The sequence below is a fragment of the Natrix helvetica genome (assembly GCF_964273705.1).
Source record: "Natrix helvetica genome assembly, chromosome: 13".
Lineage (NCBI taxonomy): Eukaryota > Metazoa > Chordata > Lepidosauria > Squamata > Natricidae > Natrix > Natrix helvetica.
The window spans coordinates 10,601,788-10,866,665 of NC_138557.1; the positions used below are offsets into that span (position 1 = coordinate 10,601,788).

General features: G+C 44.7%; 7 protein-coding genes across 19 annotated transcripts in view; 3 read left to right on the forward strand and 4 right to left on the reverse strand.

Annotated features, from left to right (window-relative positions):
- The window catches only part of SEPTIN12 (septin 12), a 75,471-nt gene extending 61,228 nt beyond the window's left edge, over positions 1-14,243 (reverse strand). Inside the window, exons 1-2 of the mRNA XM_081966083.1 lie at positions 14,221-14,243; positions 13,847-13,965 (exon numbers count right to left, since the gene is read on the reverse strand). Of these exons, the coding sequence (XP_081822209.1) occupies positions 13,847-13,965; positions 14,221-14,222 (121 nt within the window). The 5' untranslated portion in view covers positions 14,223-14,243. The remainder of the gene's footprint in view (positions 1-13,846; positions 13,966-14,220) is intronic.
- A 19,915-nt stretch (positions 14,244-34,158) lies between these two features.
- On the forward strand, positions 34,159-40,322 carry LOC309398539 (galanin receptor 2b-like; the record flags this gene model as incomplete). The annotated part of the gene is made up of 3 exons (XM_081965504.1): positions 34,159-34,251; positions 37,935-38,323; positions 39,671-40,322. The coding sequence occupies exons 2-3, from the start codon at positions 37,953-37,955 to the stop codon at positions 40,320-40,322; spliced, it is 1,023 nt and encodes a 340-aa protein (XP_081821630.1). The 5' UTR covers positions 34,159-34,251; positions 37,935-37,952.
- Positions 40,323-49,665: 9,343 nt separating this feature from the next.
- SMIM22 (small integral membrane protein 22) lies at positions 49,666-57,208 on the forward strand. Of its 2 annotated transcripts, none has more exons than XM_081965330.1 (4): positions 49,666-49,865; positions 52,663-52,835; positions 54,672-54,751; positions 56,081-57,208. In XM_081965330.1, the coding sequence occupies exons 2-4, from the start codon at positions 52,700-52,702 to the stop codon at positions 56,126-56,128; spliced, it is 264 nt and encodes an 87-aa protein (XP_081821456.1). In that variant the 5' UTR covers positions 49,666-49,865; positions 52,663-52,699; the 3' UTR covers positions 56,129-57,208. The 2 variants fall into 2 exon arrangements, with proteins under 2 accessions (XP_081821456.1, XP_081821455.1); XM_081965329.1 differs by having other exon boundaries at positions 49,670-49,865; positions 52,660-52,835.
- A 298-nt stretch (positions 57,209-57,506) lies between these two features.
- On the reverse strand, positions 57,507-79,901 carry ROGDI (rogdi atypical leucine zipper). Its single transcript, XM_081965331.1, has 11 exons — positions 79,728-79,901; positions 71,924-71,995; positions 70,746-70,828; positions 68,904-68,958; positions 67,281-67,361; positions 65,093-65,188; positions 64,086-64,184; positions 62,971-63,084; positions 59,971-60,020; positions 59,735-59,861; positions 57,507-58,907 (listed from the first exon to the last, which is right to left on the reverse strand). Exons 1-11 carry the CDS (start codon positions 79,863-79,865, stop codon positions 58,866-58,868), a joined length of 957 nt encoding a protein of 318 aa, XP_081821457.1. The 5' UTR covers positions 79,866-79,901; the 3' UTR covers positions 57,507-58,865.
- Positions 79,902-81,593: 1,692 nt separating this feature from the next.
- Positions 81,594-119,105, reverse strand: GLYR1 (glyoxylate reductase 1 homolog). 7 transcript variants are annotated; one of them, XM_081965326.1, is made up of 16 exons: positions 118,897-119,105; positions 113,476-113,512; positions 110,508-110,587; positions 106,133-106,271; positions 105,401-105,622; positions 102,278-102,355; positions 100,980-101,036; positions 100,552-100,590; positions 100,371-100,444; positions 98,450-98,549; positions 96,083-96,193; positions 92,353-92,454; positions 90,546-90,708; positions 88,205-88,384; positions 86,362-86,486; positions 81,594-85,270 (listed from the first exon to the last, which is right to left on the reverse strand). In XM_081965326.1, the coding sequence occupies exons 1-16, from the start codon at positions 118,965-118,967 to the stop codon at positions 85,196-85,198; spliced, it is 1,653 nt and encodes a 550-aa protein (XP_081821452.1). In that variant the 5' UTR covers positions 118,968-119,105; the 3' UTR covers positions 81,594-85,195. The 7 variants fall into 7 exon arrangements, with proteins under 7 accessions (XP_081821452.1, XP_081821450.1, XP_081821451.1 ...); XM_081965324.1 differs by having other exon boundaries at positions 100,540-100,590; XM_081965325.1 differs by having other exon boundaries at positions 102,269-102,355.
- Positions 119,106-119,511: 406 nt separating this feature from the next.
- Positions 119,512-161,398, forward strand: UBN1 (ubinuclein 1). 5 transcript variants are annotated; one of them, XM_081965317.1, is made up of 20 exons: positions 119,512-119,643; positions 120,381-120,555; positions 126,236-127,047; positions 128,107-128,193; positions 129,528-129,623; positions 133,262-133,396; positions 136,012-136,115; positions 137,939-138,380; positions 140,103-140,173; positions 141,501-141,630; positions 142,191-142,309; positions 142,948-143,076; positions 146,062-146,205; positions 146,731-146,781; positions 148,596-148,638; positions 149,414-150,682; positions 152,680-152,932; positions 154,608-154,733; positions 155,040-155,111; positions 158,490-161,398. In XM_081965317.1, exons 3-20 carry the CDS (start codon positions 126,799-126,801, stop codon positions 158,540-158,542), a joined length of 3,573 nt encoding a protein of 1,190 aa, XP_081821443.1. In that variant the 5' UTR covers positions 119,512-119,643; positions 120,381-120,555; positions 126,236-126,798; the 3' UTR covers positions 158,543-161,398. The 5 variants fall into 5 exon arrangements, with proteins under 5 accessions (XP_081821443.1, XP_081821445.1, XP_081821446.1 ...); XM_081965318.1 differs by lacking the exon at positions 119,512-119,643 and adding an exon at positions 119,803-119,963; XM_081965319.1 differs by lacking the exon at positions 154,608-154,733.
- Positions 161,399-162,958: 1,560 nt separating this feature from the next.
- On the reverse strand, positions 162,959-241,702 carry PPL (periplakin). 2 transcript variants are annotated; one of them, XR_014176453.1, is made up of 23 exons: positions 241,418-241,702; positions 205,017-205,116; positions 203,376-203,530; positions 200,553-200,673; positions 198,114-198,239; positions 196,505-196,546; positions 193,600-193,761; positions 192,850-192,957; positions 191,812-191,907; positions 188,805-188,927; positions 185,196-185,342; positions 183,328-183,479; positions 183,054-183,151; positions 181,933-182,090; positions 179,819-179,997; positions 175,284-175,422; positions 173,735-173,925; positions 171,461-171,611; positions 169,693-169,776; positions 169,452-169,568; positions 167,540-167,632; positions 163,385-166,744; positions 162,959-163,350 (listed from the first exon to the last, which is right to left on the reverse strand). XR_014176453.1 is itself a non-coding variant. In XM_081966076.1 (22 exons), the coding sequence occupies exons 1-22, from the start codon at positions 241,477-241,479 to the stop codon at positions 164,081-164,083; spliced, it is 5,268 nt and encodes a 1,755-aa protein (XP_081822202.1). In that variant the 5' UTR covers positions 241,480-241,702; the 3' UTR covers positions 162,959-164,080. The 2 variants fall into 2 exon arrangements, 1 of the variants encoding a protein (XP_081822202.1); XM_081966076.1 differs by having other exon boundaries at positions 162,959-166,744.
- Positions 241,703-264,878: the final 23,176 nt, after the last annotated feature.

Consider the following 264,878-nt stretch of genomic DNA (forward strand, 5'->3'; position numbering starts at 1 on the left):
AGATAGAAACCACAAGTGATAAATCATAAGATTCCAATAGGAGGCGGTAGTAGGAAAGATGAGAAGGATGAGAAGATGAGAAAGACGAGAAGGCAACTGAACTTTCTTGGGCTGATGAAGAAGCTCCTTGGGTTAGAAGCAAAACGTTGTCAAGGGGGGAAAAAAACAAGAAAGTCCAGCTGTCTTTTGGAAAGGGACCTTTGAAAGGGTCCAAATGGCTAGTGGTTAAAGGCCAGGGCTAGAAACAGGAAGATCCTGAGTTCCAGTCCTGCCCTAGGCACAAAACCAGCCAAGAGACGTAGCATCATTCCGCCTCTCTCAACCTCTGGAAGAAGAAGACAAGGACCAACCGCCTCTTCAAAAATCTTTCCAAGAAAACTGCAGGGACTTGTCGAGAATTATTTGATGGCACACAAACACAATCCAGGATTGTCTACAATAGGAGCTGATGAAGAAGACAGAATGGTTGACATGGAATTTGGGTTGCCAGGACGCACTCCGATTTCCATCAGTAAGAAATTATGTTGGTCTATCATTCAAGGGTGGCTCAGGGGCTAAGATGCTGAGCTTGTCGATCAGAAAGTTTGGCAAGTTCGGCGGTTCGAATCCCTAGCGCCGCGTAACGGAGTGAGCTCCCGTTACTTGTCCCAAGCTTCTACCAACCTAGCAGTTCGAAAGCACATAAAAATGCAAGTAGAAAAATAGGAACCCCCTTTGGTGGGAAGGTAACAGCGTTCTGTGGGCCTTTGGCGTTGAGTCATGCCGGCCACATGACCACGGAGACGTCTTCGGACAGCGCTGGATCTTAGGCTTTGAAACGGAGATGAGCACTGCCCCCTAGAGTTGGGAACGACTAGCATGTATGTGTGAGGGGAACCTTAAGCTTTACTTTATCATTAATTCCAATCCTGATCAAGAATCTCATTTCCATCTCACTTTGGGACATTATTCCAGCCGCACCTAAGAGCAAATGGATTGGAGGAAATCTTGTTCTCCATCTCCAGTCTAGCAGGCTTCAAGCCCACCCCACCACCCACTTAATAAATGTCTATTCATAATTTCTATCTAGGGGAACAGCTGGCAGCTATAAGCCCGGCCCGGCCCCCCACATCTGTGTGGGAGGGAGAGGAGGAGGCTAGCCCACACAGGAGTTTCTCTGCTCCCGTCGCTGCTTTCATAGAAACATCCAGAAGCATTCCTCATTGAAGGAAGTGCAGGGTCTCAATGAGAAATTGTGCCATCAACAATTTCCGGATTTCAGAACATGGAACAATAGCATTGGAAGGGACCTTGGAGGTCAGCTAGTCCAGCCCCCTTGCTCAGGCAGGCGATTCTACACCATTTCAGACAAATGGCTGTCAGATTCCCGTGGCTGATCCTCTGATCCTCCTTTCTCAGCCCCAGGAAGAAGGCGGCAAGGGCAAACCACTTCTGAAATCTTGTCAAGAAAACTGCAGGAATCTGTTAGTGTAGAATCCGAATAGAGCTGGAAGGGACCTTCAAGGTCTTCTAGTCCAACCCCCTGCTTAGACAGGAAACCCTACACCACTTCAGACAAATGGATATCCAACATCTTAAAAAGCGTTGGGGCATTCACAACTTCTGGAGGCAAGTTGTTCCACTGATGAATTGTTCTAACTGTCAAGAAATTTCTCCTTAGTTCTAAGTTGCTTCTCTCCTTGATTAGTTTCCACCCATTGCTTCTTGTTCTACCCTCAGGTGCCTTGGAGAATAGTTTGACTCCCTCTTCTTTGTGGCAACCCCTGAGATATTGGAAGACTGCTATCAGGTCTCCCCTTGTCCCTCTTTTCATTAAACTAGACATACCCAGTTCCTGCAACCATTCTTCATATGTTTTAGTCTCCAGTCCCCTAATCCTCTTTGTTGCTCTTCTCTGCACTCTTTCTAGAGTCTCCACATCTTTTCTTATATTGTATTGACCAAACACAACCCAACCAAGCTCAACCAAGTCTTCCTGTGTTTAGAATAACAGAGTTGGAAGGGACTTTTGATGTCTTCTAGTCCAACCCCCTGCTTAGGCAGGAGACCCTGTATACATTCAGACAAATAGCTGTCCGCTCTCTTCTTAAAAATCTCCAGTGGTAGACCTGTCACAACTTCTGGAGGCAACCTGTTCCACTGATTAATTGTTCTGACTGATAGGAAATTTCTTCTTAGTTCAAGGTTGGATCTTCCTCGGATAAGTTTCCATGTGTTACTTTGTTGTTGTGTCCTCAGAGCTTTGGGGAATAGATACACCCCATCCTCTCTGTGACAACCTCAAATATTGGAAGACTGCCCTCAGTCATATTAGATTTTAGACATCCCCAGTCCCCACAACTGTTCATTGTACAATTTAGCTTCTGGCCTCCTTATCCTCTTTGTTGCTCTTCTCTGCAATCTTTCTAGTGTCTCAAATTCTTTTTTTGTTTGTACCCTGTAACTATAGATGATTGTAAAATCAAAGGAACGTGCAATTTCATGACTAAGATGGTTCTTTTCTAGGTTGGCCAAAAAGCCAGTTTTTCTTATGAGCTTAGGAGGATACAGGCGTCCTGGCACCCCTTCTGTGCCAAGATGAGACATTAGCCACGGAATCAATAAAGCCACTCCTTATCCTCTCAAAATCAGACTGTCAGTGATGGGATTCAAAAAAAAAAAAAAAATTACCAGTTTTGTAGGCGTAGGTGGGCATGGCAGGGGAAGGATACTGTAAAATCCCCATTCCCTCAGTACCCCAGGGGAAGGATACTGTAAAATCTCTATTCCCTCAGCACTCCAGGGGAAGGATACTGTAAAATCTCCATTCCCTCAGCACTCCAGGGGAAGGATACTGTAAAATCTCCATTCCCTCAGCACTCCAGGGGAAGGATACTGTAAAATCTCTATTCCCTCAGCACTCCAGGGGAAGGATACTGTAAAATCTCCATTCCCTCAGCACTCCAGGGGAAGGATACTGTAAAATCTCTATTCCCTCAGCACTCCAGGGGAAGGATACTGTAAAATCTCCATTCCCTCAGCACTCCAGGGGAAGGATACTGTAAAATCTCCATTCCCTCAGCACTCCAGGGGAAGGATACTGTAAAATCTCTATTCCCTCAGCACTCCAGGGGAAGGATACTGTAAAATCTCATTAAATAATTTTAAAATAAATTTAAAATAATTTTAATAATTAAAAATAATTTTAATTTATGATGTTTTTGATATGGACTGTACACCGCCCCGAGTCCCTTTTGGGAGAGGGGGCGGTCTATAAGCGCTAAGAAATAATAATAAATAAATAATAATAATAACTCCAGGGGAAGGATACTGTAAAATCTCTATTCCCTCAGCACTCCAGGGGAAGGATACTGTAAAATCTCTTTTCCCTCAGCACTCCAGGGGAAGGATACTGTAAAATCTCCATTCCCTCAGCACTCAAGGGGAAGGATACTGCAAAATCTCAATTCCCTTCCTACTTCTGGGGGAAGGATACTGCAAAATCACCATTCCCACCCCAGTCCCGGGGGAAGGATACTGTAAAATCCCCAATCCCACCCTACTCCAGGGGAAGGATACTGCAAAAACTCCATTTCCTCCCGATTAGCTGGGACTCGGGAAGCAGAGAATAGATGGGGGGCGGGGCCAGCCTATTTGCCGGTTCTCTGAACTACTCAAAATTTCCACTGCTGGTTCTCCATTGGCCAGAACCAATTGAATACCACCTCTGGTTTTTATCTTGCCTAAATTCTCCCAAGATCAAATTAGAATCCCATCTCCTCCCAAATTGAGACCTGTCGCACAATCTCTGTTTCCAAGTCTTACTTCTTCCAAGTTAGGTTCTTCCAAAGTTGCATTTTTTTTTCAAGAGGCAACTGGACTTTCTGTTTTTTAATTAATGATGTTTTGCTTCTCATCTAAGAAGCTTTTTCAGCTCTGACTGGATGGTGCGGAATGGAAGGATCCCCCCACCATCCAGTCAGATCTGAAGCAGCTTCTTGGATGATAACCAAAACGTCTTCAAAGAAAAACCAGAAAGTCCAGTTGCCTCTTGAAAAAAAACACACGAGTTTGGGACAAGCACGACTTGGAAGACTGAGAATCTCCATAGACAAGTGAGGTTCTTCTGCTTAAAATTACTAGGTCAAAAGTGTTCTTGATCCTTCAAGTCCTGCAGATGTTTGGAGAAGGCCTTCTCATCAACACAGGTGGCCAACAAGATCTGTCTGGGAGGTAGGAGCCCTTGATCACTGTTGAGTCCCCAGAGTTTCTGTGCATTGTGGAGTTCCTCCCTCCCTCACCCCACCCTTTCTCATGAGTTCTGGCTCCAAACTTCCCTAAATTACAAACTGTGAAATGTGGGGAGAGAGACAGGGCTACAGCAACAGATAGTAACTGGAACCCTTAAGCAAAAAAAAACCCAACAAAACTGTCACTCCTTCTCTCTCTGTGGGTGTGTTTGTGTGTGTGAGTGTGTGTGTGTGAGTGTGTGTGTGTGTTTCTCTGTGTTTCTCTCGATGTGTGTTTCTGTCTCTGTCTCTCTCTCAATCTGTCTCTGTCTCTGTCTGTCTCTCTGTTTCTCTGTGTGTCTCTCTCTGTGTGCCTGTCTTTCTGTCTCTGTCTGTTTCTCTGTGTTTCTCTCTCTCTGTGTGTCTCTGTATGTATCTCTGTCTCTCTGTGTTTCTTTGTCTCTCTCTCTGTCTCTCTGTGTTTTTCTGTCTCTCTCTTTGTGTGTCTCTGTCTCTCTGTGTTTCTGTCTCTCTCTCTGTCTCTCTGTGTGTCTCTGTGTCTCTCTCTTTCTCTCTCTGTCTCTGTGTTTCTCTGTGTTTCTCTGCATCTCTGTCTCTCTCTGTCTCTGTTTCTCTCTATGTGTGTGTCTCTGTCTCTCTCTGTCTCTCTGTATTTCTCTGTGTGTGTGTTTCTCTGTGTGTCTCTCTTTGTGTGTGTGTGTCTCTCTCTCTCTGTATTTCTCTGTGTTTCTCTCTCTCCTCTCTCTCTGTATTTCTCTGTGTGTGTCTCTGTCTCTCTCTCTCTGTGTGTGTTTCTCTGTCTCCCTGTCTCCCTGTCTGTGTGTGTGTGTGTGTGTGTGTATGTCTCTCTCTCTCTCCCTGCGAGAGACACACGCTAGTGATTGCAGCTTGTCCGTGTTCCAACTCTGAGCTGCCTCTCCACAGAGGTTTCCTGAAGGAGCTTTCAGAATAAAACTCTATCCTTCTGTCATGGTGGAGTGGCCTGAATTATCTCAATTTCAGCTTTGTGTGGGAACAAAGCAGCTGCTCTGAAGGGAGGCCAATTGCCAAACAACACTGGGTTTTCTCCCCTTTTGCTCTAGCTGCTTCTTGCAAAATCTTGCAGCTTCTCAACATATAGGGTAGAATAGAATAGAACCGGAAGGGACCTTGGAGGTCTTCTAGTCCAACCCCCTGCTCAAGCAGGAGACCCCATGCCATTTCAGGCAAGTGACTATCCAGTCTCTTCTTAAAGACTTCCAGTGTTGGAGCATTTACAACTTCTGGTGGCAAGCTGTTCCACTGGTTAATTGTTTGGGGAGAATGGAAAGCCAAAGAGGCTATAGATGATAGATAGATAGATAGATAGATAGATAGATAGATAGATAGATAGATAGATAGATAGATAGATAGATGATAGATAGATAGATGCTGGTTTTGTTGTATTCGGGTCTCCCGATATTAGAACTACTACCGACTTCCGCTCCTTCCGACAAAAACTTAAGACTCACCTGTTCCGACTAGCCGGCCTGGCCCACTTATAGTTCTAATCTTCCTCCTGGCGGATATTTTATTTGGGATAGCTTTTAAGGTTAATGTTTTTAACTTTTTAAATTTTCTAAAAATTTTAATTTAACTTAACTAAATTGTACAGGGAATTTCTACTACCTCCTCCAGTCCTATGTTTAATTTATTTATTGTATACTTAAAACATGTATATTTACTGTCTAACCATTTTAATATGACTGTACACCGCCCCGAGTCTCTTTTGAGAGAGGAGCGGTCTAGAAATCCAATAAAGTTAAGTTAAGTTAAGTACGGGAAAAGACCCGAATACAACAAAACCAGCATATATATAAATAAATAAGTAAATAAAGGGAGACTGGTATAGATCTATTTCGACTTATTTAGGTCTCATCAGCTAGCCATACCCTTACTGGGAATCGAACCAGGGCTGTATTGCATATTAGGCTGATGTAATTGCCACTAAGCCACAGGCTCTCTTCCTTATCAGCTAGGCCAGGGAAATAGGTATGTATTTAGTTCTATACTAGTCTCCCTTTATTTATTTATCAGCACAAATACAACACAAATATAAAAAGGCAACATAAAAAATAAAAAATATGGTTTTCTGCCTGGATCGTCTTCTGTAATGAGCCGAAGGACAGAAAGGGGGAGTAGTTAGCTCCCTCCCATATTTGGGCATACCAGGGGTTGTAACACAAGTGTGTGTGCGTGTGTGTGTGTGTGTAAAATAATTTTATGGGAGTGTCACACCACTTACGTGAGTTTGAATTCCAACTTTAAAAGTACCTCTTCAAAAGGCCCTTAGCATACCCCAACCCTTATATAAACATGTTAAAGTACATAGAGGGAGGGTGTATATCTTATGTACTCAGTATTTTTTTTCTCCTCATATACATTCACCCACACAAACTATACTGCCGTATATTCTGAATTTTTAGCTTAGCTTTCCTGGTTGATTCACCAGTTTCTACTGGTGAAGCAAGGAAATCTATAGAATAGGGCTTCCCCAGCATACTGGCTGGGGAATGCTGGGAGTTGAAATCCATATATCTTAAAGTTGTCAAGATTGAGAAATTCTGCTTATGGAAGGTATGAAACTTCCTTGGGATTCATTTTTTATTGGTCCACATGCAAGTGAGACCAACTCTAACTACTGTTCTTGTTGTTAGTTGCGAAGTTGTGTCTGACCCATTGCGACCCCATGGACCATGTTCCTCCAGGCCTTCCTGTCCTCTACCATCCTCTGGAGTCCATTTAAGTTCACACCTACTGCTTCGATGACTCCATCCAGCCACCTCTTTCTCTGTCGTCCCTTCTTCTTTTGCCCTCAGTCTTTCCCAGCATGAGGCTCTTCTCCAGGGAGTCCTTCCTTCTCATTAGGTGGCCAAAGTCTTTGAGTTTCCTCTTCAGGATCTGGCCTTCTAAAGAGCAGTCAGGGTTGATCTCCTCTAGGACTGACCGGTTGGATCGCTTTGCAGTCCAAGGGACTCAAAGGCCTCCATTCTTTCCTAGGGGCACTTATTTTCCAAATAATATACAAACAAGACTGTCTAGAGTCAGTAGTAGATGAAGGAGGGAAAATGTTGATAAAAACATGAGTTCATTTCAGTTTATGTCCGCTGTATATTCTGTTTATATTTCTGGATGTGATCACAGCCTAAACTTCGCAGTGGTGTTTTGGAATGTGTATTTTGAACTTGTATTTGATTACAAGTTCATAAACCACACTAAAACAGTGTTTATTTGTTTTCTGGGGTTTACAAGTATACGTTCTTGCAGTGACAGAAGAATAGAGTTGGAGAGGACCTTGGAGGTCTTCTAGTCCAACCCCCTGCTGAAACAGGAGATCTATACCATTTCAAACTAGTGCCTGTTTCAGTCTCTTCTGAAAAATCTCCAGTGATGTAGCACCCATTCCACTGATTAATTATTTTCACTGTCAGGAAATTTCTCATCTCAAATCCTTTTGTTGATAATCTAATAATGGGTAGATTCATCTAGCATGCTAAGGCATTGTTTACAAACTTAAAAATCTGGAGTTAACCACAAAGCATCCCATTGCCATCTTTCTTGGCCCCAAATTAAAGAACAGAGAAATATATAAAAACAACATTGTTTCTGGACATGGACAGGGTTATATTTCCGCCCCATCCCCACCCCCAGTTCTAAATGAGTTCATACATGCATGCCTTTAGACCATCATCCAATCCATTTGGCTTAGTTGCTTTACAAACCGTGATTGGTGTATCTACCACAATTTATGGGTGAACATAGACATGGATAATTCCATTGTTCGGGTCATTTTTGAGGGGTCCTTGGTGCTCTCTGAGCTTGGTTGTTTCCTTGGGGACGTTTCATTACCAAACTAGGTAACATCATCAGTGCTATTAAAGGAGTAGGGTTTGTACTCAGTTTATATTCTAGTAAAGTGATGGCTAACCTTTTTGTAAGGTTGGCGTGCACGCATGTGCCACACACCCACAATGCAATGTGCTCCTCACACCTGTGCATGCGTGTGACCACGTTGCGCGTGACCACGTTGCACGTGCATGCATGTCACCTCCCCCACCCCGTGCGGTGGGAGGGAGCTTTGGGGGCCCCCCCAGGCTTCAGGAAAGATTTCGGAGCCTGGAGAGGATGAAAAATGGGTCCAACGGGCAAGCCAGAAGTTTGGAAACGATCCATTTCTGGCTTCCGGAGCCACTCCGAGGTGCCAGGGGAGATCATTTTCGCCCTCCCCAGACCCCGGGAAACCCTCTGGAGCCTGGGGAGGGCACAAACGGCCTACCCCGGGCCTGAGGATCGTTTCCTAACTTCTGGTTTGCCCGATGGACCCATTTTTCACCCTCCCCAGGCTCCGAAAGCTTTCCTAGAGCCTGGGGAGGGCAAAAACAGCCTACCCCAACCAGTGGTGGGTTCCGGATCCCGGTGCAACTGGTATGGTGCAACGGGGCCAGGCGCCCAGCACGTGTGCAGCTCGGGGATGCATACCCACCGTCCACGACGCTCCAGCTGCTCAGAGGAGCATCGCACAGGCGCCGAACGCTCTGTGCGTGTGCGCAAATGCCCCCATCACCTCAAATAGCAGTAAGGAGAGTGGGTGGGTGGGTAGCCCTCTGGAGCACCATACCAGAACGGTACCTGGTGCTCCCAGCAGGCACCGGTACGCCTCTACCAGGGCACACCAGTCGTATCCCACCACTGCCAAAAATTAGCTGGCCTGTGTGCCCCGAAGCTGAGAGCTTACAATACAATACAATACAATACAATACAATACAATACAATACAATACAATACAATACAATACAATACAATACAATAGCAGAGTTGGAAGGGACTTTGGAGGTCTTCTAGTCCAACCCCCTGCCTAGGCAGGAAACCCTATACCGTTTCAGACAAATGGCTATCCAACATCTTCTTAAAGACTTCCACTGTTGGGGCATTCACAACTTCTGGAGGCAAGCTGTTCCACTGATTAATTGTTCCAACTGTCAGGAAGTTTCTCCTCAGTTCTAAGTTGCTTCTCTCCTTGATTAGTTTCCACCCATTGCTTCTTGTTCTACCCTCAGGTGCCTTGGAGAATAGTTTGACTCCCTCTTCTTTGGGGCAACCCTGAGATATTGGAAGACTGCTATCATGTCTCCCCTAGTCCTTCTTTCTCTTAAGCTAAACATACCCAGTTCCTGCAACCGTTCTTCATATGTTTTAGCCTCCAGTCCCCCAATCATCTTCCTTGCTCTTCTCTGCACTCTTTCGAGAGTCTCCACATCTTTTCTACATCTTTACATATTACATCCTTACTTTTTTAAAAAACATTTTTTAGATCTGAAGGACCAGTTGTTCTCGCTGTCAGGAAATTTCTCCTTATTTCCAGATTGAATCTCTCCTTGATGAGTTTCCACCCATTGCTTCTTGTCCTGCCCTCGGGTGCTTTGGAGAATAGCTTGACTCCCTCTTCTTTGTGGCAATCCCTGAGATATTGGAAGACTGCTCTCATGTCTCCCCTAGTCCTTCTTTCTATTAAACTAGACATACCCAGTTCCTGCAACCGTTCTTCATATATTTTAGCCTCCAGTCCCCTAATCATCTTTGTTGCTCTTCTCTGCACTCTTTCTAGAATCTCCGCATCTTTTCTACATTGTGGCGACCAAAACTGAATGCAGGCTTGCATGCCAGCAGATATGGCTCCGCGTTCCACCTGTGGCACACCTGCCTTAGGTTTGCCCTCACAGTTCTCTTGCCTTGCCCTGCCAGTGTTGGTGGGAGTGATCTCGGAAAACTCTTGGTTTGGGCTGTTTTTTCTGCTAGCTTCTTTGGCAGTTCCTTGACTGGGCGTGCCATTTTCGTTTTGCTTCGTTCTCAGATTGACTAAGGCTAACCAGCTCCGAAATAAGTATTGTTGGGATGCTGGGCTGAGGAAAGGGGGAGGGCGAAAGACAAAAGGGTCGTTTTTCATTTGGCTTGCAGAAGCGGGAGGACTGTTTGTTTGTTTTTTTCAACCAAGAAGCTTCTCAAATGAACTGCACCTACCATCTTCTCAAATGTCCTACCTCAAAACTCTGAGGAATTGGCCTCCGGTACTCTGCAGGCTGCAAAAAATTAGCTTGAGGTGACAGACAGACCTAAGGGGCACAGCTGGCCCCTTCTCACTTAGCACCGGCAAAGGGTGACTTATCCCCACCCTGGCTTTGCATGATAGAACCCAGGCGTTTTGCTCTGTGGCCTTCATCTTGGAGTCAATCCAGAAATGTAAATGAGCAGAATACATTTGCAACTGGGGTAACTTCCTATTATTCTCGTTATCTTCCTATTGTGTTGGTTCTCAGCGTTATCTCAGGGCGGAAGACTTCAAAACACTGTTCGGATTGGAGACAGGGATCACGGGTACTTTAGAGGTGAGCTCAGGTAGAGGTTGTGGTCCCCAGGTGGCCTGCGGAGCTGGCAGCAGAGTCGGACAGTGAGGAGGTTGGGGAGGAACATGGGCCAGTCCTGGAGTCTGGGGAAGGCTCGGATGAGGGCTCTGTGTTGGAGGCAAACCCCCAGGGCCATCTGGGAGTTATGTGCTGCTTCCAGAGCCTCCAGTCGGACAGCAGCAAGGCAGAGGAACAGGGGGAGACTGTTCCCAGTGCGTGCATGCACAGAGCTGCCAGAAGGCAAGATCAGTTAAGACAAAAGGGATGACTCGGGAGTAAGGCTTGGAGGTGATTGGCCCCTCCCATAGGACGTAAAGGAGGAGCAAAGGTACGGGAGCCCTTGCAGGAAGCAACTTTGCTCGTTCTGGTCGGTTTAAATTCTGAAGCTCCTTTTTTTGACTCCTTGCTCTGTGTGGCCTTGCAAAGCTAATTGCCAGTTAGGTCTTTGGCAGCATTTCAAAGGAGATAAAGGTGGGTGCTTATCAGCCTTATCCCGAAAGACTTTGGCAGACTTCTGTCGGACTCTTTACAAACTATTTGTGACTCATTACGGGCTGCGGATGAACATAATTCACAGCCGTTGAAATAAAAAGAGGGTTTTGGGGACTAAGCGTGTGCTTTTTACTGTATCAGGAAGCTGTTGTGGCCCAACAGCGGCCGGCTGAGCTGTTGGTGGAATCTGACAGCAATGAACTCTATGGGACTGCCCTGGAGGCTGGGGAAGACTCTGGGGGATGTTCGGAGTCAGAGCAGGGACTAGAGAGGCCTGTTGGCCACCAGGTGGTGTCTGAGTCAGGGAGCAGTGAGGAAGAACAGAGGGAGGCTGCGTAAGGCTGCGAGGAGGAGGGAGCAGCTTTGGAAAAAGGGTCACAGAAGGAAATAGGAACAGGTGGCTACTGATTGGCCCCTCCTGGAGAGCTTATAGGTGGGGCGACAGGAGAGGAATTTTGCAGGAAACAACAATTTACTGATCCAGCCGTAGAGAAAGATCGGGAGAATTTCGTGAGTTCAAGCCTTGTTTTCATAGAGATAATTTTCTGGGCTCCCAGCCAAGGGGTTGCTTATCTCCCTCCTTAGTTGTGGCAGACAGCCAAGTCTGCATCCATATATATTGTAGAGGCTTGGGACAGAACAGAAGCCCAGGTCAGAACAGTAGATCCCTGGAAAGCCTCGGAGAAAACTCCTCTCCCAAAACCTCAGTGTGGGATGTTTTGAATTTGAAGATATGTGCCACGTTCATTTCACAGCCCAGTGCATTCTATATCTCCCGATATTTAAAATTCTGCAAGCCGGATTCTGTAAGGGCGAACGCAACAGGCTTTGCGGTCCAGTTACATTATTCAAACACAGGTAGGCCTCGACTTACAACAGTTCACTCGGAAGTTACAGCAGCCCTGAAAAAAGTGGCTTACGACCGTTTTCCCACACTTACGGCCATCGTGGCATGGTCACATGATCAGAATTTAGCTACTTGGCCACCGACTTGCATGATTATGACGGCTGCAGTGTCCACTTTTGCGACCTTCTAACAAGTAAAGTCAAAGGGGAAACGAGAGTCACTTAACAACCGTGTTACTAATTTAAGAACTGCAGTGATTCGCTTAACAAAAGTGGAGGGGAAAATCGTAACATGGGACAAAACTCCCTTAAAAAACGTCTCACTTAGCAACATACGTTTTGGGGCTCAATTGTGGTTGAGGACTACCTGTATACTTTGAGGATCCACTTTTGATCTTTGAAATAGATTTCGAGGTCTACTGATGACTCCCCTCTCTAGAAATCTCATTCAACCAACTCTCTGGCTTGAGGTTTGCCCATGCTCTCTTGGGATGCAGTTTTGCAACTTTACAGTCTAGATATCTTGTTAAGGAAAAAAAAAAATTCTGCACCGTAACAGACAGTCAGGATTATAAATCTTTACTCTCTTCAATGGGTCGGATTTAGTACAGAAAAACTGCTTCCCGGATAAGAAGGGGTTAAAAAAAACCTTATAAAGCACTTTAAAAGAAAAGAAAACTCATTTCTAAGATGGGAAGATAGGTGAGTAGGGAGGAAGAAGAGTGAAAAAACTGGAAGCAGACAGAATCGGAAAGAGAGGCGAGGAGGTCATGCAATTTACAAATTGATGCATGGAGAAGCAAGAATGTTTCATATGGAAGGAAGGAAGGAAGGAGAGAGACAGAAAGAGAAAGAAAGAAAGAAAGAAAGAAAGAAAGAAAGAAAGAAAGAAAGAAAGAAAGAAAGAAAGAAAGAAAGAAAGGAAAGAAAGAAAGGAAGGAAGGAAAAGAAAGAAAGGAGAGAGAGAATGGAAGGAAGGAAGTAATAGTGTGACTGATATGTTATACACATAAATATGTTAAATCAGTGCTTCTTAAAAAAATTCTCTCTCAAGACCCTTGCTCACTTTAAAAAATTACAGAGGACCTCAAAAGAGCTTTATCAATATTTACCACATTAAAAATAAAATTGGACACATCCACTGCTGCTACTACTGCTTCTCATAATAATTTTATGGCATCTTAGTACTGTATGGGTTTGTTATTTTTTTTTTTAATGTAGGCTGCTAAATAATTGTGAATTTGCAGACACTGCCTTGGGGGGGGGACCTCAGGAATCCTAGAACCCCCTTTAAGAAATATTAGAGTAAATAAGTTCAATGGTTAATGCCAGGTTGGGATAAGTGGCTTGTCCAAACGCAGCTTTATAAAACTCTGTATTTAGATATATATTTGATAGATATGTTTAATGTCTCCTTTAGAAGGTGACTTGGTGATAACATCAACAGTTCCTTCACTCCGTCAAACGCGAGCAGGTTTCTACCGTTGTAGCCTCTACAGAGGAGAAGTGAAGACATGCAGGGGTGGCACTCAATCAATCAATCAAAGAACAAATGGGATATGAGCTATTCTCCAGATTTTTAAAGACCTTTTCTTCCAAAAATGTGTGATTGGGACCTAACCTTCTTTGTATTAATTTGGGTTTTCTTGAAGCAAAGAAACCGGTTGCCTTTTTTAAAAAAGAAGATTTTGAGAGGCTTGCAAAATGATCGACATTTTAACCCTTCCTTTGACGACGTACTTAAATATATCAGCAGCCTTCCAAACTCAGAAACTACAGAGAAAAAGGGAGCAACAATCTTTGGAAAAGTAGCAAACGGTCTCCTTTGCCCAGATGCCTGGTTCCTTCTCCGGCACTTACCTTCGAAGTCCGAAAGGATCCCATCCAGATGTTCTTTCACTGACAGTTGAGACATCCTCCTTGCTCGTTCACGCTTGCCAGGATCTGGTCCAGCTGTCTTTTCCCCCACCCCGGAGATCCTGCAGAAAACAACAACAGAGAGATTTAGACTCACAAATGTGCAAAGTCCATAACTTGTGGTCCTAGGTGAGCTTTTGCTTCTGTGGTGGTGGGATTAGATTTTTTTGCCCCATCCCCTCTGGCGCTCACCTCCCGAGGCTGCCCGCCTGGCTCAGAAAGGAGCAAAAGCAACACAAGAGTTGCCTTCCCTTCTATCCTCCCCCCCCTTCCCAGAACGCTCTCCCCCCCCCCAGCTCAACTCTTCCAGGGATTACATTGGCTGTTTGGCTTTGCCTGGCCCTTCTTTGCAGGGTAAGAGGAGATGAGGGGAGGAGAGACAGACAGCCAGGCAGGGAGGGAGGGAGAGGGGCGGGTTTGATCAGGGCAGGGGGCTCCGGGGTGCTTTCGGCAGACTGGAAAGCAAGAAGAGAAGCTGCTGAGCCCAAGAAACAAGGAGAAGCAGCAGCTGGTGTGGGACACAAGGTCCTTTTACCCCACTTCATGTCTGTCCTCCCTCCCAGATTTCCCATCCTTCAGGATTTGTGTTTGGCTAGTCTAGAGAACCTAGTTGGACCATTAGAAAAGTTGAGCGCCAAAGAATGGAGGCCTTTGAACTCTGGTGCTGGAGAAGACTCCTGCGAGTCCCTTGGACTGCAAGGCACTCCAACCGGTCAGTCCTAGAGGAGATCCACCCTGACTGCTCTTCAGAAGGCCAGATCCTGAAGAGGAAACTCAAAGACTTTGGCCACCTAATGAGAAGGAAGGACTCCCTGGAGAAGAGCCTCATGCTGGGAACGATGGAGGGCAAAAGAAGAAGGGGACAGCAAAGAATGAGGTGGCTGGACGGAGTCACCGAAGCAGTCGGCGTGAGCTTCAATGGACTCCAGAGGATGGTAGAGGACAGGGAGGTCTGGAGGAACGTTGTCCATGGGGTCACAGTGGGTCAGACACGACTTTGCAACTAACAACAAGTCTAGAGAAAAGAAGCACTAGGGGTGACATGATAGCAATTTTCCAGTATTTGAGAGGTTGCCACAAAGAGGAGGGTGGGGGGGGGTGTCAAATTATTCTCCAAAGCACCCGAGGGCAGGACTAAAAACAATGGATGGATGCTAATTAAAGAGAGAAGCCACCTGGAATTAAGGAGAAACTTCCTAACAGTGAGGACAATTAACCAGTGGAACAGCTGGCCTCCAGAAATCATGGATAATCCATCACTGGAGGTTTTAAGAAGAGACTGGACAGTCACTTGTCTGAAATGGTATAGGTCTCGTGCTTGAGCAGGAGACTGGACTAGAAGACCTCCAAGGTCCCTTCCAGCTCTATTCAGATTTTGATAAGGCCTGGGTCAATTTCCCTTCAGAGATTGCCAACTTTTTAAAGTTCAGCCCTGCTCTTGGACCTCTGAATAGGAATGTCCCAAATTGGGGAGAAAAGTATATTTCCTATCTTCATATAGAAGAAATACTTAACTGAGCCATCTCTCAGAACTGGCTCCAGGTAGTGGCTTATCTGATAAACCATGGTTAATCCCTTCACGGCTTAAATTTGATATAGACCAAACAGATCAAAGACTTTTTTTTCAGCATGGGTCTGAAAAATCTGCTAATTGTTAACCAGCCTCTTGCCTTAGATCAGCTTCCCAAAGTGGGCAGAGCAAGTTGGGCCTTTGACCAAATCCTGAATATTCAAACACAAACTCTTTTTTAAAAAAAATACCCCCAAAAAACAACCCAACTCTTCAACAGAAAAATGCAAAAAACGTATGGAATGCAGCAATAACCCAAAATACAAATGAGATGCTCCATCAATTTGGATCACTTTCTGTTGTGATCTAGATGCTTGAATCTACATCTCCGTGGGATGGACAGACAGACAGACAGACAGACAGACAGACAGACAGACACACACACACACACACACACACACACACATACCGGGAATGTGCAAAAGGATTTTTTTCCCCTCCTCCTACTTTGTTGTGTATCTGGAACTGATCCCACCAGCTCGAAGTGTCAAAGGGAGAAGGGCGAGCCATTTGAAAAAAGCTTTTGCTTGCAGAAGGATTTAGAAAATAATTTTTTCCCCTTCCTCCCAACATTGTTTGGGATTTGATACCTAACCGGGTCAGTGAGATGATTAATTATATCTGGATGGATGTACATAATCTCCAAGTCCTGGTTAACAAAGCCAGGGTTGACTCAATTAATTTTCTGAGTACGTATGAGCCCTGAATCAGATAATCCTTATGGACAAAGTTAGCAGATGAACAGAGTTGGAAGGGACCTTGCAGGTCATCTGGTCCAACCCCACCCATGCAGGAGACCCTACACCATTCCTGACAGATGGCAGTCCAATATCTTCTTGAAAGCCTTCAGTGATGAAGCTCCAGCAACTTCTGTTCCGTGGGTTGATTGCTCTCACTGTCAGAAAATATCTCAGCTCAGCACAATTTGACTTAGAGCAGGATTGACCAAGCTTGGCAACTTTAAGACCTGTGGACGTCAACTCTCAGAATTCCCCAGCCAGCTTCTGGGAGTTGAAGTGTTCACAAGTGTTAAGGTTGCCCAGGTTGGATACCCCTGACTTAGAGACTTCTGCTGGGAGAGATTCAATAACTTGTATTTCATTGCTTCAACCCATGTAACACACCTGTGTTGGTCTTTCAACAGAGTGGAGACCCCCAAATGCATTTCAGATAGTCTGACTTACAAACCTGTGTTTACTAATCATGCGAAGTTACAACAGATGCTGATTCTGTAAACCACTTAGAGAGGGCTGTAAAGCCCTGTGAAGTGGTATATAAGTCTGCTATTCCTTCCTTCCTACCTTCCTCCTTCCTTCCTTCCTTCCTTCCTCCCTCCCTCCCTCCCTCCTTCCTTCCTCCCTCCCTTCTTCCTTCCTCTCCCCCACCCTCCTTCCTTCCTCCCTCCCTCCTTCCTTCCTCCCACCTCCCTCCCTCTATCCCACCCTCCTTCCTTCCTCCCTCCCTCCCACCTTCCTTCCTTCTTTCCTTCCTCCATCTCTCCCACCTTCCTTCCTCTCTCCCTCCCTCCCACCCTCCTTCCTTCCTCCCTCTCTCCCTCCCTCCTTCCTTCCTTCCTTCCTTCCTTCCTTCCTTCCTTCCTTCCTTCCAGGGTACACAGTGATTAGAATGCAGTATTGCAGGCTAACTGTCAGCAGTTCGAATCTCACCAAGCTCAAGGTTGACTCGGCCTTCCATTCTGCTGAAGTCGGTAAAATGAGGACCCAAAATATTGGGGAAAATATGCTGATTCTCTAAAGCCACTGAGAGAGGGCTGTAAAAGCACTGCGAAGCGGCATATATAAGCACTTAGCTATTGCTATTCCTCAACCCAGCAGCCTCCAGATGGGTTGGTCTGCAATTCCCATCATCCACAGGTGGCATCATTGTGGAAAATGGGGATGGTAGCCCAGTGCATCTCGATGGCATCAGCTTGTACAAGGGCATAGATAGTCTCACAATCATTCATTTACTGACCATTCTAGCTTATGATGCAACATGGAGCAGGGCTCACACAACCACCTTCTTGCCTAGCAACAGAAATGTTGGCCTTCATTGCAGTCACGGGTTGAGGACTCCCTGTACACCCTTTAGAGAGGGCTGGAAAGCATTGTAAGCTGTATGTAAGTCTTAAGTGCTATTGCTATTGGCAAAAAAAGAGTGCAGAATTGGGTAGTCTGTAAGCACCAATAAAGGAGAATACTGTATTTTTTGGAGTATAAGACGCACCGGAGTATAAGACGCACCAAGGTTTTGAAGAGGCAACTTTTTTTAAAAAAAAGTAGGTAGGTAGATAGAGGGATAGACAGGGAGAGAAAGCGAGAGAAATACAGTAGGTAGGTAGGGAGAGAGAGAGAGTAGTTAGGTAGGAAGGTAGATAAAGGGAATGAGAGAGAGAGAAAAAAGAGAGAGATAGAGTGTAGGTAGGTGGGTAGGTAGAGGGATAGAGAGAGAAAGAAATGGAGAGGGAGAGAAATACAGTAGGTAGATAGGGAGAGAGAGAGAGTAGTTAGGTAGGTAGGTAGGTAGGTAGGTAGGTAGATAAACGGAATGAGAGAGAGAGAAAAAAGAGAGAGATAGAGTGTAGGTAGGTGGGTAGGTAGAGGGATAGAGAGAGAAAGAAATAGAGAGAGTGGGGGGAGAAATACAGTAGGTAGGTAGGGAGAGAGAGAGAGTAGGGAGGGAGGGTGATGTTTCCAGGTGTATTTAACCATGTGCTGGAGAAGGAAATCGCGGACAATCTGCAGCACCTAAGACTTTGTTTCTGCTGGCGCAGCACTTGATCAAGCTAATTCTCATCAATCAGTTAAAGAGCTTTCCAAAAGGGGAGAAAAAAAAGTTTTTGCACTCTGCAAACCTCCCCAAAACAGCCTGTTTTTCATGAAAACAGCCCTGTTTTTTTAAAAGGCATGAATAGCCTTGGGGGGGGGGCTTGCAGAGTGCTCCTGGGGGGTGGGATGGGGCAAAAACGAGCAAAAACGGGGCCCGTTTTTTGTCAGAAAAATTGCATGCATAGACTTATCGCGGCTTATAGAGTTCTGCTGGGGGCTGAGGCTCATTTCTGCCCTCCCCAGCCCCCAGGAGCTCTCTGAGAGCCTCCATAAGGCTATGCACGGCCATTTGGGTGAAGAGGGCGGGTCTTTAGGAGGCAAAAAAATTGCTGTATTCGGTGTATAAGACACACCCAGATTTTCAGCCTCTTTTTTGAGGCAAAAAGGCATGTCTTATACTCTGAAAAATACGGTATTTGTCGTTCAGGATTGAAATGAGGTTGTGTTCCTGCAGACATTTCATTGGGCATGTCTCACTTAACAGACATCTTGCTTAGCATCAGAAATTCTGGTCCCAGTTGTGGCCATAATTCAAGGACTACCTGTACTCCATTTCCTGGCTGTGCTGCAGGTGAGACGGAAGGAGGATTGCCTTTTGCACCTCGTTCTCCCAGAGCTTTCTCTGGTAGTGATAAACCAAGTTGCCTTGAGCTGGCACCTTCCCATGTTTCTGGACTTAGCCTTAGCTCTGGCTGGAAGCTGAGGTCACACACAGACACACATCACATCTGGAGGACACCACGTCGGACACAGATCAGCTGGAACAATGCAAAGCAGTGGGCTGATGTGGCACCACTGTCCTGTTGCTCCTGAAGGGTGGCCCAATCTCGCTCAAGGTATATATTTTTATCTAATTACACCTCTGGCTGACAAGGGCATTTGCATGTTTCCCTCTTATAGTGGTTTTGTGGATAGACATGTTGGTCGTATTTTAAGGACTGGTAATGTAAACAGAAGGTAGCTTGCCCCAGAGATCAAATCTGACCTTTTTTTTCTCCTTTCTTTTTTTTCTTCTTTGATCTAAGGACCACGTAGCAAAGCTGGCTGGAGAGAGCCAACGCCTTTTCTGTCTCCTCCGTCCTGGGTGAATTCTGAACAATTGCACAATTCCAGCCACGTACAGCTACAGATTAACAGAGTTGGAAGGGACCTTGTAGGTCATCTAGTCCAACCCCCGCCCAAGCAGGAGACCCTACACCATTTCTGACCGATGGCAGTCCAGTCTCTTCTTCAAAGCTTCCAGGGATGAAGCTCCCAAAATTTCTGAAGGCAACTTCTGTTCCATTGGTTGATTGTTCTTATTGTCAGAAAAATTCCTCCTTATTTCCAGGTTGAATCTCTCCTTGATCCGTTTCCATCCATTCTTCCTTGTCTGGCCTTCAGATACATTCCAAGGACCCACTCATTGAGGGAGAAGGAAGGGTCCATGGAGGTTTCACGCGTTGCCCGAAGTCAAGTTCCTTTAGACCTGCTTTGTTGAAGCTGTCATCTCTGTGCAATAATCTGGTTTTGGATGTGGTATGGCACATGAATTATATACCAGAGGTATAGTAAAGAAACTTATTTATTTATTTATTTATTATGTATTAATTATAAATGAAAGAATATATAAATATATAAAAACAAATTGTTTCTGGACATGGACAGCAAAGGTGGAATCCAGCAGGTTCTGACCAGTTCTGGAGAACTGGTAGGGGAAAGTTTGAGCAGTTCAGAGAACTAGCAAATACCACCTCTGGCTGGCCCCGCCCCCATCTATTCTCTGCCTCCCGAATCGCAACTGATAGGCATTCCAGCCGATCAACTGTCTCTTCTTCTGTTGCCTGGAAAGCAGGTTAAGTGGTGCTTTAAAAACACTTTAAAAACAGCCTTTCAGGGTGTTTTTCACAACCATACGATCCAGGGCCGGTGGATGAGTAGGGGAGGGGCAAGTACAGCAAAGCAAAATGGACTGCTAAATTGGCCACGCCCACCCAGTCACTTGACCACCGAGCCACACCACGCCCACCCGATCCTCCCCCCCGCCCCCCAACAGTCTGAGGAGCTGTGAATCGCCCCCCTGTTTAAAAAGTTTGAGGACCCCCCTGATATAGTCCCTTCATCATAGCTTCCTGGTATTATACGTAAGAAAAATATTTCTCTATATTTTGTGATCAGGCAGCGCAGCAGCTGCTTCCCCAAAGATGTCCGGGGGGGGGGCACTCATCCAGAACCCAGGCCATGGACCACACAACCATGGGCTGTGAATCTACTTGCAAAGGCACTGCAGGCTATGGTAAATGAAGGACTGAAGTAATGCTAACTGACATTACGTGGCGATGGGAATTTCCAGCTGTGGAAGGTATGTCTCCGTACGTGCGTTTATTTATGTATTGGCTCCAGAAGGGAGGACAGGCATCACCGAGGGACCTCAGCTGGCTTCTGGCTTCTGCCAACTGTTGAAGAAAGCCACATATTGCCCCTTGGATGGAGACAAGACAGGAGAGCCCTTTGGAAACAAATACCAAGTCATAAAACACTTCAAATGAAGTGCAGTGGACGACCAGCTAAATATGAGTTAGCAGTGTGCAGCGGCAGCCAAAAAAGCCCATGCAATCCTAAGATGCATTAATAGAGGGATACAATTAAGATCAAGGGAGGTACTAATACCAATCTATAAAGCCTTAGTAAGACCACACCTAGAGTACTGCATCCAGTTTTGGTCACTGCACTATAAAAAATATTGTTGGGACTCTGGAAAGGGTGCAGAGAAGAGCAACAAAGATGATTAGGGGACTGGAGACTAAAACATAGGATGAACGGTTGCAGGAACTGGGCATGGCTAGTCTAGTGAAGAGAAGGATCAGAGGAGACAGGATGGCAGTCTTCCAATATTTGAGGGGCTGCCACAGAGAGGAGGGGGTCATTCTATTCTCCAAAGCACCCAAATGCCAGACAAGGAATAAAGGATGGAAACTGACCAAGGAGAGATTCAACCTGGAAATAAGGAGACATTTTCTGACAGTGAGAGCAATCAACCCATGGAAGAGAAGTTGCCTTCGGACGTTGTGGGAGCTTCATCATTGGAAGCTTTCAGGAAGAGATTGGACTGCCATCTGTCAGAAATGGTGTAGGGTCTGCTTGGGCAGGGGATTGGATGACCTACAAGGCCCCTTTCAGCTCTGTGAATCTGTAAATCTGCAGTGGGGCTCTCCAGATGTTGTCTTGAAAATAAGATGGTCATCCAACCAGGGGAGAACCCCGGAGATCTTCATCTTGCAGAAATCAGGGGTGGGACTGACCAGGGCTGGTGCAAGAAGTTCTACTAGCTATTAATACCTGCAGAAAAGGTACGGTTTCAAGCTCAAAGCTTGAAGAACATCGGTGGCGACATTGCTTTGCCAGCAATCTGTTTCTTTCCACTCCAGTCACTTCTGTTTCCTCCCAACATCAGGATTTAATCTGAGTGTTAGCAGACTTAAGCAGCCCCTGAAGGGGTTCTGTCAATCACTTGTCTTACTGCCAGACGATTTCCTCCCCCACCACCAACGAGAGGGGCTTCAAAGGCTTTCACTTGCAGGCAGGCCCTAATTTTCTTCTCTGTGTCCGGAAGGTCCAGATAACCACTTGGGGGCAAGCGAGCACTTAACTCAGTTTTCAATCTGTATGCAAGACGAAGGGATATTTCTCTTCTCCCCTCCCCCCCTTTCTCTTTGGCCTCCGATTTGGGCAACGTGTATTGCCTTTTTCCCATTTAAAATTTGGAAATTCTGCCCTGTTGCATTGGAGGCTTCTCACTGAGGGACCTGAGGTCATCCTGCTGCGTAGAGGACCTCAAGTGGCGAAGAAAGATTTCTCCATTTCCCACTGATTGCTACCCTGAGGAGATCCCTTGTCTCTTCAATTACGGTTGCCTGCAGAAAAAGCTCCGGAGGAGGAGGAGGAGGGGTAAAGAGGAGGAGGAGGAGAACAGAAAAGAGAAAGAAGAGAAGGAGTAGAGGAAGGAGAAGGGGTAGGAGAAGGAGAACAGAAAAGAGAAGGAAGAGAAGGAGAAGAGGAGGGAGGAGGAGAAGGAGGAGCAGCGGGTGAGGAGGAGGGGGTGAGGAAGAGAACAGAAAAGAGGAGGAAGAGAAGAAGAAGGAAGGAGGAGAAGGGGGAGGAAGAAAAAGAAGAGGGAGGAGGAGATGGAGAGCAGAAAAGAAAAGGAGGAGAGGAAGGAGAAGGGGTGCGGAGGAGGAGAACAGGAAAGAGGAGGAAGAGAAGGAGAAGAGGAAGGAGGAAGGGTGAGGAGGAGGAGAGCAGAAAAGAGAAGAGAAGGAAAAGAGGAAGGAGGAGGGGAGGAGAAGGAAGAGGGAGGAGAAGGAGAACAGAAAAGAGAAGGAAGAGAAGGAGGAGAGGAAGGAGGAGACAAAGAAGAGAGAGGAGGAAGAGGAGGAGGAGGAGACGGAGAAAGGAAAAGCAGAGCCATATTGTTGTATTTAGAAGTGCAAAAATGGAACAAGAAGAAAACAACCCTGAAGGAAACATTTCACCGTATCTTTTACCCCCATCATTATTCTACTCTTCTCCCTAGTCAATAGATAGTTGTAACGACTGTGAAACAGCAGAAAATGCTGGGAGTGCCTTGTGATTCCAAGATCCTTCCATAAGCCAAAATTGTAACTCAGATCTTCAGCAACATCTGAGATAAAATACAGTGAACTGTGAATTCACAATTAGCTACAATTATTGGGTTTTGACTGAGCACATTGAGTGATCTTAGCCTACTGTTGTGTCTTCAACCAAAGTGTAGATGGGTAACTCATGATTTTAGCAAGATGCCTTCCTGTTTTCTTCTCCTTCTACTTCTTAAGCTTCAAAACTTCAAAATGTAATCGTTCACCTTTTAGGTAATGTAATTTCTGTTGTTCCTTTCCAGAAATAGACTGGCTTGCTCTCCCCATAATTACTGTCTCAGTAGGGTGCGTAGAAAATCACCACTTAGGAGGCTACTAACTAACTATGTTTGCCCAAGTTATCTCTTCCCACCAACAGGAAGGAGGCCTTATCAGATCGAAGGTGTCAAGATGATTTACTTAACTTGTAAATTGAAGTGACAGAATTATTGATTTTGGTCAAATTGAATCATACATGCAGGCTAATAGAACATTTTGAAAGCCTCTTTTAAATCACCTTTCAAAGCCACTAAAACTCCCTTAGATTTAATCAACTAACTCATTAGAAAGGGAACTTGTAGAAAAGCGCCTTTTCCAAGATGTTAGCTTTCTAATTTATTTGTTAGACTTTTAATTGATTATGTATCATTGAGTTGGTATCAACTCTTATCACTTCTTGAGCCAAAGTCCATCCTTGACAACTTTAAAACTTGTGGACCTCAACTCCCAGAATTCATGTTGGCTGGACATCCTTGACACAGGAAGGATGGCTTCCATCCCAGTCCTTCAGGTCTTTCAATGGTGAAGTCATGGTTGTTGTAGATTAGATTAGATTAGATTAGATTAGATTAGATTAGATTAGATTAGATTAACAGAGTTGTAATGAATCTTGTAGGTCATCTTATCCACCCCCACCCCTACCCCATCCTAGGAGACCCTACACCATTACTGACAAATGGCAGTCCAACCTCTTCTTGAAAAACTTCCAGTGATGAAGCTCCCACAACGTCTGAAGCAACTTCTGTTCCTTCAGTGGATTGTTCTCACTATCAGAAAATTCCTCATTTCCAGGTTGAATCTATCCTTGGTCGGTTTCCATCCATTATGTCTTGTCTGCCCTTCGGGTGCTTTGGAAAATAGCTTGACCCTCTCAAATGTTGGAAGACTGCTATCATGTCTCCCCTGGTCCTTCTCTTGACTAAACTAGCCATGCCCAGTTCCTGCAACCATTCATCGTATGTTTTAGTCCCCTAAATAAATCCATCTACGTTGTTGCTGCTTGTCCTCATTATCTCTTTCCTTCCATCCTTCCCAGCATTATGGATCTCTCAAGGGAGGTAGGCGTTTCCATTTATTGAGGGAGTAGTTGATTTGATGTGCCATTGAGTCTGGGTCAACTCTTAGTGATCACATAAATAGATTTTCTCCAAGGGGATCAGTAAAATGGTTGGACTGAGAGAGGGAAGGATTCTAAAGATCTTCAAGGAAAATCTACTGCTGAAGCTGAGTCTCCCCAGACTTAGTGTGACAACTTCTTTTTAAATTAATTTTTATTGAATGTTTTAATCTTTAAAAACAGTAAAAAAGACACAACAAGGAAAAAAACACAATAAAACAAAACAAACGACGGAACATACATAACAATATAGAGTAATTTTACAGCTTTCAATATCGGCTTTCCTGACTAGCTTTTATAATTCTCCCTTCTGCATTGCCTTCCTATTACTATAACCTTGTCCTATGATGTAACAAGCATAACATAAACACTTATAGTCATATTCATTATATGTATCTCCATCTATTTGTATTCTCTATTTCCTGTTTTGGCTTCTGATTTCTAGCCAATATTTTATATTTTATTCCATACATTATAGAAGTCCGATTCTTCTCTTTCTTTTACTTCTATTGTCATTTTGTCCATTTCTGCATAGTGTGACAACTTCACCACCGCACCATGCTGGCTGCTGATTTAACATGGAAGAACATTAAACACCATGCTCCACCAAGCTATCTGAAATAATATACCCTGTTTCCCTGAAAATAAGACTTCCCTGGATAATAAGCTCAATGGGGACTTTTGAGCGCATGGACTAAAATAAGCCCTCCCCCAAAATATTGCAACACAGCAGCAGCCATGAGGTGACCACGTTCACTGCCTCCTGCACCTCCAAAATAATAAGACTTTCCCCGAAAATAAGGCTAAGCACGGGTCAAAAGAAAATAAGATCCTGTCTTATTTTTGAAGAAACATGGTAGTTCAATCAGGAATCACCTTTACCAAGACAAGGTAATTTTTGTTCTGTTTGAAGCTCAAAATGATTTAGTATTTTAGGGCTCAGAAGCTCCAATCAAACACGCACTAGAAATACGGGTCACATACACAAAATGTTCTCATACTTAATATTTCATTTGAAGAAAATGATATATTAAGTATTTTTCTTCGTAAGAGAACTTCAGATTTACTTGTTGACTAGTGACATGCCTTGGTAAGGCCACGCTTGGAATACTGAATCCAGTTTTGGTCAAAAGATGTGGAGACTCTAGAAAGAGTGCAGAGAAGAGCAACGAAGATGATTAGGGGACTGGAGGCTGAAACATATGAAGAGCGGTTGCAGGAACTGGGTATGTCTCATTTAATGGAAAGAAGGACTAGGGGAGACATGATAGCATTGTTCCAATATCTCAGGGGATGCCACAAAGAAGAGGGAGTCAAGCTATTCTTCAAAGCACCTGAGGGCAGGACAAGAAGCAATGGGTGGAAACTAATCAAGGAGAGAAGCAACTTAGAACTAAGGAGAAATTTCCTGACAGTTAGAACAATTAATCAGTGGAACAACTTGCCTCCAGAAGTTCTGAATGCTCCAACACTGGAAGTTTGTAAGAAGATGTTGGATAGCCATTTGTCTGAAACGATATAGGGTTTCCTGCCTAAGGAGAGGGTTGGACTAGAAGACCTCCAAGGTCCCTTCCAACTCTGTTATTCGATTCTATTGTGATGTTTCCAAGACAGCTGTTCTCCCCCATTTTTTTTTTCATTTATCTTTTCAAAGTGACTTTAAACCATCCGTAGCCCACCTGTTTTGTCCAATTCTCACCCAACTGGGTGTTACAGTATTTCAAGAGACAGGATGATTTTTTTTCCCTCTTGTTTTACACTAGCCCCATTTTGCCTATTTTTTTTTAAAAAAAACCATGACTTTGGGAGCCAGCTACATCATCTTAGGCTGCGTCAGAAGAAAAAGGAAGAACAAATTTTCACCCTGAAAATTGCTACAGGAACCAGCGAGTGAGTAAGACATCCCGTCCGTAGAAGGCTTGCTTAAGAGACGAGCACGGCTGTAGTAATCGAATATCATTCGTGGCAAATTCCCTTTTGCACGGAAAATCTTTTAAAGGAGCCAGCTTCTCGGATCAGCCAAATCACTCGGAGTAGCAGTGACAAAGGCAATTGCAGGGGAAATGGGATGAACTGAGGCAAAGGAGTTGAGATGTTAGGGGACAGGGATGAGAATCCTGTGTCTTTGGGGCAGGGTGAATTTCCCCAAGGGATTCAGGATGATGGAGTAGCCTAAAGGTTAAAAGTATCTACATATAGTCCCCAAAGTGCTTTTTGAAAAGGTAACTGTGTTTCTTTGAAGATGTTTCGCTTCTCATCCAAGGAGCTTCTTCAGTTCTGACTGGATGTCCTTCCATTCCCCACCATCTAGAATATAATATAATAGAATAGAATAGAATAGAATAGAATAAGAGAGTCGGAAGGGACTTTGGAGGTCTTCTAGTCCAAATCCATGCTTAGGCAGGAAACCCTGTACCACTTTACACAAATGATTATCCAACATCTTCTTAAAGACTTCCAGTGTTGGGGCATTCACAACTTCTGGAGGCAACTTCTGTTAATTATTCTAGCTGTCAGGAAATTTCTCCTTAGTTCTAGGTTGCTTCTCTCCTTGATTAGTTTCCACCCATTGCTTCTTGTTCCAAAGATATCTCTAGACAGGTAATCCTCGACTTACAATGGTTTTGTTTAGTGACCCTTTGAAGTTAAAACAGCACTGAAAAGAGTGACCTAGGACTATTTTGCACACTTATGACTGTTGCACAATCCCCATGGTTATGTGATCAAAATTTGGACAGGCGTGTATTTATGACGGTTGCCATGCCCTGGGCTCATGCGTTCACCTTTTGCAACCTTCTGATGAAGAAAGTCGGTGGGGGAGCCAGATTCACTTAACAACCATGTGACTAGATTAACAAATGTGTGATTTGGTCATACAATGGGGCAACGCTAGAATTAAGGAGAAATAGAATAGAATAGAATAGAATGGAATGGAATGGAATGGAATAATGGAATGAAGAATAGAGTAGAATAGAATAGAATAGAATAGAACAGAACAGAACAGAACAGAATAGAATAGAATAGAATAGAATCCTTTATTGGCCAAGTGTATTTGGACACACAAGGAATTTGTCTTTGCTGCATAAGCTCTCAGTGTACATAAAAAGACAAGATACATTTGTCAAGAATCCTAAGGTATAACACTTAATGATGGTCATAGGGTACAAATAAGCAATCAGGAAACAATCACTATCAATATAAATCATAAGGATACAAGCAACGAAGTTATAGTCATGCAGTCATAAGTGGGAGGAGGTGGGTGATAGGAATGATGAGAAGACTAGTAGTTAGATAATAGAATAGAATAGAAGTTAGAGAATGGAATAGAATAGAATAAGAGTTAGATAATAGAATAGAAGTTAGATAATAGAATAGAATAGAAGTTAGAGAATAGAATAGAATAGAATATTGGAATGAAGGATAGGATAGGATATTGGAATGAATAGAATAGAATAGAATAGAATAGAATAGAATAAAATTAGAATAGAATAGAATATTGGAATGAAGGATAGGATAGGATATTGGAATGAATAGAATAGAGTAAGAATAGAATTAGAATAGAATAGAATTCTTTATTGGCCAAGTGTGACTGGACACACAAGGAATTTGTCTTTGTTGCATAAGCTCTCAGTGTACATAAAAAGACAAGATACATTTGTCAAGAATCATAAGGTACAACACTTAATGATGGTCATAGGGTACAAATAAGCAATTAGGAAACAAACAATATCAATATAAATCATAAGGATACAAGCAAACATAGTAGGAGGAGATGGGTGGTAGGAATGATGAGAAGATTAATAGTAACAGTAATGCAGACTTAGTGAATAGTTTGACAGTGGTGAGGGAATTATTTCTTTAGCAGAGTGATGGCGTTTGGGGAAAAATCTGTCCTTGTGTCTAGTTCTTTTGGTGTGCAGTGCCCTATAGCGTCGTTTTGAGGGTAGGAGTTGAAACAATTTATGTCCAGGATACGAGGGGTCTGTAGATATTTTCACGGCCCATATTTCCCGACAGTGAAAACAATCAACCGATGGAACAGAAGTTGTGGGAGCTTCATCACTGGAAGCTTTGAAGAAGAGACTGAACTGCCATTGGTCAGAAATGGTGTAGGGTCTCCTGCTTGGATGTGGGGGGTTGGACTAGATGACCTACAAGGTCCCTTCCAACTCTGTTCATCTAATTTAATAACTGTCTCTCTTAGCCACAGAAAATTTGGCCTCAGTTGTGGTCATAAGTCGAGAACTACCTGTACTATTAAAATTGTCCTGTCTGTTTGTCTGTAACCTTCAACAGGGTGAAACTGGAAACATAGGGCAACCGTTCTTGAACCAAGATAAGACAAATTGGGTAGTGTACAGAATGCTGGGACCCAAAGCGCCAATGGAAATGAGAATTTGAGAGGTCTGGACTTCTTTAATACCATGAGGTGGCTCAGTGGCTAAGACGCTGAGCTTGTCGATCAGAAAGGTTGGCAGTTCAGCGGTTCGAATCCCTAGCGCTGCGTAATAGAATGAGCTCCGGTGACTTGTCCCAGCTTCTGCCAACCTAGCAGTTTGAAAGCAGGTAAAAATACAAGTAGAAAAATAGGAACCACCTTTGGTGGGAAGGTAACAGCATTCTGTGCGCCTTGGGCATTTAGTCATGCTGGCCACTTGACCACGGAGACGTCTTTGGACAGCGCTGGCTCTTCGGCTTTGAAACAGAGATGAGCACCGTCCCCTAGAGTCAGGAAGGACTAGTACAGATGTGTGAGGGGAACCTTTGCCTTTACCTAAGACCCCTGGACTTCTTGCTGCTTCAGATCCACTGTCATGCTGCCACAGTCAACCGTGATCATGTGATCCTTGTTTCCGAAGCTTCCTGACAGTTTCCCAGAAGTCTGTGGAGAATCCAGCTGTGAAACCGATTATGGTTGCTAATGCTCCCTGCTACTTTCCCACTCAACAAAATCTCTGCTGATGGGAAGCTTGCAGGGAGAAAGTGAATGGGGAAGACTTGCAGGAAGGGCACAGGTGGCTTGGCTAAGTCCATCCCACCTGCAGCAGCCTCCCCCCACTGCATGTGAGTGGGAGGAAATGAGGAACAAGGAGGGAGAGTAGGAAGGATAGAAGGAAGAAGGATGGAGGGATGGAAGGGAAGAGGAAAGGAAGGAAAGAAGAGGGAGGGAAGAAGAGAAGGAAGCAAGGAAAGAGGAACAGGGAGGGAGGGAAAGAAGGGGGGAGGAACAAGGAGAGAAGAAGGAAGGAGGGAAGGAGGGGGAGAAACAAGGAGAGAGAGAAGAAGGAAGGGATGGAAGGAATTAAGGAGGGAGGGAGGAACAAAGAAGAAAGGAGGGAGGGAGAGGGAGAAACAAGGAGAGAGAGAAGAAGGAAGGGAGGGACAGAAGGAAGGGAGGGAGGGAAGGAAGGAAAGAGGGAGGAGGGAGGGAGGAGAAGGGGAAGCAGGGAAGACTGCTTCTTGTTTGGACAACTGTACAAGGTTGATACTGTGAAATGGGACTAAGGCAACCGTAAAAGGGGAGTGTGTGAGCTCATTGTAACAGAGATGAGAAGTGCAGGTTCTGCCTCTTTGTCAACCAAGATCTGAAATCATGTTTCACCTGACTCTGGGCTTTATCCAAGTTTAGCATAATATACAGATTGGAGGAGTTACCCTTTCCAGGTGTCCAGCCAAGAAGCACAGCTAAGGGTACTAACTCTCGTATAAGATGACAGTAACCGAATCTTGAAAGGCTAAAAGTATTTCTTCCCTCCCTTTGCTTTTACCCTCCAGAAAATCCCTTCTAAAATGCTCTGCACGTCCCCCTGGTTTCTGAGTTATCTTTTGCCCCATGCTTGTCCTTTGCAGCTCTTCTTTCTGCCTCCCAAGGTCATGCTCTACACCATCAACTGGTGATCCGTGGACCACGAGTCACCTGTGAGAAAACTTTGGTGGTCTGCAGAAAAATTGTTTGCATTTTTTATATTGCACTAAATTGGAGGACCTCAAACTACGGCCCAAAGGATGGATACGGGCAATGAACGATTGTGTGGCTGCAGAGAGTCTCCCCCTTCGGGGTCTTTTTGTGCGGGTCGGAGGGGGACAAAAATTCTGACTTGGGATCTGCTTCAGCCTCCTGGTGGGGGGCTTTGGGCGAAGGCGAAGGCTGGAGGGACTGCATCGTGGGCTGGAACTGGCTGACCATCTCAGCCCGCTGAGCCTCCAGGCCCTGGCACCTGGTCTTGCACTCCCGCAGGTCTTCCCTCTGCTTGGAAAGCCTATGCTCCTAGTCCTCAGGGAGGTGCTTCTGCTGAGCCTCCTTCTCGGTCAGATCCAATTTGAACTGAGCTGCTTTGCCAACTCTTTCTCATGGCGGCTGCTTAGCTCCAAGAAGTCCCTTTTTGGGAGAGGGGGCGGTTTAGAAATGCGAAGAATAAATAAAACTGCTTTCTGTTGGGGGCCCTAAGGAGCCCAGGCGTGCAAGGGAGGAGTGCCTGCGAGGGGAGGGGCGAGTAGAGGCTGGCGAGGCGCCCCTTGATGTGAGTGACACTGAGTTGGCCACGCCCACCCAATCACATGATCATCTAGCCACGCCCACCCAGCCGGTCATTAAGCAGATCATATTAGTAGTCTGCGGGATTTAAAATTATGAATTTAGTGGTCCCCGAGGTCCGAAAGGTTGGTGACCCCTGTTCTACAGCAAACGTATCTACCGTAAGCCTGGTCATCTGTTATTGTTTCTTCCAAGAAGATTGGTATCTTTATTTTCAGAATTAATTGGACTGGAGATTTATTTCTTCACCTTTCTTTATGCCCCTACTTCAATCAGCAGAGTCATAATCTATTTTTGATTGAGATGGAGTCAAATGTTAGCCTGAGAAGCATGTTAACAATTCCAGAAGGTATTCAAAATGAGATTCTCAGAAAATAGGACTGCCCAGCCAACAAGGAATAGATAGCCTTGTTAGTGGGAAATTGTGGGCTGTGTAGCAAAACACTTTAAAAAGAGACAAACCAAACACATCACAGTTACTCACCTGGAAAAACAACAGGTCTCTGGTGATTGTCAAGGCCCAACAGAGACTTCATTTCCTTAGAGTCCTGAGAAAAAATCAGGTGGAACAACGGCTGATGACCTCTTTCTATCGGTCCACCATAGAAAGTGTCCTCACATGTTGCATTGCAGTATGGTATGCTGGTTTAACAGCTGCGGACAGGAAGGCACCACAGAGAGTGATCAATTTGGCAATAGAAACCATTGGTTGCCCTCTGACACCACTGGATGACATCGCCAGATCTCGCTGCTTTAACAGAGTAAAGGAAGATACTCAGAGATGATTCACACTCTGGTCAGTGTCTCTTTGCACTTCTACCATCGGGCAGAAGACGTCAAAGCATAGCCAGCCGAACAAACAGGTTTAAAGATAGTTTCTATCCTTGGGTTATCAGACTTTTAAACACAAGCATAATCACTCCATGCAAACGCTAGTTTTTTTTCCCCTTTTTTCTTTCTTTTTTCGTTTCTGTTATAATTTTGGACCAGTGAGGTTAAAACCAATTTCGTTGTATTTAAGTACAATGACAATAAAAATTGTACTTATACATACAAGCTGAATATCTAATGATCACGTCAGAGGCTATTTGGGCTCCCTAAACAAGTTTCAAAGGCTTCGGAGAAGATCTGGAAAGAAACGCCAAGATATTCAAAAGCTTTCAGCTGCTCACTTGGTCATCTTCTTATCTTTCCTACCACTTTCTCCTATTGGCACCTTATGATTGATCACTTGTTGGGGGCATCTTAGGATCATGATCGTACCTTAAACCATGATCTATGACTTATAACTTTGTGGTTTGTATATATACTGAGAGCTTATGCACCAGAGACAATATTTTTGTGTGTCCAATCACTCTTGGCCAATTACATTTTTTATTCTATTCTATTCTATTCCATTCCATTCCATTTTCCATTCCATTCTATCTTGATTCTATATTCTTATTCTATTCTATTCCATTCCATTCTATTCTATTCTCTACTCTAATATTCTATTCTATTCCATTCCATTTTCCATTCCATTCCATTCTATCTTGATTCTATATTCTTATTCTATTCTATTTCTTCTTTCTATTCTATCCTATTTCTTCTTTCTTCCCATCCCATCCCATCCCATCCCATCCCATTCATTATTAATCTTCCAACTGCTTGGTGGACATAACCAGTTTGGTCTTTGCCGGATGAATTTCTAGCATTTCAGATTGGCAGTAGGAACTCACGAAGTCCTACTTGTGAAACAGACAAAATTGCAGCACCATTAACCCGTGGGGAAAAGAGAGACTGGCTCTACTGACCAGAAATGAGGCAGGGGGTGGAAATTAGCTTTGATGAAGGCCTGAACAATATCGTCGATGTAAACATTGTGACACCCCTGTTTAATAATCTTGAATGCCGAAATAGGATCAGACAGTTCTCCGCTATTTGAGCATTGGATCTCCCATGTAGATCCGTTCGTGCAGCATCATTTGCAGAAATTTGCAAAGATATGCATTGATCAGCAATAGGAAAGCCTGGTCTAAAACCAGCTTGTTCCCATAGCTAAGATTCTTTCTTGAACCAATTAATCATTGTTATTTAATTATTAATTGATGGATTGATTAGCCCTTACACTCTATCAAAGTGCAGAGTTTCCAGAAAGAAACGATTACTAAAATGTTGATAAAAGGAATTCAAAATGGAATTGGAATAAAATGCGATGTAAGATGAAATTGGAATAAAATAGTTTAAGATACAGATAAATAAAATATGATAAAATTATATTTCTGTGTCACCCCTAAAATCTCCCCCAATCAGTCCTGTGTAGGCCAATCTCAACCGAATCATTTTGCTCAAGTATTTTTGCTGTGTTAAATGCTGTTTTCAGATTCTGGCTGCACATAAGGTTACTTGTTTTGATATGGGGATCCCAATGGGTCCTTCGTTTGGTATATAGACCGGTACCTGACTTAGTAAACAGTTTGACAGTGGTGAAGGAATTATTTGTTTAACAGAGTGATGGCGTTCGGGGAAAAACTGTCCTTGTGTCTAGTTGTTCTGGTGTGCAGTGCCTTATAGTGCCGTTTTGAGGGTAGGAGTTGAAACAATTTATGTCCAGGATGCGAGGGGTCTGTAGATATTTTCACAGCTCCCTTTTTGACTTGTGCAGTACACAGGACCTCAATGGAAGGCAGGTTGGTAGCCGTTGTTTTTTCTGCAGTTCTGATTATCCGTTGAAGTCTTTGTCTGTCTTGGTGGGTTGCAGAGCCAAACCAGACAGTTAGGGAGGTGCAGATGAAAAGACTCAATAGTTCCTCTGTAGAACAGAATCACCAGCTCAGTTTGATCTTCCTGAGTTGGCGCAGAAATATCTGACAGAAACCTATTAAATATCTCCTCCTCCTCCCTTCCCCTCACCTCTCTGTACATGGATGGGACTGAACTGCATCTCCCAGGAGCCTGAGGCAGGAAGGCCCACAGACAAAGCTCCAGGGTGGTATAATTCAGTTCCTGGAGAGCACCAGATTGGGAACAGCTCCGTCATGGAAGGTGGGAAAAGCATCCTTTGAGCTTGTGGGCAGGGCGAGGGAAGGGCACAAGAGAGACAAGAGAGGATGAAGTGAGGATGAAGAGAGGTGTGTTTCGAGTTCAGAGAACGCCAGGTACCCCTGTCTGCATGTCAAAGGAGGCAGGAGAACCTTGAGGGGGCATCAGAGAGGCGGATAGCATTGGAGAGTGAGAAAGAGAGAGAGAGAAAGAGGAGGGAGGGAGATGGGAGTGGGAAAGGCACTGACTGATCTGCCCGCAAGACTTTCTCTCATCTTTGCAGAGAAGAAGCACCAGGGAAGAAAAGAAGGAGCCACCAAAGAGAGACAGCAGCATCCCTCCTGTGCCAGCCCAGAAAAACAAGGTAGGTGGAATCCTTTTACGGGGCTTTGATGAAGCTTTATTTCTCCGCAGTTCCAAGACAGATCGTGGTTAAATCAGGAACACACAGCAATCGGGCAGCAAGTCTCCAAATCTCAGGAACCTGGGGCCACCGTTACTGTGGATCTGGGATGCTTGCTGTTAGACTCCTTCGGATTAGTGCAGAAGCCAGGAAGTCTATAACGTCTGCAATCTTTCAGAAGAAGCTTCGTGTACCTTAAGCAGGATTTTAAAGATAATGCATTATTCACAGAGGGGAAGATTTGGGTTTCTAAATGTGTGTGCAATGATGTGAATGGTTTGCCAAGATTGATGTGGGGTCACCCGTGAAGCTGGCACCTTCTGTTGCCTGTCAGCTTCAACCAATTCAGAAAAACGCAGAGACAGGTAACCCACAGCTGAAAAAGAGATACAGCATCTTGTAAATAAGGAAGGTTTGCCCTGGATGCCTTATCTGGTCCTGCTCCAAGCAGTTGGGTCGCACCCTTTTATTGTGGGGTCCAACGTAGGAGACACAGACACAGATTAACAGAGTTGGAAAGGACCTTGGAGGTCATCTAGTCCAACCCCCAAGCTACCCAAGCAGGAGACCATACACCATTTCTGACAGAGGGCAGTCCAGTCTCTTCTTGAAAGCTTCCAGGGACGAAGCTCCCACGACCTCTGAAAGCAACTTCAGTTCCATCTGTTGATTGTTCTCACTGTCAGAAAGTTCCTCCTTATTTCCTAGGTTGAATCTCTCCTTGATCAGTTTCCATCTATTGTTCTTTGTCTGGCTTTCAGGTGCTTTGGAGAATAGCTCTACCCACTCCTCTCTGTGGCAGCCCCTCAAATACTGGAACACGGCTATCATGTCTCCCCTGGTCCTTTTCTTCACTAGACTAGCCATGCCCAGTTCCTGAAACCGTTCGTCATCTGTTTTAGTCTCCAGTCCCCTAATCATCTTAGTTGGTCTTCTCTGCACTCTTTCTAGAGTCTCCACATCTTCATCATCAAGTTGACCTCCCTCTTCTCTGTTGCAGCCCCTCAGATATTGGAAGACTGCTATCATGTCACCTCTAGTCCTTCTCTTCATTAGACCAGACATACCTAGAAAAAGAAGCTATAGATACTGAGATACTGCTGAAGGATACAATAGCACTTATATACTGCTTTACAGTGCTTTACAGCTCTCTCTAAGCGGTTTACAGAGTCAGCATCTTGCCTCCAATAATTAGCTTGACCCCTTCCTCTCTGTGGCAGACCCTCAAATATTGGAAGGCTGCTCTCCTGTCTCCCCTGGTCCTTCTCTTCACTAGACTAGCCATGCCCAGTTCCTGCAACCGTTCATCGTATATTTTAGCCTCCAGTCCCCTCATCGTCCTGGCTGCTCTTCTCTGCACTCTTTCTAGAGGCTCAACATCTTTTTATAGTCTGGTAACCAAAACTGGGTGCAGTACTCTAGGTGTGGTCTTACTAAGGCTTTATAGAGTGGTGTTAGTACCTTAGTGGTAACATTTCGAAGATGCCTTGCACTTTAGCTGCTAGAATTCTTAGCAACGCTAAGCCTCTTCTCCAAGTCAAGAACATGTGGATGAACAGATGTTGATTCATCGTCATCGCCAGCAAAGCCAGAGAGGAGAGAGAGGAGACTGGGAATTGTAATTTTGCAAGGTCCAACATCTTCTTCTTATCCCTGCTCTTGATTCTTTTATCAAAACCTGAGGTCTGGTGTTTATATTTAAAATGTTGGTGTTAAAACTTGTTCTAGTCTTTTCCATTTTAATTCTATCCGTTGGTATAAATCTGCCATGGACATTTCAATGTGCAGGAAGAAGACCAGGCACCATACTGGCTGGGGAATTCTAGGAGTTGAAGTTTACTTCTCGGGGTTACTGTATATACTTGTGGATAAGCGAGAGGCTTAGGTTCCAAAATTGGCCCCAAAGTTGGCTTATCTCTAGACCAGGATTCACATTTTCACAAGCCCATCACGGTCCAGCTGCATGCACAGCAGTCCAATACCTGCTATATTTAGAAGACAACACAGAGAATTGCCGAAAAGGAAGCACTTCACGTGCACACAATCATCTGAGCCACGACCAGGAAGAGGAGCTGCCCAGGGGAAATGAACTCCCAGGTTCCAGAAAATGAACTTCCAGTTTCCGCCATGCACACACGCACCGGCTAGCAAGTCTTCCTGTTACTGCTGCGCATGCACAGATGCCGATCCCGTGGCTGGTGTGCTTATTCATGCCGGAAAACAGAAGAACAGCTCGCACAACGGCCAGCTGATCGTCATGCGCGCATGCATGCCAGAAACCCAGAAGAGGAAAAGGCAATGCCATGTGTGCCAGGTGACATGACTCTGTATGCTACTTCGGGCACGCGTGCCATAGATTCGCCGTCACGGATATAGTGTCTTTCTATACTCCAGATCAGTTGTTTGGCCATCCTCTCCCTCTCTCTCCTTCTCTCTCTTTCTCTCTCTCTGGATATGAGCAGATCCAGCTGATACTCTGCAGAAGAAGGTTCTACCCAGGGTTTTTCTGATCATCAATGAATACCAAGCATAGTTAGAGGCAACAGCCATGGGAGACCAATTAGTTCAGTTAGTGGAAGAACTGGTTGCCGTTATAAAACTTGGAAGAATTTGGCTGATATCTAAGAAGCTCTTCTGCTTTTGAAGGAAGTTTAGAATTTCTAGTTTATCTCATGAGCATTTATGGATTCTTCAACCTCTCTTTTCTTCTTCATCTTCATCTGTTTGCCCCAAGATTGTTTGGAAAACGGTAATGGTAATGCTTGCTTATATGTAATAATAACCTTTCATCGTGTACTTTTACATAACAATAATATTTTATCTTCTAATTTCTACCCCTTTTTAATCAAACCACTGGTAATATAAGTCCCATGTTATAAAATATTATGTTTCTTCCTTGTCTTTTATTTTTAATATCAATCTATCCATCTCCGCACAGTCTAATAGCTTTCTAATTACTGTATTTTTTGGACTATAAAACACACCAGAGTATAAGACGCATCAAGATTTTGAAGAGGTAATTTTTTTAAAAAAACGTTTTTGCACTCTGCAGGCCCCCCAAACTTTCTGCACGCCTCATTTTTTGGTGAGAAACGGGGCATGCAGAGAGTTTGAGAGGCCTGCAAAGTGCTCCTGGGAGCCAGGGGGGTGAAAATGAGCAAAAAAAGGGCCCGTTTTTTGCAATAACTGGCCTGTTTTTTGCAAAAAAAAACAGGGCATGCAGAGGATTTGGGAGGGTTGTAGAGTGCTCCTGGGAGCCTGGGGAGGGGCAAAAATGGGCAAAAAAGGACCTTTGCAGGCCTTCCAAATCCTATGCACTTTTTGCGAAAAATGGGATGCGTGGGGACGGGGTTTCAGAAGGCCAAAAATGCTGTATTCAGTGTATAGGACGCACCCACATTTTCACCCTCTTTTGTGGAGGGGGGGCGGGGAAGGTATGCCTTATACTCCAAAAAATACGGTATGTTTTCATCTGTAGAAGTATCTTCATTTATCCAATATTGTGCAAATACTAGACACAGTATATATTCCCTTTAATGGTAAATTTCTGCTATTATACCTAACAAAAGCATTTTAGGTTAGCTCTTGAGCGTTTATGGATTCTTCAACCTCTCTCTTCTTCATCTGCCTCTCTTTGCCCCCAGATTGTTTGGGGGGAAAAAATGTCTGAAAAAGAGGAACTTGCCGATTTGGATGGACCTTGGAATTCTTCAGCCCATCAGTTCAGCCCCACCAAGATCGCCGTCCCAGTGGTCTTCTCGGTCATCTTTCTGTTGGGCACCGTTGGCAACAGCCTGGTGTTGGCTGTGCTCCTGCAGAGCAGCCAGAGGGGCTGCAGCCAGACCCACCTCTTCATCTTCAACCTGAGCTTGGCTGACTTCTTCTTCATCGTCTTCTGCGTGCCCTTCCAGGCCACCATCTACTCCACCGAGGGCTGGATCTTCGGCGCTTTCATGTGCAAAGTGGTCCATTTCCTCATCTACCTTACGATGTACGCCAGCAGTTTCACCTTGGCTGCCGTCTCGGTGGACAGGTAAACCGATCGTCTTCTCTCTTATGACCCAGATGTGGTCCCAGCGCTACTGTGAGCACCCGTGGGGTTGACTTGCCGTTGACTTGCCATTGAAGTTTCCACACACTATAGTTCACACCCATGGTGTGAGCTCTGCCATTGAAGTTTCCGCGCCGTAGTCCGACCTTGGCAACTTTTAAGACTTGTGGACTCTCAACTCCCAGACTTCATAGCCGGCCAGGAGCTGAAGTCCACAAATCGTAAGTTGCCAAGGGATGGACATCTCTGCCATCATTGAGGGCTTAGTAGAGCTGAGGATCTGGAAAAGTGGCTGTGGAACCCAATAAAGTGGTTGTGTTGCCAAGGAAAAGAGAGTGTATTCTCCCGCAGATCGCATTTTTACCAGTTTTCATTGTTCCTTAAACCTTTTTAAATGGCAAAAAAATTATGTCCATTTGGGGGGGGGGTGGATTTGGACATACGGCCACGGGATTCACTACTGTAAAAATGGTCAAAAAGCTGGGTCTGGCCATATAGTGCCTCAACTTATGACAGCCATGACTTATCACTGGAATGCCCATTCTGGTTGTAAGTCAAGGACAAGCGGTATACTCATTGTCCCCTGCTACTGTTCATTGGAGTGGAGTGGAGTGGAGTGGAGTGGAGTGGAGTAGAGTAGAGTAGAGTAGAGTAGAGTAGAGTAGAGTAGAGTAGAGTAGAGTAGAGTAGAGTAGAGTAGAATAGAATAGAATAGAATAGAATAGAATAGAATTAAGGATAGGATAGGATAGAATTAACAATAGGCTAGGCTTGGCTAGGCTTGGCTAGGATAGGATAGGATAGGATAGGATAGGATAGGATAGGACAGGACAGAATAGAATCTGGAAGGGACCTTAGAGATCTTCTAGCCCAGCCCCCTGCTCAAGCAGGAGACCCTATACCATTTTGCTCAAGGGGCTATCCAATCTCTGCTTAAAAACCTTCAGTGAGGAAGCAACCACAGTTTCTGAAGGCAAGCCCAGTTTGTATGTTCTCACTGTCAGGAAATTTCTCCTTAATTTCAGGTTGCTTCTCTCTTTGATTCGTTTCCACCCATTGCTTCTTCTCCTAACCTCAGGTGCTTTGGAGAATAGCTTGACCCCCTCTTCTTTGTGGCAGCCCCTCAAATATTGGAACACTGCTATGATGTCACCCCTAGTCCTTCTTTTCTCTAGACTGACCATACCCAGTTCCTGCAACTCTTCTTCATATGTTTTAGTCTACAGGCCTTTAATCGTCTTAATTGCTCTTCTCTGCACTTTTTCCAAAGCGCATGTAAGATAACATGAATGTATTTAGCAATTCCTAATGCCATTGGCTTTTTGATAGGTATTTGGCCATTCGCTACCCGTTACATTCCCGGGAATTACGTACTGCCTACAGTGCGGTGGTGACCACAGCCATCATCTGGGGCCTCTCCATGATCTTCTCAGGGCCCTACCTGAGCTACTACCACCTGGTTCGATGGGAGGAGAGCTACATCTGCATGCCAGGCTGGGAGGGATGGAAGCGCAAGATCTTAGAGACCAGCACTTTCGTCTTTGGCTACATCATCCCGGCTGTTATTGTCAGTCTCTCCTACAGCAGGACAATTAAACATCTCTGGACATCAGTGGATCCTTTAATGGACATGTCAGAGTCCAAGAAGTCTAAGTGGAAAGTGACTAAAATGATCATCATTGTGACCACCCTCTTCTGCTTCTGTTGGCTGCCCTACCATCTGGTTGTCCTCCACTATCTCTACGGAGACTTCCCGTTCAACCAAACAACCTACGCTTTGCGCCTGCTCTCCCACTGCATGGCGTACGCCAACTCTTGCCTCAATCCCATCGTCTACGCCTTGGTCTCCAAGCACTTCCGCAAAGGGTTCAAGAAGGTCTTTAGTTGCCTGCTGAGGAGGAAACCATGGAACAAAGTCCAAACAGTCCATAGTACTCTTACCAAGCCTGGTGTTGAAGTGGCCTCCACACATATGTGCTAGTCATTCACAACTCTAGGGGGCGCTGCTCATCTCCGTTTCAAAGCCAAAGAGCTAGCGCTGTCTGAAGACGTCTCCGTGGTCATGTGGCCGGCATGATTAAACGCCGAAGGCCCACGGAGAGCTGTTACCTTCCCACCAAAGGGGGTTCTTAATTTTCTACTTGCATTTTTACATGCTTTTGAACTGCTAGGCTGGCAGAAGCTGGGACAAGTCACGGGAGCTCACTCCGTTATGCAGCGCTAGGGATTCGAACCACTGAACTGCCGACCTTCTGATCAACAATGTCCCGGGTGAATGATGATAATAGACAACTGAATGGGTGTCTACCAGGTCCAAAGTCCATCATGGTCCCATCGTCCCCTGCATTGCATAAGCCAAACTGGAGTGGGACTTCAGCAAAGGGTGGTGAACGCTTCCGATAAGGCCATAATTAATGGTTTATTTTCTTTCTTCCCGTCTGCATTGCAGCCATGCACAGCCTTCGTAACCAGAGTATGTCAGAGTGTGCACAGTGTGACTACTCTTTCAAACAGTGGTTGATCTACAAGGCATATATATACACACGTGCTAGGCAAAACCAGGCAATCTTCAACTATAACATGGAAGCACACACACACAAACACACACACACACACAGAGAGAGAGAGACGCCCTCACACAACCTCTCTTATATAGACAGCTTCTTAAAGTGGCAGTAACCCTGTGGACTCATTCTCATTTCATCATTTCGGTTTACAGCCTCATAGCAACTGGTCAGCAATTGAACTGTCATTACCTTAACTTCTAGTATCTCCTCTTCTACAGGGGAAAGAATTTACTGTATCTGTGGGAATTGAGGGAAAGTCTCATTAAAGTTTCTATAAATGGCGGAAAAATCTCTACCTTTGGACAAAGGGCTAAAGGAGGCACAATGCTTTGAAGAGGACTCCTGCCCTTACTGGTCTCATCTCCTGTTTCTTACCAAAAACACATCGCATATCCACAATGATGTCAAAACACTGACATCTGCAAGTTGCACAAGATGTAATTATGATGCGAATCACGTCATTCCCATGACGGTACCGTTAAGTACATGTCACTATGCAAAACCATGACTATCCATGATACAATGGTGGCTTTAGTACATCAGCAACAAGCTGGGAAACAATGGGAGGAACTGGGTGATTTCCACTGATAGCGCCAAGGTGAGACACGTTTATTCATTCATTCATACAATTTCTATAGGTCAAACAAGTGGCTGTGGTTAACTAGGGTTGGGAACCAAATGCACTGTGCATTTCCTGTCAGCCCTCATCATCCTGGCTAATGGAGCTGGTTAATCACAGTTAGAAGGTCTCATCTTGGCCACCAATGCGCTTATCACTTTGATGCAAACGTCCTTTGAAGAGATTGGATAGCCATTTGTCTGGAATGGTATAGAGCGGTTATGGCAAACCTATGGCACACGTGCCAGAGGTGGCATGCAGAGCGCTCTCTGTGGGCACGCGTGCTATCGCCAGCTGCTCTTCTGCTTCCCGACCTGCTGGTCTTTGCGGGCACCGGAGTGCCGGAAAATGGTCTGAAAAGCATCCAAACATCAAGCCATTTTCCTGGCCGTTTTCAGGGCATTTTTAGCCTGAAAAACAGACCAAAAATGGCTTGTATTCAGGCCATTTTCAGGCTATTTTTCTGCTATTTTCAGCCCAAAAAACAGCCTGAAAATGACATGAAAAACAGAATGAAAATGGCCCCAAAACAACATTGTTGTTGGGCATTTTTCAGACTGTTTTCCAGTGCTCTGGCACCCACAAAGACCATGCACACATGTTCCAGTTTGGCCACTCAGTGCCGAAAAGGTTTTCCATCCCTGGTATAGAGTCTCTTGCTTGAGCAGGGGTTTTGACTAGACCTCCAAGGTCCCTTCCAACTCTGTTATTCTAGGCCAGAGGTCGGCAACCCTAAACACTCCAAGAGCCATTTTGATCCGTTTCCCACTGAAAAGAAAACGCCGGGAGCTACAAAACGCTTCCCGTGCCTGACGATTTCCTGAGCGGCCACAAAACTAGTATATATGGTTGAATAAAAAGTTCCGTTTTCTTCTGAAACTTATCATTTCAGCGGTAGGGGTTTCTCCTCCTCTCGTGACGACAGCTGTAGACAAGATCTATGGAGAGTCTCAGTCCTCCCAGGTCAGGGTTGTCCCAAAGGTGCTTTTTTCAAGAGGCAACTGCCCTTTCTTGTTTTTTTTTTCTTTCAAGACGCTCCAGCTGGATGGTGGGGAATGGAAGGATTTATACTCCTTGCAGACAGCTGGCCATTTGCATTATTCAGGACACAGATAAACCTCCAAGTGGCCTCAATGACCCTCTAAAAGGATGCAAATGACCAGCTGTCTGTAAGGAGTATACGTCCTTCCATTCCCCACCATCCAGTCGGAGCTGGAGAAGCTTCTTGGATGAGAAGCGAAACGTCTTCAAAGAAAAACCAGAAAGTCCAGTTGCCTCTTGAAAAAAAGAAAAAATTTGGGACAGCTGTTTCATTTCTGTCCTTCTTATCCCACTGGACATCCTGGCTGGAACACAGAGGAAAGATCTTCTTTGGACCATCATCTCCAGGGCCACCAACCCTACCTCGCCCCGCAAGTCTCAACCTTGATGACTTTAAGTTATATAAGACTTCATCTCCCAGGTTTCCCCTGGCCAACGTGCTCCTTTTGTAAAATCTCCCCTGTAAGGTCTTAGCTCCTTCTCCTGCTAATCAATGAGGAACACTGCTCCAGCTTAAGAGGGCGAGCAAACTCGCTTTGATGGGTTAGTTGCTGTTAGTATGATTAACCGTAAACGTAGGTAGCCCTTGATTTACAACATTTGTTGTTGTTAGTTGCGAAGTCATTTCTTACCCATGGACAACATTCCTCCAAGCCTTTCTGTCCTCTACCATCCTCTAGAGTCCATTTAAGCTCACGCCGACTACTTACAACTTACAAGCTGACTGCTTACAACATTGAGTGACTGCTCAATGACACTGAAAAATGTGATTTATGACCATTTTTCATAGTCACGACCTCTGCCACATCCCCATGATCATGTGATCAAAATTTGGTCCATATTTGGTCCGTATTGATGATCTTTGTGGTGTCCCGGGGTCCTGTGATCCCCTTTTGCGACCTCCTGATGACCAGCGTCTCATTTAACAACCAGGTCACTAACTTACCAATTGCAGTGATTCTCTTTAAAAAAACGGGGACAAGAAAAGCGGTGAAATGAGACAAAACTCCCTGAACAAATGTCACACTTAAGAGCAGAAATGTCAGGCCTGATTAAGTCGAGGACCACCTGTGGCATTTATTCGTTCGGCTTTGGCAATCCCCAAAGAACATCGCGGTGTGGGGAATGAGCTGGCATGTGCTTTCACACCGTAAAAATGCTTCTGGACGTGTTTGCTTTAAAGACACAAAACAGAGCACAATCTTTAAAGTATTTTGAAAACAAGCCAGCATTTGGAGTTTTGCAGATGTGCCTGGCGGAGCTGAAGTTAGGGAGGGTTTAGTTTTCTGATGAGGGGTGGGGGGTGGGAGCTACCTCCTCAACTTCATTTACTTGCCAATGTTGATGGCACCTTTCAGCAAAGGTGTTCCTAAAGTGACTTATGAGAATGACTTTTTAAAAAAAACAACAATTATCAATCTATCATGGCTCCCTGCAATAAATATGCATTTGTCTGTGGGGGAGGGTGTTATCTGAAAATATGGGGGGGGGGAGAAATATCCCCAGGGGAAGAAAACGAAGGTACCAAGTCAATTAAGGAAGCGAAAGAAAGAAAAGATATTTGCTTGGAAAGGAAATAATGGTTTTGGCATAAGCGTTTGCTCTGAAGGCGATTGCTTAATTTTGATTTATGTTGTGTTGAAATCTGTCTCACAATTTCTCCAAAGTCTCTCTCTCTCTAAAAAAAGAAGTTTCTGTTTTGGGGGCTTTTTTTTTCCTGATTCTCCAGAGGCTTCGGAATTGTTTCGAATTTTTTTTGTGGGGGGAGAGTTTTGTTTATTTGTTTCGGGAAGGGACACCGCTGTTAGAGAAAGGAAGGGATGTAATTTTTAAAAAATCCTTGGGAGGTAACTCAACCACATACAATCGCCCCAATGGCCTAGTCATTGAGGTAGTCCTCAACTTACAACAGTTCATTTAGTGACTGATCAAAGATTTTTTTTAAAAAAGTGACTTATGACCGTACATCTACTTGTAGTTAAGATCTGGTGCTTTCCCCAGGATGGGAGATGGAAGGTTTAGAACCAGGAAATATAAATAAATACAAACAAAGTAAATCGAAGATAATAGCATCCAGAGACTAAACCAGGGGCCAGCAACCTATGGCTCTGGAGCTTCATGTGCCTTTTTCATCCCTCTGCTGTGGCTCCCTGTCACTCAAAATGTACGTCACAACCGCCAATGTGCAATGGTCATCGCGGGCATCGATTTATTCAGCTTTTCGACCCCCAGTAGGGCAACCGTGGATAAATCCAAGAAAAGAAAAGTTTCAGAAGAAAACAGATCCTTTAATTTAAATGCATATGCTCGTTTTGTAGCCGCTGAGGAAATAGTCAGGCATGGGAAGCAGTTTTGTGGCTCCCTGTGTTTTCTTTTCGGTGGGAAACGGGTCCAAATGGCTCTTTGAGCGTTTTTAAGGTTGCCAACCCCTGATCTAGGAGAACTTGTAAGAAATGTTCAGTCCCAGGAAGTCCTCATTATGAAGACGGTGTCAGCGTTCCAAATATCATGCAGAATTAAATCAGAGTCCAAGGCAAAACTATCCTTAAAGTCCCGATTTAATAAGTCAGACATGTTGGCACATCTGTGGGAATCCCAATTCTGGAAGTTACCTAGGATTCCCACCCAGTGGAAAGTTCATGATCTTGTCCCCACATCCACTAATCCATCACATGGTCCAATCTTCTTCTTCCACGCTATCATCTCCACCACGCTGGTTCCGGTCAGGTGCCGAGGTGCGGAGACAAAGAATAACCTTGAGCTTCTAGAAAGGAATTTTTTTATTTTGAAAACAACGCATTCTACCCATTGCTATCCCTCCCCCTTAATGAGTATGCATACTAAAGAGGAAGCTAGAAGAGAGAATGTGGCAAGCCAAAGGTTCTTAATGGAACCGCTGCAGGACTGACAGACGGCCCCAAAACATGAACAGGTTTCAAAAGATAACAAAGACGGCCTCCGGAATAGAAAATGGAGTCCTGTGAGGAGAACTTGAAAGAATTGGGATGTTTTCGGCCTGGGGGAAGAGGGGATCGAGGGGCTGACACAAGAGTATGTTTCCATTCTTGGAAGATGCAATTCTAATGGCACAATGGACGCTCCCCAAATCACACAAACCCAATGACGTATTTGCCACATTATCTGTCGAACAATTGGCACAAGTCTAGGCTCATTTCAGATCTCCTTAGGCAGGATTTTAATCTGCACTTAGATCAGTGCAACATCATTCTTGGAAAACAAGACGGAGTTAGGGGCTTGTATCATCAGCTAATAAACTTGGAAGCAAGTCAATATGATCCTCCCTCCCTCCCTCCCTCCCTCCTTCCTTCCTTCCTTCCTTCCTTCCTTCCTTCCTTCCTTCCTTCCTTCCTTCCTTCCTTCCTTCCAAGAAGCAGGGAATAACACCAAGGATTTTCATATGAAAAATAAGAGCTTCAACCATAGAATCAAGATCATGTGAAGTGTTAATACCACTTTATAATGCCTTGGTAAGGCCACACTTGGAATACTGCATTCAGTTCTGGTCGCCACGATGTAAAAAAGATGTTGAGACTCTGGAAAGAGTGCAGAGAAGAGCAACAAAGATGATTAGGGGACTGGAGACTAAAACATATGAAGAACGGTTGCAGGAACTAGGTATGTCTAGCTTAAGAGAAAGAAGGACTAGGGGAGACATGATAGCAGTCTTCCAATATCTCAGGGATTGCCACAAAGAAGAGGGAGTCAAACTATTCTCCAAAGCACCTGAGGGTAGAACAAGAAGCAATGGGTGGAAACTAATCAAGGAGAGAAGCAACTTAGAACTGAGGAGAAACTTCCTGGCAGTTAGAACAATTAATCAGTGGAACAGAAGTTGCCTCCAGAAGTTGTGAATGCCCCAACACTGGAAGTCTTTAAGAAGATGTTGGATAGCCATCTGTCTGAAACGGTATAGGGTTTCCTGCCTAGGCAGGGGGTTGGACCTCCAAGGTCCCTTCCAACTCTACTATTGTATTGTATTGTATTGTATTAACATCATCAGCCAAGTTCAAAAAATATTGACATAGATTCCTAAGGATTCCTGCCTCGGGCAAGGGGTTGGACTAGAAGACCTCCGAGGTCCCTTCAAGCGGTGTGATTTTATGATTTGTTGCATTAAAACTCTTGCGGAAATATTTATTTCTGGATGACACACACTGCACACTTGGTCCGTCAATGAGACAATGCTTTTCTTTGTTAAAGTTAGGAGACCGTTTCTTCAATTCTATGGAAATAGGCAGCATATACATATTTTGATTCTGTGAAGAATCTCACCTTTTTGTGGAGCTGTTGGTAAAAATAGGATCAGCAACTTGATCGACAACATCCGATGATGGATATGGCAGAAGGAGGAGGAGGAGAGGAAGGAGAGGAAGAAAAAGAACAAGAAGGAGGAGGAGAGGAAGAAGGAGGACGAGGAGAAGAGGAAGAAGAGATAGAGGGAAGAGGAGGAGGAGGAGGAGAAGAGGAAGAGGAAGAAGAGGAAGAAGAGGAGGAGGAGGAAGAAGAAAGCCGTATTTTGATTCTGTGAAGAAAACGCGAGAAAATGCAAGGAATGGAGTTTCTTTCCCCCCTCCCCATATCCTTGCATAGTATCGCTTTAAAAATCCCCTGTTTTAATATTCATTACTTGTTGTATATAGCTGGGGGGGGGGCACAACATTTGGTTGTTTTAAATTAAGATCAGAATTAGCCATTCTGAGAACAAGATGTTTTGGGTGCAAATCAGGAATGGAGAAGAATAAACGCATGCAAGGAAACTGACAGACAGCCCCTCTGTCTGTGCATGCCACACTGATATTTGGTCTACTTCGTAGCGCACCAAGGATTTCTTGCTTTTGAGGTGGAAGATGATTGTTTACAGAAAGTTGGAAAGGCCATGAAATCAGGGGTGGGGCTGCTGGGGGTTCGCAGGGGTTCGAGAGAACCTCTAGCTAAAATTCTCTGCAGTTTGGAGAACCCCCAAATCTCATTCCTAGCTGGCCACGCCCCTCCCCATCCCTCCCAGGAGTCTCCATGTAGCCCTTTCTGGATGCACTAAGGGCAGGGCGCGCACAGAGGCTTGGGGATGCTGAAAAATGAGCATACTGGAAGTTCGAGAAGGGCCTCCAGAGGCTGTTTTCGCTCTCCCAGAGGCTCGAGGAAAGCCTCCAGAGCCTGGGGAGGGCAACTGTCATAAATAGGAGTCAGTCAACAAGTGTCTGGATTTCGATCACGTGACCACGAGGGAGACTGCAATGGTTATAAGTATGGGAAAAACCACTCCTAAGTTTCTTCAGTGTATAAATGCACTGTTGAAAGTTGAGGACTACCTATACAATACAATACAATAGTAGAGTTGGAAGGGACCTTGGAGGTCTTCTAGTCCAACCCCCTGCCTAGGCAGGAAACCTTATATATATGGAGTTTTTGCTGACAAAAGAAAAATACGAATGGATGGTTTTGAGAATTGGGGATAAAATGGTAGGAATAGAATAGAATAGAATAGAATGGAATGGAAGAGAAGAGAAGAGAAGAGAAGAGAAGAGAAGAGAAGAGAAGAGGAATAGAATAACAGAGTTGGTAAGGACTTTGGAGGTCTTCTAGTCCAACCCCCTGCTTAGGCAGGAAACACTACACCACTTCAGACAAATGGAGATCCAACTTTTTCTTTAAAACTTCTAGTGTTGGATCATTTACAACTTCTGGAGGCAAGTTGTTCCAACTGATTAATTGTTCTAACTGTCAGGAAATTTCTCTTTAGTTTTGCTTCTCTCCTTGATTAGTTTACACCCATTGCTTCTTGCCTTCAGGTGCTTTGGAGAATAGTTTGACTCCCTCTTCTTTGTGGCAACCCCTGAGACATCAGAACACTGCTATCATGTCTCCCCTAGTCCTTCTTTCCATTAAACTAGACATACCCAGTTCCCGCAACTGCTCATATGTTTTAGCCTCCAGGCCCCTAAGGATCCTGCTAGATCTAGAAAGAAAGGCCAGTAAGTACTGATTTCCTACAGTTATGTGCCTATCCCTTACAGTCTGCCCTATTAAACATGATTTGATGCAGTATGTATTGGCCGGCCTGGGGTTGGACTAGATGACCTAAAAGATCCCTTCCAACTCTGAATCTGAACTACCATGAAAGAGGCAAAGAATCCCTTTGCATGATACAACACCGCCCTCTGCTGGACATTCCAATAATCAAACCTACATTTTTATTCCTTATTCTCACATTTACTTTAGTGGAATGTAAAATGTTTCCCAGGCCATTTCAATGTTTTGTTTTGTTTTAATTGGAAAATGAGAAGCAGCTCTTTGGAAATGCAAAAGGAGATGCATTTGCCAGGCAGGGTTTGTTACAGCTCCATGCTGAGATGAGCTAATGCATAACTTTCAAATAGAAATTTAATTATTTCTCGGAACAGTGGTTTTTCCAAAGTTGGCCGCTTTAAAAGATGTGTGGGGTTCAACTTCCAGAATTTCGGATCTAGAGGAGGGCTCTCCAACCTTGGCCACTTGAAGCCTGGAGGACTTCAACGCCCAGATTTCCCTTGCTGGCTGGGGAATTCTGGGAGTTGAAGTCCGCCAGGCTTCAAGTTGCCAAGGTTGGAGACCCCTGATCTAGAGGATCCCTAAGTGGGCAGCTAAGAGCTTGAGCATTGATGGCGAACCTTTTCGGCACCGAGTGTCCAAACAGGAACATATATGCATGTGCCGGAATGCCAGATACCCAAAGACCAGCTGGCCAGCGCATGAATGCCTGTTCTTAGGCTGTTTTTCAGGCCTTTTTCCAGTGCTCCGTGCCTGCGAAGACCAACTGGCCAGCATGCATGTGCCAGAAACCAGAACAACAGCTGGTGGCGGCGCACAGAGAGGGTTCTGCAGGCCACTTCTGGCACGCATACCATAAGTTCGCTGCCACGGAGCTGGAGAATGTCTAAAACGGGTATTTCTCAAAATTGGCAGCGTCAAGATGAATGGATTTCAATTCCCAGAATTCCCCAGCCAGCCATGATGATCCTAAGGAAGACCTGCTGTCACTAGACCTGTTCTGATTAGAAGTCACCTGTAGATCCACCTGTTTTCTCTTTCACTTTTTCTAAGGGAGGAGAAGAGGGAGTGTCTCCCTGGAGCTCCGTTGTAAATCAACCTCTTGCTTAAAAGCAGAAACAGGAACAAGGAAGTGAAGGGGAAAAAAAGAGCGAGAAGAACCTGTCACCATAGGCACCACGGAAAAATAGTCCGAGAAAGAGTTGCGGGTTATTTTTCTTCGACCAAGATTTCCCAGGAGTTGAGAGTGGTGGGTAGCTGTTTAATCCCTTCTTTTTTATCCTAGGTTGGGTGGGTGCATTTCTTTTGCAAGGTGTCTTCTCCGAGTCTTTTTCAACTATGTTTATTATTATTTGTTAACTTCCTCTCCTTCTCCAAGGAAACTTTGCCCTCTACTTCTTTCGCCAGGTGTTGGGAGTTTTGAAGCCCTGGGGGGGGGGACAAAGGGGAATCCATTGCAGCCCCTGGGGTTAAAAAGGTAAAAGGAACTCGAGGAATTCGTGTGGGTTGTGCATTTTGAAGGTTGGTTTGTTTTTAAAGGAGGAATCTGCAAGTAGGGAGGCTGGAGGAGGGACTAAAAACTTGGGGAAAGGATGGTGCAATTAGGAGAGACATGATAGCGTCTTCCAGAACTTGAGGGGCTGCCACAGAGAAGAGGGGATCAACCTGCTCTCCAAAGCGCCTGAGAGCAGGAGAAGTTAGCATTGAATACAGCTGGAAGGGACCTTGGAGGTCTTCTAGTCCAGCTCCCTGCTCAAGTAGGAGAACTTATATCATTTCAGACAAGTGACTATCTGGACTCTTCTTAAAAACCTCCAGTGCCCATGATTTCTGGAGGCAAGCTGTTCCACTGGTTTATTGTCCTAGCTGCTAGGAAGTTTCTCCTTAATTCCAGGTTGCTTCTCTCCTTGATTAGTTTCCAACCATTGCTTCTTGTCCTGCCCTCTGGTTTTTTGGAGGTCTTCTATTCTAACCACCACCACCACCACCTCCTGCTCAAACAGGAGACCTTATACCACTCCAGAGAAATGGTTGTTCAATCTCCTCTTAAAAACTTCCAGTGACTGGTGGGAATTGATCAAGGAGAGATCTAACCTAGAACCAAGGAGAAATTTCCTGATAGTGACAATAATAAATCAGTGGAATGTCTTACCTCTAGAAGTTGTGAATGTTCCATCACTGGAGGGTTTTAAGAGTTTGGACAGCCATTTTTCTGGAGTGGGAGAGGATCTCCTGTTTGAGCAGGGGGTTAGACTAAAAGACTTCCAAAGAAGAAGGAATGTAACAAAACTCAAAAATAATAGTTATGAGTAAAATAAGAAAGTTAAGAATGGTGAAACCCAAATAAAATGCAATTGAATGGGGGAAAAAATAATAAAAATAAAAATAAAAACTTAGTTAATTTTTGGTGATTAATAAGTAAAATTTTGAAGATGCTTATAGAATGTTTTTGTTTTTAAAATGTTTATTCGTTAACAGATAACCCATCATGACAATAATAATGAAATAACAACTCTAACTGGTAAAAACAATTTGGATATAAACTATAATATGGGACCTGGGGAAAAGATTTATTAATTTTATTAATATTTTTTTGTTTAGATTTTGTTATAAAGATGTAATCTCTCCTGGGTACTTATAAATTCTAATAATAAATTTTTGTCTAGATTTACTATAATATAAATATAAATGATTCTAGACAAAAGCACGTTTAAACAAATATAGCTAAATGAGAATGATGGTATATTGATGGTATAAAGATTTTTGATTTAAAATGTACAATTCAATATGAATGAAGTATAAAGAATGATTGCAGTAACGCACGAAATTTATTTGTAACCAATCGACGTGCTTTCTGGAAGATGTAATGAAGAATGTTTTTGTGTGTTAATTAAATTAATGTTTTTTGTTTAATTAAAACAATAAAATTATATTTTAAAAAAAGACTTCCAAAGAACCAGAGGGCAGGATGAGAAACAATAGATGGAAAATAAGGAGAGAAGCAACGTGGAGAAACTTAAGGAGAAACTTCCTAACAGGGAGGACTTATTAATCAGTGGAACAGCTTGCCTTCAGAAATTGTGGGTGCTGCTTCATCACTGGAGGTTTTTAAGAAGAGAGTCATTCGTCTGAAATGGTCTAGGGTCTCGTGCTTGAGCCGGGGGCTGGACTAGAAGACCTCCAAGGTCCCTTCCAGCTCTATTCTACTCCAATTCTTTCTCCATTATATTCTAACCTCCAAGGCTCCTTCCAGCTCTGTTTTCTGTATTCTAAGACAGAAGCGAGCATAAATTCTTTCACATGAAGTTGGCTCTCTCCATTCAGATGTAGCCTGACCCTCCCTCCTCCCCTTCCAGTCTTATAACAACCTTTCATCACGCATGAACGATTGAACTTGAATGCTTGCCTGTGTGTTGTGGCCCACAACACACAGTGTGGGCTGGCAGCAGATTCGGACAGTTAGGAGGTTGGGGAGGAACCTGGGACAGTCCTGGAGTCTGGGGAAGGCTCTGTTGAGGGCTCTGTGTCGGAGGCAGAGAGGGGGCCAGGGCCATATGCCAGTTATCAGCTGCCTTCAGAGTCAGACATCAGAGAGGCAGAAGAACAGCTGGAGCCTGTTCCCAATGTGCACATGCGCAGAGTTGCCAGAGGAAGGGAACAGCTAAAGAACAGGGGTCGACTTGGGAGGAAGGCCACAAGTGGACGATGAATGTCCCCTCCCAGAGGAAATAAAAGAGGAGCGAAAGGGGAGTGGAGTTTGCAGGTGACAATTAGTTCACTTAATTGGTTTGTGACTCTCTGAGACTCCTTGCCAAGTTTTGCAGATATCGTCCTGGCAGCTCCCCAAGCCAGATAAGGTCAGTGACTGTAAATCCTCCCTTGAAAGACTTTGCTGGATGTGAATGAGCAGAATTCACAGTCGATTAATAAAAGGGGGTTTTGTCGGGAGAAGAAGTCTGCTTCGTAGTTTGGGGAGGCCTAGATACAAACACCGCGATTCGCGGAAGGCCAATTGTGCCGATCGTCTGTTTTTCCACTCTCAGCAGCTCAGACAGAATCACCGAAGGTGCGCAGAGGAGTGAGATGGGGACTCTGGACAGAAACGTTGCTGACGACATTAGCAACCAGATCAACGATGCTCTGGGCCGACTGCAAAGCAAGCACCTCTTCCAAACCACCTGGGATATTGTGGCCTTTGCCATTTTTTTCACCTTCATCGGTAGGCGGAGGGAGGAGGGGAAGAGTTCGGGTGGGAAGCCCCATTGCTTTTGGGGTGGCTAATTTGGGTGGGGTCTGCGCGGCACAAATGGTTTGGGGTGGGTGGGGCTTGAGTGCTCAGGAGAAAGATGGCACCCTCCCCAAAGTGTAAATAGAGATTGAGGAAGAAACAAGAGGCACGAGATCACAAATTAGCTTGGGGGAGCCAAACAGGGACAAGGTGGATCAATGAAAGCGAAAGACCCCCATGGACTCAAAGTTTTCTACTAGTCTACACACTGCCCTTAAAGCATACTGTTTGGCCTGTATAAGAGCCACAGTGGGACAGTGGTTAGAGTGCAGTACTGCAGGCTACTTCTGCAGATCACCAGTTAGGCAGATCGAATCTCACCAGGCTCAAGATGGACTCAGCCTTCCATCCTTCCGAGGTGGGTCAAATGAGGACCAAGATTGTTGGGGGCAAGAAGCTGACTCTGTAAAACATTTAGAGAGGGCTGTAAATCCCTGTGAAGTGGTATATAAATCTATTGCTATTGCCCTTCCTTCCTTCCTTCCTTCCTTCCTTCCTTCCTTCCTTCCTTCCTTCCTTCCTTCCTTCCTTCCTTCCTTCCTTCCTTCCTTCCTTCCTTCGAATGCAGTATTGCAGGCTAACTCTTCCAACTGCCAGCAGTTCGATCCTGACTGGCTCAAGGTTGACTCAGCCTTCCATCCTTCCGAGGTGGGTAAAATGAGGACCCAGATTTTTGGGGGGCAAGAGGCTGACTCTGTAAAACTGCTTAGAGAGGGCTGTAAAGTACTGTGAAGCGGTATATAAGTCTAAGTGCTATTGCTATCCTTCAGCAGTATCTCAATATCTATAGCTTCTTTGTCTAGGTATGTCTGGTGTAATGAAGAGAAGGGCTGGAGGTGACATGATAGCAGTCTTCCAATATCTGAGGGGTCGCCACAGAAAAGAGAGAGGGGGTCAACTTGAGACTCTGGAAAGAGTGCAGAGAAGAGCAACTAAGATGATTAGGGGACTGGAGGCTAAAACATAATGATGGATGGTTGCAGAAACTGGTCTAGTGAAGAGAAGGACCAAGGGAGATATGAGAGCAGTGTTCTAATATTTGAGGGGCTGCCACAGAGAGGAGGGGGGTCAAGCTATTCTCCAAGGCACCTGAAGGCCAGACAAGGAACAATGGATGGAAACTGACCAAGGAGAGATTTAACCTAGAAATAAGGAGGAACTTTCTGACAGTGAGAACAATCAATCCATGGAACAGAAGTTGCCTTCGGAAGTTGTGGGAGCTTCATCCCTGGAGGCTTTCAAGAAGAGACTGGACAACCCACTTGTCCGGAATGGGATAGGGCAGTGTTGGTGAACCTTTTCGACACCGAGTGCCGAAACGGGAGTGTGTGTGCGTGTGCTGGAAACCAGAAGAACAGCTGCCCGGTGCACATGCTGTGAACATGATCTTCCGGTTTCTGGCACATGCATGTGCACCAACCAATTGGTCTGTGTGTGTGCATGCATGCCACAAACTGGAGGAGCAGGTGGCCTCTGCGCATGCACTCCCATGCGCGAAGACCACCTGGAACCCGGAAGAGCAATGGGCGACGGCTCGTGTGCCCAGAAAGATGGCTCTGCGTGCCACTTCTGGCACGCATGCCATAGGTTTGCTATCACGGGGATAAGGTAACCTCTGAGGCTTGGATTAGAAGACATCCAAGCTCCGTTTGAACCCTAATATTCTATGTTCTGTGCAATGGAAGCCGGGATAGAGAAAAGCCAATCTGGTTTTGGATTGGTCATAAATTTAGGGACTGACCCATTTTCTTTTTATCCCCATACCAGGGATGGTTCTCTTGCTGGGCCTCCTGGCGTTGATCCGATGTTGCTGCTGTGATTGTGATACTCCTAGTTCGTACAAGAAGGTAAACAGCTTCAACCAGGTCATGGCCTAGAGTTGCACATCTAGTGATGGGAAGAGATTCAGGCTGCCAGTTTAGCAGGATGGCTGCTGTGTGTGTGTATGAGAGAGAGAGAGAGAGAGAGAGAGAGAGAGAGAGAGAGAGAGAGAGAGAGAGAGAGAGAGAGAGAGACAGAGAGACAGAGAGAGACAGAGACACACAGAGAGAGCAAGAGAGAGAGAGAGAAATAAAGAGAGAGAGAAATAAAAAAGAATGAAAGAGGAAGAGACAGAGAAAGAGAAAGTGAAAAATAAAAAAGAATGAGAGGAAGAGAAACACACAGAGAGAAACAGAGAGAGAGAGAAAAAAAATAAAAATAAAAAAGAATGAGAGGAAGAGACAGAGAAAAATAAAAGAATGAGGAAGAAAGAGAAAGAGAGAGACAGAGAAAGTGAAAGAGAGAAAAAATAAAAAGAATGAAAGAGAGGAAGAGACAGAGAGAAAGAGAAAGAGAAAAATAAAAGAATGAGGAAGAAAGAGAAAGAGAGAGAGAGGCAGAGAAAGTGAAAGAGAGAGAAAAATAAAAAAAGAACGAAAGAGAGGAAGAGACAGAGAGAAAGAGAAAAATAAAAAAAAGAATGAGAGGAAGAGAGAAAGAGAAACACACACAGAGAGAAACAGAGAGAGAGAAAGATAGATAGATAGATAGATAGATAGAGAGAGAGAGAGAGAGAGAGACAGAGAGAGAGAGAGAGAAAACAGGAAGTCCTCCTTCACTGTGTGTGTTCAAGCAGAAATTGGTCCATTGGTCCATCAGAGATGCTTGAATTAACACGGTTATACTGACCAGACATCAAAATGCACAGACCTACGTTATCCTTTCCAATGCCAGGGTCCTATGAAAACCGAGCTTTCAAAAAGCATCCAATTTCTTGAGTTTGTGACTCTCGCTTGTAAAAACTTTGCCGTAACTTCATCCCTTTAAAAGTGCATCACAAATTGCTTTGGATGGCGAGATGGGTAGCATGCAAATCTAAATAAAATATGTAGTCCTCTTTTTCCTCCATAAAAAGGGGTAAAAAATTCAGAGAGGAGACTAGGGTGCAGCACAGCTTCAGCACCGACCCAACAGTGACCCTTAGAGGACCCTGGGGAATAAAATCTTAACTGTTGGTGGGACAAAGTTAAGTTGGCGTTTCCTGTTCTAACGGAATTTGGCTAGTTACCAACTCTGGAATCAAATTGTGGTTTAGCCCAGGAGTCAATAAATACGATTCCCATTGGACAAATTGACCTTTTCTCACAGAATGCTCCATTTTCTGATATTCTAACCGTGACCCTCTTCCATTACAGATCAAGAAAAGAAAAGTTGGTGTTGATAATATGGGCATGGAGCCTTAAGGCTCCGTATGACCAATCGCCTAAGCTTTACTGATTTTCTTCTGCTGTGCCGGAATTTATTGTAAGAAATCCAATTTCTTCTGGGAGGAACTGCGAGACAGATGAGCCCTCAAGAGCTTAGATGCCATGATTCTTAGTCCATGATTCCCTCTGCCATAAGCTGGGGCGAACAATTCAACCATTTTCAAAGTTGGCAACTATTGGTTGCTTCTAATCATTAGCAACAAGGAAAGAGCCAACTACATATGTAGTCCACGAACAATGATAATCCTCTTTTGCAAAGGCTTAACGTGCGGTCTTACCAGTTGGGTTTGTTAACTTGTGCTTTAAAAATGCAGTGTATTTTTTAATCATCTTATTCCCACCAAGCGCTGCTAGCAAAACAAAGACCAATAACTCAATCAATGCTATGGAAATGGGCTGTTTTTATTGTCCTAAATTGGATTTCTCTACAGAAACAGCCCAGACCTTTTACCAGCTTGGTATAACATTATCCTCTTTGTAATACCGTGTTTCCCCCCAAAATAAGACAGGGTCTTATTTTCTTTTGACCCCCGAAATAAGCGCTTGGCCTTATTTTCGGGGAAAGTCTTATTATTTTTGAGGTGCAGGAGGCGGCGAGCGTGGTCACTTCGCGGCTGCTGTTGCGTTGCAATGTTTTGGGGGAGGCCTTGTTTTCGGGGGGAGGGCTTATTTCAGAACATGCGTTCAAAAGCCCGCCTGGGCTTATTATCCGGGGAGGTCATATTTTGGGGAAAACAGGGTACTGAAAATGTCTTTTGTCAGTTCCGGATGCTTTGTACCAAGGAGTGTCCAAGTTTGGCAACTCTTTAAGACTTGTGGATTTCAACTCTCTGAATTCTGAGAGTTGGAAGTCGGCAAGTCTTAAAAAGTTGCCAAGATTGGACCCCGCTGACTTATACCTTCTTGTTCTAATATCCCAGATTTGTTACTTTCCCAAGATCGTTGTCCTGATTTTCAATGTAAAATGTAACCTCTGATTACTGTGAACCTCTTATTGTGCACAACCACTTTCCAATGGTTGTCGAATAAATTTAGACGGCTGTCTAAGTGACTGAAGTTTAAAAGGAGCTTGCTTTGACGTTCCCCTTCCACCAAAATTTACTAGACCCAACAGAGGGCGGGGAAAATCCGTTTTTTGCACAGGATTAAAAAACCCCAACCGGCGTGGATCAAGAACCTGGATCCTTCCTTGTCTAGAAAGTGGACTCCTGGGTCATTTTGACCAAATTTAGCCATGCTGGAGCGAACAGAAATTCATTCCATTTGTCCATCTCTCATGCAGGTCCCACAACCTCTCCCATATTCCCCAAATCCTGTGTCAAAGGTTCTCCTCCAAACACACCAAGCCACGAAGCACAATTAATGAGGGAGGTTTATTCCACACACAATATAAGCAGCACAGACTAGGGTTCACGTTATGTGTAGCAGCAACTGGCTTTGTTACCCAGGTCACTTTCGACTTTTTCTACTGTTCGGTGGCCAGCAAAGATTCTCTGGAAGACCCGATGAGGCAGCAGTGTCTATCGCCATGACGGCAAAGCTATGGCATCCAGAGGCCTTGCCCCAGCCCAGCTGGGCCTCCACTTCCCACCGGCCAGCTGGTCTTTGGGCCTCTCCCATTGCATGGTCTTTGGGGGGGCACTCAAATTGCATTTTGGGGCCCTCGCGTAGCACCCCCTTGCCCCATTTTGGCTTCCAGGTTGGTGCAGGAGGCCTTCTGTTTTGGGCTTGGGAAGCCTCCTGCGCCAACCTGGAAGCCAAAAATGGGCAACGAGGGTTGGGGTGCATGCACGGGGGAGTCGCACGCCTGCATAGGGGGAGGGGTGCATGCACAGGGTCATGGGTCGCGTGCGCATTGCATTATGGGTGCGGGCGCACTTTGGGCACATGACAACAAAAAGGTTGGACCATCCCTGGACTATCTGCTTCTACAAAATAGGGCGGCGAGGGCTAACCTTTCTGTTGCTGCGGGGCCGAAAGTGCATGCGCGCGCACCCATAATGCAATTCCTGGGTGAGCTCCCCCATGCCTCGCTGTGCATGTCCGTGTGGCCATGTGCGCCGCACCCCCTGCGCATGCACACGCAACCCTCCCCACTTCCCCAGCTCCCTCCCCCACGCACAACTTCCCATGCATTTGCCCCGCCCCTTGCATGCGCAGCAGACCTGAAAACCAGCTGACCCCTTGCATGCGCGGTAGAGCTGAGCTGGGGTGACGGCTCTGGGTGCTACTTGTGGCACTCGTTGGCCATCGCGGAAATAGGGGGCGACCCATCACCAAAACCCAGCTGTCCCTTTAACGCTTTTCAAAGGCGGCGTTATGGAAGTGAACCATCACTATGGTGCAAGAGGCTAGGGAAGGGGAGGGCAGGAGGGAGAACAAAACCCAAAACGTGACGCTTCGTCCCCACTCTTGTTTGTAACCACTTTCCTCCCCCCCCCCCCCGCCCGCTCCAACGTGGCGCCATTTGACTCAGGGTTTATTGACTCGGCCTAACTTTGATGCCCGTGGAAAGGAAGGAACGTTACTTCTAAAGTGCTAATAAATAATGACGTTCTGGATACAAAGATGCCGATGGTCCCCTTGCCCATCAGCTGCTACCCATGGAGTGGCAGAATCCGGATGTTCTTGGCAGGTAAAGAGTTTGTATCATGAGACCTTCGCGAGAAGAGAGTGGCTGAAACTGACCGGATCACTCTCTGCGAGAAGATGATCAGTAGGGCCAGTAGTTCCAGTAGCCGGAAAACACGGCAATCTGGGAGGGGGAAAGAAGAACACAAATAGGAGATCAAAAGTTGGTGGGCGATTGGGAGTTAGTTCCCTGTTGTTCAGCAGAGTCAAATCTGTAATGGGGAACATATCCTTGACTGACATTTCCCTCCAAAAAGGAAGTACTGCCTGGTTTTTAGGCAAGGAGAGAAGCAACTTAGAACTGAGGAGAAACTTCCTGACAGTTAGAACAATTCATCAGTGGAACAACATGCCTCCAGAAATTGTGAATGCTCCAACACTGGAAGTCTTTAAGAAGATGTTGGATAGCCATTTGTCTGAAATGGTATAGGGTTTCCTGCCTAGGCAGAGGGTTGGACTAGAAGACCTCCAAGGTCCCTTCCAACTCTATTATTCTGTTCTATTAAAACACCCCTGATCTAAACCATGTCTTTCAGTGATATTTACCAGTGAAGAACCATTCCATCAAATAACCAACTCTTTAGATTTGCACAATGCCCTGAGAAACATAAACTGGACCGTGCTTGTTGAATTCACACAACACATTCATCCTCCCCAAAAGGAATCATGATTAAAGATTCATAAGGAATTAAACAAGATTACTCAAGGAGAGAAGCAACCCAGAACTAAGGATTCTTGACAGTTAGAACAATTCATCAGTGGAACAGAAGTTGCCTCCAGAAGTTGTAAATGCCCCAACACTGGAAGTCTTTAAGAAGATGTTGGATAGCCGTTTGTCTAAAACGGTATAGGGTTTCCTGCCTAGGCAGGGGGTTGGACTAGAAGACCTCCAAGGTCCCTTCCAACTCTGCTATTGAATTAAAAGAAACGACGTCTCCCTGTGTGCCTCACCTTATCCTTGAGCTGCTGGCAAAGCTGCAGGGAGACGGTGAAGAAAACAAGGGCATCGTTCAGCCAGGGCACCACACATTCCACCTTGTGTACGTGGCTGACTTCGTATCTTTGGTTACCGTACTCGCTGCGGAAGGAGAGAAAGAGGCTTCTGCTTTCAGTGGCGCGACACAGAGAGAAAACATCTGCTTTCTGGCCCCAAAGGGAAGCCCTCCAGAAGGTGCAGTGGTACTTACAACATCGCCCCGGGGTTATGCAGGATGGACCCTCCAGCTGGCCGGAAATTCTGGGGGGAAAAAAACACAAAATTGGAGAATCCGATTTCTAGGGATTTGGTTTTGCATGGAGATCCTGCCTAGGTGACGCTGTTTTCGGTCCCAAGAGGTAGACCAGAAAGATTAAAAACTGCTTTCATGGTGTGGCTGTCTCAAGCAGGGGGTCTCCAACCTTGGCAACTTTAAGACTTGTGGACTTCAACTCCCAGAGTCCACGAGTCTTAAAGCTGCCAAGGTTGGAGACCCCTGGTCTAACAATAATAAGGTAAAGGTTCCCCTCGCACATCTGTGCTAGTCGTTCCTGACTCTAGGGGGCAGTGCTCATCTCCGTTTCAAAGCCGAAGAGCAAGCGCTGTCCGGAGACGTCTCCGTGGTCATGTGGCCGGCATGACTAAATGCCGAAGGCGCACGGCGCACTGTTACCTTCCCACCAAAGGTGGTTCCTATTTTTCGACTTGGAATTTTAGTTGCTTTTCGAACTGCTACGTTGACAGAAGCTGGGACAAGTAATGGGAGCTCACTCCGTTACGTGGCGCTGGGGATTCGAACCGCCGACCTGCCGGCCTTTCTGATCAACAAGCTCAGCGTCTTAGCCGCTGAGCCACCGCGTCCCACTAAGGTTGATAAGGGACACATTAAAAAATTGAGTAACTGCTGCTGGAAAGGTTATTTTAAACACAGGTTATTTTTTTGACCAAAGTTAACATCGTTGAAAAGTCATAAAATGGGCCCCCTCCGTAAAGAGCAGAAGGAAAAGGCCTCAAAGGACAGGAAGAAAAGCCGTTACCAAGGCAACGGCTAGATAAGAAGGGCTTGGGCCCAGAAAATATCTTGAGAAAACATTTCAGAAAGACATCTCACTATTTCACATGAAGATAAAGACGAGGAGGGGAAAATACATTCAGATTTGCAAGATTATGTTACTACAGCAAGTACAGCCAAAGGAGTCCCAACTTGCATGACGTTAAGAGTATAGAATTGTAGGGCTGGAAGGGACCTTGGAGGTCTTCTAGTCCAGCTCCACCCACCCCCTAAGCAGGAGACCTTGTACCATCCCAGTCAAACAGGTGTCCATTCCATTTTTGAAAATCTCCAGCAATGGAGGACTCCCAAGTCCATAAGTTGAGGCGATCAACTTATGCTCCAAAGCACCGAAAGGCAGGACAAGAAACAATGGATGGAAACTAACTAAGAGAGAAGCAACCTGGAATTAAAGAGAAACTTCCTAACAGTGAGAACAATTAACCAGTGGAAGAGCTTGTCTCCAGAAGTTGTGGGTGCTCCATCACTGGAGGAAGAGAAGAGAAGAAGGGAGGGAAGCGGAGAGAAGAGGAAAGGAGAGAAGGAAGGGGAGAGAAGAGGAAAGGAAAAGAAGAAGAGATGAAGGGAAGGAAAGCAAAAGAAGAAGAAGGGAAGGAAAGGAAAAGAAGAAGAGATGAACGGAAGGGAAAGAAGGATGAAGGGAAGGGAAGGAAAGGAAGAAAAGATGAGAGGAAGGGAAAGAAGGATGAAGGGAAGAAGAGATGAATGGAAGGGAAAGAAGAAGAAGGGAAGGAAAGGAAAAGAAGAAGAGATGAACGGAAGGGAAAGAAGGATGAAGGGAAGAAGAGATGAACGGAAGGGAAAGAAGGATGAAGGGAAGAAGAGATGAATGGAAGGGAAAGAAGAAGAAGGGAAGGAAAGGAAAGGAAGAAGAGATGAACGGAAGGGAAAGAAGGATGAAGGGAAGAAGAGATGAATGGAAGGGAAAGAAGAAGAAGGGAAGGAAAGGAAAGGAAGAAGAGATGAACGGAAGGGAAAGAAGGATGAAGGGAAGAAGAGATGAATGGAAGGGAAAGAAGAAGAAGGGAAGGAAAGGAAGAAGAGATGAACGGAAGGGAAAGAAGGATGAAGGGAAGAAGAGATGAATGGAAGGGAAAGAAGAAGAAGGGAAGGAAAGGAAAGGAAGAAGAGATGAGAGGAAGGGAAAGAAGGATGAAGGGAAGGGAAGGAAAGGAAGAAGAGATGAGAGGAAGGGAAAGAAGGATGAAGGGAAGAAGAGATGAGAGGAAGGGAAAGAAGGATGAAGGGAAGAAGAGATGAACGGAAGGGAAAGAAGGATGAAGGGAAGAAGAGATGAATGGAAGGGAAAGAAGAAGAAGGGAAGGAAAGGAAAGGAAGAAGAGATGAACGGAAGGGAAAGAAGGATGAAGGGAAGAAGAGATGAATGGAAGGGAAAGAAGAAGAAGGGAAGGAAAGGAAAGGAAGAAGAGATGAGAGGAAGGGAAAGAAGGATGAAGGGAAGAAGAGATGAATGGAAGGGAAAGAAGGATGAAGGGAAGAAGAGATGAATGGAAGGGAAAGAAGGATGAAGGGAAGGAAAGGAAAGGAAGAAGAGATGAAAGGGAAGGAAAGGAAAAGAAAGGAAAGAACAGTCATCTGTCTGTAGTTGTACAGAGGGTTGGACTAGAAGACCTCCAAGGTCTCTTCCAGCTCTATTCTATTTTAAAAAAATATTGCTCTCCAACGGATCTCTCAAGTGACCACAAAAGAGAGCTGCTATGAAGAGACAACACACTCAGCCCTCCGCTTACGACCACAACTGAGCCCAAAATTTCTTGTTGCTAAGCGAGGCGGCAGTTAAGGGAGTCTTGCCCCATTTCAACGAACTTTCCTGCCGCGGCCGTTAAGTGAAACTGACTTCCCCCATTGACTCTGCTCGTCGGAAAGTGGCGAAAGGGGGAAATCACACAATCCCGGGGATGCTGCACCCGTCGTAAATCTGAACCCGTTGCCGAGCATCCCGATGTTGACCGCATGACCATGGTCGTTAAGTGTGGAAAAAAACGATCCTAGGTCACGTTTCCCCAGGGCCGCTGTAAACTTTGAGTGGTCCCTAAATAAATGGCTGTTTAAGCGGAGGACTAGCCAAGCGTCTAGGAGGGAATCTGGGATTTTCCCTGCAGCTGCCTCCTTCCGTACCTTGGTGGAACTGGGCTGCAGAGGATGCAACTGGTAGACCGTTAAGCAGACCTTGTTTAGGTTGATATAGAAATTCACCAGGAGGTCTGAAGGCAGCGATGGAGTGAACATTTTCTGGAGAGGAAAAAAGAGTTAGAAACCCAGCATATTAACATACTTCATTAACAGCCGGCATTCTGAATTATCTATTTTCTCACCCTCCAAAGCAGGGGTGTCAAACTCAAGGCCAGGGGGTGCAGATCCAGCCCACAGGGGTGCTTAGATCTGGCCCGTACTGGTGCCTGCCGGGAGCACCAGATACAGTTGGGCACCCAAATTTTCAGCCTCTTTTAAGCGGGGTGTGGGGTGTGTGTGACATACTCAGAAAAATAAGGTACATTCAAAAGAAGACAAAAGGAGAAATGTTTCCCCTTTTGCATTTGAGCAGTGGAAGAAGGGGCAGGAAAGGAGAAAGGGAAGAAGGAAAGAAAAAGAGGGGAAGATGGGAAGAGAGCCAGGAAGGGAAAATAAGGAAAGAGGGGAAGGAAGAAGGAAGGAGAATGAAGAGGGAAGGAAATGGAAAGAGGGGGGGGGGAGGCAGGAGGGGGGGAGGAAGGAAGGAAGGAAGATGAAGGAAAGCTGATGAAAAAAGGAAGACATGGGAGGGAGGGAGGAAGATGAAGGAAAGCTGAAAGCTGATGAAGGAAGGAAGAGAAGAGGGAGGAGGAAGGAAGACGAAGGAAAGCTGATGAAGGAAGGAAGAGAAGAGGGAGGAGGAAGGAAGACGAAGGAAAGCTGATGAAGGAAGGAAGAGAAGAGGGAGGAGGAAGGAAGACGAAGGAAAGCTGATGAAGGAAGAGAAGAGAGGAAGTAAGGAAGATGAAGGAAAGCTGATGAAAAGGAAGGCAAGGGAGGGAGGGAAGAAGGAAGGAAGGAAGATTATAATGCGAGGGAGGGAGGGTCTGGGGGAAGTCCTGCCTTACTACATGGCCACCACAGGTGTCCCTGGCATCAGTGACGTCGAGCTGGCCACGCCCACCATGCCCCCTGAGGTCACATACACCACCTTAATGCAGCCCTCAATGAAATTGAGTTTGACACCCCTGTGCTAAAGCTCCCCCCGCCTCCAATGTTACCGTAAGCCCACTGCTGGCGATCTCTGGCAAGCTCAGAGTGGCAGGCGTGGTGAGACGATTCCGAGCTCGGGTCAGGTGCAACATCACAGCATCCATCAGCTGCGGCGAATAAGGGAGGGGGGGGGGGAAACAGCACTCTCAGTCTTGCTCAGGTTGAACTGGAAATGGGGTTGCTGTCAGCCCCCCCCACTGCCCCCCCCAGAAAAGGAAGTCAACTCCACCAAACAATTAACAGAACATCAGAGATGGAAGGGACCTTGGAGGTCATCCAGTCCAACCCCCTGCTCAAGCAGGAGACCCTAAAACCATGACGGCGAATGTAAAATAAAATAAATAATAAAAAATAAAAAATAATAAAATAAATAATTAATAATTAATAATAAAATAAATAATAAATGATAAAACAAAATAAAATGCAAAATAAAAGATAAAATAAAAAATAATAAAATAAAATAGATAAAACAAAAATAAAATTTTAAAAGTGTAAAATAAAATAAATAATAAAATAAATAATAAAAAATAAAATAATAAAATAAAATGTACAATTAAATATAAAATAAAATATAACATAATAAAATAATAAAATAAAATAATGAAATAAAACAAAACATAGTAAAATAAAATAATAAAATAAATAAATATTAAAAGAATAAAAGTAGAAATTCCAGTTAAGGTAAAATTATGCTTAAAAGATGAGGAGAGAGGGAAAAGGGTTTTTTTTTTTGGCCGAAAGCCAGAATTTCTGATAAAACCCACCCCTAGAGAACCATGGGTTCGCTTAACAATCATGGTGATTCACTTAAGGACCGCTGCAAAAAAAGAGGTCTAAAATCATGCCAGTGTGGTGAGGACCCGTTTCACGACTGCCCTGACCTACGACTGCAATTCCCGGCTTTAATGAGGGTCCTAGGTGGAGGGTCCTGACTGACGAATTTGGGTTTCAGAACTGCTCAAACGTTCTCTGGTTGGCTCTGGTGGATAGTTTGGAAGCAGAGTCCTTGGCTCACCTTGACAACCTCACTTCCTGTCTTGAACTGGTAATTGGCGCTCCGGTTGGTAAGCAGGTAGACCGCTTGGTTGACGTGGTTCCTGGCATCCTGAATCTGAAAAAGAAACCAAACACGGATAAGAGACACAGACAGACAGACACACATATACACACATGGCCCAGATTCAGTCTAGGAGACACATTTGGTTATTTGTTTATATATATATAGAGAGAGAGAGAGAGAAAGAGAGAGAGAGAGAGGGAGAGAGAGAGAGAAAAGGAGAGAGGGAGGGAAATAAGAGATAGATAAATAGAGATAGGTACACAAATACATATATACATATATATATATTTGTTTGTTATCGTAGATTTTCACGTGTGCGCAAGCCATCTTTTCTTTTGGACTTCAGGCCTGCCACATTTTCTACTCTCTACTTTCCATTGTGGGAAAATGGGAGAGGGGGGGGATTATATGGAGTTGGGTGATATGTAGCCATAACGACATTCTTCTTAGAAACTCAAGGTCACCTTTGTCTCTGCACCTGGCTGGAACTGGATGGGAGGAATCTGTCTTCGTGGCGGTGGAAGATTGGACCATGGGATGAACTTGTGGGTGTGGAGGGCAGGATCTTGAATTTTCAACTGGGTGGGAAAACCGGGAAGTTTTCAGATTCGGGTTTTCCCAGATGTGCCAACGTGGCTCTCTTCATAAATTGGAACTTTGAGGAATCCTTTGCCTCGGATTCTGATCTAATTTTAGATGCTATTTGGAACCCTGACATTAACCCGTGTGTGTGTGTGTGTGTGTGTGTGTGTGTGTGTTCTCTCTATTTGCAACCTTCCCAGCTGGCCTCCAACAAGCGAAGTCAATGGGGAATCCAGCAAGGGAAAGATTGCAAATAACAACCTCTTATGATCTGCACCATTCTGACCAGGATAACTTTCTCCAAAGCTTTCTCCAAACCTTAAGCCTTCCCAACCAACAAGCAAGTTTGAAGGAGGTTAGAGGCCATTGCAGCAGGATACAGCTGCCCTCTGGCTGATTTGGAAGCGAGTCAACATCTCTCTTATGTACAGGATAACAAGCCGAGAGGTGTTGTGTCAACATTTCCCTTCACGCTGAGGTCTTTGTACTTTCTTGACTGCAGAAGTCTAAAAATCTGCGGTTAGTTCCCAGATCTAGCCTAATTTTGATCTGCTTTTTCATCGAGGCAATATTTCAAATGCAGACTTCCATCTCGGCAACTTGGGTTTAAAAAAAAAAAAGTAACAAAGAATTTAGTTTTGGGTAGGGAGTTGAAAATGTCCTAAGGGGAGAAAGTTAAGAGTAATTTGGAAAACTCCTGGATGTTTGGAAAGTGGAAAAGTTCACGTGTTCTCTTTTCTCTTCGGTTTTTATTCCCCCACTAGCTGATAACCCAGCATTGCCCGGTTATTTATTTATCCTAATCCTGTATTAGACAGGATTTTTTTTTAAAAAAAATTATTTACAAACATGTAAAATACACACACACACAAAACTTAGACGTACACCTCATTTACACAATACAATATGAACAGGAGCTTCCTGTTCTTTCTAATAGCAATTGCCAATCGATATCGCTTACCTTATATTGTTTCCCCTTCTATTATATTTCATTTGCATTTCACCATTCTTAACCCTCTTATTTTACTCATCTGTCTGCTATATTGGCTGATTACCTCTAGTAAATTTAAACCACTTGGATACATATATATGTGTTAATTCTCCTTAACTACTATTTTTGGGCTTTGTTGTCTTCCTTCATTGATCCTTGTTTCTTTCCTTCATCCACCTATACCATTTATCCCATATCTGGTAGTATTCTGTTTCTTCTTTTCCCTGGATTTCTTTAGATGGGATTTCTAATGTTGGATTTCCTCCCTTACCAGAGGGAGCCCCCTTATGGAGTATTGTGAAGCCGTTACCATGGCAACTCCACTGCGTGGCACAATAGAAGCCATTTTAAGACACAACAGGCTGTATCTTAACAGAACAGACACCCCGAGGAATGTTAGGGGTGCCTTTAACCCCATAGTATTTGTTTCCAGAGAGTAAGTCATCTGTGTACCAAGTTTGGTTGAAATTGCTTGAGGCATTCCAGAGTTATGCTGGAACACACCCAAGGACACACAAATTCCTTTAAACAGGAAGAGAGATTCACCAAAGATCAAAACACGAAACTTACTTGCTGGAGTTTCCACTGTTTGTCCTCCCGGAAGGCGAAGTGTACCAGCTGGTTATTTCTGGGCATCTTCAAGTTAATGTCCTGTAAAAGGGAGAGGAGGGGGGAAAGGAGCACAGAAACCTGTTAGATCACGCAAGCTTCCTTCCAGAATTCAGATCCAGCCAACCTTTTCCTTCCCCATCTAATTTCCAGCAGGGGAAGTTAAATTCCCACACTTGACAAACAAAACGAAACCGAGAAATAAAAGATGCTGTGAAGATGCTGGATTATCAAGTAAAGAATACTGGAAATATTTCCTGAGCTGCATTTGCAAGACGATGCCTCTTGTCCCTTTATGTGTGTGTGTGTGTGTGTGTGTGTGTTTCATTCTGTTTCTCTCTCTCTCTCTCTCTCTGTATATATGTCTGTGTTTCTATCTATCTATCTATCTATCTATCTATCTATCTATCTATCTACCCATCTATCATCTATCTATCTATCTATCTATCTATCTATCTATCTATCTATCTATCTATCTATCTACCTACCTACCTACCTACCTACCCATCTATCTATCTATCTATCTATCATCTATCTATCTATCTATCATCTATCTATCTATCTATCTATCTATCTATCTATCTATCTATCTATCTATCTATCTATCTATCTATCATCTATCTATCTATCTATCTATCATCTATCTATCTATCATCTATCTATCTATCTATCTATCTATCTATCTATCTATCATCTATCTATCTATCTATCTATCTATCTATCTATCTATCTATCTATCTATCTATCTATCGTATCTTTGGCTTTCCATTCTCCCCAAACAATTAACCAGTGGAACAGCTTGCCACCAGAAATTGTAAATGCTCCAACACTGGAAGTCTTTAAGAAGAGACTGGATAGTCACTTGCCTGAAATGGCATGGGGTCTCCTGCTTGAGCAGGGGGTTGGACTAGAAGACCTCCAAGGTCCCTTCCGGTTCTATTCTATTCTACCCTATATGTTGAGAAGCTGCAAGATTTTGCAAGAAGCAGCTAGAGCAAAAGGGGGAAAAACCCCAGTGTTGTTTGGCAATTGGCCAGTCTCATTCTGCGTGTCTCTCTCTATTTATACATGTGTGTGTAAGTTTCTGCCTGTCTATCTGTTTCATTCTGTTTCTCTTTCTCTCTATATATGTGTGTTTCTATCTTTTTTATAAAGATTTTTTTTATTTTTGAATAAACACAGACAAAACACAGCCCCCCCCCCCACAAAACCATCTTCCATTACAAGTTGTAGAAAGTGTGTCGATTGGTTACAAAAACTTCCGTGCATCCCTTCCACAGTCATCACCTACAATTCATATCAAATCATATATTTTAAATCAAAACGTCACGTTAGCTCCTCCTCCCATAAGTGTGTTTCTATCTATCATCCATCCATCCATCCATCCACCCACCTACACACCCACCTATCTACCTACCTACCTACCTACCTACCTACCTACCTACCTACCTACCTACCTACCTACCTACCTACCTACCTATTTCTTTCTCTCGGTTTTATTCTCTGTTTCTGTTTCTCTCTCTCCCTCTCCCCCCCTCTCTCTCCTTCTCTATTTCCCAGCAAGAAAGCCTGCACTGAACTCACCGCTTGACACAAAGCATCTCCCTGGAGGGTAAGGACTCCTTTCACCTGGTCGACACTGAAATAAAGACAGGGCATTAATGGGGCAAATTAAATAATGGGGCAGCCTTGCACACAAGCAATCGCACGGTAGCACTACTCCGACATTTGAGGGGCTTCTACAAAGACGAGGTGGGCCGGACTGTTTTCCAATGCACTGAAAGGCAAGAGGAGAAGTAACAGATGGAAACTGACGGAGAAGCAACTTAGATCTAAGGAGAACTTTCCTCACGGTGAGAGCAATTCACCAACTTGTCTCCAGAAGTTGCAGCTGCTCCATCACTGGAGGCTTTCAAAGAGACTGGACAACCGTTTGTCTGAAACGATAGAGGGTCTCCTGCTCGAGCAAAGGGTTGGATTAGTAGACCTCCGAGGTCCCTTCCAGCTCTATTATTTTATACTAGCTGATAACCTAGCGTTGCCCAGGTATTTATTTATAGGGGGAAAATGTCCGGACCAAATGTAATTTCTAATGTTGGATTTTCCCCCCTTACACAGAGGGAGCTCCCTTGTGGAGTACTGTGAAGCTGTTACCATGGCAACTCTACTGCGCTGCACAGTAGAAGCCATTTTACGGCAGTACAGTAGAAGCCGTTTTAAGGCACAACAGGCTGTATCTTAACAGAACACACACATCAAGGGGTGTTAGGGGCGTCTTATCCCCACAGTATTTGTTTCCAGGGAGTAAGTCATCACATACACACACACACACAACCATTTTATATATATAGAAGAAAGAAAGAAAGAAAGAAAGAAAGAAAGAAAGAAAGAAAGAAAGAAAGAAAGGGAAGGAGGGAGGGAGGGAGGGAGGAAGGAAAGAAGGAAGGAAGGAAGGAAGGAAGGAAGGAAGGAAGGAAGGAAGGAAGGAAGGAAGGAAGGAAGGAAAAAGATAGAAGATGAAGAATGAAGAAAGAAGATTCTATTCTATTCTATTCTATTCCATTCCATTCCATTCTATGTTTTAGATTCCAAAATGCCCTTTGAAGCCATTTAGAGAGATTGGAAGTGTCTGGTTTGAGCCAGGGCACAAGCAGTAGATCAGATACAAATAGAGTGATTCTTGTCCAAACAGGGTCAAACTGATTTAGCAACAGGGGCTGGCTCGGTAAGCCCTCGAGATAGGAGCTCCTTGTTGTTTTTACAACAGGACTGCGAATCTCAAACACGCCTGGTGAGGGATTTGCTGACGAAATGCAGGCTGCCTTGAATTCATTTTTTAAAAAATTAAAAAGGACTGTCAGGCTTTGGTTGCAGCTGGTTGATCATCTGGGCGAATGTTCTGCTTAATCAATCCCCAGACGCAGGAAAGAGATGAAAGGCTTCTCACACAGGGAACTCATTTCCCTTTCAAGAGAAGACGGCATTAAATCAACAGCCCTGCTCTTCTGCATCCGTTCTCAGCTGCTTGGGAGAGAATAGCAATGGCACTTTGATTTATATACCGCTTCAGAGCGCTTTTCCAGCCCTCTCTAAGCGGTTTACAGAGTCAGCCTCTTGCCCCCCAACAATCTGGGTCCTCATTTTACCCACCTCGGAAGGATGGAAGGCTGAGTCGACCTTGAGCCTGGTGAGATTCGAACTGCTGGCAGTTGGCAGAATTAGCCTGCAATACTGCATTCTAACTACTGTGCACCAAGAACCCAAACTGTACAGTATATTACAACCTATTCAATGAAATAACAAACGTATAAGAATGATGAATGTAAAGAAGAATAACAATTATGTGAATGTATACTTAAAATGGTATGTAAGACAAAATAAAAAATAAAAAATTCTTTGGAAAAAAAAATAAAGTCCAATACTTACTTGGAACTCCCTAGGATAAAGTTTTCCTGTTTTACAGGCCCTTCGGAGCTGCCGGTTGGCAAATTAAACCGATGGGAAGCTTCCTGGGTGAGAAAGAGAAGGAAGAGGAAATAGGGCCAGAGGCATTAGTAGCTCTGAATGTTTCTTTTCCCGGAGACAAAGGAAGTGAAAGCAGCATCCTGTTGTCTGCAAGGTAAAGCTAAAGGGCAAACCCTTCTAGCCCTGATGATGTTACCTAGTTGGGTCATGAAATGTTTGCAAGAAAACCACCAAGGTCAGCGAGCACCAAGGTAAAGGTAAAGATTCCCCTCGCACACATGTGCTAGTCGTTCCCGACTCTAGGGGGCGGTGCTCATCTCTGTTTCAAAGGCGAAGAGCCAGCGCTGTCCGAAGACGTCTCCGTGGTCATGTGGCCGGCATGACTCAATGCCGAAGGCGCACGGAACACTGTTACCTTCCCACCAAAGGTGGTTCCTATTTTTCTACTTGCATTTTTTACATGCTTTCAAACCGCTGGGGATTCGAACCTCCCAACTGCTGACCATTCTGATCGACAAGCTCAGCGTCTTAGCCACTAAGCCACTGCGTCCTCTATCAGAGGTATTAGTAGCTGCAAATATTACTTTTCCCCAAGTCAAAGAGAGTAAAAGTACCATCCTGTTGTCTGCAAAAAAAAAAAAACTCACAAAGCCAAGGATGCAAAGCATCCATTCCAGCCCTCGCTTCCATTAGCCAGCTTTTCACCACTGCGAGTTAAATTCAACTCACTCATTCAAGATGTGTTCTAGGCCTGCCAGATCAATATGATGAATAAATCATTAGTATTCTGCTTTGAAATCCCAGCCAAATAACTTCACCCACCCGCCTGGACATGACATAGCGGGCAAAGGAAGAAGGGGGGGGGGGGAAGTGTCCAGCTTCAAAGAGGGCAAGATCAAAAGCACAGTTTCTTTGGGGCTCTTTAAAGCAGCCGTGTCCCTTCCCAGGATGATGTGGCAGCTGTAATGGGCGGTGGCGGCTGTGGCAAGGAAAATGGTAAAACTTGCTTAACGAATTTCTCACTGAGCAAGGTGAATTTTGGGCTCAATTCTGGTCGTACGTCAAGGAGTACCCATGTTAAAACAGCAAAACTGGAAGGAAAAGGCCCCGATCCTTAGAACAATTTTGTTTGTAAGCACCTTTAGGATTTCTTGCAGCTGACGAAGGACGGAGTGAACTTCCTCCCGTAAAAGCCATTTAAATTCTTCTTCCTGAAGAGAGAGAGAGAGAGAGAGAGAGAGAGACAGATCAACAAACTATTTACTAAGACTGTATTACTATTATTCTTCTCATCCTTCCTGTTACCTATCTCCTTCCACTTATGACGATAACCTTGTTGCATGTATGTTTACGATTTACATTGTTTTAATCAGTTTCCTAATATTTGATTGTTTATTTAGTATCCTATGACTATCACTTAAGTGTTGTATGCTTGAAGTGTGTGGTGGTGGTGGTGGTGGTGGTGGTGTGTGTGTGTGTGTGTGTGTGTGTCACATTTGTGCTGATAAATAAATAAAGGGAGACTAGTATAGGTCTATTTCAAGCTATTTAGCTCTCATCAGCTAGCCATACCCTTACTGGGATTTAAACCTGGCTATCTGATGAGAGCTAAATAGCTTGAAATAGATCTATACTAGTCTCCCTTTATTTATTTATCAGCACAAATGCAACACAAATGTAACAAGGCAACATAAAAAAATGGCTTTCTACCTGGATGGCTCCTAGGGTGAGCCGATAGACAGAAAAGGGAAGCAGTATGCTCCCTCCCATATTTGGGAATACCAGGGGTTGTGACACAATACATACATACATACATACATACATACATACATACATACATACATTACACTGAAATCATATGCACCAAACACAAATTCCTTGTGTGTCCAATCACACTTGGCCAATAAATTATCCTAATCCTATCCTATCCTATATCCTATCCTATCCTGCATTATCACTGCCCCTTTCTGCAAACTGTATTCAAATTAGGAATCCCACACACCACAATAGGCTAAAAGGTTTCATAAGATGCCACTGAGTACGTATGGGGTTTTATGATGCGCAGGGACCAAATTTAGCTGTGGGCTCTGCATGTACTGAAAATAAAATGCATCTCATTTGGGTAAGAGGTTCGATAAACGCAGAAGCAGCACATCACAACCCCAAAAAGGTACGTAGCTAGTCCTCAACTTACAACCATTCATTTTGTGGCCACTGTTAGTACTTGTTAGTTGGTTATTTTTCCTTTCTGTATATTATTACCCAGCATCCATTACTTTGAGTTGGGTGGCCATGTAAATAAATAAATAAATCCATAAAAGGACAATGAATATAGTTGAAGGACAATGGGATAGATTTTAACCAGGTTTCTTTCCAAGGGCACCTTGGTCGTTGTTCAGCTGGTAAAGACAAATAAATTCCTCTAGAAGGCTGTCATCCCTGACAATTTAAACACCACTTTAATCATTAACTTGTGCCAATATTCACGAGCCTGCAGTCTCGGATGAGAAAGCAAAGGAACAAAATACAGGTTAATCCTCAACTGATGGACCTTGACAAAGCTACTCAGAATCAAAATTCACGGTGGCAAAAATCATTTTGGGGGAAAAAAATGCATATGTGGTTAGAAAAAAAAAATGTTAACACAGCATATAGATTTTAAACCAGCACTATTTTTGTTAGGCAGAATACCACAAAAATACAATAAAGGGAGTACAGATTTGATATTGTTATATTTTCACAACGGCAAGAATTGTATTTGGGCAACATTGGAAAAGCGAGGAAACGCCTACAGGAGGAGATGTAATTAAAAAAATATTGGGACTGTGCAGAAATGGTCAGATTTAACACTAAAGAAAAAGAAGACACAGAATACCTTCGAATTTGGCACTTATTTTTATCAATGGCTGGACAACAGAGGTAGAAATTAGGAGAGTGGGATGTAAATGAATTGATTCAGACAGTACACTGTGTGTGTGTGTGTGTGTGTATGTGTGTGTGTGTATATCTATATCAGTAACAACAACAGAGTTGGAAGGGACCTTGGAAGTCATCTAGTCTAACCCCCTGCTCACTAGGGATTCAAACCGAATCCTTAGTACAGGTCAAATTCTGATCGACAAGCTCAGTATCTTAGCCATTGAGCCACCCAGTCAGTCTCAGATATAGAGATATCGATATATAGATATGTGTGTGTATGTATACAATTTCACAATGGCTCCTCCCTCCCTTCCCATCCCCAAGCAGTCATGGGATCATATTTTGGGTGCCTAGTAACTGGTTTTTGGCACCGTCCCACAGTCTTGTGACCACGATTTACAACTTTTTTTAAAAAATCGGAACATTCATTTATTTCCTGTTTCTGCAAAAAACACCCATTGCAGACAATGATTACATTCACTTAATGACCATAGGGATTCGCTTAATGGCAGCGTAAAAAGAAAAAAAACCAGCAACCCCCAAAAGTCATAAAATTGGATGTGGTCATTTGGTGACTCGCTTAACGACTGGCACAATTTATGACCCTAATTCCAGGCTCAATTACGGTCATTAAGTCTGGGATTACCTGTAACTATAACCCACCAGTGAGGAGGCCTTTGTTATTATCCCCCTTGGACAGAACTTGCTTTTTATTTTATTTTATTTTTTTAAAGGAAGATTCAGGCACGATTTGACATTCAGATGAGAAACTTGCAAAAAATAATAATAATAATAAATCCCCTGTTGTAGATAAGACTACAAAGCGAAGTAAAAAAAAAAAAAAATTCCAGGATTTGCTTTAAAAAAAGGAAGATGAAAACAACACGTCCTTTTTCTGTTGCCGTAGGTAGGGGAAGTATAATTTCCTTGTAAATTCGACAACATTCTTCAACTACCGTATTTCCCCGAAAAGAATACCCTCCTCGGATAATAAAGCTCAATCGGGCTTTTGAGCGCAGGCGGTAAAGTGTAAAAGTATTTCAGCGCATGCCCAGCCGGTCCCCGCCATTTCCTCTGGCTGCTTGCCATGCAAACGACACGAGGCGGGGGAAAGGGAGGGGGGAACATGCTCCACACACCCCACATGCCCTTACCTAACAGCCGCTCCCGCAACCCCCCCTAACCACCGCGCCCCCCTCCTGTCACCCTAATGGCCGCATGAGGTGACCATGCTCGCCGCCTCCTGCACGTCAAAAATAAGGTAAGACCTCCCTGAAAATAAGGCCAAGCGCTTATTTGGGGGTGGGGGTATCAAAAGAAAATAAAACCCTGTCTTATTTTGGGGGGAATATGGCATTCTTTTGCCATACGAATTATTTTAAGCAAGTTGCTTTCGCTGTTCCGAAGCCTCTGGCCAATTTTAGCAGCTCCTCTCCTAATCTGTAGGAAACAAGGACCGTCTGTCCCAATACGCCAAAGGCAGACTGTACTTCCATTGTCTACTCCTGGACAGGGAGGAGGTCAGCAAGACATAAGTGTACACAGGACTTGCCAAGATTCCCACAAAGGACATCTGTTAGAAGATGCCTTGAGTGATTTAGGCAAAAAACGTTACGTTAGGCTACCCCAGGGGACGGCAACCTTAAACACCCAAAGAGCCATTAGGACCCGTTTCTCACACAGAAAACACCGGGAGTCACAAAACGCTTCCCGTGCGCCTGACGATTTCCTGAGCGGCGACAAAACGAGCATATGTAGTCGAATTAAACCTTCTGTTTTCTTCTGAAACGTTTCTTTTCTTGGATTTATCTACGGTTCGCCTATAGGTCGAAAAGCTCAATAAATTGCGTGCCGGCAGGCGTCACACAATGGTGATTGTGACATATATTTCGAGCGATAGGGAGCCGCAGCAGAGGGATGAAAGAGCCACATGCGGCTACAGAGCCGTGGGGTTGCTGACTCTGGGCTGCCCCATTTCAACATAATGAAAGACCATTTTAATTATAATTATACCATTTTTGTCAGAGTTTTCAGCAGCAATCACATCCGGGAAGCACACACAAGTGACTGATCGAGCAGGATTCATGAACTTCTTTTCATATATAATCTAACACATGAAATACGTATACAATACCCCAAAGCAGGTTTTCCAACGTGGCAGTGAATACAAGCAAACACAGGCGGGAGGAGGAAGAGAAGAGTTTCAGTTCAGAGCAGCAGACTAGTTTGAGCTCAGCACAGACTCAGAGCTACAGAGCTAAGCCACGCCCAGGCTCCAAACTGTTTCAGCTCCCATTGGCGGACTATGTTACTAAGCCCTATTCCAGTTCATGAATATATCTACACTGACAGTTTCGCTATATACTGTGTAGCCCGCAACCAGAAAAAGTCATTTTCTACAGCTTTTGCCTTAATTTTACCATCCTGCTGCTCTAAAACCAAAGACGAGCTTGGGTAAAAATTAGAATCATATGCCTTAGCACACAATGTCCTGAGAATTTTATAAGAAAGGGGTTTCTGAGCAGTTTTTAAAAGCTTGCTGGATTTATTCCTGCGTGAGAGCATCGACCTAGGAGCCCAGCAATTAAAAGAGTTGAAATACAGAGCCAGTTTGTTCCAGTGGTTAAGGCACCAAGCTAGAAAACAGGGGACACTTCAGACATGTTGGAAGAAATGTCCTTCTGGGCTCAGTTCCAAGTGGGGGAAAAGACACCGGATTCATGGAAGTTGCTTGGAAAGAAGGTTTATTGGTGGCGGATAGGACCACATGGTTTGAGGTCTTGCGGGGGAAAGAGGGTCACGTGCCTTGAAGAAAAAGGGAAGAGATGCTGAGAGTAATCTGGCTTTATGCCCTCTCTGGGCCCCACCCCAGAGCTTCCCATTCCTGTGCAAGAAATGTACTCTGATTGGTGGTCAGATTCCCAGGGGGCGGGGGTCTTAAATAACTTTGTGGGCTGTCTGTCTTTTGAGTCCCAAGCTTGGTTGACTCTTGCTGGGTGATGATGCAATGAAAGGGCTTTGGGATTCTTATTATGGCTCTGCCTGAAGGAGATAGATCTTTGTTATGTAGAATAGACTGGCTCAGGAAGCTGCTTTGTCTTTAAAAACATGTTTCCCCTTTTCTCATCCAGGGAAATATAATATACTGCCTTTTTAATATTTCTTAAAATATTGATTCTTCTAGGAGAAGGGTAGTGCTAACATCCTTCAGACATGAAATATCATTTATAGCTTTTATGTACAATGAGAGCTTATGCACCGAAAACAAATTCCTTATGTATCCATCTTCTCTATTCTATTCTATTCTTCTATTCCTCTCTTCTCTATTCCTCTCTTTTCTCTCTTCTGTTCTATTCTATTCCTCTCTTCTCTATTTTATTCTATTCCTCCCTTCTCTTCTCTCTTCTATTCCTCTCTTCTCTATTCCTCTCTTTTCTCTCTTCTGTTCTATTCTATTCCTCTCTTCTCTCTTCTATTCTATTCCTCCCTTCTCTTCTCTCTACTATTCCTCTCTTCTCTATTCCTCTCTTCTCTTTTCTGTTCTATTCTATTCCTCTCTTCTCTTCTCTCGTTTTCTATTCTATTCCTCTCTTCTCCTCCTCTCTTCTCTATTCCTCCCTTCTCTATTCTATTCCTCTCTTCTATTCCTCTCTTCTTTTCTCTCCTCTACCCTCTGCCTTCTATTCTGTTCTATATCCACCCACTTCCACGGAGTCATCTTCTTTTCTTTCCAAGCCCCCACACCCCACATATCTTCCCCATGGAGTCAGCAGCAGCAGATTGCACAGAGATGACCCCCTCCAGCCCACCAAAGCAGCTGGGGGAGGGCACGTGCTCCAGCCCCAAAGGAGGAAAAGCACTACCAATAATAGATGGACGGTGGGGGGAAAAGGACGGGGAATGGAGGAAGATGGAGAAAAAAAGGAAGACATTGTGCAATATTTATCCTCGGCAATGCCTGGGGAACGGGCTGGCTGTAGGATCCATCCCTGGCTGATGCTTGCAACTGCCCAAAACCAGAACTGACAAATCAGCTTAGTGGAAGTTATTTCAAAGCCTTGGAGGGTGGGGGGGGGGGTGGGGAGATTAAGGGGGTCTTCCAATCTTGGCCTCGTATTGTGAGATACAGAGTTTTGGGGAGGGGGCAAGGAAAGCTGCTGCGGTGTAGGGGTTAAAGGGCTGCCCTGGAAACCAGGAGGCTGTGAGTTCAAATCCTGATTTAGGCATGAAAAGCTGGGTGGGTGATTTTGGATCAGTTTCTCTCACCCAGGCCAGTTTACCTTGCGGGGTTTTTGTTGGGGGAGAATGTGGCTGGCCCTATCCAATATTTCCATGATGGCGTACCTAGGGCACGCGTGTCACAAGTGGCATGCAGTGCCAGCCGTCAGCCCAGCCCAGCTCCACCGTGCATGCATGTATGCTTCCTGTCGGCCAACTGGTCTTCAGGACTCTGCAGCGCATAAGGGGGCGCATGTGAGGGAGACACTCACATTGCATTTTGGGGGTTTGCGCATGTGCAAGCAACCCCCCGCACCGCTTTTGGCCACGGAAGGCCTCCTTCACCAGCTTGGAAGTCAAAAAACGGGCCAAGGGGGGCGGGGCGCATATGCCAGGCTGAGACGCATGCTCCGGGGGTGGGACAGGCTGCATGCATGGGGGGTGTTGGCATTGCATCAATATATCGCTAGCCTGTTAAAAATGTGGTCGCGTCAACAGACTTGGAGATAATAAACCAGGAACTGGAGACCTGCTGTAAAGGTTGCATCATTTCTAAAAAATCATATAATGCTTCCTTTCTTAATAACGTTGCTTTTTAAATTAAAAAAAAACATTAAGGACTGTTTTAAAGCTTTTTTTGCAGGGTTGTTTTTTAAGCGCATGCCTTCTCGTGGGGTTTGGGAAGTGGGTGGCTGCATAAATAGAAAGAATAAGGGGGGGAGGATAATAAGTAGGAGGCGGGAGGATTAGCCACGTTCACCCCCTTGAGTGGCATATGACATGTAGAAATAACAAAATCCAACCATAGTTAGAAAATCCAGATCCTCAGGCAGTCCTCGGCTTACAACAGTTCACTTAAGTGACCGCCGGAAGTTAGAATGGCACGGGGAAAAAGCAACCTACGACCGTTTTCCACAATTACGACCGTTGGCAGCATCCCCACGGTCATGTGGTTAAGATGTGGACGCTTAACAACTCAACTCGTATTTATGACGGTTGCAGTGTCCCCGGGGGTCATGGGATCACCCTTTTGTGACCGTCTGACAAGCAAGGCCCATGGAGAAGCCGGATTCAATTAACGACCATGTGATGACTCATTTAGCAACTTAGGAGATTCACTTCACAACTGTGGCAAAAAAAGGTCATAAAAAAGGGCAAAAGTCACTTTTAAATGTTTCACTGAGCAACAGAGACGTGGGGCTCGTTGCGGTCGTAAATCGAGGACTACGACTGGTGTGGCATTAGGAGAGCAGAGCTCTGGGATTTGGGGCTGCAATGCTGCAGAGGAGCCAGAGGGGGCAGACATGAAACATCAGAAAAGAGAGAGAGAAAGAGAGAGGTTCTGCTGCCCCCTGGTGGTCATCTGGATTTTAGCAGCCCAGATACCACCAACACCCCCTCCCCTTTTAAAACAGGCTTTGGACTCAAACCCAGGGATGAATTGTAACCCCCTCCCCGGTTGCAAAGCAAAAAAAGAAAAAAAGCAAGCGTGGCTTGTGGAACCGACCCAGATCGGAGCCAACCCGGCTTCTCCACCGTTGGCCTACCTCGCAGGGTTGCAAGGGAGGCCTCCGAAGGGCCATTCCTGGAGGCGCCGACCTCCCCCCCATCCCCGTCCCTTCCCCCGCCCCCAGATGCGAAAGCAGCTCCAAGAACCTCGTCCTGGCCGTTATCCCCCTTCGCCCGGCGATGTCACTCGGAGGGCAGTGACGTCACCCGCCCCCACCCTTTCAATGACGTCACGCGCTTCCCCAATCTCTCCTCCCCACACAGACGCCGCATCGATTTCGCAGCTCGGAGGCTCACCAAGACGGCCCGCTCGGCCGGGCTCGCCAGCGCAGCCATCCTCATCCCCGTCGCCGCTGCCGCTGGTTCACCGAGAGACGCCGGGAGCTCTCCAGGGCCGAGGCGTTGCCTGGCTTCCCACCCCTTCTCGCTCCTCATTGGCCGAGCGCCTCTGGCCCCGCCCACATACCCCTGAGGCTCCTCCCCTTCCCAGCCGCTCGGCTTTTCATCGCTGGTTGCGGAGGGGAGTCCGGTGCCAGCATAGGAGGAGTGGGTGTGCCTTGAAGACCACTCCTCGAATGCAGTGGGTTAGACCTGGGTTTTCCAAGCCCAATTTAATAGTAAACCCAGCTGGAAGGGGTCTTGGAGGTCATCTAGTCCAACCTCTTGCTCACGCGGGAGACTTAAGACTAGGGATTCGAACGGCGGACAAGCTCAACGTCTTAAGCCATCTAGCCAGGCTTGGAAAAACCCCAGCGCCCCATTGCATTCGGTGGGGGAGGGGTTGTCCACCGGTATGCCCCCCCCCGCCCCCATCGTAGATGCTCTGCGAACAGCCAGCCGTTCTCCCGATTTGCAATCCGCCACGAAGGCGGGAGGGGAGGGGTTGGGTGCAACATGGCTGCCTGGGGAAGGGTCTCCCCTCCCGTGCTGCGGGGTTTCGTTTTTGCTGCTTTAACCCCGGGTTTGGGTTCAATCGTGGCTTCATCCCCCCTTTTTAAAGGCATAGATCAAATAGGGATTCTGGCATCCAACTTCCATTTTGATGGCATGGAATATGTAATAGGAATAAAATGAAATTAGGAAAGAATAGAATAGAATAGAAAATAGAATAGAATTCTTTATTGGCCAAGTGTGGTTGGACACACTAGGAATTTGTCTTTGGTGCAGATGCTCTCAGTGTACATACATACATACATACATACATACATATTCGTAGATTTTCACGGGTGTAGGTATGCTGGTTTTGTTGTATTGGGGTCTTTTCCCGTGTAAGATTGAGATTGTCTTTGCAACGTTTCGGCAGGATCTCACCTGCCATCTTCAAGTTTGGGCTTAAAATGGGAACGGAGCTGACGTTCCATTTTAAGCCCAAGCTTGAAGATGGCAGGTGAGATCCTGCCGAAACGTTGCAAAGACAATCTCAATCTTACACGGGAAAAGACCCCAATACAACAAAACCAGCATATATATACATACATCAAGAATCGTAAGATTCATAAGTATGCAAATACAGGTGTAGAGTTACACCTAATTCCCTTTTGAAACCTTCTGGCAAGCAGTCCAATGGGGGAAGCCAGATTCACTTAACAACCATGTTACTCACTTAACGACTGCAGTGATTCACTTAACAAATGTGGCAAGGAAAGTCATAAAAGGGGGCAAAAATCGTGTAACCAATTTCTCACTTACCAACATAAATTTTGGGCCATAAATAAAGGACTAGCTTCATTGAACTAATGTTAATTCATTTTAGTACCCTTAAAGCACAGCATGGTAACAATGATAAGCAAATCCTTGATGTTTTTTGCAGAATACTCAATACTGTTTTGCTTTTCTTTATACATTAAAGAACTGTAATGTCTGCAATGTCAAGCTTCTAATATTTTTATTTTATATTAGAACATTTATATATATACATAGGATCATCCTTTGGGTCCTATTTTAACAAGCTAGTCAATATTTTATCCTCTAAATGAGATTCACAAACCAAAAAAACCCACTTACAACTATTTTTACCTTTCATCTGTGCTCACCCTCTTAGTATCTGCTGTATTATGAAGACAGTATTTTCCTTCACAGTTGTTTCAAACATCACTTCCTTTAAAAGCACACGCATTTCCAAAGCAAAGTCTGAATAATCATGAACCAATCGTAAGCCAATTATTGTGTTCAAACCTCCACTTTTAATTTGTGTGTTGGCTCAGGAACAAAATGACAAAATATAGAGAAAAGCACTACTATTCAACATAGCTAATTATTTAGTAAGCAAATGATTTTATTTTCTAATGTTTATAAATAAATACATAAATACTGGATATTTTTTCTCATTTTTGTTCTAATATAACCACTTGGACAAAGAACAAGGTCAACATGTCAATTCTGTAACTCTTCCTATCCACCCTGTAAAAAAAAAATCAATTCTTTCCAACTCATTTAAAATGTTAAAAGTTTTTCCGTGCTTTTTTCCTAATATTTCAAACAATATTGCTGAAATAAACTACATTGTTGTCATTGCAAAGGAAACTATGGTGTATTGTGGCTTGTAAATGCTGATGATTAAACAGGAGCTTTTTTTTTTACAAACCATACATCCTCCAACCTCACCATCACATTTTGCAGTATATTTTCTACTTTTATAAATGGCATTCATCCTTTCTAAACTTTCTCCATTCCCTTACCCTTGAAGTTATACACAAATGATAGTCCAACAATTTAAATTTATACTCTTGACTAATGCACCTATTACCATTTTTGTGTTTGAGGAGTGGGAGATTGGTATTCTAATTCTTCCCCCAACGTATGCAGTTAGGAAAGAAAATACTTTAGAGCAACAAATAGCATTGTGTTACCAAGAAAAGTTTTATTTCCTTTTGCCAGTAGCTTTGTTAATTGCACAAGAAAAAAAAATCATTTTGTCTGTTTGCCATTTAAATCATCACCACATCCTATCCAAATGACAAAACATTAATTAAAAACAAGGCAAAAATAAAAAATAAAAAATTCACAACCTTAATTACCTATATAGATCATTCATCAAAGGAGAAGGAATTAAAAGAAACAGCTTTTTTTCTTACAAGCTTTCCACAAGTGTAAATATCTTTTTAATCTTGAAAAAGGAGGGAACAACAACAAAAAAAAGCAACTGCTAAAACAGAAATCCCATGTTTTTTTTAAAAAAAGAAACTTTACAGTATTGTCAACAATATTAAGACAACAATGACTAAGCCAGTTCCATCGTATTCCTCTTGTAACAAACGCTTTCTCCCCTCCTGCGCCACTGTGCCAGTTCAATTTTAAGAACACCCTAACTAAGAACTGATCAAAGTTGGCTCTCAAGAGCAGAATGACTGAGTAGGAAAATGAGACTCATGGCACCTTAAAACCAGAAAATATATAGCAAATGTAAAACGGGTAGACTAATGGTGTCCTTCTAAAAAAAAAGGTGTCCTTCTAAAAAAAGGCATGAGATGAACCAGCAATTCCAAGTTCTTGTTAGCGTTTTGAGCTGTTGCCCCCCCCTTGGGGTATCACTAACCATGCAGTGCTGCAAAAAGGACCACACCCCTCCAGTAGATATTTCACCCCTCTGACAAGAGAAACCACAAGATAAGAAGAGATTGAATGGAAGACGCTGCAGTTCTCTTAACATTGCAGTTCCTAGTTCCATCTGGATTTTTATTTATTTATTTTTGCTAGGGAGACAAAATAAAATATTCTGGGAACTCTTTCTGTTCAGGTTCTGCAAGGTTCTCACAAACTCTCAGAAGGATCTCCCTGTCCTCTTCCTGACAATCTTTAGAACAGGTGTCCAACTTTAAGACCGATGGACTTCAACTCCCAGAATTCAATTCCCTAACGATGCTGGCTGGGGAATTCTGGTAGCTGAAGTCCATCGGTCTTAAAAGTAGCCAAGGTTGAAATCCCTGCTTTAGAAGGTCTATTGGAAGAGTAACTTCCTGGTGTGTATTAAGAACCACCATCTGGAATGAGGTCATCTTATCCCAGGTCTATCTGCTCTTCCTGACAGATACTAGTCCTTAAAAGCTTCACTTTTACTCATAAAGAGCTCATTTCCATTGCCAAGATACACTTCACTGTGGGGGAAAAGCAAGCCAATAGCTATGAAACCCCTGGACAAAAAATGTCCTTTTTTAAGGTGGATTGTCTGTACCACAGAAGGAAAGAAAACCTACGTAAGGAATATGTGCTGTAGCAAGAGCAGAGTAGGGTCAGGCCTACTCTTTTAATATATCAACTAAACTTTTAATATAGCAACTAAAACTCCGAGTCTTCTCTGCCTGCACTCAGAATGGGCCAGCATATCCAGAGCTTGGAGATCAACCCAAGATTCAAAGAGATGGATGTCACATTTGCATTTTGGAAGTTTAAATACTGGCAAGAGAAGTTCACCGGTCTGAAATGCACAATTAGGTATTTGGGTGCTGAGTTCTTGAGCTCTGTTTATGCAAATGTGAAAGTCTCTGCATGAACCCAGAATCGTTTCCAAGCCTTTCTGATGTAGCTTGAGCAAAGGGCTTTTCTCTCAAGATTAATACTGACTTTTGAGACAAAAAAAAAACCATTACAATTTTGTTGGAATAGGCTGATGCATCCCAGTATTTTAAGACTACTTTGTCATCCTGACAAAGCATTAATCTGTATCAGTCCACGGCTTGCTAAGTCTTTCATTACATTACTTGCAAGCAGCATTTCTACTTCACGTTATGCCTATCTTCAGTTTTTCCGAAAGAAAAACATGGAAGTCAAAATTCTTTGTATCAAATGATCTGTTTTTTTTCTGATTATCGGGCAACACTCAAGACCCAAATCATCCTTGCGAATATTAGAGGAGCAAAGATGCATACATTCAGGGTGCTGATTCTCCAAGGTGAACTAGAAGTTCTACCTCCTTTTTTTGGGGGGGGGGGATAAATGCCCATTCTAGGAAATCGCAGGCTGGTCAAAGCATTTTACAGATGCATTCAGAATGGATAAACCATTTGGGGATTAAGAGCCCGTACAGACATCCTGCATGTTAGAGATTGAATTGGAATTAAGTAAAAAGGCAGGTTATCTCATTTACAAAAGGTGTTTCCATGGAGAAGGCTTGGATGTAAGCCCTCTTCTTCTGTTAGGGAACCAGGCGCTATATTAATTTAGCCACCCACCCACCCACCCATCCCTTTTGTTCTAATCTTTTTCTCCAAGGACAAAGAACACAGGTGTGCCACAATCCCACCCCAATTGTCACAGCCACCCAGGTAAAGGGACATCCGCCTCTCAACTGTCTTGACTGCGCAAGAGAACTCCATTTATATATATATATATTTATCCACAGCAAATCAGTGAAACAGCAGCTGGAAAGAACTTAAAATGCCCAGGGACACAAATACAATGAGAACCGAGATTAAAGCCAAGCAGCATTATTATTATAATTATTTTTTTTGGGGGGGGGGGAGATATTCCATTCTATGACTCCCAAGGGGTGGTAAGAGATCTGTGGCCCAATCTCTTCTACTGCTGCTGCAGCTGGCTGGCACAGGAAGGCATACTGTAGCAACTGTCCTTGTGGCAGATCTCAAAAGAGGGAATTTTTTTTTTGTATTAAAAAGGAAAAGAAAAAAGAAAGAAAAAAATGGGTGGTGGAAATAAGGGGAGAGGAGAGAGAGAGAGAGAGAGAGAGACAAAGATGGACTGGTCCAGAGTTAAAACCCAGTATTCATCGTTATAATTAATCATAGTATTAACAATTAGAAGAAGGTAGCCTAGTGGATGTAGGCCCTGTACACAGCAGACATATCATTGTCAGACTGGTCCAACGCTTTTGCCCGTTTGTAGACCTGAGGGAGAGAATGGAAGAGAAGAGACAAGTCACCAAGGAGGATCAGTGGCTTCCTACGAGCATCTTAAAACATCCCCAGCTGCACCTATTAAAATTTCTTTCCAGCAAAAGTACCCAAACAAACGAAAGGGAGTCCAGAATCTGCTGTTAAGGGACTCAATTTGGCAAGGAGATACAGGTAGTCCTCGACTTAAAAACCATTCATCTAGTGACCGAAGTAACCAAAACACTGGGGGAAATGACTTATGGCCATTTTTCCCATACCTACAACTTTTGTAGCATCTCCATGGTCGTACAATCAAAATTGGGACAATGGGTAATCATGTGACCCCAGGACATCCAACCAAGAGGACAGCGGCAATCTCTTGGGTTCACGCGACCCCTTTTTGTGACCTCCTGACAAGCAAAGTCAAAGGGGGAAGCCAGATTCACTTAACAACCAGGTTACTCACTTAGCAACTGTAGCGATTCCCTTAACAGCCGTGGCAAGCAAAGTCGTAAAATGGGGCAAAATTCACTTAACTGCCCCCCCCCCACTTAGCAACAAAAAGGTTGAACTCAATTGTGTTCGTAAGTCGAGGACTACCTGAAATGTCTGAAGGAGAATCTGTGAATTCTGTTATTTTACGCCAGCGGGCATTCAAAGTGGCTGCTTAATAAAATCATTTATTTTCGACCCTTCTGAATTTTAGATAACACATTCGGAGACTCCCCGCCCCCTTCACAGAAGAAGTCTGGTTGGTGTAGAATTAAAATGTAGAAAGCATATAATTATATCCCAGTAGGAGGCAGTTAAAATTAATTAAGAAAGCAGCTACGGCAGTGTTTCTCAAACTTGGCGACTTTAAGTCCTGTGGACTTCAACTCCCAGAATCCCCCAGCCAGCTATGCTGGGAGTTGAAGTCCACAGGACTTAAAAGTCGCCAAGTTTGAGAAACACTGAGCTACGGTCAAATATCTGGACTGAAACAAAACAACAATCTCGATCCAATCTTTAGCTGCTTTTCTAAAGGTCTGCAAACAAAATTGAAACCAAGTGGCCTTAAGAAAAGGACTGAACAGAAATAGGGTTGGGGGGAAAAAAAGTACCTCATTGGCTGCAGCTGCCATAGGAGTTGGATGATTAACAGAATCGCCTAGTGCAATGGCTAATCTGAGATCCTTCTGGATGTATTTCAGGTAGAAATCGGGTTTGAAGTTTCCTTGCAGGATATCTAGAGAAGGAAAAGCCCAGCTACGTTTTCATATTCCACTTTCCCTTACTGACAAACCCTCGTCCTTTGTCCCTTCAGATTTCACCACTCCCAGAGCGCCAATTTAAACATGCAAGACCACGTCCGGCCGCAGAGTCATCCTTTCCCAAATTATCCATGCTAATAAATAACAAACTCTCTAAAAGATGCCCCCCCACCCCCGAAAGTCTTTTACACGCTTTCAAGATTGCGATTTGGCGTATAAACATGTGTTTACTTTCTACTGCTCTTCACACCAGTTGTTTTTTATGGTTTGGACATACACGTGGAGAGAAACGGCTTTGCTTGAGAATTCAAGGCGAGGGCGCTGGAGAGAGGGTCTCCCTTCACACATCCCAAGGACAAACTTTAAAGTGGGTGAACTTCACAACTGAGAGGGATTTGAGCTTGGGCCTCCCTGGGCCTGTCCACACTTTTAACTACCACACTTTTTCGGACTATAAGACACACCGGAGTATAAGACGCACCATTATTTGGAAGAGGTTAAAAAAAAGGTTTTTGCACTCTGCAGGCCTCCCAAACCCTCTGCATACCTGGTTTATTGCAAAAAAAAAAAGGGGGGGGCATGCAGAGCTGTGGGAGTCTTGTAGAGTGCTCCTGGGTACTGAGGGGGGGCACAATCAAAAATGGGCCGTTTCCCCCCCCCAAAAAAAAGCATTCATCGGCTTTGGGAGGCTTATAGAGTGCTCCCGGGGAGGGGAGAGCAAAACCAGCCCATTTTTTGCTCATTTTTGCCCTCCCCAGCCCCCAGGAGCACTTTGCAAGCCTCCCAAACCCTTCTGCACATCCATTTTTGCGAAGGGGCGAGGTTTCGGGAGGCCAAAAATGCTGTATTCAGTGTATAAGACGCACCCAGATTTTCGCCCTTTTTTGTGGGAAAAAGGTGCATCTTATACTCCAAAAAATACGGTACTTGGCTATCAGAGTCTGGCCAGGAGGAACTACTTGGAAACCTCCAGCAAGTATGGCTATGGGAGGTATAGGAAACGGTCTATACAATACAGCACAGATGTCAAACTCGATTTCATGGAAGGCTGCATCAGGATTGTGTTTAACCTCTGGGAGGGTGTGTGTGTGTGTGTGTGTGTGTGTGTGTGTGTGTGTGTGGCTTGGCCAGCTCGACATCACTTGTGTGATCAAACACCACTTTTGCTAGTAGTTTGTTTTGCTGCCAGTGAAAACGGAATGGCCTCCTGCAGTCCTCTGCCAGCAAAAAGAGAGCCCGGGAGGCACTGTGGGACAGTCCTTCGTTGTTTCCCCCTGCAGGCCAGATCTGAGCACCTTGTGGGCTGGATCCAGCCCGTGGGCCTTGAGTTTGACACGCCTGCAATACAGGAAACAGCTGGTTCAAGAGTGGAAGCAGGCAATTTGCTGGCCTCTAGATCCGTGTTCCTCAACTTTGGCAGCTTTGAGAAGTGTGGACTTCAATTCCCAGAATTCCCCAGCCAGCATGGGAATTCTGAAAGTCGAAGTCCACACCTCTTAACGCTGCCAAAATTGAGAAACACTGATATGTAGGCCCTCGGCTCCAATCAGGCCCTCTCAAGAAGACCCAAATCAATGGGAACTATGGGAACGGGTCAGAACAACTGGAAGATTCTGGATGGCCTACACCTGACTTGAGAGAGAAACAAGCCTTTTTCCATCAAAGAGGAGGGGGAGGGAATGAAGAACTTTACTTTGGCACTTCTGATCCAGGAAAATGCTGGCCAGCTGTCCCTGATTGAGGATGTCCAGAAGGGTCTGCTGGGACTGACCAGTGACCTGAGCCAAAGTCAGTCCCTCCGCTATTGTGGCCATGAAGCTTCCTTGGACCATGTTCACGATCAGCATCATCTTGGCAGCATTGCCTACTTCTCCTGTGGGAGACGGAGAGAGAGAGAGAGAGAGAGAGAGAGAGAGCTTATCCTCAAAGAGATAGGGATAAAAATAAACCTTGATACCTTCTCAACAATATGTTAGACCAGGGGTGTCAAACTTAATTTCATTGAGAGCCACATTAGGGTTGTATTTGACCTCGGAGGGAAATTGGGGGAAGGGGGGGTACGGCCGGGGAGGGGAGACAGCCATTTGCTTGACATCATTTGTGTCGGGTCGTGCCAGAGAGCTCTGCCAGCGAAAATGGGCTCCTGAGCTCCGTTTTCGGCTGGGACGGCCTCCTGCAACCCTCTGCCAGTGAAAACAGAGCTCGGGAGGGCCTTGCGCAGCACTCCCAAGCTCCATTTTCACTGGCAGAGGCACCGCGGGCCGGTCACTGTCTCCAGGGTAGCCCCATGGGCCAGATCTAAACACAGCTGGCCCCTGGGCCTTGAGTTTGACACCCCTACCTTAGACCTTGTTAAGTCATTTGATAACATCTGCCAATCTGTCTCTTGATGCATTCCTCTACTTTTACACACCAACAACAAATTTCTGCTGATAACAGAGGAATTGTTTTCTCCCCAAACCTGTTAGCTTCCTCGCCGTTCTTCAGAATTCAGCTTCATAGTAATTTACCGGTCATAACAGCCAGTCAAAATGCTCCCATTCTAAATTCTTTACACTGGTTGACCCCTTAGCTAATACACTACATTTAAAAAGGATGTTACCAGATAGCAAAAGTCTTGAACGATGTTGGTATAGACAAGATTTGCTATCTATTTTTTTTTTTTATAGATGAGTGGCATTGTTTTCCTGTAGAGATTCAGAGATTTGGGGTTCATAGGCATTTTTGCACTAGCAAATATTTACCAATGACCACAGAGAACACCAATACTGGGATATACAATTAATCAATGACCCCACGAATCAAAATATAGCACGTGCCCAATAAATCACACACCATTTCAAAGGATGGGACATAACTTGTGTGTCAAGAATAGCACACATGAAAGGAAAAAAAAAGGATCATGTCTGATTTGTACTACCAAGTGGCCCCTGCAGTATAAATAGGTTTGAGAATAGCTGGATTTTATTTTGTGGGAAAGGGAAAAACGTCTTATTTCTAAATACAGTTCCAGGTGGCACTCAGATAATTGCTGTGCCTCCTCCCTCTTTATGACTTCAACCCACCTGGCTGTTGTGTGAAGTTATCATAATCTTGCAAACTTTTGTTAGTTGCTTAAAAAGTTGCTTTAAAACAGATGATAGTGTAGTGGCCCACCAGTGGCCAGCAAAGCTGGCAGCAGATTCGGACAATGAGGAGGTTGGGGAGGAACAAGGGGCAGTCCTGGAGTCTGGGGAAGGCTCTGATGAGGGCTCTGTGTCGGAGGCAGAGAGGGGGCCAGGGCCGTCCGACGGTTATCAGCTGCCTTCAGAGTCGGACATCAGTGGGGCAAAAGAACAACCGGACCTTGTACCCAGTGTGCGCATGTGCAGTTGCCAGACAAAGGGAACAGCTAAGGAACAAGGGTTGACTTGGGAGTAAGGCCACAGGCAGACGGTGAATGTCCCCTCCCATAGGTAATAAAAGAGGAGCGAAAGGGGAGTGGAGTTTGCAGGAGACAATTCGTTCATTCCTGCATTCTTGCCAAGCATTGCGGCATCTGAAAGATATCGGCCTGGCCGCTCTCCAAGCCTGATAAAGGTCGGCAATTGTGAACTATCTTGAAAGACTGCGAGCCGGGACTTTGCTGGAGAGGAATTCACTGTAGATTAAATAAAAGAGGTTTATCAGGACGAGGACTCGGCTTCGTGCTACTGGGGTAGCCTAGGTCAGAACAGTTAGAAGTGCTCCTTGGGGTAATCTTAAGATGAGAGTTAGCACAGGAAAAAAAAAAGCAGAAAGATCCTGTACGGCAGGGGTCCCCAAACTTGGCAACTTTTAAGACGTGCGGACTGCAACTCCTAGAATTCTCCAGCCAGCTATGCTGGAGAATTCTAGGAGTTGCAGTCCACACGTCTTAAAAGTTGCCAAGTTTGAAGACCTCATCTGTATGGGAAACCCATTAAGAACCCATGAATTATTAACTGTGCATTTTCATACTTTGACCTTCCAGACACGAGGGCTGTTCATCCCCACCCCCCCCATCATGAAACTACCTAGGAAGAAAGAAGTCTTCCCCATCGCCTGGAAACAGCTACTGCAGTCTTCGTATAAGCCTCTGTCTCCGGCCGCTAATATCACCAGCATCCCATCGTTGGATAGCTGTTGGTTCCCTGAGACTGGGGCTTCCAGGAAGCGGCCACCTCTGGAGACAATCACCTGGAAGCAAGAGAAGGTGGACCGTTCTGAGCAGAGGAGACAAGCTGCATCAGCCAAGGACACTGGCGGCGATGCTCATGTCCCCTCCCAGCCAACTCAGACAATACGGTAACAGTTAGAGGTGGTCCTTAGTTAACAATCGAGGGATGCTTCGGATGTACGATGGTGCTAGGCCAGTGGTAGACCTCATGCTTGCAACACTGCAGTGTCCCACAGTCGCACGAACACGAGTTGCAACCTTCCCTGCCAACATCCTACAATCAGGAAGCTGGTAGGAAGTCATGGGTGTAAGAGGTCCTCGCTTAACAACCCACATGGATCTTACTTACTGACAGCAACAGGGAGTGTAGGAACTTCCATCGCTTGAGGTTTTTTTACTTTATAACCATGTCACTTAACAACAGTTTCCCTTACAAATTAGCGTTGTTAAGTGAGGACTACTTGCATTACCCAAACATTAATCTTCTGTCATGATAGGAAGCCTAAAGACTCCCAACAGCAAATAAAAAAAGAGGTATGCTAGCATGTTGGGACGCTACTTGAGAGAAATTATAGATTACTACACGTGAAAGGAAAATTTTGCACGTTCTAAAAGCAGTAAAGAGATATACGGTAGGCATCTATGTATATACACAGGGCTTCTCTGTTAGACAGCTTTCACTCTACGGAACTCTTTTTACACACACACACACACACACACACTCCTGAGTAATATTAAAATCAACACATTTTTAATAGTGTGCCAACAAACCAAGGCTGTATTTTTTTTTTAGCAAGACTCTTCCCTCCCCCACTGCCTTTGATTCTGAGCAGGGACGTTCATTTTCTGCATTTCATTTTGACTTTTATGATAATGCACTTTGATTTCGTGCATTGCTGCAATCTGTCTAGAACGTTTTGCAAACTGGGAGAAACTGGGAGCGTTGAAAATCAATCAAAAGGATCCACACATAACACAAATCTTCATGCACACGTTTTGTTTGCAAGGAGGGGACTGTACCAAAAAAAAAACCCACCTTGGGAGAACCGAGAAAGGTGGTTAAGCCAGTTTCGCTTATCATTTAAAGTAAAAAGAATAGCATGTCTCTCTCTGTGGTTAAGATTAGCATGCCCTCCCTCCTGTACAGCAAGTCAACTTGTTAAATATTTCAAAAGCCATTTGAGCAAGCCCAGAGATAGGCCTCCCAGAAAAAACAAGTAGAAGAGCTCATGTTCCTTTACATACATAACATAAGGCTACGTTAGCAGAATATTTAAAGTCTGAAGGAACAAACTGCTTCTCTCTGCTTTTGATTTCTGATCCACAAGCAGGTCCTTCCCAAGTTTCTTTCTCTGTTCAAACAATCTTAGCCTTCTTGTCGGATTTCTACCAATAAAGGATAATATTTGCAGCTTGGGGTTGGAATGAGAGATCCTTGATGTTCTTGGAGCTTGGCTGTTTTCATTACCCAAACCATGTAACGTCATCGGTGCTAGTGAAGATGTTACCTAGTTTTGAGGAATGAAACATCTGCAAGGAAACAGCCAAGCTCAGAGAGCACCATGGATCTCTCATGTCTGATTGTTCCTTCACCCGCACCTCTTCCCCTCATCCCCCAAGGTCCTTCTCACTTACTATCACCCCCGCACCCGCAGCACCGTTACCTGAGCCAATTCCGTAACAGTGTCTGCATCCACGGTCGACATGTCCACGTAGCACTTCCCTGGACGGATGCCCTGGAGCACTCCACTGGGACCAAGCACCAGCTGGGGGAAGAGAAGAGGGGTAAAGCAATAGGGTGTCTGCAAAGTAAACCCACCCTAGCTAATGCCAAAGGGGCTCCTACCGATCGCTGCGCACATAATCTTCAGCCGAGCTTCTCCCAGGCTTCCAAACTCTCTGCTGTAGGAGAAGGGGCTTCCTCTGGAAGTTAGCAGGCAGCTCTAATGAGGCTGCACTGCTCCAAGTTCAGAGACGATTGATGGAAGCTCTGGCAGAATGCACTGTGGTTTCCAAAACGGTGATAGTCTATGGAGATTCTCAGTCCTCCAGGTCACGGTTGTCCCAAAGGTGCTTTTTTCGGGAGGCAACTGGACTCCCTTGTTTTTTTTCTTTTGAAGACGTTTCGCTTCTCATCCAAGAAGCTACAGAATAGCTACATGCATCCTTTGAGAGGGTTGTTGAAGACAAATGACCAGCTGTCTGCAAGGAATATAAATTCTCCCATTCCCCACTATCCTGTCAGAGCCGAAGAAGCTTCTTGGATGAGAAGCCAAATGTCTTCAAAGGAAAAAAAAGAAGGAAGTTCAGTTGCCTCCTGAAAGAAGGACCTTTGGGACAAAATGATGATAATACTGGGCTGTACAACTTCTGCAAAGTTTTATATGGGCCAACCAAGAATTTCTAACAACTTCCAGATTGCTTGTGAGTCCTCCCAGCCATTCACTTTGGAAGGAACCTTAGATTTGTGCAGCCCAGCAATAAACTTCTCCAAGTGGAAGCTCCCTATGGATACACTCCTACTGCCTTTTCATGTTGCGAATAAATAGGTCTTAAATACACATGCAAAGAAATCAACCATGACTGTTCTTTGGAAAGACAGATAGTGAGGATGAGGCTATCTAATGAGAAGAGAGGACTCATTGGAAAAGACCCTGATGCGGGGAAAGATTGAAAGGAAAAGAAGGGAACGGCAGAGCTAGTGTCATCCATGCAATGAATATAAATTTAGGCAAAATTGGGGGGGAGGGCTGGTGTACTATGGTCCATGGAGTGGCGAAGAGCCACGATTTAGCAACTGAATTATCAGCTGCCTTCGGAGTCAGACATCAGTGAGGCAGACGAACAGCTGGAGCCTGTTCCCAGTGTGCGCATGCGCAGAGTTGCCAGATGAAGGGAACAGCTAAAGAACAGGGGTTGACTTGGGAGTAAGGCCACAGATGGACGGTGAATGTCTCCTCCCAGGGGACATAAAAGAGGAGTGAAAAGGGAGTGGAGTTTGCAGAAGACAATTCGTTCATTCCTGCATTCTTGCCAAGTATTGCAGTGCCTGACCTCTCTCCAAGCCTGATAAAGGTCGGTAATTGTGAACTATCTCGAAAGACGGTGGGAGAGGAAAGACTTTGCTGGAGAGGAATTCACTGTACATTAAATAAAAGGGGTTTATCGGGATGAGGACTCGGCTTTGTGCTGCTGGGGAAGCCTCGGCCAGAACACTGAACAACAACAGCGAAACATAGAAAGAACAAGGGTAGAATTCATTTACAACATTGCAATGGTTGTTAGAGCCAGTCAGTTACACCAGCAGACCAATTATATGAAGTCTGAAAACAGGCTATCTTAAAAAGCTCCGTTCACGGGAGGGGTCAGGTTTCTACAGAGATGTACTATGACTCACAGATTGATTTGGCAAGGCAAAGTGTTTCTGCACTTACTTCCTAAAGGGAGATAAGCAGACCAGTTTATACGTTACGTGGTTCAAGTCAACTCCACAGCTGCAGTGGAATTAGATGGAATCGGCCACTCACCTGGTTTTGTGGTAGGCTTATTTTGCATAGTTCACTAGCATTTGCTTGAGCTGGTTTTGTGCAAGGAATTCAGCACAATGAAGCCTAATTGCGTTGAACGACACAATAGGTTACAGTCAGCTGTGCCAAGGGCTCCTTTCCTGCTGCAGACGTCACAGTCTGGGGAGCTTTTGAACCCTTGGCCACAGACTGCTCTCACAAGGTCACAAAAGCCTTTAGGTCAGTGCTTCTCAAACCTGACCTTAAGACCTGTGGACTTCCAACAATATCTGGCTGGGAAATTCTGGGAAGTGCGGTCCACGGATCTTAAAAGTCGTCACGGTTGGGCTTCAGATCTACATGTTCCACATTAGAAGAGTCCCAGAACAAACCAAGAGTGGAATTTTCAAAACTGGTCAATCGGTGCTTGCCAGTCCCTTGATCCCAGAGTTCCTGGCATGATAGTTCTCATAACATTTAGTATAGTATAGCCTTTATTGTCATTGTGCATCATGTATACAATGAAATTGGTTAACAGATTTAATTGGCATTTCTCTTTAAAGATGTGATTAAAAGCAGAATTTCAATAGCAGTCCTATGTCTTTATTTCTCTTTATTGTATTTCTTCATTACATTTTTATGCTGCCCATCTCCTCTACAAGGTGACTCTGGGTGCTCTACCTAGTAATTTATATATGTTGCCCATATTTCTACCCCACGATAATCCAGAGATTGCTATAATGCTCAATGAAGCTTAAGCCAGTGAAGAATTCCGGGGAATTCAAAAGCCTTCATATCCTTCTTGGCAGTTGGCCAATAATGCCGCTATCATAATATCCATTTCAAGATATATTTTTTTAACAAACAGGGGACTGTGGCTCGCTTTGTTTTTCATATTTTTAGAAATACGAAACAGAGTAAGGCATTTATGGTTTGAAACGCTTCAAGAGGCCTACAATAGCACAGTTCTGGTTCCAGTTTTTGATGGTTTCAGGTAACTTAACTGTCCCAGCCTGGGTGCCCCAAATGTCAACCAGGAATAGGTGAGCTCTCATAGGACTGCTGCGAAAGGGGGAGGGGAAAAAAACACAATATAATCCCGCAAAGCCAAACTAAACAGCCACTGTGAACCGAGCCTGCAGGAAGCAATAGCTGTAATTCCACAGATTTGAAAATATTCCAAACCAACCACGTCCTGGTGACTTAATCTACTCATTTGAGAGTAAAGCTTTTCAGAGGTGATTAAATATTTGGCACAATTACGTGTGGCAGAAGAGACCACCGGCACAACTGGGGGGGGGGGGGAAACCTAGGGTGACCTTGTCCTAAATATCAAAAGAGCATTTCATAAATATTTAAAACTGCAGTGCGTGGGCTCATCTTCTGTCAAAAGAGAGAGCAAGCAGGCATCGCTATGCCAGCCGTTTTTCTCAAACCTCCCCAGGATAAGGAGCGTTACCTCCTTTTACAAGTTGAAAGTTAAAACTGTGAGAATGCTCAATTAGCACCATTTTCAAGCCTCTTTCTTATCTCCTCTCCCTCCTTTGCTGAATGAATCAAGGCTTTTCAGCCTCTCTCAGCTGCTCTATGTGAAAAAGCTAGTGCCTCCTTGTTTATTTCAAAGGAGAAGTAATTATCTGCAGAAGCAAAGGGAGTTTGTGCACTTACAAGGACACCAATGAAGAAGTTCAAACTTTTTGACTTCTGCTTAAACATCTAAACAGGCTTTCTGCACTGCCATACGAATTAAGGGAAGTGTAAATCAAACCTTCGAGAGTCGTTCGGTAGTTTTTCTGGGCCAACTGAACAAATTCTGGTCCTAGCCATCACTTTGTGACAAAGCCTGGGCAGAGGGGGGAACGCGCAAGTAAAAAGAGGTAATCCTTACATCCTTGGCTGCTTTTGGATCAGATACGCAGGCAAAAGTGATATCGCAGGTCGAGACTACTTCGGCGGGGGTTCTTCCCAACCGGGCCCCCTCCTGGATGAACAAATCACACTGCAAAAGTCACAGACCCAAATGTTAAGAATTAAAATGAGCTTCGGAACCTCCGATACGCCTCAAATCCGCCACCGCAGCCATGAATTCTGAGAGTTGAAGCCCATAAATGGCAGTTGGGAGACTTCCCAACGCAACCCCAGGAAATGTTCGGTCTGGGTTCAGAATAAAGTTCTGCCGTTTCCAGTAGGCAATAGAAAGCTGTCTTCTCGGATCAGGTAACTTCACCTGAACCAAAGCAAAGAGAATTAGCTAAGCTTGCCAGGAGAGCCAAGAAATCCCTTCTCTGCTTTCTAGAAAGGCCAATATTGTTATCATCCGCCAGCGGGAAGCAGAGCTGGCAGCAGATTCGGACAGTGAGGAGGTTGGGGAGGAAGATGGGCCAGTCTTGGAGTCTCTGAGGAGGGCTCTGTGTCCAAGGCAGAGAGGAGACCAGGGCCGTATGCCAGTTATCAGCTGCCTTCAGAGTCAGACAGCAGTGAGGCAGACAAACAGCTGGAGCCTGTTCCCAGTGTGCGCATGTGCAGAGTTGCCAGACGAAGGAAACAGCTAAAGAACAGGGGTCGACAGGAGTAAGGCCACAGGTGGCCCCTCCCAGAGGAAATAAAAGAGGAGCAAAAGGGGAGTGGAGTTTGCAGGAGACAATTAGTTCGCTTAATTGATTCGTGACTCTCCGAGATTCCTTGTTTTGCAGATATCGGCCTGGCAGCTCTCCAAACCAGATTAAGGTCTGTGACCGTAAATCCTCCCTGGAAAGACTTTGCTGGATGTGAATGAGCAGAATTCACAGTCAGTTAAGAAAAGGTTTTTTTGTCGGGACAAGGAGTTCGCTTCATGCTCTTGGGAAGCCGTTATCTTTGGAGATGGGCTTACCGGGTATTTTGCATGGATAGAGAAAGCTTCATAGAACCTTATCAGGGCCAAGGAAGTCTATGTCTCTGTCCTCAGCTGCTGCAACAGCTAGATTATCTTTGGGTAACAGCAGCTAAGGAAGGGCTCCAAACTTGTGCTGATCCAAGCTAGAGTTTTCTGTTGCCTAATGGAAATGGCATAGAGATCTGACACCGAACCCTGGGTCCAATCCCTCCCACCCACCAATCTTTTGACTGACAAATGGGAGCCTTGGACATCTAGTGCAGTGTTTTTCAACCTTGGCAACTTGAAGATGTCCGGACTTCAACTCCCAGAATTCCCCAGCCAGCGAATGCTGGCTGGGGAATTCTGGGAGTTGAAGTCCGGACATCTTCAAGTTGCCAAGGTTGAAAAACACTGATCTAGTGGACTGGAATAAAGCCAGAGGAGTAACTCAGGTGACCCACCACATCACTGCTCTATCCCAAACGACCCAGGCCTTTTCTTAAGCAGCTGTTGCAGCTGTGCCATTATCTAGACGGCATAGCAGGGTTCTCCTTGGTAGATTTCCTTATTGTGAGGGTCTTAAAGAGATGCCGACTGCCTCACCCATTCCCTTAGGCCCACAAAAACCGCTAACAGAACGATTGGGGGGGGGGGGGAGATGGGGCTAAAGTGATGTGGGCATAGCTGTTGCAGATATGCTAAGTCAGAGCTTCTGCTGTCAGCCACAAAAATAGCACAATTTTTTTTTGGGGGGGGGAAGGATGAAGCTGGAGGGAACGGAAAGGTTACCATAGCTACAAGGATCTTGGTGATAACGTAAGCTGGCACTGTGAAAGCCAATTACTACATTTCAGAAGCCCATCTTGAAACCTTTCAAATGTGATGGGGCCAGAAAGCATCCATTTTAGCTACAGGGCTTTTCTCTTTCGGGAGACTGTATGCTTTTGAGTCAGTGCGGACTCTTGGCGTTAGCTGCCTGGACGAGTCCTGGCAGTTTTTCTGGCAAGGTTTTTCAAAAGGGGTTCATCCTTGCCTCCTTTTCCTTGTGCTCAGAAGGTGGGTGGGTGGGAACTGGCTCAAGGTCACTCAGCTGGCTTTCTGCCTACGGTGGGAATAGAGACCCCAGAATCTAACCTCATGCTTTAACCAGGACGCCAAACTGGTTCTCTTCTTTCGTACTTCCCCGATAAAACCAAGCCCATAGTCCATCGTTCAGTATGAAAAGAATGTCACAGTACAGATGAGGATATCATTGTGCATTCCTCTTGTAAACAGGGAAGCTCTGTTATTTCAGACTTCGGGTGACCATCGGCAATTCGAAAGGCGTTCCTTGATCGGCTTCGCCCCCCTTCCCTTTTGACGAAGGCTTCTTTCTGTCTTACTAGAAATGGAACTTACCTTCTCGGCGGTCCGATTCCAGACCGTGACAGTGTGACCCATTTTTATCAAGTTGGAGACAATGCCGCTGCCCATCAGGCCGAGACCAAGGAATCCGATCCTGCGTAGGGAAGGAGAGGGTGAGAGTGGGCCGCTGCGCAGGGTAAATCTGCAGGCATGTTTATTTTATTTTTGTCAAACCTCACAAAAATCAAGAGGCAGGGAAATGGAAGCAGAGTTAACAAGTAGAATGATAAACCAGGGGAAATCTTGATTCCCAGTTCCAAACGGATCACACAGCTTGCTCCATGCGACAACAATTAGCGAGCAAATGGCCATAAAAGGTATTTGTTTCCGCCTCAGGGGGGGTTCCTGAACCAGTGCCTCTATTGCAGGCCCTTGGACTGGTATCTTCTTTTCCTACTCATTTTTCCATCAACAAAAGAATAGGGGAAAGGAGGCCAGAGCCAGACAGCGGGTGACTTCACCAATTTTGGGATCTAATTCTGCTCAGGCGCTTGTTCCAGAAGTCAGTGTGTGGCATCCAAAGAGACAATTGCTCCCAGGAGACAGGAAGTTTTCAACCCCACCAGTCCTCTCACAGAACTCCTTTCTAAAAGATCCGACACTATAGAGCAGGGGGCTCCAACCTTGACAACTTTAAGCCTGGAGGACTTCAACTCCCAGAATTCCCCAGCCGGCAAAGGAATTCTGGGAGTTGAAGTCCTCCAGGCTTAAAGTTGCCAAGGTTGGAGACCCCTGCTATAGAGGACTGTGCACATCACGCAGCTGCGTCAGCAACACACTAAAAGCCTGGTGTGGTGTAGCATAATGCAGTACAGGATTCTCCTGGTCCAAAACCCAAATATATATGTTTCCCCCATCTTCAAGTAACATATGTTTCAAGCCTTACTATCCCTGTTATCAGCACTTCTGGGCTTATGATTAAGAAAGCCACTGCTAACGAACGGAACTCTTACCCAAGAGCGCTTGTGGTTAAGAACGTTTTACACACTTTTTTTTTCAATTGGGAGGACTGCCAGACTCCAGAATAGAACAATTAAAATGACTTTAGGGAATGGGAGGGGGGGGGAGCAAGCCAGCTTCCCCTCTTTGCTGTCGCCTCTCACAGCTGATTTGAGGAAAGCCAATTCCTAGCCGGGTTATGCTTTGCCCCATGCTCCCACGAGCGTCCTGCAAGGCTAAAAGAGAACAACACGAAAGGCACAGCTAAAAGGGCCCCTTTGCAACGGTGCATCAGGACAGCGGAAGAGTTGGTGGGGTTTGAGGGTTTACCTGAATGCCTTCATTGCTAAAGTTTGTTTCCCTTCAGCAAACGCAAAGGGCTGACATCCTGAGATGTGGCTGCAGCGGCAAGTAGGCCCCAGCTTGCTCTGAAGGGAGCTGGAGGGAAATTGCTTCTGACAGCATGACAGGAAGTGCAACTGAGGCTCTCCTGTCACTCGAGGAGAGGGGGAAGCACAAGGAGGGCCTGGAGGCAGATATGACCCAGAGGGCCCTTCCTGGAAGATTCAAAAGTCCCGCCTCTTCCTGGTGGCACAAGAGCCATTCGGAGGGGTGGAACCTCTCATGCAACTCAAAGTTCCCACCATTCCCACCAGAATCTTGCAATGAAGTGTGCCGTGAAAAGAGGCTTTTTACAAAGCACTTAGGTCCAAATGGAAAATCACTGGATTGTGAGGGAGCCCCTGGGCAAGTTTATTTTTCACTACTCCAGCAATTTTATCTATTGGTCACAGCAGGGTTTTTTTTTTGGCGGGGGAGGGATTCATTCTCATTTGATGCACACAACTACTTGGTGAAGTTCAGCCAGCTGGCATGAAAGCAATAGGAAGGAAGGAAGGAAGGAAGGAAGGAAGGAAGGAAGGAAGGAAGGAAGGAAGGAAGGAAGGAAGGAAGGAAGGAAGGAAGGACCTCTTACTTCTTGTCTGTAGGAGTGATGCTGCCATTGATAGCCGTGCTGTCCGCTGCCTGGATAGAAGTGGACCCGGTTTCCTATGGAAGAACACATCCGTCAGTGATTAACTTCACCTTAGCAAAAGGGCAGGATCTGATCAATGAAGGGAAATCAAAAGCAAACTCTTCTATACCTCTTCACACACCTTCAGCTTCTTTGTGATGGCCTGATAGCAAACTGTTGGCTGTGTGGAAAAGATAAAAAGCACACATTGTAGAAGAACAGTCAAACCTCAACTCAGCTGCAGGCTAAGGGGCCCCAGTCACCCAATCAGTCAAAACCATTCTCTAGTAGATTACGCTAAGAAAGTGTGCCTGGATCCATATAATTTACTGGATTTCTGTAGCTGAAGGAGAATAAAACTGGATATGTCTGTTCCCAGCTCTAAACACCAGTGTTTCTCAACAGTAACAGCTTGAAGATATATGGATTTCCATGCCCAGAATTCCCTGGATAGCACAGCTGGTTTTTCTGGTTTGACTAATCTATGGTTTATTCAAAACAGAGATGACCTATCCACCCTTCCCAAACCATGTATCGGCCTAAAATTCAATTATTATTATTTTTGCTCACCTTTTCAGTTTGGCTAAGCAGGAAGTGATGGAAATGAGGGTCACCATCTTTCACAGGCTGTTAACGGCAAAGGAACAAATTGAGAAACCAACACAATGAAACATCAAGACTTGCAAAACATCTATACACACACTATGAACGGGTTTCAGTTTCAGATTCTGATGATGAAAAGTCTTTGGTGCCTTTTTGGAATCCAGAACTGTTATGCTGAGTTCCTTTGCTTACTTCAGGACAAATATAAATAGTATGCATTTGATGGGGATAAATACATGAAAAAGTCAGGTTATGGAATGCAATTAATTGGAAAAAAAAATACTAAGTGTTGGCTGAAAAGCATCCATGCAGCTACACAGAAGAATGCCTGAAAAGAAATCCTTCGTGTAAACTTTACCTTCTTATATATAGGCTAAGAAAACATTTTTTAATTTAAAAGAATCAGATTGGCTTCTAGATGGTGACACTGAACAAAGTATAGGTACCACAGATGATTTCATTGGTGTATATTTCAAAAACCTTGCAGGGCAAGATGTTAATCACCAGATGCAAAGGATTCAGTGCAGGTAGTCCACAACTTACAACCACAACAGAGTCCAACATTTGTGTTACTAAGCAAGGCAGTCGTTAAGTGAGGTTTGTCCTATTTTATGACCTGACTTGCCACAGTTGTTCAGTGAATCACTGCAGTTCTTAAGTTAGTAACATGGTTGTTAAGCAAATCTGGCTTCTGCTTTGACTTTGCTCATCAGATGAGGTCGTAAAAGGCGACTGCATGACCTTGGGACACTGGCCCCATCATAAATACGAACCAGTTGCCAAGCGCCTAAATTTTGTATCATCTGATTGTGGGAGTGGTCGTGTGAGAAACGGTCGCAGGTCACTTTTTTCAGAGCTGTTGTAGCTTTGGTCCCTCAATGAACTGTTGTAAGTCGAGGACTACCGGTATTGCTTGAATGTGATATACTATTCCTCTCTTCCTCTCTCTCTCTTCCTCTCTCTTCTTCTCTCTCTCTTCCTCTCTCTCTTCTTCTCTCTCGATCTTCCTCTCTCTCTTCTTCTCTCTCTCTTCCTCTCTCTCTTCTTCTCTCTCGATCTTCCTCTCTCTTCTTCTCTCTCTCTCGATCTTCCTCTCTCTCTTCTTCTCTCTCTCTTCCTCTCTCTCTTCCTCTCTCTCTCTTCCTCTCTCTTCATCGCTCTCTCTCTCCCCCCCTCCCTTTCCCATACTGACACACACAATACACCAAGAGCTTAATTGCTTCTTCTTCTGAGAAATATGTAAAGAATTAAATCACCTCGCTTACACTCTGTGGCCACTTAAAGCCTGCCATGGTGCCAGTCATCATTTTCTTCACCGTGCTGGACTCAGGAATTGTCGTGTCCTGTGGAGAATATGGACCAGTGGTGAGTACCATCTGTAGAATCCCCCAAATCTGTACATACAACCCATCTTGGGAAGCAGTTAAGTTGGAAGAAAATGTTATTTGACAAAACAGATTTTTTCTCTCTCTTATACTTTCCAAAGAGTCCTTAAAGAGCCTACTTTCTGAGCAAGATAATCTAGAGCAAGTGCTTTCTTTCATGACACCTACACAAATGCATGAGGCTACAATCCTCTTTATTTTTTTTATCAAGAAGAACACTGTAGTGGTTGGCCTACAACACTACATACTGCAACAATCTGAAAAGAAAGCTGAGAGAGAGAGATAAAAAAAGAGAATAGCTGAGCTGGTCAGCACAGTTTCCATTCCTCTCATTTAAAGAAAAGCAAGTATAAAGAGTAAGCACATGTGGTACCAGTAAGCTACAGAGATATATCTTAAGTGGCTGCCCATTCACATGCAATGTTCTTCTTTCCCCTTTCTTAAATGCAGTACTTATCTTAAGCCAGCACTGTTTAAACTGCATTCGCTGAAAACAGTGCAACGTAAGCTGTTTATAGATCCAGTTTTTAACTGTGTTAAAAAGTATGTGGGGCTGGTAAATTTTATTTAGTTTCCATGTTGGGTTTAACTTGAGCCCTTAGATGGATGGCATTTTATATAATTTCCCCTGTCCAGCTGCCCTGGAGAAAAAAATATAATGGATACATTGGAATGTGTTCTACCCTATCTCCAGAATTATTCTTCTTCCTAATGGGGCCCAATCATTACTTCTGTAGTGGGATATAGTTTTCACCTCACATTGGAAACTCTGCAATATGGGTCAAAGCTTTTGGCATCCAGATTATGGAACAACTTCATCCAATATTTTTTTTTTCCATTTTGCAAGGCATTCGCCTTAAATTGAATTGGCTGCTATTTTGGTTATGCTCTAAGCATCTTACTTCAAAAACATGCCATGCCCTGGAGACAGAATGATTTGAATGACTGAAAAGCCAAGTATTTTTCAATAAAATAAATTCCTTTTCAAAATCTAGTGGGAACAACTTTTTATTCTTGAGCAATTTTTCCCCACCTGTCTGTTTTCGGGATTTGTAGTTTTCAACATCCCAAATTTTCCAGCCACTTCAGCAATAATACCGTGCTGAGAATTCTGGGAGTTGAAACAGGTGCTATCTGGAAGCCTAAGTTGCCGAAGGCTAGTCTGCATTATTTCAAACTTTAGGAGGAATGTACACAGAGCTCTCCTATCAGCTAGGAATAGACAATAACAGCAATATAACAAATCCAGATATCTGGCCTCTGTTCTTACAAACCTGTCCATTGTTTTACAAGCAAAAAGCTATTTGGCATCTTAATACTCTTCTACTCCATTACAGAACTCTTAATAACATATTTTCCACCAGCCTTTGAAACCCACAACAATATTATGCCGCTCTACGAGATCCAACAACCACAACCTAGGCAATTTTTGTTACCAAGACAACTCAGGAACCAGAGCTGCTAACAGTCACTGTAATCACCAGCATCATCACTACCTCTAGTTTTCTTTTATACATTCCAGGCGTTTTCTTCTCTGCAATCAAGATTCATGTTAGGTTTGTCTTTCATACAATGGAGTTTGAAATTTTCCTTCCACAATGTCTCAAAGCAGGAAGTTATGCAGGGATGACAGTTGGATATGAGAAGAAGCATCAAGAAGGCATCACAAGACACAATGGAACCTAGGATATGCATGATTGAATGCCTTATAAAAGAGATCTCGGGGCTGGAGAGACAAAGGAAGAAGGATGCCATTTTATTCATTTCCCAGAATGTTAAAGACTCTCACAATGATTTCTCTGCCACCCTTTTCAGTTTGCAAAAGAAATCCAGGCAAAGGCCCTCAAAAATCACCATCTTCATCATCCTTGAAGGTAAGCTGGTTATTGTTAACAACGTTAAAAACATAACAACCCTAGCCACTAGTTACTCAATCTTGGGCAGGTTTCTGTTCTTACAGATTGAAGTCTAAAAGCTTCGTTCACAATTCCAAAGCAAAGAATTACCAACTGATAAACTTCATGACAAATAAGCAAATTCTAAGGTTCAAAGAGAAAAAAAGAAGTCTCTGTATTACCAAATTGCAAGGCCCAACTCCAGAACTCAAAACCCTACTGGAAGTAGCTTAAGACAGAAATCTGGTCTGTCACCAGCAAGATATTAGATTGACTCTGAAAGTTGCCAGCATTTAAATCCAAAACCAGAAGAAGCAGATTCACAACTGTGAATTGGAAAAAAAAAAGGCAGTGGAAGATAGGAGCGGCACAAAGTTTGATTGTGGATATGCAGTATGAAATTCTAGTATATCTTGGTTGTTCTGTTTCATAACGACCTTCAGGCTCATCACCCGGTAAAGAACGTACATGCTAGCATTATCCACTTTGTTGTTTACAACTACATTGAGAAGGTCACCAGCTAGAGGTCCCAAATCTTGGAGAGGAGAGGCAAACGTTCTACAAGTGAACTCTAAATGTCCAAGGATGAGTCACACCACAACATGGGAGAGGAGAAAGCTCCAGTATTGGCAAGAAAATATGAGGAACTGATGTCTTCTGGTGGAATCATTCACTTCTGGAGCGTTTCTTCATCTTATCACACTACCATTTTAAGCCACTTGTCCTTATGTAGTTGGAGATGGATCAGACACACAAATGAGATGGAAATGTTAACAGAAGGTGCTCTGGAACTACCCAAGGTAAAAAACAAAACAAAAACTGTGTCGACATTTCCTCCGCTGGTGTGCGGCAAGATGGAGGGCCCGATGTCACTTGTTGACTTTAACAAGTCCTAGAACATTTTGGGTATGGTAACGCACAAGGGCCGGCTAATACAAGTTAATTACGACTCTGAAAGGGACATTAGGCGGTAGGTTTCCCAAATGGTTAAAGACATGCAATTTTCCAAACGGTCACAACAATGAAGTCATCTGGATGGCTCTTAGGATACCTTCCATCTGGACAAGCTCACAGGAGCACGGGAAGGAATGCGCGGCAAAACACAAACCTTCTCGTCTTTGGGAGGGCGCCCTCGCTTCCGGGGGCTTTGCTTGTACATTCTCTTCAGGGGGGATTTCGAGCCTCGCTCGGAGGACACCGAAGACGCTCGCTTTTTCGGTTTCCTTTCTGACAACCCCGCTTTGTGTTTCTCCTCTCCCACTGACTGCTTCCCCCTCTCTTCGCTGGAATTACGCCGGTTCTTCTCTTCAGCCGAGTTATGAGAAGACGCCTGAGAGATCACAGAACAGAAGGATGAGGAAAAGACGGGGCCAAACAGCTGGCAGCGGTTTCATTTCCCCACACTCACCAAGCCCGAGAGGTGTCTGGCCAGGTGTCTGAAGCGCGCTAAAGGCCCCAAATGAAAATAAAATAAAATACAAATAAACAGGTTTAAGCTACTGAACAAGAGAACAAGAAGAGGCTCAAAGTACAGCCAAGTGCTCTACTCCGGGGGGGCTCCTTTGGAGGAAAGAACCAGGTCCCAATTTCAGAGTGCACAGCAGATCTACACCTCCAAGTGCTCAAGAGGCCCTTTGGTCTCTTTTTAACCAAATCAATCCAAGGCGTTGAAAATGAACAACCTTTCCAAGGCGGCAACTGTGATCCTCTAGCCACAACCCCAGAGACAAAAACATGCAATCCTTTTCGGAGAAGGAAGCGGAACGGTCGCACAAACAGCTCACCCCCATCCGTGGCTCCAAAGAACAGGGTTAAGTTGGCACCCTGAAAGACCACCTACCTGGTCCTTGCCTTTTCCTTTCTTCAGGAATTCTTCCACAGCATCCACAGCTTGTTGGAACCTCTTGCCTTTGTTAATTTTGATCATTTCCTCTTTGTGGGCATGGTACGGTTTCAGCTGCTCTACTTTAATCCAAGCACTAGTTAAAAGAAACCAGAATCACATTCTTCGTAGTCAAAAGGACAAAACGATCACTTTCAGTTACAATGGCATCTCTTTTAGTCCGGGGGGCGGGGGAGTTTCTGCCCCCTATCAAAACCTTCCCTCCTTTCTCCACAAGGTCACTGCCAAAGCTGACCCAGATATAGGGCAGGCACCCCATTATCATAACAGGATTGTATTACGCTGTATGCAATAAGCCTCCTCCTCGGGAATGGAATTTGCCCGAGGAAATAAAACTGACGTGTCTTTATTCTTCATACTTTCTAAATTGTAAATCATTTTTTTTCCTGCTTCACTTTTAAAACAAGATTTAGGGATAATCACTGTTCATTTTTTTTCAGTTGAGGCTGCTTCCCTTCCTGTTCCTGCTTGTTTTGTGGTGACCAAGTTAAGCAATGGGTGGAGAGGTCCCAGATACAGATAGACCTCAGGTTATGACGACAATTGAGCCCAAAATTTCTATGGTGAAACATTTGCTAAGTGAGCTTGCCCCATTTTACGACCTTTCTTGCCACGGTTGTTAAGGCAATCATCGTATTTGTTAAGTTAGCAACGGTGTTGTTAAGTGAATTAGGATTCTCCATTGGCTTTGCTTGTCAGAAGGTCGCAAAAGGGGATCATGTGACTGTGAGACACTGCAACTATCTGCCTCCGACACAGAGCCCTCATCAGAGCCTTCCCCAGACTCCAGGACTGGCCCATGTTCCTCCCTAACCTCCTCACTGGCCAAATCTGCTGCCAGCTCCGCTGGCGGGCCTCAACAAGGGCTGCACATGTGTGCCCAGTTCTCTTCTCCCCACCAGTGGTACCACCAAGCCTCAAAGGTTGGGGACCGCTGCTATAACAATATAACCCAGAATGTTCATTTACTTTTACTCTCACGTGCAGAGAAGAAAGACCTCCTGATGGCACTGAAGAACCACGAGCAAAGGATAGGATTATCAAGTGCAAGGATATATTAACCTGAGCTGATATACCTCTTTTCAAATCCCTGCAGTATTCACAGTTTTCTTCTTGATAAAAAAATAAAGAGAGAAATGGGACCACTTCAATAACTGGGTTAGGTGGCTCAAAATAAAGTGGAGTGTGTGAGATGGGATCAAACTACTCTAGGCAGATAAGCAGGTATGCTTTTCTTTCCTAGAAGCCCTATAGGAATGGTATCTCATCATCAGGCAGAACTGGGTCGAGGGCCTTTCAGGAAACAGGAATTGTGACAAAGATGAAATGTAGCCCCGGGGAAATTTATAGCATCGATTAACTCAAACTAAACCCAACCTTTCTTCTGCTAAATTTCCAACCCCCAAAATATCAATAAGCCGTTTGATCCTTCCTTATCATACGAGCTTGTTTCAGTGCTGTACATGTACCATGCACACCAGAGAGAAATATTAATCATGTATCTAGCAGATACATGAATAAGTCTTGGAGCACGTGTGCTGACTCCATTACCAAAGCTGTCATGCCAAAATGGAGACTACCATATTTTCCCAAAAATAAGACAGGCTCTTATTTTCTTTTGACACACCCCCCCCCCAAATAAGCACTTGGCCTTATTTTCAGAGAGGTCTTATTATTTTTGAGGTGAAGGAGCCCCCTTAACCTTGGCCTGTGGCCCGCAGATCAGCTGATCCAGAGAGGGCCAGTTCTGTCTCTGTTTCTGGCACACTCTTGCCAGCCCTAGCGTCACTGGGCCTGCCTCTGTTTCTGCAGCTGCCACTAAGAGAAGGGGCGCGATAGCTAGGATTTGCAGTAGTGGCCTCTGCGAGGCCATTCTGCGTGGATGGCAGCTGCATGTGGGGCGCATGGGGCATGTTCCCCCCTCCCCCCAGGAAATGGCGGGGACTGGCTGCACATGCATTTAAATATTTTTGGGGAGGGCTTATTTTAGCAGATGTGCTGAAAAGCCCGATTGGACTTATTATCCAGGGAGGTCTTACTTTCAGGGAAACAGGGTAGTAGGAATGAAAGAAAGCCTACTTCCTTGGGGAAAGGAGAGGTCTACTGTGTCCTGCCTTGGCAGTTTCAGAGAAGCAACCAAGACATCACCCAGGCTTCTTAATCTGATTTCCTACATGCTGGTTTTCCAATACAGCTAGTCCTCGCCTTACAACTGCGATCGAGCCCAACATTTCCATGGCTAAGCGAGACGGGGGTTAGTTTTGCTCCATTTTACGAACTTTTCCTGCCACGGTTGTTAAGTGAATCTGGCTTCCCTGTTAACTTTATCAGGAGGTCGCAAAAGGAGCTCATGTGACACACACACACACACAGGACATTGCAACCGAATTGTCAAGCATCCAAACTTTGGTCACATGATCTTGGGGATGCTGCAACGGCTGTGCGAAAAATGGCCAGATGTCACTTTTTTAGTGTTGTTGTATCTTTCCAGGGGAGCCAAACCTGCGGTCCAGATGCATTCCATGCTACTCCGCCCCGCCTGTTTTAGCGAAGGGGGGGGGTCAATCACAATACGTCACATGACACCGTCGTGACAACATGAGTTTGACACCCCTGCTCTAAACGGTCACTAAATGAATTGTTGTAAACAGAGAGGGCTACCTGTAGTGATCTTCCTGGCTTCTGAAATTTCAGTAAACGTATATTTGTTTTTTGGAATTTTAATTCCCATTTACTATATTTTATGCCCACTAAAAAAGAAGGGCATATAGAGCTCTCCTTATAGCAGGACTCAATTCATTTAACTTTCCAGAGCTCCATCTTTCCGCTGCTCTCCTACAGCAAGTGATAAGATTTTTCCAAGTTGAATACTGAGCCATGCACAATTCACCTGGAAAGACTGACCCTTTTAGCTGCAATCTGTTCACTAATCTTTGCCAGTACTGACCTGCATTTCACATACAGCCCCCATTTTGAAGCAAGAGTGAGAATGAACTCTCCATTTAAAAAGTGTCATATTATATAGCATGCTGAGCAGCCTTTCAAGGGCTTAACAAGCTGTGAACAAATGAAATTACTTTACAGCACCAGATTATAGAGTAATCTGGCTCACTACAAATAATACTTAACACTGTAGTATCCCAAGGGCTGAATTTACAGATCACACTGTAATCCAAACAGGAATAAAGTCCCGTCCCCCGTCAACACTCATTTCACTTTTACAATTTTATTGAATAAACCTATGTTGAAGAATTTAAAACTATGTTTTCTCAGATTGTGGTCATTCTAGATTAAACGTTCATCAATTGCCCCAAATTCCATTTTACAAAATTCCCAGCTCTCCAGAAAAAATAAAAAGTTCCCTGATTTACTTATTAGATCCTTTTGATTGTTCGGGGATGGGATGCCCAAACCACGATGGAACAAACTGCACTAAACATGTCCTAACCAAAAGCCCTATCAATTGTGGAGCCAACTAATGACAGGGAGCCGCAGCAGAGGGATGAAAGAGCGACATGCAGCTCCAGAGCCGCGGGTTGCTGACCCCTGATCTAGAACAAGGAGTGACATCCCATGAGAGAGGTGAGGCTGGAAATGATCTCACCATACCTTCCTGTGTCAAATGTCTTTCTTCATTCAGAGGAACTGGGTAACGTCTAGTTTGATGAAAAGAAGGACTAGGGGAGACATGATAGCAGTCTTTCAATAACTCAGAGGTTGCTACAAAGAAGAGGGAATCAAACTATTCTCCAAAGCACCTGAGCGCAGGACAAGAAGGAATGGGTGGAAACTAATCAAGGAGAGAAGCAACTTAGAACTAAGGATAAATTTCTTGACAGTTAGAACAATTAATCAGTGGAACAGCTTGCCTCCAGAGTTGTAAATTCTCCAACACTGGAAGTTTTTAAGACTAGATTATATAACCATTTGTCTGAAATGGCATAGGGTTTCCTGCCTAAGCAGAGGGTTGGACTAGAAGACCTCCTTTCAACTCTGTTATTCTATTCTATTATGTATTTTAACACTCTGATTCTAACTTCATCAAAAGGAAGCCCTCTTTACGTTGGCTATCTCCTAGCCAACGGGTGGGAATCCATTCATGGGCCAGATTCAGTTACTCATCTTTAACACTGATTCCAAAGCATCTTTTTCTACTGGCTGAGAGATTAAGACAATTTAACAAAAAGACGTGAAATTCTAGATCGTGAGCAAGAGCTTCTCTACAAAGGCTCCGAGGTTTGTTTGTTTTTTTTAAAAAAACCGTTGTTTCCTCTTCCAGATAAAAAGGGGAAAAAAGGAGAGGGTCACTTACTGGTCTTCAGTTCCGAAAAACTTCACAAAGAAGCACTTCTTCCCACGCGGTTTCTTCAGGTCCTTAGGTGGGTTAACAATCTAAAAAATAAAAAAAAGGAGGGGATGGGGGAAAGCAGCAACAGTTAAAGAGAGATAACACTGATTTTTCTCAAGGTTCATCCTGTATTCCCTGCAGAATTGTTGTGCTTTGAAAGACACCGTTCTGCAAATAAGATTAAACATTACATTACAATACAATAGCAGAGTTGGAAGGGACCTTGGAGGTCTTCTAGTCCAACCCCCTGCCTGGGCAGGAAACCTTATACCGTTTCAGACAGATGGCTATCCAACATCTTCTTAAAGACTTCCAGTGTGGGAATTAAAGATATATTTGCCATAGTGTCACATAGCACAATAATATGAAATGTGGTATGGGTTCAAATTCTGGTTTGACAACAGATTCGCCGTGTGACTTTGGCCTAATCACTCTTTCCCAATCTTACCTACTTCTTTGGGGATAGAAGTGGAGGAGACTCCCATTCAAACCTCTGGAGAGAGACACAGATAAAGGCAGTAAGTATAAAGGCTCCTGGCTCCAGTGGTGCTGCCACAAATCCAGATGGCAACAAAACGTGGCAATGGGAACCTTCTACCCAACTGAATTGTGGCTTCTGGTTTATTCTGAGTACTGGCTTTGTTTTAAGGTTCATGTTTAAGGTTTTTGAGAGTAGTGGTTAAGGGGCCAGGCTAGAAAGAGAGAGAATGCAATTCCATCTGCCACCCTTGGTACAAAGCCTGCTGGGTGACCTTGGCCTAAGCCAGGGGTGTCCAAACTTGGGAACTTTAAGACTTGTAGACTTCAACTCCCAGAATTCCCCAGCCAGGGAATTCTGGGAGTTGAAGTCCACAAGTCTTAAAGTTCCCAAGTTTGGACACCCCTGGCCTAAGCACTCTCTCTCAACCCTTTGAAAGAGCCAGTGGCAAACCACTCCTAAAAAACTTTGCCAAGAAAACTGCAGGGACTAATCCAAGCAGTTACCGGTCAAAAGCTGGCTTGAAGACATACATTTTTATGAACAAAATGCACCTTTTGGGGTTCTAGTTGTCACACACCTTAAAAATCTCCACTGCCCAAAACAGCAGCAGATAAGACCTTATGACCATTATTTCTACATGTAACAGGACTTGTGTATTGTGAAGTCGTGTTGAACAATTTTGGGTTTCTGGTATAGATTACCGTATTTTTTGGAGTATAAGACGCTCCAGAGTATAAGACGCAGCTTAGTTTTTGGGGAGGAAAATAAGAAGAAGAAAAATTCTGCCTCTGCCTACCAGCATCTACGGTATTCAGCTAACACATGGTAACAAGGTCAGGCAATAAATAGGCATAGCAACCCAGCCAATGAGGGCTATTTGGACTCTGAAATTTGCTGTGCGAGCAACAAGGAGACAGGAAGGAGCCTGGCTTAGCAGAACTGAAAGTGAAACTGCTTGTGTTTTGCTTGCATTTACTACTACCTTGGAAAACCTGCTTTTGGTATTGTATTGTATATTATTATTTTGAATCCTGCCGAATCAATTATTGTGCTTGCTGCTGCAAACTCTGACCAGCCAGGTCAGCTTCAGCACTTATTGCAGCCTGATTCAGCACAGCTGATTGGATTGCCCAATACCCCCAATCAGCTGTTTCGGGCTGCAGGGATTGCCACAGACCATAGCTGCCTCCATGCCTCCCGTTTTTGGCCTCTGGTGGGGGGGCTACATTCGGTGTATAAGACGCACCCATATTTTCACCCTTGGGGGGGGGAGGGAATGGTGCGTCTTATACTCCGAAAAATACGGTAAATAAGGCAATTTCATGGCTCAGTTCACAAAAGACACTAGACTTAGTTTAGCTGAAGACAAATGTTGCATTCCCCATAAAAGGCGAGGCCTAGCAAATGGAAACATACTGATTGGGTCAGAATTCATAAACCAGCTAGGATAATTCTAGACTTCTCATGACAGTCACTGAACAAGCAATCGATAAGCAAAGACCATCTGTATGATGCTTAATTAAGTATTGGGTAAGCAACACTGGGAAAGGTTATGATCATTTTAAGGATAGGATTTTTATTCCAATATAAAAGGTACATCAGACTAGCAGTAAATCTAAGCATTGGTCATATTTATTGCCTATCGCTTTGATTTTTTCTGAGGGAAAAAGATTACTCAGAACTCGGGCTGTAGCAATAAAGAAAACAATGGAAAAATGTACAAAGGGATTAAGTGTGCAGAGCACAAGTTCCCACTCAATACTTGTATGGTAGAATCATAACCATGGATACACTAATCGTTTTTATCTTACGTTTTTAAAATACCACTATGCTGGAACTGGGCAGAGATGGAAAGAAGGATTTAAAGCAGCACTATAGGAGATTTAAAGCTAAATTATGAGTTAATGTGCAGAGCATGCTTCCTGCCTCCAGGAGAGCTAGCAATTACATGATCAGGAAGCATAACAGGAAAGCTGAGCACCTTGAAATAATGTTCCGTATGCTCTCCATGCTGAATAACTTGGGTGAACAATTGACTGCTAACTTAACAGTCCCTGCTCTCTCAGAAATGGATTTGTCTCTACCTCCCGGGGGTTCTAAATTTATCGACTTGTGGATGTAACTCAGGGCTAAATAAACTTCATGTTTGAAAAGCAGAACTACAGTTATAATAAATTATATATTTATTAAGGTTCCTGTGCATTCACGGAATTTATTTTCCTGCCTGCTACCTTTGAAGTCAGCTCTTTATTAAACAAAGCCCTGTAAACAAAAAAGGAGGGGGAAACTTGTTCCGCTGAAACTAAGATAAAAACTAAGTTGCTGCACCTAATCTGTTTTGAAACCTGCCAAAAGGCTTACATTGAAACAAAAAGAAAATTTTAGGCAGTTTGAATATACAAGAGAACCAGAAGATAAAGAACAGATTAGAATCTAGGTTGAAGAACTTACCTTTCCTGGCCAAGGAGGATATCGCCCTAGCTTCCCCCTACAGAAAAACCAGAAGTCAGTCAAAAACCAGAAGTCAGTCAAACACACTATTAAAAACAGCAGCACTTCATTAGTACTATTAGAAAAGAAATTGAAGAACTATATAGTGAACCAAGTGTGATTACAGGACAATATTATTTTATGAAAATACAAAATGAGTATCACTCTGAAGTCCAGGCAGATCCAACCCAATAATTTCTTGGGTGCAAAATGCTTTCACGAATGGCAAAAAAAGGTTTATAGATATTCATACTGCCTATCCGTTGTTAAAAATAAAGACCAGCTTCTGCAAAGAACCTTTGTATTGCTTCCAATTTACTCGGTAGGGGCAAACTAGAAACTAGTGTCACTGTTTGGAGTTCCAGATGTGTGTAAAACAAATAATCTAGCAGTATGCAAAATTAAGACTCAATGTGGGTAGCCTCAATGACCCTTAATTTCTTTTTGCAGGTCTTTTATTTAAAATTATTACTGCCTAGCTTGTGGACTCTCAGAACTGAGAGCAACTGCTCTTTAAATGCCCTACTTTTCAGATTAAAATAGTAGCTTCTGGTAAAACCAACCTACTCTACTCTACCAGTAGAGTAGCCTACTCTAGCTTCTACCAGTACTAATTCAGATTTAACAGCTTTCCTTTAAAAAGCAACTCTACAAAAATAGAGCAAGCGTGTATTGCCAAAATGTCTGATAATTGGAATTCACATTAAAGGGCAATATCCAAATGCACAAAGTCATGGAAAAGTGGACACAGTATGTTTTTTTTAAGTACCGTATACTGAATTAGAAGGCTTTGCACTCAAACTGGGCATAGAAATTACAAAGGATCGATGATGTTGTAACTTTTGGCACTGTTACCAAATTGCTTCCAAGCCCAGGAATAAGAACCATACAGTCTCAACTGTCAGTACCTATCCTTCCATCCCCTGACCATCCAATTATAACTGATGAAGCTTCTTGGATAAGAAGCATAACATCTTCCCCTTCTTCCGCAAGTAAAAAGCAGTCCAGTTGCCTTTTGAAAGGGGGAAAAAAAGCACCTTTGAAACAACTGTGGCCTAGATGATTGAGATTCTCCATAGACACAGGCATCCCAAAAACCCACTAGGAGCCTTTGCTTAAGCTACTTTGTTAAAAGCAGAATTTCTTCATCTTTATAAAGTTCAATGGCTTGAAACTATTTTTAACCTTTTTGATGCCCCCAAGGATTCAAAACGACCAGTGAGATCTATAAGTCATTGAAATATTTATTACAGATTTTTAAAAAAAGGAGCACTCTTTTCTCAGATTTGCACAGGAGCCTGAAAAAGTAGGCTACTTTAATGTGGAGATAAAAGGATGGCGCTGGCGGAAGAAGCAAAGTACTTCTAAATTGTATTTTTGAAATATACAGCCCTGAAATATATCACTAAGCTTAATCAAGCACAGTACAGGTAGTCCTCGACCTATGACCACAACTGAGCCCAAAATTTATATTGCTAAGTGAGGAATCTGTTAAGTGTGTTGTCCCATTTTACGACTTTTCTTGCCATTTTTGTTAAGCGAATCACTGCAGTTCTTAAATTAGTAACACGGTTATTCGGTGAATCTGGATTCCCCATTGACTTTGCTTGCCAGAAGGTCGTAAAAGAGGATCATGAGACTCTGGGACACTGCAACTGGTATAAATGCAAGTCAGTCATCGCACATCCAACTGCTGCAACAGTCATCAAGGTGAAAAACTGTCGTAAGTCGTCACTTTTTTCAGTACCATTGAACCGTCACTAAATGAACTTTGGTAAGTCGAGGACAACCTGTACCTCAGTTCAGCACTCTCTTTATGACCACTGCAAAAAAGGTCATAAAACCATGTGTCACATGCTGGCTCGCTTTACAACCATCATAACTTATGACCGTAATTGTCCAATTAAAGCACTGACAGTTTAAAATGCTTGTATTTTTCTCTGATTTTCAGTGTCTTGCTGTCAGTGGTGGGTGGCAAGCGGTACACCCCGGTACGGGCATACCGGTGCCTGCCCAGAGTACCATTCCGGTACGGTGCTCCGGAGGGCCCAGCCCTTACCTATCTTTAAACTCTTCGGCGCTTCCGCGCATGGTGCATACAGCGCCTGCGTGAAGCTCCGCCGAGCAGCGTCACTGGAGCGTAGGACGCATGCATGTGTTCATGTGGAGGACGCCGGGCCCCCTTGCAACCGATATAGTTGCAACGGGATCCGGAACCCACCACTGCTAGCTGTACGCTTTTCCCTTCCCCAGAAACATACCTACTACATTATTTAAGAGGACCGTAAAGTACCACCAGCTACCAAAATGATATCCCTATAGAATGCTAGAGACATTATGGATTTGCAAAAGCTATAGATGACTTAAGCAATTTAGCCTTGAATCTTTGCTGAAAAATTTCACTTGTTTACTTAATTTGATATTAATGAATGCTAGCAGAGCAGGGAGAGCTATATTCATAACAGAGTTCAGAATTATCACAGCAAAGGAAATTGGGTAAAACATGCCAAAAGCTCTTGCTTTTTCTGTCCAAGCCATTAAGAAGTCAATATTATCAATATTCGATCCAATGCCAGTCCTAAGATGCAAAATGAAGGATGCTTAGCTTTACACTCATTTAGTGTATTTAGATTATCTTCTAATTGTAATATTAAACTGTTAGTTCTACCAAGAGTCACATGTCTGAAGAGGTAGAAAAAAATAACTTTTTAAATATAGTCTTTGATGACAATGACACTTAAATTTGACAATTCAAATTTACCAAGAGCTTTCCACGTCTTTCCAGAAATTAAAAAAAAACAGCAGAATTTCTTCACAAATACAATGTGGGCTGCGATATACACTTTAATCATCTGAAACATCTAATGAGTAACATTTAAGGTTACACTTTCATACTCCCTAAACCCACTCTATTCAGTTGGTAATTGTGGTTTCCTCTGAATATCATACATAACTATTATTAAATTGTAAATGACCCTCTTTATTATCGGCATTATACAATGAAGACACTCTAACTGCCCAACAATAGTACAGGTTATTCATTGATGCCACACATTTAAAGATAGGTTTTACAAATTCCCAAAATTCTCAATTGGCACATAATGATGGGTCGGCTAGTAGCTGTCCAAGAACTTGACAGTAGAAACCTACGACTTACATAGCCCTTAACCAACAATGTCTTGCAATCATGGAAAAATCAAGGGCAAGTATAAACCATGCATACAATTAAGGAATGTTAATTTCAAGAACTTTCACTCTAATCTTGTAATTCCTAACAAGCCCACTTGCTACCAGGAAAAAAAAAATCTGTTATTCCCTGTACAGTTGCTGTGTTAGAGACCTGCATCATAAAATTGCTGGTAAAGAAGAACAAGAGTCTGCAAGGTTTACTAGTCCATGGAATTAATCCTATGTCATTTTACATGGAAGCCATTCAACTCATGGGATTTTTTGAAAGTGGCCTGTATTATAAATCTTACAGGATATTTTTATAAAAGGAACACCCACAAAACAAAACCTAGATGAAGGTAATAAGACAGCAACGAATAGCTCCCAGAGCCTCTCTACATAAATTTAGTTAAAATAAATTATTCCCTGATTAAGCCACTTAGGAACATTATGTGGGAAACTGCAGGGTAGCTTCAGACCAGCTCTTCCTGACCTTGTTGCATTTCAAATGAGAGATGTCAACTGCAAGAATTCCTCATATCTACGACACAGGAATCTGGGAATTGAAATCCACACAGCAGATATGTTGGGTGAGGAAAGACTACCAGACATTATCCAATTTTGCTAAGCATTCTTACAGAAGCCAAGCTGTCCCCCTAAAAGTTTCTGTAGGAGTCTATCACTTTGTTGTTGTTTGTATGTACACTGAGCACTTCTGCACCGGAGACAAATTCCTTGTGTCCAAACAAACTTGGCGAATAAATAATTCTAGTCTAGTCTATTCTACTTACCTACCCTACTAAGAAATGCCCAGAATGAAAGATGGGACTATTCCTTTGCATGCAAAGCCTGGCCTATTGGGCTGAGCTTCAGCCCTCCTCCTCCTTTTGCTTCAACACCAACTACTCTATAATTATAGGAATTGCAGGAGTACACTGACCACATTCTTCCTCTCCATGGAGCAAAACTGTATTATTATTATTACTGTTATCTCTTGGAAGAGGGATACAGCTTCAACAGCCAAGAAACAGCATCTGAACTTGAACTTGCTGACCAATACTACGTTGCCTACCTTCTGACCTAAGCATAGAACACAAAATCATCTGTTACAACGTCAACCGTAATAATACATGGGCAAACAATAGATGGAAACTCGCTCCAAACTCGATTGCAGAAAATACGACTTCAGCAACAGAGTGGTCAATGCCTGGAATGCTCTACCCGACTCCGTTGTTACATCCTCAAACCCCCAGTTTCAACCTCAAGCTGTCTACCGTGGACCTCACCCCATTCCTAAGAGGTCCGTAAAGGGGCGTGCATAAATGCACCAGCATGCCTTCTGTCTCCCATTTATCTGCATCCATTCCATGTGCCTTTATGTCCATTCTTATAGTTCTTTGTAATCATCTGTTTATACTCTTTCCGTGAGCTCATGTTCATACATACCTGTTACCTGTACAGGTTTTGACAAAGTAAATAAAATAAGTAATAAATAAATACACTGCGCTTCCTTTATATTTCCAACGCAGCCAGTTGAAGAAGGCAAGCGCTTGTTGTTGACTTTACTTTTTAGGTCAGTTGGGAAGGTTGGATGGTGAGTAAGGAAGGCGCAAGGACCCCCCCTCCCTATTTTTTTTCTTAAACCAAGAAGGGTCTTTTGGTCCCTTCCTCCATTTGGCTGCCCAGGAAGGGCTCCCCAGGGAGACGTAGCCGTTTTTGCTGCTGCTGCTGCTGCTTCCGAGGCGGCCCCAACGCTTCGCCTCGGCCCAGGCATCGCTCTTCCCCGTGGCTGGTTCTCCCACTCCCCCGCCCCAAGTCTTCGGGGCCGGCTGACACCCGGAGCCCGAGGCTCTACTGCGAAGCGGACGGAGAAGAGCAAGAAAGGGCCTGGCTATTCCTCGCTCCAACCCGTGGAAGGGCTCCCAAGGGTCTTCTCCTCCTCCTCCTCCTCCCTCAGCCCCTTCTCCGAGGAAGCACCTTCGGCCCAAGCTCACCGTTTCCGTCTCGCAGCTCCAGCCCGGCCGGTCCGAAGCGCCGCTCCGGTCTCCACACGGCTTTGTCGGCCGTTTTTTTTCTCCCCCCCCCCCCACCTCTTTCCTTATTTATTTATTTTTGAAGGGCTTGGCCCGCCCTCCGCCCCTTATCAGGCCCCGCGGCCCCGCCCTGCCCCTTCTTCCCCAGGCTCGGCGGCGCCCCCTCGGCCCCGCAACTCACCACACCAGGTCTCCCAGCCGCAGGTTCACAGGCGGCGCCGCCGTCGCCCCTGCCGCCGCCGCCGCCGCCATCTTCCCGACCCAGCCGGCACCGTCGCTGCGCCTCGGCCGCCACACCCTCCTCGCGCCGAACGGCCCCCTCGAGACACCCCTCCACCCCCGGCTCGCTCGCTCGGCCCGGCGCTTTGCCTCCGTCCTCCGCCGCTTCCTTCTCCGCGGCCGGCTCGCGCACCGCCCGCTTCTCCTCCTTCTTCTCCCTCAGGCAGGGACGGCTAGGAAGAACAGCGAAGGGAGGGAGGGAGAAAAGAGGGAGGCAGAGAGGGGAGCCCCGATAGGCCGGGCCCCTGCACGTGATGCGGAGCGCGGCGTCCGCGGGGCGCCCCCCCACGTGACCCGACGTCGCCGTCCGTCCGCCATCCCGTCCCCCCCCACAAACTCCTTTTCCCTTCCCTCCCCCGCGCGCCTGGAAGGCGGCGTTGGCGTCACGTGACGCGCTCGCTCTCTCGATCCTTTCCCCCCCCCACTCTCCTACTTCCCGGCCTCCCTTGCGCGCGCGCGGGGCCTGCTTCTGCCCACCCCTGGCACGTGACGCGGGCGCTCCGAAGAGAGAAGGCATCTTGGCGGGGCGGGCAGCAGGGCTTAGGCTGGTGAGGGGAGGTGGGGGCCGGCCGACGAGGCGCCGCTGGTGGTTGGAAGAGCGACGGCGGGCGCCCCGCAGGAGGAGGACAGGGCGGCCGGAGCGCGAGCGGTGAGCGCAGCGGGCAACGGCGGGAGAGGGGAGGGAGGGTACAGGGCGCGAGAAGGGACAAACCTCCCAGCGCGCGAAAGCGCCTCCCTCGTAACTAGGGGCAACGGGGCCTTGCTCTCCGCCTCGCTAACTGGGGGTGGTGGGGGGGGGAGGGCAATAATAAGCGGCGCCTTTCAACCTGTCGGGCCGCCTTCTCCTTCATCCTCGGCTTCCAGAGCAGCCCCGAGCGGGGTTGTCACACTAAATTGCCTCCTCGCTTCTCTGGGCCCAACTCGCGGCGCGAGAAGGCCGGGACTCCCGACGGGTCGGCCCCAAACGAGGTAGAGGACGGTGAAAGATGAGGGAAGGGAGGTACGAAGCCAGGCCTGACCCGGCCTAACCTGTCCCGCAAGACGGGCTGCCCTGGGGAGAGCCTCAGCTTCGCCTGATTGAACCAATCCTCCCACCCACCCAACTCGGCCTTCCAGATGGGAAGGACTCCAATTCCCATTGCCAATTGGGGGGGGGGGGCTTTTGCTAATTATTACTTATCCAGTAATCCCTAAACAGAAGAAGCTGGTCTAGGGGGGAGGAGTGGGGAGTGGGTGTTTTGCCAGCTTGGGGTCCCGCCTGGCTGGCAGCTGTTGGCTTGGGTGGGGGGGGAGTGGCTGTCAGCCACTAGGCGCCTGTATATATATTCTAAATAAAATAAAATTTGGAGCCCCAGCGCTAGCTCAAAGCTCTTCTTCTTCCTGCAGGTGAAAGGGGAGGGGGCTTTGGGCCAGAACTGAGCAGCAGGGCTTCTTCCCCCCCCCCCAAAAGAAAATAATTGGGGTGCAGCCCAGATTCTTTGCAGAACAGCTGGAGAGGAAGAAGTCTCTCTTGACCTCCTTTCAGAAGACTTTGGGATGGATGCCCTTCAAATTCAGGAAGGTAATGGCTCTCTTCCTCTTTGCTCTTTATCCTCCTAGATCCGTGTATTTTAAACCCCCTCACTTTTTAAGGCAGCGCCCCCAAAGAGCTTTCCTTTTGACGGGGTGCTTGGTTTTCTCTGGCTTTGCTGGTTTCCTTGCAAAATGTTTCGTGACCCACAGTAGGCAACATCATTACTGTCTACCGCTGATATTGTTACCTGCAGGAAAACGACAAACTTTAGGGAGCACCAAGGGTTCCTCATTTCAACCCTGAGCTACCAATGTTCTCCTCTATCGAAGCTTTCCTTCGCATCGGTGATCATTGTCGATATTCGCTGTATGATGGATTAAAATGGATGCACCCACTGCTTATCATAATGGTTCGGTGGGATTTTAATATGATGTTGTTTTTCAACGTAAGAGCATGGAGCAAACTCCTGTCCCGACAAAAAACCCTTTTATTAATTTCCTGTGAATTCTGCTCATTCACATCCAGCAAAGTCTTTCAAGGGACAATTTAGAGGTCTGCCTCACTGATGTCTGATTCTAAAGTCAGCTGATAACTGGCATACGACACAGTGCTCTCCCCGGAGCCTTCCCCAGACTCCAGGACTGGCCCATGTTCCTCCCCAACCTCCTCACTGTCTGAATCTGCTGCCAGCTCCACTGGCCGCCGGCGATGACCCATGACCTGTTGGGTCATTGTTTCAGAGGTATTTCTTTATCAGATTCGTCAACCCTTCAACAGTGGCTTTTAATGTACTAGGCGTCACTTGAAAACTTCTTTCAATTTCAGGGAGATATTCAGATGTCTTCTGCCTTGAAAATAGCCCATGTTGAACTGCACAGCTGGTATAGCACTATAGCGGTTGATCATAGATCATGCTTTATGGGGATGTTTGTGTCATGAATTGTTCAAAGTGTTTTGAAAAATTTCAGTTCCACAAAGAACCCTAGGTCCCAGATTTTTGGATATGTTGTGTAAGTTAGTCCATTTGAGGTGCCCTGGTTGAAAACATTTTACAATACAATAACAGAGTTGGAAGGGACCTTGGAGGTCTTCTAGTCCAACCCCCTGCCTAGGCAGGAAACCCTATACCGTTTCAGTCAAATGGCTATCCAACATCTTCTTCAACATCTTCACCGCCCCGAGTCCCTTCGGGGAGAGGGAGCGGTTTATAAATCTAAATAAAGTAAAGTAAAGTTCTTAAAAACTTCCAGTGTTGGGGCATTCACAACTTCTGGAGGCAAGCTGTTCCACTGATTAATTGTTCTAACTGTCAGGAAATTTCTCCTCAGTTCTAAGTTGCTTCTCTCCTTGATTAGTTTCCACCCGTTGCTTCTTGTTCTACCCTCAGGTGCTTTGGAGAATAGTTTGACTCCCTCTTCTTTGTGGCAACCCTTGAGATATTGGAAGAGTGCTATCATGTCTCCCCTATTCCTTCTTTTCATTAAACTAGACATACTCAGTTCCTGTTCCTCATATGTTTTAGTCTCCAGTCCGATGATGTACCATTTCTCCCAATTAAAGGCTAAAACACAAGAGTTTTAGTATATGGTTAGAGTGAGGATTTTGAAACCCTTGTTCCATTTGTTTTGAAAAAATATTCAGGGACAGAAGCAAGGGCTCTGGTTGTTGATGTGACATTTCTAATTTGTGTATTTGTTGGAGGGGGGCTCAATATGCTGCTACCTGTTGTTTTTGCAAAAAAACAAAGCACTGTACTACAAAATATTAGCCATTTGTATCAGTGCTATATTATACATTTTGAAAGCTGGAATAAGGTTATTTGTGGTTTGCCAATTAGAATTCATCAATGAGAAGTAATTTGAAGTAGGGAGAAGGAGTTCAGTATTCTGATAGTGCCCACAATACAACTTTGAAATAACAGGGAAGTGTGGAGAAAAATAACTTCTTGTTACCACTGATAAGACAGTCTGTTATCTTTCTATAAACTGAACTAAAACTGAAGAAATTAGACAAACCTGTTTTGATTTTGTTCATTTTGGAATGCTAGTGCTGGTAAGTTTAGTAGTTTATGCTGCTCTCTAGCAATTGCACAGATTTGTTTTGATTTCTGTTTTCTGGTGTAACACTACAGAACAATAAATTATATGCAACTCCATAAAATGGAATGGAAGCTAATATAAGCAGGCAGTTAATGCATGAGATAGATTGGACAATTCTAAAATTAAGTCCAATCTCTGTCCAATCAACTAAATGGTTTTGATGTTGTGGGGAATAAATTGGAAGAGGAGGAGCTATCTGTATGAACAGAGTGGAAAAAACAGATTATTGTTAAATATATAATAAAAGGATCTGTTTTCTGAACAGGAAATGAAAAAAGAAAGTGAAGAAACAAGTGGAAGAGGAAATTAAAGGAGAAATTAAAAATGGAAAGAATTTTCATTATTAAAGGCTAACTTACTGAATACTGTATTTCTGACCTAGATAATTTCTGAATGGGCAAGCAGTATCTGTTTTCCTGTGAAGATACAATGTTGCTCTATCAGACAAAAGCATTTTGCTTTCCCAAGTATTAAATGAAGATAAGGAATCTCAAATGAAACAATAGAAATGCAATAATGGGAGAGAGACTTTGCTAGAAAGCAAGAGCTGCATTCTTGCAAATTTGTAAAATGGCCTTCATTAAGATGCTGCCCTTTAAATGCATTGGGATTTAAAACTCTTCAGCCAACATTGAACCCAGAACACTTGATGGGGGCCAAATGAGGGAAGACTAAGATAACACAGGGCTGAGATAAAGCATGTCCAGAAAAGAGCCATGATAATGGACAATAGAAAGAGAAGAATTTGAGATGACAATAAAGTACTTTAAATGCATGTGTCAGAGATATAATATCAGGAATTGAATGTAGGGAAATCTTTCTACTATAGCATAAGATATTGCTGGCAATTATGACCAAAGTCCATTATTTTCAAGAGCCATCTCACATATCACACTGTCTATCTCTCATCACGCTGTCTGTCTCTCGGTGGCTGTCTGCATTTCAAAAAGGAGTACAGTCTTCCTTAAATCCATTCTGTAGACTCTACTATCGAGTCAAAGCACAAGCCTAAAATCGTTCAGTAAAATGATAGCTGAGCTGTATAATGTTTTGTTATATTACACTAGCTTTTTAACAAGTCTTAAGCTTTGTCCTTAGAGAGTTCTTGTTTTGAAGCAAGTGCCCCCAAGGATGTGGCTGAGAATCAGTGTATTTTCCTTGGCTTCTTTGCATCTATGCCTCTCCTTTGGTGGGCTTTGAAAAAAAGAAAACACTGCTGTTGCTCCAAAGAACTCCCTCCATGTGCAAATATTTTATTTGTACACAGTTTCGCAGCTAAGTCAGAACAATCTAACTTGTCAAAAGTTTGGAAGTATTTTGACTCTGGCTAAAGGTTTTCCCTTTAGCAGAAATTAAATGTTTCATTCATTAGTTTTACTGGCGCCAAGGCACTGTTCAGGTCCTAAAATTAAACATTTTTCTTTAAGGGTCAGTGGCCAGTTTAGCATTGTGTATTCATAGGGTAGGGATGCGGTGGCTCAGTGCTAAGATGCTGAGCTTGTCGATCAGGAAGGTTGGCAGTTCAGTTCGAATCCCTAGCTCCCATGACTTGTCCCAGCTTCTGCCAACTTAGCAGTTCGAAAGCATGTAAAAAATGCAAGTAGAAAAATAGGAACCACCTTTGGTGGGAAGGTAACAGCGCTCCGTACGCCCTCGGCATTTAGTCATGCCGGCCGCATGACCACGGAGACATCTTTGTATAGCGCTGGCTCTTCGGCTTTGAAACGGAGATGAGCACCGCCCCCTAGAGTCGGGAATGACTAGCACATATGTGCGAGGGGAACCTTTACTTTTACCTTTATTCATATGGTGTTGATTTCTATGGCTAAAGTCACCTTTCTCACCTCACTTTTGGCCTCTTAAAATTACCAAAACTTTCTGGTTTTCGCAGTATCATATTGGATTTCTTCTGGAAAAAATAGAAGGTCTCTTGGAGGGAGAGTAGATCCATTTTTATCTTTGAAACACCCCCATCCCCTCAGTGCTTACAAACGAATCCAAAGTTGTACTATACAACTTGACTGGCTGTCTTCTTCAGTATCTAAATAAAACTTTAAACATGTTTCTGGTGGCAGCTGACATCCCAGCAGTTGGCTTGAGCTCTGCACCTCTCCACATTCATATAGCATCTGCTAAGAGCCTCCACTTAAGCATATTGATTTTACGCTTTGGCACTCCACCCCTCAATGTATTTTCAGGGTCCTCCAAGTAATATAAGGGAGGTCGGATCCTTCAGCCATATCCCCTTTAATTCTATTCCTTGCTCAATGGACTCCCTCCTCCATCTTTTAAATCAGTTTTGTTCAAAATCCCTTTGTAAATCATGACCTCCTGGCGCACTAAGCCAAAGCACAACAAGCTGCATTGCGACCTCAGGTGAATCTGACCGGTTATTCTGACATACGAATTGGTTGGTTGTTGCTGACAACATAGGTAACTAGGAACCATTGTGTTGCATCACAATCAACTCAGAGTGCCCCTTCATTGCAATCAGCATTGTGTTATCCCATCTCAGTGACATGTTAGCTGTGGTGAGTATAACTGGCGGTTAAATCTTCTGGAATTTTGCACGCCAGTCGAGACCAAAGCTGTGCTGTGCTGCCTCTCATGCCAATCCGATATTCCTTGACTGGTGATAGGGTGGCGGCAACGGAGCCAGTTCCTAAACATAAGATCCAGGGTGTCCCCAGTGGTTAGAATGCAGTACTGCAAACTAACTCACTGCCCGCAGCCAGGAGTTCGATCCTGACTGACTCAAGGTTGACTCAGCCTGGCATCCTTCCGAGGTGGGTAAAATGAGGACCCAGATTGTTGGGGGCTAATATGCTGACATTTGTAAACTGCTTAGAGAGGACTGTAAAGCACTGTAAAGGTAAAGATTCCCCTCGTACATATGTGCTAGTCGTTCCCGACTCTAGGGGGTGGCGCTCATCTCCGTCTCAAAGCCGAAGAGCCAGCGCTGTCCGAAGACATCTCCGTGGTCATGTGGCCGGCATGACTAAACATCAAAGGCGCACAGAACGCTATTACCTTCCCACCAAAGGTTGTTCCCATTTTTCAACTTGCATTGTTTATGTGCTTTCGAACTGCTAAGTTGGCAGAAGCTGGGACAAGTAACCGGAGCTCCCTCAGTTACACAGCACTAGGGAGCCACCGCGTCCCTAGTAAAGCAGTGTACAGCAGTATATAAGTCTAGGTGCTAGTGTTATTGCTATTTACCAGCACACCTCTGGTAAATAGACACGCACTCCAGATTGGAAGAACTAAAGATAAGTAAACTGCTTAGCTATTTCTCCCCACTATGTATGGTGTGTGTGTGTGAGTGTGTTCTAATGAATGAAGTCATTTGTTGTTCCTTTGAACCACCCATCCTTTCTCTCACATCTATTGTTATCCAAAAAGAGGTTTTGTACAGCGATTAGTTTTGCCAAGCGCCGGATTAGTATTGTGGGGTGCATTATTTCACTGAGCTTCCTCCATCCTCTCTTACCGTACAGTTTCCGTATAGCCTCATTCGAGCTGAAACACATTGCTAGGCGAAAGCAGAGGGATCTATTTCCTGGGCAGGCTGCCAGGCCGGGTCGTGGGCTGAAACTTTTCTTATCCCCCCCCCCCCCCCCCCTCTCTAGATCAAGTAGAAAGAAACCTGTGCGGAAGGGAGTTATCAGGAACGCTGCCTACCAGCCACTGGACTGGATGAATCGGCATCTGAAGGACGACAGATTCTGGTTTGCCTGAAAACTGGAGCTCATGTGTTTGGTGTCCTTTGATTATGTCAGCCCGTTGCATGGGAAACCCTCTAATGCGCAGCACTGCAATCCAGGCTGACTTTTATAGCCACAGAGGAAATTGTATAAAAGTTGCTCCCTTCAGAAAATCATTTCTGCCCGTTTGCCTTCGCTCGCTGCTTGAAAGACAGCTGGACCGCGTGGTGACCATCACTCCAAGGGCCGGAAGTTAATCCAACCCCCCCCCCCCCCCCAAGGTGTTGCTATGGGATGATTCTTCGTTTAGGATAACAACAGAGACTCTTTCGGTGACTTTCGAAGTTGTAATCTAAGATCAGCCTTGACTTTGGTCTTCAGCGATCGGTTCTCAGTGCGTGATAACCCTGAACGCTCCCGTACGTACACCTGTGGCCTCAAGCGATGGAGACCATGCCTTGAGAGTAGCTGCAACGAAGCTACTAGCCATGACGGAACCCCACCGGGTCCAACTCACTTCTTTATCAGGCCCACTGGGTACCCCTTTGCTGAAAAAACCTCGGTGGGAGGATGTCGCCAATCCAGAGCAGCCTCCAGAGTCTGAGCCAGCAGCTGCAGCCGTACGCATCGCCCTCTCCCTTTTTGAGCCAGATCACAAGCGCTGCCCGGAATTCTTTTACCCAGAACTGCTAAAGATGACGCGAGGCAAAGCGAAAAGCAGTTCTGCGGGAGAAAAGGTAAGCGGGCCTTTTTCTTCTCTCTTTTTTTTTAATTTTTTAATTTGTAATGTGCATCTAAATAGACAGTGACAATCGCTTCAGTCATAAGTCTGGCCCTGCCAAAGTCCCAGAAACGCCGGGTGGCTGACAGCCATGAAATGGCAGTCAAAGATGGCCAGCCCAACAAAATCAGTGGCCTGCAGAAGCCTGGGTAAAAATCCATGGGAAAATTCAAACAACTGGCTGATACATGTCATTTGGGACTGTGGCAAGAGGAGGGGCGTGGTGGCTCAACGGCTAAGATGCTGAGCTTGTCAATCAAAAAAGTCATCAGTTCGGCAGTTTGAATCCCTAGTGCCGCATAACGGAGTGAGCGCCAGTTATTTATCCCAGCTTTTGCCAACTTAGCAGTTCGAAAGCACATAAAAATGCAAGTAGAAAAATAGGGACCATTTTGGTGGGAAGGTAACAGCGTTCTGTGTGCCTTCAATGTTTAGTGTTGCCGGCCACATGACCACGGAGACGTCTTCGGACAGCGCTGGCTCTTTGGCTTTGAAACGGAGATGAGCACCACCCCCTAGAGTTGGGAACGACTAGCACATATGTACAAGGGGAACCTTGACCTTTACCTAAGAGTGGTAGGGGAAGAATAGGTTTGTTGCAAAGACATAAACTTGATTTTTTTTTTAAAAAAAAAAGAAAGATTAAAAACTAAGATAAACTACTATGAAGTAAGCAAAAGGCATCAGAGAGAAAGCTAAAAGGGGGCTAAGTTTAAAAAAAATCAAGAAGTTGCTGCCAATCTTTACAGTAGTTAAAAGTACAATCATAGTGTATCATTTACAGGCAGTCCTCGTCTTGTAACTTTTCATTTAGTGACCAAAGTTGCAACATCACTGGAGAAAAAAAATAACCATTTTTCACAGTTGTGGCTGTTGCAGAATCCCCATGGTCATGTGATCAAAATTCAGACACTTGGCAACCGACTCCTATTTATGACGGTTGCCTTGAGACCTCGCTGTGAAACTGTGTGACATCCTCTCTTTCCTCCTTTTTTGCACTCCCCTTTTCCTGCAGAAAAAAGACTTTGCTGATCCCTTCAACGACGAAGAGAAGGAGAAGCACAAAGCAGAAGCTCTTACCAGGAAGTTTGAAGAGAAATATGTACGCTCCTCTGTCCCATCTACGTTCCAGTTAAATCTTGGTTCTAGTATTCTCCATAGAAAGTTCTGTCAAAAACATACAGCCACGTTTCTTTCCAGGCTTCCTGTATTGGGAGTGTAAACTGAGTGGACCATGGTAGGTCCACTCTGTTTAACAATTGATTTTGGGGAACCGATTTCCAGTCTGGAATATTTCCCTATCCATGTTTATTTAAAAACCCATATAGAAAATTGCCAGCTTGCATCAATATCTGTATCTGAAGTTTCGTTTTCTAAAAGATTAGAGACTCCTTTGCAAGCTTTCTTTCATTTTGCTAAAACTTGGTTGTGATTGTTTGGCTTCCCATCAGGTCCACCTTAACACTCAATTCAGCAACTAGCTGAAGCCTACAGAATCACCATGCCTTTTTTTAATAAATGAGGAATAGGTTTCTCTTGCTGTCTCATACACACACAGATGGAGAGGATTACTGTAGAACAGAGAATCAAGATGCTAGTCCTTTGGATTAAATCCAGGTTTTTTAAAAAAATTCTCTTTCAAATTTACCGACTTTTGCCCTCGCTGTGTTATGTGGTAATTCCAGAACATGCCATGAAAGGTGATGTTTCTATTTAAGGAGACCTGTAAACGGGCTTGGGTTTTTTCCCCTCAGAAGTTAAAGAGGTGTACAGGTAGTCCTCAACTTACAACAGTTCATTTAGTGACTGTTCAAAGTTAGAACGGAACTGAAAAAAGCGACTTACGACCGTTTTTCACACTTGGGGACCATTGCATCATCCCCATGGTCATATGATCAGAATTCAGACACTTGGCAACTGACTCATCTTTATGACGGTTGCAGTGTCCCGGGATCGATCCCCTTTTGCAACCTTCTGACAAGCAAAGAGTGGGGAATCCGGATTCATTTAACAACCATGTTGCAAACTTAGCAAATGTAATAGTTCGCTTAATAACTGTGGTGAGAAAAGTTGTAAAATGGGCCAAATTCACTTGACAAATGTTTCACTTAGCAACATAAATGTTGGGCTCAATTGTGATCGTAACTCGAGGGCTATCTGTAAAACGTATCCTTTAGCCACCTCATATTTTAGAGAATGAGCACAACTCCCATCTTCCACCTCCGTGGGTTTTTCTGTGGTGGGCTATTGCCAGCTGATGTTTTATTTTTGTTAGCATTTACGAGTTGTAATGATTGTGTTGTTGTGGAGTGGAGTCCACTTGCCCACATCAGTTCTAAGCATTAGCAGGAGACACTGAGGTTGTGTATCTGGGCAGGAATCGTAGCCTTTCTTGCAAATAATTCTGGATCAACATCCAATCTTTTCTCTTTCCAGGGTGGAAAGAAGCGCAGGAAAGACCGTTTTCAGGATTTGATTGACATGGGACAAGGATATGATGAATCAGATTCTTTCATTGATAATTCTGAAGCCGTAAGTAGCAAACCAAAGGCTTTTAATTCCCTAACTGTAAAGCTACAGGAGAATTAACCGAACCACCTAGCATTTGAACACTGGGTATTTTAGATACTGCTTGCATTTTAAAAGTTGTAATTTTCTGGGAATGGACAGTGTAGTAACAGTTCCAGGATCACCGCGACTAGTTTGCACAAAATACCCACATAAGGCATCTGGTTCATATCACATCACATTTCCTTACTGTTCTCACATTTACGGCTGTTTGCATTATCCTGCGCTTACATGACTCAGATTTATTATTATCTCTTTTATTCATTAAACAAACACAACACGCCAGATATCACGGTTGTTGAGGGCCGAAGCGTACAGTTTATTGATATTGCTGTACCAGGAGATGCCAGAGTCAAAGAAAAAGAACTGGAAAAAATTACAAAATACCATGACCTGGCCATCGAAACTACACAGCTATGGATGAAACATGTAACAGCGATACCCATTGTCATCTGGGCACTTGTCGAAGAATTTTATAAGATACATCAACAAATTGCAGCTTCCTGCAATAACAGCAGCGGAACTGCAAAAAACTGTGCTACTCGGAACATCGTACATCTTAAGAAGGTACTTGGTTGATATCTAGGACATTGGCTGCAACCCGTATCAACCATTGGCACCAGTCTTTGTGTATTTGTGATACGCTTTTGAATGTTCAGTTCATTGAGTTGCATGTTTAATGAATGAAAGAGTATTATTATTATTATTATTATTATTATTATTATTATTATTATTATTATTATTATTATTATTATTATTTCTTTTATTCATTAAACATGAAACTCAGTCAACTGAACATTCAAAAATGCATCAGAAAATATCATTGACTGGTACCGATGGTTGATACGGTTTGCTGTCAGCATCCTAGGTATCAAACCAAGTACCTTCTTAAAATATATGTTCCTAGTAGCGCAGTTTTTTGCAGTTCTGCTGGTGTTATTGCAGGAAGCTGCAATGTGTTTTGTAAAATTCTTGGACATGGTACCAAGTGCTCCGATGACAACGGCTATCACTGTTGCTGTGTAATTTTGATGACCAGTTCGCAATATTTCATGTTTTTTTTCCAATTCTTTTTCTTCGACTTTGGCATCTCCTGGTATTTATTATTATGTGGTTAATCTTTGGTGAGATTCACAGCCTTTGGGGCTGGTTGGTAGCTCAACAGCTCTAACCAAGGACCTAGGAACTGTTAAGGTAACGTCGGAGGATATAAGCTGTTCCAAGTACGGTGGTTTTTTGTGGAGTCAGAATGTTCAAGTCCGATAAATGTAGAATTTCCAAATAGCGAGGTAGCCCTCATTATTATTATTTACTTTATTCATTAAACATGAAACTCAGTCAACTGAACATTCAAAAGTGTATCACAAATACCTTTGACTGGTACTAAGAGTTGATACGGGTTGCTGCCAGCATCCTAGATATCAACCAAGTACTTTCTTAAGATGTATGATGTTCCGAGTAGCACAGTTTTTTGCAGTTCTGCTGGTGTTATTACAGGAAGTTGCAATTTCTTGATGTATTTTATAAAATTCTTGGACATGGTACCAAGTGTCCCGATAACAGTGGGCATCACTGTTACATGTTGTTGTTGTTGTTGTTTTGCCAGAAACCAGTGTTTACTTCTGATTTCCAGCAAAAAATGCCCATTGAGTACAATATATTCCCTTATCAGCTGTGGCGTTCATTAAGTTAAGAGCATCATGTACCCTTAATAATCTCCACAAAGTAATTTTAAAACTGCAGGTGATCGCATGGCAACCTTAATGACCATCACAACCTACAACCATCATTCTGGGCTTAATTATGGACTAATTGTACTCTGTATAATTTCCTGAATTCCAAGTTATAAAAGCTGCACTGATCCAAGCAACCGTTGGTTTCCTGCCACGGATTAGAGAAGGCTTCTGAAATCTGTTTCTTTATTAAAATGTCAAGATCTGGAAACTAGAGCCAGACTAGAAGTTGAAATTAAAGAATAAAACACCTTTATTGTTTGAGCATTCATTCAAATGTGGGGCAGCAGCTAGATAGAATTTGCTGGGTTGTTGTTTTTACAACAAATCCAGACCTGGCAGTCCTCCAAGGTGTTTTCATTTCAGCAGCCTAAATAAGAAAGTGCTATAATTTTGCTTCTGTTGATGAACAAGTGAGACTTAGAATCTTTTCCTGATCTACCACAGATCTCTTAGATTCATTAGTAGATGTGATGAAAGAAGACACACACACACCAGATGTCCACTAAGAGAATCTGCATACAGATTCTTCCTTGGTTTAGTTTCCAGTATCGACTAGCAAATTAGATTTTACTACCGAACATAAATGCAACATTAGATGCTGAATGGTATTGGTGTAAAGCAAAGGCAGGTACATCAGAAAAATATCTGGATTCCAAGACATTGCAGATAGAATTCCAGCGATGCTCCAGTTTATTATTTCCAAAGACTTGGCATCTTTTTTGTAGTCTGGTGACCGAAATTAGTTGCAGTATTTCTGGTGTGGTCTTCTTACTAAGGTTTTGTAAAGCGGTACTAATATACTACGTGATCTTGATCCTATGCCTCTTGTTTATACAACCCAGGATTTCATTAGCTTTTTTGGCTGCTGTCAAATGATCATCACCGCCCCAAGTCCCCTTGGGGAGAGGGAGCGGTTGACAAATCCAATAAATAAATAAATAAAAATAAATCATCCACCAGGACTCCCAAGGTCCCTCTCAGAGTTACTGTTTTTGAGCCACGTCTCGCATAAATCTATACTTATATCTTTGATTGTTCCTGCCTAAATGTAAAGCTTTGCTTTTCTCCACATTGAAATTCATTCTGTTGGATGGGGCCCATTGGTCAAGTTTGTCAAGATCTTTTTGGATCCTGAGCTTGTCTTCTGTGAGGTTGGCTATTCCTGCCAGCTTAGTGTCATCTGCAAATTTTAAGAGTTCCCCTTCTATTCCCTCATCTGAGTCATTTATGAAGATATTGGAAGAGTACTGGTTTATCATATTTATATGGCTACCTATCACAATTGAGTGAGTCTGGTAGTTAGGAAAGAATAGAGGTGAGGAAGGAAAACCTCGGTTTTGCTGAAGATACTGATGGTTAGATGCATGTATGATGTTTTTAGATGCCTGCTATGTCAATTCTGTTCACGGGAAATTGGCCCGTGGAGCCCTGTTGGGGGTCCACTCGAGTGAAGAGCATCCCTGGCCTCCTCTCGAGTTGCCATAGGAAAGGGGGGATGGGAAACCGAAGGAAGCAAAAGACAGATACACATCCCAGACTTATCTCTCCCAAGGCTGTATCCCAGGGTTACTTACAGCAGCCGGAGGGGAGTGATCTCTACAACCTACAAAATTGCCCCGTGAATGTGATTGATGACACACCCTGGGGGAAGGGGGGAAACACGGTCATGATTGGGGCCATAAATTACGTGGAGTCAGAGCTGGCTTCACTTGGGTACCTGCCGACATGAAGCTCCTAATAAACGACTGGATTTCTTCTGAAGCTTGGCTCAAGGCTGGAACCCTGACATTAGGGTTATAAACACCAGTTCTGTAAGAAGAGTACCTCAAGGCTGTTGACTGATCTGTTTCTCTGTCCCCTTTCCAGTACGATGAGCTTGTTCCCGCGTCTCTAACCACCAAGTATGGAGGTTTCTACATCAACTCTGGGACTCTGCAGTTCCGACAGGCTTCCGAGTCTGAGGATGACTATATCAAGGAGAAAAAGAAGAAGTCTCCTAAGGTCTGTGATCCACCTGCTCTGGGAACTTCTGTTTTAGAAATGGCCAGAAATTGTGTTTCTGGTAGCAGTAGGTCGCCGTTCTCTTCTTAATCGGGAAAAGTCACTTTTTCCTCGGTTAGCTTACATCACAGCAGTTGCGCTAAACACTGTGGAACTGACTGTCCCATCAATAGGGCTCGCTGCTGCTGGATCTTAAGACTCCGTAAAGCCATTTTTCTTAAGACTTTTGAGACCTGAACTTTTCGATGGGTCAAAACAAAAGGAGAAAGGATGTTTCCGACATACAGATTTTCCCATACTATTAAAATAGCTGCTGTGAATCGGACCCAGTCCACTGTGGTTTGGACCAGACAAGACACGGGAGGGCCAGAGCGTGGTAGATTAAGATGAGGGATTAAGAGCTCTTGCCAGCCTATTAGTTTGAAAGCATGCAAATGCGAGTAGATGAATAGGTAACACTTTGGAGGGAATGTGACCGTGCTCCATGACACCATGCTGGCCACGTAGGGTGGATAAAAATGGATGATTTTTTTTTAAAGAAAATCACATTTTTACAAAATTTAAATTGGATGTATTTTTATTTTTATCAAAGGCATTTTAATAAAATCCCTTTGGAGTAAAAATCTACCTAAAGATAGTTTTCTATTTAAGGTAAAGGTTCCCCATATGTGCTAGTCATTCCCGACTCTAGGGGGCGATGCTCATCTCCGTTTCAAAGCCAAAGAGCCAGCGCTGTCCGAAGACGTCTCTGTGGTCATGTGGCCGGCATGACTAAACGCCGAAGGTGCACAGAATGCTGTTCCCTTCCCACCAAAGGTGGTCCCTATTTTTCTACTTGCATTTTTTATGTGCTTTCGAACTGCTAGGTTGGCAGAAGCTGGGACAAGTAACGGGAGCTCCCTCCGCTATGCGGCGCTAGGGATTTGAACCGCCGAACTGCCAACCTTTCTGATCGACAAGCTCAGCCACTGAGCCACCCCTTAGTTTTCTATTTAAGATACATTAATAATGATGTTTATTCAGCATGAAATGGAGCTTAGTTACGTAGCACGAGGCTGCCTATTCTGCAATATTGGGACTGTCGGTGAGAGCAGTGGGTCGGAGGAGGAGCTGCTGCGCGATGTAGATGACAATTGTTCAATTATGATTGAAGTTGAGTTAAATCAAGCTCCTTTACTAGTGATTTAATTAATGATTTAAATCATGATTTAAATTGCCTTGATTTAAATCAAATCCACCCTGTTGCCACGTGATCATGGAAATGTATTCAATCAGCGCTCTTCAATGGCCTTGAAACAGAGATGGGCACCGTCCTCTTTAGTCAGCAACAACTTGCAGCAACATCTCCTTCACCTTTTATTAAGATCTAGGAGGCCCAGGTCCTTGCCGTCCCCAGTCATGGCAGCTACCCAGGAAACTAACTTAGTCCTTGTTTCATCGTTACAACCTGCCTCCTAGAAGCGGGGGTGGAGGGAATAGTATGGAGTACTACGTATGCCTCCTTCAAGTCCTGATCAAAAAGGTGTCCATTTAAACTTTGTAAGATACGACACTGAGTGATGATGACGGATGTGACAAAATGTGAACGTCTAGGAATGTCATTGGTGGAAAAGGAAACCTCTCTTCCCAGGCTGATTTTGGGGGAGAAAATAACAGGGCGGGGTGAGTGAAATCCCCAGGGATCAACCAAGGTGATTGCACCCATCATCCGGATTGTGAGAGGCCTGCTCAAGGGCGTCCTGTAAAACTGGGAGGCACCGTGCCCCCATCGGTGAAAATAAGTCAAAGTAAACACCGGCAAACTACAGCAACGAGGTCCAAAAGTTCATTCATCCCCTGTGAACAAACAAGGAGTTGTAGCAACTCCTGCCTGCCGTTGCTTGTAATCTTAACAGCACAGAATGCTCATGATTGGGAGATTATAAGCAGTGGAGATCACATCAGTACTTAGCTGGCTGACGCGTTGTACCTATTTCTGGCCAAAAACATCTATGGAGATCCTCAATCATCCAGGTCAGGATTGTCCCAACGGTGCTTTTTTTTTTTTTCAAGAGGCAACTGGACTTTCTGGTTTTTCTCTGAAGACGTTTTGCTTCTCATCCAAGATCTGACTGGATGGTGGGGATCCTTCCCTTCCATTCCAACAAGAGGGTTGCTGAGGCCACTTGGAGGTTTGTCTGTGTCCTCAGGGTCTCCTGAGTAGTGCAATTGGGCCTGGGGCCTTCCTGGAACTGCTGAAAGGACGGTGTTGTGGAGTTGTGCAAGGAATTTCAATCCTTCCATTCCCCACTCTCCAGTCAGAGCCTGAAGAAGCTTCTTGGATGAGAAGTGAAACATCTTCAAAGAAAAACAAGGAAGTCCAGTTGCCTCTTGAAAAAAAAAAAGCACCTTTGGGACTATTTCTGGCCAGTCATCCATTTGGCATTTAATCTCATCAGGATGCTGGGAGAGAGGGAAGTCTTTTTTTTTTTTCCTTGTCCTCTTTGTTTTCTGTCGTGACTTTAGGACGGGGGTGTCAACCTTGGCAACTTTAAGATCTGTGGACTCCGACTCCCAGAATTCCCCAGCCACCCTCGTGCGCTATCTTTTGTGATGACTTTTGTTCTAATTCACAGAAGCGGAAATTGAAAGAGGGAGGTGAGAAGGTGAAGAAAAAGAAGAAAGACGACAATTACGAGAAAGAGAAGAAATCTAAAAAATCGAAATTTCCTAAAACTGGGTAAGTCTCTCTCTCTCTTTTGAGATACGGTTTTTGAAGTTACAGTGATTGTCTTCATCATCTGCAGAAGACTCAACTTCATTGGAAGGACGTGCAAGTTTAGGGTGGGATCAACTTTTCAAGCTGCATTGTGAGATCTAGATTCCAGTCCTCCTCCTGATCAACTGTTTCAGACAATAGACTCAATCCACTGCACAATATGTTGATGCAGACTCAGTCATCCAGGCCAAAGGTGTCCAAAAGTTAAAACGTGGCAACTGGACGAGCGACGAAGCATCTCAGATTAACAAAGATTGATGCAGTTGCCTTGATTCAACCTTTACTCTACAACAGGGGTGTCAAACTCGATTTCATTGAGGGCCGCATCAGGGTTGTGTTTGGCTGGGGAGGCGTGGCCAGCTCAACGTCACTCGTGTCGGGGGTGCCTGTGGCAGCCCAAGTGCTCTGCCAGCAAAAATGGGCTCCTGAGCTCCGTTTTCAGCTGCGATGGCTTCCTGCAACTCTCTGCCAGCAAAAATGGAGCTCGGGAGCCCATTTTTGGCCAGGATGGCCTCCTGCGATCCTCTGCCAGCAAAAATGGAGCTCGGGATGGCCATATGTGGCCCTCAGTAGCTCCATTTTTGGCCGGGATGGCCTCCTGCAACCCTCTGCCAGCAAAAACGGAGCGGGTGGCCCTCCGTTTTTGTTGGCAGAGGCACCAAGGGCCCGTTGTTTGCTGTTTCCAGGGAGGGCCAGATCTAAGCACCCCGCGGGCCTTGAGTTTGACACCCCTGCTCTACAGTAATTGGTTCTTTGCTCCTATGACATGTGGGAGAGTGAGCAAAGCGGACGATGCAGTATTTTACACGATCCCTCTCTTGTGACTGGGGGGGTTTCAAAACACATAGGCATGTCGTGTGTAGATAGCAGAGTTCTTCAATCCCCAACCTTGCTGTTTCTGGCTAGCTCCTTAGGCAATGATGGGACTTGCAGTTTTATCTAACCATCAAGCACTAGGCTGCTCTAGTAATCAAACGATTGCCACCTTTGTCTATGTTCAACCAAAGTTGAACCCAAAGTTTCTGTTGCTTTCTGTTGCTAAGCAAATCCTACGGTTGTTCAGTGAATCGGAACGTTCAGTTGTGAAGCGAATCTGGCTTTCCCCATTGGCTTTGCTAGTCAAAAGCCCCCTAGGAAGGTTGAAGATGACAATCCCAGGATTCTGGGATGCTGCACCCAGGCTCAAGGTGGACTCAGCCTTCAACCCTTCCGAGGTGGGTAAAATGAGGACCCAGATTGTTGGGGGGGGGGAAACAATAGACTGACTCTGTAAACCGCTTAGAGAGGGATGTAAAGCACTGTGAAGCGATATATAAGTCTATTGCTCTTCCTTTTCCCCTTCCTTTGTTCCTTCCTTCCATCCATCCATGATGCACAGTAGTTAATTCTGCCCACTGCCAGCAGTTTGATCCTGACAGGCTCAAGGTGGACTCAGCCTTCCATCCTTTAAAGGTAAAATGAGGACCCAGATTGTTGGGGGAAATAATAGGCTGAATCTGTAAACCCACTTAGAGAGGGCTGTAAAAGCACTGTAAAGCGGTATATAAGTCTAAATGCTTTAGCTATTGCTACATGCCACTTGCACGGCACCCGAAGTTTGATTGCATGACTGTGGAGATGCTGCAACAGTCACAAGTGTGAAAAAACGGTTGTAATTTTTCAAGGCTGATGTAACTTTGAATGGTTTATTAAGCAAATGACTGTAAACCGAGGACACACACACACACACTGCCCGTGTAACACTTTTCTGCCTGCTGTGTGTAACTAACCTGCCTCTTTTACAGTTTCACAGCTCTGAATGCCAGCAAAGAGAAGAAGAAGAAGAAATACTCAGGGGCCTTGAGTGTCAAGGAGATGCTGAAGAAATTCCAGAAGGAAAAGGATGCCAAAAAGCAGAGGGACGATGAGCCCAAACTGAGCATCCCCTCGTTGGCCGAAACCCCAGCTCAACGGGAAGCAGAGTCCGTGCCCGACCCTCTCCTCTCTCTCTTCGGTCACACGAGTGACAACGAACTCCTTCAGGCAGCCACAGCCATGGACTCCCTGACCGACCTGGACCTGGAACAGCTTCTGAGCGAATCCCCGGAGGAGAGCCCTTTCCTGGAGATGGAGAATGGAAGCGATCCCCTGGGAGCAGGCCTGGAACCCGATCTCAAGCAGGTCCCTCCCTCCCTTCCCGAGGGGCTTCCAGAACCCCTGACGAAGCGCGTGGAGGAGCTCACGCAGGTATTGCACATATATCAAGCGATGCAGGTCGCCTTTGACTTAAGAGCGGTGTCAACTTGTCATCTTTTGGAAACTTCACAAACGGTCACTTAGCTACCCTTTGAAGTTGTGACGGACTTCAAAAAGTTATTTGACGGCTCAAAGTGGCTTGCCGAGAGATGTGGAAGCTTATCAAACTTGGGCCTATTTTGCAAGAGGGAAATCTCTTACGGTTGCAACTCTTATTTGTCAACCGGCGGGGAATATAATGCGTCTTTTTGTTTTGCGTCCTTTCGACCCGCATCTTTTTAAAATGTTTTGTATAGTTTCGTGTTGTCTTTTTAATTTATTTATTTTTGCTTTGGTATTTCCTTTTTCCATTTTTTGAATAAAAAAAAAAGTTTACTATAAAAAGGGGGGAAAGTTATTTACGACCCATCTTGAAGTTACAATTGCTGTACCGGCCCCACGGTTACGTGGTTGCATGTTGAGTATTGGCGCATGTCTACGGTGGTTGCGGCATCCAACAGTCACGTGACCACGTTTTACTATGCTTTTACCCTTTCCTGGGTGGCTGCAAAATTCTGGGAGGTGGTCTGCCCATCGTAAAGCTGCCAAGGTTGGGAAATGCTTCTTGAGTGAGTTGGGTAGGTTTTCACACCACGTACAGGTAGTCCTCAACTTACGACCACAGTTGGGCCCAATATTTCTGTGCCTCAAAGAAGCATTTGTTAAGCGGGTTCTGTCCCATTCTACGACTCCTTGCCACTGTTGTTGCGCTCCTCCCGTAGGCCAGCTGGTCTTCAGGTCTCTGTCGCGCATACGCGGGGGGCGTGGCGCATGTGCCGGAATGGGGGGTGCTCACATTCCATTTTGGGGTCTCGCACGCACTCCTGCGCCTTGTTTGGCTTTCCGGTTGGTGCAGGGGGCCTTTCAGGGCACCGGAGGGGGACGGGACCATTTTGGGCCTGGAAGGCTGCCTGCACCAACCTGGAAGCCAAAAATGGGCAGGGTATGGCGGGGCGCACGGGAGAGGTCGCACCGCATTGCATTATGGGTGCGGGCGCGCTTTTGCCACGCGACGACAAAAAAGTTAGCCACCCCTGGAATATAGGCTAGCTTTTTCCCTCCTCATCTGGTGCTTTCCAGATACAGGTTTGTCCTCGACTTACAGCAGTTCATTTAGTGACGGTTCAAAGTTAGAACGGCACTGACCATTTTTCGCACTTACGAGCGTTGTAGCATTCTCACAGTTGCGTGATCCCGGGCTGCTGACTCATATTTACGAAGGTTGCAGTATCTCAAGGTCACATGAGCCCCTTTTGCCACCACCTGACCGGCCACATCGATGGGGAAAGCCAGATTGACTTAACCACCGTGTTACTAACTTAACAACTGCAGGTGATTCGCTTAGCAGCGGTGGCAAGAAAGGTCGTAAAATGGGGCCAAGTGCAGAAATGTCTCACTTAACAAAAACGTTGGGCTCAGTTGTGGTTGTCAGTCGAGGACTAACTGTGTACTGATTTAGGATTCACATTTTCCTGGATTTATGAGAGTTTTGGTTAGATTCGGCGCAGTTCTGTCTTATTGGGGCTGTGGTCTTTCTACTTTTGAAGCCATACTTTCTAAACTTTCTCTGTTTTTTTTTTAAAAAATAACCCAGCTTCTTCTCCTGCTCCCGCTTCCCCGGCCTGGTGTCACTGTTGCCTCCTAACTCTTCTTTCTTGTCTGTTTCTGAATTAGGCTGCCAGAGCTGCGGAGAGAGAAGGCAAACACAAGTTCTTCAACCAAGACATGAATAACATCTTACTGGAGTAAGCCCCCTTCCTGGTTGTAGAAGTCAGGCCTTGCAGGCCTTGAGGAAAGAGAGAGGGGAGAGGCTCCCTAAGGAGAGCATCTTAGGGAGAGCATAGACATAAACCTTAGCAATAAAAACCTATGAAGAACAGTTTTGCAGGATTTGGGTTTGGCTAGTCTAGGGACACAGTGGCTAAGACGCTGAGCTTGTCGATCAGAAAGGTCAGCAGTTCGACGGTTCGAATCCCAAGCGCCATGTAACAGAGTGAGCTCCCGTGACTTGTCCCAGCTTCTGCCAACCTAGCAGTTCGAAAGCACGTAAAAAATGCAAGTAGAAAAATAGGAGCCACCTTTGATGGGAAGGTAACAGCGTTCCGTGCGCCTTTGGCGTTTAGACATGCCAGACACATGATCACAGAGGCATCTGGATAGCGCTGGCTCTCCAGTTTTGAAACAGAGATGAGCAGCGCCCCCTAGAGTCGGGAACGCCTAGTATGTATGTGCGAGGGGGACCTTTACCTCTCTTTGGGCCGTCACTCATCAGGTGATCTTAGAAGAAGAACAATTTGGGGAAATTTGACAGCCCCATTGCGTGATGATGGTTTACAAGGAAGGGAACAATTTCCGTGGCAATGTTGTTTTACTTGGCAGGGGGAATTATATTCTGTTTTGAAGGCAATGGTGAAATGTTCTTAAATGTTATTTGGGAGAGGTGTGAAACCCTTCTTCTGTGGGTTTAACCAGCATTGATGTAATCAGGGGACATGTTTACTAATCAGGCAACACTTAGTCAGTTAGTTTACTTTATTGTCATTGCACATCGTACAACTAAATTAAATGCCATCTTCAATGTACATTAGAACTATAAAAATAAAAACCAACAAACATCCTTCACATGCTACATAATTGAAATTGAAAACCCGATATTGCATTTATATTGCACTATACCGTAGAATTCAATGTAGTTATTGCCCTGGGATAGAAGCTGTTTTTCAGCCTATTTGTCCTTGTTTTTACTGTCCTGTACCGTCTGCCAGAAGGTAACAGTTCAAAAAAAAGGGGAGCCCAGGATGAGATGGATCTTTAAGGATGTTTTGAACTTTCTTAAGGCAGTGGGAGCTACCAAGCTCTTCCAAAGAGGACAGGGGGCAACCCATGATCCTCTGGGCAATGACGTTGACCCTCTGGAGAGCTCTCCTATCTGCCCCTGTGCAATTGGCAAACCTTACACAGGAGCAGTAAGTTAGAATACCCTCTATGGTGCAGCGGTAGAAGGTCACCAGCAGTTTTAGGGAAGCTGGCTGAACCAGCGCTAAATAACTGTTCTTCTTCTTCTGCCCCCAGTATAGAGCTGAAAACCCGGGAGCTGAATAGCCAAATGCGATCAGGGGTCTATGCGTACCTGGCGTCCTTCTTGCCCTGCAACAAAGATACTCTGGTCAAGCGGGCCCGGCGACTTTACGTGTATGAACAGGTGAGTGATGGGGGGGGCGGGGGTAACAGCTGCTGGCAAACGAGCCCTTGCACATAGATGGGCAATTTGCATCCCTCCATTGAGTTGGAAAGGCTTTGCAATTGGTCGCTTCTGGCAGGAGCAGTCTGGCCTTTTCCTTAAGAGTCTACTCTCCCAGGTGAGGAAACCGAGACGGGAGTACAGGTGGAAAAAGAGTGGAAAAGTGGCCCCGTGATTTCGGCGTAGCTCCCAAGGATCTTAAGACCTTAAGCCCAACTTCCTTTTCCCCCCTTCTTTTTACGTTGGGGAAGAATCCTGGCTGAGGATGCGCTTATTTGCAGCATTTTTATGCTCCTTTTTTCAACTAGGCTCAGAGGGGAGACAGGATAGCAGGATTCCAATATTTGAGGGGCTGCCAGAGGGAGAGGAGGGGGTCAAGCTATTTTTCAAATCGCCCGAAGGCCAGACAAGGAATCATGGGTGAACAAGGAGAGATTCAACCTGGAAATAGGGAGAAATTGTCTGACAGAGAGAACAATCAACCCATGAAACAGATATAGCCCACAACTGTGCTTTCTTAGGGGGGTCGTCTGAAGGAGCCACTTCAGAAGCTGAAAGAGGCCATTGGCAGAGCAATGCCTGAGCAGATGGCCAAGTACCAGGAAGAATGCCAAGCGCACACCCAGGCCAAGTTTGCCAAGTACGTTTGTCTTTTGTTATCTCTCCGGTCACCCTTCCCTGCGAGTTCTCCGCAGATACTCTAGGCTCGGTAAGCCCTTGAGTCGAGAACAGGGGTCCTCAAACTTTTTAAACAGACTGTTTGGGGGGGGGGTAAGGGGAACCGGCTGGATGGGCGTGACCAATTTAGCACTCCGTTAAACAATGCACACAAATTAAACTTTAAATTTGTTAAAGTGGTGGAAAGCAGGTTAGTAAAGGGATGTGGCTACCTTGGGGAGGGAGGGGTGTCAGTAACTTCTGTTGTGTGTCTTTCTCTCCCTCCCTCTCTCTTTCTTTCTCTCTCTCTCTCTGGAGGCTGGGGAGGCCAAAAATGGGCCCGTTTTTGACCTCCCGCGACCTCCACATGTCCCGTTTTTGGCCTCCAGAAGGCAGGGGGTGGCTGGCGGGTAGGTGGGGCGATGTGTGTGGGGCAGCCTCTTGGTCCCGCGCGGGCCAGATTAAAGGCTTCAACAGGCCGTAGTTTGAGGACCCCCGGTCTAGAGGCGTAACCGCTGAGAACTCTTGGGATGCCTTCTTTATAGGCTGATCCTAGGCAGACCGGATGTTTTTGGGAGAAGGGCCTAGTAGTGCCTCAGTTATCCTTTTCCTTTCTCTCAGGATGCTGGAAGAGGAGAAGGACAAGGAGCAAAGAGACCGGGTTTGTTCGGAGGATGAGGATGAGGACGATAAAGGAGGAAAGAGAATCATGGGACCTCGGAAGAAGTTTCAGTGGAATGACGAAATCAGGTTTGGCGGAAAACATCTGGATTTTAGAACCCTGTTCTAGGTTTGAGGGAGAAGGCAGTCGCCCTCCCTCTGGGGATGTGGGTGCCTTTGCTTTCCCCTTCTCACGGTTGGTGCAGGTTGTCCTTGACTTACAACCGTTGGCTTTGCGACCATTCAAAGTCACATCAGCACGAAATAAGGGATTTAAGACTGCTCCTCACACTTACGACCAATGCAGCATTCCCCCGCAGTCACAGGATCAAAATTTATGCAATTGGCAACCGGTATGTATTGATAATTGCCGTGTCCTGAGATCATGTCACCATTTGCGATCATCCCAGCTGGCTTCCCACAGACAAAAGTCAATGGGGGGTGTGTGTGCCAGATTCGCTTAACAACTGCATGTTTCACTTCACAACTGCAGTGATTCGCTTAGCAGCTGTGGCAAGAATGGCGACATTGGGGGTGACTCAACAACCGCTTTGCTTTGCAATGGAGATTCTGGTTCTAATTGTAGTTGTCAATCACGCCTGGATTACAAATCTCTTGGTCGAGTCATTTGGCGCCCTGCATTTTTAAGAGGCCCAATTTCAAAGCAAGAGGCTTACTAGGATATTTCTCAGGCCATTCAGTATCATTCAGTATTTATAAAGGCTATTCAGTATCATTTTTAACTGGTTTCTGTTCAGAAAAACAGGCCTGCTAATAACAATGGCAATAACCCTTAGACTTATGCCATGCCACTTGCATTGCTTTCCAGTCCTCTCTAAGCAGTTTACACCTTATTTTCCCCAACAATCTGGGTCCTCATTTTACCCACCTCGGAAGGATGGAAGGCCAAGTCAACCTTGAGCCTGGTGAGATTCAAACTGCTGGCAGTGGGCAGAATTAGGCTGCAATAATGCATTCTAACCACTGGGAGGAAGGGAGGGAAGGGAAGGGAAGGAAGGAAGGAAAGAAAGGGGCAATAGCTATAGCACTTGGACTTATATACCACTTCATAGTGCTTTCACAGCCTTCTCTAAGCGGTTTACAGAGTCAGCCTATTGCCCCCAACAATCTCTGGGTCCTCATTTTACCCACCTCGGAAGGATGGAAGGCTGAGTTAACCTTGAGCCTGGTGAGATTCAAACTGCTGGCAGAGTTAGCCTGAAATACTGCATTCTAACCACAAGGAAGGAAGGAAGGAAGGAAGGAAGGGAAGGAAGGAAGGAAGGAAGGAAGGAAGGAAGGAAGGAAGGAAGGAAGGAAGGAAGGAAGGAATAGCACTTAGACTTATATGCCACGTGCAGTGCTTTTTCCAGCCCTCTCTAAGCGGTTTACAGAGTCAGCCTCTTGACCCCAACAATCTGGGTCCTCATTTTACCCACCTCGGAAGGATGGAAGGCTGAGTTAACCTTGAGCCTGGTGAGATTCAAACTGCTGGCAGAGTTAGCCTGAAATACTGCATTCTAACCACAAGGAAGGAAGGAAGGAAGGAGGGAGGGAGGGAGGAAGGAAGGAAGGAAGGAAGGAAGGAAGGAAGGAAGGAAGGAAGGAAGGAAGGAAGGAAAGGAAGGAAGGAAGGAAGGAAGGAAGGAAGGAAGGAAGGAAGGAAGGAAGGAAGGAAGGAAGGAATAGCACTTAGACTTATATGCCACGTGCAGTGCTTTTTCCAGCCCTCTCTAAGCGGTTTACAGAGTCAGCCTCTTGACCCCAACAATCTGGGTCCTCATTTTACCCACCTCGGAAGGATGGAAGGCTGAGTTAACCTTGAGCCTGGTGAGATTCAAACTGCTGGCAGAGTTAGCCTGAAATACTGCATTCTAACCACAAGGAAGGAAGGAAGGAAGGAAGGAGGGAGGGAGGGAGGAAGGAAGGAAGGAAGGAAGGAAGGAAGGAATAGCACTTAGACTTATATGCCACGTGCAGTGCTTTTTCCAGCCCTCTCTAAGTGATTTACAGAGTCAGCCTCTTGCCCCCAACAATCTGGGTCCTCATTTTACCCACCTCGGAAGGATGGAAGGCTGAGTCAACCTTGAGCCTGGGGAGATTCGAACTGCCAAATTGCAGGCAGCCGGCAGTCAGCAGAAGTAGAGTGTAGTATTGCACTCTAACCACTGCACCGCCTCAGCTCTGACCTACATTAACATAAATGATGACTTACATAGAAAACAAAATACAGCAAACAAGCAACCTCCTAAAAATCCATTTTTGGGGGAAATATTCAATAGGAAATGAACAAATGACCAATCAGAGTCTGACTAACATTGAGAAAGGGAAAGAAGAGAGGATACATCTTAACCATCATAGAAGCTAAATACTCAGAAGCAGATTTCCGTCCGGCATTACAAGATACTGAATAATGAAGTCTTGGGGAACATATTTCATAGAGTTGATGTCACAGCTGCTTAGGTTGAGGTGGCATTTGAGGTGCTAGGTGAGAAACATCCCAGATGTGAAAGCTGGACTGGCAGCTTGAGATCATATTTAAAATAGCTCTTTCAATCTCCGTTAAATGACACTGTATGTAGGGTTTGGGAGATAGCCTTGGAGAAACCTTATAGGGGTGTCAGGGTTCCAAGTAACATACCCATATCAAACGAAACTCCTAAGGTGGGTAGATTCCTCGATGAATAATTTTATTGGATATATCATATTGGCACAGGCTGGTGAAAACCGACTCTGATTAGCCCCACACTTTTCACCTAATTAAAAGTCAAAAGTTTTACGCTTTCTCAAAACAATCAGTCACACGGTCCAATCAGGATACTGTCCAGTTGTTAGGTGACTCCAGTCCCCTCCTTCCGAGCACCTTCAGGAATGTCCTTGGTTCCCAAGAGAAAGTCTTTTGTTTTGACTACAACACCCCAACTATCTCCATTGCACCCTCCCTATCCCTCTCCTTCAGTGTGTCAGCACTGAAGTCTCAAAATGGCCACAGTCAGGCTATGGGTATGTTATCTGGAACCCTGACAGCCATTTTATTAGCGCTTCAGGGCTGACAACCTGTTTTTCCTCCTGTAGGGAGCTGCTCTGTCAAGGTGTGAAGATGAAGCTGGATGGGTATGATGTGGAGAAGAACAAAGCTCAGTCCATGGAAGACTACGTAAAAACATTCCTAGACGCCGAAATCAAACCTCTTTGGCCAAAGGGATGGATGCAGGCCAGGTAAGAGAAATGAGACCTGTCCCATCTGATCAGTCCATAAGCACCTTAGATGTAGTAGGGCTCCCGCCAGCAAGGTGTCGGCCATTTTGTTTTTAATTTAATTCCTCAGATCTTACAAAATTGAATACATATTTCATTCATGCACGTGCCACCGTGTTAACGTGTTCCAATCACACTTGGCCAATGAAGAATTTTATTCTACTCTTATTTTTTTTCTTAAACCCCCCCCCCCCCCCGTGATTTTAATTTTATTTAGCCAGATAAAACAAGATTAGAGGAACAAACTCCTCTTCAGGATGAACCCATGGTGGTCAAGAGATGCTTTCTGTCTTTTCTCATGGCTTGTTTTACAACCCTAACATTTTTTAACAGCAAATGTTATTCCTGTAATTTTGTTACAGTGGTTCAGTTCTTGTCCTAGAAATCCTTATTCCTGTTATTTTCAGCCCCCACTCCCCCTTGTTTGGGGGGGGGGGAACAGTTTTGGCTCAGTTTCTCCCCCCCCCCTCTTCTCTTCTTTTTCAGGACATTGTTCAAAGAGAGCAGAAAAGTGTACAATCATCTCACCTCCATTCCGTGAGTATTTCGTACATTGCCAGGAGAGAAATGGGTATCAGGAGTGAAAGACGAAGTCCAGACATGAAAATACAATTAAACCAATCTGCTTAAAATCTTTGTTAAAAGACTGTTCACGGGAACCTTCTCAACTAACGGCTAGCACTTACTTGGAGTTAGAGAAGGGTCAATGGGACTTAAAGGAGGCTGAACATAGTTTGCTACGTAGGGATACTAGGCTGATCCCTTTTTTAACTCCGCCCCACATTCTGCCTTCCTTCTCCAACAGTGGGGCTCCCTCACTGCCTACCAAGTTTAATTGTTTTCATTCGAAATGCAACTGTCTGTCATGCTGCTGCTTAAAATTTTGTGAGGACTGCTTTCGTGCTGAGTTTTTTAAAAAAATGACTCAGAATTAAAACTGTATTACAACTAAGGTCATGTTACAAATGTACTACAACCATAGCAAGAGGATATGCTTTCACTACTAAGCAGCAAAAGGCACCTGGCTACCAATCAATGGGGCCAACAGACCCTTGTTTGACATCTATGTTATATAGTGTCAAACTCATCCTATTCTTTCTAGCCTGTATTTTAAATTTTTAGGGTTAGATTTTTTAGGTTGTTTTAATTTTTAACTATACTGTACAGCCTATCATTTAATCTGTTTTATGGGTATTTAAAAATATTTAAGTTTTGTATATTGTTTTATTTGTGGTCTGTACACCGCCCCGAGTCCCTTTGGGGAGAGGGGGCGGTCTATAAATTTAATAAAATTAAATTTAAATTAAATTTCAACTGTACATGCAGATTTTCCCAGTTTTCCTGCTCAGTATGCTTTTAACTGGAAGTGCAAGCAAGTTTAATTACCGTATTTTTCGGAGCATAAGATGCTCCAAAGTATAAAATGCACCTAGTTTTTGGGAAGGTATACGGGGGAGGGGGGGAGGGGGGGGGGAATCTGCCTCGGCCTCCCAGCAATTTGCCTCATTGCAGCAAACAGCCCGTTTCAGTTTCAGCGCAGTCTGATTAACGCAAGCATCTGATTGTCGGACTTCCAATCAGCTGTTTCAGGCTGCAGGGATTGCCATAGCCTACTGCCGCCTCCACACACCCCATTTTCGGCCTCTGAATCCTGTTTTCAGCCACAGCGCACCGCACTTTCCACCCGTTCCGGGCGGTGGGGATCGGAATGGGCAGAAAAGGGGGCTCAAAGAGGCTGAAAACGGGGTGCAAGGAGGCCAAAGATGGGATGCGGAGGCCGAAAATGGAGCGTGCCAAGGCTGAAAAACGAGATGTGGATGCCGAAAATGGGGCCTGCGGAGGCAGCAATAGGCAATGGCTATCCCTGCAGCCTGAAACAGCTGATTGTCAGGAGAAGGAGCCAACTGATAATCAGTTGCTTGTGCTAATCAGGCTGTGCTGAAACTGAAGCAGGCTGTTCGCTGTTTGCTGCAAGGAGGCAAATTGCTGGGAGGCAGAGGCCAAAGGGTAGGGCCCAGCGGGTGGCAGGTCGACATTCAGTGTATAAGACGCACCCGAATTTTCACCCTCTCTTGGGGGGTGGGGGGAAATGTGTGTCTTATATTCCGAAAAGTATGCTAATGGCTTTCAGCAGGGACATGTTCCATTTTACATATGCAAATTTCTTTGAAGAAAGTTACTGAAATAAATTGGATTTGTGTTCCCGTTTGAGCAGTTTTATGGCCTGCCCCAAAGACCAGAAGGCCCTCAGGTTAGCAGCTGTGGGAAGTTTTATTACCCTGCATTTCATTCTCTTGGAAATAAAGCAAAAAGAAAACCCCCTCTCTCTCTCTCGGTTGTGTTTCCCTCAGAACAAAGAAAAAGGTGATGGCCCCTCCAAAGATGAAGGGAAAGGTGAGTGATTTGGTAAGACTTTCACAAGAGTTTTCCGCCCCGGGGAAGGGGGGTGGGGGAGATGGCAGAGGATGCCATCATGGTGAAGGTCTGACTGGGTTTGTATGAAAAGGGGTCTCCAGACTGGCTCTGATCATTTGTCTGAGTGCAAACTTCCTAGTTCCACTTTTCAGAATTGTATGAAGCTTGTACTACCCCAAGGATAGTGCAATAACAAACTAACGAGACAGTTGTTTTGGGCGTGGAGATAACAAAAAGGGGACTGAAAAATTTGGAGGTTCTATAATGCAGGGGTGTCAAAGTCAAGGCCCGGGGGCCCGCGCGGTGCTTAAATGTGGCCCACGGAGCTGCCTTGGAAATAGCAAAGGACTGTTCCACAGTGCCTCTGCCAGGGAAAAGTGACACCACAGTGCCTCCGCCACTGTTCCACAGTGCCTTTGCGTGCGGCCTTTTCGAGCGCCGTCTTCCCTGGCGGAGGGTTGCAGGAGGACGTCGCAGCAGGAAACGGAGCTCAGGAGCCTGTTTTCTCTGGCAGAGCCCTCGTGACATCAAGCTGGCCACGCCCAACCCAGCCCCTCCAAGGTCAAACACAACCCTGATGCGGCCCTCAATGAAATTGAATTTGATACCCCTGCTAGAATGTATTTCTGAGCCCTAGCAGAGTAGTAGCATGTCTCCAAAAGCGATCACACAAAACTCTTGGATTGAACTCTGAAAGGACATTTCTCACAGAATTATTGTGTGTGTATGTGTGTGTGTGTGTGTGTTTTTTTAGGAGCCTTCTGGCAAACCGGAGAAGAAGATTCCCGTCCCCTTGATCCACTCCAGCGGTGCAGTTTCCCTTTCTCCAGAGTCCCAGGGAGTTGTCGTCGGCCTCAGCCCTCAAACGAGGGAACTGTTGGCTATGAGTTCAAATCCAGTCCCCAGCAGCATGGCTGGTGCTCCTCCTCCTCCTCTTCCTCCCCCTCCTCCTCCTCCTTTCAGCATGGACGATTCCCTCGACGAGGACTTGATCCATCACACGACTTCATCTCTGGAAGCTGTCTCCAAGGAACTGGCTGCGCTCAACAGCCGGGCAGGAGGCAACAGCCCTGACTTCACGCTCTCTCCGGCTCTGAAGACGCCCGCGGAGAAGCCCGCGACTCAGGCCAGCTTGGAAGAGAAGAGGGTCTTCCCCAAAGCGGCCCCCGCCCCTGTTCATTCAGCCGCGGGAGGCTCCGTGCAGTCCCCACTCAACTTCTTGGCCGAACAGGCATTGGCGCTGGGTCAGTCTCCTCCAGAGAAAAAAACGGAGGCCCCTCCTTACAAAGAACTCCCTTGCCAGAGTCCTCCTTCCAAGCATCTGGATGCCCACCAGGCCAAGCCGAAACACCACAGCCTGCCCCGGGCATTGCAGCAATGTCCTCAGGCCTCAACCCCGGTGCCGACCCCCCAAGTCAAAGTGTTCCCTCTGGTTGCTCAACAGCAGAAGAGCTTTCCCCCTTCCCCGCCTTTTGTCAAGCTGCAGAGCCCCAAGATCATCTCCCCACTGGCTCAGCGCCCTCTCCTCCAGCAACAAGTCAAGACCCCCGCCAAGGTTCCCACCTTCCATTCTTCCTCCTGTCCTTCCGCCGCCCCCGCCTCCTCCTCCTCCTCCACCATTTCTCCCAAGACCCCCAATTCTTCGGTGTCTCTGAGCTACGTCGGGAAGCACCCCAGCAGCCCCAGCTCCTCGGGGCCATCGTTTAAGTCACCCTTTGTGGCCCTGTCCAGGCACGTGGCTTCTGCCGGGAACGTCTCGTCCGGCATTTCCTCGACTCAGAGCTCCCCGTCGAGCGGCATCCTGCCAGGGGCCTCTGTCCCTTCCGCTGGGCAGGCTCCCAGCCGCTCCTCGCCCAGTTCCATGGTGAAGAAGACCCTCGTCCCTCAGAAACTGACTTTGGTGGCTCCGCCGGGAGGTCCTAACGTCAGCTCCAGTGGAGGGACACAAGGAGTGGCCAAGCTACTGACCTCTTCCCTGAAACCTGCCGTGGTTAGCAGTGCTGCATCCTCTACCTCTGGGCCGGTAAGTGGCTCCTAAGATTGGCCGGGAGTTTGGCTCAGGGACTTTCCAAGTTCAAAGGGCCAATCGGCCCTATCCAGATAAGGTGCAGCTGTTTCAGATTGCAGATATCGTTGTGCACTTTCATCTTCCTATCCATTTCTTTTTTTGGAGCCACGTAAAACTCAAGGTGTCAAACTCAAGGCCCACGGACCGGATGCAGCCCACAAAGTACTTAAATTTGGCCCGCAGACCCGCCCTGGAAACAGTGAAATACCGGCCCGCAGTGCCTCCGACACCGAAAATGGAGCTCAGTAGGGCTGTGCACAGCCATCAGAAGCTCTATTTTCATCTCCGACAGCTGCCTGCGGCCCTCTACCCGCGAAAACAGACCTCCAGGGGATCAAAAACACACACACACACACCAGCTCCATTTTTGCTGGCAGAGTGCTGCAGGAGGAGATTGTGGCCAAAAACGGAGCCCAGGCATCTCGCGCACGACCATCCCTAGGCTCTGTTGTCGCTGGCAGAGGGTTGCAGGAGGCTGTCACAGCCGAAAACGGAGCCGAGTAACATCAAGATGGCCATGCTCCCCCCCCCCCCAGGCTCCCCCAAGGTCAAACACAACTCTGATGCAGCCCTCAATGAAATCAAGTTTGACACTTAAACAGGTGAGCTGTGCCCACATGTCCTTGAACCCAGCTTAGGAGACATCTTGCTTGAATGCTTCAAACGAAGCAAGGCTTGGAGAGCTTTCAAATTTCTGGCCAGTTGTTTTTTTTTGTTTTTTTTAAACAGCTGCCCACCCCGTTTTATTTAATTTGGGGAGTCCACAGGCAGGCTATCGGCCCTTGGGTCCCAAAGATGGTTTGCCAAAGGGCAACTGTTCTCGGTTCTTTTCCTTGAAACGTTGAGCTTCTCATCTAAAAAGCTTCTTCAGTTCTGAAGCGAAGAAGTGAACTGAACAGAAGAAGCTTCTTGGGTGAGAAGCGAAACATTTTCCAGGAAGGAGACCAAGAAAGTCCAGTTGCCTTTTGGGAAAGGACCTTATGACAACTACGACCTGGATGGTTGAGAATCTCCATTGATCCTTGTGCTAAGTGGTGATTCTCCTCTCCCTGTCTGTTAGTGCCATCTCTAAACGAAAGATCCATATATTCAGTGTGACCCAAATTGCATTCTTCCATCAATGGAATAAAACCTCCGTTTCTTGATGTCTATGAGGATCCTCAATCATCCAGGTCATAGTCGTCACAAGGTGCTTTTCCAAAAGGCAGCTGGGCTTGCTTGGGGTTTTTTTTTCTCTCCTTAAAAACGTTTTGATTCTCATCCAAGAAGCTTCTTCAGTTCAGTTCACTTCAGAACTTAGTGCACACAGGGATGTGAACATTTCTTTAGATTGCCAAACGGTTTTCTTTAATCCTTTAAAAAACCAAACCTTTTATCACAAGCCTACATAGATATTGTGTTGAATGCCTCAAAAGATGGAATGGAATGGAATAGAATATGGAATGGAATAGAGTGGAATGGAATATAGAATGGAATAGAATAGAATATGGAATGGAATAGAGTAGAATGGAATATGGAATATGGAATAGAATAGAATGGAATATGGAATGGAATAGAGTAGAATGGAATATGGAATGGAATGGAATAACAGAGTTGGAAGGGACCTTGGAGGTCTTCTAGCCCCTGCCTAGGCTAGATACTTCCCTAGAAACTTTCCTATAGGAAAACAATGGATTAGCAGTTCTAAGCCAAGTACCTCTGCTACTACAGTATAGGAGACTCTTTTTTTTGCAAGTGCCAATGTTTATTTCAACTCGTGCTTGTCATAATTTTGGGAAGTGGGCGAAGCAAAGACCTCTCCTTTGTAAAACGATTTAAGCCTGCTGATCTATACTTCAGGGTCTGACAGTTGAGAAAGTGGGACTTTGCTCTTCTGCTCTGACTTGTCGTCTTCTTCTCCCTCACCCACCCTTTTCCCTCCTCCCCCATCTATCCACCCCTCCGTCTCCCAGAAAGGAACCGGTGGAGCAGTCTTGCTGACCAGTTCGTCTTCTTTGAACGTCCTGTCTCCTTCCTACAAGTCCAACAGCCCAAAGCTGCCCACGGGACTGAGCTCCGCTCCGCTGGGGATTATCTCGCCGATCCATTCCTTCCCTCTTCACGTGATTTCCTACAGCTCTGACTCTTCGTCCAAGGCTGGGGTGTCGAAGGACGTGGTAGTCACGGGGCCAGCCCCAGGAACATTTCATCACAGCGTTGGCCATAGTAAGTGCTGGTTGGGAAAGCGGGGGGGGGGGGGCAGCTCACGTGCTGGGTGTTAACAGCCTGTAAGCATTGCTGCAGATGATGTGCTCCCCATGCTTCTACATGCACGCCTGCTCTTGCCCAAAGGGATCCTTTAAAAAAAAAAAACTCATCCCCATGAACTGGTCCTCTGATGAGTTCCAAAGATCCCTTCCTGTCTCGCTCATGTTTGTGTCTGTCATTGTCACTTGTCTTTCCTCTGCTTTTGCATCTCAACAATTCTGGGCCTGGGTCCTGTCCTGTCTTTCAAAAGCTGTCCTTTCGGTTGGGACCATCCATCACGGAATACCTTCTCATGCACATGATCTCCTTAAGCCTCCTTTTCCCTTCCTTTCATCCACCGACACAGCATGGGAAGGGGTCCGAGATCAAAAGTCCTTCTGTGGCACAGCTCCAAATGCAAAGTCCGTCATGGACCGGGTGGCTCGGTGGCTAAGACGCTGAGCTTGCCCATCAGAAATCAGTTTGGCAGTTCAAACCCCTAGCGCCAGGTAATGGAGTGAGCTCCAGTTACCTCTCCCAGCTTCTGCCAACCTAGCAGTTTGAAAGCACGTAAAAATGCAAGTAGAGATATAGGAACTATCTTTGGTGGGGGGAGGTAACAGCGTTCCGTGCGCCTTCGGCATTTAGTCATGCCGGCCACATGACCACGGAGACGTCTTCGGACAAGCAGTGGCTCTTTGGCTTTGAAACAGAGATGAGCACCTCCCCATAGAGTAGCACATAGGTGCGAGGGGAACCTTTACTGAGCCGTGGTGGCGCAGTGGTTAGAATGCAACACTGCAAGCTAACTCATTGCTCACTGCCAGGAGTTTGATTCTTGACTGGCTGAAGGTTGACTCAACCTTCCATCCTTCTGAGGTCGGTAAAATGAGGACCCAGCTTGTTGGAGGGGGGGCAGGACGCTGACTCTATAAAGCGCTTAGGTCTGTAAAGAGCTGGGAAGCAATATGTAAGTCTAATTGCTGTTGCTTACTCCCGTGTTTCACCTTTTAGTTAAGTGACTCTGGAGGGCTTTTCCCAGATGGACCTCAGAAATTAGTCAAAAACATCCCATAGGTTGGAGTTAACATACTTTCTAACAGACGCAAGATAGCGCCCAAGTCTGTTTGCATCACTAACTATTTTAATGAAAACCCCTACAAGAAAACAACCAAGCTCAGAAAGAACACTTGATTGGCTAGTCTGTTTTGTCTCTTTGACCAGCAAGACCCCTCCCCTATATTTCTGGAAGGATAACCACCTCCTTATGAATTTCACCGTTTCCTTGGAAGTATTTGTTGGTGATCTGTACCCCCTAAAATAGATGCAGAGATAAAATACGTCCCAAATAGGAGACCCACTGCTGAAACCCTGCCTTTTTTTTCTGCGCTGTTGGTGCTGGATGATGGGCTTTGCAGTAGATAACCCCTGGTTTCCCCAGGCCTTACATGACCTTGAGCGTCATCTGCGGTGTTATTTGGTCGCCTGTTCCCTTCTTCTGGCTACGCTTTTGTCGTTATTGTATCGCAATCGCTCTCCTTGCTGTCCGTTGTTGTCGCCGGGCGCTGTCGCTGGAATTATGTAGTGGCGTATAATGATTTGATAAGTAAACCTGTGAGACGGGAGCAGAGAATTAATGTTTTGGCTCCGGCAGGGAGACAGTCCCGGCTGCCCCTGCTAGCTCATTCCTTGCGAACCGCCCTTTCAAGTGATGACTTGGCCTGTGGGAAGGGATTCGTTGCTGGGATTTTGCCCCATCCAATGCCCTGCGCCCCTTCAGGTACGTCGTTTATTTCAGAGCATTTGGCTTATGTCTTCAGCTACTGCCTCCGAACTCGTGGCACGTCAGCCAAACTAGTGGTTTACCTTTACCGGTGAATTTTGCTGAGCAGCCAATCCGATACGAGATGAAAGAGGTTTGCTGGAGAGTTTTTGGCGAAGGTGGGAGGGCGGAGGGCGGGTTATTTTTCATCTGAATCCATCCACAGATCATCTTCGGCTCATTTGTCTTCAATGTACATTTGTTTCTCTTCCTCCCTCCTCTTCCTCCTCCTCCTCCTCCTCCATCCCCCCCTCTCCTTTCTAGGTCTTCTGGCTGGGTTGTCCACCAGCCTCCATCAGGCAGTGCCGCCTGCCCATTTATCCCACACTTTGCCAGGTAACTCTTCTGTCGCTCTTCTTTGGGTTTTGCGCGCCTCCCGAGTCATTCAACGGGCACCTCCTGGACGGCTGCCAATTATGACTTATTTAGTGAACGGCACATTGTACAAGGATCAGCAACGTGCCATACATTAACATGTCAGCTCGATTAGTAGAACCCAATCTACATACCTTATTTTTCGGAGTATAAGACACACCTTTTTCCCTCAGCAAAAAAAGGGTGGAAATCTGGGTGTGTCTTACACGCTGAATGCAGCATTTTTGGCCTACCGAAACCCTGTCCCCTTTGCAAAAATGGACATGCAGAGGGTTTGGGAGGCTTGCAAAGTGCTCCTGAGGGCTGGGGAGGGCAAAGAAAAGCAAATCATGGTGCGTCTTATACTCCAGTGCGTCTTATAGTCCGAAAAATACGGTATAAAAGCGAAATGCAATTCACATGACATCACAAACTCTCCAGAACCGTAAAGCCTACAAACTTGAAATTTGGCACAAACGATATTTCGAAATGACCATCAGATCATTAGTATTTTTTATATTATTATTAACACGCTCTGATGCTAAGGAGTTAGGCATTCTACTCCCCTCCCTCCCCTCCTGAAAAGATCTCTGTTCCAACTGCCCGAATCTGCTGCCGGCTCTGCTTGCGGGCTACAACACCCACCAGCAGAATCTCTCTTCATTCGGAAGCTGAGCTTCTCCATACAAATCTACCTCCTCCCATCCCGATCCTGGAGGCTCTTCTCTTCTCACTTTGTGATGCAAGAGGGTGGATTAATTAACATCAGTAAAGCCTGACTTGATCATTGCCTCTGTAACTTTGAGCGGTTATTAAATAAACAGTCGTAAGCCGAGGACTCGCTACAGGTTTGCCGCAATTGCAGATTTAATGAGTGGTGCTGATTTTGTTTCTGTTACTAAATGTATTGTTGCACTTTATGTTTTTAGCTCTTTGGGTTAGAACAGAAGGAACCGTCAGGTCGGTCGATGGATTTTGTTTAGCTCAATATTGTCTCCCAAGGCTGAGAACCACAAGATTTCAGAGCGGGATTGTCTCTAGGAGAAAGGACAGTATAACAGTTGCAGTACCATTGATCTGTAGTGGCTTTAGATGTCTCTGTTAGCAAGACAGGGAAGGCATGTCATAAATAGAAACACGGCATGTAGAAATACTGTTTGAAGGGGGTCTAAAGTGGGCAGTTCTTGTTGCCTTTATTTGCACATATCCTGAGCCAAAAAGCAATCCTTTATGTTGACGAATTCCAGTAGTATCTTGAAATGAGAAGCTGTGGTGGTTAAGATAGGGAGGCTATTTCCTTGCACCACCGCCTAGTAACCAGATCAATAATATTTTCTGATATTTGAACTGTGCAAGTCTCTGGGAGGCTCGCTTTTTGTTTACTAAAGCAACTTCTGCAATGTAAAATTTTCCTTGCAAAACATGAAGTGACACTCGGGACTGATTGTGTTAGTTTTTTGTTTGTGGCAAAGCCTATTATTATATACGTCATTCATTAAACATGAAACTCAGCCAACTGAACATTCAAAAATCCATCAAAATTATCAGTGACTGGTACCGATGGTTGATATGGGTTGCTGCCAGCATCCTAGGTATCAACCAAGTACCTTCTTAAAATATAAGATGTTCCGAGTAGCACAGGTTTTTTTGCAGCTCCGCTGGTGTTATTGCAGGAAGCTGCAATTTGTTGATGTATCTTGTAAAATTCTTGGACATGGTGCCAAGTGTCCTGATGACAATGGGTATTACTGTTACGTGTTTCACCCATATTATTATTATTATTATTATTATTATTATTATTATTATTATTAATATTATTATTGCATCAACAGAATTGTATCACAGCGGCCAGTTGTTTCGCCGGATTTGGCATTAATTACTACATTATTATTGTTGTTGTTGTTGTTGTTATTATTATTATTATTATTATTATTATTATTATTATTATTATTATTATTTCTTTTATTCATTAAACATGAAACTCAGTCAACTGAACATTCAAAAATGCATCAGAAAATATCATTGACTGGTACCGATGGTTGATATGGGTTGCTGCCAGCATCCTAGGTATCAACCAAGTATCTTAAAATATACAACGTTCCAAGTAGCACAGTTTTTTGCAGTTCTGCTGGTGTTATTGCAGGAAGCTGCAAAATCTATTATTATTATTATTATTATTATTATTATTATTATTATTATTATTATTATTATTATTATTGATTTGGGTGGGTTAGTTGGGCCTTGTCTGAGTTTGATGTTGATGTGTTCAATTGTATGATCCTATGGTTATTTTCCTATAAAGTTGTTTAATTTATGAAGCCCCCCCAGAATTGTCCTGGAGTTGGGACAGTCTGAAAATGTGGGGCCTTTGGTGCTCCCCGAACTTGGTTGTTTTCTTTCAGACGTCATCACCCAAACTAGGTAACATCATCAGTGCTATTCCTGTTATCCAGTTTGTATAATGAAATGCTAGTCACTAGCCCCAATGATGTTACCTTGTTGGGTAATGAAACGTCTGCAAAAAAACAACAACAGCCAGGCTCAGAGAGTACCAAGGGCCCCACAGTTCAACCCTGAGCTACCCATTCTCCTTTTTAAATCTAAAAATGTATTTATTCAACCAATTAATCAGCCAGTTAAGTCTCCTGCCTGATCTTCCTCAAGTAATCCATTTTCCATATTTTTTTTCATCAAGTTTTTTTTATTTTTCATTGTCATAACATCACATGTATACTATTACATAGCCAACATCGTATTGCATTATTAAATGTTTACATCAATTCGTCTTACCATCAACTCCCCAAAAGAAAAAGAAAAAAAAAACCCAGTTATTGGCTCTTCTGCTCTCCATACACTATATTTGTGCATTCACTTTCTTCTCCCTCTCTCATCCCCCTCCCTACCTCCTCTCTTCTCTCTGTCCTCCTTCCCTTCTCTACTTCCCCTTTCTCTCTCCCCTTTCCACTCCTCATTTCTCTCCTCCTCTTCCCCCCTCCTACCCTCTCTCCTATCCCTCTCTCCTTCCCTTACCTCTCTAACCTCCATTCTCCATATTGTGGGAGATAAGAGTTTATAAATAAATAAATAATCTCTCTCTTCCTGCCCCCCGCCTCTAGTGTGGTGCCAATAGAGGAGGTCTAGATTATGACAAAACCATTCACCTACCATGAATTCTGTTCCTGGGTATTATTATTTTTTCCCCCAGTGCAGAAATTTTTTCAGCTGGACATAGTAATTCCATCCTACCTGTGAATCTATTACTCTTGAAAGAAGTCAAAAGTGTGATTGAAATATCTTTTAATAACTCTGGAGCTCCACTGCCATGTATATTCATGACCCTTCGTTTTGTGTCTCTTTCAGATAGTTCTCAGCTACACAGCAAAGGGCCCAATGTACAACCGCGGAAGTTGTGACAGTTCTGGAAAAAAAAAAAAAGAACACAACCAGCTCTAGGGGGAAAAAAAGCCTGCAGAATAACGCAGCAAGGAAGCCTCACCTGTCGTTTCCTTGCTCTTCCTTCTTCGGCGGGATCGATCTGTAGGTCCCCTACTTCCCCGTATCCCAGTTTGGACTAAGATTCTTCCCCTGGGGTGGGGTGGGGGGCGGGGGTCTCTCTGAGCCGGATGCCGAGAAAGGAAGCATTCCACAGGCCCGCCTCTCACTTCAAGTTCCTCCAAGGGGTCCGGATCAGGGGGAGGCGAGATCCTTGGAGCAGATCTCCCTGTGGAAGCCAGGTCCCATGCGTTCCTGCCAGGTGGCCTCTTCATTCTGCAGCGGAGTCCTGCAAAGGCCCTCGCTTCTGCCTGCGGATGGACTGGCTAATCGGAGCCGCGGCCCCGAGTGAATCTGTGCGGGGCGGGGCAGGGGGGTGTTTCTCTTCCCCGAAAGCTTTGCTGATCCTTACCTGGAAGATCTTTTTCCTTCTCCGTGGCAGCTCTCTGGTCCTTCTCAGAAGGAAGTGAAGACTTCAGAAGGCCTTAAGATGCACTCGAGGACCCTCGAACGCCGATTGGGGGGGGGCTCTCTATTGGCGCTTCTAGTTTCCCTGCCATCTTCCCTATTCCCAATAAGCCCAGTCCTTCCCCTTCTCTCCACTGAAGACATTGGATGGGGTTCTAAGCCCTCCCTTACCCCCCCTCCCCTCCCCCATGGGTCAATGTGTATAACGAAGCTGTCATTTCAGTGCCTTTTGATGGTGGAGCAAGAATGCAAGCTAGCCCAAGCTCTCTTTTTTAGGTGGGAGCTCGCCAGAGCTTTTTAACGTTCTCCTTTTTCAAAACATCCTTCTCTGTTATTTAAGGCGCATCGGGATTTATTTAAGGGAACTTTGGGGAGGGGGGCTGTAGGGTGGGTAGGGGTGGCCCATGCTTATCCCCATTTTAACTCCGCTCGCTGGCGGATGCCGGGCTGATAACGTAGGGTGGGCACGTCTTGGAAAGCTGCCAGTTCTCTGCCCGAGTTCTCTCCCGCGGTGGGCAAATTGAGTCAAGGCAGGGACTTCCTGCTTCGCTGTGAGACCTGGCACGTTTTATGCACCCAGTGAGCTGATGTGGGGCACCTTTGCTCACATGCAGTTGCCTCTTTGTGCCTGGAACAGCCAGGAGAGCTTCCCCTTATGCTCTGAGCGGAAGGGAGATGCCGAGATTCCATTTTACTTCAGGACTTAAAGTCATTTTCTAAGTAGACTTTTTCCCCCTCCCCTTCTTTCTTAAAAAACTGCTTAGTTGCCACTCTTTTTAACTGGATGGGGATCCTTTGGAAATCCAACCGGGGGCTACCCTTTGCCCTGCATTATGCTTTGCTGCTGCGCTAAAGGTTTGGGGCAGATTCTCCCCAATTTTGACGCAGCCTCTGGTCTGGCGGTTAGGAGCGGTGCGGAGGCCTAGAGATGGAGCTCTTGCCTCACAATCAGAAGGCTGTGAGTTGGATCCTAGGTAGAGGCAGATATTTGTCTCTGGGCACACTCAGAATATATATATTGCCGAACAAAACTCCGCATTGGTGACATGAAGGGCATCCGGCCATTAAAATACTCTACTTGCTCTATTAGGTTCACCCTGCAAGGGATTATGGGGTCGTTAAGTGAAGATGATGATCTGGTTCTTTGTAGTAAAGCTAATGATCTAGATCAGGGGTGTCCAAACTTGGCAACTTTAAGACTTGTGGACTTCAACTCCCAGAATTCCCCAGCCAGCAGAGCTGGCTGGGGAATTCTGGGAGTTGAAATCCACAAGTCTTAAAGTTGCCAAGTTTGGACACCCCTGATCTAGATTTTTGGTTTGGCTCGGCTTGTCACTGTTCAATTCTCCAATCTCCAAATCTGCTGGCACTTCTATAGAAACAGATGCCTTGCTGGTGGAGAGGGTTATTTAACAGTAATTTAACAGTACAGGCATCAATTATCCCATTTTGTGTGTGTGTGTGTTTGAGCTCACACAGTACAAGGCTCATTAAACTCCCAGGGGGCCTAAGTTGCTACTCTTCAGCCAGAGTTGCAGGGGATTCTTTTTTCTTGCAAACTCCCAAACTCAACCCCGAAAACTTATTCAGCCCAACTTGAGGTCTTTTTGCAGCCAGCTGAAATTGTTCCTCCTCGCAGCCGCTTCTTCCATCTCGAACCCCCAATTTACCGATTCTTCCACTCAAAACGGATAAAAAGCACTTGATCCATCAATTCGTCAACCCCCTTTTTTAAAACACACACACACACACACACACACACACACACACAGAGCGAGTTCTGTTTGATTTGAGACAACCCCCTCTTCCCCCCATCTTAGAAAAACAAAATAGCTCTTTCCTTTGAGGTGTTTTAGGATTCTTGGTTAAATTTCTGCAAAATCGTTTCAAGTCTTTTTGCATTTTATTTTTTATTTTTTGCCCTATTCTTTTTTCCCCAAAAGTTAATGTTGGCCTGAGTTATTTCTGTTCAAAAAGGTGCAGCAGTAGAGCCAAAGACTCTGCATATTCGTCGCCAAGGCTTTTTTGAAACGCGTTTTTCAGTTTTTTTCATGATGTGGATTTTGGTTGGGATGGTGGTGTTGTCTTTCGTCAGAGCTCAGTCCTAATCTGTTAATTACCTCTTGAAAAGCTGCTTTTTTATCAGTCATAGGAACAAGCAATTTGGCACTTAGCAGGATCTGGGCCTTGCATGAGCCATTATCCCTCTCCCTCGCTCTTCTCCCAAAAGCTTTGGTGGCTACCTGTGCTGGTGCCTGCCATACCTGGAGAAGAACCCCCTCCTCTATTTAAAAAATAAAAAAAGGAAATGTTCACAAAGCCTCTTGCCTCAGGGAAATGTTATGTGGTGGAACGTCTGCCCAATCTCTCCCCCTCCTGCTTTCCTCCCTTCCCCTGTCCCCCCCCCTCCTCCCATTGTGTTTTAAGAAGTAGAACTTAAGAAAGCAAGCCATGGCGCAGGGCCAGATCAAAGAGCGGCGGGTGGGGCGGGGCTGCGGTCCCTCGAGCTGCTCCCCCAGGAGTGTGTCTGCCCTGGCTTTGACTATTGGGGGAGATTTCGTTTACGGTGGGCATAAGCCCCACCAGATGGCACTTAAAAATTTTAAAAATCAGCCTCATTTTATGTGCGGAAAGAGCTGTGATTTATTTTTGTGTGTTTGGGACAAAGTGGGGAGGGGGGAGGGGGGGGTTGACCGGAGAAAAGGCAGCCTTTCTAGGAAATAAAGGGTGGAGGGGACACGGACAATGATTAATCTTGTATACTGCAACTGAATAAAATTGGGTTTTTTTTCCAAGAACATTTTTCATTGACTCCTAAATGAGGGTCGGGGGGAAAAGGCGGGCGGTCTATTGAAGGGGAGAGACACTCGCAATCAGATGCAAAGCTCCTTGACATGGCTGAAAGATGGATGAGATGTCAGATCTTAGGTCCTGGAAGCTGCTATCTGCAGGGAAAGAGTCCTAGTGGCTTTAGCTTTCTCCAGCTTAGGGGATGGGTGGGTGGGTGGGTGGATGAATGGATGGATAGGTGGGATGAGTGGGTGGATAGGTGGATGGATATGGGTGGGATGAGTGGGTGGATATGGATGGATATGGGTGGGTGGATGGATGGATAAGGATGGATGGATATGGGTATGTGGGTGGATAGATTGATGGATGGAAAGAATCCTGGTGGCTTTAGCTTTCTCCAGTTTAGGGGATGGGTGGATGAATGGAGATGGATGGATAGGTGGGAAGGGTGGGTGGGTGGATAGATGGATGAATAAGGACGGATGGATATGGGCGGGTAGGTGAGTGGGTGGATGGATGGATAAGGATGGATGGATATGGGTATGTGGGTGGTTGAATGGAGATGGATGGATGGATGTGGGTGGGTTGATAGGTGGATGGATGGATGGAGATGGATGCATGCATGGGGGGTGTGGATGGATAGATGGATCTCAACTCCCAGAATTTCCCAGCCAGCAAGGTCTTTACTGAAAATTCTGGGAGTTAGAAGATTAAATTCTGGCAGGTACCAAAATTGGAAATTCACCATTCTAGGTACTTATGGAGGTTCTCAATCATCCAGGTCATGGTTGTCCCAAAGGGTGCTTTTCCAAAAAGCAACAAGAGTTTCTTCCTTTTTTCCTCCTTTGAAAGCGTTTCGCTTCTCATCCAAGAAGCTTCTTCAGTTCTAAGACCCCCCCTTTTCTTTGTCGGCCCCTCAAATATTGGAACATTGCTATATGTCGCCCCTAATCTTCTTTCCACTAGACTGGACATACCCAATTCCATCTTCTGCGTCTCTTTATGTACAACTGTATGAATTCAATGCCTATAATGTTCATTTATTGACAGAACGGCGAAAGATTTAAAGAACCATTAACTGAGATCATTTCTTTATTATAATTGAGGGGTATAAATAACGTTTCCCATTTCCCTTCTCCAACAAATAGCTTGAATACATACAGTCAAATATAAGTCAGCAAAACAGTGCATGCATCTTATAAGTGAGATTTTGGGGGAAATAAAGGCACTTGGAATTGGTAATAATTCTCTATTAATCTCCCCCCCCCCCTTTTTAAAAAGATTAGAAACCTCTCTACATAATCTGAGTCACAGGATAAACACCCATCATCAAACAGGCATATACATACATCTTTACTGCCTTAAACGTTTGACCACTCCCATATCATGTAGATAACCTTTTTATAAAGTCAAGATCCAGCGTGACAAGATGCTAGTTGGATCGTGGTACGATTACATCATTCTTGCAAATCTTCCACGTTGTGTTTTAATGCTAGCCCATTAACGTTCAACCACGTTTCTTTTGCCCCGTTTCAATGAAAGATTATTAAGCATCTACAGCCCACCTCCCACGCCCCCTGCTCTTCCTTTGGATAACTTCCTAAACTTGGAAGTATTCTCCAGAGGAAACAAAACCAGTTGATGCAGTTGTAATAAGGTTTTAGCTAATGCTTTATAAAGTGCTTTAAGAGTTTCTCATACGCTACATTAACTTTAAAATCGTTCCAAAATGTAAAATAGCATCCTCTCCATGCTGCAGGAAAGGGGGGAGTGGGAAGACTCAAGGCCATCTAATTCTGAATTTATGGCGATGGGAACGTGCCCAGGTTTCAGTTCCCAACACTGAAGCCATTTCACAGGATTTTATAGTCGACAGAATCTTTTGAGATGCCAAACTGAAATATGTGGTTTGATCATCCAGACTGGAGAAATGCTGGATAGATGCTACTTCTCTTCATCATAATTTGAAGAAGAGCAACTTGATAAATTGCAGGAGTAGGGCCTTTTCGATTTGGGCAAAGATTGATGTGTGTGACTTAGAAGCTAAAAGAGCACCCAAATGTTGAATAAAGAGACAGGAGGCTTTGGCAGATAGATCTGAGGGAAGCATTAAATAGTAAAACTTCTGGATTTGTAACAAGACAACCTCTAGACCAGCTTAAAAAAATAAGTTTTGCTTAGGCAGGTTGAGAGAGAAGCAGTTATTTTTGTCCAGATACCAAAACAGCCAGCTCTTGAATAGACATCTCCTTGTTGAGGTAACTTTGATACTGCGCCATCGTTAATCTTCCACGCTTTATGGCATCTTCGATGGAGAATTTCCTTCCTGACTTTCTATCCAAGATGACCGAAGATTCACCACTAGGCCCTTTCATTGTGATCTCTTCCCAGTCGCATTCTTGGCTTTTCAACTTGACAAACAAGCTCCATTCAATGAGGCCATAACGATGAGCTTCTTCTGGAGACATCTCCTTCCCTGTGTCCGGGTCGATGACCACAATCGAGCGCCTGAGGTGGTTTTCCCGCTGCTCCCTCTTGATAGCGACGGTCTGGAGACGATTTTGAAGCTGCTCGATCTCCTCGTCTTTTTCTCGTGACAGCCTCTTCAGGTCTTCCAGTTCCTTCTCCAAGGTGTGGAACCTGGAATCGAGATTGACACGTCGATCTACCTGGGCCATGCTCTTCATATCCTGGGCCTCCATCGCCGTGAGCTCGATTTCCGACTGCAAGCTCCTCATCTCCAGAAGAAGGTTCTGCTTTTCTATGTGGAGCTTGTGGTTCTCCTCCCTCAAAAAGTCCAACTCCTTGGAAGATTTGGAGTTGCTAAATTCCATTTCGGAAAGCTTGGACTCCAACCTGTTGATGTCGGAGTCCATTTGCATTTTCCGTCGGCTTTCCTCATCCAGGCTGTTTTTCAGCTTCTGGATCTCATACTCGGTGTCTCCCTTCTCCACCTGGATGCTCTCTGAAAAGACCACTTTTTCCTTGACCTCCATCTTCTCCAGGGCCTGCAGTTTCTTCCGCAGGGCTTCCAGTTCCGTTTGTAGAACTTGCTTCTTGTGCTTCTCCTCTTCCAGCTCCAACTTAAGTAGACTGTGCTCTTTCTCCTGCTGAGGGTCTTGTTGAAGAATTACCTTTTGCCTCACGGTGACTTTTTCGGCCGTGTCCTTCTCTTGTTGCTCCAGCTCGCTCAGTCTGATCTTCAGCCTCTGCACCTCCAGTTCCGCCTCTCGGCGGGCCTTCCTTTCTTTCTCCAGGCCTTCCAGCTGGCGCTCCAGATGTGACCGTCTCCTCTGCAGCTTGCGCATCTCACTCCGGAGTGAGTCTATTTGCTGCAGCTCATTTTCAATGTTCTGTGAGAAGGTGTTCACCTCCGATTTTAAGGTAGGGTCTTGTTCCAGCTTCACCACTTCCTGCTTCACCACTTTTTCCCTCACCTGGGAGAGCTCTTCCTCCTTCTGCCTGATGATTTCCTCCTGTTGCTTCTTCTCCCTCTCCAAGTCCATGTGCTTCTTCTGCTCCTCAGCCAACTGAGCTCGCAGAGACTCTACTTCTTCTTTTGTCTGGCGGTCTTCCCGGTACTGCAGAATCTCTTGAAGGACCTCCTTCACTTGGATGTGAGGCTTGGCTTCCTTCAGGGTCTCGATTTCTTGCTTCAACTTATAGATCTCCAGATCTGCTCTCTCAATGGCTCTGGTCCTATCTACAATCTCATCCCTGAGTCGCTGCATCTCTGTTTCGGTTTCCGTGTCCGTTTTGTACTTAATGACCTCTTTGATGATCTCTTGGACTTCCACCCGAGGCCCTCTGCTCTTCAGGGCCACCAGCTCATTCTGGCAGGCCCGGAGCTGCTCTTCCCCACCCTGGTATCGCCTCTCCTGCTCCATCACTTCTAAGCGGAGGTTGGCCACTTCGTTTTCAGCTTGGGGGTCTGGTCGGATGATCTCCCGTACCTTCTCCTGGACAATCACCTTGGCGTTCTCCTCTTCCAGAGCCTGAATCTTCCTAAGCAGCTCGACTTTCTCTCTCTCATTCGAGCGGGCCTTGGCCTTCTCTTCCTCATACTGGCGCCGCAATTCATTCACCTCTCTTTCTGTCGCTACATCCTTCTCCATTTTCAACACCTCCTTCACGGTGATCTTGCCTTCCGCCATGGCCCGTTCCCTCTCCAGCCGCTTCAGCTTGTCTTGGAGGAAACGCAGCTCTTCCTCTTGCTGTTGCCTCAGCATGCTCTCCCTCTGCTTACTCTCCTGCAGCTGCTTGTAGTCCATCTCCAGCTGTGGATCGTTCTGCATCTTCACAATGGCCTTTTCAGTCACCCTCTCCTGATCCCTGGTCTTCTCGTTGGAAAGAGCCGCGATCTGGTGGTGGAGAAGGGACATCTCATTCTGCCGGCTTCCTTCCTGCCTCTTGAGCTCTTCAAGTTCCTCTTTCAACTTCAAGATCTCCTCTGCCTGGGCTTTGTCTGGCTCAATGCGCAGGACTTCTTTGACGACATACTCCTGTCCACCTTCTCTTTTCTCATGCTCTAGGATGTCCAGCTTCTGCTTCAGGGACTGCAGTTCCTCCTGAAGCCCCTGGTTCTTGCGCTGCTCTTCTGTCAGGTTCTGTTGCATCTTGTGGTAGTTCTCATCCAGCTCCGGGTCGGGCATTTTCTTGATCACTTCCTTCCTGAGCACAATCTCCTGTGGCTTCTGGTTCTGCAGCTGGAAGATGTTCTGCTGGATGACTTTGATCTCTTCCTCCAGATGCTGCCGAGACTGGGTCTCATCGTCCAGTTCCTTCTTTAACTTCCAGATCTCTTCTAAGGGCTTTTGAGACTTGCTGATCTGAATGGATTCCTCTATCATTTGGAGGTCAGGTTGCTGTCATTGAGCAGAAAACAAGGAGTCAGTTCAACAATCTCATCTGCGTCCCTAAAGCAAGAGCATGGCTCCACAAACTGGCGCCTTCCAGAAAACTCCCAGAATATACAACTTTGTTGGTTGGACATCCTGAGAGTTGAAGCCTCCGCTTCTCTGAAGGACATTCAGCTTGGGAAGGCTACACTAGGAAGTAAATTCTCTCCCACCCTCTAATGCAGATCAGATCTTGATTTCTAGTTGGTACTATTTTATGCATACCGTGTTTCCCCCAAAATAAGACAGGGACTTAAAAGCCATCTTAAAACTTCAAAAGCCGAAGAGCCAGCGCTGTCCGAAGACATCTCCATGGTCATGTGGCCGGCATGACTAAACGCTGAAGGCGCATGGAACGCTGTTACCTTCCCACCAAAGGTGGTTCCTAGTTTTCTACTTGCATTTTTACATGCTTTCGAACTGGTAGGTTGGCAGAAGCTGGGACAAGTAACGGGAGCTCACTCCATTACGTGGCACTAGGGATTCGAACTGCTGAACTGCCAACCTTTCTGATTGATAAGCTCAGCGTCCTAGCCACTGAGCCACCACGTCCCATTTCCTCATATTAGGTTTCCTCATATTCTGCAGTTTTATTAGATTTAGATTAGATTTATTAAATTTATAGACCGCCCCCTCTCCCCGAAGGGACTCTGTATCTGTAGGGAGCCATCCATGAACCACCTGTAGAAGTTGGGTTCTACCCAGAAATGTTGGGGCATTTTTCTGGGCAAGAACTAGTAGAAAACAATTCCTTCTATTTACCTGTTTCAACAAGGTCTGAGCGAACTCCAAGTTCTGCAGCCTTTGCCTATTGATGGCGTTGATCTCGGTGAATCTGGCAGCCAGCAGAGCGTCCTGCAAATGGAACATGGGATCATTTTGAGGATGGTGGGAAGAATACATGTATTGAGGTTGGTTACCTCAGCCATCTTGACATCTTCCTCTTTTTTGTGTGTGCTTTTAAATGTGTTTTAACAATTTGCAAACTGCCCAGGGTCACTGGGACTTGGACAACACAATCAGCCAGATATTTAAAGCTGCATTTGGCATTTTTGTTCCACCCGCCGAGTCCTTCCCAAGGACCCGGGATAGGTTTGATGGTGTTAAAGATGTTGCAAAATGTAAGCTGTTCCAAGTGAAGCTGCCTTTTGCAATTGACTGGTAATACCCTTTTTTTCCCCCAATGCCAGGAGTGTTTTCGAAAGGATGCTCCAGATGTTTTGGGATTGCATCCCACGTGCCTTATCACTGTTGGTTCTATCCGGCTTGGCCTAATTCCATCTTTCCCACCTCAGTTTTATTTCTAAATTTTTAGGATTGGTTTTAGGGTCTGTTTTTAATGTTTTTAATTTTTATAATTCGTACAGGAGTTGTTTCATTTGATTTTTAGCTATGTATATGATTGTTTGTATGTTTTTAAATTTATTCCTGTACACCGCCCCGAGTCCCTCCGGGGAGAGGGGGCGGTCTAGAAATTTAAATTATTATTATTATTATTATTATTATTATTATTATTATTATTATTATTATTATTATTATTATTATTATTATTATTTTAGCACTTAGACTTATATACCACTTTACAGCCCTCTCTAAGTGGTTTACAGAGTCAGTCCAGGGGTGGGTTCCTGTACCGATTGGAACCGGTTTGCTTTGCACGCGCTTCGCTCGTGCTTGCGCCTGCTGCACGTTGCATGCGCAGTTGACTGTGAATTGTTCTGCACATTCGTAGAAACATGCCAGCAATGGCAGAAGAGACTGAGGAACCGGTTTGGGGGCATGGCCAGCCTGGCTCACTGCCTGTTCTGTGACCCAGGCCAAATCACCACTACCAGTTCAGCCGAACCGGGAGCAACCCACCTCTGAGTCAGCCTCTTGCCCCCCAACAATCTGGAACCTCATTTTACCCACCTCGGAAGGATGGAAGGCTGAGTCAACCTGGAGCCTGGTGAAGAGGTGGGTTCCAGATCCCACCGCAACTGGTACGCTGCGATGGGGCCAGGCATCCACCCCGGGCATGTGCACTGCGCATGCATGCGCACCACCACAGCTGCTTGGCAGAGTGTCACACAGGTGGCATACGCTGCAAATGGCCTGGTAGGGTCAAATACCAATAAGAGCGGGCAGGCGGGTGTGCCCTCCGCAGCACCGTACCGGAATGGTACCTGCTGCTCCCACCAGGCACCAGTACGCCTGTACCGGGGCATACCGGCTGTAACCTACCACTGGCCTGGTGGGATTTGAACTGTCAAATTGCAGGCAGCCTGCAGTCAGCAGAAGTAGCCTGCAATACAGCACTCTAACCACTGTGCCACTGTGGCTCTATTTGCAGGTTCTTCTATATTATTATTATTATTATTATTATTATTATTATTATTATTATTATTATTATTATTATTATTATCATCATCATCATCATCATCATCATCATTAACATTGAAAGAAGCTTAGCCAGTCAACTCAAGGTGTTGAATGTACCTCGTACTCTGCTTCCTATTTTCCCCATAACAACAACCTAATGAGTTGGATTGGGCTGAGAGAAAGGGACTGGCCCAAAGCCTCATCCGTTTGGCTTCCCCATCCTAGACTTTGGATGGTGTCTTTTCCCCAGCTACTGGTCCTACCGCGAGCATAACTTGCTCTGCACCTTTGGTACAACCCCGTTAAAACATACCTCTTCTTTTACTCTAACCGCTGTGGACTGGTATCTTGGTCTCTTGTTCATGAAACCATTACGGCCACTTTCCAGATCCAAAATGGATCTCAGCTTTTCTGCCTCTAGTTCATAGTCCTAGGAAGAGGAGAGAGAGAGAGAGAGAGGATATAACATCCAGACGATGCTGGAGGCACCTACAAAGTGCAATTCTGCAATGGGATGTAATTTTTGAGGGTCCTTCCTCTATGCCACTCCTTACCTTCACTGCCTGTAGATACTGCTGAGCTTCTGCAGAGACCTTCTGGACTTCTTTATCCTTGCTTGAAATTTCTTCCAAAAGCATCTGCAAAGCAAACAAAGGCAACCGTTTTGAAAGAGCCGGGAGGCAGATGGCATCATCTTACTTTGCATGGGAGCAGGGAAGGAGTGCTCCTTGTTTACCAAGGGCCGGTGACTTATGGGAAAAGTAAATGGCAGACTGGAGCAGTTAATGATGGATGGAATCTTAGCCCAAAGTGACTGAACTTTGAAACTCTCCATCCCTCCCTTTTTCCAGTTCTATAAATATTAGATCAGGGGTAAAAATGCTACTGGTTCACTGGAACCGGTAGTAAATACAATGCTTTAAAAAGTAAAAAAAAAAAAAGTTCCCACAATCCCATGGCACAGCTGATCGTTGCACAGCTGATCATTGGAACTTCTTTTGTTACCATTTTTTTACTCTGGAGCTGCATGTGGCTCTCTAATCCCTCTGCTGCAGCTCCCTGTCGCTAGTCAGATCCACAATTGAAAGGGCTTTCAGTTAGGACAGGTAGAGGAAAAAGGATGCCATGCTAGGAGGAGACTATGGTGGGGGGACCCAGACTTCCGATCAGCTCCAGAATTGAATGTTTAAGGGGCTTCCAGTTAGGACCTTTGTGGCTCTTTGAATGTTTAAGGTTGCCGACCCTTGGAATAGGGAATAGGAGTAAGAAATAGAATTAGGAATAGGAATAAAAATAGAATTAGGAATAGAAATAGAGTAGGAATAGAAATAGAATTAGGAATAGAAATAGAATTAGGAATAGGAATAGAAATAGAATTAGGAATAGGAATAAAAATAGAAATAGGATTAGGAATAGGAATAGAGTAGGAATAGAAATAGAATTAGGAATAGGAATAGAATTAGGAATAGGAATAGAAATAGAATTAGGAATAGAAACAGAATTAGGAATAGGAATAAAAATAGAAATAGGATTAGGAATAGGAATAGAGTAGGAATAGAAATAGAATTAGGAATAGAAATAGAATTAGGAATAGAAATAGAATTAGGAATAGAATTAGGAATAGGGATAGAATTAGGAATAGAAATAGAATTAGGAATAGAAATAGAATTAGGAATAGAAACAGAATTAGGAATAGGAATAAAAATAGAAATAGAATTAGGAATAGAAATAGAGTAGGAATAGAAATAGAATTAGGAATAGAAATAGAATTAGGAATAGAATTAGGAATAGGAATAGAATTAGGAATAGAAATAGAATTAGGAATAGAAATAGAATTAGGAATAGAATTAGGAATAGGAATAGAATTAGGAATAGAAATAGAAATAGAATTAGGAATAGAAACAGAATTAGGAATAAAAATAGAATTAGGAATAGAAATAGAAATAGGAATAGAATTGGGAATAGGAATAGAATTAGCAATAGGAATAGAATTAGGAATAGGAATAGAATTAGCAATAGGAATAGAATTAGGAATAGAATTAGGAATAGAAATAGAATTAGGAATAGAAACAGAATTAGGAATAGGAATAAAATAGAAATAGGATTAGGAATAGGAATAGAGTAGGAATAGAAATAGAATAGGAATAGAAATAGAATTAGGAATAGAAATAGAATTTGGAATAGAAATAGAATAGAAATAGAATAGACAACAGTTGGAAGGGACCTTGTAAGGCACTGAAATAGCTTTTTTTAATGCAATAGACTGGATAGAGTTGTGCTGTATAATCTTTGCAGTCCCCCCCCCCCCAGTTATCTGATTACCTGTTGCTTCTTCAACTTGGTTTCCACCTGAGAAAGTTGGTCGTTTTCTTGAGGCTCATAATTGGGGATGTTTTCAAAGTAACGTTTTAGTCCATCGTGGCCCTCATGGTAGTTGGAATATGCAGACTTTGCTTTCTGCAGGATTTGGGATCTAGAAAGTGGTACAGATAGTTGTCATCTTACATACATAATCTAGCCCAGAATTACAGACAAAAGTCATTGCAGATGTAAGTTAAGGCCATATATAACCAGATGCAATTTTTGATGATGATGATGATTTTTTGCAGTGGCCGTTAAGTGAATTCCATTCCCTCCCCAAATTGAATTTTTTTTTGCTGGAAATGCTTGAAGCCATGGGGGAAAAAATGCCATTGTGTGACCACGGGATGCAGCAAACAGCTGTAAAGGTGAGGTGTTTGCCAAGCACCCCAAATACGATCATGTGATAGGTGCTGTAACTTTGAAAATGGGCCATAAATTGCTTTTGGGTGGAGGGGAGAGCTCCTTGTAACTTGAAAGAGTTGTTAAGATATCTGTATATAACTGACTTGAAAGAGCTATTGTTTCGGCTTCCCCTTCATTCTTCAAAGACTTCCAAATCTCAGCAACCTAAGCGATGTCCTCCAATGAATGTTTATATTTCGTAAAGATTTGTTACTCAACCATCCTATGGCAAAGTCCTCAATCCTTAGAAGAATCTAGGTTCCGCTTACTACTGTGACAGAACTTCCTCCTCTACCATTTCCACCCCCACTGCTTTTCTCCTACAAAAGTCCATGGCTCTGGAGCCACGCATGGCTTTTTCATCACTCTGCTGTGGCTCCCTGTGGCTCAAAATATGCATTGCAACAGCCAATGTGTGGCACCCGCTGGCACGTGACTTATTGAGTTTTTCAACCCCCGGTAGGCCAACCATGGTTAAATCCAAGAAAAGAAAAGTTTCAGAAGAAAACAAAGTTAATTCAACTACATAAACTAGTTTTGTGGCCGCTCAGGAAATAGTCAGTCACAGGAAGCATTTTGTAGCTCCCGGTGTCTTCTTTTCTATGGGAAACAGGTTGTTTGAGTGTTTTAAGTTTGCCAACCCCTGTCCTACAATCTCATCCCCCCCATCTCTGCAGCAAATTTTTGTGACGTTCTTGATATCGGCGTGGAAAGCTGGCATTTGCCTTTGTTACCAAATGGGCTAGGGGGAAAAAAATTGCTCTGTCTTTTACTGCATAATACAATAATCTCTCCAGCAGCCTGCCCCTTTCCGGTAATTTCATGAAATCCCAGGGAAATAACAAGAAGGGAAACTCATAGAGCTTTTCCAAGTTAGGAAGCAAAGCAAATAAACAGACATTAGAGCAGAATTTCTCAACCTCCACAATTCTAAGGTGGATTTTAGTTCCCAGCATTTCTCCAGCCAGCGTGAGTTGAAATCCCCAAATCTTAAAAGAGATGTCAGGATTGAGAAACGCCGCATTGCACGCAAAGAATAGGAAACACCCAGTGATTGCTAATTGCATACGTCCCTACCTTGCAACGAAAGAAGATACTACACCCAGGGGTGGATTACGGCTTCTGTTACTGCCGTGCGCTCAGGGACGCGATTCACACGCGCTTTTGATATGCGCTACATGCACATGTGCAGTAGTAAAAAAAATAGCTTCCGCGCATGCGCAGAAGCAAAAAACAAGATTGCAGTGCCTACAGCACTGAAGGCATGGCTGGCCGAGTTACTACCTACTAACCCAAACCGGTAGGAACTCACCTCTACTACAGCTATTACACTTTAAAGCACCTTAAGAATAAAGCCGAAAACCAAAATGAAGTTCTATTGCAGGAGGATAGCATATTTAGAAAACAGGAGGACAAATGTTGGTCCCTTCCTTCTTCTGCCAGTTTGTTAGCCCATGCTCTCCAGTGGTGGGATTCAATTTTTTTACTACCCGTTCTGTGGGCGTGGCGTGGCTTGGTGGGCGTGGCAGGGGAAGGATACTGCAAAATCTCCATTCCCTCCCGACCCCACTAACCTGCTTCCCAGCTCCGTTCTCCTGTGCAAGGGCAACAGAAGGAGACCCAGCCGATCAGCTGGGACTTGGGAGGCAGCGAATAGATGGGGGCGGGGCCAGCCAGAGGTGGTTGTGCCAGTTCTCCAAACTACTCAAAATTTCCACTACTGGTTCGCCGGAACCGGTCAGAACTGGTTGAATACCATCTCTGATGCTCTCATTTCCCCCAGGTCCTTTGTGAATGACCACCTGACCATCACCTCTCCCTCCTCCTGACCTGTAATCCAACTGCTTGTTGAGGTTGCTAAACCGCTGGTTCAGCTTGTGAAGTTCAGACTCCTGGCGTTCAATATCTGGGCAGTGTTCTTGGAACTGGCTCGCCAAAGTATTGGAACATCTCTTGGCCTTCTCCAAGTCTTGTTGGGCTTCATTCAGCAGCTGCTGGACCTGGACTTCAGAATTCAGTGCCTGGGAGGAACAGGAGGATGGTTCTTAGCAAATTTACCGGGATGAAGATTCTGACAATCTGTTTACTCCGGAGTGCACAATCCTTTTTCACTCAAGGGTTTTCTCGCTTCTATGGCTTGCCAAAAACTACACTCAGGATAAAAAGAACCAAAGTGGCCACAGCAAACCATAACATCATGAGGAAAGTACATGCTAAATAAACATGAACACACCAGGGCCTCAGGTAATGAAGGTAAATATACGTGTTCCAGGATAATGTTGTAAGATCCAATCTGAGTCGATCACCAGGACCAAAGATTGATTCTTCCAAGCTTTTGGACTCGTGCTGGAGCCCGTCCTCAAAGAACGTCTCTCGCTCTCCAGAATGTGCATGTTCTGACCCAGGCTTCCCCAAACCACGAAGCACACTCCTTATCCCGACAAAACCCCTTTTTATTAAGTTACTGTGAATTCCTCTCTTCCACATCCAGCAAAGTCATTCAAGGGAGGATTTACAGTCACAGACCTTATCTGGCTGGGAGAGCTGACAGGCTGATATCTGCAAAACTTGGCAAGGCGTCTCGGAGAGTTACGAACCAATTAAGTGAACTAATTGTCTCCTGCAAACTCCACTCCCCTTTCGCTCCTCTTTTATTTCCTCTGGGAGGGGCCATTCATCATCCACTTGTGGCCTTACTCCCAAGTCAACCCCTGTTCTTTAGCTGTTCCCTTCATCTGGCAACTCTGTGCATGTGCAGACTGGGAACAGGCTCCAGCTGTTCTTCTGCCCCGCTGATGTTCGACTCTGAAGGCAGCTGATAACTGGCATACGGCCCTGGCCCCCTCTCTGCGTCCAGGACAGAGCCTTCATTACAGCCTTCCCCAGACTTCAGGACTGGTCCATGATCCTCCCTAACCTCCTCATTGTCTGAATCTACTGCCAGATCTGCTGGCCACTGACAGGCCATAACACTGCACTGAGTTGTCCTGCGTTGCCCTATCAACACCCTCATTAACAACTAAAAGCTACACACAAACAGGAACCCTGTGAATACGATGCATAGAACAGTTCAGCACACCCAGAGAGAGAACCTCCCTGAGGATGGGCTCCAGCACAAGCCACAAGCTTGGGAGATCCCAGGGACCGAGTCAGATTGGCTCCTGGAGGTCTCAGCTGACGGTGACTTCAACCCAACTGTGAAAAACACACAAGCTCTTGTGGATGTTTACTCAGATGCCAGCCTGTCTCAAGGGGCCTCACAAGAGTTCACGCTCTTGCCGAATCAAGGTTTTATTCCATGTTTCTAAGAACAGGTTAGTCAGATTTATCCTTCCTGTATTTGAAACGAATCCCCTTCCCTCAGATAACAGCCACTCACCAGCAATTCTTCCCTCTTGTGGTCCAGAGCATTTACATCCTCGGGAATTGTGTCCTCGATGGCCAGCTTGTTCTCGTAGCCGGAAAGAAGATCTCTCCCTTGCTGAAGGACCTTCTCAAGGTGATTGGCCACATCCACCCTGTAAGGACAAGTGGAAAGAATTAGCCATTCTTCTCATCCCATCTCCTCCAGCTAGAAATCCCAGCTAAGATGGTTGGGTGCATGTAGAAATTGCCATCCTATCTAAAGTAAGGTAAAGATTCCCCTCGCACATATGTGCTACTCGTTCCTGACTCTAGGGGTCGGTGCTCATCTCTGTTTCAAAGCCGAAGAGCCAGCGCTGTCTGAAGACGTTCTCTGTGGTCATGTGGCCGGCATGACTAAATGCTGAAGGCGCACGGAACGCTGTTACCTTCCCACCAAAGGTGGTTCCTATTTTTCTACTTACATTTTTTTACATGCTTTCGAACTGCTAGGATGGCAGAAGCTGGGACAAGTCACGGGACCTCACTCAGTTACACGGCGCTAGGGATTCGAACCGCCAAACTGCCGACTTTCTGACTGACAAGCTCAGCATCTTAGCCACTGAGCCACCACGTCCTTTTTATAAGTAAACAAATACCACATTTGGTAGTGGTCTCTGCAAACTGCATAGTGGATCATTTGTAGAGTTGTCTTACGTATGACACCATTGGTGGAGGCCGACCTGCTGGTTTGGGCACTTGAAAGAGACTCTTATGCGATACCGCTCCTTTCATAAACAAATAAATACCGCCCCTTTTATAAATAAACAAACTATCTAGAGTTTGTTTATTCCAACAAGCCAGTTGAGGATCTACAACTTTCGCCGCTGTTGGAATCTCGTGTAGAGGAACGTTGGAGATAACCTTCATAAATGTGTCACAGGAGCCATTAAAGAAAAATAGAAGACATCTCAGTCCTGAGAAAGGGCTGAGCACGAGAAAGAAACTCATTCTGATGATGTTTCCGATGAAACTGATTCTGTTTAGGATAAGAGGGGAAAGATTTTGTTACTGTACCCTACAACGATAAGGTAGCAATAATAATAATTGTCTGTAAGAAAAGCAAAGTCTGGATATTGGATATGGAAGTGCCTGGAGACAGCAGGTTAGAAGAGAAAGAAATGGAGACAATCCCAAAGTATAAAGACCTGCAAATAGAAATAGGACAACTGTGGCAAGACAGCAAAGATAATACACCCAGTAATATGCGCCTTGGATGCAATTCCAAAACATCTGGAGCATCCCTTGAGCACTATCAGCATTGACATCAATCAATTGCAAAAGGCAGTTTGGCTTGGAACAGCTGACATCCTATGATGATACCCCTAACAACATCTGTCTATCCCTGGAAGGACTTAGTAGGTAGATAAAAATGCCAAATCCAGCCTAAACATCTGGCTAACTGTGCAACCAATAATCCTTGTAACATCTGTTTCCTGACTTGGCCTCCTTTAAAGGGCTGACAGCTTCTCCTCTTCTTCTCCTTGGCCATCTGATGGTCACAGATCAGGAACTCCAGCAAGTTCACTCCCCCCTGTCCATATAAAACATAGTTCTCAAACTGAGAAGGATTCAGGCAGCCCACAACAGCTGACCCACACACGTACACCTTATTTTGAGGGCGGAGAAAAGCAACCTCTTTATAGTTACACACTAAGATTGTGGGCAAGAGACTCTGAAAAGAGTGCAGAAAAAACAACAAGAATGATTAGAGGGCTGGAAGCTAAAACAAACGAAGAAAGGTTGCAGGAATCAGATATGTCTAGTCTAGTGAAAAGAAGGACTCGGGGAGACATGATAGCAATGTTCTAATATTTGATGTGCTGCCACAAAGAAGAGGGAGTCAACTTATTTTCCAAAGCACCTGAAGGCAGGACAAGAAGCAATGGATGGAAACTAATCAAAGAGAGAAGCAACTTAGAACTGCGGAGAAATTTCCTGACAGTTAGAACAATTAATCAATGGAACAGAAGTTGCCTCCAGAGATTGTGGGTGCTTCATTACTGGAGGCTTGTAAGAGGAGGCTGGACAGCCACTTGTCCAGAAGATGGGATGGAGTCCCCTGTTTGTGCTGGACCAGAAGACCTCCAAGGTCCCTTCTGACTCTTTATTCTGTTACTCTGTTCTGTTAACCCTCGCTCAGACATACTTTGGTTCTAAAGCATCCCATTTCCAGAAATTCCTGTGATATTCCTCAATTCCTCCTAGAGATCCTTGTGAAAATTCAAAGCGACCTCGTACTTGGGAATACGATTTGTTTTCATTTGATTTCATTAGTGGCCTTAGGCCAAATTTCCAGCAGAGGAAGAACGGGGCTCAGTGGTGCAGTTCACCCACCCCTTCCGTCCCCTTTAAGAGCTTTTCTTTCCAGCTTGCTAGTTTTTTCCATCCCGACCAGGGCCAGCCTCGCTAGCATTTCACTCACTTCGGCTTCAGAGCTCAGCTGTCCTTCCGCAGCTTAACCTAATTCAGTACCAATTACATAAAAGGCATTAAATGTTATTAAAGGGAATAATGTTTGCACCAACAAGCTTTGGGGTTATGGTTGGGCCTTCCCAAGAACGGGCAAACGCTTTTGTCATTAGTTCAAGGTTGTTTTATCTTGGGATCTTCCACTACAAAGCACCAGATCCTTTCCACCAGATAGAAGGGATTGAACAAGGTTCCACATGGATGAAGAACGATCCTCAAGGCAGCATTGCAACGAAGCAGAGGCAGGGACACTCCTGACCTTACCACGCTTGTGTCACCCTTCAAGGTTTTGTGGCTACGTAGTGAGGCCTTGCTGGCGGTCCCTCATGCTTTACACCTTCCTGCAATGCGCTCTGCCTACAATGCCGCCTACTCTCTCTTTTTGAGAAATTTATTTTTATTCTCTTACATAGCATTTTAAGTACACATTCACATAGTTGTTATTCTGCTATACATTTATCATTCTTATACATTTATTATTTCATTTAATGGGTTATAATTTACAATTTGGGTTGCTTTATTTACTATCCCTTCCGCCTGTTATAACACCACCTTATTTTCCCTTTCTTTTCTCCTCCCCTCCCTTCTCTATTTTCTTCCTTCTTCCTCTCCTTCCCCTTCCTTCTACCCTTGCCTTTCTCCCGCTCCTCTTACTCTTCCCCTTCCTTCCCTCTCTCCTTCTCTTCCTCTCCCTTCCATCCTCCTCTCCTTGCCTCTTTCTTCTTTCCCCCATCTTCCTTTCATGTTCTCATCCATTCTCTCTTTCTTTTCTATTATTGTAGGTGTCTCTTTCCGGCCGCAGTTTATATTTCCTTGGGATGGTATTTTCCGCAGACCCAAATATAATTTGATATCATTTCTTATTCCCTTACCTTCGCTAATCTATCCTAATTTTCCTCCCCTTTATATCTCACTTCTGCCTGTATACTTATAGATTTAATATTTTCTTTTCTGTTTCCCCCTTCTTCCCCCCCCCCTTTTCCATTTAACAGTGCCTCATCTGGGTTCTATATCTTCTCCCTATTTTCTTTTCTAGTTTCCGTTCTCTAGCCAATCGTAGAATCTTCCCCATATCTTGAAGTACTCTAGCCGGAAACTTCAACTGATCCAGAATGAACTTTAATTCAGGGCCAGGTTTCTGTTACTTTTTTTTTATGTTTGAATTGGTTGGGGTTTTACAGTTTTGGTTTAAGTAAGAGCCTTGAATTGCGAGATGAGTGTCAAATAAATTTGGTGAATGAATGAATGAATGAATGAATGAATGAATAGCTTTCATGTGATTTTACGTGCCTTTTGGTCTTTGTTTGGGAGCTGCTCAGAGTTGGTTGTAAGATAAGGTAACGGTAAAGGTTCCCCTCAACATATATGCTAGTCATTCCACACTCTAGGGGGCAGTGCTCATCTCCGTTCCAAAGCCATAGAGTCAGCGCTTTCCCTCATACCCACCCATTAGATGCATTGGATTCCAGTTTTTGAATCCTATCTCATTCATGTTGAAGTCACCATTTAAGGTGCTTCCTAGTTGAAAAGATTAGCTGGTGACATCACCATTGCTGAGGGACACCCTTGATGGCTTCTTTCATGTCCCCATCAAGGAGCTGGAGCGAGTAACAGGCAATCACCCCACCACACGGACTTGCTAACCTCTAACCTGGAGTCCTAATAGCATGAGCCACTGCATTCCTAAAATTCCTGAGTGGGAATGATTTGAGTGGTAGCCTATCATATATTTGGAATCTTCCAGGCTGCAGAAGATAGGTCTCTCCATGATAGAGCAGAAGCCGCTCTGCTTGAAGTTTTCCCATCCCAACCCGAAGATACCAGAGATGAACGATGACCTTGTATGTGCAACACAAAGGTTCTAAGGACAAGCTGTGGCATCTTCTATCCAAAGCACACATGCTGTCCACAAATGCTTGCCAAGTTCTCAAAAAGGCAGCTGGCCAATGTGCCAGAAAGAGGGACGGGAAAAGACCCGGATCTTGAGGCACCAGTTGAATTCCCGTCTTGGAGAAACCGCAAGAGAGAACAAGGACTTACTTCTCCTCGGCAGCATTGAGAAGTTGGGCGACCCAGTTGTACTTGTTGTTGGTCTCCTCTACTTTGTTTTTCACTAAGGTGGTACTGCTGGACTCGGGCAATGACTCGATGAAGGCTTGACATTCCTGGATCTTGCTTGCTTTCTCTGGCTCAATGCGACGGATCTGATTGGTGACATTCTGTAAGAGATGTTTCGTAGGGGGAAAAATTGAGATATGTGGATGAGTAGTGAACATGGCAGCAACTCTGTAATGTTCAGACCAGCTGGAGAAGATCTCCATGGTACTGTCCTACTCAGTATTTGTAACTGAATGCAAGATTAATGCTTCTGTCCTCCAAGACTGAGTGGCTGTGGCTACCGGCACCTCGATTCAGCCAGCTGATTCCATCGCTGGCCATAGGGGGCGAGCAGTTGCCCCCTGTGGAACGGGCGCGCAATTTGGGCGTCCTCCTTGATGCCCGGCTGTCAATGGATGACCATGTGGCGGCCGTGGCAAGGGGGGCGTTCCACCAGGTTCGCCTGGTGCGCCAATTGCGCCCCCTACTGGACCGGGATGCCCTACGCACGGTCACTCATGCGCTGGTGACGTCCCGCCTGGATTACTGCAACGCTCTCTACATGGGGCTGCCCTTGGGACGCGCCCGGAGACTGCAGTTAGTTCAGAATGCAGCCGCGCGGGCTGTGATGGGGAGTACGAGGTACTCCCACGTAACACCTCTCCTGCGCGAGCTGCATTGGCTACCTGTGGTTTTCCGGGTGCGTTTCAAGGTGCTGATTACCATCTTTAAAGCGCTCCATGGCACGGGACCTAGTTACTTGCGGGATCGCATCCTCCCACATACATCCCTGCGGCCAATACGCTCACACAGGGAGGGACTTCTCCTGGTGCCATCCACTGGACAATGCCGGCGGGCGACACCGAGGAGTAGGGCCTTCTCTGTGATGGGCCCAACCCTCTGGAATGACCTCCCCCCCGACATTAGAACCACTTCTGACCTCCGCTCCTTCCGGCAAAAACTGAAGACCCACCTGTTCCGATTAGCAGGCCTGGCATAATTCAACTGTCCCTCCTGGCAAACGCACTATATCTGGTTATTTTAGGGGTTTTTTAATTCACTGTATTTGTTTTTAGGGGTTTGAACTTATTTTAATTTGCTTTGTACAGTTCTTTTAATGTCATTCTTACCTCCTCCATGTCAACTGTCAATTGTACATACTTAATTTTATTGTATCTGATATATTTTGTATGAACTGTACACTGCCCCGAGTCCCTTTCGGGAGAGGGGGCGGTCTAGAAGCATTAAATTAAATTAAAATTAATTAAATTAATCCAAGCTTATGTCTGATCTGACCCAGGTTTCCTTGGAAAGCAAGGAGCAAAGTCTTGGTCCTGACAAAACCTCTTTTATTTACACGACTGTGAATTCCGTTCATTCAGTCAGCAAGGCTTAGCAAACAGTCTTTCAGAGGAATGTTTATCCACACGCACCTTATCTCGTTTAGAGAGCTGCCAGATACCTAGTTTCCAAACACAGAGCAAAGCAAAACTTGACACAGAGTCTCTCATAATCACAAAAAAAAACTTTCCAGACTGAATGAATGAATTGTTTCCTGCAAAAGCCCACTCCCCATTTGTTCCTCTTTTGTTTCCTATGGGAGGGGCCAATCACCTCCAAGGTGTGGCTTTACTCCCAAGTCGACTCTGCTTTCTTCTTTGCTCTTGTCTTCTGGCAGCTCTGTGCATGCGCACACTGGGAACAGGCTCCAGCTGTTCCTCTGCCTCACTGCTGTCTAGCTCCCTCTCTGCCTCCGACACAGAACCCTCGTCTGAGCTTTCCTCAACCTCCAGGACTGGCCCATGCTCCTCCCCAACCTCCTCACTCTCCGACTCTCCTGCCAGCTCCACTGGCCGCTGGTGGGCCACAACAATGTCCCACCTAGTCTTAACCCAAGCTGGATTTCCATTTTCAGGAATTCTTTGCTTCCTTGTAGCCCATCTGTCACCTGTCTTCTCCTACAGTCTTTGCACCTTTGCTCCAAAAAGTATATTTCCCCCCCAGGTCCAGCACTGGCAAATGTTGGGAAGCTCCCATCAACCCCACACTGCTTTTACCTTAAGATCTTTGGAGCGTTCCGCACTATCTTGCACTGCCCTGCTTTGCTCTAGAGGAGGACGAAGGTTTGCCGTGATGGCCTTCTCCTGCTTATCCAGTTCACTGTTCACTTTCTCCAGCTCCGCCAACAGTTGCCGTACCTGTACAGATGCTGCATCTGAGGACATGTGCGGGGAGGAAAGGTAGTTTGGGTTAGCCATGAGTCTCGGGAAAAGGGGCAGAGAACGCCTCCCTTCTCAACATCAAGGCCTGCCGACCTGTCGTGAGGTCACAGGTTTGGTTCCTCACGCAGGTAGTCCTCGACTTACAACTATTCAATTAGCAACCGGTCAAAGTTAATGAGTCAAGATGATTGATGACTGGCCCTTGCATGCTTGATCAAACCCACTGCCGTGTGATCAAAATGTGGGTATTGCGGTGGCACAGTGGTTAGAGTGCAGTACTGCAGGCTACTTTTGCTGTCTGCTGGCTGCTTGCAATTTGACAGTTCAAATCTCACCAGTCTCAAGGTTGATTCAGCCTTCCATCCTTCTGAGGCTGGTAAAACGTGGACCCAGATTGCTGGGGGCAAGAGGCTGACTCTAAACCACTTAGAGAGGGCTGGAAAAGAACTGTGAAACGGTATATAAGTCTTAAGTGCTATTGCTGTAGTTGATTGGATGTTGCATTAGGAGCCCTGGTGGTGCGGTGGTTAGAATGTGGTAGTGCAGGCTGACTCTGCCCACAGTCTGGAGTTTGATCCTGACCGGCTCAAGGTTGACTCAGCCTTCCCTCCTTCCAAGGTGGGTAAAATGAGGACCCAGATTGTTGAGGGGCAAAAGGCTGACTCTGTAAACCACTCAGAGAGGGCTGTAAAGCACTGTAAAGTGATATATAAGTCTAAGGGCTATTGCTACTTGGCAAGTGGCATGTATTTGCAACACTTGCAGAGTCCCATGTGATCACAGAATTCCCATTTTCGATCTTCCCAACCAGTTTCCAGCGAGGAAAGTCAATGGGGGAAACGAGAGTCGCTTGAACGACTGCACGATTCCCTTACAAAGAAGAGGAGAAGAATGGGGTGCATGGTTCCCTTTGGCATGGGCCCACGGTCTCCCTAGACATCTTGCGATGTACCCACCTCCAATGCTCTCTGCCTTCAAGCTATTGTAGCGGTCCTCCAGACGATTCTTTGTGCAACCGGTCTTCTGTTTCACACATTGATAGTGGCTAGCAATGCTGCAGAACAAGAAGACACAAGACACAGTTGGAGAAGGACATTCCTGGCCTTTCAAAGAGGGTGAGAAATCGGGAGGAGGAAGGGAGGAAGGCCCTTGACGCAACCATCAGGGAGACCAATGCGGGCACTTCACCTTTGGCTTGGGTGGATGCAAGCTAGTTCCAGAAATGCTTACTTGTCTACCACAGCGAGCGATTCAGGATCGGTGGGAGGAATCATGAAACAGACCCCTGGAGCTTTGATTGCATTCCCTCCACTGTCGCTAACTTCCCAGTACTCTTCGTTGTTCTTGTGCAGAGTGTACCGGCCACCACGTGAAATCTGATACTGAAATAGAAAGGTTTTTGCATAAGTCTGAGGTCTGGTCCCACCCTCTGTCCCCAGTCCTTGAAGCCTGTTGTGGCCCGCCAGCAGTGAGGGGAACTGGCAGCAGAGACAGACAGTGAGGAGGTTGGGGAGGAGCATGGGCCAGTCCTGGAGGCTGGGGAAGGCTCGGATGAGGGCTCTGCATCAGAGGCAGAGACAGGGCCGAGGCCATCTGGCAGGGATCAGGTGCCTATGGAGCTAGACAGCAGTGAGGCAGAGGAACAGCTGGAGCCTGTTCCCAGTGTGAGCATGCGCAGAGCTGCCAAAAGAAAAGAACAACTCAGAAATCAGGGTAGACTTGGGAGTAAAGTGAGCCTGTTCCCAGTGTGAGCATGCGCAGAGCTGCCAAAAGAAAAGAGCAACTCAGAAATCAGGGTAGACTTGGGAGTAAAGTCACAAGTGGAAGGTGATTGGCCCCTCCCATAGGAAATAAAAGGGGAGCGAAAGGGGAGGGGGCTTTTGCAGGAAACAATTCATTTGTTCAGTCGTTAAGATTCGTTTCAGGAGTGTGAAGATCTGTCCATGAATCTCAGAGACTCTGTGCCCAGTCTTTCCTTGCACAGCACTCTCAGGAACAAAACAGATTCATGGCCCATTTTTTGGGGGGGGGGGTGGCATTTTCATTACCAACCTGGACAGGCTCATGCAGCACTTTGCCAGCCAAAACAAGGCACGGGGCGTGTCCTCTGCACACCCCATCTTCGGACTCCTGAAGCACTTTGCCAGCCAAAACGCTCCCACCCCGACCCCCATACCCTATTTTGGCTGCTAGAGGCACCACAGGCCAATCCTTTGCTATTTCCAAGCCGGCCCCCCAGGCCAGGTTTAAGCACCCCTGTGATAAGCCACATTTTCCACCACCCTTAACTAGCATTATTTAGACGTCAAGTTAATAGCATAGCCTGGAATGGAATGGAATGGAATAGAATGGAATAGAATGGAATAGAATGGAATAGAACGGAATATTGGAATGAAGAATAGAATGGAATGGAATAGAATAGAATACAGTTGAATAGAAATAGAATAGAATGGAATAGAATAGAATATTGGAATGAAGAATAGAATGGCATGGAATGGAATGGAATAGAATAGAATAGAATAGAATAGAATAGAATAGAATAGAATAGAATTCATTTATTGGCCAAGTGTAATTGGACATGCAAGGAATTTGTCTTTGGTGCAGATGCTCTGAGTATGCATAAGGAGAATAAAAATACATTCATCCCGAATAAAAAGATACTAACACTTAGTGATAGCCATTGGTTACTAATAAGCTATCAAATCGTACTAGGAAACAAATAAAAACAATACAAACTGAAAGATACCTGCAACTTTATGATTCTTGATGGATGTATCTTGTCTTTTTATGTACAGTGAGAGCATCGGCACCAAAGACAAATGCCTTGTGTGTCCAATCACACTTGGCCAATAAAGAATTCTATTCTGTTCTACATGCTTTTAGACATAACCATGTTATGCATGCAGCATCTCACACCCTAACTGGCGAGGTGAGCATGCTGCTCCGTCTTGGTCAACTCTGAGGCTGAAGCTCTTTGACAAAGTGTTGATGATGCCCTCAGCAGCAATCAATCTCCAAGATCAATCCCTGGGGCGTTTACAAGGCACATCCTACTGCAGGTGTGTTCTGTGTAAAGCCAGATGCCCAGAGTCTTTTACCTGCTCGTTTTCATAGTCGCAGAGGGCCTCCACAGGAATAGATTTAAGAGGGGGTTCTCGTCGATACTTCAGTGGAAGAACCTGCTGACTACGCTTCTGTAAGGAGCTCACCACATCCTCATACTTGTCCAAGGCCTTGTCCTGGTCCTAAAGAAGAAGAGAGCAAAGATTCTAGCATCACCAGGAAGGAAAAGATTGAGATGGAACCGCTAGAGCAATGCAGAGATGGTTACAAATCAAAGCTTAATTTGACCCAAGCCCAACCTTTAGGGGGACCTTTGACCCCCGGGAGTGGGCAGATGCCATGGCAATCTACTGGCCTATCCAGTTCCAAGACCCACCCAAAAAGTTGGTGCAAATGATTTATCTTAGAATCAAATCATTCGGAAGACTTCAGAACTGGAACTAAATGAGCTACTGTGGTGCAGTGGTTAGAATGCAGTACTGCGGGCTCCTTCTGCTGCCTGCCGGCTGCCTGCAATTTGGCAGTTCGAATCTCACCCGGCTCCAGGTTAACTCAGCCTTCCACCCTTCCGAGGTGGGTAAAATGAGGAGTCAGATTGTTGGGGGCAAGAGGCTGACTCTGTATACTGCTTAGAGAGGGATGTAAAAGCACTGTGAAGTGGTATATGTGTTATTTTTTCTCCCTTCCTTCCTTCCTTCCTTCCTTCCTTCCTTCCTTCCTTCCTTCCTTCCTTCCTTCCTTCCTTCCTCTCTTAATTCCCTTTCTCATTCTCCTTCCTGGTTGCGCAGTGGTTAGAATGCAGTATTGCAGACTAACTCTGCTGATTGCCAGGAGTTTGATCCTGACCGCCTCAAGGTTGACTCAGCCTTCCATCCTTCCGAGGTGGGTAAAATGAGGAGTCAGATTGTTGGGAGGCAAGAGGCTGACTCTGTAAACCGCTTAGAGAGGGCTGTAAAAGCACTATGAAGTGGTATATAAGTCTAAGTGCTATTGCCCTTCTTTCTTTCTTTCTTTCCTTCCTTCCTTCCTTCCTTCCTTCCTTCCTTCCTTCCTTCCTTCCTTCCTTCCTTCCTTCCCTCCCAGTGATTAGAATGCATTATTGCAGACTAACTCTGCCCACTGCCAGCAGTTCGAATCCCACCAGGCTCAAGGTTGACTCAGCCTTCCATCCTTCCGAGGTGGGTAAAATGAGGACCCAGATTGTTGGGAGGCAAGAGGCTGACTCTGTAAACCGCTTAGAGAGGGCTGTAAAGCACTGTGAAGCAGTATATAAGTGTGCTATTGCTATACTTGATTGGATGTTGCAATAGGAGCCCTGGTGGCAGAGTAGTTAGAATCTGGTATTGCAGGCTGACTCTGCTCATAGTCTGGAGTTCAATCCTGACTGGCTAAAGATTGACTCGGCCTTCCATCCTTCCAAGGTAGCTAAAATGAGGACCCAAATTATTGGAGGGAAAAGGCTGACTCTATAAACCGCTCAGAGAGGGCTATAAAGCACTGTAAAGTGGTATATAAGTCTAAGTACTAGTGCTAATGCTAAAGGTAAAGATTTCCCCTGTCATATCTGACTCTAGGGGGCAGTGTTCATCTCTGTTTCCTAGCCAAGAGAGCCAGCGTTGTCCAAAGACTCTTTGGTTATCATGAGACCAGAATGACGATTTGTCAAAGATGCCGGGAAAACTACTACCTTCCCACCAAAGTGATACCTATTTATCTACTTGCATTTCATGCTTTCAAATGCTTGTTTGGCAGGAGCTGGGACAAGGACGGGAGCGTCAATGGTGCTTGGGTCTTGAATTGCCAACCTTCCAGTCAACAATTCAGCATCTTAACCACTAAGCCACCTGTGTCCCCTAGAACAAAATGAGTTTCAAAGTAAACTCCATGCCTGCCTACTCCAACTTTCTTCCTATAATTTAGGCCAGGAAGAACACCAGGGCCAGACTGGTTGACCCAGAATGCTAAGGTATAATTCCATATTATAGCCATTATTATAATCTGTAGTTGATCTGGTACAATGTGGTTCCTTTCTTTTCTGCTTTCTTGATGGTGACTGCCCTCCATCAGGACTCAGCACGGTGTGGGAACTAAAGCCACTGCAGCTCCCTCAAGCACATCTCAGCAGAAGGCATTGGGAGAGCCCAGGGATTTTTGCCTATCAGGCAGATCTCTCAGTAGATCACAATTTCTGCTGAAAAGCAAAGTGGGAAGAAGATAATTATTCCCTGCATTTGTTTTACACTACTGGGATTGATAGGTGGGAGACATTGTAAGCTTAATTAAAGGAGAATTTTGTCTGCTTGCCACACTTTTTGTGAACAGAGTAGAAGGGGTTGTACTTTGCTAAGGTTCTCCAGAATGGGTCCACCAAGGAAGGAGATAAAAAGTGTGTATGGTTAATCTCAGAAAATCTCTCTAATTTTAGGCCAGCAATTCTGGGCATCTCAACACACATGTGCCATAAAATCAGAACTAATTAATGAACATAAGGCAATAATAGTTGTAGGAATTAAATATGAACATTAATTATAGATTCAAGCTGGATCTGCCCTTGATATCCCCAAATCCTAAAATTTGAAGGTACCACAGTTTGCTTAATGTAGGAATCTAAGCCAAGCACCTTCAGCCAATGGTAGTTCCATCTTCCAGTGAAAGTGATATCAACTTTTTTTTGGGGGGGGGGAAATCCATTGTCCAACTGTTCTTCTGCTTAGGAAGACCCCTCATGCAGTCGGACTTTATTCTCTTGTGACTTTTATCCATTGTTAGGCTCTGGAGCAAAGATGGTATGGAGCATCTTCTTTGTGATGCCTTGGACCACAAGCCCACCACACCTTGGTCCAGTAGGGACCATTTCCAAATTGGTCAAAGAGGAGAGTGTTGTAGTGCTTACACCTGAGGGGACAATGACCTGGAGATAGTGACATAGACTCAACTTTTGTTGTGGCAGTGGAGCTGGCAGCATATTCGGACAGTGAGGAGGTCGGGGAGGAACCTGGGCCAGTCCTGGAGTCTGGGGAAGGCTCGGATGAGGGCTCTGTGTCGGAGGCAGAGAGGGAGCCAAAGCCGTATGCCAGTTATCAGCTGCCTTCGGAGTCAGACATCAGTGGGGCAGAAGAACAGTTGGAGCCTGTTCCCAGTGTGCGCATGCGCAGAGTTGCCAGACAAAGGGAACAGCTAAAGAACAGGGGTCGACTTGGGAGTGGGGCCACAAGTGGGCATTGAATGTCCCCTCCCAGAGGAAATAAAAGAGGAGTGACAGGGGAATGGAGTTTGCAGGAGATCATTAGTTCGCTTAATTGGTTTGTGACTCTCCAAGACTCCTTGTCAAGGTTTGCAGATATCGACCTGGCAGCTCTCCAAGCCAGATAAGGTCTGTGACTGTAAATCCTCCTTTGAAAGGCTTCGCCGGCTGTGAATGAGCAGAATTCACTGTAAATTAACAAAAGGGGTTTTTTTTGTTGCTGGGAAAAGGAGTTTGCTTCATGCTCTTGGGAAGCCTCGGTCAGAACAACTTCAGTATCTGTCATTTCTGGGGTAGCCAATTCTCCTTGGTGCGATCCAGATATTCTCCTTCCTCCTACTGACCTGCAACCCCAAGTTGGTCAAACTAATAGCTACGCATTCTCTTTTGAAATACTTGCCTCCAGGTCATGCAACAAAGATTCGATCTGGTACCGGTCTTTGAAATCTGGACTGTATTTCTGGTCCAGATCTGTGTCAACTTTTCTGAGAAGTTCCTGTGCATCCTTGGCATCTTTTTGGAACTGCAAGGAGAGAGAAGAAAAAGTTAAATCCTCCCTTCCTTTGAATCACAAGACGTTCTTGAGAGGAACGAGATGAGAAGGTAGCATCTCCTGAAAACCTGGGAAGGGCAGATAAACATGGGAGAGGAGAGGAGAGAACCGGTGGAAACTAATCAAGGAGAGAAGCAACCTAGAACTAAGGAGGAATTTCCTGATGGGGAGAACAATTAACCAGGCTTGCCTCCAGAGGTTGTGGGTGCTCCCATCACTGGAGGTTTTAAAGAAGAGATTGGACAACCATTTGCCTGAAATAGTCAAGCAGGGTAGCTGGATGAGAAGACCTCCAAGCTCCTTTCCAACTCTGTTGTTCTGTTATTGATGAAGAAGAGAGGAGAACGGAGGGGAGGGAAGAGGAGAGGAAGAGAGAGAGAGAGAGGGAAGGAGGAGGAAGGAAGGAAGGAAAGAAAGAAGGAAGGAAGGGGAGAGGAGAGGGGAGGGAGGGAGAGAGAAGAAGAAGGAATGAAGGAAGGAAGGGGAGAGGAGAGGAGAGAGGGAGAGAGAAGAAGAAGAAGGAAGGAAGGAAGGAAGGAAAGAAAGAAGGAAGGAAGGGGAGAGGAGAGGGAGGGAGAGAGAAGAGGAAGGAAGGAAGGAAGGAAGGAAGGAAGGAAGGAAAAAAGGAAGGAAGGGGAGAGGAGAGGAGAGGAGAGGGAGAGAGAAGAAGGAAGGAAGGAAGGAAGGAAAGAAGGAAGGAAGGGGAGGAGAGAGGAGAGGAGAGGGAGGGAGAGAGAAGAGGAAGGAAGGAAGGAAGGAAGGAAGGAAGGAAGGAAGGAAGGAAGGAAGGGGAAAGGAGAGGGAGAATAAAAAGAGGGAAATGAGGAGAAATGAAGGAAAGACAGCAAGGAGTAAAAAGAGGAAAGGAGCCTTGCCCCTTACCAATGTAATGGTCTTGAACAAATTTTGCTCAAGACCATCATATTGACTGACACCCCCTGTGGTTGCTCCTGGGATTGATTGATCTGTCTGTCTGTCTGTCTGTCTGTCTGTCTCTCTCTCTCTCTCTCTCTCTCTCTCTCTCTCTTCTTTCTTTCTTTCTTTTTCTTCCATTCTTTCTTTTCTTCCTCCCTCCCTTTCCTTTCTCTTCCTTCCTTCCTTCCCTCCTCCCTCCCTCTCTCTGCTTTGAATACAGTTCCATTACAATCAGCATGTGCAGCTATCTCTTCCCCTTGCTCCCTGTGAAAAGAAAAAGAAAAAAGAAAAAGCACCATTGCAGTTCTAAGCAAGTCTTCAAAAGTCTTGCCATTCCACTCCTGCGATTGGCCTCGGGGCAAAGCCACGCCCTCGCCTATTAAAATAGGGCTTTGAAAGCGGTCCCCATGGCTACAGGTGAGCCTTTTGTTCTTAGACAACGTGGAGGCCTCTTCCTCTGGTCTCAGGACAGAGAGGCAACCTTCAAGACCGGCTGCCCAACGGAAAACCCGGTCCTTGGAACAAAATGGACCGAATGAGTTCTTGAGAGTAGGGCAGACGTTTTGATGGACCAGGAAGATCTTCTGCTAAACCGGCTTCCAAAATCAGAGGGTTGACATCCCAAGAGAAGTGAGGAGAAGAACTTGTCTGACAAGTTTGTTTTCCCACCAGCTCTTTCAGCTGTTTCCTCTGCAAACAAGTCCAGCTGCACCACCTGACCTGCCTGGATAATCTTCGCGCAAAGCTGCGCTAGACAAACTGTCTGTCAGGTTGGTTTGCTAGCGGGATCGGAGGCGGCCTCCTCCCCGTTCCCTCCCTTACAAAGGAGACAAAGCAGATTTGGTTTTGCCAGGTCAGAAGAACATCCCCGAAGTGATGGCACGCCTGGAAATGTTCTCCTACTTCCTGAGCACACCTAGGCGGGCACCCAAAGGCACTCAGAAAATCATGATTTGAAGATCAGATGGAGACCTCAAAACCTCGATCTTCCAAAGGTTTTCCCCAACTGTCGTTGTAAAGACGACAGGATCATCATTAAATGCGTGACTGGAGAATGGAACCAGCACTACACACTGGAACAACTGGACACAAGAACAGTTTCACCCCGAACGCCATCCCTCTGCTAAACAAATAATTCTCTCAACACTGTCAAGCTATTCACTAAGGCTGCATTACTATTACTATTAGTCTTCTCATCGTTCCGATCACCCATCTCCTCCCACTTACGACTGCAGGACTGTAACTTTGTTGTTTGTATCCTTACGATTTGCATTGATATCAATTGACTCCTGATTGCTTATTTGTACCCTACGACTATCATTAAGTGTTGAACCTTACGATTCTTGATGAATTGCCTTTTAATGTAGACTGAGAGCATCTGCACCAAAGAAAAATTCCTTGTGTGTCCAATCACACTTGGCCAATAAAGAATTCTATTCTATTCCATTCCATTCCATTCCATTCCATCCCATCCCATCCCATCCCATCCCATCCCATCCCATCCTATCCTATCCTATCCTATCCTATCCATTTCCTATTCTATTCTATTCCTGATTCTCTATTCTATTCTTTTCTGATTCTATTCTATTCTATTCTACTCTACTCTACTCTACTCTACTCTACTCTACTCTACTCTACTCTACTCTACTCTATTTTAATTTAACCGATCATAGCTTCTTATCCTTGCCTCGTTCATTAATTTTCAAAGAGCAGTCCTTGTTCCTTTGTTCAGGTCAAGTGCCAATTTTAGCCAAAAAAGTCTTGGGAGCCAGTGCGATCAGGTGTGTTTCCTAAAACTGGCTTCTGGCTTTCAAGAAAGTTAGAAGATACACACTCTTGTCAACTCTCAAGCTGGTCAGTTTTGGTAGAACCCCCAGGAGAAAGGTACAACCTTGCTGCCAATTTCCTTGACAAATCCTCGTAGGCTTCCAAGTAGTACCTGATGGTAGTCCTCCATGAACTTCAAGTGGCTCTCCTCGCAGATGAGCAGGTTGAGATATTCTTTCCAGTCAGCGTGGACGGCCTCAATGTGAGCCTGAAGAGGAATGGAGAGGAAACCTCAGGCCAATAATCGCCGATGCCCCAAAATAAGACAGGAACCGGAACCCCCCAGTTGTTTTTGTTAGGTATAATCACAGACTGTACAGCTATAGAGACTAATTTGATTTTGAACTTAACGACGGCAGCAAGATTGTTGGTGGCGCAGTACTGGAAGAGGGAAGAATTGCCTACTATTCAAGAATGGACGCTAAAAGTAATAAATCTAGCAGAGATGGCCATAATTACAGCATACTTGAAGGACCACTCAGATGAGAAATACAAGTTTGAATGGAAAAGATGGATTGACTATATTCAAAATAAATATCGGACTAAAAAATTTCAATTAGCTTATGAGTGAAGGCATAAGGAATGTTACAACTTACCTAAAGTTAGCATAACAAAAGGGGAATTAAGGCACAAGAGGAGGTAGGAGGTCGAATTCAGTTAGCTTATGTTAGCATATGATTGTTAAATGTTTATATCCTGTATTTTGCTCTGGGAGATTGGGGGGAGGGAGGATGGATGGACGGAAGGTGAGGGGGCAATATTTGTAAAATTTATTAAAACTTTTAATTAAAAAAAAAAGACAGGAACTGGAGAACAGTGAGAGCTAGAGGTGGCATTCACTTACTTTCTCTACCAGTTTGCAAATGGGAGGGCCTCATCTCGCATCGCTCACACATACCTCATCCACTCATGTACTCGGCCTTCTGTGCGTGGCCTTTGAATGCACGCGCGTCTTGCATGCATACGGCTTGAAAAAGTGCCGAAATAGGATGGCATAGAGCCAAGGTGGGTGGGTGGGTGGGTGGGCCCACCTTTGATTTCCACTACTAGTTTGGGCAAACCAATCCAAACCATCTGAATGCCACTTCTGGTGAGAACCACCTATATTGAGACAACGTTTCTAATGTGGCCCTTTTCAAATCCAACTTACCTCAATGGCGATCTTCCCAGGATGGTTTTCAGACAGGAGTTTATTGCCATCGTCGTGCAGCTTGTTGATGGCTGCCTCTTTGTCTTCCAATTTCCTATTGATGAAGTTCTAAGGAAAGGGGGAAGGAATGAGGAAGCAGAAAAGCAGATTGGAATTACTCAGAGTAGATAGATTTTATCGATGGTTGGAACAAAAAAGGAAAGACCCCAAATAAGCAATGACTAAGATTTATAGAATGGAGATTAGAATTATGTATGAATTTGTAACAGTGAAAAGAAGCAATGGGTGGAAACTAATCAAGGAGAGAAGCAACTTAGAACTGAGGAGAAACTTCCTGACAGTTAGAACAATTAATCAGTGGAACAGAAGTTGCCTCTAGAAGTTGTGAATGCCCTGGAACTCTTTAAGAAGATGTTGGATAGCTATTTCCCTGAAACGGTATAGGGTTTCCTGCCTAGGCAGGGGGTTGGACTAGAAGACCTCCAAGGTCCCTTCCAACTCTGCTATTGTATTGTATTGTATAAATGTATAAGACAAGAACAAAGCAACGGATGGAAATATTATTTGTAAATATTGAATAGACATCCCCACCTCTAACAGCTGGAAGGAAAAACCCTGTCTCTTTTAAATATTCAACTTCTGCTTATCCAGAGTTATTTTCCCCAGACTTCAACATTGGACATCCAACAGTCCTCCAATGCTTTTTTTATTTTATTTTAGAGAAAGTAGTTGTCAAAGAGTAAGACTCACTTCGTACTGGCGACGGCGGCTCAGGTAATCGATGTTTTGGTCACTCCAGTCAAACTGCAACCTGTCCTTAGCCTGCTGATCCAGCCAGTAGAGCTTATTGGTGCAGCGCTGCATAAAATCTTGCAATAGATTCAGGTTCTCTTGCCTTCGCTGGGATTCCGACTGCAAGCAGAAAGAGCGTTTGGCCAAGGTTGGAAAGATGGAGGTGCCAAAAACAACTCCAGGAAAAAAATAATAATCCTTTTTCGAAGACAGTTTTCAAGCCATCTCTTTCTCCAGAGGGCAAAATCCAGCAATTTCAGAGCTGATTCCTTATTGATGAGCCCAATTTATACAAACCCCTCTACCCCTACCCCAACTGAGGTCATGTTACGAACTGCAATAAAAAAAAATATCCAGCGAGCACAACAAAAGGATTCTTCCCCAATAAATATTCGAAAGTTGTGGGAACTTCATCACTGGAGGCTTTCGAGAAAAGACTGGACTGACATTTGTCAGAAATGGTGTAGGGCGGAGATGGCGAACGTTTTTCTGCTCGGGTGCCAAAAGGGCGCGGGATAGCTTGCACGTGCCCACACCCATAATGCAATGTCCTCCCCCTTGCGCGTGCGTGCATAACCACCCATGCTCCCCACCCCCAGCATGCATGCAGGCATCACTGAAACCTCCGGACTTCCGGTAGGCCCGTTGGACCGTTTTTTGCCCTCCCCAGGCTTCAAGAAAGCCTCTTGAAGCCTGGGGAGGACGAAAAAATGGCCCAACGGGGAAAACAGAAGTTCGTTTCTGAACTTCCGGTTGTTTTTCACCATCCACAGGCTCTGGAGGCTTTCCTGAAGGTTGGGGAGGGTGAAAACGGCCTCCCTCTGTCTTCCGGAAGGCCGAAAATCAACTGGCCAGCATGGGCATGCATGCTAGATCTGACATAGGGCAACGCCTCGTGGGTCCTCAGACATGCTCCGGCACGCGTGCCATAGGTTTACCATCATGGGCGTAGGGTCTCCTGCTTGAACAGGGGGCTGGACTAGATGACCTACATGTCCCTTCCGACTCTTGTTAATCTGTAACAACAATTCCTCCATTGTATCTTGGAGCACCTGCATGATCTGCTGCCTGACAGATGTGAGAGATGATCTCAATCATCCATGTTAGGTAAGCTCCCCATTAGGAGAGCGAGTGTGCAGAGAAGCGTAGTGAGAGTGGTGTTGGAGAACACACAAACCAGCATACAGAGACATTGCAGTTTAAATAGTTTTTTACTTATATGGAAAATAGAGGTATTCAGAGTTCAATTTACACACGGTTCAGTCAGCCATCCACCGAACACAGTCCAGTATCATATAATCAGTTCAGCACACAAAGCAGCTAACAGTAGCAAAACTCACCGTAACTCACGATAACAGTATTCACCGATCAGTATCTAACAACAATAAAGAATATAAAGTTTTGCTACTGTTAGCTGACCCAACCGTTAGCTTACATTCCTAACATTCCAGATCATGGTTGTCCCAAAGGTGTTTTTCCAAAAGGCAACTTGAGTTTCTTGGTTTTTTTTTTTTAATGTTTTGCTTCTCATCCAAGAAGCTTCCTCAGTTGTTCAGAACTGAAGAAGCTTCTTGGATGAGAAGCAACACATTTTCAAGGAAAACAACCCAGAAATTCCAGTTTTGGAAAAGCACCTTTGGGACAATCATGATCTGGATGATGGAGATCATCTCTCACATCTGTCCTGCAGCCGATCATGCAGCTGCTCCAAGATACAAAGCACCGTTGAGTCTTCTCCAAGAAGGGAATAGCTTCCTAAAATGGCTTTGGGTCAAACCTTCTTGGCTGATCCTCATTGGTCATATCCTACATTCAACAAAGCCTGAATTATTTTCACCCTAGGCTTAAAAGTCTCTGCTCCGTGCACTTTTATGGCATCTTCCCCCCACTAAGATCTCACCAGATTTGATATGATGGACCTCACATCTGAGATTTCTGAAAATTACACAGTTGCTGAAAGTTGTCTGATGGCCTTTTCTTGCCATTCTTCTCACCTACTCTGTTCCCTAGAACAGGGGGTGTCAAACTTGATTTCATGAAGGGCCACATCAGGGTTGTGTTCAGTGGTGGGATTCAAAATCTTCTGTGTATGGCTTGGTGGGCATGGCTTGATGGGTGTGGCTTTGTGTGCATGGCAAGGGAAGGTTACTGCAAAATCCCCATTTCCTCCTGATCAACTGGGACTTGGGAGGCAGAGAATAGATGGGGATGAGGCCAGACAGAGGTGGTGTCTACAGGTTCTCCAGAACTGGTCAGAACCTGCTGAATGCCACCTCTGGTTATATTTGATCTCAGGGGGGTGGAGTGGGGGTGGCCAGGGTGGGCATGGCGAGGAGGCATGATCAAGTCAACATCACTTGTGTCAGGGATGCCTATGGTGGCCCAAGTGCTCTGCCAGAGAAAACGGGCTCCTGAGCTCCTTTTTCGCCTACAACTGCCTCCTGCAACCCTCTGCCAGCGAAAACGGACCTTGGGAGGGCCACATGTGGCCCTCACAAGTTCCGTTTTCACTGGCAGAGGCAGCACAAGCCAGTGCTGTTTCAAGGACAGCCCCATGGGCCAGATCTAAGCACCCATGCAGGCTGGATTTGGTCCCTGGGTCTTGAGTTTGACATCCCTGTCCTAGAAGAATACAAGAATCTGAACTGCCAAATCCCATGATCAGCGCTGTAAGTTTTATTTTTTATATTCCAGATGTGATGACAATCCAACTTGCAGAGAGCATGCTCCTCCTCTCTGGCCCAATAATTGTATTCCTTGATGATTACTCAACAATACCCTGGGAGTATTTTCTCAATTCATCTCTGATTTGCTAAGATAGATTATAATTACACACATCTGTTTAGGGGGAAAGAAGTCTTACCAGCAGTTTCTGGTACTTCATCTGAAGCTCGCTTGTATACTCCTGGAAACAAAAAGAAAAGACCAACCTCAAAAGAAGAGAAACTAGCAAGACCCTACTTCCATTGTACATGCATCACAGTTAAGCATCTAGCCATTGTCAACCCTGAAGCTGGTCTGACCTGAGGCCACTTTGAGACTTTGGTGCTGACACGCTGAAGGAGAGTTGGTTTAATCTCCGGGTTCCAAGTAACATACCCACAGCAAACAAAACTCTGAGGCAAGCAACTTCCTCAAAGAAGCTGATAACCCAACGTTGCCCAGGTATTTATTTATAGGGGAAAAATGTCCGGACCAAATGTATTTTCTAATGTTGGATTTTCCCCCTTACCAGAGGGAGCCCCCATATAATGTACTGTGAAGCCATTACCATGGCAACTCCACTGTACAGTATAAGCCATTTTACGGCAGTACAATAGAAGCCATTTTACGGCACAACAGGCTGTATCCTAACAGAACACCCCCCCCAAAGGGGTTTTAGGGGTGTCTTACCCTCACAATATTTTTTCCAGGGAGTAAGTCATCTGTGTACCAAGTTTGGTTGAAATTGCTCGAGGCGTTCTAGAGTTATGCTGGAACACAGACACACACAGCCATTTTATATATATGTGTATATATATATGTGTGTGTATGTGTATGTATATGTATGTGTGTATATGTGTGTGTGTGTGTGTGTGTACATACATATACATTATATATATATATATATATATATATATATATATATATATATATATATATATATATATATATATATATATATATATATATATATATATATATACATACATACACACACACACATACATACATACATATACATTATATATATATTTAGGCATACCAGGGGTTGTAACACAAATATATATATATATATATATTTGTGTTGTATTTGTACTGATAAATAAATAATACATATACATATACATATACATATACATATACATCATATACATATACATATACATATACATATACATATACATATACATATACATATACATATACATATACATATACATATATATATATATATATATATATATATATATATATATATATATATATACACACACACACACAATACACACACACATATATACATATATATTGAGAGAGAGAGAGAGAGAGAGAGATGGATTATTGGCACAGGCTGGTGAAAACTGACTCTGATTCTTCCTGATTAAAAGTAAAACTTTGTCACTTTCTCAAAACAATCAGTCACATGGTCCAATCAGGATGCTGCTCCACCTGCAGGAATGTCCTTGGTTCCCAAGGGAAAGTACTTTGTTTTGACTACAACACTCCAACTATCTCCATTCTCTTCTCCCTGTCCCTCTCCTTCAATGTGTCAGCACTGAAGTCTCAAAATCAGTCAGGCTATGGGTATGTTACTTGGAAACCTGGCAGCCATTTTATTAGAGACTCCATCGTTAGGTGCCCAGTTGCCGTGATAACTCCCAAAATTCCTGCCTAGAGTATACAGGAAATCTCTTGCAGCATAGACATCTCGCTGTTGCTTCCCCTCCACTCCCCACCTGACCAAAGACCCAAGGAAACAGGAGAGGTACCTTTTCACCTTCTTTGTTGATATGTGGTCCAATCGCCATCACCTCATTGTGGAAGATGTTATGCTCTTCTACTTGACCATTGACTGATGGCAGGTCTGTGCCAAAGCCCCTGTTGTTCAAGATTTCCTTGGGAAAGAGGGCACAGGAAAGGGGATAAGGGCATCATTTCCCATAGTCCCAGGAGCCTGGGCACATAAAAAAATTCCAGGTACCACTTATCAAGAACAGTGGTACCTCATGCTCAGAAGAACCTTCTCTCAGCCCCATAGAATCAAGAACAGCACGCGGAGTTGCTTCTGAGTAACTGCGCTACGATTTGTCTACGGACAGAATCTGAAGATTCAGACTAAAGCAATTATCTGCAATTATCTACATAACTATTAGAGATGCTCTGGGAGCTGCTAGGGAGGGCTCAACCCTTGCCCTCTTCCTGCCTACCAGACAGTCCAAGCTCTGCTGTCGCTTCGCCTTGTGGCAAGGAGCCCATCCCTCCAGACTACATTCCACCACACAAGGACAGTTGGATCTACTGATTAGGATTTCTATAAATTTAGATAGCTTTTTAAAATAATTAAATTTAAAAATAAGCGAGAAGCCTTGGGAGAAGGACTTAACAGACAGTCCCTCCACCTCCCCAGTGTTCCATGCAAAGCCTGCTGCAGTTTTGAAAACGATAGAAGCTATGTTCTCCTCTGTTCCACAACTTAAGGTAAAAGGTAAAGGTTCCCCTCGTACATATGTGCTAGTTGTTCCTGACTCTAGGGGGCGGTGCTCATCTCTGTTTCAAAGCTGAAGAGCCAGCATTGTCTGAAGACGTCTCCATGGTCAAGTGGCCGGCATGACTAAACGCCAAAGGCACACAGAACACTGTTACCTTCCCACCAAAGGTGGCCCCTATTTTTCTCCTTGCATTTTTAAATGCTTTCGAACTGTTAGGTTGGCAGAAGCTGGGGCAAGTAACGGGAGCTCACTCCGTTACGCGGCACTAGGGATTCGAACCGCCAAACTGCCAACCTTCCTCATCGACAAGCTCAGCGTCTTAGCCATTGAGCCACTGCGTCCCAGCTCCACAACTTACACATTTGTTATGATGAGTGTTGAAAACTGGGAAGAAGTCAAGACTATATTTCCCACCCATTTTCAGAAGACCATTTCAAGGAGCTGCAAAATTAGTTTTGTTGGCCCATGTGGTAGAGGGCTGCAGGTTGCCTAGTGCTGACCTAAAGTGAGACTCTGTCTCCCCGTTACATTATGACCGTGATCATGCAATCTGGAAGAGTTTTATGTAGAAGAATGCCAACCCAAAACTCTAGAAATAGGATTCTGGACTGGGTCATTCTAGGCTGCAGAGCACATACAGTACGTAATGCTTCCTGATTTACATGTAAGAAAAGGGCAAGTAATACAATGGACATTTATGGGGATAGCAAACAGTGGGTAGGTATCCCTCCCAATGAAACTAACAGCTTGGTGAAGGATAATTTTCATGGCAGGGAAGATAGGAGGAGGCTAAGTACTGTATTTAATATACTTCTTATTCTGATCCTACTTCCAAGCTCTCCCTGTTTTTTTGCACGGCTATTAAAAAAGCCAACCTAGCAGTCCGAAATCATGCAAATGCAAGTAGATAAATAGGTACCACTTTGGTGGGAAAAAATAACAGGGACATGAAAGGCCTCCCCGGGCAACAGTGATGTCACCAGCTACTCCTTTTAACCCAGAAGTCCCTTCGTAGGAGCTTCTGACATGAATGTACTTAGTATTAAAAGGAGGGGGAGGGGCATTTGAACAATTGGATCTTGTTATTCCCAAACTGGATACCCTCAGATTAATTCAATTCCCACCACACCCAGCAGGGGCGGGTGTGAAAGGTTACCAACTCAAAGAAAACTCATTTAATATTTTAAAAAAGAGTCCCTTTAAGCAGAATTTAGGGGGGGGTCCAGCTGAGCTGTCAAGGTAATGACGATTTAATAGCTGACCAGCTGCTGTAAGGCTGTAAACTGAGATGATGACATGAGGATGACTCAGCAGAGTTACTGCCACTTTAAGAAGCTGTATATATAAGGGAGGCCACATGAGGGTGTCTCCCTCTCCTCTTGTTCTATCTCCATTGTGGTTCCGCGTGTAATGTTGAAGATTAATTGCTTGCCTAGTATTTGCCTAACACATGTATGTATATATATATAAGTCTTGTAAATAAACCACTGTTTGAAAGACAAAACCTCTGTGTACTGTATTTTGCTCCTGGGTTGTCTCAAAACAGTAGTCATACTGCGCGCACTCTGACATGAGCTGATTTCCTCTTGGAGATTACATTTCTGATTGAAGAGATCCATCCAGAGCCATAAACACCATCCTCTCAGCCCAGGTCTCAAAACAAAAGGGAAGCAAGCAAAGGAAAGCACATCAATATTTCCTGATTTGGAGAAGGCCTACCTGCTTCTCTTCGATTGTTGAGGACCAGTTGACCTCGGGTTCAACTTCATGTGGGGTGAAATTGTAAATCTGATCATGTTTCCCTCGCAAGTTGTTGACTCTTTCCTTTAATTGCCGGATACTGAAGAAAAGAAAACCAAGAATTCTCATCTGTTTTTTTTCCCATGGCTGTCAGGTGCAAAAGATTAGGACCACACATGAAGGTCCAGTTAAACTGATGTACTCATGCCTTTGCACAGGACTCAACTCAATTAATAATTAGCCCTAGTTTGGCTAGATAAGGGTCAGCAGAATTCATGAGGGTCTCGGTCCATTCGTGACTACATAGAGATTCTAAGCTGATTCCTCTTTTGACTCCACACCCACGTTCTGCCACCCCTTCTCCTACAACGACACTTGAGCAAGAGTTTCAAACGTCTTACACCCACTCTGTCGTAATACTGAATTTTGCCCAAACTGGAGACTTCTCCCGCACTAGCCCCCTTCAGAAGCTTCAATTTCCATGGGCCTTGATTAGGGGTGGGTTCCAGCAGGCACTACTGCCGGTTTGCATGTGGGCATGCTGTGCATGTGTGCACTTAATGGGTGCATGCGCAGACCTGAAAAACAAGATGGCAATGCCTATGGTGCCGCCAGGAGAACCAGTTTGGCGGGCGTGGCAGGCCTGGGTCGCTGCTGCTTCCAGCAACCTAGGATACCAAACCACTACCGGTTCAGCTGAACCAGTCCGAACTGGTAGGAACTCACCATTGGCCTTAATGGAAGAGCTTTGCAAAATAATACAATTGGAAGGGACCCTGAAGGTCTTCTAGTCCAATCCCCTGCTCAAGCAAGAAACCCTGTACCATTTCAAACATATGGATGTCCAATGGAAGAGCTTAGCAGAATAATAGAGTTGGAAGGGACCCTAAAGGTCGTCTAGTCCAATCCCCTGCTCAAGCAGGAAACCCTGTACCATTTCAAACCTGTGGATGTCCAATGGAAGAGCTTAGCAGAATAATAGAATTGGAAGGGACCATGAAGGTCTTCTAGTCCAATCCCCTGCTCAAGCAGGAAACCCTGTACCATTTCAAACATATGGATGTCCAATGGAAGAGCTTCGCAGAATAATAGAGTTGGAAAAGTTGGAATAGAGTTAAAAACCTCCAGTGACGGAGAACCCACAGCTTCTGGAGGTAAGTGATTCCACTGGTTAATTGTTCTCACTGTCAGAAAATTTCTTCTTAGTTCTAGGTTACTTCTCTCCTTGATTAGCTTCCATCCATTGAGTCTCCTTCAGGGGCTTTGGAGAATAGGTTAAATCTCCTTTTCTTTCTGGCAGCCCCTCAAATACTGGAACGCTGCTATCATATATCCCCTAGTCCTTATTTTCACTAGACTAGACATACCCAATCCAAACAACCATTCTTTATATGTTTCAGCCTCCCAGTCCCCTAATCATCTTTGTTGCTCTTCTCTGCACTCTTTCTAGAATCTCGACATCTTTTTTCTATCACCGCGGCCAAAACTGGGTGCAATATTCCAAGTGTGGCCCCTCAACACAAATAGCAGCTTTAGTAGAGAACATTGTTCGATTGGGACAGCAGTCCTAAGAATGGCATAGAAGGCAAAGGGTGAAAAGCACCAGCTGCTATTTGTGTTTTCTATCTTATAAATGGGTGCAACACATAGAAAAGAAAAATACTGAAAGTAATGTGTAGCTTATCCCTCAGAGAAGTTGAGGGCAAGGCGGGACAATCACAGCAATTTCCTACTGAGGTTTCCCTGCCACTGAATCTGCATTAGAATGCAGGTTTTCCTTTCACATCTATGGTTGAAAAAATGTATCCACCGAGATCAGGGGTCAGCAACCCACGGCTCTGGAGCCGCATGTGGCTCTTTCATCCCTCTGCTGTGGCTCCCTATTGCTCAAAATATGCATTACACCCGCCAATGTGCGACACCTGCTGGAATGTGGTTTCTTGAGCTTTTCAAGCCCTGGTAGGCCAACCATGGTTAAATTCAAGGGAAAAAAAGTTTCAGATGAAAGCAGAACGTTTAATTAAATTACATATGATAGTTTCGTGGCCGCTCAGGAAATAGTCAGGCACGGGAAAGGTTTTGTGGTGTTTTCTTTTCTGTGGGAAACAGGTCCAAATGGCTCTTTAGAGTTTAAGGTTGCCGACCCCTGACCTAGATGGCAACATCCGGCTGACCTTGAATTATCTCCAAAAGTGGAAGTATTTAAATGGCAAAACAGCAAGGCAATTTGTTAAACCAGGGTACCATCAAAATGAATCCCATAAGAACATCGTGCCAAAGGGTTCCACATATCGTATTTTTCGGACTATAAGATGCACCAGTGTATAATACACTCCGAGATTTCAAAGTGGTAAATAAGAAAAAAAAGTTTTTGCCTTGCCCCAGCTTAGCTGAAGCCTGCAGAGGGCTCTGGGGGGGCTGAGGGAAGGCAAAAAAGCCCCTGTTTTTGCAAAAAACAGAGGCTGTATAAGACGCACCAAACATTTCCACACTCTTTTGGGGGGGGAAGGTGCATCTTATACTCCCAAAAATATGGTAATAGTGGAGAAAACTATACGGTCTTCAGGAATTGGGTTCAACCTAAAGGAAACTCTGTGTAAAAGAGCTCCAGATTTTCATCATGATTCCTCTTTGAGAAGAATATCAACGTGCATTTCAAATTAAGCATTTCTTTAAAAAATCAAATCACAGGTTGGCGCTTGTGCATTGTTTTGAAACTGGAAGGGAGCCCCGAACCACATGAGAAAAAATAACACAGGTCTCTTGGTGGACGTGACCCTTGGGCTATCACCCCAGACTTACTCTTCTGTGATCATGTCCCCCTGGGGATGCTTCATGTGGCGAGCAATGGCTGCGTCTCCATCCAGAACATAAAGCAGTTTGTCAGATTCAATCAACTTATCTGCAGTGAGCTCCTGGTATTGTGTGGGCTTCCCGGCCTTCAGCTTGTACAGGTCCTAAAAACCAACAAGTTGTAAGAGAATAAAGTTTCATTCAAATGCTTTTTTTTTTTTGCAACATCCTAGCATTATCATGTGCTTAGAAGAAGGAATGACACAGAAGATAGAAATGTAAAAGCGAATGATTAATTATATAAGGAAAGTTTATCAAAATGCATAAGCCAATATTATGTGATCGTTACAAATGTTATGAATATTATTATTAATATTTCTCAAAATTAACTGTACCCAGACAACACACTGTTCATGTGGACACTGATATATATATTTGTTTTCGTAGATTTTCACGGGTGTAGGTATGCTGATATATAATAAATATTATAATATATTATAATATAATATAATATAATATAATATAATATAATATAATATAATATAATATAATATAATTAATATAATATAATATAATATAATATAATATAATATAATATATTATAATATAATATAATATAATATAATTAATATAATATAATATAATATAATATAATATAATAATATATTATAATATATTATAATATAATATATTATAATATAATATAATATAATATAATATAATATAATATAATAATATAATATAATATAATATAATTAATATAATATAATATAATATAATATAATATAATATAATATAATAATATAATATAATATAATATAATATAATATAATATAATATAATATAATATAATATAATATAATATAATATAATATAATATAATATAATATAATATAATATAATATAATATAATATAATATAATATAATATAATATAATAATATAATATAATAAATATAATATAATATAATATAAATAATATACATAATTCTTTATGTTCCATTTTAAATGAATATTTACAAATAGAAAGATAGGGTATAGGTAGGTAGGTAGGTAGGTAGGTAGGTAGGAAGGAAGGAAGGAAGGAAGGAAGGAAGGAAGGAAGGAAGGAAGGAAGGAGAAAAGGAAGAGAAGGAAGAGAAGGGGAGGGGGAAGGGGAGAGGAGGAGGAAGAAGAGGAGGAGAAGGAAGGGGAGGACAGAGGAAGAGGAGGAGGAGGAAGAAAAAGAAGAAGAAGAAGAAGAAGAAGAAGAAGAAGAAGAAGAAGAAGAAGAAGAAGAAGAAGAAGAAGAAGAAGAAGAAGAAGAAGAAGAAGAAGGTGGTTATAGACTAACATTTTTAACACAACATGCCAGACATCACAATAGTAGCAGGAAAGCAAATGTTAGGAATAGAATTTACACTTTCATTTAACCTAGAAATTGGAGATTGAGATTAATCTTGACATCTCGGAAGAAAAGAATAGAAGAATAAAAGAAAAGAAAGAAAAGTGCCAGGTGGCATACACAGACACAGATCTGCCTGGTGCAAAAACCCAGCCTTTTGTCACAGTAAGAGAACGCCAGCTGATTCAAATCCGAACAGGCTGGTTCTAAACAAATTTAATTAACATTTCAATAACTCACACAACCCAGGGCACCACCGCAACTCACACTTTGCATCTTTGAGTCCGTTTCCACAATGTTCTTTTCCACTTGGTCAGCATTTTTCTGCAACTTTTCAATCAGTTCTGACAGCTCCTTGCTGGAAATGCTGTGGAAAGGAGAAAGCGAGAAAGTGGTTACTATGGCTGTGGTTGCCGTTTGAAGTGTGTGCCAAAGGGAGGAAAGCACACCTCCATCTAACTAGATCCAAATATAGCTCTGGATATCAGGGACTCCTTTAAAAACTCCACCATAATCCAGGCAAGGTGTTTTTCTTTTCTTTTTTCATAAGGATTTTATTAACTTTTACAAAACGAACACAAAGAAACAAACGCAACTAAATCAAGAAAAGCAGATATAGATAAAGATTAAGAGGAAGAAGACACAGATCAAGATGCAGAAAGATGTACATCAAAAGAAATACATATACATTACATATACATATACATATACATATACATATACATATACATATACATACATACACACATGTATATATATATATATATATATATGTATGTATGTTTCAAGGGTGGGTTCCTGCCAGTTCCAGAAATCTACAGTGCTGTTTAGAATCGGTTCCAGCTCCCTCCCCCCGCCCGTCCGCACATCATCAAGATGAAGAGCGAGAGGAGGAATTCTGGAAGTTGAAGTCTTAAAGCTGTCAAGTTTGAATACCTATGGGGTTTTTTTCCTAAAGGGTTAGGGGTGCAAGGGTCTTGTAACTTGACAGCTTTAAGACTTGCACACTTCAGTGCCAGAGTTTCTGAGCCAACCTGACTGGAGGAGGAATTCTGGGAGTTGAAGTCCACAAGTCTTAAAGCTGTCAAGTTTGAACACCCCTGGGTTTTTTTTTCTAAAGGGTTAGGGTGCAAGGGTCTTGTAACTTGACAGCTTTAAGACTTGCGTACTTCAATGCCAGTATAGACACAATAGACACACAGTCAGCACCAATCTACCAATCATGATACAACCACACAACCAATCACTCCACTTACTGAAACAAAGCCAGTACTCCATACCCCCCGACCAAGATTTATAGGAAAATGGCAGCTCCGATCACACTTTAAGCCCAAAACCCTAGCTGATGAGAGCTAAATAGCTTGAAATAGATCTATACTAGTCTCCCTTCATTTATTTATCAGCAAAAAATTGATATATATATATATATATCACATGCATACACACAAACACACACACACACACACACACACACACACACAGAATGATTTCCAACCTCTTCCTCCAAGAATATAAAAGACACTTAAATTCAACTTTTAGTTTAAAAACTCTAATACAGGAAGTCCGAGGTTCACAACCATTCATTTAGTGATAGTTCAAAATTGCAACTGCACAAAAATATGCATTATGACCATTTTTCACACTTATGACCATTACAGCATCCCCATGGTCATGTGATCAAAATCCAGACACTTGGCCACTGACTCATATTTATGACTGTTGCCATGTCCTGGGGTCACGTGATCTCCTTTTGCGACCTTCTGATGAGCAAAAGTCAATGGGGAACCCAGATTCACTTAATGACCGTGTTTCTAACTTTAACAGCTGCAGGGATTCCCTTAACAACTCTGGCAAGACAGATCATAAAATAGGGCAAAATTCCCTTAACAACTGTCTCGGTTAGCAACCTAAATTCTGGCCTCAATTGTGGTCGTATGTCTATGACTACCTGTACAGTATCAATTTTCCTCCCAAAATATTTTTTTCCTTTTTAAAACTTTAGCAATCATCAAATCCGTATGTCAGAATTTGGGTGGGGAGTTTCCCATTTCTTACTAAAAGTTCACAAAGGATTTTTGTCAAGCATCTTTCTTCCACAGAAGATTTTTCCCGAAAGCTTTTGAATGACCCTCAATATTTTACCGACCAAACGTCGGAAAAGTGTTGAGGCCAGTTTGTCCGTCCCCAATTTAGCTAACCAACGAGACAGCCAAATCTGTGGTTGCTTCACCGAGAAAACGGCACTGCTTTGGAATTATTTTTGCTGTCGGTCTCCTTTTAGTTTACAAAATGGTTTTTGCAACGTGCGTATTCCCGAAAACCACAACACATTATTGTTTGGGAAACTTTGCCTTGCCCTTGGCGAACAGCAAATTCCAGGGTAGAGCTGCCAAGTCCCTTCCTTAACCGGCCCTTCCTGGATCTTCAATCAATTGCACAAATGAGACTTGGTCTGACTTGATACTAGCTCTTTGAAACTGTGTTTTGCTCCTCTCCTCTCCATGTCAGGTTGCTGCTAAAGGTACCAGGAAGCTTCCAGTTTAGCAAGGATGTCTCGGTATAAAGCTTGGGGCAAATTTGGGAGCGTTGAGCAAGTTCAGTGGGTGTTCTGCAACCTAGCAAGTTGCGGCAGTTGTCCTACTTGGGATGGCTCCTAACACCTGGGAGAGAAACTAATGTCTGCTTGGAACCCTCTGCCTCAATGGGGTTCCACCAGCCATCACCTGAAGGCCACCAGCCCCTCCAGCAGCCGAATCAGAGGAGGAGGCGGCGTGGGATGAGGATCAGCATCAAGGCAACCTGAGAGCTCCAAAGGGGAAGAGGGAATGGAGCTGGCAGACAGAGAGAGAGAGAGAGAGAGAGAGAGAGAGAGAGAGAGAGAGAGAGAGAGAGAGACAGAGAGAGACAGAGAGAGAGAGAGAGAGACAGAGGCGGGGACTAGCCCTCTGTCAGCCCTCAGATGGAGAGTCAACAGCCCCCAAGGTGGGAGGTGGCTGAAGAGGAAGAGAAGGAACAGCCTGATGCACAGAAGGCAGAGGAGAGGAGAGCAGTGGAAATCTGTGGGCCGGTCCATGGGACGGAAGAGCCACCGCTGCTAGCAAAGACCCACCCTAGCTCTGAGTCTAAAAGGCAGGGGGTGGAGATGAATAGATGTGAAAGAGGAGAGGAGAGTAGTGGAAATCTATGGGCCGGTCCATGGGACGGAAGAGCCACCACTGCTAGCGAAGCCCCACCCTAGCTCTGGGGATAAAAGGCAGGGGGTGGAGATCAATAGATGTGCCAGATAAAAATGCCAAATCCAGCTTAAACATCTGGCTGGCTGCTTGATGAACCATGATAATAATTTAAAAAGCACTTCTGGAAAATGTCAACTTGGTCCTTTCTACCAGAGAGTGGCAAACAAGGATGGGAAGGGAAATATGGACGACAGAAATGAACACCCAAACTTTTTTTTCACTGCTATACACAAGTGAACGTTACAGGAGTTGGATATGTCCAATGTGATGAAAAGGGAAGAACTTGGAGTGACATGACAGCAGCCTTCCAACATTTGAGGAGCTGAGACACACACAAAAAAATAGGGGGACCACCTAATTTTTCACTGCCGTTGAAGACAAGACAAGAAGTAATGGATGGAAACATATCAATGAGAGATCCGAGGAGAAATTTGCTGACAGCGAGAACAATTAATCAGTGAATCTTGCCTCCAGATCCCAAAGGTGCCTTTTTCCTGTTTTTCAAGGGAAAACTGGACTTTCTGGTTTTTCTTTGAAGACGTTTCCCTTCTCCTCCAAGAAGCTTCTTCAGCTTGGATGTGATGCCTCTAGATCAGGAGTGAAATGCTACCGGTTCAGACCGGTTTGCCGAACCAGTAGTCAAATAAATGAAATCTGTTTGGGTGAAGTGGTTTTTCCTACAATCAGCTGTGATGCGGGATTTATATTAGGTAGAAATCAGGATTTCCTGCTTTCTAGGAAATCTACATCACGTGGCACAGTTGATTCCCTCCCCTCGCTGTTCGCTTGCCTTACCTTTGACACTCTGCGCATGTGCGGAAGTGGCACCCGGGTGTGCGCTCACATTGCTACTGAACCCGTCGCAAAGGTAAGTGGATTTCACCCCCGCTCTGGATGTTATGGTTGCTCCATCACTGGAGTAGGATAGGATCTCCTGCTTGGGCAGGGGGTTAGACTAGAAGACCTCCAGGGCCCTTTCAACTCTTGTTATTCAGTATTCTGTTTCCCCCACACGATTCTCCAACTGCTCCAGCATCCTTCTGGTTGGCTGAGGTAAAAGGCCTGGCGTCGTACGTTGCAGATCCGTTTCATTGAGAAAGGACCGCTGTCCCAGCCAAACCTTATGGATCAGCAGCCCATGAATAGCATTCTTGATGAGACAATCCCCATTCACGGCTTGCTTTTCAGACCTTGCCAGATCAGTGAAATGATGCCGCCAGGAGCGAAGAGGCAGAAGAGCCTGAAAAACACATTGGGCCCTAAAGCTTTGCTGAAAAAAGCACCACGTGCCCGACGGATTTATGCAATGGGGAGGAGCCGCATGCATTGTGGCGTGATGGGTGCCATCTTTTGTAGGCCAAATTCCAGGCATGGAATGCTCTAATCTTCTCTACCGCTTCGGAACTGGGGGCGCTCGCGTGTGGGGCTTCTACGCATGTGCAGAGCTTCCACGATGACATCTGGGCAGGTGGGTAGAGTCTCCTGCCGTTGCCACTACCGGTTCTGCAGAACCGGGGTGAACCGACAGAATAACATCTCTGCCCAATTCCAAACTTCCCAAAACTATGTTCCAGCAAGACCGAGGTGAGCTGTAAAAGCTGCTTTCACTTCAAACGGGCCGTGCGTTGGTTTGATGTGGCCAATAGATAGAGATGGCTTTCGGTTGCATAAGTGCCGTTTTAACGTTACCTACTGTAAAATCAAGATGTAGCAGATCGTTTGCAATTCGTTGTTGTACGAATAGGAAATGAGGGGCATTGCTGTTGACAAAGACTGAACGGGTTTTTTTTCCAAACATGTTTGAACTCTAACGCCCACTGCTTCAACCTCAAACTGTCTACCGTGGACCTCACCCCATTCCTAGGAGGTCCGTAAAGGGGGCGTGCAAAAGCGCACCGTCCCTGTCCTACTGTCCCCATTTATTTGTATCCATTTCCTTTGTTCATGTCCCTGTTTATACTTATACCTGTTATCTTGTACACGTTTGACAAATAAAATAAAATAAATAAAAATGAAAAATAAATCAGATTAATCTCTCGCCACTCCAGTTACATCCAAAGGCTGGTTTTGTGTCAAGGTCAATCCATTTGATTTATTTGGAATTACCTATAATCCTGACACCAAGATGGCAGGAATAGCCAACACTCCAGAAGACAGGCTTCCTGAACCCTGGGCCCTATCTAGCAAAAGGAAATGCAATGGTGAAAAAAGTAAGGTTCTACATTTAGGCAAGAAAAACAAAATGCACAGGTACAGTTTAGGTGGTACCTTGCTCAATAGTAGTAACTGTCTGGAAGTCTTTAAGAAGATGTTGGATAGCCATTTGTCTGAAACAGTGATGGCGAACCTATGGCATGCGTGCCACAGGTGGCACATGGAGCCATTTGTCAGAACACGCGAGATGCTGCCATTAGCTGGCCAGCGCACATGCGTGCGCTGGCCAGCTGAGTTCACCCTTTTTTAAAGCCATTTTTCGCCCTTCCCAGGCTCCAGAGGCTTTATAGGAGCCTGGGGAGGGTGAACAAAGCCTCCCCCGCCCGCCAGGACACCCTCCATAGGCGTCAGGGAAGCCTCCGGACAGTCCCCGAAGCCTTCGGAACGCTTAAAATGACCCTCCGAGCAAACTGAAAGTTGGAGGGTCGTTTTAAGCATTCCGAAGGCTTCAAGGACTGTCCGGAGGCTTCCCTGACACCTTCGGAGGGCGTCCGGGGGGGACAGGGGAGGCTGTTTTCGCCCTCCCCAGGCTCCTATAAAGCCTCTGGAGCCTGGGGAGGGCAAAAAAAGAATGTAAAAATGGGGGGGTCGCGCCTGTAGTGCGTACATGCACACTGGGGGTTGCGCATTGCATTATGGGTGCGGCACATGACCCCCCTGCGCTCCCCCCACTTATGGCACGCGAGCCAAAAAACGTTCGCCATCGCTGGTATAGGGTTTCCTGCCTAGGCAGGGGTTTGGACTGGAAGACCTCCAAGGTCCCTTCCAACTCTGCTATTGTATTGTATTATAAACAATAAATGAAAGTCTGTAGAGACTCTTAGTTATCCAGGTCATGGTTTTGGGATAACTATGATGAATATGATCACAGCCACTCCTCGACTTACAACCATTTGTTTAGTGACTGTTCAAAATGACGGTGCTCAAAAAAGGGACTTGCAACCAGTCTTCCTACTTACAACCAGTAATGGTATCCTATTTTCTTCACTACTGGTTCGGTAGCAGGAGGACCATGTCTGGGCATGCACAGAACATTTTGCACACACAATTTGTTATATAAATACAACTGGCTTGTTTGTGGGTCAGTGTTGGGGGCATAGCAATAGCACTTAGACTTATATACCGCTTTACAGTGCTTTACAGCCCTCTCTAAGCAGTTTACAGAGTCAACCCCTTGCCCCAAACAATCTGGGTCCTCATTTTTACCCCACTCCGGAAGGATGGAAGGCTGAGTCAACCTGGAGCCTGGTGAGATTTGAACTGCCAAGTTGCAGGCAGCCAGCAGGCAGCAGGAGTAGCCTGCAGTACCGCCTTCTAACCACTGCGCCACAGTGGCTAGATAGATGATAGATGATACATAGATAGACAGACAGACAGACAGACTGATGGAGATAGGTGGATAAAGATTGACAGACAGACAGATAGACAGACAGACAGACAATGATAGATCAATACGATAGATAAGAGAAGTAGATAGATAGCACTAGCTTCACAGTGCTTCACAGCTCTCTCTAAGCGGTTTACAAAATCAGCCTCTTGCCCCCCAACAATCTGGGTCCTCATTTTACCCACCTCGGAAGGATGGAAGGCTGAGTCAACCTTGAGCCTGGTGAGGTTCGAACTGCCAAGTTGCAGTCAGCTGGCAGTCAGCAGAAGTAGCCTGCAGCACTACGTTCTAACCACTGCGCCACCGGGGCTCATACATCCAGCTCTTCTCTTATTTGTCACTCTTTCCACCCTCCATTCGTGTTCCCATAGAGCAGGGGTGTCCAAACTTGAGAACTTTAAGACTTGTGGACTTCATGCTGGCTGGGGTATTCTGGGAGTTGAAGTCCACAAGTCTTAAAGTTCTCAAGTTTGGACACCCCTGCCATAGAGGAAAAAATGGGTTTTGTGAAGCAAAGAATATTGAAAAGAGTTCTTGATTCAGGATTTCTCCCTTTATGGGTTGGGGAATCTCTTAGCTGTGTTTGTGCAATGCTAAAAAATAAACGAGGGCTAACCGAGCCAGGCAAGTTTATTTATTGTGTTAAGAAAACAAAACAAATAACCTCACACAAAGCCTTGACACAACCGTCTAATTCATACAATACACCACCACACCTTGACTTGATTTGGTTTTGGCTTGGCTATTTTGTTTTCAATCCATGGGGGATGGCGGAGGTTTTATACAAACATTTTCCCTATGTGGGAATCGAGACAGTCCAATCAAACAGGCATGGTGAGTAATCTGGCGTTTAACAAAGGGAGGAAAGGATAATTCAGAACTGAGCTTCTTTTCTCCCTCCCTTCTCTTTAATCCTTCCTTCCCTCCCTTCCCTCCTCTTTCATTTTTCCTTCCTCCCTTCTCTTTCCTTTCCTTCCTTCCTTCCTTCCTTCCCTCCTCTTTCATACTTTCTCCCTCCCTCTTTCCCTGCCTCCCTCTTCCATCATTACCCTCCCTCCCTCCCTTCTCTTTTATTTTTCCTTCCTCCCTCCCTTCTCTTTCTTTCCTTCCTTCCTCCTCTTTAATCCTTCCTTTTCCCCTCACTCTTTCCCTGCCTCCCTCTCTTCTCTTTTATGATTCCTCCCTCCCTCCTATCTCTTTTGTTTCCTTTCCTTTCTTTCTTCTTTCCTCCTCTTTAATCCTTCCTTCCTCCCCCACTCTCTCCCTGTCTCCCTCCCTTCTCTTTTAGGATTCCTCCCTCCCTCCCTTCTTTTATGTTTCATTTCCTTCCTTCCTTCCTTCCTTCTTTCCTCCTCTTTAATCCTTCCTTCCTCCCTCCCTCTCTCCCTGTCTCCCTCCCTTCTCTTTTAGGATTCCTCCCTCCCTCCCTTCTTTTATGTTTTATTTCCTTCCTTCCTTCCTTCCTTCTTCCCATCAACCCATGCTGCCAGATGTCCATAATTCGCTTGCGAACCTTTGAGCAAATTACTGTGCTCAGTAGAGTTTGCGTATTTGTGTCTGTGTGTGTTTGTGTACACTCACCACCTCCTGGCATGTAGGTCATTTTAATTTTGGCATTTTCATTTTCTGAGCCTAACCCTTTCCTCCCAAATGCATCATTGTTTACACGCATTAAAAATACGGAGGATCTCCAAAACAGACCTCTGTGTTCATACTAGCAACCATCAGATAAATATTGTAGCTAGTTTTCTTTCTTTCTTTTTATTCCACATCACTGTGGCCTCATTCAGATGAATGGAGTAGATAAACCAGGCAGAGGTAACCCAACTGAAATTGTGACAGGCAGGCAGTGGGGGCACCAACACAAAATGGCGGTTAAGAGTCAGCATTGCCAAGTGTGAGATACACAAATGCCAGGAATCCAACTTGTATCAATTCCAGTTAGTCCTTCTAGTTCTTTATCTTCTATTCTTGTTTTTACATCTTTTTTGCCAAGTGGCAAGAGCACTCTGAAAACAATTTACAAAGCCAACCTCTGCTCTTGTTTTATTTTCCAGAAATGCCTGTAGGATCTAAGTAGATTCTAGAGTTGATGATGATGAAGATGATGGTAATGATATTAAAAGTGATACTTTGCTTTATAACAGGGATGTCCAACTTCGGCAACTTTTAAGATTTGTGGACTTCAACTCCCAGAATACCCCAGCCGGAATGGGAATCCAGGAAGGAAGGAAGGAAGGGAGGGAGGGAGGGAGGGAGGGAGGAAGGAAGGAAGGAAGGAAGGAAGGAGGAAAGGAAGGGGAAGGACAGCTGACAAAGGAAGGAAAGAAGGAAAGAAAGAAGGCAGGAGGGAGGGAGATGAAGAAAAGCTGATGAAGGAAGGAAAAGTAGGAAGAAAGGGAGGGAGGGTAGGAAAAAGGAAGGAGGGAAGGAAGGAAAGTAAAGAAAAGCTGATGAAGGAAGGAAGACTAGGAAGAAAGGATGGGAAGAAGGAAGGAAGATGAAGAAAAGCTGATGAAGGAAGGAAGACTAGAAAGAAAGGGAGGGAGGGAGGGAGGGAAGAAGGAACGAAGGAAGGAAGATGAAGAAAAGCTGATAAAGGAAGAAAGACTAGGAGCTGAAGTCCACAGGTCTTAAAGTTGCCAAGATTAGACACCCCTGCTTTATAGCTTATCATCTTTTCTTTTTTGAAAGGAGGAACATGAAGGTAAAACAAATGTAAAGTTGAAGTAGGACACGTGGCCATAACTACTTTGATAGCTACCACTAAACCAAAGAGTTACAAGATTCTAGCATGAATAGAAACCTTGGTCAGAGGTCATTTAGATGTACATGGTTTTATCAGGGACTGGCCAGTCCCTTTGTGCGCCAGTCCCAGGTTACACAAAGCTCAACTTTGCTTATCTGTGGTTTGCGGAAGAGTTCAATCAGTGCTCCTCAACCTTGGCAACTTTAAGATTGGTAAACCAGTGGCTGGGGAATTCTGGGAGTTGAAGTCCACACATCTTAACGTGGCAGGGATTGAGAAACGCTGAATGGATTCAGACCCAAGATCCCTTGTCAATCAGGGCTTGCGGGCTGCAACTGCTGGTTTCACGCATAAACTCAGCCACAACCACACCAAAATGTGTGGCATGCTGGGTCAGTTCAGCCACCACTTAGAACAGTGATGTCAAACCTTTTTGGCACTGGAAGGCACATGCAAACTCGAAGACCAGCTGGCTGGTGTGCATGTGTGTGCTGGCCATCTGGCCTTCACGCATCCCAGAATGCCAGAAATCTGAAGACCAGGTGGTCTTTGGGTTTCCGGGGCAGTAACACACTCAAAGACCAGCTGGCTGGTGCGCATGTGCATGCCAGAAACCAGAAGAGCAGCTGGTGATGGAGCAACGTGCTCCAAGAGAGGGCTCGGTGTGCCACCTCTGGCACATGGGCCACAGGTCCATAATCACAGGTTTAGAACTTTCCTTGCCATTTCTCTCAGCCCTCTTTCTAGCTATTGCTATTTGCTCTTTTTCTTTATCAGTTTTTAAAGTTGATGTCATCTGGAATAATGGGTGGAAACTGTCCAAGGAGAGATTCAACCTAGAAATAAGGAGGAAATTTCTGACAGTGAGAACAATCAACCCATGGAACAGAAGTTGCCTTCGGAAGCTGTGGGAGCTTCATCACTGGAGGCTTTCAAGATGAGACTGGACTGCCATTTGTCAGAAATGGTGTAGGGTCTCCTGCTTGGGTGGGGGGGGGTTGGACTAGATGACCTACAAGGTCCCTCCCAACTCTGTTAATCTATATCTGTTCTCTTGACCGATCTTCAGACAGAAGATCTTTATTTAATCCATTGGTAGAGCCGCCCGTCTCAACAGGCAATTCTACATAGTGAACCAAGTTCCATAAAAATCAAAACAATGACAGCTATGAAGGTCTAAATTAAAATCCTTAGTGACCAAAAAAAGTATTTTGGTCAACAAGGTGAATAAGTCAAGAATTGGGTCCCTTCACACCTTTAGGGCCCCAGGTCTGGGCATTTTCTTATCAGATATGTAATGCACAATAAACTTCTAATTTTGTAGTCTGCATTAAGCCATGGAGTTCTCCAGGGATTTAACACATCCCTCTTTCTCAGCCAGCCTACCTGACTGGATTGTTGTAAAGGTAAAGGTCAAGATTCCCCTCGCACATATGTGCTAGTTGTTCCCGACTCTAGGGGGAGATGCTCATCTCCATTTCAAAACTGAAGAGCCAGCGCTGTCCGAAGACGTCTCCGTGGTCATGTGGCCGGCATGACTAAACGCCGAAGTCGCACGGAACGCTGTTACCTTCCCACCAAAATGGTCCCTATATTTCTACTTGCATTTTTTACGTACTTTTGAACTGCTAGTTTGGCAGAAGCTGGGACAAGTAATGGGGGCTCACTCCATTACGTGGCGCTCGGGATTCGAACCGCCAAACCGCCAACCTTTCTGATCAACAAGCTCAGTGCCTTAGCCACTGAGCCACCACGTCCCCTTATAGGTTGTTGTAGCCGCCGACAAAATTATAGGAAGGCAACTTTCCTTGAACACATCACCCATAGGGAATTCCTGAGTCTGTTAGCCCCAAGGATAACAGAGCTTAGAAATCGGATCTCGTTGCTGCAATATGATGATTACTACCAATTATCTTGGCGCGGTCAAGTTCGGCCTTGCTGATCTACTAACCGAGGACATTTCCTGTTTCCTTCCCCATTGCAAAAAAAAATCTCCCAGCGAGCCCTCCAGGGCCGAGCACACACGGGGCGTGAAAATCCAATTTAAATGTTTAGACAGCCCATCACTTAATTTTCTCTCCTGCAATCAGCTCTGGAGGCCACACAATTGCCCTGTGGGTTTGACACACTCTTTCCAGCTGGACAAAAGTCCCCGGAGAATGTTGGCTGGCGTTCCGTTCCGAAGGAGGATGCAAAAACGCTCACAAAAATACCGTGCCGGAATATGTAAGCTAGGATCATCCAGGAGAATAAACAGTGCCAGGATCTCTCTGGCTCTTCCAGGACCTTTGCATTCCATGCCAGAGCGAAGGGCGGAGGCATTCGCTGACCCTTTGCCAAGAAGCCCTTGGCTGGAATTCAAGACAAGCCTGAAGCCAAGTCCACTCGAAGTGCCTTTCTTGCACAAACGGCACACCGTGCTGCCCTTGGCTGGAGTGTTTTATGTGCAACAATAGCGGCGGCCCAATGGATAAAGCAGCTTTCCAGGACTAAGCCCGAAGGACTTTAAAACAAGTCATATGCAGACGTTGGCTCAGAATTTAAAACCTGACCTTGCACAACAGAACCCGCCAGGGGAAAAGTCATGCCAAAACTGCAGGGGCTTCTCCTGCCCGCAGTCCTTCCATTTGTTTTGGCTTATAGTCTGTGGGACAAATCCATCTTCACCACTCACACACAGAACTGGCATTAGCCACAGGCAAGGCCATCAGGTGTGGGGTTTCGGATTTTGGTTTTTTTTGCTGTCCAAAAACAAATGGGATGTGATTAGATACCCATTTAGAGTGATTGGGGATGAAATGCTCATGAAGTGGCTGGTGGCTTGTTAAAACAGTTAATCTGAGGGGGGAGAGGAGAGGGAGGAGGAGGAGGAAGAAGAGGAGGAGGGAAGAGGGGGAGGAGAAGGAGAAGAAGGAGGAGGAGGAGGAGAAGGAGAAAAGGAAGAGAAGAGGGGGAGGAGGGGGAGGAGAAGAAGGAGAAGAGGAAAAGGAGGAGGACAAGATAGAAGAAGAAGAGGAGGGGAGGGGAAGGGGGAGGAGGAGAAGAAGGAAACAGAAACAACAATAAAATGATTCATACATTACATTAAGACAGGCTTATTCTGTTTACTTTAGAAACTGCATGGTTTTCCTCTGTTGTGGGTAAGGTGCTCTTACTGAATGCCATTAATTTTAATTGCAACATCTCTCAAATATTGACTTTCTTTCAGAGCTTGCTGTCAACCTTGGCATAAACTGTGCCCGGCCAAATACTTTTCATATTTTAGCCAACATCCCTGCCTCAGGAATTTTTCTATCTGTTAATTTAGTTAATCACTGACTGTTTCCCCAGCATCTCAATCTCACTTAAGGACAAAACTGTGAAAATAAAAGAGGAGAGTGTCAAAGATTGACTCTATCTCTATCTCTATCTATCATCTATCTATCTATCTATCTATCTATCTATCTATCTATCTATCTATCTATCTATCATCTATCTATCTATCTATCTATCTATCTATCTATCTATCTATCATCTGTCTGTCTGTCTATCTATCTATCTACATCTATCTATCTACCTACATCTATCTATCATCTATCTATCTATCTATCATCTATCTACATCTATCTATCTACCTACATCTATCTATCTATCTATCTATCTATCTATCTATCTATCTATCATCTATCTATCATCTATCTATCTATCATCTATCTATCTATCTATCTATCTATCTATCTATCTATCTATCTATCTATCTATCTATCTATCTATCTATCATCTATCTACATCTATCTATCTACCTACATCTATCTATCATCTATCTACTATCTATCTATCTATCTATCTATCTATCTATCATCTATCTATCATCTATCATCTATCTATTTATCTATCTATCTATCTACATCTATCTATCTACTTACATCCATCCATCCATCCATCCATCCATCCATCCCTATCTATCTATCTATCTATCTATCTATCTATCTATCTATCATCTATCATCTATCTATCTATCTATCTATCTATCTATCTATCTATCTATCTATCTATCTATCTATCTATCTATCTATCATCTATCTATCTATCTATCTCTATATCTCTATGTAAGCCATGACCTGTCTGATTTCAGTTCAACTATTGTGTTGAACCCATTATTGTGGTTCAGAAACCCTAATTTGCAGCTTAGTATTTTGTGCAAACTCAACTAATTATATTTTACTATGGTAAGCTAAGCCAGAATTGTCCTAAGGCAGCCCAACTCAATGACACAGATGGCAACTTAAATAGAAGCATCCACAAAATGCTATTATTACTACTACATCAAATCATACAGCAGGGTAGAAAGGTCAGGTGGGATCCATTGTCACATGATTCAGATGACCGTTGAATTCACTAACTGTAGTTAGCATTAATGTTGGTGTTCTGAACCAGACTTCCTGAGAGCATGACGCAAACTCCTGGTTCTGACAAACACCCCTTTTATTAATTTCCTACGAATTTTGCTCATTCACATCCAGCAAAGTCTTTCAAGGGAGGATTTACAGTCACAGACCTTCTCTGGCTTGGAGAGCTGCCAGGCCGGTATCTGCAAAACTTGGCAAGGAGTCTCGGAGAGTCACGAGCCAATGAAGCAAACTAATGGTCTCCTGCAAACTCCACTCCCCTTTCGCTCCTCTTTTATTTCCTCTGGGAGGGGCCGTTCATCGTCCACCTGTGGCCTTACTCCCAAGTCGACCCCTGTTCTTTAGCCGTTCCCTTCGTCTGGCAACTCTATGCATGCGCACACTGGGAATAGGCTCCAGCTGTTCATCTGCCTCACTGATGTCTGACTCCGAAGGCAGCTGATAATTGTCAGAAGGCTCTGGCCCCCTCTCTGCCTCCGACACAGAGCCCTCATCAGAGCCTTCCCCAGACTCCAGGACTGGTCCATGTTCCTCCCCAACTTCTTCACTGTCTGAATCTGCTGACAACTCTTCTGGCCACTAGCGGGCCACAACAGTTTGTGAGATTTTTTTTTTTTTGCAAGTCAGTGTATGATTCAAGGTCATTTGGTGGTCCAGGGTATCATGCTAATTGGGAAATAGGTTAATTCAGGAAGAAGAGGAGACATCTTGTGTGAACGTCACCCCTGGGTGTTTTATTCCTTAGCTGCTGAACAAGGAGAAGTGAGGAAGCAAAAGGAAATGTTGTAATGGAAGTCCCAAAATGCTTTTTTCAAGAGGCAATGGGACTTTCTTTATTTTTCCTTGAAGACATTTCTCTTCTTACCCAAGAAGCTTCCTTCAGTTCTGACAGAATGGTGGAGAACGGAAGGATTTATATTCCTTGCAGTCATCTGGTCCTTAGTATTCCTGCTGAGGGACAATACAGACCTGGATGACTGAGAATCTCCATATTCAGTTGTAATGGGAGACGTTTCTCAGGACTTCCTCCAGTCTAAACAACATCCTTCTTCTGCCTTTTAGTCCTTTAGGACTCTCTACCCACAGCTTCCTGCTCTGTGAGCAGATTTTTTTTAAAATGCAAACTCCTGGCAGGTAGGTCTTTAACACCTGCCATCAAATATGAATGGCATGTAAGAGGAAATCACAGCCAAAGCTGTTGTCTTCGGCACATTCCGGATCTTGCAAATTGTTGAGCTGCAGGTGTTTGTCCAACAAAGCACAACAACAACAACAACAACACACACACACACTAAAAAGATATAAAGATTTCCACCTTCACCAAGAGTACAATTTCAGTAACTTATAACCTTTCTTCTACAATAAATAATCTCTCCTTCCCATATCTCATCTCTTATCGATAAACAAATTCTTAAAGCCCCATTATTCAATTCTTATCAGGAGAAGTCCATTAAGTGTTGCTAGGTATCCATCTATCCATCTATCCATCTATCCATCTATCCATCTATCCATCTATCCATCTATCCATCTATCCATCTATCCATCTATCCATCTATCTATCTATCTAAAATAAAACAATTTCCTTTACTTGTAACATAATCATTTATCACTTTATGTAAAAAAAATGAAATAAACCCCCCAAAAATTCCTTCTTCCCATTTCACCTATTATCTTATTAGCTAATTTTTAAACTCTCATTATTTGGATCCGGTCAGCAAAAATCCATTAAGAGTTACTTGAAACAATGAAATACTATACAGATTTTAACCTTGATCAAATAACCCAACTTTACATTATTTCCCTTTGCTTTTAACAATCTTGATTCCTTTAAATAACATTCCAGCAGCACATAGTATTTCTTTTCATTTTCTCTTTGTCTCTTCTCAAAACCTCCTTCAACATTTTAACAGGTTTCGTTTGTAAATCCACCACAAACCGGTTATCTAAGTCACCTTTCTGGTTTTCATATCCCTTATAATTATGAAGGCATCAGCTAGTTTCATTTGTCCTTTCTCAATCATTTTGAAGACTATTATTTAGTAGGCTCAGCAATTCCTTCCTAAAATGTTCTGGAGTCATCTTCTCCCAGAACGCTTCGCCTCTGGATATAAGCCAACAGACTTAAGGATTTCCACTAACCACATAATTACATTAGGTTGAAATGCAACATCCATTTCCACATTGCAAAGTGTCAGACCTTCACATGACATTACCTTGAATTTCAGCTACTAAGGCTGCTGGCAGACCACCAAATGAAAGAAGAGAACATCTGTAGCTCAGACGTTTCATTACCCAACTAGGTTACATCATCAGGACCCCACAGGACACCAAATGAACCAGGGAACAAGACCATCTGATGGGAGAGTTCAAGCATGAATCCTGTTTTCCCTACCACAATCTTTCTCCAGTCTATCAGGCTGATTAGGCCTGTGTGGTCAACTCAACAAGGCCACTCAATCCATCGCGTCATTGCCTCTGTGAGCTCAGATTTCATTACAAGGAATTTGAGGTTGGGAAGCCGCGGCCAGGCAAGAGTGCAGCAAGAGTGACGCGACGGGTGGCTCTTCAGAGACATGCAGATTAACCAGAGGTGATGCCAAAAGACAGGTAGCATTTGCTTGTTAGCCAAGAAACTCTGCCTTGATGGAACATACTGTCAGCTGAAATCATCTCGTGGCCGCCTTTTAGCTTTAGAACAACACATGTCCCCATCTCTGTTGGAGAGAGACTGGCCAAGTCAGGGGGTAGGAGTCAAACAGGGAATTAGTCTGGAATCCCTACATGGGCACCAGAGAGTAAAGTCTGTCCCCTCTCTCCCTCTTGAATGTCATTGAACCTTATCTAGTCTAACTCAGGTGCAAACAGTCAGTCTGGGAAAATTCCTATATTTATAGGTAAAGGAAAAGGTTCCCCTCGCATATAGGTGCTAGTCGTTCCCGACTCTAGAGGGCGGTGCTCATCTCCGTTTCTAAGCCGAGGAGCCAGCGCTGTCCGAAAATGTCTCCGTGATCATATGGCGGTTCCTATTTTTTTTAAAACAAAATTTTATTGGTTTTAAGAAGGATAATCAGGGAAAGGGATGGTGGATAAAGTTACAAATTTTGACAGTTACATTATGCAGGAAATGGCCCTCCCCCCATTCTCATAACTTTCATTTATTAATACATTAAATTGTTGCTACTTAGTAGTATTTTGTCAGCATGTAACCTTCTATCTTCAAATAATTTCAATCATTTTATATCAAACAGATTTTCTAGTTCATTTTTGTGATCTGAGTTTTCTCGATGTTGCCTCCTCTCCCGCCTCCAGCAGAGCTCCGGCACCTCCCGTGTCCTGTATGTCCCGTGTAGTGTCATCAGGTTTATGGCAGTTCCTATTTTTCTACTTGCATTTTTTACATGCTTTCGAACTGCTAGGTTGGCAGAAGCTGGGATAAGTAACGGGAGCTCACTCAGTTACACGGCGTCAGGGATTCGAACCGCCGAACTGTTGACCTTTCTGACGGACAAGCTCAGGTCTTAGCCACTGAGCCACCGTGATGTGTATTTTGCCATCTTCTATCTTTAGATTGGCCGGCTGGAGGATTAGGGGATCCAAGAAGAGATGGCCTTGTTAAGAAACCTGCAGGAAAGTTTCAAACTATGACAAATGTTGAGCCATCAGATGTTCAAAGCCACATTTCCCTGGCGGTTAGGAATCCTGGTGTTGCTTTTAGAGGTTGGGGAGGATTTTGAAATGAAAACAAACTTTGTGTGCCTGCAAGTCCTTTGTCATCGTTCCATTAGGTATTTATAATTCATATGAGGAGGTTTAAAACAAACACAAGGGCTTGCGCTGTGATGTTAGGCAGCCAGTAATTAATCTTTGTGGACACAAATTACAAACACACTCTATATTAGCTTACCTGGTCCAGAGTTCTAGCTCATCTTTCAGCAAATCTAAAGCACCAAAGGTCACAACTGAGACAGTTTCATCCCTAAGAAGATTGAATTGAGCTACGAATTAAGCTACGAGTTAAGATACAAAGAGAGATTCTAACTAACTAATTAAGGCACAACTGAGGTCAGTTCTTCAAGAGAAGCCAAAATGAGAAAGAGACTCTCCAATAGGATTTCCCAACCTTGGAAAATTGAAGACATGTGGACATCAATTTCCAGGATTCCCTGGGGAATCCTAGGAGTTGAAGTCCATGTATCTTAAAGTCGCCAAGGCTGGAAAACTCTGCTCAGCAAGAATGCTGATATAAGTGGTAGTGTATACTTGTCTACGACGCTAAGACTTTGTTGATAAAATCATTGATTGACATTCTAGTAAAAGTATATTAATAGAAGAAAAGAGAAGAGACAAGAAGAGTAGAGTAGAGTAGAAGAATAGAGTAGAGTAGAATAGTAGAATAGAATAGGATAGGATAGAATAGAATAGAACCTTAGAGATCTTCTAGTCCAGCCCCCTGCTCAAGCAGGAGAACCTATACCATTTCAGATAAGTGACTATCTAGACTCTTCTTAAACACCTCCAATGATGTTTAATGAAGCTGTTCCACTGGTTGATTGTCCTCTCTATTAGGAAGTTTCTCCTTAATTCCAGGTTGCTTCTCTCTTTGATTAGTTTCTAACCATAGTTTTTTGTCCTGCCCTCGGGTGCTTCGGAGAATAATTTGACTCCCTCTTGAATATCTGTGTTTTCTGCTCCTTTCCTTTCATACCCAGGATTTAAGGCATACTCAGTTTAAGTTTCTAATACTTTCTTCATTACTCAGGCTTAAAACATGTTATTGTAATCTTTACCAGATGGTTTTCCTAAATTCAATTTCATAGCCCTCCACAACGAAAACAATAAAGATCACTAAGTTTTAAAACAACTACTTCACACAGGCTGCCCTCTCAAACATCAACCAAAAATTCTACAGGGACCCATCACTCAAACCTAGAATATGACTCTGGCATCCTGAGAACGGATTGAATTTCTAGTCCTCATAAAACTAAACAGTTTGCAAAGAGTTAGGACAACCAAACATAAAAAACAAAGAGTTGCAAAAAAAAAAAAAAAAACCAACAACAACTGGCTGTCGGTTCTGTTTTCCGGTTCTTTCATTGATTTTCCTTGACCCAAACCAGAAAAGTTTGTTTGTTGGAAAAAACAAGTCATACCCTAAACTTGCAACACTTACACATTTTAATCTATACCATAGGGAGAATCTCAAACTTTCTGGCACAGTAATCACCTACAATGGACAGTGGTTTTGATACCTCTTGTTGTTAGTTTCGAAGTCATGACCCCATGGACAACGTTCCTCCAGGTCTTCCTGTCCTCTACCATCTTCTGGAGTCCATTGAAGCTCACGCCGACTGCTTCGGTGACTCCATCCATCCACCTCATTCTCTGTCATCCCCTTCTTCTCTTGCCCTCCATCTTTCCCAGCATGAGGCTCTTCTCCAGGGAGTCCTTCCTTCTCATTAGGTGGCCAAAGCTTTTGAGTTTCCTCTTCAGGATCTGGCCTTCTAAAGAGCAGCCAGGGTTGATCTCCTCTAGGACTGACCAGTTGGATGGCCTTGCGGTCCAAGGGACTCGCAGGAGTCTTCTCCAGCACCAGAGTTCAAAGGCCTCCATTCTTTGGTGCTCAGCCTTCCTTATGGTCCAACTTTCACAGCCATCCATTGCAACTGGGAAAACCATAGCCTTGACTATACACACTTTTGTTGACAAGGTGATGTCTCTGCTTTTTACTATGCTGACTAGATTTGCCATAGCTTTCCTCCCCAGGAGCAAGTGTCTTTTAATTTCTTGGCTGCAGTCCCCATCTGTGGTGATACCTCTAACTTGGCTTATTAAGAATGATTCTGATCATTTTTAGCTGGGAATCCTTTCATCCCAGTTCATCATAATTCCACTTGGGAAGTCCAAACACAGTTTGAGAACCTTTTAAACTTTCCTCAGCAAAACAGTGATAGCAACTTCGGCCTCAAAGTGTGGTTCAATTTTCTCCATATATGAAAAAAAAAAAGAACAACCTTTTAAATATATTCTCTAATGAAAAGGGCTTACAATTTTTGCATTTCCACCTGCATGCTGGTAGAAACGGACCAGTTTGTCCTGTTTAGAGATAAAACGAGTCTAAATATAACACATATTAAGAGTGTCCTGTATGTAGATAGGAAAAGAATACTTGTTTACACATTGCAGAGTATTGTAGAAAAAGAATAGGATATTTAGAGAAACGTTAAGTGTCTCAAGTCAAGCTTGACTCCTAGTAGCTAGGTGGATGGTTCGTATTTCTTTGCTTTATTTTGTGTTTGCATTCAAGAAATCTATGGGACATAGAGAAACTTAACAGAATGCAGAGTTGGAAAGGACCTTGAAAGTCTTCCAGTCCAATCTCCACCCCACCCAGCTCAAGCAGGAGATCTTATAATATTTTAGACAAATAGTTGTCCAACGTCTTCTGAAAAACCTCCAGTGATGGAGCACTCACAATTTCGGGAGGCAAGCTTGGTTCTACTTGGTGTCAGTGTCAGGAAAATTTCTCCTTAGTTCTAAGTTGGTTCTCTCTTTGATCAGTTTCTATCGATTGCTTCTTTGTCTTGCCTTCAGGTGCTTTGGAGAATAGCTTGACCCCCTCTCCTTTGTGGCAGTCCCTCAAATATTGGAACACTGCTAGCATATCACCCCTTCTGCATTTGGAAGAATTTCAAGATTGTTATTATAGGTAAAGGTAAAGGTTCCCCTCTCACATATGTGCTAGTCGTTCCCAACTCTAGGGGGCAGTGCTCATCTCCATTTCAAAGCCGAAGAGCCAGCGCTGTCCGAAGACGTCTCCGTGGTCATGTGGCCGGCATGACTCAATGCCGAAAGTGCATGGAACGCTGTTACCTTCTCATGAAAAGTGGTTCCTATTTTTCTACTTGCATTTTTTACGTGCTTTCAAACTGCTAGGTTGGCAGAAGCTGGGACAAGTAATGGGAGCTCACTCCGTTATGCGGTGCTAGGGATTCGAACCATCGAACTGCCGACCTTCTGATTGATAAGCTCAGCATCTTGGCCACTGAGCCACCACGTCCATATATTGTTATTCTACCCTTCTTTAATAAATTAGCATTCCTAGAATCCTTGCAATGCCTATGCCCCCAGACTTAGTTCACACATGCACTATGCTTTGATAAACCATAGTTCCTTGACTGAACCACACCTGTCTGGGTTCACTAACCCTATGGTTGTTTGTGCCTTGAAGGAGACAGCCTACGTCAGGGGTGTCAAACTCAATTTCATTGAGGGCCACATCAAGGTTGTGTTTGATCTCGGGGCGGGGGTATGTGGCATGGCCAGGGTGGACATGGTCAGCTCAACATGACTCATGTCAGTGTGCCTGTGGTGGCCCAAGCACTCTGCCAGAGAAAATGGGCTCCCGAGCTCTGTTTTTGGCTGCGATGACCGCCTGCAACCCTCTGCCAGAGAAAACAGCTTGGGAGGGCCACATTTTCGCTGGCACAGGTACTGGTGAAATTCAATTTTTTTTTACTACCAGTTCTGTGGGCTTGGTGGGCGTGGCAGGTGAAGGATACTGCAAAATCTCTATTCCCACCCCACTCTAGGGCCAGCCAGAGGTGGCATTTGCCAGTTCTCCAAACTACTCAACATTTTTGCTACCGGTTCTCCAGAACCTATGAATAAAAGGGGTTTTTTAATAATACAATAGTAGAGTTGGAAGGGACCTTGGAGGTCTTCTAGTCCAACCCCCTGCCTAGGCAGGAAACCCTATACCGTTCCAGACAAATAGCTATCCAACATCTTCTTAAAGACTTCCAGTGTTGGGGCATTCACAACTTCTGGAGGCAAGCTGTTCCACTGATTAATTGTTCTGTCAGGAAGTTTCTCCTCAGTTCTAAGTTGCTTCTCTCCTTGATTAGTTTCCACCCATTGTTTCTTGTTCTACCCTGAGGTGGCCTTGGAGAATAGTTTGACTCTCTCTTCTTTGTGGCAACCCCTGAGATATTGGAACACTGCTATCATGTCTCCCCTAGTCCTTCTTTCTATTAAACTAGACATACCCAGTTCCTGCAACCGTTCTTCATATGTTTTAGTCTCCAGTCCCCTAATCCTCTTTGTTGCTCTTCTCTGCACTCTTTCTAGAGTCTCAACATCTTTTTTTTTACATCGTGGCGACCAGAACTGAATGCAGTATTCCAAGTGTGGCCTTACCAAGGCATTATAAAGTGGTATTAACACTTCATGTGATCTTGATTCTATCCCTCTGTTGATGCAGCCTAGAACTGTGTTGGCTTTTTTGGCAGCTGCTGTCAGAAACTGCTGGATTTCACCCCTGCACTGTGGGCCTGTTCTTTGCTGTTTCCGGGGCGGCCCCATGGGCCAACCTTGAGTTTGACACCCTTGGCCTACTTAATCTATCCGTTGCTAAACTCCAACTCCCTCCAGCGTTTGTGGACCATTGGACTTTCAGTTCATCCATAGCAGAATTGTCCCAAGTTGTAGACAGCAGATGAATCCTCCTGGTGTTCAAAACAAAAGAAGCTTCTTTGCTTTATAGGTAACTGCACATCAGATTGCTGGTCCCACCCAATTTTCCTCCATACTGTGCTAGGCAAACTAATTATCATCTTGGAAGGTTTTCCTGGATCACGCCTCAAACCATGGTTGAGAAATTAAATTTGGCACCCCCCAAGTTCTCCCAAGCAGGTTTCTCTTCATTTTTCTACTCTGAATATCCCGCTCGGAGAGGAGCAGCTCCTCTCGTATTCAACAAGGCGGAAGGTGTTCAGCCCAATTTCAATTACAGCTTTCTTGCAATGAGATTATTTACGACTTGAATTTTGAAGGAAAGAAAACAGGGCGATTGCGTACACTTCCTGCCAGGGAAGTCCTTGATTAGGGAGAGGCCAAAGCTGGATAAACCACGCAGGCTGTCACCCCAAAACATCCGACTATTGAGATCTTTCATCAGCTTTCTTTTAAAAAATAATAATATGCCTGTTGCTAGAGGCAAAGCCAGCTGTGAAAATTTCATTCGTGAAGTGTGGAAGGGAAGTTAAGCCACGACAATATATTTGTTAAGAAGGACACACATTTTAGTGACAGAGAACTGACATTTGGCTCCTGATTTAAATTCCTTTGGGGTATTTCCAGGATGAAGAGTCACCACGGTGAGATGGGAAGGAAGGAATTAAATAACAATGTTAGAAGAAGGTTAGAAGGAAGGAAAGAAGGAAGGAAGGAAGGAAGGAAGGAAATAACAGTGTTAGAAGGGACCTTGTAGGTCATCTAGTCCAACATCCCGTCCAAGCAGGAGACCCTACACCATTTCTGACAGATGGCACTCCAATCTCTTCTTGAAAGCTTCCATTCAGAAAATTTCTTATTTCTAGGCTGAATCTCTCCTTGATCACTTTCCATCCATTATTCCTTGTCTGGCCTTCAGGTGCTTTGGAAAAGAAAGGAAGGAAGGAAGGAAGGAAGGAAGGAAGGAAGGAAGGAAGGAAGGAAGGAAGGAAGGAAGGAAGGAAATAACAATCTTAGAAGAAAGTTAGAATGAATGAAGGAAGGAAATAACAGTGTTAGAAGGGACCTTGTAGGGCATCTAGTCCAACATCCTGCCCTAACAGGAGATCCTACACCATTTCTGACAGGTGGCACTCCAATCTCTTCTTGAAAGCTTCCAGGGATGAAGCTCCCGCAACTTCTGAAGGAACTTCTGTCTGTCGGTTGATTGCTCTCACTGTCAGAAAGTTTCCAGGTTGAATCTCTCCTTGGTCAGTTTCCATCCATTATTCCTTGTCTGGCCTGTGGGTGCTTTGGAAAGGGAAGGAACAAAAGAAGGAAGGAAGGAAGGAAGGAAGGAAGGAAGGGAGGGAGGGAGGGAGGGAGGGAGGGAGGAGTAGGAAGCAGAAGGAAAAACACCTGCTATACAAGTAGTTCATGTCTTACAGTCATTCATTTGGCAAAGTTTGAAGTTAAAAGGACACGGAAAAAAAGTGATTTATGACCATTGTAGCATTTCTCCGTGATCACATGAGCAAAAGGCTGCTGCAACAGCCAGAAATCTATGGGCTGGTCGCCACCACCATTCATTTAGTGCCATTAAAGTTTCAAACAGTTGTGGAACAAATGGTCATAAATCAAGGACTTCCTCTATTATCAATTCTCCATCCATAAAGCAACCTCAGTGGTTTTGCACCACTCTCCGTCTGAACACCAATTACCCAACCTTTTCCAAAAACAATCTGCAAAGTAGATTAGGCTGAGAGTGAAAAGACGACTGGGACATAAGCATCCAGTTAATGGTTACCCAAGTCATAGTGAGTAACAAATGAATTGCCCTCATCCAGATCAGCGGTGGTGCAGTGGTTAGAGTGCAGTACTATAGGCTGCTTCTGCTGACTGCCGGCTGGCTGCAATTTGGCAGTTCGAACCTCACCAGGCTCAAGATTGACTCAGCCTTCCATCCTTCCCAGGTGGGCAAAATGAGGACCCGGATTGCTGGGAGCAATATGTAAACCGCTTAGAGAGGGCTGTAAAGCACTGTAAAGCGGTCTATAAGTCTAAGTGCTATTGCTATCTCAGCCTAGAGTGCAGAGAAAATCCTGAAGTCGTGATTACTATCTAGTTCAACAAACCTACAGAACCAGTTTGGGTCTAGTGGTGACTGGTGAGACCACAGTTGGAATACCGCATCCAATTCCGGGCACCACAACGCAAAAAAAAAGATGCTGAGACTCTTGAAAGAGTGCAAAGAAGAGCAACAAAGATGATTAGGGACTCTGAGCATGTGGATTTTAAACCCGAACTATTTTTATCAGGTCTAATATCAGGTAACCTTGATAATCAACGTATGTTTTTAATATTGCACGTGTTGACAGCAGTGAGGCTTGTCTTTGCGCAATGCTGGAAAAATGAAGAAACACCACAAGATGAAGAAATCATCAAGAAGATACTAGAGCCGTCATGGCGAACCTATGGCATGTGTGCCCAAAGTGGCATGCAAAGTCATGTCACCCGGCACGCGTGGCCTTGCATGTTTGTCTTCCAGGTTTATGGCACGCATGACAATCAGCTGTCCTTTGTGTGTGCAGCAGTGCCAAAAACCGGTGCACGCATGCGCGCCAGCCAGCTTATTGTTGTGTGCGCATGAGCGCCAGAACCTGGACGTTCAGCTTTTCTGGAGCACCATCCCTTTGCACACACGGCAGTGCCGAAAGCCGGCCTGCGCATGCACACCGACCAGCTGATTGTCAGACACACATCATGCGAAAACCCGGAGGTTTGGCTTTTCCAAAGCACGGCCCAGCCGAGCATGTGTGCAACATTTCCGTGCAATTTATCGGCAGTCGGGGCCGGAAAAAAATTGCCATCACTGTACTAGGCTGTGCAGAAACGGACAGACTAATGTTAAAAATGAAAAAAAGAAATATTATCAGACCTGGAATTTATTTTACCAGTGGTTGGGAAAAAGACGTGGAGATTAAGAACGTGATATGTATTCTTAAGCAAATTAAATACCCAGACAATGCGATGTGTATTAAGCAATTAAGAAACGTAATTAATAAAAAAAAATAATTATAATAAAAAAGAATTAGGAATCCGGTGGCTAAGCCATGTGATGAATGATTGAAGGAACTAACTAGGTCTAAGAAAGAGAAGGACTAGGAATGACAGGATATCAGTCTTCCAATATTTGATGAGCTGTCACAGAGAGGAGAAGAAGGTCAATAGTAGTGTCTAGTATGTTTGAAATCATCTTATGCCCTTCGAATGATTTGGGTTTCAGTCAGCGTATTATCTAGTCAGAATTGAACTGCTTTTCTCTTTTACGCTGTTCTCTTCCCACCAAAGGTGGTTCCTATTTTTCCACTTGCATTTTTTACGTGCTTTCGAACTGCTAGGTTGGCAGAAGCTGGGACAAGTAACGGGAGCTCACTCCATTAAGTGGTGCTAGGGATTCGAACCGCCGAACTGCCGACCTTTCAATTAACAAGCTCAGCGTCTTAACCCCTGAGCCACCACGTCCCTTCTTTGATAAAGTATGTTTTAATTCATTGCTGGTCAGTGGTTCTCAGAAACACAGCCAGCTCTTAAGTTAGAAACCTAACTTTGCCTGCTCTCATCCTTCAGGTTGTATATACATAGAAACTGAGCACTGCCCTAACATGTACAGACATGATTGACATAATAAAGGAAAACACGTGGAGTGTTTGCGCCTGACAGATACTTGGGAGATCTCTTCCACCGTGGCTGGTAATGCACGGTTAATAGAAGGCGGTGATTGTGAGTTCATTCAGTTGTGGTTTAGCCAGTAGATCACATTCTTAAATGTGGCATGGAAGAAGGCTTTGAACCCAGTCAAAATCCACAGAGGAAGAGGGAGGGGAGGCAACTTTTTAAGAACAGCAAAACCAGTTTGTAGCAACTGCTCTTCGGATACATCCAACTTCCTTCTCTTGCCCATCCAGTTCACAGCCAAGAAATAAACCCAATTTTTACTATCGGAAGGCAGTTACAAGCCGGGTGGGTTAGTTAATGTCTAAACTTATCCTAAAGAGCCTAATCATCTGCAAAGTATTTTTGTTTTTGCATATAAAGGGAGAATTTAAAACATCAACCTGTTCAATGAATAAATAAAGACGCCTTATGTGTGTGTGTATGTGTGTGTGTGTGTGTGTGTGTGTGCGTTGTCAATTTTTATACAACTGGTTCGGGCACGCTCCTGCGTTCGTCCCGCCACCACTACTACCGGTTCACCCGATCAGGGCCGAACTGGGAGCAACCCACCTCTGATGTGTGTGTGTGTGTGTGTGTGTGTGTGTGTGTTTGTGTGTGTGTGTAAATGTGACCTGGTTCCCAAGCACCCAAAATGTAATCATGGGACTGTGGTATAGGTGATATGTATGTATGTATGTATGTATGTATGTATGTATGTATGTATTTGTGTTACAACCCCTGGTATGCCCATATATGGGAGGGAGCTCACTACTCCCCCTTTCTGTCCTTCGGCTCATTACAGAAGACCATCCAGGCAGAAAACCATATTTTTATTTTTAATGTTGCCTTTGCTATGTTTGTGTTGTATTTGTGCTGATAAATAAATAAAGGGAGACTAGTATAGATCTATTTCAAGCTATTTAGCTCTCATCAGCTAGCCATACCCTTACTGGGATTTGAACCTGGGCCTATATATATTTACAACAGGTTGCTTAATGACTGTTTGGAAGTTATGACAGACCTTCCCAGAGGTATTCATGACTTATAACTACTTGTAAGTACAAAAGTACACAATGACATCCTGCTCCTCTTCTTTTTATAATCTATCCTCATCCTCGAAACCATAAGCTGCAAATTCACTGGTTGCCATTTTTAAAAACGCGCTGTTTTCCAATTCAGGGAGGGGGTTGAAAGCTTTCTCAGTGAACTGCGTCACAAACTGCCCCTAAACAGTTTTGCAGCCAACAACAGTTGGCCCGACTTCCATCACCTGTTTTATATTGAACAAATGCAAATATCATAAACAGCTCTACCTGTCCCAAGAGAGCACCTGAATCATTTTTTTGGGGGCCGAGCTGTGGGTCATACCGTCTGTTCATCCCAAAGGTGCATTTTTCAAGAGGCAACTGGACTTTCTTTGTTTTTTTTCTTTTGAAGACGTTTTGCTTCTCATCCAAGAAGCTTCTTCAGCTCTGACTAAATGGTGGGGAATGGAAGGACTTATACTCCTTGCAGACAGCTAGTCCTTTGCATCCTTTTAGAGGGCCATTGAGGCCGCTTGGAGGTTTACCTGTGTCCTCAGGGTCACCTGAGTGGTGCAAATGGTTCCCGTAATCTGCAATTTTCCCTCTGGAAATCCGTTCATACTGCCACACCGTTCAACGGGTGATCAGCCCAAATTGTACAGCTAAAAGACCATAGAGATTCTCAGTCAGCCAGGTCAGGGTTGTCTCAAAGGTGCTTTTTTCAGGAGGCAACTGGATTTCTGGTTTTCTTTTGAAATGTCTTCAAAACGTCTTTGAAACGTGATTTATGTGGGAATAAACTTTTTACAGAAATACATTCGTATTCTGCTGGCTTTGCTTCGTTGTGATTTAGTGGGCCAAAAGGTGTGTGTGTGGGGGGGGGAAGGAGCATAATCTACTTTAAATTGTTGGAATAAACGTCCTTCTGGGTTCAGTTCCAAGTGTGGGGAAAAGACACTAGAAACATGGAGACTGCTTGGAAAGATGGTTTAATGGTGGACAGGATCGCATGGTTTGAGGTCCTGGGCAAAAAAGGGGGAAGAGATGCTGAGAGTGCCCTGGTTTTACGTCCTCTCTGGGCTTTTGAATTTGAACTTGTATTCTGATTGGTTGTCAGACTCCCATGGGGTCATGCAAGAGTAGCTTTGTAGATTATCTGTGTCCCAGACTTGGTTGAACTTTGCTGGGTGATGATGTAATGAAGGGGCTTTGGGCAATTCCTATTATGGCTCTGCCTGAAGGCGGTAGATCTTTTGTTATGTAGAATAGACTGGCTCAGGCCTTAATGGCCCATTGACAAAGGTGGGAGGGATAAGTTTCTGCCTCCCTTTTAGGGGGAAATATTCTGCCCTTTTAATATTTCCTATATTCTTTCATTTTTCTAGGAGAGGGGTGGTTGCTAACTTCCCACAAAATAAAATGGGAAGATTCGCCACCAAACCAGTCAGAGCTGAAGAAGCTTCTGGGATAAGAAGCGAAATGTCTTCAAAGAAGAAAACCAGAAAGTCCAATTGAAAGTCCTCTTGAAAAACCAACTTTGGGACAACCATGACCTGGATGATGGAGAATTGTTATCCCAATTCTGCATCTCATTATGGAAAACAGCCATGGGCTCTGTAATCGTCATGCAAATTATTTTCCCGAAGCCCATGTTTATCCAACACGCTAAAGAACGAATACAATATTGACAGATACTTCTTGATTTACCACCACGGCACTGAAAAAAGTGACTTATGACTATTTTTCACCCTTACGACCGTTGCAACATCCCTATGGTCACGTGGTCCAAATTCAGACACTTGGCAACTGACTCGTATTTATGACGGTCGCAGTGTCCCGAGGCAGGGGGGTCACGCGATCCCCTTTTGCAACCTTCCGACAAGCAAAGTCCACGGGGAAAGCCGGATGTACTTAACAACCGGGTTACTAACTTCACAACCTCAGTGTTTTGCTTAACAACTCTGGCAAGGAAGGATGCAAAACGGGGGCAAAACTCACTTCATAATTGTCTCGCTTAGAATCGGAAACTTTGGGCTCAATTTTGGTCGTAAGTTGAGAACTAAATTCCAGCAAATTCAGGCCGTGCTTGATTTGTGACCATATCCGTTATGGTCACAAGTCGCGATGACTGTACAATGAGTCACCAAAGGACTGGAGCCATTTTTATGACCTGTTTTTTGCAGCCGTTGTTAAGTGGACGCGGTAATTCGCTATGGATTGTCGAAAACTGGAAGCAGATGCTGTATACAATAGGAAGAGAGCCATGCTCCTATACAGCATTGATAAGTCATCATGCTCCAATGGAGTATGAGAGCATCCTAGTGTTAGAACATCCAGGAATTTTGGGTTTCCTACATGATACACGAACGAGTCCAGAGATACTTCACGAGAAGAGTCCTCCACTCCTCTGCTCACAACAAAATCCCTGATGCCACCAGGATCAAAATTTTGGCCTTGGGCAACCTGGAACTATGCCACCTATGGTCTGACCTAAGCATAGTACACAAAATTGTCTGCTACAACATCCTACCTGTCAATGACTACTTCAGCTTCTACCTCAATAATACGGGGGCAAACAATCGATACACACTCAAGGTAAACTGCTCCAAACTCGATTGCAGGAAATACAACTTCAGCTACAGAGTGGTCAGTGCCTGGAATGCTCTTCCTGACTCCCTTGTTACATCCTCAAACCCCCACAGCTTCAACCTCAAACTGTCTACCGTGGATCTCACCCCATTCCTAAGAGGTCCATAAAGGGGGCATGCATAAGCGCACCAGTGTACCTTCTGTCCCTGTCCTACTGTCCCCATTTATTTGTACTCATTTTCCTTGTCCATGTTTATACTTATATCTGTTATCTTGTACATGTTTGACAAACCAAATAAAAGAAATAAATGAAATGAGAGCTTGCCAAAGCTTGCTCGTCTTGGCAACATCCCCCTCCTTCTGAAAGAGGCCCAAATTCTTCTCAGAGAAGACCAGGTCTAAATCTCTACCCTTCTGTAGCCACATCTAGAGTACCAAACCACCCACTTCACCAAATTTGAGAGAGGGTACTTTTTTTCATCCTTCTGATAAAGCCAAAAAATTCAGAATTCAGATTTTTATCTGAATTCAGAAGAAGCTTGAAAGAAACATAAAACTGAAACCAGAAGTTTTCTTTTTTGGGTTTGATGGAGAAAGAGAAAGAAACTTTGGGACTTAGTTACTAAATATGTTGACAGCAACGAGAATCTCCTTTGCACAAAGATGGAAAGTCCTACTAACCATCCCAATCCAATGGTTTTCTAGTCTCTTCTTGAAAACCTCCAGTGATGGAGCACTCCAGGAGGCAAGCTATTCTACTGATTAATTGTCCTCACTGACCGGAAATTTCTTCTTAGTTCTAGGTTAGATCTCTCTTTTAATGATATTCCACCCGTTACTTCTTCTCATAACCTCAGGTGCTTTGGAGAATAGGTTAATCTCCTCTTCTCTGTGTTGTTGTTGTTGTTGTTAGTTGTGAAGTTGTGTCTGACCCATTGTGACCCCATGGACAACATTCCTCCAGACTTTCCTTTCCTCTACCATCCTCTGGAGTCCATTTAATCTCATGCCGACTGCTTCGGTGACTCCATCCAGCCACCTCATTCTCCATCCAGTCCCTTTTGCCCTCAATCTTTTCCAGCATGAGGCTCTTCTCCAGTGAGTCCTTCCTTCTCATCAGGTGGCCAAAGTCTTTGAGTTTCCTCTTCAGGATCTGGCCTTCTAAAAAGCAGTCAGGATTGATCTCCTCTAGGACTGACCGGTTGGACCGCCTTGCAGTCCAAGGGACTCGCAGGAGTCTTCTCTAGCACCAGAGTTCAAAGGCCTCCATTCTTTGCTGCTCAGCCTTTCTTATGGTCCAACCTTCACACAGCCACACATTGCGACTGGGAAAACCACAGCCTTGACTAGAGGCACTTTTGTTGGCAGGGTGATGTCTCTGCTTTTTAGTCGGCTGTCTAGATTTGCCACAGCACATTCTTGGTGACTTCCCCTCAAATACTGGAAGGCAGCTATTGCGGGATTTGCAACATGAAGGAGCCCTTCAGATTTTGCTGAATCCAATTCCCACCAGATCTGGGCAGCCTAGCCAACAGTGAAGCTGCTCTCTTCTGCATCATCTAGAAAGCCAGATCACCTGTTGCTCTCTTCTAAAACTGAGGATGAGCCTCAGCAAACAAGTTAGAAGTTCTTCCTGGCTAGTTTGCGTAAGATAAGATCTTGATAAAATTGTCACCTTCCTCATACCGTGGTGGGAAGACTGTTGTTTTGCGAATACATGGCTCTCCAAATTTATGTCCCTTTAATGATATTCCACCCATTGTTTCTTGTCCTACCCTCAGGTGCTTTGGAGAATAGGTTAATCTCCTCTTCTCTGCGATTTCCTCTCAAATACTGGAAATATTTGCTTTTGTGACAATGGACATACCTACTTCCCTTCACCCTTCATCATGGGGTTTAGCTCCCAGAATCCCTTATCATTTTTGTTGCTCTTCTAGGCAGATGTTCTAAAACCGGGATGGCGAACCTATGGCACGCATGCCACAGGTGGCACACGGAGCCATTTCTTAGGGCACGCAAGGCATTGCCCTGTCAGCTCTAGCAAGCATGCACGCACTGGCCAGCTGACTTCGGCCTTCATTTTCGGCCATTTTTCTCCCTCCGGAGGCTTTCCTGAAGCCTCCGGAGGGTGAAAAACAACCCCATGCACAAACCGGAAGTCCATTCCCGAACACATGCGCGGGGGGATGGCACACATGCACACAACCCCCTTGCCCTCCCCCCACTTTTGACATGTGATGGCAAAAAGGTTAGCCATCACTGCTCTAAAAGCTCTTCCAGAAGTTTGTAAGAACTGACGCCCTCTTAAATGGAAATTTGGAACTGCCCCCAGAGTGGAAGAAGAGAAAATGTGAATTTTGTAAACAGTGCTTAAAGTTGCAAGATTTGGGCTTCGTAGTCATTCTTGGGAGGTTGGCTTCTTGGCATGAAAAGAACCAACCTAGCGAGTGAGAGAAGGGGCTGTTGATGTCCTAGAATGCTATGAGAAGCTTACGTCTTTTACACGCTGCAGATCATTCTTTCTTATTTCCTTCTTGACGCACCCGTTCTGAGATTTAGTAGAGAAATGTTTTTTTAAAAAGGGCAAAGCATTGGATTAGGGTGCTAAAAAGAGACAAGGGGCTGAAGAGTACAGGTCGTGCTTCCTAAATGAAATGGAGCAACTGGTTCAAGTCTTTAAACCAATGTTTCCCAACCCAGACAACTTGAAGCTGGGTGGACTTCAACTTCCAAAATTCCCCAGCCAGCATTGCAGGCTGGAGAATTCTAGGAATTGAATTCCACTCAGCTTCGAGCTGCCGAGGTTGAGAAACATTGCCCTAAACACGAATTAAGAAAAGCACGTTCTTAAAAATGGATTTCTTAGTTGTATCGGTTGCAAGGGAAAAGGTCTTAGGTATGAAATGGGGTCAGCAACCTGTGGCTCTGGAGCCGCATGTGGCTCTTTCATCCCTCTGCTGCGGCTCCCTGTTTCTGGTTGGCTCCACAATTGATGGGGCTTTTGGTTAGGACAGGTAGAGGAAAAGGGAGGCCGCGCTAGGAGGAGACTCTATGGTGGAGGAACCGGACTTCCGGTTGGCAGAGGAAAAAGGATGCCACGCTAGGAGGAGACTCTATGGTGGGGGAACCGGACTTCCAGTCGGCAGAGAAAAAAAGATGCCATGTTAGGAGGAGACTCTATGGTGGGAGAACCGGACTTCCAGTTGGCAGAGAAAAAGGATGCCGCGCTAGGAGGAGACTCTATGGTGGGGGAACCGGACTTCCGGTCAGCAGAGGAAAAAGGACGCTACACTAGGAGGAGATTCTATGGTGGGGGAACCAGACCTCCGGTCGGCAGAGGAAAAAGGATGCCATGATAGGAGGAGACTCTATGGTGGGGGAACTGGACTTCCAGTCGGCTCCAGAATTAAATGGGGGGGCTTCCGGTTAGGACCTTTGTGGCTCTTTGAGTGTTTAAGGTTACTGACCTCTCATCTAGGAAATGAAATATGTTTCTTCTTGAGCTTCTACTTATCAAGGAATACCTGAGGACACTTCCTTCTGGATGATCTTCTTGCTAACTCTCTTTTCTTTAAGAGGCAGGGAGCAGGGGGTTCCCTGATTTTAGAAAATATGGATGGGATGTCTTATTGATCCTTGTTGGGCCCAACTTTGCACATATCCATTGCTTGGGTTCCTTGGTGCTCTCTAAGCTTAATTAAGGACCCCACAGGTCAACCCTGAGCTCCATGTATTCTCTTACAACGGCACAGGTTCAGAGAACACCATTACCCAACTGATGTGACTCTCTTCTTTCAGCAGAGAGCTGCAAGTCCCTAGGACTGACCGGTTGGATGGCCTTGCAGTCCAAGGGACTTGCAGGAGTCTTCTCCAGCACCAGAGTTCAAAGGCCTCCATTCTTTGGTGCTCAGCCTTCCTCATGGTCCAACTTTCACAGCCATCCATTGCAACTGGGAAAACCATATCCTTGACTAAACGCGCTTTGGTTGGCAGGGTGATGTCTCTGCTTTTTAGTTGGCTGTCTAGATTTGCCATCGCACATTCTCTGTCACTTCCCCTCAAATACTGGAAGGCAGCTATCGTGGGACACGATATTTGCAACCTGAAGCAGCCCTTTGGATTTTGCTGAACCCAGTTCCCACCAGACCTGAGCAGCCTAGCCAACAGCAAAGCCTCCTGCCTTCTGCATCCCCTAGAACAGGGGTCAGAAACCTGTGGCTCTGGAGCCACATGTGGCTCTTTCATCCCTCTGCTGCGGCTCCCTGTCACTCGAAATATGCGTCACAACCACCAATGCGCCACCCGGTAGGCTAACCGTGGTTAAATCCATGAAAAGGAAAGTTTCAGAAGAAAACAGAATGTTTAATTCAACCACATATATTAGTTTCGTGGCCGCTCAGGAAATTGTCAGGCACGGGAAGCGTTTTGTGGCTCCCGGATGTTTTCTTTTCTGTGGGAAACGGGTCCAAATGGCTGTTTGAGTATTTACGGTTCCCGACCCCTGATCTAGAGAGCCACCTGTTGCTCTCTTCTACAACTGAGGATGCAAAAACTAAAACTTATCAGCAAACAGGCTAGAGCAGAGGTTCTCAACCTGTGGGTCGGGACTCCTTTCATGGGGTCGCCTAAGACCATCGGAAAACACATATTTTCGAAAAAATATGGAAAACATAAAATAATTTTATGTTTGGGGGATCACCACAACATGAGGAACTGTATTAAAGGGTCGCGGCATTAGTAAGGTTGAAACCAATGAGCTAGAAGTTCTTCCTGGCTAGTTGGTGTAAGAAAAGACCTTGATAAAAATGGTCACCTTCCTCATACCACAGTGGTGAGGCTGTCCACCGAGGTCCCCCTTTCTTAATCCTTGTTTTTGGAAATACACGGCTGCCCAAATTTAGACATGGAGAACGGGAAACCCCCTGCATCAACCGGTCACCTCTGATGCTCTGAATGTCAACACCCATCATCCCCAGCATCAGGGAAGATGGGGCAGATCAATAGCCTGATATTTTTTTAGGAGGGGGGGAGGCACCTCCCGGATTCCACCCCAGTTTTCCAAGTCCAGATGGGCTGCTGTCCTTTTAATTTAGGGCGCACCGAGACACATCCTCCTTTGGTTGGAGAAGGAGAACCCCCCAGGAAAAAAGATTGGGGCTAATGCCAAAACAGAGACAAGAGGATGAGAAAGAGAGAAGGAGGGAGGGAGGGCAATGGAACCACACCCAGAGCGATTAAATTCTGGAATGTGCCAAGTGCAGAGAAGGAACTATGCTACGGAGGGAAAATAAAGCTTGAAATCTGATGCTCGTTTCTCTTAGGTGGCTGGTCTGGAGACCATAAGGAGAATTCACTTCCATGTGAACCCCTCCAAACTCAAGCTGCCCCAAAGGGGGAGAGAAACAAACTTAGAAAAAAGTTTTCTAAGAACCGACGTTTCAGGGGCGAGGGCTCATTTCGGGGACATCCCTAACAGCCATCAAAATAAACCTGGAGCACGTAACATCTAGGTTTGCTCCATTCATAAGCCATGGTTTGCTTAATCATCATTTTATTTCATTTTTTAAATTTAACTTGTCCAACATGTCAAAGATAACCGTTGTAAGTATAAACATAAATATCAACACAGTAATTGGGTACGAATGGAACATTTTGGAAGTTGCGGGAGCTTCATCCCTGGGGACTTTCAAGAAGAGATTGGACTGCCAATTGTCAGAAATGGTGTAGGGACTCCTGCTTGTGCGGAGGTTGGACTAGATGACTATAAGGTCCCTTCCAATTTCTTAATCTGAATAAATGGAGACAACAGGACAGGGATGGTAGACACGCTGGTGCACTTACTCGTTGTTTGAGTAGGGCACCATTACCGTGGTAGGTTTCACCTACAGCACTAACCCGCAAACAACACTATGCAAGCAGTCAGAAATATACTAAAGATGCAACCGATGTTTGCTTGGTTAAAGCATAGTTGGTTTAACTGTAGTTTATTGATCAGCCCAACTGGCTGCCTTCACATCGTCAGAAATCCTGCTTTACACCTGACAATGCCTCCTTCAGACAACCCAGTGACCAAAACATCAAGCAAATCCAGTTGTTTTCATGCCGTTGACATGACAGCTGGTCACCGGAATCAACCCACAAATAGATAGGATCTGGAGGTCATTTCAACACAATCAGCCAATCCTCCTCCTTGAATTTGGCCTGGTCCCACATTTGCACAAGCCAAGCCTTTCACACGCTTAAACCCAGACAGGAGGAGAACTTTCATTGCCAAAATGTCCCTTTTCAAAACGCCTAAAGTCAAGAGACCCAGGGCGAGAAAACGCTCCTGTCACCCGGAGAGCGCGAGGAGCAAATAGCAACAGAGCCCGATTGAGCATGTACAGAGAGCTTTTTTTTTTTTTTTTGCTTATCCTTCCTTCGCTTGAGCCCATTAGGCGCAGCTGCCCGCAGAGAAAGACGTTTCCAAATAATAAAGTCGCCTGACGTTCGAGTCCAACTTCGCCTCGTTTAAAAGTGGGATAGAGCATGTACAGAGAGCTTTTTTTTTGCTTATCCTTCCTTCGCTTGAGCCCATTAGGCGCAGCTGCCCGCGGTGAAAGACGTTTCCAAATAATAAAGTCGCCTGAAGTTCAACTTCGCCTCGTTTAAAAGTGGGGAGGGAGGGGAAGAAAATCGGGGAGGGGTCGCGGCTCTTTCCCCACCAGCTTACTCGCTCCAGTCCGGGTTAGCTCCAAGACCGAAAGATTTTGGAAAGCGTCCTTACTGCTGACCTCCGAAGCGGGCAGAGACCCTCCGCGCCTCTCCCTCCCACCCACAAACCCACCCACCCACTCAGAGAGAGACAGACAGACACCCACCCACCCCGCTCACCTCTTCTTCTGCACCGTGGGGCTGTATTTGCCTCGGTTCCTCTTCTTGAACAGCGAATGCATGGCGCTTCTCCGCAAACGACCCGGGCAGCTGCACTGGCCGGCGGGGCTAGTCCTGTGTGAGGTTGCCCGGTTCTTGGGTTGCCCGTGGAACAAGCCGGCGGGTTGCGTGGGGTGGGGGGGCTCGGGGGGCTCGGCTTGCGGCCAAATCCGGCCGGGCGACGGGAGGCGCGGTGCAGCGGGCGCGCGAGAGAGCTCCGGTCCGCCTTGGGCTGGCACTGCGCGAGCGGGCGAGGTGCGCTGCGCCCAGGCCAAGCCGCTTGCAGGTCCCACCCAGAAGAGGTGGCGCTTACCTAAGTTTCCCCGTCTCGGCGGGGACGGCGCTGCTCGCCCTGCCTGGGGATCCGCGGGGGAACAGCCGCGCGTTGCTAAGGCATCGCCCGCTCCTGCCGGGGCTTCCCACGGCCACCGGTGCCACCCAGGCACGTGGGTAGGAAGAGGGCAGGAGGAGGGAGGGTCAAGAAGAGGCAACTTTGGAGTGGTGGGGGGGGGGGGCAGAGAAAACTCTGCCTCTGCTCCCCACCCCCACCCCTAACTTCGAGAGGCGAAAACACGCGCGGAGGTTTCCCTTTTGCTCCGGATCTGTTGGCCACTTACCAACAACTTCTTGCTAAATTTTTGAGCCTTGTCACTTTGGAGTTAATAGGGCAACCGAGTAGGAAGGAAGCTCGGCGGTCTTAATAGAATAGAAAATTAGTAGAGTAGAGTAGAGTAGAGTAGAGTAGAGTAGAGTAGAGTAGAGTAGAGTAGAGTAGAGTAGAGTAGAATAGAATAGAATAGAATAGAATAGAATAGAATAGAAAATCAGGAGTAGAATAGAATAGAATAGAATAGAATAGAATAGAATAGAATAGAAAATCAGGAGTAGAGTAGAGTAGAGTAGAGTAGAGTAGAATAGAATAGAATAGAATAGAATAGAATAGAAAATCAGGAGTAGAGTAGAGTAGAGTAGAGTAGAGTAGAGTAGAATAGAATAGAATAGAATAGAATAGAATAGAATAGAATAGGAGAATCAGGAATAGAATAGAGTGGAGTGGAGTGGAGTGGAATGGAATGGAATAGAATAGAATAGAATAGAATTCTTTATTGGCCAAGTGTGATTGGACACACAAGGAATTTGTCTTTGGTGCATATGTTCTCAGTGTACATAAGGAGAATAAAAATACATTCATCAAGAATAAAAAGATGCAACACTTAGTGATAGTCAAGATTACTAATAAGCTATCAAATCGTACTATGAAAAAAATAAAACAATATAAATTGAAAGATACAAGCAACATGGTTATATAGTCATATGTGGGGAGAGACAGATACTTGGAAGGAAGAGGAGAATACTAGTAATACATTGTTGGTAAATTGTTGGCAGTGTTGAGGGAATTAGTTGCTAAGCAGAGTGATGGCATTCGGGGGGGGGGGGGGGCTGTCCTTGTGTCTAGTTGTTCTGGTGTTCTGATCCTCCCTCCCCCAGCCCAAGCCGGAGATCCTGTACCATTTCAGACAAATGGCTGTCAAGTGAGTTCCAATTATATGGGCAGCTGTTCTCCTGGTGGTAGAACATTGAATCATAGGACTGGAAGGGAGCTCGGAGGTCTTCTAGCCCAACCCCCCTGCTCAAGCAGGAGATCCTGTCCAATTCTGGAGAAATGGCTGTCACGAGAATGCCAATTATACTGGTAGCCTTGTTTCTGGTCATAGAACATAGAATCATAGAGCTGGAAGGAAGGGACCCTTGAGGTCCTCTAGTCCAGCTCAAGGCAGGATACTTTATATTAGTGGTACTAATGCCACTCTATAAAGCCCTAGTAAGACCACACCTAGAGCACTGCATCCAGTTTGGGTCATCACACTATAAATAAGATGCTGAGACTCTGGAAAGAATGCAGAGAAGAGCAACCAGGATGATTAGGGGACTGAAGGCTAAAACATATGATGAACGGTTGCAGGAATTGGGCATGGCTCGTCTAGGGAAGAGAAGGACCAGGAGAGCAGCCTTCCAATATTTGAGGAGCTGCCAAAGAGAGGAGGGGGTCAACCTATTTTCCAAAGCACCCAAAGGCCAGACAAGGAATAATGGATTAAAACTGATCAAGGAGAGATTCAACCTAGAAATAAGGAGGAACTTGATGACAGTGATAACAATCAACCCACGGAACAGAAGTTGCCTTCAGAAGTTGTGGGAGCTTCATCACTTGAGACTTTCAAGAGGAGATTGGACTGCCAATTGTCAGAAATGCTGTAGGGTCTCCTGCTTGAGCGGGGGTAGAGGGTGGGGGTTGGACTAGATGACCTATAAAGTCCCTTTTAATCTGTTAAAACTGTTGCTACCTTGGTCAAATGGTTCTCCAGGCTCTTCTTGAAAACCTCCAGCAATGGAGCACTCACAATTCCAGAAGACAAACGATTCCATTAATTCGTTGTTCTCATGGTCAACGTAAGACAAACGGTTTTAGCAGGTTGTCCTTCGAATGTAGTGAGGTTTCCAAAAAATTTCTCCTTTATTTGGGCTATTCAAATGGAACCCACAACACACAGTCTTTCCTATTCAAAGTGAAAAAGCATGGAGCTTGAATTGCCTTTCTTCCAAATAAATTCACCTATCCACGTTGATTTTAAATATATATGTTTGTGTGTGTGTGTGTGTTGTATTTGTGCTGATAAATAAATAAAGGGAGACAAATACAACACAAATATAAAAAGGCAACATTAAAAATAAAAATATGGGTTTCTGCCTGGATGGTTTTCTGTGATGAGCCGAAGGACAGAAAGAGGGAGTAGTGAGCTCCCTCCCATATTTGGGCATACATACATACATACATATATATATATATATATATATATATATATATATATATATATATATATATATATATATATATATATATATATATATATTTATCAGCACAAATACAACACACACACACACACATATATATAAATATATATATATATATATATATATATATATATATATATATATATATATATATATATATATATATATATATATATATATATATATATATACACATATACACATACACATACACATATACACATACACACATACACACACACACACACACACACACACACACACACACACACACACACACACACACATATATATATATATATATATATATATATATATATATATATATAAAATTAGAATAGGGGTTTTTCTTATTTTGCTTTGCATTTTCCTTTATGAAGGAAACATAAACGATTTAAAAGAAATCTGTGTGGATCTCTTTCAGATTGGCCTCTTTTTCAGGTTTCTCCCTTACCTTTTTTTCCAAGAAAATAGGGTCAGGTTTTTTTTGTATGCCCGAGAACTAAATTTTACTCTGCTGTGCTATGTTAAAAAAGAAACAAAACTGACAGGTTGGTGGCTTAGCTCAGAGCTGTGTGGTTGACTCATGATTTGTGAAAAAGCCGCAAATAGCTGGGTTGCAAAATCCATTGGTGGATCCTACAACATACACAGCCCAACTCTAACACACCACAAAGTTTATAGTGCCGTGCGTAATTCTGGCCTTTGTCGTAGTAGTCCTCAACTTATATCGAGATTCATTTAGCGAACATTCAATGTTCAAAGACCAACAACGTCTGCCTCTCGCGGGTCCCCTGGGAAGGACATGATAGGAGGACAAAGATGCCAGACTGCAGTCAACTAGAATTGATTTACATTTCTATGCCCTCTGATTCCCAGTGACTTTATCCGCTTTCTGACGGAGATTCCTGCAGGACGGGCAGTCCTCGACATACAACCGTTCATTTAGTGACCGTTCCACATTACGACAGCACTGAGAAGGGTGACGTAGGGCCATTTTTCACAGTTACGCCCTTTGCAATGCTCGTTGCAACTGGTTCGTATTTATGACGGTCGTAGTGTCCCGGGGGTCCCCTTTTGTGACCTGATGAGCAAAATCAAGGGGGAAGTCAGATTCACTTAACAACCGGGTTACGAACTTATCAACGGTAGTGATTCGTTTAACAACGGTGGCAGGAAAGGCCGTAAAACAGGGCCAAGCTCCCTTGACAAATATTTCACTTAACAAGGGAAATCCTGGTCTCGGTTGTGGTCGTAAGCCGAGGACTAGCTGTATTTTGTTTCTCGTCTTTGCTTGTCCACAACGAACTGGCAGGCGCTCCACCTGAATAAACTGGTTTGGGGAGGGCGTTGCTCGCCTCCTGGGGTGTAACGTCAGCCTCGATGGAGGAGCGATGCGTGTCTCTGCCCCACAAGTCTCCGCTGTAGAAGCGAAGCCCTAATGGGGACAGGAAATGACCAATATTTGACTTTTTCTGAGGCAGAAAAGGGAAGGTTCCAGGTGGTTGAAGTTATGAGATGAAACCATGCCCAAAAGGAAGTCAAACTTTGTAAGCCTGGCCATGAATAGGTGTGCATGCTTCAAACCAGATATTCAGGATCCACAGACACACCCACCCAAATGCCCCATTCTCAAGCCTTCAAAGCTGAACATTGCTGTGTGCCCTCCCTCCCTTCTTTTTCTTCCTTCCTTCCTTCCTCCCACCCTTCCTTTTCTATTTTCTCCCTCCCTATTTCCTTCCTCCTTCCCTCCTTTCCTTCTTCCTTCCCTCCCTTCCTTTTCTATTTTCTCCCTCCCTCCCTATTTCCTTTCTCCTTCCCTCCTTCCCTTCTTCCTTCCCTCCCTCCCTTTTCTATTTTCTTCCTCCTCCCCTCCTCCCCATCCTCCCTCCCTCCCTTCCTTTTCTATTTCCTCCCTCCCTCCCTATTTCCTTCCTCCTTCCCTCCTTCCCTTCTTCCTTCCCTCCCTCCCTTTTCTATTTTCTTCCTCCTCCCCTCCTCCCCATCCTCCCTCCCTCCCTCCCATTTTTATTTCCTCCCTCCCTCCCTATTTCCTTCCTCCTTCCCTTCTTCCTTCCCTCCCTTCCTTTTCTATTTTCTTCCTCCTCCCCTCCTCCCCATCCTCCCTCCCTCCCTTCCATTTTATTTCCTCCCTCCCTATTTCCTTCCTCCTTCCCTCCTTTCCTTCTTCCTTCCCTCCCTTCCTTTTCTATTTTCTTCCTCCTTCTCTCTTCCCTCCCTTCCTTTTTTCTTCCTTCCTTCCTTCCTCCCACCCTTCCTTTTCTATTTTCTCCCTCCCTCCCCATTTCCTTCCTCCTTCCCATCTTCCTTCCCTCCCTTCCATTTCTATTTTCTTCCTCCTCCCCTCTTACCTCCCTCCCTTTTCTTACTCCCTCCATTCCTTCCTTTTCTATTTTCTTCCTCCTCCCTCCCTCCCTTCCATTTCTATTTCTTCCCTCCTTCTTCCTTTCCTCCCTTCCTTTTCTTACTCCCTGCCTCCCTTTCCTATTTTCTTCCTCCTCCCTCCTCCCCATCCTTCCTTCCTCCCTCCCTTCCATTTCTATTTCCTCCCTCCCTATTTTCTTCCTCCTTCCCCTCCTTCCTTCCTTCTTTCCTTCCTCCCTCCCTTCCATTTATGTGCCAACCATGTAAGAGGTGACTTGGAACAGCAGATCAATTCCTATGCAATGGTCAAAATGGGCATTGGCTTAATGTATCTTATTTTGGCTTTTTAAAAAAAGAAAGAGAAAGAGAGAGAGAGAGAGAGAGAGAGGGAGGGAGGGAGGGAGAGAGAGAGAGGGAGAGATAGATAGATTACAATAACAAGTTGACCCAAAGCTTGATCTATGCCAAGTTTTCTTAAATCTGAAACACTGTATATATTTTGTATTTTATAAGCATCTTATTATTGAGAGAGAAGAGGAAAAATGACAGGAATTGCCAAGTTCACATGTCTTAATTAAAAATGCTTTGGATGGGTGGATGAATGGAAGGCTGGATGGAAGAAAGGAAGGCAGAAAAAAAGAAGGAAAGAGAGAGCGAGAGGGAGAAAGGAAAGAAAGAAAGAAATGTAGCACAACAACAACAGTTACATATCCAAAGCTTCCTCAGTATGTATGTATGTATATTAAAAATACAACATTAGTAATCAATGAGCATATTTCATGGTAATCATCCATACGCAATCTACATTTGTAGGCCACTCAATCCTAAATTACAGGTGACATCAGCTCTTCAATCCACTGAGTAATTGGACTGTAAATTTGTCTTTCCAGTGTTGATGGATTAGTCCCTTAGTAATAAGATTGTTCTTATTCTTAGCAATAAGAATGGCATGAAGCATCCAGCCATCATGTCCCATTCAAACAAAAAAAAATTGTCTGTGGAAAATAATGATAATATCTAGCGCTAAGCATATCAAAGTCAAATTAATCTATGTAATTACTTCCATCCCATACAGAGTAAATTTTAGGGCCTGGCAAAAACAGTTTGAAGGAAGCGCAATTCTCGTTGCATGAAATCCACATTTGATGCAATGGGCCTTCTAATTATGAACGAGGAGGAAGGAGGCAGGGGTGTCTCGTTGGAAGGGGGGGGGCTTTATGAAAAATGATGATGTTCATTCATCGTATTTAAATATCGGACAGTGATGGTGAACCTATGGCACCCGTGCCAGAAGTGGCAGGCAGAGCCATCTCACCAGCCATCGTCCGTTGCTGTTTTTCCAACTGGTTTTCGTATGCACAGGAGCACTGAAAATTGGAAGAGCAGCTCCCTGGCGCCTGGCGCACGCCGGGAAGCTGAGCTTCTGATTTCCGGTGCACATGGGAGTGTCAGCCAGCTGGTCTTCTCGTCTACATGCATGCCAGAAACTGGAATACCAGGTGAATTCCGGCACATGCGCACGCCGGAAACCAAACGTTCTACTTCTCGATGCACACGTATACTGGGGAACTGCTCTTCCAGTTTCCAGTGATCCCCCCCCCATGTGCGCTTCCGTTTCGATGCCGAAAAGGCTTTGCCAACACTGGAATAGACCTTGACATCAGGGATGTTGAGACTTGCGGGTGAATTGAATTCAAGTGAGGAAGAGGTGCGCAGAGTGAGCCTCCCTCTCTCTCCCCATATTCCATCTTGCTCCAAGAGCAGCAGAAGAGTCGAGACAGTTGGAGATGGGCTGGGCGCAACGGTTGTCCAGGGCGTCTTTTGTGTCTTGCCATGCTCTTAGCGTATCACGTCGCTTGCAGAGTCCGCCTTCATGGCCATTGTCCTATTCTAGTAGGTTTCATCCGCTCAGTCCGCCAGAATCTGTCTTCACACGCTCGGGGTAGACAAGTCCCTATCTCACCGACGGTCAATGACCCAACGGCTACTCTCAACCTGGTTCGGCCAGCCTGTCGAAGCTGTTACCCGGGGTGTGGCTGCTGCACCTGCAACAGCTACTCGGAGCCCCAGGTGAGAGCTGAGTGACAGGTGGGGACCAAAGGGGGATGAGCTGCCCCAAAAGCTGCCCTAAAATGAGCTGCCCTAAAATGAGACTGGGGGTATGTGGTGTGCCCCTCTGGTGCAGGGATATGAAAAAAGAAGCAGACATTGAATGGCAGGGACCACCAAGGAGCATATTCACATACTTTGCAAACTTTTGACATGATGGCGAATGGGTGTGGGCGGAACTAGAAGGAGGAGTCAAGTGGGAAATTAGCTTGGAATCCTTCCGTTGGCACAAGAAGGCATCCCCCACCCCACCTTCCTTGAATGCCATTGCACCTTGTCTAGTCTGGTACAGATGGAATGCTGCTGGTCTGGGAAAATTCTTGTAAAATAGACACAAGCAATAATGTCTAGTTTAATGAGAAGAAGGACCAGGGGTGACATGATAGCAGAGTTCCAATATCTCAGGGGTTGCCACAAAGAAGAGGGAGTCAAGCTATTCTCCAAAGCACCTGAAGGCAGGACAAGAAGCAATGGGTGGAAACTAATCAAGGAGAGAAGCAACTTAGAACTAAGGAGAAATTCCCTGACAGGGAGAACAATTAATCAATGGAACAGCTTGCCTCCAGAAGTTGTGAATGCCCCAACACTGGAAGTCTTTAAGAGGATGATGGATAGCCATTTGTCTGAAATGGTATAGGGTTTCCTGCCTAGGCAGGGGGTTGGACTAGAAGACCTCCAAGGTCCCTTCCAACTCTGCTATTGCATTGTATTGTAATGAAGTAGCTAACTGAACTCTTCACCTATAGATCTGGTTGTTTGCGCCTAACGTTGGCCCATGATTATCCTGAGTCAGCTTTCAAAGTTGAGTAGATATTTGTACCAACACTCTGTCTTCATTATGTATACTGGGCATTGAATTGTCACCTAACTCTTCAAGAACGCTAATAATAATAATAATTCCTAATTCTGGTTCTGATTCATTTCCTGGTAAAACCCTACTCCTCTTCTTGAAATGACTTTACTTTTCCAAGAAAGATGTTTCTGGTTAACAAAGGAAGTCCTTGACATAGAACCACAATTGAGACCGGAACCTCCATTGCTAAACAAGGCAGTCAATTAAGTGAGTTATGTCCCATTTTACGGCTTATTTTGCCATGTCCGTTAAGTGAATCATGTCGTGAAGTGAAACCAGCTCCCCTCCCATTGACTTGTTGGGAAGGGCACAAATGGCCCTCATGTGCCCTTGGACTCCACAGTTGTTTTTATCCTATGACTCTGAGGATGCAACCATGGCCATAAGTGTGAGGACCAATCGTAAGCCACTTTCTTCTGGGGCATGCTACCTTTGAAGAGTTGCGGATCAAATGATTATAAATTGAGGATTGCTGGTATATGGAAGCTGTACATAAGCATCCGGAAACTCCAGTTGGTACAAAATGCAGCAGCCCGCATGGTTTTGTGCAGACCCCGGTGTGGACAGTCATCACCTCTCCTGCAGGAACTGCAGTGGTTGCTGAACCGGTTCCCCCACCATAGAGTCTCCTCCTAGCGTGGCACCCTTTTTCCTTTGCCGACTGGAAGTCCAGTTCCCCCACCATAGAGTCTCCTCCTAGCGTGGTGTCCTTTTTCTTTTGCCGACTGGAAGTCTGGTTCCCCCACCATAGAGTCTCCTCCTAGGGCAGCTTCCTTTTTCCTCTACCTGTCCTAACCCAAAGCCCTATCCATTGGCAACAGGGAGCCGCAGCAGAGGGATGGAAGAGCCGCATGTGGCTCCAGAGCCACAGGTTGCTGCCCCGTGACTATCAACCATATAAAATGGAGCTGTTGAAATATCATGGAAGAACCTTGACAAAGTATTTGATAATGACCAAAACACGAAGATCTTTTGGGTAAAAGATGCTTAAAGCACGAAGAAGATCTGTTCCTTGTTTTTGACGGACGTGGGAATTCATAGGAAAGTGTTCATTTACTAGCAAGGACTGAAACCGGAATCGGTTTTAAATGCATGTCAAGAGGATTCCTTGAATAAAAAGAAGGAATTGTAGGAGGTTAATTAGGAGGGACAAACAAAGACGTATAAGGAACAAACGAAGAAATAATTTTCTTTCTTGTTATGGGTCAGTTTTGGAATAATAAACTGCAGGGCAAGGTGTGGCTTAGGGATTTATCGCACAAGTGCAACATGAGGCAGCCTCCTGCATGATTATCAAGTGACAATTGATGGTCACCCCAATGACTGTACAGAATATGTATAAATATGTACAAAATATCACACTTAGTTGTGTGTATAAGTAAATTATAAATATGTATAAATATGTATATGCATGGAATGGCCTATAAAGTTTTCCCCACCCTTCTTGGGAAATTAAAAATATCCTGTCCCTTCTCAGCTGGCCAGTGTTTCCAGTGTAAAAGCCTCTCGCGCCTTATGACTGAGGCCAACCCAGGATTTTCCTCTGGAGGCTGTTTGCTGGTGTTTGCCCACAGGCTGTGTTGTTAAAAGGAATGGCATTCTTACAGCATTCTTGCCTGGCTCTTTGGAGTAAGAAAAGACATTTATTTTAGACTCAGTTCTGATTTGTGGATTGAGACCTCACTCCGAGGCATCCTGGACATGTTTTGTAGAAGGAGAGCTAAGGTGGACCAGGCCAGGGAAAACATGGGCATTGAGATCAGAGCCAGTTGCATTGTAAAGATTTCTTTATTTGTGTTCTGCCTTTATTATTTTTACAAATGACTCAAGGCGACAAACGTATCTAATGTGCCTTTCTCCTCCGATGTTCCTCACAACAGACAAAACTGTGAGGTAGGTTGGGCTGAGAGACAGTGGGACTAGAACTCACCAAATCCTGGTTTCTAGGCTGGCACCTTCACCACTACCCTACTAGTGGTGGGTTTCTATTTTTTTTACTACCCGTTTGCTGCAGCTACTGGTTCACCCGATCCAGGCTGAACTGGGAGCAACCCACCTCTGACCCTACCATGAATAGAGTAGAGTAGAACACAACACAACAGAATAGAATAAAATACAGTAGAACAGAATAGAATATAGTGGAACATACTAGAAATAGAAATAGAAATTAGAATAGAATAGAATAGAATACAGAGTAGAGTAGTAGAGTAAGTAGAGTAGAGTAGAGTAGAGTAGAGTAGAGTAGAGTAGAATAGAATAGAATAGAATAGAATAGAATAGAATAGAAAATCAGGAGTAGAGTAGAATAGAATAGAATAGAATAGAATAGAATAGAATATAAAAGAATAGAATAGAATACAGAGTAGAGGAGTAGAGTAAGTAGAGTAGAGTAGAGTAGAGTAGAGTAGAGTAGAGTAGAGTAGAGTAGAATAGAATAGAATAGAAAATCAGGAGTAGAGTAGAATAGAATAGAATAGAATAGAATACAGAGTAGAGGAGTAGAGTAAGTAGAGTAGAGTAGAGTAGAGTAGAGTAGAGTAGAGTAGAGTAGAGTGGAGTAGAGTAGTAGAGTGGAGTGGAGTATATACAAATTTTGAACCATGATTTCAGGCTGATTGTATTGTCTCACTCCGAAAGGGGTATATTTACAAGTGGGTCAAACCCGATGTAGTAAACCTAGGGATGCTGTTTCGGTGAAAGACAACTACAATCTGGGAAACAGCCTGACAAGTAGGTGAGTGAATGGTTTTATCTGCTAACTTATGACCAAATAAGATTGAGTGAGTGAGTGAATGGTTTGTCTTATATTATTACTTCTGGCTTTTATCACAGATCGCTGCAATTTTGCAAAGCTGGAGGACTAACAATGTTAGAGTTATGGGCTCTTAGTAAGCCACAAATCATTCTGGGCATGAGGTGCGGGTAAAATCTGCTGCCATGGACTTTAGAATTAATTTGTTAAATGTTCTGCTGGTTTCTTAGATGAGGCCCTGATTCTATAATTGGATAAAATGCAGTTGCAGCCCACTATATACAGTTGAATTGGTGATGTTTTGCAGCTGATGGGCAGAGCCTGAAAGCAAGAAAAAAGCGAGCAAGAGGCAATTTATCTACAGAAAATAAGAAATGCATTAGTCTCCTCCTTGTAGTCTAATTTCTCCCTTTGAGAAATTCTCTCAAAGCATCTCTCAAAGAATCTCACTCTCAAATTCTCTCAAAGCATCTCTCTTTGTTCAAGTCAATGAAGAGTAAAAGCAAAATGAACAGCAAAAAAACCCAAACAGGTGCATAGTCCTTGCTTTGCCGGACAGGTGAAATGTTTTGTGGTTAAAAAGGGACCCTAAAATTAGGAACTTTAGCACAATGTTTCTCAACCTTGGCAGCTTTAAGAGGTGGGGGCTTCCAATCCCAGAATTCTCTAGTCAGCATTAAATAATAATTTTCACATTTATTTTTGTTGCCCTTTGCTTGGAGTAAAAGTAAAAATCTGAGAATCAAGTCATGTCAATTGACTTCGCTGGCTATAGTTTGGACATCCCCGTTCCCTTGCAAGCTTCCAAAAAGGCAACTGTCAGTCATTTGAGATGGGTCAAGTCGTAAAACGAGCATTCTACATATTATGGGATGATACTTCGCTGTTTTTAGAATGTACTAACACAATCTTGATATTCTTGGCAACTTTAAGATGTGTGGGCTTCAACTCCCAGAATACCCCAGCCAGCTTTTAATTAGAAACTGGCTGGGGAATTCTGGGAGTTGAAGTCCACACATCTTAAAGCGGCCAGAGCTTAGAAACACGGCTAACACTGGTCGGTTAGAAACACCAACCAGAGATTGGCAATCTTAAACACTCAAAGAGCCACAAATGTCCTAACCGGAAGCCCCCCATTAAATTCTGGGGCCGACTGGAAGTTCGCTTCCCCCACCATAGTGTTTCCTCCTGGCGTGCCGTGCTCCCCACCCCCAAAACCAGAAGCTCCTCTCAAAATTGTGGCACCAACCGGTGACAGGGAGCCGCAACAGAGGTATAAAAGAGCCACATATGGCTCCAGAGCCGCAGATTGCCAACTCCTGCTCTAGACATTTCATTCATTTCTCAAGATCCAAGAGGAGACAGATAAACACGATGTGTTCTTTTTTTGGCATTCATTTTGCTCAGAATCCCCCCCAAAATCAATAATTCCCATTTGTTCCCACCCACACACCACCCCCAGTTTCGATGGGACAGTATCCACAGACCAATGCGAACGAAAGACGGAAGCTGAGCAGAGAAATTCAGAGTCCTTAAACCTGCTGTATCAACAGGGCTTAATTTAAACATCTCCTAGTGTTGTTCTCTGCAGTTTTTGTAAAGAGGCATGTTGGAAATCAATGAGTTGCATCATTTGCAAAGAACAACAAACTTGGCTTCAGATTGAACAAGGGAGGAGGAGAGCAAGGAGGGGGGAGTGGAACAAGACAGGGCAAGCCTAGAGTGGAACGAAGTAGAGAAAAATGCAAGATAAAGTAACAGAGCTGAGATTTTTCTGGGGCTTCCAGTTCTAAGGATGAACTGTTGGGACTTGTCGGCTTTCACTCTGCTGATTTCTCCAGCACGCTTAGAAGTCATAGAATGACAGAGCTGGAAGGGACCTTGGAGGTCTTCTAGTCCAACCCTTTGCTCCAGCAGGCGATCTTATACCTGTAATGGTGAATCTATAGCACGCATACCCGAAGTGGCACACGGAGACATATTGTCTGGCACACGTGATGTTGCTCGTTCCTCTTCCAGGTTTCTGGTGCACATGCACACGTGACAATCAGCTGGCCTTCGTACGTGCGACAGTGCTGGAAACTGGAAGTGCTGGCCTTCTGTTTTCCAGTGGGAGTATGCACTCCGGCACGACCTTCTCCTGTCTGTGTCAGCCCCTCAAGTACTGGAAGCCATTGATCATGTCTCCCCTGCTCCTTCTCTTCCTTAGACTAGAGATAACCAGTTCCTGAAACCGTTCATCGTATGTTTTAACCTCCACACCCTTTATCACAAGGGTGTCAAACGTGTGGCGCGCGGGCTGAATGAGTCACACGCTGACCACGCTCCCCCCCCCCGTTTAACGAAGAGGGAAAAAGTTGTGACGGCAACGCGATGCCATGAGTTTGACATCCCTGCCTTATCATCTTCTTTGATCTTTTCTGCACTCTTTCTAGAGGCTCAACATCTTTTTTAAAATTAATTTTTATTGAATGTTTTAATCTTTAAAAACAGTAGAAAAGACACAACAAGGAAAAAAACACAATAAAACAAAACAAAACACGGAACATACATAACAATATAGAGTAATTTTACAGCTTTCAATATCGGCTTTCCTGCCTAGCTTTTATAATTCTCCCTTCTGCATTGCCTTCCTATTACTATAGCCTTGTCCTATGATGTAACATGCATAATATTAACACTTATAGTCATATTCATTATTTGTATCTCCATTTATTTGTATTCTCTATTTCCTGTTTTGGCTTCTGATTTCTAGCCACTTGTACATTTTATTTCATACATTATAGAAGTCTGATTCTTCTCTTTCTTTTAGTTCTATTGTCATTTTAGTTCTATTATCACATCTTTTTTCTTTTTTCTTTTTGGTATCATGGTGACCAGAACTGGATACAACATCCACAGTGTGGTCTTATAAAGTGGCACTATCACTTCACGTGGTCTCGATGCTATCCTTCTGTTGATGTTTGCCTCTATGCAAGCAGGCAGGCAGGCATGTACTACCTATGCATGCTTTTGTTTGTTTATTATTTGTTTATTTATTAGCTGCTGGGGCACAGTGGTTGGAGTGCAGTGCTGCAGGCTACTTCTGCTGACTGCCTGCTGCCTGCAATTTGGCAGTTCGAATCTCACCAGGCTCCAGGTTGACTCAGCCTTCCATCCTTCCGAGGTGGGTAAAATGAGGACCCAGATTGCTGGGGGTGAGAGGTTGACTTTGTAAACCGCTTAGAGAGGGCTGTAAAAGCACTGTGAAGTGCTATATAAGTCCAAGTGCTATTGCTATTGTTATATTATTTATTTATTATCAAATTTCTCTACCTCCCATCTTGTGTCTCAGAGCAGTTTACAAGTAAAAAAGAAAAACCAACACCATAAAAATCCCTATAAAAATATACAAATGAAGAGAGAATTCTTTCTTCTTTTTTTTAAAAAAAACCTTTTATTTTGCTTATGCAAATGTCACATCTTTGCAAGACATGACACTTCTTTTACATATCTCTTGTGATTCTTTTATCTGTACATATGAGTCGTGTGTGTGTGTGTGTGTGTGTGTGTGTGTGTGATGTCAAAGCACCTGGTATGCCCAAATATGGGAGGGAGCATACTGCTTCCCTTTTGCCTTTCCTCTCCACCCTAGGAGCCATTCCAGGCAGGATATGCATTTATATTATTTCATACATCTTTTTTCTTCATTTTATATATAACATTCTATATATTCTATGTACAACAGTGGTTCTCAACCTTCCCAATGCCGCGACCCTTTAATGCAGTTCCTCATGTTATGGTGACCCCCCAACCATAAAACTGGCAAATCTCGGTTCCTAAGACCATCGAAAATATATGTTTTCCGATGGTCTCGGGCGACCCCTGTGAAAGGGTCGTTCGACCCCCAAAGGGGTCCTGACCCACAGGTTGAGAACCACTGATGTATAACAACCTTTATTACATTAGCCTCGTTTTGTATCCATTCCCTATTATTTAATTGCTACAGTCTATACAGAGAGAATTATTTCAAGCCACCAAACTCCCCCGGCATTGGGTATCATTTTTGGATTCCACAGGCCAGTTGACAGAGCCATGTGGTTTATTGTTTTTGTTTTACTAAGAAGGATTTTATGAAAACCATCGTAATATAAAATAAAGGTGATAGGAAAATGGGGAAGGTGGAAGAGAGGAGGAAGAGAGGGGTGGATACAACAGAGGAGAAAAGGAAAGGGGGGAAAAGCATCAGCTTCCAATTTTTCTCAGGGCAATAAAGTACAGAATAAAACCTCAGCTGCAACTCTCTGCTTTGCTAACCTGAACACGTACCAGACCTTTCTATAACAACAAACTTTGTTAGTAAGCAAAATTCAACCTCAAAAGCTCATTTTCCCTGCTAGTCTCGAGCACAAAGTCCAGGCGCAATTTTCAAGGAGAAACAAAACTGGATATGTTCTTTTCTCTAACTGAAGCCAATGAGATCAAGTTTGCCCTTTCTGTTAGTTGCAGAGCAGAAACTAAACTGGCTGTTTGTATTGAGCTGAGTCAGCAACTGATCAGGTGCAACTAGGAACAATATACAGATCAGAAACAATGTGGTACCTTTTCTGGATCATACTAGATACCATTACTCTGCACTTTTACTCCAGCAGTGACTTCCCAGTTTTCAGATGGAGGGTTTTTCACTCCTCTTTTCTCCTTTCCTTCCCTTCCTTCCTTCCCTTCTCTTCATCTCTTCTTCCTTCCCTTTCCTTCCCTTCCCTTCCCTTTCCTTCTCTTCTCTTCATCTCTTCTTCCTTCCCTTTCTTTCATCTCTTCTTCTTTTCCTTTCCTTTCCTTTCCTTTCCTTCATCTCTTCTTCCTTCCCTTCCCTTCCCTTCCCTTTATCTCTTCTTCCTTTCCTTTCCTTTCCTTTCCTTTCCTTTCCTTCATCTCTTCTTCCTTACCTTTCTGTTCCTTCAAGCATGTACAAGATAACAGATATAAGTATAAACATGATTATGAATACAGGAAATGGATACAAATATGTGGGGACAGTAGGGCAGGGACAGTAGGCACTTTGGTGTGCTTATGCACGCCGGTTACAGACCTCTTAGGAATGGGGTGAGCTCAACAGTAGACAGTTTAAGGTTAAAATTATGGGGGTTTGGGGAAGAAACCACAGAGTCAGGTAGAGCATTCCAGGCGTTGACCCCTCTGTTGCTGAAGTCGTATTTTCTGCAATCTAGTTTGGAGCAGTTTACCTTGAGTTTGTATCTATTGAGTGCTTGTGTATTGTTGCGGTTGAAGCTGAATTAGTCATTGAAAGGTAGGACATTGTAGTAGATAATTTTGTGTACTACGCTCAGGTCAGACCATGGGCGACGTTGAATCCCAACATTTCAAGCCTGGTGGCATAAGAGATTCTGTTGCGAGCAGAGGAGTGGAGGACTCTTCTTGTGAAATCATCTTCTCTGAACTCACTCAATTGTATTAGTGTCCAATACGCAGTGCTGGTTCCAGACAGATGAGCTGTATTCGAGAATTGGTCTAGCAAAGGTTTTGTATGCCCTAGTTTGCAGTTCGATATTACCAGAGAAGAAGCTTCGCAAGAGTAGGTGAACAACTCTCAATGCTTTTTTTTGGCAATGCTGTTAAATAGAGCAATAAACAAAAATTTCAGGATAATTTCAGGAGCAGCAGTAATCTAACAACTGAGATAATAAGTGATGCAGAAGGGCTTAATGATAAAGTGGGGAAGAAAAGCAACATTCATAAAAACATGTTTTCTTCCAAATGTCTGGAAAAACAAACAGATCTTAAACGGCTACTACATGGCTTCCAACAACAAGACCTCCGGAGGGAATGTAGCTTTGGACAGAGCATCACTCTTGACCCCGCAAGCTTCCAAACCCCAAATGATATTCAAGAAAAAAAAATATATCCGAAGGACATTTGTTGGAATTCTTATTATTTGCATTTCTAAAAAACATTATCTTTAAGAAATCCAAAGGCTTGCTAGAAGATCTCCGTGCAGCAAACACATTCCAAATTCAGTTTGCTGGCTCTAGGTAGCCCTCGACTTACGACCACAGCTGACCCCCAAATTTCTGTTCCTAAGCGAAACATTGGTCAATGAGTTTTGTCCCATTCTATGACTTTTCTTGCCGCAGTTGTTAAAGTGAATCACCGCCGTTGTTAAATTAGGCAAACTAATTGAAGTTGTGAAATGAATCCATTGCTGGTCAGAAGATCGCAAAAGGTGGGTTATGTGACCTCAGAACACTGTAACTGTCATAAATGTGAGTCAAAGTGAGCCAAGCGTCTAAATTTGATTGCACATTACACACATTAAACAGTGTGTCATCTGAGTACAAATGTTTGTGCAATAACAGTGAAAATTTACAATCCTATTAATTGTTTAACCGATTCTTAGCTTAATACCGATACGTTAAATATCTGACACTTGACATCCTCTTCTTAGTTTGCTTACGTAACTCTGTTAACTATTTTCTATATTTTACTCATCTACTTTTATTTCTAATTTTTACATTTATCTAACCATTGGTCAAAGGTTTCCCATGTCGCATAATAACCAGTTTGTTCTTTCTCTTTAATCCCCAGCGTTAATCTATTCATTTCTGCACATTCTACTATTTTCCTCATCACATTCTCCTCTGTAGGAATCTCTTTTTTCACTTTTCCAGTTTTGTGCAAATACAATTCCAGCTGCGGTTCATTGCATGCATAATGAAATATACATTTTCTTTACTGTAAACTTGTACTCAATGGACATTTTTCCATGCAAATTCTTTAAGAGTGACTCAGTGGCAAGCTGGGTGCATGTTTCTCTAGTGGCCCTGTGGGAGAGGAAAAGAAGAACCAGAGGGAACATCTTATAAATTGGGTTTCCTTTGGCAGTCTTCCATTCTTTTGAAAGGCATCGCACACCCTGCCCTGCCCTGCCTTAAGTGCTGCGTTTGGCTGTATGACTGAATCTAAGCGATGTTGCTTAACAGAGACGTTCCCCGGAATGGAGCATCATTTGTGCTTCCTTTGGTGCATGGGTTTCACTGGTGTTTCAAAGGGAGGCACCATCTCAGGGTGTAGGAATGGTAAAAAAAAAATCTGTTTGCAAACTGGTTTCGTTTCACATTTTCAAAACCATCCTGAAAACAGTCAACGTTTTTAACCCTGTTCATTGATTTTTTAAAAAATATTCTCTCTCTCATATCTATCTATCTATCATCTATCTATCTATCTATCTATCTATCTATCTATCTATCTATCTATCTATCTATCTATCTATCTATCTATCCACCTACCTACCTACCCACCCCTATCTCTCTATGTCTCTCTCTCTACCTACCTACCTACCTACTTATCCCTATCTATCCATCCATCCATCCATCCATCCACCCACCCACCCATCACCCACCCACCTACCTACCTACTTCTATCTATCTATCTATCTATCTATCTATCTATCTATCTATCTATCTATCTATCTATCTATCCATCCACCCACCCACCCACCCACCCACCTACCTACCTACCTACATCTGTCTGTCTGTCTGTCTGTCTATCATTTCTTCTGTTTGTCTGTCTGTCCACTTGACTGACTGCCTACCGCTACCTACCTATCTACCTCCATCCATCCATGCATCCATGCATCCATTCACCCACCCATCATTTTATCATTCTATCTACCTATCTCCCTATCTCTCTATCTCCATCATCTTTCTCTCTTTCTCTCCCCCCCCTCTCACACACACACATCATGTAGGCTTTTATGAAAATCATTTGAAAAATGTAAACAAATACTATAAACAATCTGCCCCCCAAAAAACCCATCTAGGTTTGCAAACAAGAATGGGGAATATTTGGAGAAACATGTGCCAAAGGACATACGTGTTTTTGCAGAAACTTAGAAAATCAACTCCTCTGTTTGATGAAGCACACTGGGCAAAGCTGAAACAATGAAAATAGTGAGAATTGACCAATAATTGGAATGAGGCAAGTGTGTTTTCTTTGATACGGATTCCACAAAAACTGTAAGGAGAGCATAACACAGAAACGTAGACACAAACACACACACACACACACACACACATTATCTCTTTGCTGAGCATCATTCTGATAGCTACAACAGTGTGACTGAATCCTTCAAGACCACATCTTGACTTTTGGGAGCCCCCCTCTATGAATGTCCCCTGCCCCCCCACCCAATTAGAAGACGGCTTGTTTGAAGGATTCCTGGCTAGGAATTCTAGGAATTGAAGTCTACACCCCTTAAAATTACCAAGGCTGAGAAACACGGCTGTAGGGTATAATAACAAAATCTTTGAAAGCCAAGAATCTGGAAAATGAAGGCAGGGTTCTTTTGAGCTATTTTTTCCCCCTCATGCTTCTTTCAATATCTTTTTTTTTCTTCAAATCACCCAACCTCTGCCTCTCTTTGTCTGGTCATATAATTTGTGGCTGTCAAAGTTTTGAGACACCCTGGTTTTAAACTGGAAAGCAGCGATGTGAATCTGGAGACTTTGGAGCACATGGTGTGTGTGTGTGTATTATGTTGAGACTTGTGAACTGGCCCGGGTGCCAGAGGTGGCCCGCAGAGCCCTCTCTGTGGGCACATGCGCCATTGCCAGATGCTCTTCTGTTTTTCAGTGCGCACATCGGAGGTGGGTTCCTACTGGTTTGGGCGAACCGGTTGTAGTCTAGGTCGCAGAACCGGCAGCCACCCAGGTGGGCCACGCCCCTGAACCGGTGCCCCGGTCTCCGCTATCATTGCCGGCATGTTTTTTATTAGTATTTCATGGTCTTTGCATATGTGCAGAACAGTTTGCAATGAACTGCGCACGCGCGTGAAGTGAACCCGTACCAATGCAGGTGGAAACCCACTCCTGGTGCACATGTGCACCAGCCAGCTGGTCTTCACAGGCACCGGAGTGCTGGAAAATGGCCTGAAAACGGCCAAAAAAATGACCTGAAAACAGTCACAAAATGGCCCCAAAATTTATTTATTTATTTATTTATTTATTGGATTTGTCAACCGCTCCCTCTCCCCTAGGGGACTCAGGGCGGTGTACAGACAGAATAAAAACATTATAAAAAACATTATATACAACAATTACAAAACCCCATAAAAAACAAATTAAACACAAGTCTGTACAATAGTGCAAAGATTAATTAATGATTAAAATCAAATTAAAATACCCCAAAATTTAAAATAACCGGTCAGGAAAGTCAAGGGATTAGATCATAATTGCGATTGGGTCAGGCCAGCTAATTGGAACAGGTGGGTCTTGAGTTTCTTATGGAAGGAGCAGAGATCAGTAATGATTCTAATGTCAGGGGGGAGGTCGTTCCAGAGGGTCGGGCCCATCACAGAGAAGGCCCTACTCCTGGGCGTCGCCCGCTGGCATTGTTTGGCGGACGGCACCCGGAGGAGTCCCTCCCTGTGAGAGCGAATTGGTCGCAGGGATGTATGGGGTAGGATGCGATCCCGCAAATAACTAGGTCCTGAGCCATGGAGCGCTTTAAAGGTGAGAATCAACACCTTGAAACGCACCCGAAAAGCCACAGGTAGCCAGTGCAGCTCGCGCAGGAGAACAGCCTGAAAATGCCCCCAAAATGCCCCCAAACCACCAAGAAACAGGCATATACACGCCGGCTAGCTGATCTTTGGATTTCCGATGCTCTGGTGCTCCGGGGCTCGGTTCCAAAAAGGTTCGGCTTAACGCTCTAGAAAGAGTGCAGAGAAAAGCTGTGGAAGGGGAAGCATTTGAAAGTGGCGCCTATCTTGGTTTTGTTGGTGTTTTTGCTGTAGCCCAAGTAACCACTGTTTACAAACCTGGCTATCAATTGACTTAGCTACTCATCCTCTTGGCTAAAAGCCTGCACTACATCAGAAGGAAGAACCTGGGAAGCACATTCCAGAATCTCTCAGCATTTCTGGAGCAGATGCTCGCAGGAGCTGATGAAGCCAGGCTCCCTGGAGGTGTGAGAGGAAGCAATAAATAAGTTATGGGTCATTTGTGAAGAATTTGGTCCATCAAGCCCAAAGCGCTTCTCAGATAGCAGGTGACAAGCGGGAAGTGTTTGTCTTGCATCTTCCCAACCTTATCCAGAAGGCCTGCCTGAGGCTGGCTGCATCCTGAGATTGAGTTACACCTGGATTATCAGTCGCCAGGATAAGAAGCAGGAGGGCAGTGAAGGAGGTGAAGTCACTTCAAAAGCACCCAGGTTGTCTTGTTCCAAACCAAGAATCATCTTTGTTTGCTTGCTGACATCACCAATTTCCAGTCGTTATGAATGTCAAAGAGAGGATTCCCCATTCTCCAAATTCCCCGAATTCACAAGGGTGAATTTGTCCTGTATTGGCTCAACATCTATGCAGAAGATCTCCAGATGGTAAATTAAACCAAATCAAGTCAACTCAAGTCAACTCAAGTCAACTCAACTCAAGTCAACTCAAGTCAAATGAAGTCAAATCAAATCCAATCAAATGTGCCTCATTCTTATCCTTTCTCCATTTCTTGTTTCTGTACATGGAACCAGGCAAATATTTCTTGGTTTCTCATTTTATCTGGCTTTGTCACTCAAATTCAACATTCACTTGAGTGTCTTCTATCTTATGCTTCTGTCTTCTTTATTACTTACTAGCTGATAATCCAGCTCTGCCTGGGTATTTATTTATCCCAACCCTCCTTCCATGAATGTCGCCACAATTTCTAACATATTCATCAGTAGCATCTCAGGTTTGCCATCTGAAGAGCATCAAAAAACTCCCAAACATTGAAAGACTACTAAAATGAGACAAATGGAATGGCACACAAGGCCATCTCTCCAGGCACATGAACTGTCGTCCGTTGCTCTTCTGGGTTACGGCACATGCCTATGCGGCGGCCAGCTGGTTTTTGCACACGCATACAGACTAGAAACCAGAAAACCAGGTGGCTGGTGCGCATGCGGGCACCAGAAACCGGAAGCACAGTTTCCCAGCGAGCCCATGCATGCCAGTTATCTCCCCTTCAGGTTTGCGGCTCTCGGAACCAGGCATAATAGTGCATGCACACCAGGGGTGGGTTTCAAAAATTTTCAGAACCTCTTCTGTAGGTGTGGCCTACTTTGTGGGAGTGGCTTGCTGGAGTGGCTTGCCAGCCATGTGACTGGGTGGGCATGGCCAACTTGTAAAATGTGGTGAAACTCACTTAACAACGCTCTTGCTTAGCAACCAAAATGTTGGCTCAGGAACTCTGGCATTTGAAACACGCAAGTCTTAAAGCTGTCAAGTTACAAGACCCTTGCACCCCTAACCCTTTAGAAAAAAAAACCCAGGGTGGTTCAAACTTGACAGCTTTAAGACTTGTGGACTTCAACTCCCAGAATTCCTCCTCTCGCTCTTCATCTTGATAATGTGCGGACGGGCGGGGGGAGGGAGATGGAACCGGTTCTAAACCTCTATAGAAGAGGTTAGAACTGGCAGGAACCCACCCCTGGTGCACACACACCAGGGGTAGGTTCCTGCCAGCATTGCTACCGGTTCAGTGCCCGAAAATATTTGCACACACTCACTCGCTTTGCTTGGGCGCAGGCCAGACGCGAGCTCTGCCCATGTGTGCATTTCCACTTAAAAAGATCTGCACATGCGCACACCATTAAAAAAGGAGAAAAAAATACATTTTTCCAATGAAGATTGTTCTGCGCATGTGCAGAACAGAAAATAAAGATGGTGGCATCCAGGATAGAACCCATACAGTCATGTGTCTGGCCGAGTTACTACGTATTCGTCCGAACTGGGCCGAACCATCAGGAACCCACCTCTGACACACATGCTTCCTTTTTAGCACTCGGTACCAAAAAGGTTTGCCAGCACTGATCGAGGGCCTCCTGCTTGAGCAAGGGGGTTGGACTAGAAGACCTCTGAGGTCCTTTCCAAACCTATTATTCTATGTTCTAAATGAGAGAAGAGAGTTACTGTATTTTTCAGAGTATAAGACGCACCTTTTTCCCTCAAGAGGGTGAAAATCTGGGTGCATCTTATACACCTAATACAACATTTTTGGCCTCCCGAAACCCCACCCCCATCACCAAAATGGCTGTGCATAGCCTTTAGGAGGCTCCCAGAGTGCTCCTGGGGGTGGGGAGGGCAAAATGAGCGGAAAATGGACCGTTTTTTGCTTGTTCTTGCCCCCCCCCCCAGCTGCCAGGAACACTTTGGAAGCCTCCTAAACGCTATGCATGCCCTTTTTTCTTGGCGAAAAGCGGGCCATTTTTGGGAGGTCTGCAGAGTGCAAAACCTTTTTTTTAAAAAAATTTGCCTCTTCAAAATCTTGGTGCGTCTTATACTCCGGTGCATCTTGTACTCCGAAAAATACAGTAAATGCATTTTAGCATTGCATTTTCCATCGGAATCTTACATTCAAAGAGACATCAGCCACAATCATTTTTTAATAAAATATCCAAATTCAGTTCAGTGCTTCTCTCCTTCCTCCCCCGCCTCTCTG

Bases quoted from the DNA above. Each gene is read 5' to 3' on its own strand.
- SMIM22 (XM_081965330.1), top strand. From the start codon at position 52,700: ATGGGGACTCTGGACAGAAACGTTGCTGACGACATTAGCAACCAGATC. The intron at 52,836-54,671 runs GTAGGCGGAGGG...TCCCCATACCAG, and splicing joins CATTTTTTTCACCTTCATCG to GGATGGTTCTCTTGCTGGGC. The intron at 54,752-56,080 runs GTAAACAGCTTC...CTTCCATTACAG, and splicing joins CTCCTAGTTCGTACAAGAAG to ATCAAGAAAAGAAAAGTTGG.
- ROGDI (XM_081965331.1), bottom strand. From the start codon at position 79,865: ATGAGGAGCGAGAAGGGGTGGGAAGCCAGGCAACGCCTCGGCCCTGGA. The intron at 64,185-65,092 runs GTGAGCCAAGGA...TATTCGCCGCAG, and splicing joins CAGGAAGTGAGGTTGTCAAG to CTGATGGATGCTGTGATGTT. The intron at 63,085-64,085 runs GTAACATTGGAG...TTTCCTCTCCAG, and splicing joins TCGCCAGCAGTGGGCTTACG to AAAATGTTCACTCCATCGCT.
- PPL (XM_081966076.1), bottom strand. From the start codon at position 241,479: ATGCATTCGCTGTTCAAGAAGAGGAACCGAGGCAAATACAGCCCCACG. The intron at 198,240-200,552 runs GTAGGCCTTCTC...CTCTTTCCCAAG, and splicing joins CAACAATCGAAGAGAAGCAG to GAAATCTTGAACAACAGGGG. The intron at 166,745-167,539 runs GTAAATAGAAGG...GCTCAATGACAG, and splicing joins CTCAGACCTTGTTGAAACAG to CAACCTGACCTCCAAATGAT.
- UBN1 (XM_081965317.1), top strand. From the start codon at position 126,799: ATGACGGAACCCCACCGGGTCCAACTCACTTCTTTATCAGGCCCACTG. The intron at 127,048-128,106 runs GTAAGCGGGCCT...CTTTTCCTGCAG, and splicing joins GCAGTTCTGCGGGAGAAAAG to AAAAAAGACTTTGCTGATCC. The intron at 136,116-137,938 runs GTAAGTCTCTCT...CCTCTTTTACAG, and splicing joins TCGAAATTTCCTAAAACTGG to TTTCACAGCTCTGAATGCCA.
- GLYR1 (XM_081965322.1), bottom strand. From the start codon at position 118,967: ATGGCGGCGGCGGCGGCGGCAGGGGCGACGGCGGCGCCGCCTGTGAAC. The intron at 106,272-110,507 runs GTAAGTGACCCT...TCTTTTAACTAG, and splicing joins TTTTTCGGAACTGAAGACCA to TGCTTGGATTAAAGTAGAGC. The intron at 92,455-96,082 runs GTAAGGATTACC...CTCTTCCCCCAG, and splicing joins ATCCAAAAGCAGCCAAGGAT to CTGGTGCTTGGTCCCAGTGG.